We start from the raw sequence: 288,358 nt of genomic DNA, 5'->3' as shown, positions 1-288,358 counted from the left end.
AGGGAGTATTAGGTCGGCTGCAGGTGGGGACTCCCCCCGCCTTCCGGCCCCCGCCGCCCCCTCCGCGCCCTCGCCGCCCGCTGGCCCGCGGCAGTACGGAGCCGTCCGTCCTCAACGCATCAGCTCGCCCCAGCTGCCAGCGCCCACAGCCCTCAGCTGCCGGCCCCTTTCCGCTTCTTTTCTCGCCAAACCAACTCCTCGCTTCTCGCGCCGAACAGTCACTTTTCCCGCGCGCGCCAAACCAAACGTCAAACTACAAACACTGTCAAACTTCCTCGCGGACTTTTCCCACAGTGGCTGCTCCCTTTTTGCAGTATTTAACAGGTGTTCATTTAATAAAAAAGCTGTAGTATAAAAGCTTGGTGAGGAAATTCAGTGAAATTTAAAGTGTTGCATATAATATTTTTCAAAATAATCTATACATATTGATAAAAACTTTTGACAATTAGTGTCTTACTAGTTATAAAATAAAAATAACAAATTAATTTGTTATTACAAAAATGTGACTAATAGTGTCATAGTTATTAGGTTATTAGCATAAATAATACTACAGCTTATTTTTTTAACAAACAACTATGAGTTAGGCAAACTGATTGATACATTGAGTGCTTAAATATACGATTTGAAATATGTTCATCACTCGTGCTGCTTATAAAGTAATTTGTTGACTTCAAGTTGAAAATAAATTACTTCAATTTTTAACCCCTCATCATTACATACTGTCTGAAGATGACAATCCTGAAAATTATGTTTTACTTTTTAACAGTTCTAATCTGATAATATGTATTATATAAACCTAGCGTAGTCGTATTGCCTGAAATAAAATCATTATATATGATCAGAAATTTACTGTTTAAATGAATACCCTAAAAATCATTATTTAGATTAAGATCTGTCAAAAATTTATACAACGAAATAAACATTTCAATTAAAGAATAATAATTAAGATAAAATTATTTCGGTACTTTATCCCTTGTTTGAAATGATTTAATACTTAAAAAAAATAACATCACATTGAACTTTAATAATCATACGCATTACGCAGCAATATTTCACATCGCGAATGCAGTGTGATTATACCCGAAATTAGTATATTTTATCATAAATATGATGTTTTTAATGAATCATATAAAAGTGTATATTTTTTTAACTGTGCTCCTATATACCAAGCACCATTGACATACCTATTATAACAGACACGTCATAGTAGTTTGTTAAAAAAATCTGTCTAACAGCAATCAAAATATGTTTTTTTGCCTTAATATAACAATCACCGCTTTGTTCTCATTTTACCTAATTCTCACTGTGATATACAATAAGCTGTAGCACATATTTTGCTTCATGTGTAACACAATGTTTATGTTTAGTTTTTCCGCACATATTCCATATTTTATGCAACAGCCCGAGGATACTGGGCAATGAAAGTGGGTGGATATAATCATCTGGCCGAGTGTAAAAAAGATATGACTAACGGGACGAATGGCAGATGAATAATTCTAATTTATTTTAAGATTTGATAAATCCCGTTGTTGATCAGAGAATCCCAGTTTCCATGAATTATTTTGTATTTCCCACGCGACGCGCTGCAGAATGTAGTCTTCATGGTCAGATGTCTATGTTTGTTAGTCGAAGTCTGTCTGTTTTGCTGTAAGCTCTGCTGTTAACAGAATATATATCTTACATGCAAACTGTTATTATTTACATTCGAGTGGAGTGAGTCAACTCCTCGTGTGTAATCGGAATCCGAATTTCTGAGGATGCACGAATTTATTTCTGAAAAGTGTTATTAATTTGAAGCATTTTTAATAAAATATCAACTTTCGTCATATGTAGGTGTACGACATTATTATTAATATCACGTTGAAAGTTGTTTAGCTTTTCGATTACAGTATCAAATGTTTTCCACGGTTGTCTTTTACGATAAGTCGAGTTCTAATTTATTGTTGTTTATTTATACAATAATATACAGGGAAAAATAACTACTGCGTACGTGAGATTAATTCTAAATAAATTGTATTTTTAATTTGATTTATCAAACCAAAATGGTTTCATTATTTTCTTTGTTCTCTGTGGTTTGAACAGTGAAAAGTTTTGCAAACACTGAATAACTAAATAAAACAATGCAGTGTGATTCTTTTTCGTGAATTTATTGAAAATTACAATTTCTCTCAAACGCTAATTTTTCGTTAAGTTTTCTGAATTTCGATTTGCTTGAAACCTATTTTAATGTCCTTATTCCAATCATCTGTTTTAAGCCAAATATAAGAAGTATTACTATAAATTTCGACAATTCGAAATTGGTAAGTAAAATTTTGAAAAAATTAACTATTTTTTCTCCATCATCCCTAGCGTCCATAATACCAGATGCTTGTATTGCTTTACTGTTTCCGACCATAATGAAATAAAAATTTTGATTAGTTACGAAATTTTGTATGAAAAATCGATCTCCAGAAAACTATATCAGTAAGGATTTTGTTTAGTTTCGATTCTTCCATATTATTGATAATAATATAATGTTTCGTGCAGTTGCGCTTATACGACATAATTTAGTGTTTTTTTATTGAATATGAAATAATAGGTTATTATTCACCCATAATCATAATTTCATCTCTTAAATTTATTTCAATTCGTACAAGTATGAGTATATTGGCGAGGCTCGGCGTGGGATTCACTGAGCACTTATTCACAATGGTCTTCAATACATTATAGAGGCATGTATTGAACATGTTTTATTTTTTAACAGCTTTATTGACACGTCTCAGAAGTCAATGTGAATCTAAGAATAGGATGCAAATCATCAGAAATCAAGGCTGAATGATCAGTGGTACAGCGATAAACTGGGCTGGACGGATATTTCTTTTCTTGAATATTAATAGGAAGCTACAAGCCAAAGATGTGTATGTTCTTGGTATACCTTATATTGTAGGTAATAGACATTAAAATCGCTTGACAAACAGAGTATAGAAACGTTCGATTTCAAGCACAAAACTGGCTTTTATTTATTTTGTAAATAATTTTCTAAGAAAGCAAAAAAAATAATCAAGTGAAACTGTCACAGATAATCTTAGCTATAATACTTATTTAAAAAAATTTATTTCCTTTACTAATTAATTATTTAAAATATACTTTTTTAGTAGTTTACATTTTTATTTTTTATTGAGTAATTTTTATTTTATTTGCATTCTACTGAAGCGAAACGATAGGAAAACCTTTATGAATTTATCTAAAGCATATTTTTTCGTTTTCATAATGTACACCAATTCGTTTAGATTAATCAAAATAGTGATTTAGCATTAAGCTTCGCCTTAAATCAATGCATCCACCTGGGAATGCTACGGCAGAAATATGCGTCTCCGGGAATTTAAATAAAACAGGTTAATCTTTTTTTAATATGAAACAGATACTTTGTGATGTGACATTATAATAAGCTAATAACTTTTTAAATTGCAATGTTATTATATTTTTTGGTTTAAAAAACACATTTTTGTATTTAGAACAATCTTTAGAAAATTTAATTTATTAAGTTATTATTGAAATTTATTTAAACATACATAATTAGAACGAGTCGCTTCATATACATTATTTGATGAATTAATATTTTGAGTGTACACTGGAATGTGAAATCTTCTCATTTTTTCTCGAGTCGGTCGCAAATGTCACAATTAAATCTCAATTTAAACTTAAATATAATGATCACTGAGTATCAACCATAAATATAAAGTATACCACGGGACTCTTTCTGAGAATATACATTCCACCGGTTGCCCATTTTGCCCAGAACGTCGCCACGCCAATGTGTATGATGTAACTTTTCTTCTCCTAGTGTGTAGTTTTAATTTTAAAATGTTTTAGTGCATCTCGGAACTTATTTAAAACTGGTACACTGGTGTTTAATTTCATGGATAATTCTGTTATGGAGGTACTACTAAATGGTAATTAATTTAAATTATGTTTTATATTAGCTGATATAAATTGTGTGTAAACCGTTGAACAAAATTAGGTTATTATTACTAAACGCGTTAGATAATCACACGTGGCAAAAGGTTATTGCCATGCTCTGTAACTAACTAGGCGACTGCTCTAAACGACTGAGCTATTTCGGCAAAGTCCAGACCCCCACGATTTTAAAATATTTAATTATTAATTAAAACCATCTTAAAGTTCTGTCCACTAGTCACCCCCATCTTTATTTTTATTTGAAGCGCGCGAAATTTGAAAACTAAATGCATTCCTTGTCTAATCTTGTACTATGAATATTTTTAATAGATTTATTTACCAGTAATAATAATAATATTTTATTATTTACAAATATTCTATGGTACTAGTTATTTCAATGACAAATCGTTTAATATGTAGGTATATTAATATATCCCTCGTATAATCATCGATGGTTCCATCACAACTAAAACAAAGTAAGTGATGAAAACATACCTGGCTCGTAAACCTAACCAAATTTAACCTAGGTCATCACTTTTCATGGCTTTAAATTACTTAAAAAAAGTTTGTTGAATTGCCACTGGACTGAATTGGCAGGTTACCATCATTGATACACTAAATTTACATAAAAATCCATTTCGATGCGTGTAATGTAATACGTAATGTTTAATCCGCATGTATATAAGTGGTACTCAAATATGAAGATGCAGAGAAATGTTCCTTGTTTCTTAGCTTACTCTGATTTTCTTTTCTAAACGTGCAAAGTACTCGTTTATACTTCTAATGTGTTTCACAAACATTGGCAGTGAGGTCATTATACTTATAAAAGATGAAACAATGTTACTTTGTTTAAACCACTATATTTTTTTTATATACGCCGACCGGTTTCGGAACAACCGTTCCTTCCTCAGGGCAAGTGTTGAAGTGGGGGGGGGGGAGGTTAAGATAAGTAAGCTATTTCTTTATTTCTAAGGCTTCTAAATTATCTAATCGTTTTCTCGTATTATTAATATGAAGAATATTTATCCCCGTATTTTTTAAAAACTATCTATGTTTGAAATGACTTGATTAGCCAAATCTGAAAAATTATTATTATTAAGACAACTCAAATGTTTTTTGCTTCTAATGTCAAAATTACGAGTTACTGTTCCCGATATAAAATGAGGAACAGTCATTACATTTTAGTTTAGGTACTATACTGGAATGAGTTAATTTATGGTCCTTATCTTTAGCGTTCCTCAAAAAATTACCGATATTTTTTCTTGCATAAAAAGCTGCTCTAATATTAAAAGGGAGATTTACGCAACATTGAACTGAAAAAATATGAATATGTAAAATTTTACGCCATTCTATAGAAATTTTGTTGAGTTTTTAATTCAAATTTCTTGTGGATTACTATATCAGTGTATGATATTTATAATAGATAAAGTTAGATCCAAATGTATCATTTCCTGTTTCAATTGTAAATGTCATTTGATTATGAAAGGTACTTTTACAATTATTATATATTTAATTTTTACCTGTAACATATTATTCAGAAGCTTAATGCGTACTTTTTACCACACGGCATCCATTCATGCAAAAGCTAAAATTAAGAGTAAATTCTCCCTAAAAAATAACTTGAAGCCGCGTTCTAGGCGTATTAATTAATTTATTTCTTCGTCCTAGCGCCTGGAACCGTGCCAATAATTATTGAGCAAATTGATGTGTCTGTTATCACGCTCTGTTTTTATGTTTTACTGTGGGAAAAATCCGTAAATATATATTCTTCAATATTGCTTCAATAAAGGTTAATAGAGAAACGACGATCCATTTGTTTGAAAGCAGGTGCATGCCGTTCATTGTAAATCGTGAGAAATTATTAAAAGACGAAAGCACAAAAAAATATTTTTCGTATCTTTAAATCTTAAGAAATTGCTGATGTTATTTATTGTAGGCGCATAAGCTAGAAAAAAGATGACCTAATTTTATATATATTTTTCCCTCTCAATTCTTTGTCCCGAGTTCGTTGGTTCATAACGATCAAATTAATCGAGGTCTTTTGAAAATTTGGTACATGACGATGTGATTTATAAAGACTTTGCAAGTCGAAAATTGAGAGACGTCGGATTCTCTCGGAAGATTCTCGCTTTCGAAGCTAGCTTCTTACAAAATCGTCGTCAGTATGTCAGTTACGACCACCATCTTTCTCACGGATACAAAACCAGCTCCGGAATTCCCCAGGGATCGAACCTAGGACCTCTCTTAATTCTTTTGTCAATTAACGACGTTGGTAAGACCGTTAACCGCTCAAAATACCTCTTCTCCGCTGATGATATAAAAATTTTCAGAGCTATCAAAATTCACATCAATTTCACTCCGTTTTACCGCTTTATGGATAAATAAACAAATAACCCAGCGATTGGAAAATTAATATGGTTTACGTGTGTGTAGGTTTTTCCCCTCCAATTTCTCAATATTCTTAAAATTATATACATTGGCAGTTTAGATTCATACATTTGTCTTTTTTTTAGTATTTGTTACGGTTCACTAAAATATCATTTCCTCCATAAATGGAGATAAATTTCACAGTACGCTTCTGCTTGAAAGAACATTGGTGATAATAATTCTCAAAAATATTGATTCACCAATATAATAATTTTTATCATTACCTTAAATATTCCTGTTTTCCAATATCTCTCATCCTATTCCTTCGTAAGACGTGGGCGAAGTCCATGCGAACGCTATATATTTTTTAAAAGAAAGTTTTAAAAAAGTTCTTGTAGTTTTTTAAAAATATTTCCAAGATGGAGTATGTATGACATCTTATAATAAAACCGTGCTGCAACCGTCTTCAGTTTCAGTTAGTGGGAGTAAGGCTTTTATTTTTTTTAAAGTATATTTCATTTAGCTTTAATTATGTATATCTATTCTAAAACTACGAAAATAATATTCTATTACCTACTTACTAATATTTGGACTTCACAACATTGAGACATAACCCACGAAAAACTACAAGACTTTTAGTTTGGGTACTTAATATTAAAAGGCAGTTCATTTAACATCTAAAACCTTTATAATAAATATTGTTTTGTGTTCCTGAAAAATTTTTCTTGGGAAACTTAAAATCGTTGCATCTTCTCGTACGATAACCATGAACTTGTACTATGGGTACAAGTAACACTTTTAACATATAATATGATAACATTTAATTTTTTAACTTATGCATAAATACTAGGCTATTACAGACAGCACTCGGGAACAATTTATTATTCATTTACTAGCAACGGATGCAAGTTTTATTACTTTAATTTTTAAGTACTTATTTATCCTTTCAAATATATCTCGCATTGCGCTCGAAACACCACTATTCTGTCATCCGATAGAAATACTCTGCGCTGAAAATACTTATTATTAAAAGATGCGACTCCTGCATTATATGAAAACGCAGACCCGGGATTCAATTTCGGGATTTATCTGCGAACTGTTAATTATATATAATGTGAAGGAATGAAATTAAAATGAAGAACGTGTTGATATAATGTGTTACTAACATGTATATATGAATTCTGTTTGCTTGAATGCTTTAATGAGGTGTTCAAGTCAAGGAAAAGTTTTATTTTGATTTGTTTTTTGGGGTAGCCAACGTTTCGGACATCATTACAGTGTCCATCATCAAGGCAGATTTTTTATAATGTGAAACCGAACCTGATTCCCAACTGCTCCCAACAGTCTTGAGCCAGTGAGACCATGGAATCCCCAAATGGGGAACGTTGTGATGGTGAAGGTAGTGGAGAGGGGAAGGCGATGGTGGAGAGGAAGGTTGGGAAGTACCTTATTCAGATCTGGTCACCAAATACGGTCAAAGGCATTTCAAGCAACGTTTCAATTATGTATGTCTCGTAGTAATTTGTGAAATAAAACAAATTAATCGAATAAAATTTTCTTGCGCACGCCGGGATTCGACCCCCCGGCCTTCAGCCTAGTCGAGTTCATTACCCCTCTACCACAAAAGCCGTCAGATGTGTGATGGACTCGAAAACGAAAGCTGAAATCAACAAAAAGTTTTACCATAAAATGAGACCCTCAATGTGACGTAGATTTACTGACACCGTGAAGGTCTTATTTATTTAATTATTGTTGGTAAAAATTTTGTAAATTGATTGAAAATTTTGCAAAAAGTTACTTCGATTACTGGAATTTTAGTGAATTGTTTCATCAATGATGTTACATGAACGGGTAAATAATTTCCACCAAAAGCTTTCAATCATTAAGAGGAACGGCTGCTGTGTCATTTTCATACAAAACATAAATTTTGATTTGAGGCCAAAATACCCGGCCAAACTGAATAATTATTTTTGAAGTGAAACTTCTTTAGGCGCGTAATGGATTTTCGGGGACGGAGTAAAACCGAGTCAGGATCGACACGAAAATGCGGGTACCCCCACCACCGCTCACCGTTCACTGTCCCTCTCTCACCATATGCGCTTGTTGAGGTGGGGGAGCCGCTCACGAACGTTCTCTCTCTTCTCTTCTTTCCTCTCTCTCAGACACCAGCGAACTGCGCCACGCCAAGCATCAGCTGCTTGGTTAGTATACTGCGTCGTGAGTGTAATACGAGTGAAATACGTAATTGATTGTGGTTCATACGGTTTGGTACAGAATTTCAGTGTTAAAAATGAGTAGTGACGAGATAGAGGTGATGAACACATCATTGTCATTGTAATTTCTTTGTAATTTTTAATTGTAATATTGTTATTTATGTAATATTGTATACTTGTGAATAAATTGAAAATTTTTGGAACTATACATTAATCGAACGTCATTCATCTATAAGAAAATATTAGAAAAAGCAAATCCATGCTTCGTCGTTGAATTATTTAACCTCTAATTTTCAAACTAACCTAAGAGAGAAAATAGAGATGATGAAATGAAAATAGAGAGAGAGGAATACTAGAAGTTTCACTTCTGTCTTGCGTAGGCTTGACACACCCACTTTTTTTATAATTAAAAGGTATAGCAAATATCTAAAACGGAAATATGATTCTTTATTCATTTGTGTTTTAAATTATATAATATTGGCCAATAAAGAATTTTTCACGATTTTGTAGACTACTTTGACAATTTTTTGTGAGTTAACGGTAATTTAAAAAAAAACATATTTTTTGCCAATTTACTATGTTAATACAATGAAATATAAATTAAAAAAAGACGATTTTTGTGTCTCATTTTAAATCGATCGTTTGAAAATTAAACTTAAGCCCATCGAAATAGGTTTTTTTTCATATATTTTTTAATTCTATAAATCATTTTATTTGCATAGTAAGAATTGTTAATTTTTTTAGTAATTATCATTAAGGCGATGCCATATGTAGTAATGCAAAATCATGTGTTTTTGGTTTGAAAATTTGGTTGCCTAGAAATGTTTCAGATGCTTTAATTAAATACTGCGAGTAGAATACATTTTGGCCTTTGAAATAATCGATTATTTTTTTAGTCTTTTTATAAGCCCAGAAAAAAATAATGTATAAGGCCTATGAAAACTGCTTTAAAGTTCAAAATCTCCTACTTACGAACCCATTTTCGGTTATGATTTTATTGTATAATGTGGCAAATTAAGTTATTTATAAAATGATCGTAAAAAATATAAAAAAATTATGCCTAAACATCCACAAAATAAAATAAAAGGCACTTTTTGGCCATGTTTTTTTCTTGCATAAATCAAAACAGGCGGATGGTGTTAAGCGGGAATTTAAACCTTATCGCCATCTACGTAAGGGTTGTTATTGATAGCGGCTCAATTTAAAATATTACACGACGTAGTGCATCGCCTTAAGTCAAAAATAATTGCGAGACTTGTAAAAAATAGATTTTTTTAACTGTCCATATTTTATAATTTGAAACACGAATAAATAAAGTAGCACATAACCGTACTATACATATATTAAAGCTACCTATCGAATTAAAGTTTTTAATTAATTAATTAAAATTTCAAATTTATGTTTTTTTCTATGAAAAGGCCGCGCAACCTTCCCCTTAAATATAATTCCATCCACCGTGTGCAGAGTGCATCCCATGCAGGGCATATATGTGCGAGTATGAACAGTGAACCGGTACAGTTATTAAAGCACAAAAGCCGTCGATAGTGTATCTAGTTTAATTTGATTATAAATACACGCACGTGTGCCAAAACATTTTAGCTGCGGGTGACTGGTTTTAAAACTTTTCGCTAAAACGTGCACATGCACTGAATTATTTTTTCCGAAAAATTTTTAATGTTTCAAAAAATATTTTTCATTTTTCAAAAAAAGATAAAATTCAGTGGCATAGCTTATTGTTACTCCTGGCCCCAGGAAATTTATGAACTGCACATTAAAAATATTATTTATTATCGCGGACCCGTTAAAAATCACGGAATAGTTTGAATTCTTGACAAATCAGTACCAATTATGTGAATGACAAAAATAAATTTCTGTTATAAATATTATATAATTTGTAAGTTCTTTATCGCTAGTCTAAATTATTCACACAATCAGTTCCAATTTTGAAAAGGACACTTAAATTCAAAGCGAATTGAGTTCACTGAACACCAAATTTTGAGCAGGACTAACTAAAGCATAGCACAAATAACCGAAATTTGTATGTTATGTATGATTAACTTGTGGAGTTTATCATTATAGGTACCTGCTTATTATTTTAATTATACATTATGGTTGTACAATAATTTCCAAATTGGAATTTCAACCTATATACCTAACTCCATTTTTAAAGCTAGGCATCAATTAAAATACTCTGCTAAGAAGTTGGTCCGAGAAGTTTTTACTAAAAAGGGGGAATCAAGTTTTCGGAGTAAATTTCATAAAAGTTTACGCAAGGTACAACTTTAAAATTAATTTACTTATAAAAGTTGCATAATTTATTGCATTTTATGTAGCTCCAACGATAACGTATATCTTGCTGTTGTATGTTTTGGTTCCGAAACTAATAAATGATATAAAGTCGGAATCAAAACGTCGTAAGTGAAGAAGCCTTGCGCAAAAATGTACGACCCGCGGCCCTGGTCTATTGGATAGACCTGCGGTTGAATTTGCCCTAGCAAATCTCTAAAATAAAGTAAATATCACAAGTGAAGAAGTCGTGTAAAAAAATATTCGGAGTGCGGCCCAGGGAAATGGACGGAACTACGGTCGAATTTGCCTTAGCAGGTTTAGAAAATTAGTCTTTCCGTGGGGTTTATTTTAATTATTTCTGTTGAATGTACTACTAAAATTTCAAATGTTTCTAGATGAATAACTCAGGAAGTTACTAATTCATTGCCAAGAAAAATAAAATCTGGTGCTTACCGCTAATTTTATAGTAAAACGTTTTATAAAATTTTCAACCCCCTTTACATAAATATTTTAATAGCAAGGTCCTGTTTTTATTAATCTGAAACATAAATAACTTACATCCGTAGACAATGTAGACATTGGTCTAAAAATATGAATTATGAATTGTGTCTCGTGTGACACGATTGTATACGTTTTACCCACGTTCAACCTGAACGCTCGAATATAATTTTAGGAGAAATCAAAAAAACTAATTTTACTGTCCTTTTCGTGGCTGCACCTGAGTGGCACAGCTCTCCACTCAATGAGCGATGGATGCAGATGATGCGGCGACCTGATTGATGGACGATGCTTTAATTTAAATTTAATTTAACTTTTGATTCTACTTATTTAGATGATGGTTTATTTTAAGCTGTCATTTTTGTTTTCTATTTTTTTAATTTTTTTAAATGTAATAGTTGTATATAATAACTCATGTAATTTGGCAGACAAGGATTGCACTATCACTGCTAGACTTAAAAAATAACTGTTTCAATAAATAATAGACGAGTTAATCAGCGAAAGGGGACCAAGCTAATAGGCGGCGTGACCGTCCCACTTTCGATCGATTATTTGTCAATAAATGAATCTGACAGTACACAGGCAACTCGAATTGTAATACCACCATTCGGTCTGGGAAAATAAAATCTATTTAATGGCGCGCAAGTTGTTTGCCTTACTTTAGCGAATTTTACTTTTCTGCGCATGGTCTGGTTATTTCAGTGTGTGCTCTTCGGTAGTTAATGTACGACTGATGTCATAGTTTATTCAAAGCATTCTTGAACCTTCCTGGTGCCAAAACATGGTCACGTGGTTTGCCTCCAGCTTGTCGATATTATACCCAGATTTCATGTTAGGGCAAGACTAATAATTTGAATGTCTTTGGGACCTCATTTATGATAACTTTCTTAGTAAGAAAAATAATTCCCGACTTTGGGGAATTTTTATAATTAGGTCGGGGAATATTCCCGGGTGCACATTACTAATTGGGCCATTAATTGGAACATTAGGAATTTGTCTGACTCGAGAATTAACAATATCGCTAATGAAATAAAATAAAGCTTTTTAAGAAATGAATTACTAAAAAATATTTGTATTCCTGTTAAAAACGTGACTGCAAACCTTTTACAAATTGATTGAGAGAAGTATCAGTAAAGCGCGAATGTGTAATGAGGACGGCGGAACACATCTTCATAAAATACTATTATTTCGTCATAAAATTTATTAGAAACAGGACACCTGCATTAACACGTTTTCCGATATGTTCTGAATGGACTCTTATTTTTTCAAGAAATAGATTGTCATCACGTTTTTAAATAAGATCTCAATAAATCAGCCGTACCTACTAATTTTTGTCCGTGTGTTTCAATGTATTATTATTTGAATGGAGACGTTTGACTTGCGTATGTATTATAATTACGTAACTAAACTGTTGTTTTGTTGAGTTATATTTCTATCAAACTAATAGGAACACAGAACTTTTTATTCCTGAAAATACAGAATCCTAATAGGTCATAAAGTCGTGGACATTATAACAGTTCTAAATAAAACACTTGTAAAAAATTTGAACGTATTAGAATAAAATAATGATACCTTAAATCATTTATTTAAAAAAAATGGATTACTTACATTTCCAGCCTCTTTAATTCTGATTGGATGCCATAGTCTCACCGGTTCCAGACAGTTGGGAGCAGTTTGGACTCTTTTGTGGTATTCACTTAAAATATAATACTTGCAGGAACAGAGACTAGATTATTGCCCGAAATGCAGAATCCTATTATGAACATTATAATAAGTAGGCCATCAGTAGTGGATGGTATAACAGTTCTTAATAAAACGCGTGTTTTAAAATTTATTATTTTATTCAACGTTGAATTTGTACGTTTTAAAATAAAACTATGTCACTATTATATCAAACTAATTGAAGCACCCGGCGTTTCCATGGTATTGTTCTGATTTAGAGACTGGGAAGGGGGGATGGGATGGTTTTTCGAAATCTCATGTAGACAGTGACCTTTCTCTTGTTTTGAAGTTCAAGTGTGCGAAATTTCATCAATCTCGGAATAAAACTGTAGATGTGTATAAAAAACAAAGCCATCCACCCTCACACCCTCTTCTTTATATACCATTAGGTGAAGTCCCCGATATTACCCGGGCTTTACGCAGAGTTTTTAGAAATCAGTTGTAGACATAATTTTCCTCTTATTTTGAACGTGTGCAAAATTTCATCAAAAAGAATATAATTCTGCTTTAAGGGGTGGGAAAAGTGGATGGGGTGGTTTTTATAAGTCTCATGTAGACAGTGATCTCTCTCTCGTTTTTTGAGGTCAAGTGTGCAAAATTTCATCAATCTCGGAATAAAACTGTAGATTTATAATATTAAATCCACGTCGCGCATCCGATCGCCAGCAAGTCCTCCACAGACACTCTTCTTTATATAAATAGATTTATTTGATGAAGATATCTAAACGATACATGAAATAGAACAAGACAGAAAAAAGATAACAGTCTCAACAACGAATCGAAGCCAGGATCTCTGTCTTACCGGGATGACGTCTTTAACGACTCGACCATTGCAACTCAATTATTATAAGTCATTTTTTTCGATCTCATATTCAAAATTCAGAATTAACAATATTATTTTACAACTAATTTTCTTCCATATTTTTGGCAGCAATCTTTTAGAATCATTACAAAGTTCTTAAGAATTGGTAGGTAGAGTCTCGGATAAACATATCCGATTTTTATTTATATGGGATACCATTTTCTAAATTTTTAATTACAATATCTATTTATAGCAGAAATCTGAATAAGTATATGTAGGTACGCAGAAAATGAACTATCCCCTAGGACAAGCCATGAAATTATGAGGTAGAGTTAAATTAACCGAAATGTAATCGTTCTCACGCCATTACCACCCGAAGAGATCGATTTCTTGAAAATGTCGTTTTTCTTAATGGTGTTTTTGATGTGTCCAATAATTACAGGGTATACATAATTACATAATTTGATAATTATAGGGATAATTGGTTTATAGAAACCACGCATTACTGGATCATTTGTGTGCCAGACGTAATGTGTGACACACAAGACTGTAAACAGGGCGGTGATCCCAATCCGTGGAGGCGTATGATGCCTTCCTTCAGTGGCGTGGAGGGGTAGAACGGGGCCGTCTCTGAAGCCGTTGTAGCTGGTCCGATGCTGATTCTGGTCCTTGTCGTAGAGTCCGGGTCTTGTTGTAGAGGCAGAGAGGTCCGGGGTGAGGCGAGGGTCAGAAGAAGAAGAGAAGGCGAGTAGAGTCAGAAGTCGGAGCGAGGTAGAAGGCTGAGCAGAGAGGAGTGTAGAGCTGGTGGTGGTTGCTGGATATCTGATGTTTCAAGGGACTGTTCCCGTTTTATAAGACCCCGGCGGCCTTCGCTGGCCAAGCGACGCTCACACGGGCCTGCTTTCTCTTTGATTCCTGGAATCGAGGCCCGTGTTTTGTGGCGCGCCCGCGGCCCGCCGCCGGGTTAGCTACCGCCTCTCGGCCGGTAATTTCGGGCCCTGTGGTCGAACGTGACCACGGCCTCTCTCTGTTCGGGCACGGTTCTCAGAATCGCGCTGGTGGAACGTTCGGGCGGCAAACCACCTCGTACGCTATGACGGCGCACGGCCCTTTGCTTCGGGTCGCGGCCGAACGTTCCCTCTCGTATAAGCACGATTCTCATAACCGTACCCGAATTAAATGCTATACTAATTAAATGCTACTAATCCACCAGCTCTCTCGGTATACTTCTCTGCCCGTGTCTCCTAGCCAAGCTCCGACGTTTCATTTATTGTTTACATAATCATTTTTACATAGGGGTTCAGACATACATTTTATACATTTCTTTCATTTAATACAATTTAGGATTAGACAGATTGGCGTAGATTATGGATTGGCGACCGCGGCCGAGCCCGGAGCAGTACGTCCGTAACACTCCCCCCGTGGAGCTCGGCTACACCCTTTTTCGGGAGGCGTGCTGCGACTTGCGGGCGCGGCGTGGTCCCTGGCGTCCGGTCCCTCTGGCGAGTGTGTCTCGGTGGCGAGTTCGGTGGGGCGGCGTCGGGACAGGCCCCCGGCGGCATGGTCCCCGGCGGCACGGTCCCCGGTGGCACGGTTGGTCTCCGGCGGCGTGGTCCCGGGCGTTGGCAGCGAGGCCGGTGGGGCGGCGTTCGGACAAGCCATCCTCAGCGTTGTCCCGGCGTCGGCGTCGGCGTCGGCGTCGCGCCGGGTGCTCCCATGCGTGATCCAACCGAGGGCTGTCCGGGACGTCATCTGGCCGCTCTCTTCCTTCCGCACCTCCCGCGACACGATAAGCAGCCCGTTATCTTGTCCGATCAGCAGCCGGGGTTTCACCTGCCGGCGGCCGGCCACTGTTTGTCGCGGGAGGTCTAGGTCTGTTACGGTGTGGGCCGTCACCGTGAACGCGTCTCCGTCGCCGCGCACCGACAGTCTCACCCGCCGGGACGTAGCATCGGATGAGCACATCCCATTAGCGCCCCGAATTCGCAGGCCACGTATCGGACCCGCGGCTCCAACGATGTCTGCAACATCTGCCTCGACTAGGGTTATTGCAGAGCCCTCGTCAAGCAGCGCGTGCACGGTCGCTCGGCCCCCGGGGCCGCACAATGTCACGGGAATCACTTTCATTAGCACTTGTCCCTCACTTTCCCACGTGTTCGTGACTGTGTGCGTCTCGGGGTCACGAGTGTATGCGTCATCGTGCAGCAAGCGGTGATGCGGGGCCCTGCACGTCCCCACTCCGCAGTTGGTCCGGTACTCGCACCGTTTTGTCTGGTGCACACCGTCCAGACACTTAAAGCACAACCGTGCGCTTTTCACAAGTTCCCAACGCGCACTGATTGTTTCTTCGGCGAATCGGGGACACTTGTAGAGTTTGTGCGAGTCGTCTTTGCACAGTGTGCACCAAACTTCACTGCGGGGTTCCGGCCGCTCGTCGATCACGTGCACATTTTCACGATACGGGCGGGCGGCCCGCTGATGTTCGACCGAGCTGCTCGGCCGCGCTGCTCGGCCATTGTCGGTGAGGCCCGACCGCGGCACCGCGTTGGTCAGCCGCTTCAGGAACGCGGCAAGCTGCACCACGGTGGCCGCGTGCGTCTGGTCGGCCACCTTACCCAACCACAAGAGGCGTAGGGCTAACGGCATCTTCGAGGCGATTTCGCTGAGGAGGGCCGGGTTGGAGAGGTAATCGCCCCGCAGATTCCCCAGCGAAGCCACGATGTTCTGCACCGTGCCCGAGAACTCCACCAGAGCCTCGGTCGATGCGTCCTCTTGCAGTCGGGTTAGCCGCTTTATCCGGTCGAACATGACCGCGGCGACCGAGTGCGCGCCCCCAAAGCGGTGCTCCAGGACATCCATGATTTCCGGCACCTGCGCCGGGTCCAGGAGGAGAGGGCTGACGGCTTCGCGCGCCTTTCCCTTCAGGGCACGCTGTAGCCGCATCAAATTCTCGGCCGCCGTCATCCCGCAGGTGGCCGTCGACTGCAGGAATTGTGCCTTCCAGGCCTGCCACTCTATGGCGTCGCCAGCGTATGGCGGCAGGTCCTTGGCGCTGGACTGCCGGGCGATGAGCGACGCCATCCGCTCATCCTCGGGGTGGGAGCGGGGTGTACCGCCGGCCTGGGACTGCCGGAGGGCGTCGGCAAACATGGCCGTCACCTGGGCGAGAGGGACACTCCCCTGGTTCACCCAGTCCCGCGTCTGCCTCGCTGCCTCGTCTGCGCGGTTGAAGGCCCCGTATCCATCCATAGGGGGCTGCGATGGCGAGTCTGCACTCGGGGGAAATGCTGAGAACTGGGCGGGCCCGCGGGTCACACCGGGATAGCCGTACTGCGGCTCTGGTCCACCTCGCAGCGCCGCGGCGCCTGGGGAAGCGCCGTCCGTGAGTGGATCCGCAGCATGGTTTCTCTCCGTCCCGGTGTGAGCCCTCACGGCGCGGCGCGAGTTCCCGAAAACATCGGTAGTCTGGGCTGTGGCTTGTGGCACAGTGGGTTCTCCCCCCACTGTGAAGGTATGGCTGTGACCGGGGCCGCTAGGGGGCGCCGCAGTCTGTGGAAGGCCAATGGTTTGCGCCTCCGCTGCGTAGCTCCGAGTAGGTACGCCCGGGGGCGCCGGCGTCGGCGTCGGTCCGTAACCCAGCCGCGGCGCAGTGGTGTGCGTCTCCGCTGAGTAGCCAGGACGCGGCGCAGTGGTGTGTGTCTCCGCTGAGTAGTCCAGGCGCGGTGCAGTGGTGTGCGTCTCCGCTGAGTAGCCAGGACGCGGCGCAGTGGTGTGTGTCTCCGCTGAGTAGCCCAGGCGCGACGCAGTGGTGTGTGTCTCCGCTGAGTAGCCAGGGCGCGACGCAGTGGCGTGCGTCTCCGCTGAGTAGCCAGGACGCGGCGCAGTGGTGTGTGTCTCCGCTGAGTAGCCCAGGCGCGACGCAGTGGTGTGTGTCTCCGCTGAGTAGCCCAGGTTCCGCCTGAAGCCGCTAGATGGCGCCGCCGTCGGTGGGTACTCTGCCCGTGGAGCTGTGGCGCGCGTCTCCGCTGCGTAGTCCGGGTCTCGCCCGAAGCCGCTAGATGGCGCCGCCGTCGTCGGGTACTCCGCCCGTGGAGCTGGGGCGTGTGTCTCCGGTTGCCAGGCTGCAGGGGAAGCGGTCCGCGGGAGGCCCTTCAGCGTGGCGATCAGTTCTGCCATCTGTCGGGTGTGGTCCTCCTGTAGCTTCCGGTTGTGCCGCCTCTCAGCTCTCAGCTCGAGCTGCACCTGCCGGAGCGTGTCCTCGCTGGAAGCCTCGCTTCTTGACGAGACGTCGGCCGCGGCAGGGGGCGTCTGTGGTGGTGATGCGCCGGAGGGACCAGGCAGTAGGTCCGCTCGGGGATCAGAGGGGGCCAGGGGGGCGGTTGGCCGGAGTCCGGGGGGCGCGGCTGTGGCCGCCCCGGTTGGTGTGGGATCATCGCTTCCCTGCGATGAGTCCCCGTCAGCGCTATTCTTCCCAGAGCGCAGTGAAGGTGACATCTTCCACGGAGAGATCCGGCTCGAAGGACCACTTATGTGCCAGACGTAATGTGTGACACACAAGACTGTAAACAGGGCGGTGATCCCAATCCGTGGAGGCGTATGATGCCTTCCTTCAGTGGCGTGGAGGGGTAGAACGGGGCCGTCTCTGAAGCCGTTGTAGCTGGTCCGATGCTGATTCTGGTCCTTGTCGTAGAGTCCGGGTCTTGTTGTAGAGGCAGAGAGGTCCGGGGTGAGGCGAGGGTCAGAAGAAGAAGAGAAGGCGAGTAGAGTCAGAAGTCGGAGCGAGGTAGAAGGCTGAGCAGAGAGGAGTGTAGAGCTGGTGGTGGTTGCTGGATATCTGATGTTTCAAGGGACTGTTCCCGTTTTATAAGACCCCGGCGGCCTTCGCTGGCCAAGCGACGCTCACACGGGCCTGCTTTCTCTTTGATTCCTGGAATCGAGGCCCGTGTTTTGTGGCGCGCCCGCGGCCCGCCGCCGGGTTAGCTACCGCCTCTCGGCCGGTAATTTCGGGCCCTGTGGTCGAACGTGACCACGGCCTCTCTCTGTTCGGGCACGGTTCTCAGAATCGCGCTGGTGGAACGTTCGGGCGGCAAACCACCTCGTACGCTATGACGGCGCACGGCCCTTTGCTTCGGGTCGCGGCCGAACGTTCCCTCTCGTATAAGCACGATTCTCATAACCGTACCCGAATTAAATGCTATACTAATTAAATGCTACTAATCCACCAGCTCTCTCGGTATACTTCTCTGCCCGTGTCTCCTAGCCAAGCTCCGACGTTTCATTTATTGTTTACATAATCATTTTTACATAGGGGTTCAGACATACATTTTATACATTTCTTTCATTTAATACAATTTAGGATTAGACAGATTGGCGTAGATTATGGATTGGCGACCGCGGCCGAGCCCGGAGCAGTACGTCCGTAACAATTTGGTTCCTTGGAACAGGTAATCTGCTGCTAGGAACTAATATCGACCTGACAAGACATAATAGCACTTAACACTTTCATAGCACTACACATTTTAAATATTTTCAGCTATTATAAATATGCTTATATTGTTCGTATTGGTCGATGTATTACGTATTTTGTGCGTATTGGAATCTTGGTCGCCTCGGTAGCTCAGTTGTTTAGATTAGTCGAAAATTTATTTAGCAGGAGGTTCCGCATAATAATTTAAAGTTGCCACGGCGCGGTTAGTAAGTAATAACTCTTTTCTCCCAGGTCTTTTCCAAAGCGTTTAATTTGATAAAACTTAAAAAAAATGTTTCTTGATAATGATTTCAAAGTTGATTGATTGATGTAGCTTAAAGTAAAAATAATGTCACGTTATAATTTAGCTTTTTTATAAAAATGTAAACATGGGGTGGTATGGGTTAAGATATTTTCCATATAAACATGTAGTGGTATAGGTTGAGATATTTTCTATGTAAAAGATGGGGTGGTAGAGGTTGATATATTTTGTATGTAAACATGGTGTGGTATAGGTTGAGATATTTTCTATGTAAACATGGGGTGGTATAGGTTGAGATATTTTCTATGTAAACATGGGGAGGTATGTGTTGAGATATTTTTTATGTATACATGGAGTGGTATAGGTTGAGATATTTTCTATGTAAACATGGGGAGGTATGGGTTGAGATATTTTTTTTGTATACATGGGGTGGTATAGGTTGAGATATTTTGTATATATTTTTTTTACTTCTTGCGTTTGATGACCATTGAAGACAAAATTTAGAGGCCGATTGTCGATTTGTTAAAAACAGCTTTTTTATTTTAGTAAAGATTTATAAAGCAAGCAAAATATTTTTTTCATACAATGCTTATTTTAGAAACATTAGCCTGCTCCAAAGATATTAGAAGAACGAGATATGCTATGTTGGCCGCCGGACCGTTGCCGGAGTACTACCTAATTAGGGTACTTTGAACGGTATCGGGACGTGTACGCACAGAAATCTGTTCTATGATACTCGCGTCGGTAAATAGTTGCGTCGACGATAGAAAAAGCTGTGCACATTTGGCGACTGCAGACGATTTGATCCAATTATAATATTTGGTTAAAACGACCAACTTTCATATTAAATACTAGAATATAATCGTCCCCTTGGTCCACCAATTAGCAGCATCAGTCATACATTCGGGGAGACTAAATTAGATTGGTAATTCGTTCGCAGATCATCGCCGCTGATGGAAACATAACCGAGCGGAATTATGCCAGAAAACGTTATTATTTCCGTTTGTTATTGTGAAATAATGTTGATTGTACGCCATATCCTTGGCTCTACTGTCGCAATATTGCAAATAGTCGCCACAGGCGATTTTACTGAGTTTCGCCCTATTTCTCTATGTTTTCGGCTTAAATTTTGTTTTAATCATAATAATACTTTTAGCCAATTTCAATGAATCACCTCGAATGCATTTTACAAAGCTACAAAATAACTTACATAGTTATAACCATAAGTATTGTAACTTATAATAGTTACAAATTTTACCAATACAATAATAACTATATTTGGTTACGTATGTCTGTTTAATTTAATTAAACAAGGTTCTTTGAATTATCTGAGAATTAGTATTTATTTATTAAGTAGGGATACTTTACGGGCCCTTTTTTGGCATTAGTAATAGAAATAAAATTAATTTGTCTACAGATTTTTATTATAAGTATGTAACTTTGTTACAAATAATATAATTAGAACGCTTCACTATATTTTCATAATGCCTTCGGAAGGCGTAACAGTTGTCACGCGTAACAGCAGAACTTGTTTATAAGTTTTTAACTGTTTTTTTTTTAGATTCTGTGAATTAGATTTCATTTCGTGCAATCTTTGTGAACCTTGTCGGAAAATTACTTTAAAAAAGCTCTTTTATAATAAAACTAGGTTCACAGAGAAAAAATAACATTTCATAAGAGACAAAATATAAAATTTCGGTCTTTGGTCACATGAAAGACTTAAGACTAACTTACTTAATATCACATATAAATGAGCTTACTCTTTTCACCAAACAATAATAAGTTAATTATAACATACAGGAATATACACCTTACGCGTACACATTGCAATTGATAATTTTTGGATACCAGTCTGTATTTATTTTTTTCGACTAACTTTACACAGGAATTAATTTTATTGTAATTTTACTGTACATCTACATAGTGCATGCATTGATGGCTAAAAATATTAATTAACATGAAATTGAAGTGTACTATTCGTTATTGGTGAGTAGATTATATATATTATTAATGCATGCATTCCCCGTGCTTCTATTGTTTTAGTTTAAAAAAGTTTTTTTTTTCTTTCCTTTATTCGTAAAATATATTTTTATACAGTTTATTACATGATTTTCGACTACCACACTAGACACATGACCGTATTATGGTAGTCGATTATTGATAAAAGATTACGTTAAAAAATATTAAAAAGACAATCAAATTTCTACGACTTGAATTAAGTTATAGAACCCTTTCCCGCAAAACTTCGTAAACTCTTTCTCGCGTACGAATCGAATTCCTTGAAATAAATTTAAATAATAAATTAATATTGAAATCCGGGTTTCAATATTCCGACAAAAAAACTCCACCGTCCCAATCCTAAATTATTATTTAAACTAGGTATCATTCCTGTATTTTTGGTTTTGTAAAAAGTATGGGGACAAAAATGAATGATTGAATAAATAAAATTTCAATTTCACACTAATTAAATATAATTATTATCATTTATCTATATATAAAAAAAATGTGTGTCTGAAAATTTCAAAGTTTTTGAGAGAGCGGGTTGAGTTGTACCTCTGCACTGGAATGAAATAAGGAGTTGAATAAACTTTGACATAATGTCGTTTTATACTAGTTACATTGTGGTATACATTAGTTAATGGTAGAAAAAGCTGGGGACGCCCGAGGAAGACTTAACTCATTATTTATGCACTGGAATAATATTCGGAGTCAAATTAAATTCAATTTAATACAGTTTTTTTAACAGTTACAACTGGGTTTCATGATACTACACGAAGTAAATGGCACGATCAAGTGAAACGTTTACTTAAAAAAGTAATGATTTAAATTTTTTACACTAATATTATTTCCACCTCTAAAATGCACCCAGATTTCAAGTGAATTAGAATTTAAAACCTCAAATGTTTATATCAGCTAGTATATAATTATAAAATAAATTGTCAACTCTCTTCATTTTAATGAAAACTGTTTATTAATTTGAAGTTTTACATCAAATTATACAGGGTGTCCGGAAACTCGTAGTACAAGCGGGAAACTGGTGAATCTACATCACATTTGGAGTCGATTTTGAAGTATATATTTTTTTTATTTGAGCTTTCGTTATCGAGTAAATCGAGTTTGAAGTTGATTTTTTTTTTTTTTTAATCAATTTCTTATAAATTATTACTGAAGATCAAAGTACCCAACTAATTAAAACTATTTGAAAGTAAAACAAATGAAGAAACTCGGATTTGAAGCATTATTTTGAAATCACCCTTCATTTAACCCGGTGTAATCATAAAATATTTCTGCTCTGCAGGGTTAAAACATCTGTTATTCAACCCTAAACACCAGAAAAAACTTTAACCCTAAAATAGCCGAAAAATATATTTTTTTGTTTTTTTTTTTTTTTTTTTGAAAATGCTCAAATCAAAAAACTTTATGTTTTTTTGGGTTCCCCATGTGGTGTAGATTCTCCAGTTTCCCGCTTGTACTACGAGTTTCCGGACACCGTGTATAAACATCGCTTTAATTTCTCATATGATTTAAGATTTTCACTGCCAAAAGTATTATTGCTATTTGTTTTTGGGGTGTTATGCCGTGTTTCGCTAACTCCTTCTTTAGCCAACGTTTCGGACAGCAGTGCAGTGTCCATCATCAGGGCAGATGAATTATTAGCTATATAGCTTAGATAACACATCTGCCCTGATGATACTGACACTGCAATGTTGTCCGAAACGTTGGCTAAAGAAGGAGTTAGCGAAACACGGCATAACACCCCAAAAACAAATAACAAAAAATCGCTTTAATTTATTTTCAAAGGCCAAGTAAAATTTATATAACATTTTTTAAATTAGTTGTTTCAGCAACAGATATATTATATACAATATTGGATCAGATAATTAATTCCTTTCTGCGGAGCCAATTGCAGCAGACACTTTTAATTGGCAATTATTACATTATTTCAAATCGCAAACTGGAGAGGACCTTGTAAAAGCTTTCCGCAGCCAACTTTCAATATATATTGAAGTTTCATCACAGTTTTGCAAACTTCACAAAGATGGCGTTTTATGTCACTATTTTTCACCCCCCAGAACCTTTCTTGTAGAAGCTTTTTACTCGAACCGCCAATATATATTTTATCGAAGGGAAGCTTTTTTTAATATTAAACCTTGTTTGTTCATGGCCGCTGCCTCATTGTTCCTGTTTCCTATCAACTGAAACACTTCATTCTAAAACACTGCCTTTTAAGTAACTATCATTATGTTATGTATATATTGCAACTGATGTCAAAAAATGTATATGTCCAATATCGGCGAAATTTCTTTAAGAAATATATGACTCTATCCCATTAGTAAACATTTATGTATTTAAATAATATCTTTAATAGCAGAAAGGTTAGTTAATTTTACACTGTTTCGGAGAATTTGAACAATTCTTCGAATTTCAACGTTCATTTTATATGTATTATTTTTCTTCCATTTTAAATGAATGTAGAATATACATAAACTGAAATGACCACGACAATGATAAATAAAAGGTTTGATTCTGTTTGAAATTAATACACAATATATGTTGTAGGAGGGAAGAAACACATTCTGGCAATTCTTTCCATAGCCGAGCTGTTCAACTTAAGAACGAGTCGTAGAAACGACCCATTCTCACGTGAAAAATGTCAACTTTATGTTGGGCGCGTGTATTGTCGGTGACATTTTGAATAAATGAAACAAAGTTACATATCGTGTTCAATTAGATTTTTTGACTCCTCACAAAGTGTTAACTGTTTACCTATATATTAATATGTGGATATATTCCATCTATCCTGCCAACATAATTAACAAAATATTGTCTACGTACACTGTACAGCCTGCATCTGCTCGCGAATCCCATTGACACATGTCGAGCGCTGCAGATTATTCCCGGTGTTTGACAAGGACGCGTTATTTACTATTAGCCCGTATCTGTCTGGTATTTTCCCGGGCCGGCCCTGTCCACCCCGGGACATTGCCCCCCATCCGGTGGAGGGTTATATGGCCCGGTTGGGGTTTATCTGACGACTATTGTGAAGATTGCACTCGGGAGCACTATTACTGTCGGTTTCCTCAAAGACAATTTCGCGAAAGGAAGCCACCACTTATTATTATTTCGGATTGAGATGGTGCAGTTTTTATTAAAAAGGTAGTCTATTTTATTTTCATACTAGCTAATGTCCCCGGCGTTGCCCTGGCTGTACGCAAAGTTTTTACTAATTTAATGTAAACGGAACACAAGTTCATGGTTGATGTTGGTTTCATGAGAAATTCGACTCGTTTTTGTGTAAGACGGCTCATGTTTGGAACGAGTTACCGGCATCTGTTTTTCCTCCATATTATCCGGGCCTCTTTGAGATTCGCATTAATAAATCCCTTCGTACAGCCTCTACCTTAACCCGCTTCGCAAAGCTTCAAGGTGTCGACATAGTTATCCTGCCCTTAGACTCTGCAGAGGCGCACTTGTGAGGTGTCACATAAAAAAGACCTTCCTCTTGTTTTGAAGGTAAAATGCGTAAAATTTCATCGTCTCGCAATAAAACTGTACAGTCCAATTTACGTTCTATAAGTATAATAATGTTATAACAAGTTTTTAGGTTAGTTTTTTTATTAATTAAATATTATGAAATAAAAGAAGAAAACTAATCTTAAGATGTCATATCAATAACAATGACCGCTAAGTTAGCAACAATTTTAATTTTAATGAATTAACTATTAAAATGCATTATTTTCCCTTTCCTTGATTTTCTGTTTCGCGTTGTTACTAAGCCAATTGTCTTTTAAAAATAATTTTGCCGTTTTAATCGTGTCCCGTATATCTGCATATTTACCATACATGCCTATAAATAATCCCCCTCCCGTGAAAATGTTAGTAACATTTTAACAGCTTCATACAAAACGGCGAAAATTGCATATTGATAAATTACTCATAAAAAATATTCAGCTCAAGTGATTAAAACTAAGTGACGATTATTTTAGATTAAAATGGTGCCACAGAATAAGCTTGCTGTGTTTGAAGAAGTGAAAATACTCATTATAATTAATTAATCTTTATGCCTGCTGAATGCTGAGAATGTACTCGGCGTGCAGTGTCAGACATTGCTTTTCACCGATATAAACAGGTTAAAGTCATATTATCAAATAAACAAATACACTAGTCAATGGTTCACAATTTATTGTGTATCTTTGACCCATCTTCCACTGGGATACGCAAGTATCCGATTCAAGTATCTTGGCGACTACCGCCATACATCTTCGCGGAGGTTCGTACAAAGGCACACTTTGCCGACAATTTGTAAACTCGTTGGCGATGCCAGTCTCCTGCGAGCAGCCGGGCGAGTTTTTTATTTTTATTTTTTTATTCTTAAATATATTTTGATTATTTCTTAAATATAGTTTGTTCCGACTCATGTCGTCGAGACTTTAAACATGGCGTTACATGTGTGAGATATTTTGTAACAATGCATGTGCTTTAGCACTTGCTTACTCGTAGCAAAGTTTTCATACTTGACACTTTTATTTAGATTTGTATATATACAAAGTGTTAAATAAATAATCTTGACTGATTTTAAGAATCAACCCAATATTAATATTATCCTTGTTGTATGTCGCAGAAGTTAGTTACTAAGTTCACTAATCATTTTCCCCAACGTGAAAGTTCGAGCAGTTTCACTTGAAACTTTCTTACTTCATTCTTAAGGCGATGCCATACGTAGTAATGCAAAATCATGTGTTTTTGGTTTGAAAATTTGGTCGCCTAGAAATGTTTCAGATGCAATACTGCGAGTAGAATACATCTTGACCTTTGAAATAATCGAGTATTTTTTTTGTATAAGTCTTTTTAAAAGCCCAGAATAAAATAATGTATAGGCCTATGAAAACTGCTTTAAAATTCAAAATCTCCTACTTACGAACCCATTTTCGGTTATGATTTTATTATATAATGTGGCAAATTAAGTTGTTTATAAAATGATCGAAAAAAATTAAATATTTATGCCTGAACATCCACAAAATAAAATAAAAGGCACTTTTTGGCCATGTTTTTTTCTTGCATAAATCAAAACAGGCGGATGGTGTTAAGCGGGAATTTAAACCTTATCGTCATCTACGTAAGGGTTGTTATTGATAGCGGCTCAATTTAAAATATTACACGACGTGGTGCATCGCCTTAAATAATAATGTACTTCATTCTGCTATTTGTTTATTAGTTTGTAAGTTTTCACAAACTGCCATCGTTTATGTATAATATTGAAGAAATCCTCTTCTGAAACTAGACATTATATTTTTACGAAAAATCCCTTAATATAAACAAAAGCCTTATTTTCTTCGCTACGTTTGATGTTTCGAAAACCTGACCTTTTATGGAATTCATTGTTAATCTTCAGTCAACGTTTTGGACAAGCTTGCAGTTTAATCAAGATGGGTGTTTAGACTATAGACTGTTGTATGATTATCCCAGATGTACAAAATATTACAAGAACGGATCGGTTGATTCAACCCACATTGATTAGCTGTGATACGGTATCAGGAATCTGATTGTAAAACAGTACATTCCTCTACAACCCTACATATTAAACATCTGTCGTAATACTGCTAGGATATTCGAAACGCTGGTTGAATAAGGAGGAAGAACCAACATTAGCGTGGATTCTGAAATATATAGATTCTACTATCATAAATTGAAAACTTTTGAGGTGAATCTTTAAATTCAAATCAACAAGTTTTTAGTAGCGCGTATTTAATACAGCGTATTTGAAGTTATACCCAGCGTCATTTCAATAATTACGTCTATCACTGTAGTATACACAATGAGTAGACTATTGACTATAATAAACTAAAATAAAATTACGGTTGCATAGATTATTATATTGGGCTTTGTGTATAGATTCGGCCTGTGATTTGATTACTAATAATATGCAAATATTCCCTGTCTATAATAAAACAATGTGAATATTTCCTGTCACTAATACGTTTCCGCGCCCATGCGCCATGGCGTGGAATGACCTTGTAACATAATGACATGGTGATGTTTGCTTGCTTTTGTGTGTTGACCTAACATTAGCCAGGGTTGGTAGTCCTAATGCCTAATGTTCCATAATGTGCCTCGGCTATTAAGAGGGACGGCTGCGCGGTTGTTGTCATACTAAACTTAATTTTGGATTGAGGCCAAAATACCCAACCAAACTTATTAATCAAAAGGTATAGCAAATATCTAGTACGGATGTGAGCTATTTTAGTTATTTTTATTTTAAAATATAAAACATTGGCCATTGAAGAGTTAGATTTTAAATGAGCAACTTTGGGATTTTTGTGAGTTCGTAATGGTAATTTTTTAGATAATTTTAGATAATTATTTAAATATTTCAAAAAATATTATTAAAAAATAATGGTAATATAGTAAATTTAAATTTAACTTCAACATATTATGTACCAACTTAAATCGGTCCCTTGTAATATAAATGTAAACCCTTCAAAAGGATTATTTTACTAATTATACAGGGTGTATCGGCAAGTACCCGACAAACTTTAACCAGCTATTCCTCAGCACATTTGGAGTAAAAAATGTTATGGGCGCTTTGCTGTCCGGTAACATTTTTTTCCATTAAAAACAAAAAATAAATAAAAAATCCATACTCCGTCACTGTCATTTGCATTGTTTCTCGTGTTCAACAGCTGTCATTAGCAAGTGTGTCAAAAAGTGTCCTCGCTCTTTCGTACACACTAAATAATAATAGTTAAAAATGAGACGAATGGTGCCGTGCCATTTTGTTGTGATTGTAAAAGCGCGCCAACGTATACGTACGTACATTATTCAACGAAACTCGAACAAAATATTGCAAGACGGGTTTTCAAACTTTGACAAAGGATAAAACATTGGTGACATGTGGTGAAAATATGAATAGTAAATTTTTTATTAAAAAAAATTTTACCGGACAGCAAAGTGCCCATTTTTTACTCCAAATGTGCTAAGGAATAACTGGTTAAAGTTTGTCGGGTACGTGGCGATACACCCTGTATATATAAACATGAATTTATTATGATGTAAAGATATAGTTGAGTAAAATATATTTTTATAATTATCATTTCCTCACAAAATATTTCGAAAGTTGCCTCCAAAATCATGACAAAACATTTAGTTAATGGTGGAATAACTTGATGAGTTATTTCTCAAAATTGATCCAGTCTCATTTAGAATTTTGGTTTGAGAGTTGTTAATATTCTCTTCCGTTATAAAAAATCTAATTCTTTAATAGCCCATATTTTGTATATACTTTACAGCTTACTATTTGCTCTACCTTTTGATAAATACAATATTATTTTTTTATTGATAAACTTTGTTTATAAGACAAGATTTTTATGCATAGCACAAAGGCTAACAAATTATTATTAGCACTAATTTGTTAATAAAATATTAGCTTTTCAGTTTAGTAGAATTTTTGGCCTCCAATCCTAATTAAAGTTTTGTATGAAAAAGGCCTCGCAGCCGTCCCTCTTAACCGTTTGTGTGACGTCCGAGCATTTTAACCGTTGTGTATTTTGAGACTTTATTTCTGTGTCCCTCCGATGGCATTTTCACCTCAGTAAACTCGCCAAACGTCCATTTATTTACCCCCGTAATGGCGGGTTACACAGTCTGCGCACACATATTTTCAGTTATCACCGCAGCGTTTAATTTCTCTTCTCTGATTAGTTCCTTCAATCGCAATAAGAAAGTGCCCATACGTGTTTTCGCATATCTCATCATGTGAATAATGATCCCATAAAATATATTATTGAATATTAACATTTTTCGTTACCTAATCCATTATCTTCCCACGAAGCTCGTAGTAATATAAGCACTATTGCTTATTGCTTATTCGTACTGAATTATTTATTCGACACTTTATTTGTTTCTTCGGCTTCTAAAGCTGTCTGGTCTACAAATTGTCTTCGGATCATTAGTATCTAAACGATTTTCAAGTGACTTCATGTTTCGCGAATGTGAACAATATATTTTCCTTGTAGTACAATAATATCTATCGCGCCACACATGGTTGTGAACATAGCACAATTTCATTGTTTATATATATATATATGCATTTGCACGGTTTTTTTGTTTTATTAAGCCTCGCTTTTATATATAGTATAATACTTAGTGTGAAATTTGGCTAAAACTAATACAGGAAGGTGGCGGCTTAATAACACACTAGAGGAAGAGGCTTGTTGATAAGAACAAGAACACGGGCGATTCTATAATAAACATAACGTGTCTCAAGAGGATTCAAACTCGTCACAGAAACCATGGCGGTGTCCAGAGCGAAGAGCAGCGGCCGCAGTAGCAGTAGCGACTAGGGCAGAAGGGCCCGGATGCCTGCGAGCCCGTCTTCCTACAAGGACGCAGATGAGCGCGTCGCCACCAGCCCCATATCCTCGTCCATCGCCACCGGAGACTGGGTGTCCATAAGTCCCATTTCCTCGCCCGGCAGCATCTCGTCCAATAGGATGCCGCACAGTCCGCCCCCGCTGGATACCGCCAGGAACGGCAACGGAAACAGCCCGCCGCTGTCAGTGAGCGGGCGCATCGCTCACCTGTCGCCCGCCAACGGGGCCAGCTTTATCTCGGGCGAGGGGCCCGCGTGGCTGGCAACCAGTCCGCCCCCCGTGCGGCCGCCCCGGCGCGCCGAGCTTGAGCTGCGCCGCCTGCGCGTGCTGGACGCGCCAGCGCCGCTGCCCGTCTCCTCGCCGCCCCCGCCACCGCCATCACCCCCGCCGCCGCACCCCAACGGGGATAGTCAAGAGAGTCCCGTCAAACGAGGTAATTGAGACCTAACAAATAATAGTACAGGTAAAATAGTATCAAAATGCGTTACAAATTTGATGCATTCATTAAACATTACTAATACCGTCTTCTTGGCAGTAGAATTGAAGATCTGCCACAGGAGTCCGCCCATAACAAAGTGGTGGAACACCCTTCTAAGGGGTTAATCCTTATTATTTTGTTTACTTTTACGTTTCTTTACAAAAACTTATCTTATCTCACCAAATATTGATTATATTCGATTCAGCGCGATTTAAAACATAGTAAACGATACCTCTCTCGACCCCATTTGTAAACATGTATTTCTTTAAATATCCACCTCCCCCTCTCTTTAGAGTTGTGTTCCATCACTTTTTTGGTCGGACTCTGCCGATCTGCATTTATACTGCCAAGATGAATGTATACCAAAGTTTCATGAATGCAAGAATTTTGTCATTTATGAAACCCTATTTTAACTGTACTGAATAACCACCATTCCATTCGGTCTGCCTTTGACGCTTCTAAATCTTAAACAAGAACTAATCTGTAATATTATTTGGCCTGAGAACCTGATTGACATGAGCGGCCTATAAATGCATACGAGAACTACCTAATTACCTGTTGTTCTATCGTCATCGATTTACAAACGTCATTGTTTTACACAACGACATTGAACCCTGCACTGCATGTAAAATAAAGTAACCTTTGTCACACCCTTGAATAAACATCACTGAATAACGAAGTCACCGACAGGTGATACAAATTAAATCCTTTGACCCCGTATAATAAAGATTCGCACAAGAAGTGCCTTGTGGGCGTGTTTCGAGGTCCAAATATAAGCCCAATTGGGCCTATATTTAAATAGAAAACTGTGTATCACCACCAAGTTGTTTTCTTCTTTATTATGTGTTTGCCCCCTTTAATGTTCATTATTTGAATTTAACTGAAAATGAACGTTTTGTTTTTCGCTGATTTAAATTTTTTCAATAATTCACAAATTACCATCGTCAGAGAAAGCTTACCTAATCAGCCTTCTAAAGAAATTATGTTGCCGTTTTTCAATGTGTAAATAATATTATTATTAAATTTTCCGCATTAGGTCGAGGGAGGCACGAAAACCTCGTAAGGTTTCCCGCAGTTCTGGGCGCGCTTTTGTCGACAACGGTTAATTTATTCGCCGCTCGAGCAATAACACTTATATATACATTCTTAAAACAGCCTTATATCTTTCGAAGATGTTAGTACAAATCCTAATTTTCACGTACACTATCATGTTTTTGCTATTTTATTTTGTGCGAATGATAGACTGGATTCTGATCTATAAAGAGTTGAAGGCGGTTCGATACGAAGCTGCTGCCACCAATGTTCAGTAAATTGCGTGTTTTGGATTAATTAATTCACTATGAAGACGGGGACTTGATAAATAGATTTCGTTCCACATTCCTCAAGTTTTCTAAATGGGATATTTTTTATATGCTTTTAATATTTAGGATAAGGAGTGATGTTATTATTGCAATTTTGGATTTTGTTATTGTGACATACATTATTATAGTGCTTTCAAGTTTCTGAATTGGATCTGTTACGTCCTTCAGCACTATCATTATCATCAAAGGTTAGTATAAATCAAACCAATATTGTCGGATTTTCGTAAAATCTATGGGTATAATCTTATTTCCAAATAAATGTTTACATAAATTAAAATTTAAGAACACCAATTTTTGTAGCTTCACCTTATAAAGGTGTATATTGCATATTGTTGTAAATATATCGATGAATTAGAGTGCAAGTAAAGCTCCACTCAGGGTAATAAATTACATTTTTCGTTCTGCTTATTCAGCGTACATTTATATAACATCTCCAGCATAATTTCACATTTTGAAAATCGTCTCGGCAGGTTATATTAACTACACTGTAAAATACATAATTCCTCTATTTTATATTCAAATTAGGTATTTGTAGTTCGAGCATGTGTAGTAGATCATAGAGTTTATAGAGCTCTCCAAGAGATGTCTCTAGCGTGTAGATTTACCATTCCATTTTCAGAACTTAGGTGATCTAGAAATTAGATTTCCAGCAACACAGAATTTTTATAGAAAAACAGAGAGGACGTTAGTCTCCAGGCCGTCTTACACACTAGTAATACTTTCCAGTCTAAATAAATACAAACAGCCTTACAAAAAAACGTGGTGTAAATATTACATGGCGCATAAGGTCAGAACAGTGAAAAACTTGACTTATTACGATGGCGTTTGTTTGGTTAAAATGGTCTTAAACCGGGTACGAGGCCGGCTTTACCACACCAACGTTGAACGTGCGTGTAAGATTCTAATTAGTAAGACAGTAAGGACGGGTTGTTTCGGAGAATTTGAACAATTCATCAAATTTCAACGTTCATTTTCAAGTTCTGTGAAAGATTTCTTCAAGTTCTGTTTTTATTTCAGTTTTGTCAAGCAACTAGCCTAGTTATTACCTTATTATTATTTATTACCTAATATAGTAACAGAACTTGAATAAGACTTTCACAGAACCCGAAAATGAATGTTGAAATTGGATGAATTGTTTAAATTCTCCGAAACAACCCGTCCTAAGTGTTTAGTTATGAAGAAGATTTTGTATTCATTCTACATGCTTGACAGGATGAGACATTATTGTGTTTTGTGAAAAAAATGTCACCCTAATGTATACGCAAATTAATTCATACACAATTTTTATTAAAGCGTTAACCTTATAAAATTATATCCACGTGTACATTAAAATACCATCCAGCGTAGGTACACATCAAGATGTTTATTTTTCCGAACCATAAATTGTTTGTTAATAAAAATAATAATAGTAACCTCAAATAATTATATGATTTATCCTTTGTATATCTACCCGTCATCCTGTTATTACTTATTTTTTGACGTCATCTTCAATTTCTCCGTACCACAATGAATTATTACTAGTGAAGCAATGATTCGATGATGTAAAATATTTTATCAAAAGATTTTAATTATTAATTACAGTCTTAACTAAAAATGGAGTAATGTGTTTTAGGGATCGATACAATTAGCTATAATATTTAATGGAATGAACAGTCTGGGGAATTTATCTTTGGAAAAAATAATGGTTTTTTTTACAGAACATTCCCGGATTACGAATTACTTAAAAATATTTAAAATATCCTACTACCACCACAGTAAGCGTAAAATGTTGCCTTTGTCGTGATGAAGACCTTATCCAGCCGAGAAATTAGAAATTGAACTCACGACGCCAGGGTGGGGCCCAGATGCGTTGCCAATTTAGCTACTGACCGGTCGTGTAACTCTTTATTTTATTGATATTTATCTTACTTTATTATAAAGCTGAAAATCTGTTCATCTGGTCGATGAGCTCCGAAGTTATTAAATTTCAACAGCTGAATTTTTTACCCTTACGAGGTATTGTGCTTTGAAATATAGCCAAACGACATGTTGTAAAATCAGTAAGAATTTATTTTGTGAAAAATTAAATTTACTCGGGCGAAGCCGGATGTACAATCCGGCTACGTAACTACTAGTATATCAAAAATACGCGGGCTAGACTTTTAGTTGTATTTTCAGATCGCTAAGGTGAATGAAAAAAATAGCTTATTTAAATTACACGACTACTCCGCCTTCCAGAAATGGGCTAAATGTGCCCCCGCCCTTACATCCTACAATCTACAACCAGTGGCAGCTCGTGACTTTTAGGTGTACTAGAGTGCAAATATTTAAAAAAAAATGGCATTATTGATGTTGTTGTAGCTGAAAACGGTTTTTTTTTTCGAAAATTCGATTTTTTGTGTGAAGTAATTCAGAAAATCGTGCGGCGCAAACTGAAATTTCCTGAAAATCTTCTTACAAAAAATCTTCGAAAGACATCGAAAGAATTTTCGAAAAATAAAACGTTTTCAGCTACAACAACATCAATAATGCCATTTTTTGTAATATTAGCACTCTATTACACCCAAAAGTCACGAGCTACAACCACCAGCCCATTAGCACAATCCTCGGCCACCTGATCCTGCATTTTGTCACGCCATCACGCAGACTCATTGCACTCATTTCCATAGTGTTCACGTGACTTTCAATGAAACACTTGTTCAAAACACGTTCCTTCACTTAAAAGAATAGTACAATGCAATAGCAGCGGCGAGTAATAGTGGCCGAGGGGTCACGCCCTCTACTAGGAAGCTGGGGGTCGCGGGTTCAAATCCCGGCGTGCGCAAGTTAATTAAATTATTAGCTTTTGACACAATTAACTCTAAAAAACTGCTAGAAACCTTAGAATAAATTGGAATAAGAGGAAATGTATTTATTATTGTAGAAAGCAATCACTTTGTGGTTTGACATATTTAATAAAATAAAATACTTTTTTGTTTTAAAACCACGATATCGTGGGTTTAAAACAAAAAAGTATTTTATTTTATTAAAGAGGAAATGTGTTAAATTTATTTAAAGATTATCTTAGAAATAGAAAAATATGTACCAAAATAAATGATACTTTTAGTAAAGCAAAGAATGTATGTGTGCAAGATTCCACAAGGTTCCATATTGGGACCTACACTATATATAATTTATGTAACTATAATGAAAAAACTTTTCTCTTTTGTTAAACATTTTTAATTGGCAGATGATACGGCATTGGTCATATCATATAAAGATCTAAAAATTGCAATTGAACTCATGCAAATTGAATTTAATCAACTTTGTAAATGGTCACATGATGCAGGACTATTAATAAATGCTAAAAAACCCAAAGTTATGCATATAAGATCACCTAATGCCAGATTTCGATTTAATCCTAATATTATTTCTCATAATTTTAATTGCATCCATAAAAATATCCCGACTAATTGTAAATGTGAAAGCTTAGAATTAGTTACGGAATATGTCTATCTTGGTGTTACAGTAGATTGATTTTTCAAATGGGACAAAACATATTAAAAAAAAACCGTAAAAGACTCAGATCAATTGCTGGCAGAATGTACACATTATTTTTTTTCCTATCAATTGAATCACTTAAAATAATTTATGTCAATGGCAGAATCTATTATAAGATATGGATTAACCATATGGGTAAATATTACTATAACCAATCTGAAACAAGTCCAAGTTGTACAAAACGCAATTTTAAAATTACTAGTCGTCCCTAATATTTTTAAACAGAGACATAATACACCGTTGCTGTTTCAGAGTGCCAAAATTTGGCTATGGCAAAAAATAATAATTCAGTATATATTTACCCCGCAGCATAAAGAAAAATTAGAACTTAAATACAGTACTAGATTCACGCGCAATGACGGGTTAATAGTTCCGAAATTTAATAATAAATACGGACAGAGAACGTTTTAATACAACATACCGAATATATTTAATTTATTACCTAACACTATAAAGTAATGTAAGTCTATAAATAAGGTTAAATATAAATATGGTGAAAAATTGGTTATCGGAATTTTTTTTTAACTTTAATATGTATGAAAAAATGTTGATTCTGTAGATATAAGATATAAATTATAACTTATAAAAATGAATATGTAACTAAAATTTAAGCACCTGTTGACAAGCCAATTCAATTGGCTTAGCAGGACTTGTTTGTTGATATATATTAACTATTTATTCAATATAAAAAAAAAAATTTAAAAAAAAAAATTAAAAAATTAAAAATAATATATAGTATATTTGCAGCACATACTAGAGTGGAAGATCCTCTCCGTATCGCCCTGGTGTAAGAACACAATTCAAAATTGAAACGTTGTTTCTTTTGTGACCAGATATGAATAGCCAGCTACTTTCCCATCTTCCTCTCCCCATCTCCTTCCCTTCACCATTACCTTCAGCCTCACAACATACCCCAATTGGGGATGCCATTGTCTCACTGGATCCAGACGATTGGGTGCAGTTGGAACTCTTGGGTGGTTTCACATAAAAAAAGCATTTCTATGTTTATACTGAAGGGCAGTGGCAGTTTGCTTTAAAGCGCATTTGTGCAATGAATGAATTCCCATAAAAAATGTACGAACAAACTTGAACTACAATTTTAGCACACTTTAAACTTGGCATTAATCAAACTTCGTGTTAAAAATCCCGAGAGCAAGTCCAAAGTGAATCCCATAGGTGCCTTAAGAATTCAGCGACTGTGGGATTTTCTGTTCTAAGAAATAATTCATACAAAATATACGAGTGACGGTAAACCGTGCGATCGTGGGAGCCTTGCGAATCTGTTAATCTTGTTACCACCAAATTTGTACGGAATAGTATGTATTTTGCAAGAATCAATAGATTTTTTCTTGGATTATCGTGTGTTAAGTTTTTATTAAAATATAAGTTAATTAATGAAGATGTTATTTTTTTAATATAAAAACGAAAAGTGTCTTGCGTACATTGTGACTGTCGTATTTAACACTACTTTTCAGTACTATGTAGTCAGCTACTAGACGAGTAGTACCTGACTTAATATTTATTCACAGAATTTTAAACAATAACATTGACATTTTAACATAACTTTGAGACGTATACGACATACAGTGTATTCCACACGCTTAATTATAAAACAAATCCAGCATCTAATTCGCCAATTAACCGAGCTCTTCATACTCTAAATAATATTTGTCAAAATTCTAACATTGACATTTTTTCAGATTCACTGCCCAAATTCAAACGTGGCATCATGTCAATAATTTCAACTGTTCAATGCGCATACATACATACATTACAAGGAAACATATCATGCGTATCCAACATGAAGTATCTTATTCCTGTATATTGTTTCATCTCTGTAAATCATTTACTGTTTGTTTCTATAATATTAAAAAAAAAAAAAAAAATAACGTACGACATTATTTTCATTAGTCACAACTGCTTTCGTGAATCGCCAAATTGCATATTGTTGCTAGGTTGCTAGTCTCTGGTGCAGTGGTAAGATAAAATTAATTTAAATCTAAGGATTAAAAATGTGTATGGAAAATACCAACATAGAAATTATGGATGAAGGATTTTTTTCTCTCTTTTTAAATCTCGTAATCAACTCCCAATGAGACAGGCCATGAACCGCCACTGCTTAAGGGGCATTTTCACAATACCTAAGACAAATCAACTTGTACTTTTAAAATTTATGTATTTCGGATACTTACGTGCTTATTAGGTATGTTTATGGATATTACGAGGATAATCAACTTTGACCTCGAAAAAAATATCGAACGACTTGCTTGCGTACCCGGATTCGCCCGTGGTGTATCGTTCGCTGGTATTATTGAGCTTGTTTTTTTTGTTGGGTTATATTCGTCTGCCACGTGTAGAAATTATTGACACTTCAATTGATGTGATATTGAACTGACCGTGAGTTATATTCAATTTATAAGTCAATTTATTTTTTCTCTCTGTGTGACTTGATTTAATCTGTGATAATTATTTATGAATGTTTATTTATTTATTTATTTATTAAACGCCATAAAAGGCTTTTACAATAATGTGATACATGAGATTATAAGTACACAGTGGTACATAGGCGAATATTAGTATAACATTTAAGAACACAACAATATGTATACAAAACGACATTGAATGTGATACAGCTGAAATTTTCTTAAGGCATAGAATGCTACAATAATAGAAAGCACTTCATTTAAACAGGATAAAATATACAGAAAAGGTGACTTGCCAACAGATATAATCTAGAAAAATATTATAATAGCGCAAATAGTAGTGGGTTTATTGTTACAATCAAATTTATCTCCACTTGGCCACTATGGCCGGCGGGTATGGCAAAGTAGCATTTCATTTCAATTCAGGGCTGTCAGAGACTTGACAGTTAAAAATAACATTTTTCATTAAAATAATACATCCGTTAGCCAACACTATAAGACATGTTGTTTATAATAGTAAGTAAAGGTTTCCTATTGACGCATTTTTGGTAAGATAATTCAATTATTTATTGATTTATCCTAGGCTACCTACCTACCTAGTGGATGTTTTCAATGACAATTTAAAAAGATCGTAGTTAAGTACCATATAGAAACGATATTTTGAGAAATTCATTTTTGCGTTTACCTTGAAATCAACCAAACCACTTGAATGTAGTTTTTAAATGGATTAACAAATCGCACCTCCGGTGCTAAACTGTCACTTATGCAAATAATGTAATTTTTCAGGAGAAGCGTTTGAAAATTCGACATCCTATTATAATGTATAGTTCTTCTTGTCTAAAAAATGAACTGGTAATTATTTAAACTACAACTTTAAACTTCATATCAAAGTAAAAGCAAACGTCTCACAACTTTGTAATAAAAAAATATAAACATTTTAAATTTACAACCCTCCCAGAAGTGACATTATGGCACTAGAAAACAATTTACCAGGCAATTATGTCATAACAATCAAAACACGATATCATACTTTTCTAAAGTTTTATTAATTAAAATATCAAAGCACTATAACAAACTTTTTTAATTCTACATATAGAACTTTACTATTAATCAGACTTTTTAATCTCAGTCTTCTTACCATTTTACGAACGGTTTTCAGCGACGTTTCATATTAAATCAGTCATTGGTCACGTATGGTACCTATTTAAATACTATAATTACACAATTAACAACAGTATCAAACAAATACAATTTCTTTTACTTATTAAGCATTAATTTTGTACTAATTGGGTACTCTTAAAAAATCAAAAACATCACATTCCCAGGAAAATCAGGGAGTCTTTAACGCTGTGGTTTCAATAAACTTGTTTTCCCTGCAAGAGGAAATGTGACTTTATAGAATGTTAGAAGTACAAAAAATTAAATGAGATCATTATAGAAGCTTTCATAGTATCTTGGTATGATATTTGCCTCCACTAATTGCAATAAATCACGCTTTTTGCGTTCTGTAATTGGTATTTTTGAAGTGTATGCTTGCTTGAAGGGAATGTCATCTATTCTTTGGGCGTTGCCTCTACATCCGCGTAAATTTTTTCCTCTTGGTTGAATTATAGATTTTGCTTCCTCCCAGTTTTCAGTTTTGTAAGTTGTTCGATATTGGTAATTTTCACAATTCTTTTTGTGTTCATTTGTGAATTTAATGCATTTAATATCACCAGTTTTGATTACATCTCCGTTTAAATTTTTTGCTTTATTGAACTTCATGTTTTCCTCAAGTGACTTCAAATCAAAGAAATCATCCTAATTCATTTATTTTACCACAAATGGTTTACCAGTCTTCTTCGCCCCACGAATCAGGAACATTGTCACAATTGTTAATTGAACGAAAACTTTATACCATAGAACTATAAGGATTGGGGAAACAATGTCACTACGTACACAAGTATCTTTATTATTTCATGTCACAACCAACTTAAGTGTTGTTATTGCTCCAAAATCATAAAAATTAATTTTCACAATTACCTTAGTGGCGTTGTAGCTCAAGGAGACCGCTATTCGTGCGGGGTGCCGCGCGCAACTAACCAATCAAACGTTGTTTCTCCCAGTGGAGGTTAGATTTGCACCAAAACCATAACGACATAACTGCCCTCACGCGAAAATTATACGCACTACACAATCGACGATGACGCACCAAGTAAAGAGGTACATTAGTTATTTTTTCTCATACTCAGATCAATTTTGACAAAACTTGCATAAGTGACAGTTTAGCACCGGAGGTGCGAAATATACAAACGGGAAAAAAACTAAAATTGTGAATATATATAATATAATATCATGGATTTTATATGGCGGCGTCGAGAGTCGAAACGTTTTGTTATTCTTAAGTTTAACCGCTTTTAGTGTGGAGGAATTCTAGATAAAATCTCAGCTTCACCACTGTTATTGTATCGTACTAAAGTGCAAAAATACACCCGTTATCGCACCTGATAAATAATTTATCGGTGTTCCGAAACCTGCATTATTTAGAAAAAAATGCATCGTATTACGTCTAAATAACGGTGACCGGATAAATCATCAAAATGATAATTCATCACATCTTTAAAAAGTTATATAAAGTCATGGAAAGTGATGAAACAAAAACTTTATTAACTGGGTTAAGTAGGTTAGGTTAGATTTGGTTTAATTTAATTTTATTTTATTTTTCATCGTTTCTAATATATCACTTCTTTATATCACTTTTTAAAAGTGTGTTAAATTGTCACTGTGTTGAGTTATCATGAAACCTTAAATAACATACTGGTATTTATGTTACAATCATGACGACTGTGTATCTTAAAATTCCTCATTATTGTAAAGAAAATGTCAAATTTGACATGATCATAGCATAACTACTATTTGAAATTTTCCCTACATAATTAAAAATGTATTTTTTATTGCAAACTATGACTTTTAAACACAAGTAATAAGATTGTGTTTTTACTTAGAAACTTTTATTCCACGTAATTCTGCACTTACATAGTCAGTATATACTTAAATAATAAAATAATCATCTTCGTATCAACTATGTAAATATTATTTAAATCTAACCGATTTCCGTCAATTTCTGCCCTGGTTTAATTATTTAGGGACTAAATTAATAATTATTATTTTTTTGGTAAACTAATGTTTTTAAGACAAGATTTTTTTATGCATAGCACAAAGGGTAACAATTATTTTACAAGCAATAATTATTCTATTATTATTATGTTAACAATCCTGACGTAAATGTTTTCATAAAAATTTCTTCACCCATTTTCCTAAATTAAGATTTTTTAGAAAAAATAAAATCTATGCTTCATATCAAAAAGGCATCTTTAAAAAAATTACCCTACCTGTTTTCCGACCAATTTTCAGAGAAGAATTTTTTTACAAAAATTAAAGAGTAATGAACAATTTGAACACGAAAAATTTACAAAATAACATGAATAACAAAATCAAAAAGATGACTAACAATTGTTGAAAATGTCAAATGTCATAAATAAATATTGTAAAGAAAAAAAAATCTATTCCTGTCACAGTTTAGTCCCGGTGAGTTTGCTGCCGCTGGATCGCCCGATACGATTTTTCCTAGAAACCGGCTATTTTTGGAATCGGTTCCTTTCGGCTTTTATAAAATGTGAAAATTTGAGCTGTGCCTAAGAACAAAAAATGTGTTATATGTAAGTGGTAATCTAGAGATTTTAGAGCTCTCAAACCGATTTGTTTAAAAATTACTTTCAAATGCACAACTTCGGCAAGCAATCGATATAACCTAATGCCGTAAGAAACTGCACAGAAAAATTCCACACTGAAATGCGCTGCAGACCGTTACCTGACAGGGTTTTGCAGCACTCGGTTTATCTCGATTGCTTACCGATCCGTGGGATAACGGGCTTAGTAGAAATTAGTTGTCTTTCGTCCAGTGCATTTAAAATGTACGAAGTTATTCGTATATTACGTAGGTATTCACAGTGTTTTTATTTGGATAGAAAAATGAATGGGTTCCTATGTGAAAAGTAATTTTTTGCACACATTCCGATAATTTCTGCTGTACATACAAAGGGGCTAAACTTTATTATCAGGGAACTTGACTAAATCTGGCAAAGCCCATCAAAAAGCCGTCTGCAGGGCCTAGCATACAAAACCCGCAGCAACGGGTTTTTATCTGCTATCGTAAACATTATTATGAATAATGGGAAAAACCGTGGATTAGCTAATGAATTTTAATTGTTTACCGCCCTCATTACGGCAATACCTATAAAAGCCTGCGCGAACATCGTTTGTTTTGTAATACAATCGCCTCATCAAATCAACTCAGTACACACGTGCCGAGACACGTAGAGAGGCTTTGTAGGTAAAGATGATATTTTTTATTGCATTTCGAAAAATATTTTTTTATGTGAGTGCAGCTTAACTTTATTTTTAACATTATTAAATGACTCTCTCTCATGAATATTGCTCTATTGTGATACGGTAAGCTTGCGTTTCTTTCCTGTTTCGGTCGCCGCCACACCAAATAAAATAAATCGCCACTAGAGGGGCGCTTCTTGAGCTTAGGGGTCGTATCTTTGACCGACGCAGTCGCCGAAGTACCGATTTTTCGGCGTCGAATTTATTCCACGGAACAATTTGAATTTATGCGTGTGCTGTTACAGCCGTCTTATTTACCTCTTAACTTGGTGGCACATTTTTTACATTTACACATTTTTGTAAAATTATTTATTTATTAAAAAACAGTAAGTTTGTTTCTGATTTTCTCCGTAACATTTATGAACGGTGCGACATAGAATAATATAGAAGGGCTACTTTCAAAATTATAACGGCATAATCTTCGCTCTGTAGGTACTAGAGTAGGCTAAGCAAGTAAGTGTAAGTTCTTCAAAATAACAACGCCATCGTAAGTGATAGTATATATTTACAACTAACAATATCTACCGTGATAATAGCTTGCGGCATTAAAAATAATGCGCTCTGAACTTATGAAACTACTGCAAGTTTATTTGCGGCAGAATAGCAACAAGAACCTTTTACCTCCCTAAGAACAAGCACCGGCACTAATGAATTAGTTTTGTAAACATCCTTATTCCGTATGCTACCTCAGTTCCGGGAAACAAACATTTCCATTTCCAACACTGGCTGCAGGCACACATACAGCGGCACTTTTCTTCCTCTTCCTTATGATCACATTGCAGTCAGCTGTACGACTTCCTCCATGAAATGAGAAATTATTCAGGTTTTGTAAGGATGCGATTTGGATTGTTTCGTAATACACTAATGTTAACTTGGAACTCGCTCAGACAATAATTTCATTTCAACGGATTCCAAACAAACCTTTTGTGTATCTTTATATCAGAATCGATACTTATTTTTTCTTTTGAGTCATGTAAATATAGTATAAATATGTATTTTATTCACTGGGGTTTCATGAATTTTCTTCACTGGGTGGTGCTTTCATATAAATATTTGAAAAAAAAGGTTTTTAACCCCCGATTTCAGAAAAGCGATTTGTCTTAATAGCATTGGGTATTATGTACATTATAATGCCTACTTTATCGACACATTACGCACACTAGCTAATATGTGGGCATGTCGAAGAATTTTAATTCTAGATAAAAATAAATAAAAACCTTGCAATTTCGGTGTTATTTTTATCCACCTGGCACAAATAGTGGAGTAAATAATATGTTTTGTTGATAAATCAATTTTAAATATTAAATCATTAGACATTAATAAGTTTTAATTGTTTATTGTTTTTTTTATGGTTTCGCCTTTTGAAGACTTTATCACTATTAACTATTTATAGGTCCCGAATCCCTGGCCATACCGACCGATATACTCGAAATTGGTCAAGGTATTGGTTGGTATTTTCTACCATTATGGTAATGATTGTAATGAAAATGGTCAAGTTTATTTTTTCTACCATGATGACAATAATTGTAACCAAAATGGTCAAGGTTATTTTCTACTATGATGGCGATAATTGCAATGAAAATGGTCAAGGTTATTTTCTACTATGATGGCAATGCTTGTAATGAAAATGGTCAAGGTTATTTTCTACCATGATGACAATAATTGTGATCAAAATGGTCAAGGTTATTTTCTACCATGATGACAATAATTGTAATCAAAATGGTCAAGGTTATTTTCTACCATGATGACAATAATTGTAATCAAAATGGTCAAGGTTATTTTCTTCTATGATGGCGATAATTGCAATGAAAATAGTCAAGGTTATTTTCTACTATGATGGAAATGCTTGTAATGAAAATGGCCAAGGTTATTTTCTACTATGATGGCAATGATTCCAATGAAAATGGTCAAGGTTATTTTCTACCATGATGACAATAATTGTGATCAAAATGGTCAAGGTTATTTTCTACCATGATGACAATAATTGTGATCAAAATGGTCAAGGTTATTTTCTACCATGATGACAATAATTGTAATCAAAATGGTCAAGGTTATTTTCTTCTATGATGGCGATAATTGCAATGAAAATGGTCAAGGTTATTTTCTACTATGATGGAAATGCTTGTAATGAAAATGGCCAAGGTTATTTTCTACTATGATGGAAATGCTTGTAATGAAAATGGCCAAGGTTATTTTCTACTATGATGACAATGATTCCAATGAAAATGGTCAAGGTTATTTTCTACCATGATGACAATAATTGTAATCAAAATGGTCAAGGTTATTTTCTACCATGATGACAATAATTGTAATCAAAATGGTCAAGGTTATTTTCTACCATGATGACAATAATTGTGATCAAAATGGTCAAGGTTATTTTCTACCATGATGACAATAATTGTAATCAAAATGGTCAAGGTTATTTTCTACTATGATGGCGATAATTGCAATGAAAATGGTCTAGGTTATTTTCTACTATGATGGAAATTCTTGTAATGAAAATGGCCAAGGTTATTTTCTACTATGATGGCAATAATTCCAATGAAAATGGTCAAGGTTATTTTCTACCATGATGACAATAATTATAATGAAAATGGTCAAGGTTATTTTCTATTATGATGGCAATGATTGAAATGAAAATGGTCAAGGTTATTTTCTATTATGATGGCAATGATTGAAATGAAAATGGTCAAGGTTATTTTCTACCATGATGACAATGATTGCAATGAAAATATTCTTATGTAAAAACAGAATATGCAAGTACCCAGTTATACATGTAATGTAATGGCAAAACGGACTATCTACAAAACGATCTCAGAACACGTTTCATGTTGCAAACTCGACCATTCTGACAAATCGACCATTACTTTGGTTCCCGAGGTCCTCTGAAGACTCAAAACGCACCACTAAAGAGGCAATTGAAATCCACAAAACCCCCATTAATATTAATAGAGATGACGACTGGGCTAAGCTTAATAGTCCTTGATATTCGCATTTTGACGGCTATACCAAAACTAACATAAGATATGGAATAACTTCATGAGGACATTCAACAAAAACAAATCTTCTTTCAGTCCAAAATGTACAATATTCTTTGGTAAAATTATTATTAACAAAACTAAATACGAACAAAGACATGAAGTACCAAAGTCATTACTATACAATTCTGTAAATTTATTATCTGTTCGTGCTATATTGTGGCTTAAAATTGCGAGTCAGCATACATCTCAATATGAACATATAAAATAGTGACACATGTTCATAATACAAGACTAATGGCAAACGATGGACTTGTAGTTCCCAGATACCTGAATAAATACGGTCAAAGAACTCTAGAATACCTCTTTCAATAATTTAAAATATGTTACCAAACTCAATAAAAAGCTGTGAATTGACTCACAGAAGGAAATGAATGTTAAAAAAATGTTTATGTGAAATTTTTTTTTGTACTAACGTCAAAACTGTACATGTATTTAAAAAGTAATTGTTAAAAGAACCCGTTGACAAACTGATATCAATCAGTTTTACGGGACTTAATGGTAAAAAACTGTATTTTTGAATGTTAATAAATAAATAAATAAAAAAATAGAAAAAAAACCGCCGAAAACTATATTAATTTAGCTAATTGACGCGCACAACTCGCTATTATCTACAAAAATAAACTCACTTCACCACTGTTATTCTATGGTGTGGTGGCGGGATTTATAATAATACTCCACAGGTTCGCAATAACTTAGTTTATTAATATGTTTTTTTTAGTGTTTATTTTTATTCTCGAAAAAAATTACGATCATATTTTTATTTTATTTTATGTTGACGAACAAATTTTCTGTGTCGATTTAAAATGTTCCATTTTCGATTTGCCGCCAAAACGACATGTTCGTTTTTGTTCGTGAATTCGGCGACGTTGACGTCACGCCGGGCAACGTTGGTGATAGTCGTGTTACCAGCAAGTGGCGGTTTCTGTGTAATAATGACGTTATAGCCAGTTGGACAACGTTATAAGCTCGCTATATTTTCGTGGCTTAGCCATACATACAGCGTAATGTGTCGCCTACCTTATACTGCTGGAGTCACATCAGTACTTTACTAACCCCAAAACCAAAATCTATAATCTATTCATTTGCCCTGATGATGGACACTGTAAAGCTGTCTGAAATGATCACAATACTGTATAATGTCTTATGTAAAAATGTGTCCTGTCTTGCACTTACTGGCAGGGACCTTAAAAGCTTCGTAGTATTTCTTCACTTGGCATTAGCTTAGTGCGCAATGTGAAGTGTACGCCCACTGCCTACTTTGTGCGCCGTGTCATCGCTCACTTCACATCCGGTAAGGCTTCGAAATTCAATATCGTCTTCGGTGGTTTGATGTTTAGCCCTACAGGAATGTTGGAAACTATCCGTTGCGAGCGTAGTGCCTTTTGCCGAAGTAAAACATAAGTTTACAAAATATCGGTAAACCGGGAATGTTTGTCCTAAAAAAAATTAACAAATATATATTTAAAATAAACAAATTTAAAAAAAAGTACTATAGGATTCATATGTCTTATACTGATTTATAAATGTGGAAATTCTAACTATACAATTGTAAATGTTCTCCAAAATGCCCTGGAAAGAATCTCAGACTTGTGATGTCCCGAAAGAAACCATTCATCTGTTCTGAATGCAGTTACTAATGTTATCCAAATTGACCCTGTTAATAAATTACATCTTTGCGATTCTTTCAAGGATAAAGAAACCATCATGTCACTTCGAATGCAATCAACAATGTTCTCAAAATTTGTTTTGACAGCATCGCCATTCCATTGTAAGAATATTATGTACTAAATACACAATTTGGCTGTCCTGAAACGGGAATCCTTCCCAGTTGGACAGACAAAGGTTCATTTTGTTTTGTATTGTTTTTAATTTATAAAATATGTATTACTTTATTTATATATTACATATTAATTCCCCACTTGTATCATATTTTGAGGAAAAAAAGAAGGGAAGAATAATAATCTATGTATCTATCTATTTATATAAAGAAGAATGTCTGTGGCGGGCGGTGTAGATTTAGTTTTTGTTGAAGTCTACAATTTATTTCGGAAATTGATGAAATTTTGCCCACTTGACCTTCAAAACAAGAGGAAGGTCGCCGTCTACATGAGATTTAGAAAAAAACACTCCCATAACACTTGACGTTCAAAATAAGCGCTAATTACTGTCTACATCTTTCCACCGTTTACCCGACCTGGTTTAAGAAACAGATGGTTACTCCTCCAGGGTTCTCTCAAGGGGTCTATTTTTTTTTGTTAAACGACTACATTTATTACAAAACGAATCGAAATCCTTAATGTCCCTGCATAGTGGTTAGGCTGCAGGGTGCATACAATATATATAAAATAACACATAATTCTTCAAGAGCACATTCATTTGGAATACCAGTAGTGATTTAGATTTATTGTTCAAAGATGGCAATTTGCCCGTTAAATTTTTAGGTTTAATCAATCAGCCGACTTTTGTAAAATATTTCTCTTCTATTGATTTTTGAAAATGAACCTATACACTTGCGAAACAGATACATTTTCTGCCTGTTTTTTTGGTAAGTCTGTATTCCGCGGCTTTGCAAACCGCCATGTTATCGTGTTTCAGTCTTGGCTTGTCCCATCCCCTCAGTAGCATATATCGTTTCTTGCGGTGAAATGTCGTATCGTCAGGTCCGATAGCCTGAAGTGAGCCCCGGCTAATCGATTGGCGGATATGTTATAAAGAGTATATTGGAAAAAATTAAATATGCATTCTACAATTTAATACTGGCGATTACACTAGGACTAGGTATGTCTATTAATAGTTGCCCATTTATATTGTTTGGATAATAGTTATTACGGGTGCCGAGTTGTTAGTGAAGATTGAACAAGTGAATATTTTTGGAATACATTTTTGCCATAGTAAGAATTAAAATACTACAAACAAGAACAGAATGGTTTTATATCAAATTTCAAAAGTGTTCTGATTTGTCTTGGCAATGAAAATTTAGTTATTATACTTATAGATTTACAAAAAATTAATGGTTACTTTACGAAAGGCAGATTTAGTGCTTTCTCTTTCTACACAGTTTTAATTAACTTTGGAATTCCGTACTTTTGCATTTTTTGTGTTACATATATACACAACTGAATTTATATTTGTATTTTTTTTTCTATACCATATGTGAATATTGTATAGAAATTTTACTTTGAAATGCATACTAGTTAAAATCACTGGCTAATGTATACATTTAATTTTTAAATTCTGAAAAATGGGCCTGGACTCGCCAGAGCTTATCATCTTAATAAATTTATAAGAAATCGTATTCCGTCAAAATCAACACGAAAAACCAATTTATTTCATTTGCCCAAATGTAGCACTAAAATTATTAAAAATCACCAATTACCCGTATATGTGCGCAATATAATACAAAATTTCCCATCAGAAATATTGAATAACATGTACGATCGTAAATATAGAATGTATCGGGAGCATCTCCTATCCTTATCCTATATTCCTCCTCCTCGCTCCCTTACCTACAAATTATTTTAGTACACAATAAAACTCTATCTTTAAGCAAATTTAGCATAAGAAACTTTTTTAGCTTGACATCGATTAACCTAACGTTTATATTTATCTTTGTATTTTTGTATCAGCTTTTTGTTTCTTTTAAATGAACAAATATTTTAAATGTATATATCGACGCAGGAAAGGAAAAATGGCTAATGTGCCTTACAACTGTGACATTAAAGATGAACCTACACAACGAGTTATTATATATTATTTGTTTGAACTTGTGTTCATTAAATCAAGTTTTAATCAGAGCTTTGTAGTACGATAAAAGTCTATCGCTATTACAAAATATTCAAACGCCCTCCCAATACTTTCATTATAAATTTTCATGTCTAGACAATGAAAAAGCAGTATTCATTGTTTAATATGCAGAACACTGTCCTCAATTATATTACTGGTAATTTGCTCTCTCACAACCGAAATTAAGCCATTTGTTTTTTAATAAATATGCACTAATAACTTATTACAGCGAGCTTTGAGGCACAGTTTGTTGATAATAGAGTATGAAGCTCAAAAGCGTTAATTTGCAGCTCCAAACCAATTACCCACGAGCTATAAACAATGCTCGCACAGTTGCGTAATGCACGGACCAATCGCGTTGTCATTAAGAGTGTCAGACCAGGTTCAGATGGAGTCGATTCGTCCACGCATCAAATTGTATCGACCTTCAAGGCTCATGCATTGTCATGCAATTGTTCATACATGACCACGCAATGAATTCATCTGTCAGGGTGGCCACAGACCTGGAAAACCGGGAAAACCGGGAATTATCAGGGAATTTTACCGAACCGGGAATTATCAGGGAAATGTCAGGGAATTTTAAAATATTCTTAAAATATCAGGGAATTCCAAAAATAAAACGAAATTCGTTATTTACGATTTGTGAAGTCCCAAAGTTGTGTTTTATTACTTTTACTTGCGGCGTGTGTAACAAAAGATATGCCGACAAAGACAAACTAGATAAGTAGGTATTTTTTTATTATTATTTTCGTAAATAGCCCTTGCAACACAATCATGTCGTAAACCACCCGCCTTGGTTTTTCCCCTGTACTATGTAGGTGTGAAATATGTAAAGAAAAAGTTAGCAAAGTTACAACAAAGTGTCAAAAGGGTCGGACACCCAGTACGGTCGTAATAAAATTTAAAGATTATCATTATCAACATTTTTACAAAGTGTCAATACAGTAGAACCTCGTTAATTCGAAATCCACGGTACGGTCGTAATAAAATTTAAAGATCATCATTACCAACATTTTTACAAAGTGTCAATACAGTAGAACCTCGTTAATTCGAAATCCACGGGACATCAAAAATCAAATTTCGAATTAACGAATTCCCACGTAATTCGAATTTTTATAAAAAAAAAAATACGCCTAAAATCGATTTTCTCGGCCGCCTCTTCAAATCCGGGTGGTATTTTAGTTGTAAATTCGTATTAATACCAATTATTTCTTTATTTTAGCGGCCGATTACCGTAGCGGCGCACAGTGGGCTGAAAATCGGCTTTCATAGACATAGAGACTTGAATTTTCAAGGGTATTTTTTTTTGCTAGAAATGGATTTTGCTGATCATTACTATGCTATAAAATGTCGTACGAAGCAATTGCGTGTACAAATGAAGGAGTGATAATTTTTTTAAGAAAAATTTGTATGGCGCTGACATTAAAAATGAGGCTATCTCTGGAATCATAAGGTTGGCCGTTCTATCTTTACACACAGATAATACTACTATTTATTTGTATTTTTTTGACATACTTCATATTGTGGCGCAAGGTGCGATTTATTTTTTAAAAATCCTAAAGTTGAAAAAAAATCTTTTTTTTTGTTAATGAATCATTTTAATGCTTAAATGCTTTACATATGAGTATGCTTTGTCTAGTTTACAATATTTTATTTACACTGCAAGCCAAAAGACTGTGCACAGTGGGCTGAAAATCGCCTTTCATAGACATAGAGACTTGTATTTTCAAGTGTATTTTTTTTGGCTAGAAATGGATTCTGCTGATCATTAATATGCTATAAAATTTTGTATGAAGGAATTGCGTGTACAAATGAAGGAGTCATCATTTTTTTAAGAAAAAAATGTATGGAGCTGACATTAAAAATGAGGCTATCTCTGGAATCATAAGGTTGACCATTATATCCTTACACACAAATATACTACTATTTATTTGTATTTTTTTGACATACTTTGTATTGTGGCGAAACTTGTGATTTTTTTTTTAAAAACCCTCAAAGTTGAAAAAAAAACTTTATTATGTTGAAGATTCATTTTAATGCTTAAATGCTTTACATATGAGTATGCTTTGTCTAGTTTACAATATTTTATTTACACTGCAAGCCTAAAAGCATTTAAGCATTAAAATGAATCATCAACAATAAAAAGGGTTTTTTCAACTTTGAGGATTTTTAAAAAAATAATCGCACCTTGCGCCACAATATGAAGTATGTCAAAAAAATACAAATAAATAGTAGTATTATCTATGTGTAAAGATAGAACGGCCAACCTTATGATTCCAGAGAAAGCCTCATTTTTAATGTCAGCGCCATACAAATTTTTCTTAAAAAAATTATAACTCCTTCATTTGTACACGCAATTTCTTCGTACGACATTTTATAGCATAGTAATGATCAGCAGAATCCATTTCTAGCAAAAAAAAATACCCTTGAAAATTCAAGTCTCTATGTCTATGAAAGTCGATTTTCAGCCCACTGTGCGGCGGGCCCTTTAAATTCAGATATTCGCAATAAATTCGTAAAAATGCTATATATTTACGCGTAAATCGAGATTTCGCTGCCGATTTCGGTCGCGGCCTACCCTTTAAATTGAGATATTCGTAAAAATACGATATATTTCCGCGTAAATCGAGATTTCGCGGTAATTTTCCGTCGCAGCCGACCCATTATTTCAAATATCTGAATTTAAATTCGTAAAAATACGATATATTTCCGCGTTAAACGAGAATTCGCGGCCGTATACCGTCGCGGCCGGCTCTTAAAATACAGATTCGAAAAAAATTCGCAAAAATACGATATATTTTCGTTTAAATCGAGAATGCGCGGCCGATTTCCGTCGAATGCGATATATTTCCGTGTAAATCGAGAATGCGCGGCCGATTTCCGTCGCGGCCGACTCTTTAAATTAAGATATTTGATGTAAATTCGTAAAAATATGAAATATTTCCGCGTAAATCGAATTTTATCGGCAGTTTTTCGTCGCGGCCGGCCTTTTAACACATTTTGATCGGGCAGTTTTCGGCCGCGTACTAATGCTGGTAACGGGTGATTTTTCGCGCTAACGTAGACCTCTAGAAAAATTGCGATAACTTCAAAAATATTTGTTTGATTTCAATAATTCTTTATGCAAATTATTTATTTTATTTCATTTTATTTTATTATATTTAGAAATGTATTCTTCATCGTTAAACTAGTGCAGAATTTCACATAAAGTAAGAAAGTTTTGAACAAAATAATATTTTTTTACATACCATCCTTTATTTTACAAATTATACACAAAAATTATTTCTAAATGTAAAATAAAAATTATTATTGCATGGCTACAACCCTACAGACGCTATACACGGTGTCCGGAAACTCGTAGTACAAGCGGGAAACTGGAGAATCTACACCACATGGGGAACCCAAAAAAACATAAAGTTTTTTGATTTGAGCATTTTCAAAAAAAAAAAAAAACCAAAAAAAAATATTTTTCGGCTATTTTAGGGTTAAAGTTTTTTCTGGTGTTTAGGGTTGAATAACAGATGTTTTAACCCTGCAGAGCAGAAATATTTTATGATTACACCGGGTTAAATGAAGGGTGATTTCAAAATAATGCTTCAAATCCGAGTTTCTTCATTTGTTTTACTTTCAAATAGTTTTAATTAGTTGGGTACTTTGATCTTCAGTAATATATAAGAAATTGATTAAAAAAAACAAAAAAACAAAAAAAAAAAAATCAACTTCAAACTCGATTTACTCGATAACGAAAGCTCAAATAAAAAAAAAATATACTACAAAATCGACTCCAAATGTGATGTAGATTCACCAGTTTCCCGCTTGTACTACGAGTTTCCGGACACCCTGTATAGCGAAAACTCAAGTATATTGGAACCCGTATTTTAACGTGACCCGCGCTCCACTAACAATCTATCAAAAACGTATAAATACGTGATCCGCTCTCTAGCATTAATGTGCTAAAAACGTATTAATACGCGATCCGATTACAATGTGTTAAGTTCAGACATTTGAAGTAAATTCGTAAAAATATGTCACATTTCGGCGTGAATCGAAATTTTTCGGCCGATTTCCGTCGCGCCGTATTTTTTAACTCAGATATTCGAAGTAAAGTTAGTAAAAATACGATATATTTCCGCGTAAATTGAAATTTCGCGTCCGATTTCCGTCGCGGCGGGCCCTTTCAAATTCAGATATTCGAAATAAATTCGTAAAAATACGATATATTTACGCGTAAATCGAGATTTCGCGGCCGATTTCCGTCGCAGCGGGCCATTTAAATTCAAATATTCGAAATAAATTCGTAAATATACGATACATTTACGCGTAAATCGAAATTTCGCGGCCGAGTTTCGTCGCGGCCGACCCTTTAAATACAGATATTTGGTGTAAACTCGTAAAACTACGACATATATCCGCGTAAAACGTATTTTCTCGGCCCTTCAAACTCGGATATTCGAAATAAATTTGAAAAAATACAACATTCCAGTGTAAATCGATTCAGATTTACAAAATAATAATACTAATTAGGACGTAATTATATAAATAAAATATAACCACGTAAAAATACATTTTTCGGCGTTTTACCGCCACGGCTTACTTTTAGATTCAGATTTACGAAATATTATGATTTATTTTCGCAAAAATCAAATTTTTTCGAATTTCACGAACGAATTTTCGTGCGCGGACAAAAATAAATTTCGAATTACGAATTAACGAATTTCGAATAAAAAAAAAAATTGTATGAAAAAATTTTTCTGCGGATTTTTTTTTGGCGAAAATTTCGAATTACTTACGCGTTTTTTCGAATTATCGGGGTCCTACTGTACTTACTTTCGTTAATTGTCTATTTTTGTCTGGTCTTTTCATTTGTACACAAATAGTCTTCAGGCGAAATATCATAAATTTGTAATAAGTGTATTTTGTTTTGAATAGATCATTGTGGTGCAAGGAAATAATAAATGCTTTAGATGGCGGAATTCCCTTTATTTACGTATCTGTTCTAATTTTCTGGCGTAGATGAAAATCGTGTTTCAAAAATAAAATTTTGAACGATATGTCCTTATACCAAATAAAACATATCAGGGAAAAATATAGAAAATGCCCTGGAAAACCTGGAATTATCAGGGAATTTTGAAATCCGTTTTTTGTGGCCACCCTGTCTGTGCAGTTTGTCATTTGCTAAAAATTCGATAGCGCGCGGAATAAAACTGAATTGTATCAGCGCCCCTAACGGCAAATTCATAGTTAAGAAAACTGTTTTCTTACTCGAATTCAAATTAACATACAGATTATTTGCGTATTGTTTCGCTCGAAGTCCTCGTTTTATGTAAAAAAAAAACTACAAATCAATAATTCGTTTGTTGATTTGTACCGGAGATTTAAATGGCTAGTTATTATAGTATATAATACAGGACAGACTTCCGGATTTTTTAAATGGATTAACATATTGGCTTCCACATTTTTAATAGCAAGAACCAGAGTAAATAAAGAGTACATGTAGAGTAAATGAAATATACGAACAAAACTACCGCGTTATTTATAAGCCGTCTGTGGAGTATTTGTTTGTCTATCTCACTGAAATTGAGAATTTCAATAATATATTGTGGCAGAGTTGACGTCGTGTTTGGGTCCCACCCACGCGTAGTGTATTGTTCAATTCTTCGGCTGGCTAAGTCCTTCATCTCAACACAAGCAATATTTTCCGCTTCTGAGGTGGTAGTAGGAGATTTTCAAATATCGTCAGTGGATCTTCCAGAATGCGACTTTTACATATTGCTCAATAAAATTTAGCCTTCAGGCCAGTTCCCACAGTTCGTATTTTCAAAGTTAGCGTAGTTTCACACATTTGCACATTCGACCCTACAATAAAACAATTCTTTGGCCTGGTATTTTTATAAAGATATTGTCTTGTTTGTGTATAATTTATGATTTAAGAATTCGTGACATTTTACTTCAAGCGGCGGCAGCTTTCAAATAGAGTTGTTCGCTCTCTATTTTATGATGACCCTAGTTAAACCATTATGCCTAAAAATATTTTCCAATACCTTTCCTACCCCTGTCACATAGTAATAAAAACCCCAAATAAAGTTTCATCTCCCTTAAAATAATTCCTTTAAAATATTTGTATTGTTTAAGTCACGTTTGTATCATTTAGGATAGTTAAGTGCATTATTTTTATGTTTAAGAATGTTGTTTTCCGACGAGCGGGTGGAACATCTTTATTTTTGTAATATGTCCTTCAAGAATTTAGTTTAAATACAGATACCTCCCAGAAAAAGGACAGTATTCATATAACTGGTAGGTACAGGCGTACCTACGCAGGAACCAGTATTCATATAACTGGTAGGTATAGGCGTACCTACGCAGGAGCTAGTGTTAACCCTCTTCTTGGCAATGTATCCTATAGTATACATAGTTTTCATAATTTTTTCCCACTTAAACTGGTACATGGGTAAAACAGATTTTAATGAAATCTGCTTTAACATGTTCTCAACTTGATAATTAGTGCCACTAGAGCCATCTAATGTTTAATTAAGAAGAACAGTGACAGTTCAAACTCATACCGCTGCAAGATGGCTGCCAACAGAAGACGCACAACTAATTTGTCTGTAAGTTATCTTTATTTATTACTTGCATTATTAGATATTTAGTTATTTTAGGAATGAATTCGTGTTTATAAGGGTTCAGAGAATAATAAAAAATATATACTGAGTAACATATGTGACAAATCTTGTTTATATTGCATTCCAAAATGGTGTGTATCCTATGATATACACCGCCAAGTCTGCAGTGAATTACATTTGATTGAATGTGTATCCCCTGAGATACAATGCCAAGTTATTAAGAGTTTATATTATCTTATGTACAATGTCAAGTATTTATTGTTTATTGTTTTATGTAGTAAACCCCTTTGAAATCTATATATTATGATTTTTTCATTTTTCCATAGCCTCGCGAAGTTGAAGAAATGCTGACTATAATACCAATATCGGGAGCAGATTCTGATATTGAAAGTGACGAAGACGATGAACTACAAGATGATTCATCTGCAGTGCGCTCATCAAACTTTGGAATTGTTCATGATGCATTGGAGGAAGATAATGAACCAATGGCTCATGTTGCTCATCTTTCCGCAAACACCTCAAGCGCTGAACTACGTACACGTCGACATTCGTAAGAAAAAATGAACTTTGATTGGAAAGAGAAAGATTTTATGTCAAAAGTAGACATATGTGACAATCATTTTACAACTCCAGAGAAGATAAAATCGCCCTAGTTCGTAACACCAATTTGTATTCCACACAATCATCAAGCAAATGCATTGATACTTCCTACAGTGAGATATGTGACTTTCTGGCCATTGAAATTTTAATGGGCCTAATAAAACTACCAGCATACACTGATTATTGGTCTGAAAAAATGCGAATTGAGCAAGTGGCAAGTATCATGCCACTCAAAAGATACCAGTCCATCAGAAGATATCTTCATTTTGTTGACAATGAGGATGTTGATGGGGATGTTTATTTTAAAATAATGCCTCTTTTTGAACTGGTAAAGCAGAATTGTTTAAAAATTGAAAAAGAGATAAAAAATTCTGTCGACGAAATGATGATACCATTCAAAGGAACAAGAGCAGGTTCCCGGCGACAATATATAAAGAGCAAACCTAAAAAAACGGGGCTTTAAAATGTTTGTCCGATCGGGGGTTTCGGGCATAGTATATGACTTCTTGATGTATGGTGGAGAGGCAACATTTCATGGTTGTGAATTTTCAAACTACGAAGAAAATCTTGGAATAGGGGCGAAAGTCGTTCTGACTCTCAGCGGCATGCTCTGTTATATATTTTGACAATTTTTTTACCTCTTTTGAACTTCTGCATCATCTTCGTCATGGGTACGGAATTTTAGGTCTGGGCACCATGCGGCGAAATCGATTACGAGGATGTAAACTTAAACCTGATAAACAACTCAAGAGACTTGGAAGAGGAGCTTTTCATCAAATGACGGATGAGAAGAAAAAATTGGCTGCAGCATAGACATATGAATATTCATATGTCTGTGGGCTGCAGTCACTTGGTTTGACAATCGTGCTGTCATTATTGGAAGTTCATTTGTAGACTCACACCCATTATCTACAATACAAAGATATAGCAAACAGGACAAAAAAAAATTGACGTCACCTGCCCCGAAATAATAAAGCAGTACAATGCCCATATGGGTGGTGTCGACTTAGCCGATATGCTGATAGCTTTGTACCGATGCACTTTTCGCACACATCGTTGGTATATGGCGATATTTTCTCAATTACTCGATATATCTATCAACAAAGCATGGCTACTTTACCGGCGTGAAGTGGCCCTACAAAAAGAAGGAAGCAAAAAAATAATATGTTTGAAGGATTTTCGTCTAAAAATTGCAAATGGTCTGCTTTACAAAAACAAAATACGTGGCCGTCCTATCGGAAACATCACAACGCCACCAAACAAAATAAAGAATCCGGTAAAAGCCAGGCCGGATGATGAGAAGTCCGGTTTGATAACTTTTTTATTTTTTTTTCCGGACATTTTCCGGAACATAAAGAAAAAGGAAGATGCCGACTATGCAATTCTGTACAAACGTCTGTATTTTGCATAAAATGTGGCCTAAGGCTTTGTTTTACTGATAAGAGAAATTGCTTCCTATCATATCACACAAAATAATAGTTTTAATTAGCTTTTAAGACATAATTTTTCATTTTCAATAGTATTTTTTTTAAATTTTGATTTGTAACAACCTGGCAATGTATCCTATAGGATACAACTCCAAATAAACTATATAAAAAACAATAAAAATATTTTTCATTTGTTTTTGTGAATCTGAAGCCTAACAGACTTCAAATATGTAAAAAAATATTTTTTGTGATGCTTAATTCTATCGGTGCCAAGAAGAGGGTTAAAATAACTGGTAGGTACATGCGTACCTACGCAGTCAGTCGTGAGATAATTACTAGGTTTATGTAAACCTAGGGAAAACTGAAGAATAAAGGAAACTAGACCTTTATTTCTTTCAGTTTAAGTTTGAGCAGAGGAAAATAAGATCCTCTGCAATTATATTGTGATTTAATAAATTTATATGTCAAGAAGAAGAAGTGTTTTCCTCCATTCCATCTGACGGCGTGTTCTCGTACCACGATAGCAGAAACAGTCAGGTTATTTGTAACTCGGAAATGTTTATCTTTCTTTAAAAAAAAACAAAAATATATATTTTAATAAGAAAATTAATACCCAAATGGCATTCGATTTCATTTTTAATAACACTTTATCATTATAATTTAATGTACGTAATAATGGTTCCGATCCATCAGGCTGTCACTATCACCTGTCACCATCAACTACTGAACTTCATCAAAATGTAGCATAAGGTTTAGGTTCTAGGAAAAACTACAACTGACTTTGTTCAGTTGTTTGATGGAGTAGATATTTTCATGCATTATTGTTATTTTAATCGGTGAAATATTATTGTTGTTGTAAATAAGGATTTATACAAAATGATTTATTTTCATTATATATGATTAGGTATTATTTATTTATTTTTGGAATAACATGAGTAAAACCTCGAATCGTAACATTGAATCATTTAAAATATGACATATTCTTGAGAAAGATTGCTATGAGGCTTGGATTATAAAGAGTAAATTACTTTTATGGTCAAATTGAGCTAATTCCAAGGACAGGTTGGTTCACAGAATTTTTGCAATTAATCAAATTTCAATGTTGATTTTCAAGTTCTGAAATTATTTCAGTTTTGTGAAACAACTAACCAATAATGATATAATAACAGAATGTGAATCGAACATTCACAGAACTTGAACAGCGACTTTGAAATTTGATGAATTGTTCAAATTCTGTGAAACAACCCGTCCTTAGACTTATCAACTCAAGTCAAGACCTTGATTTTTTCGGCAAAAGTCTAAATGATTTTTATCGGTCACTAAACAATGGAAGAAGTATTAAATATATAAATATTTCGATTTCATGTAAGATTATTTTAGACAGGCACCACATTGTTTCAATCCTCAAAAACACGGTAATTTTCGCATTTCGCGCTTAGTTGCTAACTTCACGTTTCTTCAGATGTCATTTGCGATGTCATTGACCCGGTCTCCTTTGAATTGCTTCGAAATTTGGCCAATTTGATTATGCGTTCCGTCTATGCTTTGGTAAATCGATTTAAAATATTCCTCTTATAGTGCTGCCAACGGGTATTACTGCTTTTTTACATTTTCACTGTGCGACCGATCGATATTTTTCAAATCAAACAGATTGTTAACAAAGTCCGCGATCTCCATCTGAATACGATAGTAATACGTCCCTAATCCACGGGGTTTAACATGGGGGCGGGGTAAAAATCTGTCAGCCACAATACTGGGGTATTACGCTTGCACGTAATTATGAGTATGTGTTCTCTTATAACTATCAGTATTATTAATCGAATTTTACATCTTTTTTCTTCCAACTTTCTCAGTTCAAAAAGTTAATATTATGTAGTTTTCATATAGGTACTAGTGCAAGAATATTGATACTAGAAAAAGCGAAATTATATGAACTGTTTTCAGTAGTTAATTAATTTGTTTGGCTACTAATAAATAGCTTACTCACTCCATCAAACAGTCCAATTAAATTTTCATTTCATTTCGCCTGGTAGATAGCTTGACTAAATTTGCTACTAATTTGTTTTACTTCAGTAAAATTGTGCTCACTATGAAATGCAAAATGCTAAATTGGTGTTTCTACAGGACTCAACTTATTATTCAAGTAGGTACCATTTACCGTCATTGTAGATACCTAATTAAATGTTGAAGAATATTGATATTGTAACAGTATTACTAAAATATTAATATTGGTTAATCACTGCGCCTCTAAATGTTGGGGTATTTTCCCAAACTTTTTTAGTTATGCTGTTACAACATCAATATTCTTCAATTAAATGTTGAAGAATTGAAAGAACCGAAACGGTTCCAAATTTCTGGTAAGACGGCTGACACCAATATTACCCGGCGTGACGTCAACGCCGCCTATTTCACTAATATAAACGAAAATTTTCGTTTTGGCGGCTAATCGAAAATGGCACATATTAATTTGTCATAGAAAATTAATAAGTAAACATAAAAACAACATAAAAAATACCTTCAATATCGTCATATTTTTTCTTTTTTAGCGAGAATAATAAAAAACAGTTAAAATACCCTTTTCTTACGTGAAATTGAGGAAATTTATTTTTTCCACAACATTACTTAGATTAAAATAAATAAATAAAATGGACAAGGAATAAATCAAGCAAGTGTGTAATATCTGTAAAATGGATCTATATGTATCTGGACATGCCACTTTATAGAAGTGTACTTCAGTATATATATATAACAGTATATATAAGTCAAATATATAACATTTTAAAAGATTTAAAACACAGTATTTCGGAAGATACTCGGACGAAGCAATGAACATTAATTTATGTGTATATAAAATAATATATAATTAGAGCACACATTGATGTGGTACGCATATAAATACCATAAAATATGAATTCAAGATAACGACCTACTTAAACATATTTTAAACAATAACATATTATTATTTGGTTTAAAAAATAAACATTCTTATCAGAAGAGGACAATTCTCATGCAAATTTAAAGTCTTATTTTACCGAACAGAGTTAGTTCTACCATTGTAAAAGATTGTTGTTTTAACAAACAAGTGCTACCTCAATTGAATAGTTTTACTTAACTTATTTTTGCTTGTGCGAAAATACTCTTTACAGTGCAAAAAATATCATTACAATTTCGTAATATCATTTTGATGACCCTAGCGTTCGGAAAAAAACCAATTACAATGCTCTGAAATTTCGGTCGTTTCGTAGATTTTGCAATCGGTTGTGCTATATTTTGTGCCAGTGTTTTTATTTATATTGTATTATTTTGTTAATTATGATTGTTGTTTCTGTTGCGGGCTGGAGTTAGAGCAAGCGCAAGCGCTGGAGTAATGTGGTGGTGAAGTGGTGAATAATGGAGCTGGTGAATCGAGTGGAGGGGAGGTTCAGATTCCGAAGGCGCCGGTTCACTGGTATTTTATTATTTAATATTATTGGTTTTTTCTCCCACCCCTCGTACTTTCCTAGACTCCTAAAATGCCATTTTAGGCTGTACTTTACCTAGGCATTCTTTATTTAGATAGTAGATAGAGATCCCGAGTGAAACATGTTCTAGGGTAGACTTGTATATCTGAAATAAATTTTAGATTTTTTGTGTATGTATTAAACATTGCTATGTATGTGTCACAGGAATTCGAATTTATCAAATTGATAGAATTAAAGAGGTAACCTAACCTATATTTGGATGCAGCTCTACAATCTTAATAATTATTTATTTATATGTATTTTACTTTACCGAGAAGGAAAAAAATTAAAAAATCTAAACACGAGGAAAACCAGAATCAGAAATTATGTAGCTATAAGTTCCTAGAATTCATATAAATATATATACAGCTGTCACTACAGTAAACTAAGTTAGGTTATGATGCTGAGTTAGGTTTAAAAATGTGTAAAGACTTAGAAGTAAAATCAGGACATGAACACTTAGTGTAAGAAATTTGTAACTATAACTCAGAATACTTGTTAAGTGTGCATAGTGTACATTTGTTTACAAATTATGTAATTAAATAAAATTAATTATAACAAATAATAATAAAGTCGAGGTTTCTTATAACCTGCCTCACTAGGCTAGCCTATGTTGAGGCACTCATTTTACATGTTAATTTAAATACGTATGAATATACCTACACTTATATTTCAATATAATCACTCAATACTTTTGTTAAATCAATAATTTAGAATTTGGGTGAGTGCCCCGGTAAAGGTCCTATCATTACTTACATCCAAATTATATTGTTTTTTTTTGAAATTTCACATTTTTTATGCTCCCTGGAAGAATATTGATAATTGTTATTTGTTTTTGGGGTGTTATGCCGTGTTGCGCTAACTCCTTCTTTAGCCAACGTTTCGGACAACGTTACAGTGTCCATCATCAGATCAGATGTGTGGACCTGTTGATGGACACTGTAACGTTGTCCGAAACGTTGGCTAAAGAAGGAGTTAGCGCAACACGGCATAACAACCCAAAAACAAATTACAAAAATACTTTTAGCCGTGGAAATCTCAAATCATACCAAACCGAAGTAAATTTTGAAAGTCATAGAAACTGAAGTGTCATTGTCGCAAAATGAAGAATAACACCAGAAATGCCTCGTGGACGTGTTTTATGATTACATATTTGCCTAATCAATGTTTAAATTTCCCATACAAAACCGTGTTTACGAAATTCAAAAAGGAAGGAGGTCAACGATATCAGGCGGGGGTGTGAGACGGAGCGCTGGGCTATTTGCCTAAATAGATCATTTGTTTTCATTCAAATTTGTATAGAAGGTAGAAGTACCTTTTCTTCTTTATTCTATGGTAATTGTAGAAAACTGTTGAAAAATGAAATCATGTTTTTAGTATACTAGCTGACGTATAACGTTGCTCGACTTTTCTCTACTGTCTATAAATATAATATGCATGTATTACGTATTTAAACCTTCCGGAAGAAATTCCCTAAATTTATTTATTTATTTTTATTTATTTATTTATTAGATACAAATAATTACATACATATTAAGGAAGCTTTGGCTGTCCAACTAGGAAATTTTCCCGTTTTAGGACAGCCAAATTGCCTGGTTTAGTTAACATTTGTACACGCTGCTGTTATGAATTATATTTCCATACTTTACATTAATAGTTACGCTAGTAATATAGTCTATATACATATATATTTATCAAAGTAATCAAAATAAAAACTTTTTCAGACATATTTGTACACCCGAATATTAGTTTTTTTTTATGAAAACACCTGATAAATTTTATCAAGGTACATGTAATAATATGCAATTAAGGAACACTGTATCAGGGTACATGATAACATATTGGATTAATTCAATTTATAGTTACAATATAAGAAAAATATTAGGTGGGTTTCTTAATTTGATCGCTGTTACTGTGCTGTGTATTAATTTACATAATCAAGGTACATATAATATAATATACATAATCAAGAAACATATAAACAAGGTACATGAAAATATATTGTATAAATGATAGTGAATATCCTTTAAAACTGCGTTGCATAGTTATGAAGAACTAAGCGCACAAACAGACAGACGCTGATAGCGACTTTATTTAAGTACTAGCTGTACCCCGCCACGCGTTGCTGTGGATCAGTCTATCTGTGCAGTTAGAAAAATATTAGCGCGTATTGCTTTTACGTCCAACAGATGGTGCTGTTTTTTTCAAACAGCATGTTTTTATTTATATAGATAGATAAGGCACTAGATATATAATTAAATATTCACTCGAAGGTTTGTTTGGTATTCCTACGAAGGTACACCATTTATATTTATCTCCCCATTAATTCGCACATATTTATCACCTACCTATTTAGAAACTGTAGAAAATTTTGAAATATTTGTTTGAAGTTACAGTGAGTTGCCAAGTAGTAAGCCAGTAGTCGTTGAGAAAATTATTATTTCGGTCAATACCCGCCCTATGAACTTTCAAACGGTTTTTCTTTGCTAAATATGATTGGATTTTTTCCAAGTAGGTGAATGTGTTGATACGCGGACTATTGTTAACCGTCGCTATTGCATACTCATAGAAAATAATCGATTGACCCATAACATTTATTTGAGCTTGTAAAACGTTTGTCACAAAAGAAATGTGTTTTATAATAATCTAAAAGCTTTTGTCGGTAGATACCTACGTCAATAAAGCAATCCAGAACAGCAAAAACATTTTACAATTATTGTTATTTTTTATTTCTATATCATAAGGACTTCATAAGGACCAAAAAATTGTAATTGAACAAGACAAAAATGGACGCTGTCTGCGCGAGAGGGTTTTGAACATTTTGTTCACAACGCCATGACCTTTTGAAATAAAAGCATGCAAATATTCCCATTTTTTTATTTATATTTTATATTAAGTACCTACTAATAAAATAAAATTAATGATAACTGATTTATAAAGAATCAAGAGTTCTGACTATCCCGTTATTTTTCATTGCGCTAGTCATAAATAATAACATTAATGTTTGGAAGATGCAAAATTTATTTTAAAATAAGTATACAAAGAATATCTTCACCGCCGCCATTTATTTATTGTCATTTTTTTATTTTATTGAGACAACACTTTATATTTATATTGTCCTGATGTTATCCAAACAACCAAAAAATCTAAAAATTCAAACCGATTGAAGATTTCTTCTTGTTTGTGTACGACTAGGGAATGCAATCCCGCAAGAAAATGTCAATCCAGGTATTTGCGGGACTGAACAATCTTAGTCCCGCTGGATCCAGGTATTTGCGGGATCCAGCAGAGTGGACTTAGATATCTAATCAATCGTATAATAAAGACCTAACACCTCGATCTACCAACCTTTTTTTTAGAGTTTTAAATTTATACCTATAGTAAAACAAGTTCTTTGGGACATTTTAAATGATTTATTAATAGGTATGCCTTTAGTTAGACATAGGTAAAATTTAAGTCATAAATTGGCAAAGAATAAGATAAGACATAAATTTACATAACATACCCGCCTCGGAACAGACTTTGTCTAGTGAGGTGGGTAAAATAAATCTATGTACACAAATGAAAATAAAATAAACGCCCGGATTGCCGGCACTGAAACTGAAATTGAACTGAAATTTAAATAATAACGTTCACACGATAAACAATATTCTTGTACAATGAGCATCATAAGTTTAATTAAACATTTTTTGGAAATTTCGTAAAAAATTTAAAGTATTAATTGTGTCATCTGATAAACGGCTTCTGATATTGGACACAAGGTAGCCAGCGGCTGAAAAAGCTCGTTCAGCTTCCACGCTGGTTGGCACAATAATCATTAGCGCATTGTAAGTGAATTGAAGGTATGTGCCTTTTAATCCACCGGACTCGAAGTAATTCAGAGTAAGTGAGGGTAAATCTGTAGTTGCTCTCTTTCAGCTTTAAAAGATCTTGAATAACCATCATTTTTAGTGTCTTGCCATAATTCATAACCATTAATTTGATAGAATTAGACGATGTTGGTAAGTTAAAACCCCCGACTTTAAAAAGATCTCGCAAATCCGACGAGGTACAGAAAACTCGGAATGGTAAATCATCTTTAGACACCATTCGTGATACTCTCTTTTCGACGGTATTGTTTTCGCTTGAAAAATGGTCAGTGATTTTATTTGTTGATGGTTGAGGTTCACAATGAGCCGATGTGGAAGAACTGAACGTCGATGCAGTTGTAGAAGCTTCTCTGTAATCCCGCCAGTCCAACGGGATCCCGCAAAATTTTCGACCGAGATTAGTCCCGCAAAATGTCTGCGGGATCTCGGTATTTCGGGATCCTGGTATACCGGGATTGCATTCCCTATGTACGACAGTTATTTAATGAATATGTATGGAGGTAGCGGGGGGAGAGTAGGTATAACTAATCGAAATTGAATATAGAGTTAAAGGGCCGAACTGATAGTAATAATAATGAAATGTCTATATTTTATCAATTTCTCTGACTGCTAAAAATGCTGACACGTTTACTCTACTTTAAACTGTATAATGATAGCAGTACATTTCCATAAAATTGTTTCAAATTTAAATATGATGTTTGTTTTTACTAGATGATTTATTACATAATATTTAGCAATATCATCATCATTAGGATATTTTCTAGTTCTGAAAACGGGCAACGTAGGTTTAAATATTTTTTTACGAAGTATAATTATTTGAACCTCTATTAAAAAAAATTACACCTTGTGCATATTTTATATTTGTCTTCCCCTTGGAAAAATGATTTGAGTTGAACCGTCCGATTTGTTGTAATATACGGTTGTTTGTGAAACTAACGCTATGAATAATAGAGTAGTGTCGTGAGCCAACAGCTTCAATTATTATTTTTACGAAGGTCGTTATTCTGAAAAATAACACAAATAAACACTCCGTGGAATTTCAACCCTTAACGGACTTGGGAAGGGTCATTACGATAATATTTTATTCGGGTGCTATGATTATTTAATGTGAAAATTGTTCACTGAATTATTGTGTACATTGTACGAGTAGGTATTATGATTGATTTATATTGTTGGTCAGCGGATGAGTTGGCAACTTGAGATTGCAGGCCGTTACCTGTTCAACTTTTAATACATTCCTAATAAATCAGAACACGAGTTTATGCACCTTTATTCGTCCTGATAATATACAAAGAATTGCGAAAATATTAGAATTTTCATGGACACGTGTTCAGACATAACGGCGATAAAACATTATTTTACTGAAAGTTTATTAATTTATTACAGTTTATTCATTCGTTAACGGTTTGTAATCCCGTTTTTAACCGGATTGCGAATAATTTGAAGAGATTCATAATAAATTAGCAATATTTTATATTAGAAACCCGGGAATGTTTGTCTTACTTAAAAATATAATATGTACACAGATTGTCTCTTTTGCTATGGATCAAACGTAGAGGGGTGATAGGGGAAGTTATTTGCAATCAAAATGACTGGATATGTGTTTGTCTAATTCTTAACCCTTTCAAGGTTAAATCAGTTTTTTTTTTCTTAAATACTTATCTTTTTTTTCTTAAATCTTATCTAAAAAAAAACTTATAAATAAAAAAAAAATAAAGTACAATATTTTGAGGTTTTTTCTTTTAATTACTCTGTTTAATTATTTGTATATCTAATGACCGTATATTTATGAACTCCTTATCCAAATTACAATAGTTAATTTGTTTTTTTGTAATTTTCTTTTCCTAAAACCTTTAAAAAGTATTCAAATATTTAGATTTTAATTATTTTAAATAAATGTTCAAAATGTAACCTGATATATTTTATCATTTTGATCGCAAGTAACCTATGTATGTTTATTTTTGACTGGACGCCGAAAAGTTCTGTTTTACTTGACCATTTGGCATTTCATCTATCTGTAATTTTTTTGTTACGTTCCGTTTTAAGATTGTGGCGGCGTTGGAACCTTTTTATCCCTCCAAAGTTCGCGTAATTATTCTTACTACGAGCTGTCAAATCGAAATAATCGATCAGTGATATCACTTTGAACAAATTGCACAATTCTTTATTCTAAATAAAACAATATTACATAAAATGTGATGTATATTTTTGTAATGAAGTATGTAGGTATACCAACCTATAAATCTAAAGAAAATTTTGGTTTTGATTTATTAAATAAGAGAAAATTAGAGACCCATTTTTGGTTGCGAACGGAGAAAAATGAATATTGCTAATTTATTATTAATCGTTTCAAATTATTGATAATCCGGTTAAAAACGGGATTGCAGGCCGGTGCCTGATAAACTTTTAGTATATTCGTAATAAATCGGAACACGTGTTCATGCACCTGCTTTATTGATAATATATAATGACTAAATGCGACATCATGACAATACACTCGTTTTTAACTAAAAGTATATCAGGAAACCTATCAATTCATTGATTAACGGCCTGCAATCCCGTTTTAACCGGATTACGAATAATTTGCAATTAGCAATACTCATTTTTCTCCGCGCGAGGTCTACAAATTGTTCACATTAACAACTAGTTTGTGTTATAATTAATTATTTGGAGTAGATATCTACTACCCGATTTAAAGATATATATCTACTAATATTCAAAACTATCTTCTCCAAAGACTTAACAATTATTGACGGTAGGTTGAGTTAATAGTTTGATAAGAAAGTACAAGTACTTACCTGTCTAGTAATTAATACTACTTTTAAACGATATTTCTATTTATAAGTTCGTTCTTGTATGGTCGATTTCTCCCTTATAATAATCACTGTCGTCCGTATGGAAGTAGCTCCATTGTTATTAATGCAGATTTTTTTAAATTCTGTTTTTGTATAAATTAAGATCAAGATTAATCGTAACATAGTGAGTGGTCATTAAAAATATATATTTTTAAACGCTCTTAAACATAAATGGCGCTATGAAAACTAGTAGGGTGTTTATGGGTGTTTTTCCTACAAGTCAAAACATTTTTCCGGCATCTTCGGTACTTCTGTAAGTATGATTTTTTAATGTACGCGGATATTAATGAGTATGGCTGATTTATTGATCCTGTTAAAAAGATGATGGCAATCCATTTCCTGATAAAATATTGATCTATTCAGAATATATCGAAATACTTGCAGGTTCAGGCAGGTGTTCTTTTCGTGATAAATTTAATGGTGAAATGCAACAATATTAGTATTTTAACGAACACGTGTTCCACCGTACTCATAACACATTCGCGTTTTACTAATAGGAAATCTGTTGATTCATTCGTTAAAGGCATGGAGTCCCGCTTTTAACAGGAATGCGAATGATTTAACTAGAATTTTAATAAATATACCTAACCTAACCTAACCAGAATTTTAATAAATATACTAATATTTCATATTAGTATGTTCTCCGTGTATTTTTAGAACCTTGCCTACGCTTTTAGTTTGATTACAATGTTTATTTAAAATAAGCATTTAAGGATAAACGTAATGTACGTTATAATCTACGCGTTCGTAGATGGCGTTAATTTAATAATTTTTACGAAAATACTCTTTTCGCGTGTTATTCTTTAAAATGTTAAGAAGTTGTCCGTACATACGCAATATCAATATAAATAAATAGTTTTCAATACAAAAACTCAATTCTTTCAAGAACGGCATAAAAATACAATATTGTACCGGTGATTCAATCTAACATTGTACATATTTGTTTGCCTTTCTTGAAAGAATTGCGTTTGTATACGGACAAAACTATTAGAAAACTAATATTCGTATTCGTATTGCTTATCTATCAACGGCAGTAAACAAATAATTTATTCATCTTAATATTTTAAGGCAAACTTGTAAAAATGGTTTTTTCACCATATAATTCTTTTAAGTATATTCTCAATATGGTTTTATGTTACTTTACAAGATTCGAGCGCACGTTAAATTTGTTACATATTTAGCTGTATAACATAATACAGGGTGTCCGGGGGTAAAGTGCGCTAACTTGTGGGGTGATTCTAAATGATAGTACAAGTAAAAAAAGGTAAATATCTTTTTTAGACATTCCAACGTTTTAAGGTAGTTTTGAGTAAAAAAAATGAATGTTTGCATGGAAAGTAAATATTCTTATGAAAAAAATATTATTGCGTGGGAAAATAAACATTGAATTTTCATAAAAAAAAAACTTATTGAACTTTTCCGTACGCAAATTGCTGTTTCATTCTCTACTTCATCCTTGACATTGAAGTGGGGAAGCAAAACTTGACCAGGACCGCAACTCTGTAGTACTTTAATGTGGAAATGACATCCAAGCGAAAGTCCTCGGTTTTAGTCCATTTAAACTTAATAATGTATTTTCAAAGTTTAGTTTATGCATGGCCTCAAGTCATATCTAAAAGGGACACGCGTGTCTTCTGTCTTTGTTAATATACTACACAATAGTATCGCATTAGTTATAAACATAGATTATATGTTCCCGCTTGATATTCAATTTTAGATAGATTTGCTGTTTTTAAACGAATCCCAAATTTAAATGCTGTTTTTGAATGCAGATTTTCAGATATTAACATTACAACCCGACTTATGCAATTAAATATTTTAACATTTTGAATTTATTAAAATCACTTGTCGATGATATTACTAAAAAAAATTAAAATCTTGTCGGTGTTGAACTGTCAGGCGGTTTTTTGTTTTATCGAATTACAAGCTGTACCTTGCCACGTGTTACTGTGGTTCAGTCTGTCTGTGCAGATAGATAAACCAATATTGCATGTTGCTTTTACGTCCAACAGATGGCGGTGTTTATAAAAAACATGTCACAGGTGATATCTATTTAATATAGGTATATAAAAACACAAGAATATTCAAACGCAACATTGTGTCAAAATTTATGAGCAATCGTTGAATAACTTTCGGTGATTTAAGATTTTGAACAAACGAACATTTATATTTTTATTTTTATAGATTTTAATTTTTTCGGAATCTTCTACGTTAAAACTTTAATTGCAAAGTCACCTTTAGTTAAAAGCCTTATGTTTTCTATTTCTATAACTGTTTATGTCATATTGTTGACCTACATAGAAACGGAGGTAGAACGACTTTTGAAGGACTAATTTTTGATAAGTTTTTTGATCGTGACAAATAAGGCACAGATTGGTTAAATGAGATAAAGCTTAAAATAATGTATGATATTAGTGCTTTCAGTACAAACAATATATTTGTTTTTAGGTTTGGAGAAAGTCTAATTATTTACAAATATGTTCTCTAAGGCTCTATTACCATCTTCTTTTATGATCATTTTCCGATTGGGAGGAAAGTGCAGCCCGGAAATGGTCGCCATCCTTGTCACAAATTTTTGCTATTGGTCAACATAACTCAAGAGTTTAAATCTGCACCTTAACACCCCCACCTGCGACGGGATGGTCAATTGCCATTAACTGTTTCAAAATTAGAAATATTAAAAGTGGTTAAATGTATAAGGGATATTTAAATTAATTCACAAAACACCCTGGCATTGCGGTAAGCTTCTCTGATAATCTAAAGTTCTTAAATTATATAAAAAACATACTTATTTCTTTCCCCATATCCTGAGCCTTTCACAACGTTCTCCTAATGAAGATGTCAAGGATCCATTAACCCCGGCAGTTGTATCTCTTGTAGCTTAAAACACATTTTAAATTGATTGTGTTCGGTGAAAAATATACAACATTTTTGAGTTACGTGTTTCATAGTTACGTTTTATTTGGTTCTCCTACTCATACATATTTAATAGCCGCCGAAATTCGTTTATAGCCGTTTATCAACAGAGAATATTCATAAAGGTGCACAAATCGTTACGCCAACGGATCAATAAATAACCGACTTTGAACAATACATAATCAATAACCTATGAAGGTAGGTACTAGTATTCAGAGTTTATCACTGTGAAATTAATTTCTCCCTAATTAAATTTAATCTTATTTGAATAGATCTACGGTTATACAATAAGTTCCTAACAGCAATGTTGTGGTTTCTGTCACCTCAGTCGCTTTGCTTAATGCCATTTTATTGCCGACAAGTGTGTGACAGTCAGTGCCTGAAATTATGAATACTGTGCAAGAATTCCAACTGCTCTGAATCGTCTGGAGCTAGTGAGACTACGAAATCCCCAATAGGAGAATATTGTGAGAAGGTAGTGGAAGGGGAAAAAATATGGGTATTGGACGACCTCCGGATTCTTAGTCGTGGCCCTACTAGGACGTCAAAGTATTAATAATATTATTTATTTAATTTTCAACTCCCATTGGGCTTTTACGTATATTTTTTGAGAACTTACAAGTAGAAATAATTATAAAAATGCACAAAAATTAACATTATACAGTAAACATAAAATATAAGTAATGAAAAAACAAGTGATCTGCCGATGTTAACAATAATTTATAAACTGATATAAATAGTTAGCGCAAACGGCTTTTGAGGTTTGCTAAGTTCAAATTGTTGTCCAATACAAGATTGAAAAGCTTCAAAATTACAGATATTGCGTGCTTTCATTTTTAATAAGCTTTAGAAGCATTATTCTAGAAATCTTAATCCTTCTATGGATTACGTATAAAACAATTCGAAGAAAGGCGCAGTCAGAATGCACATTGAACTTAATAACCCTTCAGGCTTCTGGCATATTGACCGTTATATTTCTTAACGATGCTGTCAGAAAGTCGGAGAGTTTGTGTGTATGTATTTCCGCTTCTCAGTAATAACCAAATAAATGGGAACTAAAAATCTGTTTATGAAAGGTCATGAAATAATCTTTAAAATTTTAATTTTACAACAGTAAAATTTTAAAATCAAATATAAAAAGTAAAAAAAATTACTCACCTAACGTTTTTTCTTCTAAATACTGAATTTAAATTACTGAAAAAAAAACAAGTAAAAATCATATTTTTTCACATATTGTTGTTGGAACATTTGGTTTCATAAAGGTGTAACTTTTAATTATTCTGTGATTAACTTCTATATTTGATATAAATAAAATTATTTATTCCCCGCTTCTAAGTATGTTCACAAAACCTAAACAATATAACACATTTAAATAAATTAATAACTGCTACATCATTATTGAACAATTAAGAAAACATTAATGTGGGGAAAACAGACTTCAAAATACCCCCACAGAATATGAAATCTATTGTCACAATTATTTTTATCAGTAAATTGGTTTAATCGGTAATAAATCAGTTTAAGATTTGGGAGGGGGTAAAATAAAATCATATTAATAAGTCGTCTAAACGTGGATGAAGCACAGTTTGAAAATGGCCTTGAAAGCCGAAACAGCTGTAACAATAACAAAAACCAAAAAATACTTGCAGAACTTAATAAATTATATTATTAAATTTGATTTTAATTAAATTTAAAAACAAATTAAATGGACTTCTACGAATTAAACACAAAAACAATAAATATATTTCTATATTTGAATATAAAGTTTGGTGTTTTCTCTTTCTAACACCGTTTAGTTCATATTTCTAACTATGATCAGTTTCAGTGCCGGCAACCCGGGCGTTTATTTGGTTGGTTCTGTACAGATGTTTTTTTTTTCACTAGCCTCCTCACTAGACAAAGTCTGTTCTGAGGCTGGTAATTAACAATTTATATATAAACTAAATGTTTAGTAAAAAATAGTAAAATAAAAATAATAAGAAAAAATAGTCGTAAAAAAATGAGCAATATAAAAATAGAAAAATAAGTGTAGTTACTATATGTGTTGAAAAATGATGTATAAAAATATGAAATGAGTATTTCGTATTATAATTAATTGTAAAATTTTGTAATTTTGTTAGAATTTGTGTGCATGATGGTAAGGGAGATACATCGATTTCTTTGAGACCATATGGACTGTTCCGAAAAGCGAACAAATTGACTCTGCGCTTAATAACTGTTTGTTCCCAAAACCGAACAAATTAGCCTGAGGAGTTAATTTAGATAATAGTTTTATTTGTCCCGTAAACGCGTTGTTTATCTTCCTCCATGATTGACGCTGGGGAACCCTCAGTAATGGGTTTGATTAACCGAGACCTACTTTATTTGACAGCTATTTTCTCCTCTGTTACCATTTATTTGTTCATTTCGACGGCAGTGATAACAATAAACATTGTTTTCAACCTATTTGTATTCATATTAAGTTACAGTGTATTACGCTATTTTTAATTTTATTGTTACAGCACAACATAAACTTTCATGTATGTAATCCACTCTCATTAATGTCTTGTTCACGTTGATAAGTTTCAATTCCTATGATTACCAATTAAATCGTTACCTTTATATGCATAATATAGTTATGCGTTTTCCGACACAACCCTTTTCACCTGGCAAGTCCCAAAAATTTAATAGTTTAAAGTGTTTAATTAGATTTAATAGAATTATTTTTAATTTGAAGGTTTAAAGCAAGTATTATTCTGATTCATGCCATATCATTCGTTTTTTAATGTATAATTGAGTGGATGTCAACACCTACCGAATTTGCGATGTCATGATTCGAAGATGATTCATTTTTCAAAGAATTTCCAAAGGTTGTGTTCGTATGTGTGTACCCTACAGAATCGAAAAATACAGAATCGATTTCGATGAATGGAAAGTTGAATGTTTGTTCTCATAGTAAGTTTAGAGTGTGCCATTAGTGTTTAGAGAGCGGTTTGATTTGACGGTAAAAGAAGATTTAAACTTACTATGGCACACTCTAAACTTACTATGAGAACAAAAGTTGAATGTTTGCTCTCATAGTAAGTTTAGAGTGTGCCACTAGTGTTTAGAGAGCGGTTTGATTTGACGGTTAAAGAAGATTTAAATTCTTATTGGATTTACATAATTCGAAATCTGTCTTATTACTGAAGGACGAATCACATTTAGTAAGAGAAATTCTGATCAAAACCTTGTACTGTAGTATCGCCCAGCAAAAAATTTCCTTAGCACGCTCATTAAAGAACATAAATATATTATTAAAATAAATACCGGAAAGCTCAATTATGTCCTATGCATGCGAACTGTATCTAAATTTCACTAATAAACAATAATCAGTGTCAATCTCAAGTGACCTACCAGGTATATATGGTATTGTATATTATCTCCATATAGAGTTAGTAATAACATATATCATTGTAGAAATGTATTATATATTTGTTCAGCGGCCTTGAGGTGATTTTGCACAAAAAATGGCGCTATACAAATCATCCAAATATTATTATTTTTAAGAAATCGGGGACGTCCAACGAAGACGTAACTCATTATCTGTGCACTGGAATGTGATTCGGAGTCGAATTAAAGTAGATATGATATAGTTTTTTAACAGTAACAATTTGGATTAAATTATACTAAATGAAATGAATGGTAAAAAAGGAAGGACGCCGGAGGAAGACATGAATCAAATAATTATTTGTGAAATGGGACTTACGTGATGAATTAGGAATGATGTGCAAGGAGAATGTATGACGTGAAAGAGAATTTTCGAAAAAGTCGGGGACGCCAGAGGAAGACAGGGCACGATCAAATGAAACAAATGTATGGTAAAATGGCATCCTATGGTAAAATGATTCCACCTTAAAAAAACAGTTGTCAGATAAACTGGAACTCACAAACTCAAAACTTTACTTTAAAACTATTTGTAACCTTGTGCAACTTCAGCTGATAGCCTATTGTATAATTATAAGTTAGCTACGGGGCCAAATGCCCTAAAAATGGCACGAGTTTGTCTGAAACTAATTGAATCTTAGTATTATTATTTTTTTTATAAATTCCCGTCGGCGGCATTTATTTTTACTCGGGAGATATTTTCAATTTATATGGATATTTCAGGTGAGTAATTAATGCTTATAATAATTTGAAACTTAGTAGTAACGAATAATATAGGGTGTCCAGGGAAAGTTCACTAACTTCAAGAGGTGATTCTACATGATGGTGGAAGTAAAAACGTTAATATATATTTTTTAAATTCCACTGCTTTTTTTGTTCCATATAAAAAGCAGGTTATTATACATCGTGTCTTGCAAACTCTTCCATTATTCCGACTCTTGACATGGCCTGACTCAAGTATCTGGTTCACTTGATCGCGCCATGTCCATGTCTCGAGGGGTTATGGTGAAGAATTGCTCTTTATTTGTAGTATTTCATAGTTTTAACTACGTAGGTACCTTACCTACCACTTTAACCGTAACTTTATTATTAAATTATGAGACTCCAATTAACAATATCTTATTCCACCATCGGTAGAATTATAATTTGCAAGCAGTAATTTAAAAATGATTAATCTAATGGTTTACTTTTGTATGGATGTAAAACAATAAACGAAAGTTAAAAAGTCTAATGACACTTGATATATTGAGTAATGCTTTCGTAGGATAATTATGTAGCGGGAAGTATAATTGGTAATAGAACATTTCATCAATTATACATTCACCGTCGCAGTAATTCATTTAGCTAATCAACTGTCGTAGTGCTTATGTAAATCATTAAACTTGTGTAACTCGTTTTTTTTAAATTTACCTTATTTCGACAAATAACGGAATAAATAGTCTTTTTAGGAGTTTTTTTTCTTGGAAATAACGATAATCGGGGTATTTTATTTTTATGTTGACGAATACATTTTCTCTAACGATTTAAAATGTGCCTTTTTTGTCTTGCCGCCAAAACTTTGTTTGGGAATATGGCGTTGTTGACGTCATGCCGGCCAATGCTGGAGGCAGCCGACTTACCAGCCAGTATCGTTTTTACGTCACAATGACGTTGTAGTCATTGTAGCCAGTTGAAATCGTTTCGGAATGTGGGGTTTTAGATCGTTTTTAAATTCGTCAAATGAATTAAAATTACGCATTTTTTGAACGATAATCAGAATCAGAAAAATAATCTTTAAATCTTCCGCACATTTTAACGGTATTCACAACATTGATAATTGTGTCAACGCAACGCAAAACCACCCACCGGCGTGTCAGTTTAAATAATTGATATGGTTTGAAGATTGGTGGCAAAATAATAGTGCCACTTTTCACGGGAATGTGCGTTTTATTTGGGAGTCCTACCATGAAACTGCTCGGGTTCTCTCTCCCAGGAGAGTGTGAACACCATTAAACTTCACCGATCATTAAAGTGCAGTCACAGCCGATGTGCGTACATAATTCACAGACGGGAACGAATGTGGAAGGGTGTTCCACCACTTTCCCGGAGCACCACAACAGTTTGTACTCCAACCATTTCCTAATTGGATATCCCACAGTCCCGCTAGCGATAGTGGAAACCATTTTTTGTCCTAATAACAACCTGAAAATATAGCTACCCAAACCCCTACACTGGCCTACACTATTTCCGATTCTTACAGTTAGTTCAATTTTGTGTTTGAAGAGTTACTTAGTAAATTAGATACGCGGAATTTCTTACCGATAAGCTCCAATTCTTATTTTTTATTTTTATTTTTTTATTGTGTTTATTTCTTGCTAGAGCAATCCCGATGAGTTACAGAACTCATTATAGGACAGGAGGAAACTTACAATTCATATGTAGGAGGTAGTAGGTACAATTTTACAACGGTATTTTGATATCAAATATAAGTTTCACATTCAATACAGCATAAAAATTAAAATAATGACACGTTAAGTAGAACAAACAACAATAGAAAACAAGTACAGAAAGAAAAAAGAAGAAAAAAAACATGGATAAGATACAACAAGAAATGACAACACAGTTACATATTTTCATTTTTAAATGTAGTTAAAAAATATTCTTTTAAAGCATTGCTTTGCAATTTTTTATTATGGTGGATGTGTTTGTACATATCTGGAAGCGAATTATATAGTGTATAGGCAATATAGTTCAGTGATTTTAACCCATATTTTGTAGTGTGTGTTTGAGGAATGCGGATTTTATTGTTATTTCGAGTATTGTGGCTGTGGATGTCTTGACTGTAAAGTGGCTTGATGTTGGTGTGAGTTGATTTTTGGGTAATTTGTAGGATGGTGCTTGTGATTTCATATTTAGGAAGGATTGTAATTGGAAGGATACCAGAAACTGAATAGATGTCCCTGACATGAGTGTCCCATGGAAGTTCAAACACATTTCTGAGAGCTCGGTTTTGAACCACCTGCAGGTCAGCTATCAATTTCTTTGAGGCAAAACCCCAGATACAGCAGAGATATGAAAGGTGTGAATGTACCATGGCATAGTATACTGAAGTTAGTAAAGGAATGGGTAGTAATCCTTGAAGCCTATATAGTACAACAGTTATAGGGGTAATTTTCTCTTTTATATGATTTATATGGAGATCCTACGAGAGTTGAGAATCTACGATCAGACCCAAATATTTTGTGTTCATTTTCTTTTCGAGGCAGTTGTCTCCAATTTTAATATCGAGGCTGAAATTTTTCTTGTTACCGAAAAGTATATAATGGTTTTTTTTTACGTTAAGAGTTAGTTTGTTTATTCTCAACCAGTTTGTGAGATGGGAAATATCAGCCTTCATCTCCGTTTCAAGCTCCGCTAGGTTCAGTTTATTGTAAAAAATTACCGTATCGTCAGCATAAAGTTGTATAGTTCCTTTAATACCCCACTTTGTTATGTCATTCACGTAGATTAGGAATAGCAACGGTCCAAGAATTGATCCCTGTGGTACTCCACATGTTATTTTACCTAATTCACTCATTTCTCCTCCAAATTCTACTGCCGAAAAGCGATTTGATAAGTAAGATCGGAAAAGCTCCAGAGGTGTACCAACAATACCCAAATGCTTCAGTTTTTCGATCAATACGTTATGATCCACCGTGTCAAACGCCTTCTTTAGATCAATAAATATTGCCGCCGTAAAATCACCGTCATCTATGTTTCTGCAGATTTGATATAAAATCGAAGGCTGCACATTTAGTGTTAGATCGTCGTCTGAAACCATATTGTTTTGACGTGAGAATTTTGTTGTGTTCGAGATATTTCAATAGTCTTTCTTTAATGACACATTCAAAAATTTTAGAGATAGCTGGAAGTATAGAGATTGGACGATAATTTTGGACATTTTTTTTACATTCATCTTTATGTACAGGAATAATTTTTGCAATTTTTAGTTTATCGGGAAATATACCCTTTGATAGAGAGAGATTTATTAAGTAAACGAGGTCATCCACCAGTTCCCCCTTGCAGTTTTTGAGAAGAAGAGAGGTTACACCATCGGAACCAGCTGCTGCTTTAGACTTAAGGTTAGATATGAACCGTAAGATTTCCTTTTTATTTGTCCTGATCATGTTAAAAGATTGTTTTTCTTGAGGTTCCGTGTAGATCGTATTTACATCAGTTTTTGAGGTTTTTATGACTGATGCTAAACTTTCCCCAACTGAGAGAAAAAATGTGTTAAATGCAGTTGCTATCTCTTTTGGTCCCTTTACTTCTTTGTCATTTATGACTAGAGATTTACAAGCTATTGTTGGGTTTCGCGAGCTATTTGATAGAATGGAATTGATTGTTTTCCATGTTCGTTGTGGCTTATTAATGTTTTCATTAATCAATTTCGTATAATATTTAGATTTAATGTATCTTCTATAGTTGGTGACAGTATTACGAGCTTTATTTTTTTCTATTGTCAAAGGAATACTTTCTTGATTTTGTTTCCAAAGTTTAAATATACTATTTCGTTTTTTAATAAGTGTATCAAGTTCAGCATCAAACCATGGAGTATTGTTCAGTCTTTTGTCCCCTGTATTTGTTTTTACTTTTGTTTTGCTTGAATTTATAGCATTCTGGAGATAGTCAGCGAAATTATTATAATTTTTGTTTACATCATCAGACGAATGATCAAATTTACAAGTTTTAAGTGAAGTATTTAATTTTTGATAATTTATTTTTTAAGCATTTGTGAGGTTTATTGCGGATCTGTTATTGGGAAGGTTTTTCAAGGAATTTTCATAATCGAATATAAGTATATTGTGGTCACTAAGGGGATCATCAATGTTTGAAATTGTGCCGGAAACGTTTGTCCTATTTGTAATGATGTGATCTATCAACGAGCTAGTGTTATTAGTTACCCTTGTGGGAAACATCGTGTTACATAAATAAAAGTTATATGATTTCAAGGTGTGAATATATCTTCGTGTAGTATCAGTGTCTTTTGAGATATCGATATTGAAATCTCCAAAAAGTAATGTGTCTTGTTTGTTATTGTTTAATATTATTTCGAAAGATTCAAAGAAATCTGTTGTATTTGAGTTCGGCCTACGGTAAAAAACATTCAAATTTAGAGGTTTAATACTTTTTGACGTGACTGTAATTCCTAGAAAGGTATTTTCGCTGCAGCATTTTTCGATCTTCTTACTGTTGAGTGTATTGCATGTAGATGGCGACCCCTCCTCCTCGGTCCATCTCGCGGGAAGCAAAGATTCCAGAATAGTCGGCAATATTGAAAAAAGTTTCCTCTCCTTTACGTAGCCAGGTTTCCGTAATCACGAGAATATGTACTGTTTGTGTAATGTTTTTGAGGGTTTCTTCGATTTCGTCTATTTTGTTTCTGATGCTTCTAGCGTTCATGTACATAATACGCATACAGGAATTTATAGTAGTGTATTCTTGTATACTGAAATATTTTTTTTCCTTTTTGTATACTGTTTGTATACTGACCATTTGTATACTGAAACATTTTCTTGTATTGATATACATATTAGTTAAAAATTACAGTGGGTAAATTACTTTATTAAACGATTTACGAGCTTTTCCACTCGTTTTGACTTCTTCGTCATCCGTGTTCCGGAAATAAATTCCAACCCTGTATCGCAATTCCAGATTTCTGACAGTTGAGATTGGATTCCGTATTTTCCTGTAGCGTCTTTTAGTGACGAATGCACACGCGATTTGCCGGTATGAAATACTGTAAATTCCATTCCGTTTCAACGAATTGACGTATCGCTTGATTCGATTCCGTCTTGACCCACATGAATTCATGCAATATTCAAATTTCATCAACGTGTACCTTATTATTATCATTAATTGAACCCGACCTCTCTTGAAGTGTAACTAGTATCACGATTGCCACCTAAAAAGAGGTCGATTGATGATCGATATTGCATGTCCAACAACTGGCAGTTTGCCTGCCATTTGTATCGATTGACCGGCATTAATTATTAATTCCTTAATAAACCCCCTGCCCCATTTGGTCATCTTTATTAGCGCATGTGCTATGCATAGGAAATCATGAAATTTCCTTTGGCAAATGAAATTAGCAATCTAGATGCAGTAATGAAAGACTCTATCTAATTTCCTGTAATACTTGAAACTGCATTTGTGAGTAACATAAGTAGTTAGGGCAAACACATGCCCTTATTCATTTCTACGAGGATGCCTATATTGTCTATCATTGTAAATACAACATACCATGTATAAATCATATTTGTTATTTTTTAATCTTTATATATTCCTTATTTTCTATAATATATGATCTGTCAAACACGACAATCAACATCGTTTGGTCGATGACATCGTTACCACATAGACTTGCTTGTGTAATATTAAACTTGTCTTTACATTTTACGGAGTAGCAGAAATTGAATACTTACACGTCCCACCAAAGTCAAATGCGCCAAAGATGTCGTTTGATAGGTTATTTTCCATCTTGGTTATGGTGCATTACGACGCCGATTAATTACGTCTTGTGATGAAAATTTAAATTGACGACATAGAGACCAGTTTTCATAAAGGGCTTTGGTATGCAATGCGGGTTCCCTTGAACGCCGTCTGTGTCACAACTGTAAGATATTGGATTTCATCTCGCTCCGTATTACTTAACTAGTCTGGCGAGCTGTGTAGGAATTTATCTTTCCCCTTTGTTTGTGGTACGACAGCAATGACTTAGCTGTTAGCCGCAAAGATTATCTGATCATCTTCCTATGCCATATATATTATTATATTCCGTCGTAACTGTTGCTATCCTCTTCCTATTCAAATGAAATGTACCTCCTCGTAAAAGTTTGATAATAATATTTCTAACTATGTTAATGCACTATAACAGAAGCATTTAAATCAGATGCCTCCCAAAAATAAGGCTATCTCGCGTGTCATTTCCTGTCCTTCCCGTTAGCTATACGGCAGGAAAGCAATGAACAAACTGCATTTTTGTGAGCTGTCAATGTTTTCAGATAATCTATTTTAGGCTTTTATAAGAATTTTTCCCAAGCTCTGAAAATCAACTGAATCATATTTGTTTGTTTTTTACATTAACCCCATTTAGGAGGCCCTGAGGAAAATAATTTCCCTCAGCTGTGTGGAGGAGTTTTTTTAAGGAAAGAAAGGAGAGTAAGTTATGGGAACGTAAACGAGGGTTGGATGGGAATCTAGGGATCAGTGTATCGATAAGTGACAGACATAATATGCTTGCCATTGCGGCCCAAGGCTATGGGTCGAGATGGAGAGGTCAAAGAGTCTCCCCAAACCAGCCTTTCACGATCTGGCACGCCACGCAGCTGATGTATCTCGAACACACATCACCGATGAACCCTGGTACTCCTGCTAAGTCACCAAACGTAGCGAACCACTTGGAATGACCTATGGCAGAGGTGTTGGTTATCCAATAAATGGTTCCCGGGGCGGCGGTACCCAAACCCGCTTTCCAAATTAGAAAAGTGTTTAGATAAAACGAATATCACATAAAAAAATAATTCGTTTCATAATATAATTTGGTTCACGGTTTGGTCCCCAAATTATGAGGTTCATTCACATGCGATTGAAAGAATCCAAAATAAATTTTTAAGATATGTAAATTTCAAAATGGGCATTCCTAGAGAAAACCTAAATTACGATAACGTACTTTGTTCATTAAATTTAATAAAATTATCTGATCGCAGAATTATTTCCGATTTAACCTGTTTCTATAAAATCATGACTTCAATGTTTGATACCCCTGGTTTATTATATGTAATCTCTTTTCATACTCCAAGCAGGTCGGTTACAAGACAGTACCTACCATATTATTGTAGCAATTCTATGTCAATGTCCCAATATCACACTCCTATGCGACGGATTCAACAGCTAGGAAATAAATACTACGATGTTGTTGATATATTTAGTACATCAATTTCCATATATAAGCATACCCTATTGAAGTTTTTTTCATCAAGTAGTGGAATATTTTAATAAAGGTATTTAATTTGATTTGACTAACATATATAAAAATTTTGTCAACTGAAACAGAAAAAAAATATTTTGGATTTTTTATGTTTTGTGCCTGCATGCTGTGTAGATCAAGTTCAGTGATATATTGACTTTATATTTATTTTTCTGCAATTGTTTTAAATAATCGTTTCCTGCACTATTTTCATGTATAATTTCGTAAATATATTTTAAATATATGTATGTAAAAGCCTTAATAGGCGTGAAATAAATAAATAAATAATTTGTTAAGATACGTTGATAATATATTTCTTATATTTGTGATAGAGTTACAAATAATTGAGTATTTCACATATTTCTATATTCGCAACGTACTTTATCTATCCAAAATTATGAGATAACGTATTGTAATTCTGCCAAATACTACTCAAATAACATAATCAGTTGTTTAAAAATCTAAAAATACGTCCTCGAGGTTTATTAGATACTTCACTCATTAATACTTACGAAGTGATTACTTGAAGTAGGTACATACTTCTTATCATCCTCTTCAAATACACTGCAAGTCGTTGTCCCGAGTTCCGAGCTAACTGTTTTGTGCGATAATTGAATACTAATTTTATTGTCGTGGACCTGCTTCACGCTTCACATATGGGGATCACTGGGCGTGGTTAGACCAATGCAAATCATATTAGTAATATAAATATATTGGCTCCAATTGAGACGTACACACATTTGGTGATTGACCGTTTGTTTTTGTTCGCGTTTTACGAAGCATCGTAACGGACTGGGTAGTAATAGGTACAACTACAATATAATTACAATAGGTACAATTGAAAATTGTTATACACGGTGTCACAGTACATGCGGAAACTGGTAAATGTAGTACATCCCAAAAAACTTATTTTTTTCGATCTGAGCATTTCGTTTTTTTTTTGTTTTTGTTTTTTTTTTTTTACTTTTGGTGCCAGGTCTATGCTTCATCGCATTTAAAAATAAATTATAGCAGCCAATTTTTATTTAACTAAAAAATTCACATTTTGGACTCAAATTACTCAAAAACGAAAGTTCAAATCAAAAATGTTACACCACAAAATCTAATCCAAATGTGACGTAGATTCACCAGTTCCCCGCTTGAACCACTAGTTTCCGTGGATGTATATTTAAGTAGGAGAATTATAACTTATTGTTCGATGCATAAAAGTGAAGCCATGTTGGTTTTTGTGTTAGGTAAAATTTTTATTATACATTGTAAGATCGCCCTGTTGAAAAACCACCATTTACAATTTTTGGCGTGTTTATCTACCTATTAGTTATCTGTTAGGTCCTTTCCAACCTTTCTATTTCCCATTTCCTTCCCCTCCCAACTTTGGCCCACAAGTCTTAGAGTTCTTACGCGGAAAATCAATGGCGCTAATTCCTCGAAACGGCTTAAAAAAGACAACAGTATTTTTCCACCTGTCGTTTGAGTACCTAGAGATTCTTTCAAACAGATTGCCCAATTCAATGTGCGCAACAAATGATTCCGTATTCTATCCACGTAGTGCACAAATCTTGGCCAAGAACGTTCACAATATAAAATACGGCCCAAGTGCAATATTAGCCCATAAGGGCCCGTTCCCACTTCCGTTTTCAAATCGGGGGCGGGTCCCGTTTTAAAATCGGATGCCCTAGTGGCTGTAGTGGATGTATGGAGCTGTTCACACTTGTCCGACACGATTTGAAAACGGATCCGACATTTTTTGTCGGATGGCTCGCCTACGCAGCGCGTCCGTTTTCAAATCGTGTCGGAACACGCTCGCTCATAGTGTTGTATGGAGCTGTTCACACTTGTCGTCCAGTCGTTCCGGCAGAGTCCCCGCCAAACCCCGACCCCTCCCCGCCCGCTCCCTGTCGCAAGGAAGCAGGCACGCTGCGTGCTTGTATTTGGTTATTTTGTTAAGTAAATAAATCAAAACTACAATAATGGATAAGGAAATAAATCCCGAAAATTTAATACCACTGGTCGAAGAAAGAGTGTGGTAATATTTTATCTTTAACTAAATAAAAACAAAACACTTGGTGTACACAACTTTTGTACATCAAAATTTTTATTTTTATTTTTTTAAGTTTACTTTTTTAAAATTTTAAAGCTTTAATGAGATGCACGGAAGAGCTTATTATTTTAATAAACACATAATAAAAAATATTTGAGTTGTTATTGTTTTCTTACTTTAAAATATCGATAGCCTTTCTTCAGGACAAATGCACTTTCTCAATTTTGTATTTTGATATGTTAAGTTCCCTGAAACTCATTCCAGTAGATGGTTAAAGGAAGTGATAGACATTCTCTTAAGCCATTAAGCGCCCTTGAGGTGATTTTTCATGGTGAAAACGGCGCTATATAAATAATCCAATCATTATTATTCTAAAATAATTCAAGAACTTTAGTTCATCACTTCTCAGCTCACCAATTAACACTTGGAAAATTCCTACAGAAAATCATTCGGCTATGATTGGGTGTACCCAAAATTTTCTTTTCACTTTTTTCCTTCTTTTTAATAAGTACAACATGACAACAAGAGCTTCATCGTCGTTCATTGCGCACCATTACTGAAAAATGAGCAAATAACATGTTTTTGTTGAATCGACAATTATTTTTTTTCGTAGAGTATGGTCCGTTTTTAAAACGGTAGTGTGAACAGGGCCATTGGCCATCCGTTTTTAAAACGGGACACGCCTCCGATTTGAAAACGGAAGTGGGAACGGGCCCTAAGTTAACCTTACAAGACGATTGTGGCTGATCTTGATCTTGACCTTAATCTTTATAGTTACTCTTTACTCGTATACTGACTGTTTAAGCCTTAGACACATTAAGATATATTATGCGCGCATAATTTGGGCATGGCGTGTACGTATTATATATTGGGGTGACACACTACGCTATAATCTTCCTCAGGAGAGGGGGTCAGATCAATTTGGGGGAACTGCCACAGAAAATCATTTCTTTGCTTGGGATCTGTCACTTTGACAGATGACAGCCGCGTAATTACGGCGCTCCGTAAATTGTCGTAATATTTTCAAATATCACCTGGCTAGCAAATCACAGCGCATATCGTTGCCAAGCCTACTCTTATAACACATCATCTTTTTAGGTGTGACAGATCTGTGTGGGATTGTATGGCGAGTAATATGGAGTTATATAAAACGCTTTTAACTTATAGCGTAATCTGTCACCCCCTTTATGATGGAATTTGGTTAAAGTTAGTGTTAGGTTTGTGGTTTATCTTAGGGCCCGTTCCCACTTCCGTTTTCAAATCGGGGGCGGGTCCCGTTTTAAAATCGGATGCCCTAGTGGCTGTAGTGGATGTATGGAGCTGTTCACACTTGTCCGACACGATTTGAAAACGGATCCGACATTTTTTGTCGGATGGCTCGCCTACGCAGCGCGTCCGTTTTCAAATCGTGTCGGCACACGCTCGCTCATAGTGTTGTATGGAGCTGTTCACACTTGTCGTCCAGTCGTTCCGGCAGAGTCCCCGCCAAACCCCGACCCCTCCCCGCCCGCTCCCTGTCGCAAGGAAGCAGGCACGCTGCGTGCTTGTATTTGGTTATTTTGTTAAGTAAATAAATCAAAACTACAATAATGGATAAGGAAATAAATCCCGAAAATTTAATACCACTGGTCGAAGAAAGAGTATGGTAATATTTTATCTTTAACTAAATAAAAACAAAACACTTGGTGTACACAACTTTTGTACATCAAAATTTTTATTTTATTTTATTTAAGTTTACTTTTTTTTAAATTTTAAAGCTTTAATGAGATGCACGGAAGAGCGTATTAGTTAAATAAACACATAATAAAAAATATTTGAGTGTTTATTGTTTTCTTACTTTAAAATATCGATAGCCTTTCTTCAGGACAAATGCACTTTCTCAATTTTGTATTTTGATATGTTAAGCTCTCTGAAACTCATTCCAGTAGATGGTTAAAGGAAGTGATAGACATTCTCTTAAGCCATTAAGCGCCCTTGAGGTGATTTTTCATGGTGAAAACGGCGCTATATAAATAATCCATTCATTATTATTCTAAAATAATTAAAGTTCATCACTTCTTAACTCACCAATTAACACTTGGAAAATTCCTACAGAAAATCATTCGGCTATGATTGGGTGTACTCAAAATTTTCTTTTCACTTTTTTCCTTCTATTTAATAAGTACCACATGACAACAAGAGCTTCATCGTCGTCCATTGCGCACCATTACTGAATAATGAGCAAATAACATGTTTTTGTTGAATCGAAAATTATTTTTTTTCGTAGAGTATGGTCCGTTTTTAAAACGGATCCGTTTTTAAAACGGTAGTGTGAACAGGGCCATTGGCCGTCCGTTTTTAAAACGGGACCCGCCTCCGATTTGAAAACGGAAGTGGGAACGGGCCCTTACAGTAATATAGTACAGTAATATGGGACTTATAGAAGATGTCGTATCAAGATTCTTATTCGATTGTTGTTCGTATACACATTCTGATTTTATACGGCATTTGTTATTCCACGATATCCACTTTTTCAGTGGTAAACTAAAAATTGACGTGTAGATCATCGTAGATACTGAATAAAATAAAAAATCCAATCACAAAGTGATAAGCGGCTAGAAGAACATAAATTCGGATAAAAATATTATTGCTTAATGTGTCAGCTATTCAAACTAAATCAATATTGAAAACACTGCCATTATGATAAGTTAATTTAATAAATTACATAAAAAATAACAATACAATTAGTGATGGTTGTATAAATGTATGAAGCACGCAGGTGGGTATGTTAGCACCTGCCGCTGTTCAGGTACACTGATGTTTCATTTGTGAAATGTGTTATTATCGGCATTATCCATATTTCTGTCAAAACAAAAACAATACCATTATTATTTCAACATTGTCTGAATAAATTATCGGGAACAAACAATTAACTGTCAGTGGGGCTCGAACCACATGACGGGGAACGATAAATGTGTACACTCTGTTTGTTATTCTTTGATTAAGTTGAGGTTTAATTAGATGAATGTGTAGGCACTATTTTTTACGTTTCTCACCATTAAAGAATTTTTGGTATTTGTTTTTCCCAACTGTCGGGACCAGTGAGACTGGCATGAAGTTGGCGCGGAGAGGAAGGTGATGGGGAAGAGGAAGGTGATGGGGAAGAAGAAGGTTACATGTCAAATGACTAAATAGTTCAGTAATCAGTAACAGGTCACAGCTAAAGTCATAAGCAGTAACGTTTCGATTCTGTTGTCTTTCACCAGGGCGATCTTCCAATGTCTGGTAAAACTAAGGATGGGTTGTTTCAGAAAATATGAACAATTCATAAAATTTCAAAGTTAATTTTCATGTCCTACTGAAGTTCTGTTATTATATCAACATGGGCAAGTTACTTCACAGAACTGAAATAATAATAGAACTTCACAGTCCTTGAAACTTAATTGTGAAATTTCATAAATTGTTCAAATTCTCTAAAACAACCCGTCCCAAGTGACAAACGATCTCTTTAGGCATCGAACAATGAGATTTTTTATAATATTTTCTTACTTGTATATAGTATCACTTCTCTACTGCGCTACCCAGTCCTCTATGATGTTGCGAACACCGCGATCATAAACAAACGGTTAATCATCAAATGTGTGTACGTCTCAATTGGAGCCAATATATTTAATAATATTATGGGTCAAACAAAGCCCCGTGCAGCGTACCCCAAATGTGGAGCGTGGAGCAGGTCTAAGACAGTCTGATCTGGTCACCAAACACGGCTAAAGCCATTTCAAGCAACGTTTCTATTTTGAATGGTGGTACTAAAAGTATACATCAAGTCTAAATGAATCCATTACTCTACCCATGCGCGCTTTGTTAGTTTTCTTTATTGAAATGGATGTTTTTCCAACCTGTCTGAAAAACTGAAATAAGATAATAATTGAAAACGTTACGTCGCCCAAATGGGGTTAATGTAGTCATCACCCATTTTCCCTTTATTCTTAGAATTAAAACGTCAAAATAAAGATGGCCGACTGCCAAAATTAAAATGTCTTCTTGCAAATTTCACGTCTGCATTTTATTGATCGCAAAATTATTTTTGAAATGATCTAAACATCCATCAGCCTTGAAAGTTTTATGATTATTGCTTTTGGCGCATTTGTAAATGATTTCGTTTCATTTGTTTGCTTGTTTTTTATGGAGCTGATATTTTGTCCTTGGCTCCGAAAAAGAAAAGTTACTTTTAGTATGAATTCTTTCGGCATGTTTGTTTACATTATGTTTGGCCGGTTTAGGTAAAAGTCGGCGACCTCTTGGTATTGCATCTATCATTCATCGAATCCACCGCCGGGTTCAAGTTCAGTAATCAGCTGAATTGTCCGACGTGGTTCGTGTTTGTTTTTTTTCAACAAGTTGCCCGGTGCGACGAACCGACGAGCGACGTCGCGACGCCTCACTCGATCCGCATTCCGTCCATTCCCACTTCCCAAACTATCTTCAATCAAAACACTCGATATGTTTCAGTAGATCAAATGTCATTTATGTGAATCGAGTTTTGTGATGTTTGTATGAAGTTTGATGTGCGAGGTTAGTAACGCGCGTGAACAACCGGTCGTTTCACATGAGAATTATTAACGTAGTGGATGCGAGCGCATGCGCTCCCTCTCCGTGCGGTAACCCTTGTGTCAATTGGCTCGCGATGTTTGTGTCGCTATCTCCGTGTCTCGTGAACAGTTCTCCACTCCGGTGCATCGAGTGATGCTTCCATCAGTTTGTCCAGCTCTTGATGCATGTCCATTATTGCGTTGTTTCGTGTAGTGGTCACTGAGGAAATGTGTGCGACTCGATGTTTGACAGGTCGGTAGGCGGACGGGCGAAGGGCGGAGTGCGCAGGGGGAGTGTGCGCCCCGAGAAGCGCAGTGTACCCCTTGAATGACGTGCCCGCTTTACCCAATTTCCCGTGACCGCGGAGGATAATATTGCATCGACTCATCATTTCGCTTTCTTGACAGCCAGGGAATTAAGTGTGTTATTGTGACGTGCTGTATGCACTCCGTGTTGACTGGGAAGTTTCCCACTTACGATGAAAGTTCTCTCGTCAGTTTTTCCGGATAGTGATTCCATCTGTTGTCTTTAGAGTACCTCCTGAAGATTCTGTGGAGTACCAGAAAGGCCTGATCATGTCGATCGGCTCTCTCTACCGAGCCTTGAGACTGAGGGTTTCTAGACGTAAGTATTTAACCCGTGCTCCCTCTTTTACGACCTTCGTTCATCTCACAAAATCTAACCATATGTTAAGATTTTAATTTAAATACAATTTTAATGTTGTTATTTTAATTTAACAACTGTGTGCTAAAACGTAGGATGGATTATTTGGGAAATTTCAATACTAATTTCAGTACAATACTCCCGTATGTAGATAATATAGTTTTTATGTGTAAAATACGAATAACGCATTACACTTTAAAGATATAAAAAAACGTTTATAAATTTCGAATTAAACGTGGTTCAATTAGGTAAAATTTTATTTAAGAAACTTAATTTTTACTTTGAATAATATTCTAACTTCTGTAAAACCTTTTATGTAGGTACAAAGCTTCATAGGGATGTAGCATATGGTACAATGCATACAAGGACATTTAATCTTTCATCACTTCATAATTTATTAAAATACTGGAATATGTAATGCATAACCCTCGAAAAGGATAATAAACTATGCTTTATTCATATAATATTATTTTATTACTTCAGTAATATGATATTTAAAGCTATAAATAATAAATAGTCTTGTAAATTTAGTGGAGACAAATCCACTAAATTTATTTGTTATCGATGTGTCAGAACAAATACAAATTGATCTCGTTAACTATGCGTTCGGTTTTGCATACACACTGACCATATAATTTGAATCAAGCCAAACTGTGAAGTAGGTACCTAGTATTGTTGGTCGTGATCCTTTTGTTGGAGACTTTGAGTGTTTCTTTTGTTTAGTCCGGGCTTATAAATCTATACCGACTCTGCGGTGGGAATAGCGACGCAAAGCAAAGCCAGGGGCGTGCCGTGATTTATCAGTCTTTCTATTAGATTTTAAAATAAAAAGTTCTTTTTTTGATTCGGTAAATTGCGTTTGCTATTTATTTAATGTTAGTTAGTTTATTTAGAATATTATAGTTTTATGTAAAACTACATCAAGCACATATTATTTTATACATTTGATCGAAGAAAACAACGAAAATACAACTAAAGTGCCTACGTTCCACATCACAAAAAAATAGATTATTATATATTTATTGTGAAAACAATGAAATAACTGTGAACTATATACCTTATCATCATTTTATTTAACTAGACCATTGTTTATAATAATATACGAGCGCTGTCAATGCAATGTATAGATATGGTGGTGCTATCTAGGATACTTGTTGGTAATTATTAATTTACATATTTCCTTCATTAATCGTTTTTCGGTTTTTTAAGTTTTATTTTTAAAACCTACTTCACGAAATAGGTAACCCCCTCCCTGAAAGATTGGAAAACAGTTTACAGTCGATTAGTATTGAAACTTCTTTTTTCTACTACAAACTACCATAAAAACATAACATTTTGTAAAGATGAATTTAATTTATAAAAATTTATTTACCTATTGGGCACATTATTTTGATTTCATTAAAATAATGTACTACGGAATTGTATATCTTAAAAAGGCCTACAAAAATGTCCGGGTTGCTATACATCTACCTCCTAAGAGTAACCCCCAGCAACGCCGGGTTAAGCTAGTTTACAATAAGATTATAAATTCAATTAAAAACAACAGTAACACATAAATAAAAAAATAAAACATTTTAAAATAACGAATAAAATAAAATTATCACTCTAACTGAAGAATCGTTGAAATAAAAATATATTATGAATACTTAAGATGCTTAGTCATAAGCATAAATTCTGATAACTAGTTTTTAACATTTTATAAAAATAACAAAAATTAATTTGGCACTAAATATGTAAAAATTTAAAACGAAAATATATTGACGAAAAAATTAAGGCACGGCACTGCAAAACATTTTTGTGGTTCTGAGGCAAATTCATTGATTCCTACATAGATAAGTGACCGCTTTATTTAAATTTAAATTTATAAAATAATATTTGTCACATCCGTTTTAGATATCAACATAATGATTTCACTAATGATTGAGATATTTTAAAGCATGTTTAGTATGTAACCTAATCTGAATATTAAACTTTTCTCACCCTTCATACATTATTTCTCATTCACTTCACCCCTTAAAATCTTTGAGTTGCCATTGTCCCACTATCTTCAGAGTTAGAACTGGTAGTTTATTTTTGAAGCGATACATATTTACCTACTATGTATTTGATAAAACCAACATTTGTTCGGTAAGATCGAAACAGGGTTGAGACTTGAGAATTTACAAGATAGTGGGAAAAATTGTATATATATACAAAATTAGTTTATTCTACGGTATAGACAAGATGGTACGGTATATTGTATGCTGTGGATAAAACAGTTTATTCTACAAATGTATGAAAATATTATAATGCGCCGCCGGAAAATATAAAAACTAAACCATTCATAATTTGTAAACATTCATAATAGAGCGCAAGAACCACATTACTTAAGCAAGATAACATAAATTCAAAATTAAATAAAGTAACCTGAATTGCCCGGGATGCCGCACAGTGGGCAGAAAATCGCCTTTCATAGACATAGAGACTTGAATTTTCAAGGGTATTTTTTTTGGCTAAAAATGGATTCTGCTGATCATTACTATGCTATAAAATTCTGTATGAAGCAATTGCGTGTACAAATGAAGGAGTTATCATTTTTAAGAAAAAATTGTATGGCACTGACATAAAAAATGAGGTTATCTCTGGAATCATAAGGTTCATATGGTTCACATGGATCGCATCGAATTCATATAATTTCAATACATTTTCTGCGAAGTAATTTATAATTTGTATTTTTAATTTAACGTCTACGAAGCTCTAAGAATGTGTTAATTATCTAATGACAATGCTAGTTGTCCATCAAATCATCTCGTAATGTGACCCGTTTAAGCCAACACAGAATCTTAACCGTTAGCTATCACTGAATCTGGTAATAGCAATACGTGAAACTGAACATAATGCTCTAGTTTAGCATGATTGCTACTTCTACAGTCTGTGTTAGAAATTATGTTAATACGTACCGTGCTCTATTAATGAAAACTATGTTGGAATGTTTGGAACTGCGAGTCTATCGCAATGAGATAAATATCACGCAGATGTATTATAGACAAATATTTGTGTGTCATGTGAGCCATCTTAAAGTGTAAGATTACAAAATAGAGCACGTCCTTTTTGCCTCCCGAACCCATATGAAAAGACGACCCGGAAACTGGACGAAAAGTTGCGTCGTGTAAAAAGCCCATACAGGGAGATTTAAGCTACTGTGTAGTTTCTCATATTGTGATGGAAATGGAATGGAAGATGATGATGGAAGTCTAAGGTCTGTGCTAACAAACCATAAATAATTCCTGAACTGAAAACAAATCCAACACGTTATTTCTTAAATAGAACCAACTAACCGTCTTACAAAAAGTCTTCGCAAATTTTATCAAAAGGGCCAAGGCATAGCTGAGGCGGCCATTTGGCCTACATCGTATTCCATAATTAATATAAACATGTCTACTTTAGAAATCAATAAAGAATTCCCAATTGAATCATAATTTACGGTGTTTCATTTCAAAATTAAATCCGGGTTATACGATGGTCCACTCTTTATAACTAAAATATACTTTCTGGTAAGCGGAGGATTCTTTCTTTCTCACATATTTAGTGACCCCGTTATAGGTACTCTTAGAAGGCAATTAATCTCTTGGCCTCTGTGTTTCCTCCCTCCTACAACATGGGACTCTTCAAGACCCATGTTCACTCCTTCCTCTCCAAAAAAAGACCCTCCACACAGCATCCCCAAAGATGACATAGGCCCCGAGGCAAATTATTTTCTTCAGGGCCTCCTGTGTGGAGTAAATATAAAAAAAAAAAAAAAATCTATCTAGAAAAAAACTAAAAATAATATTGTAGGGTAATAAAAAAGCCTTCTATTTTCCGCTTTGCCGGATACTAGTTACCCGGGTTAGATATTTTTAGCAATATGTTTTCCTTTAACAATCAATAAGAGGTATCTATTTCCATATCCTATATCATGCTGTTTAGGACCATCAGCTATCATTAAATGCTGCCTGCCAGATACTCAAAGCGTTTGGAGCAACTTATCGAGCGGTTTCAGGAAAGTTGGATGGCGGCCATGCGAATACGTTAATCTCGTAATATAATTTATATCGATGATTTAATTGTGTCGATCCAAATATGCTGATATTAAATTAGCTGAGAGATACTAGAGTAGATACTATTATTTGAATTTGCGTTTTCTAGCAAACCGAATTATTACGCGCGTACGTGTTAGTTGCGGGTAATAGCTAAAAAGATAAACTTTTCAGGATATGGTACTCGGGAGTCTCAAGCTGCAGTCAGAAGTTAGTTGTCCCAGGTCGGGACAACTAATAATAAGGCGAACGATGCCGCATCTTCTGACTGCAGCTTGGAAATAGCACGCGGGTACACGGATCAAAATGACTAGGTATTGCTAATTTATTGAAATGAACGCGATGTCCGTTATAATCTACGTATTAAAAAATGGCGTTAATTTAAATATTTTTTGAAAAAAATTTTGTTCGCGCCCGTACATACGCAATATCGATATGAATAAATAGTTTTGTCCTATAAATTAAGGTTAATTACCCATTAATTACCCTTAAGGATATATGCCGGCGAGGCCCTTGTTAACTTTAACATAGGCCGCTGAACCCCTTGTTAAATTTGACATATGCCGGCGAGGCCCTTGTTAACTTTAACATAGGCCACCGAACCCCTTGTTAAATTTGACATATGCCGGCGAGGCCCTTGTTAACTTTGACATAGGCCGCCGAGCCCCTTGTTAACTTTAACATAGGCCGCCGAACCCCTTGTTAAATTTGACATTATGCCGGCGAGGCCCTTGTTAACTTTGACATAGGCCACCGAGCCCCTTGTTAACTTTAACATAAGCCTGCACATAGACATAGACATATTTAACATAGACACACTGGCCGGAGAGCCCCTTGTTAAATTTGACTTAATTCGGCGAGCCCCCTGTTAAAAAAATATTCTCAGATCAAAAATCAAAACCTAACTGTAATTTCTGTAGTTTGTTTGAAAATTTTCTCTAGTGAAGGGAGATAATAAAAAAAAACCTGTGTTATGTGCGTGTAAAAAAATCTAGACATAATAATATAACGTTCTATATAATTGGAATTCCCCGCGTCATAAGTCGGTGCTATTGACGTGAATTCTCGATCGTGTCTACTGATTAGGTACCGTCATTGAGCGATAAATATATCGATTTGAAAAGAAATGTTGTGAACACTCAGTCCTAGGAAATGGCGTGAAACTTATTTCCTTTACCACAAAATATGTTCAATGCGTCAACGTGCATAGACGCGCGTAATGTAGCCAGTAGTTGTAACCCAAATACATTATAATTTTTCCTAACAGCTATACAATCATTTAAACTCTCTTTAGAACACCCATACTGGAAAGGTTCATAATTTATGCGACATTAATACATCCATATGTTAATATTGTCACGGTGTTAATTACCTGGAGGTGTCACATTAACTGACCTAGAGCTAGGTATGTAATTACCTACAGGCAGGGCCGGCCATATGCCTACGTCTGCACTGATAAGACCAAAAACTGATACGACCTAACCTAACACATCGACAATAATACAAATGATCCGAATATTATTGAATACAGTGATCAGTGATCACCTATCTGAAAATGAATGAATCAGCTTTCGTAATCAATTCTAATTAAAACTAATTTGACAGCTTGACTAGATGGTAAACACATGAGATGAAAGGAGGTGCGTTGTGTTTTATATTATTTGTCAGATTTTAATGAAGGCCGTACTACAGAATGTTTGCTAATTAAGTTTCCCCGCCACGCGTACTAGTTTGCCTGTTGAGAATTCTATACGTTCTCAGGAGTTACAAATCGCGCCCTCCGCCCCTTCGTAGAGCATTTAATGGCAGAAGCATGTTGCGTTATAATATTATTATTATCACCTCTGAACATGCGAGGTTTCAAACACTAAAAATATACAATTTTATAGGAATGTAAGCAGGTAGGTACTGTAGGTAGTACTTTATTTTCACAATGTGACCATGCGTGGTTTTTTAACGTGTGTAGTGAAAGTAATGTACTATACAGGGTGTTAAGGGACATAATTGACTTACTTTATTTAACCAGTGATTCCTGACATTATTTGGAGTAAAAATTTTTAATGGAAATTTGGTCCCCGGTGATTTTATTGATGTTTTGGACCGATGGTCGCTCAGCTGAGTAATACTTAGGACGGGTTGTTTCGCGTAATTTTAACAATTCATCAAATTTCTAAGTTGATTTTCATAGCTCTGTGAAGGTTCTATTCAAGTTCTATTATTATATCATTACTGGCCAGGGGCTTCATAAAACTGAAATAATAACAAAACTTAATAGAACCGTCAAAAAATTTGAAATTAATGAATTGTTCATATTCTGTGAACAACCCGTCCTTACTGATTTTCTTCATTTTTAGTTGAAAAAAAAAACAACAAAAATGTCACCGGAGACTAAAATTTCGTTTACAATTTTTACTCAAAATAATTTTATGAATCACTGGCTAAAGTAAGTCAAGTATGTCCCTTAACACCCTGTATACAGGATGTGTCAGCACTTACTCGAAATACTTTAACTAGCGATTTCCTGAGCACCATTCCACTACACTCCATTTGTATTAAAGAATGTAGATATTATTTTGCCGTCTGATGTTTTTAATCAATAAAAAAATCTGCGATAAAACGAATAAATGAAATAATTCAATTCAGAAATAACGGCTTCCTTAGACAAACAACTTAACGTATTATTTTACGTAAATGAATTTCGTATAACATACTAGAATATCTGAAAAAATCACTCAGATGCTCTTCAAGTCTAAGTTCTTTCGGTGGCCTCGAGAGGCTGGTCGAGTGGAGAAGTTATGTCTGAAGAGCTGCAAACGGACGGAGAAAACTAACCGTTATGAAAGAGGGGGAAGGCTCTCGACTAGCAAACCGAAGGTCGCGGGTGCAAATCCCGGCGTGCGCAAGTAAATTTAATTTGATTAATTTTTGTTATTTCAAAATTTATTCATTTGAAATAATATATATTTAGTGGTATGTTCCAGAGTAGAAGATACTCTCAGTATCACCCTGGTGTAAGACCACCATTCAGAATTGAAACGTTGCTTGAAATGGCTTTAGCCGTGTTTGATGACCAGATCTGAACAGCCAGGTGTTCCCCCATCTTCATCTTCCCCATATCCTTCCCATCCCCACAACCTTCAGCCCTAGAAAATCTCCGATTGGGGATTACTACGAAAAAGGTGCACAGGAATCGCTGGTTATACTCTTTCGGGTACGTTCTGATACACCCTGTATTTATTTAATACATTCCATTGATATTGAAAGTACAAAAGCCGTAAAATATTTCGCCTAGCGACCTCCTGGTCCGTGTCTCAATGTCAAGAGTTACGCTCCGGCATTGAATTGCTCAAAAATATTTCAAAATATTTCAAATCTTATTTATTATTATTTTGTAAATCTTATTGTAAATACAATTTAATGGAAGGAAAATGCCTTACTTTTTGATTCCAATAAGAATTTGGCGGAAATGATGATATATTATGAATTACGTCTATTATTATAAAGTGTTCTTATTATTAAAGAAATGGGTAGGTGACATTTTACGCTACACACATCAAGGCTTAGCCTAATGGCGAGTGATATGCTGAAATAAGCCAAGCCACGAAAATATATCGCGCTTGTAGCATGGTCTGTCACAGGCTTTAAAGTGATCGATGCGTGTTCCGGTTGGAAAAAAAACCAAAATGTTTTGATTTAATTTGTTGTTTTTGTTAATAAAATCTGTCGTATTATCTAAATATATCAAAATGATTCAATAATATTTTTTGTGATTATTTTGTATGTAAGTAATTTGCTGAGATTATAATCATCGAAGTCATTACATTTAATTTGAATGCATGACGATTGTTTATGCATTGTCATTTTTGTGGTCACGATTGGCAAGGTTGCAATCGTAAGAATGTTTATCCGATGATTATTTTATTAAATAGTCAAAATTAATTTTATAAATTAAAATAAATGAGAAGGTTTTGTAATGCACTGCTAATTTAATTTTTATTAATGCCGTTGTGAAATTTCCGTTGCCCATGTTCCTGCGTTAATTCATTCATACTTTTACCAGAAGGGTGATCGATAGTTTAGAAGGCAACTATAATATAATCCGTTGCGGGAAGAAAAAATTGAGTAGTTACGTAAAGTATTTTTTTTAAATTTGATTTTATTAATTAAATCAGTTTGTATTAAATAATTGTTTAGCCCCCGGTGTACTCACCTATACTTACATTTCAGAATTTTATTCAGATAGATTGATGAATTAGTTCTTCATTGAATTTTTTCGATTACGCTTTTTTCGTAATTTAATTCGTTATCCAATTATTTTACTAACAAGATAATATCTAAAGGTTCAAATTACATAAATTACCCCTTTAAGCACAACGTGTTAGAACACGCTTAAAGTGATTCAAACAGTTTATTATACAATGCTAGTTCTACGCGAGAGAATGTATGGCGAGGGATATGATGAAATAGGTCAAGCACACGAGATTATACTGCTCGTGTGAGACTAGCTTTATCCTTCTTTCAATGGTATTACTTTTATGAAGCTCTGAACCTTGCTATATATGTATTGTGGGGACGGCTCATTTCACAGAATGCGAACAGTTCTTCAAATTTTAATGTTAAAATTCATGTTCTGTGAATGTTGTTATTATTTCATTATTTGCCGGTTAAGCCATAGGACGTAAAATATGTTATTGTACGTCTTGATTATAAAACATAGACTGTTCTCTACTTATTATAAAAATAATATGCATGTAATATATATGTAAACCTTCCGGAAGAAATTCTCTAAATGATAGTGAAACCCCTATCAAAATCCGCTCTGTAGTTTAGAAGAACTAAGCGCACAAACAGACAGACTTAATTTTACACTATTTATAGATTACTTGTTCGCATTATGCCAATTATAATGTTATGCCTTGCGTTACGTTGAAATTGGTAGGGATAATAAAATCGCACTGCGAACAGTTTAGGCTCCCAATATTCGTGTGAAAATTAATCGGCTATAATTATTTTAAGTGCCAAGGACCTCGAAAAAAAAACCTTGCAATCTTTGATCTGAATGCCTACATTTAAAAAAACTACCCCTTTCGTGATAACTTTCTTCTAGAACCCACATAAAGAAGTGGGGACCCGAGCTTACCGGCGCTGTTGGTTTTGTGCTTTTCTTTGTTTTATGTATTTTTAAAATTTAACTACCGTAATAGGGGGCGACTTTGATCATCGCGGATATCTGTAATAATTCTCGCTACCGCTCATAAATTACTTGCTTATTCGATAATAAGTGATAAATTAGTTGGTTTCTAGTTATATTCAAACATATTGTGGGTTGAATCGTGAAGATGTTTTTTTAAATATATTTTCAGACAGATATAAATTTAAATACATATTATAATTTCGTAATACAATAGTCAGGTGAATATTTTAATTTGGTTTTCCTTAAGAAATTTCCTTAATAAAAGGGAATCCCGAATGTGATCAGCAAGCGTCATTTTATAATATTTTGTACAAAAGTTGCTTTACATATCTAATAAAATATTTTTTCTACTTATCTGCACGATATACAAGTATTCCAAAACTTGAATTGGTTATCAAGTCAAATTTGTGTCTCGTGCGTTACATTCACAACGTTCCATTCACTCGTGGCGTAATAAAGTATTGATTATTCAGTGAAAATATGCGAATCCATGTTCTAGTTCTAGTTCTAGGTGAAACGTAAACAAATAAATAACAGTAGTAACGGCCACGCCAAACGCGGTTTAGCACGTCAAGGCCGCATTGGACTTGCTGCTGGGCTGGCCGAATTTTACTGTCCAATTAATTATTCTACCATTTTATCATAACTAGGATGTTTTTTTTTTACTGACTATTTTACGTACAAAGAAGCAAATAGTGTGAACATTATCGTTAAAACAACATTGTTACTTCTTTTTTAAATGTTAAATTTTAATGTATTTGATTTTGTTGTGTTTCATTTTATTTCATTTGTTAAGTGTTCTTCAAGTATTTTAGTTTGTATTATTGTGACAGCTGTTTCGGCGTGTGATCATATTCAATTAAACAGTTTGATAACGGCATTGAACGCCGAAACAGCTATAAAAAAAAAAAACATTATTACATTTTATTTAAGTACTTACCTTCATTTTTTTAATGACTAGGTTTTTAATGCATAGCACAAAGGATAACGTATTATTTTTAAGCAATAATCATTAGCCTGAAACACCTATATAAAACGAAAAAATCTTCCGAAAAAAAATACAAGCCGCCGACCGCAATTGAACCTGTAGACTTGTGATTGCCGGTTAGCTGCTCTACCAAATGCGCTACGTCGGCTTATTTAAAACCTGTCAAATTATTCAATAAATACTGGTATTTTTAATTCAACACTTATTGCTTATTAGATTTTTTTCGCTAGAAAAAAACCGAACCTGAGGAACTAGCGTCATTGATCCCTTCGGCACCGGTGCGTAGTCGGGATACACGCCAAACGCGCGCCCAACATTTGTACACAGTTGACATTTGTCACACGAGGACGGGTCGCTTCTACGATTCGTTCTTAAGTTCAACAGCTCGGCTGTGGAACGAACTGCCGGCCTCTGTGTTTCCTCCCTCCTACAACATGGGACTCTTCAAGACCCATGTTCACTCCTTACTCTCCACAAAAAGACCCTCCACACAGCATCCCCAAAGATGACATAGGCCCTGAGAGAAATTATTTTCTTCAGGGCCTCCTGTGTGGAGTTAATATAAAAAAGAAGATAATTTTTTCTCGGAAGATTTTTAATTTATATAGGTGTTTCAGGCTTAAAAATAATATTTTATCCTTTTATTAAATTGAATTCATCGAATTAAACTCAATAACAATTATCCGCTATAAAATAAATCATCTTAAATATTTGGCCAAATAATAGTCACCCTGTATAACGGGGTTGCTCATTCATTTTTTTCATTTTAATCCACACACAACTTTAACTAAAATTGTATTACGTGCAAATATGTGAGTATATGCGTCCTTGACAATACACCTTGTCCTTGATTTGCTTTGCGGATTTATTCAGTCAAGGACACTACATGGACTGGAAAGTGGTAGATTCCATTTCCAGTGAAATATCGACTTTTATTGATATGAATTATTTATTTTTAGCTGGTCGTTAAATGGCTCAAGAACGATGTTCTCTGTTATTTTAATTTTATTAATTTAATAATAATTTGTGGTGGAATTATATTTTCATATAAAATGTTTTAAAGTTTATATCTTTGTACCGCGTGTGCTACTAGGATCTTTTATCGTCGTCGCTAATCTGACTACTGCAGCTGAAAGAATGCCTTCAGAACTCCTCCTGCTTTGCTAGAATTTCAGACAACGCTGTGTAATTGACCATATTGACTCGTTTTGTAGAAATAATGGTATTTTATTACACATCTAGCTTTATTCTATCCGTTGTGAATACTATACGTCCTTCCTGCGTTTTTTGTTTCGGGTCAGGGTCAGTCATTTTAGTCTCCGAAACCTATCCATAACTCCATCTCTATTGTGTTCTTCGTGGCGTTCTTTTTCTAGTTCAGTTTGGTAAAGTATTGTGTTTATTTATATTTAGTAAATCGTTACTAACTATCCCGAAAGAAACAACGATTAAACTTATTATACGTGCTTCCGTCATTTTCTGTTTCGGGTCAGGGTCAGCCATTTTAGTCTTCGTAACATCGCCACATCTTTGTTGTGTTCTTCTGTTATTTTCTTGGTTCGGTTTTGTAATACATTGTGACTATTTATATGTAGTAAATCGTTACTAACTATCCCGTTATTAAAACTTGGTAATGATTACCTTTTGAATAAGTTTTTATTATAAATGTTGGTACGAGAACTGCGGGGTTTATTTTAGGACAATACGTAAACTTTTTTTAAATTTGCGAGTCTTTGAAGTGTTGCAAAAAGAATACAGTTTTGTAGTGAGTTTTCTGGACTAGTTGATATATTTGGCTCAGTGTTCATTTGCAACTTCAACGTGCTGCTCTCACTACTGTAGTCACTATCGTTTGCCTTTTTATCGCCAGGGTACTTTTACCTACTTAGTAATGGAATGAATATAAAACGGATAGTTTCCTGTTTATCGCTCGCCGCTCGGACAATGTAATTCTTTTATTGCACGAGTGTCCCCATTACGATCTGACGTGGAAATCTTTTACATAATAAAAACTGGAACGTACTGTGCAAAATCTGATTATTTCTGTGAATAGTGTTTAGGAACTATTACTATTTGTGATTGATATGATATTAACTGTGTAATAAAAAATTCAGTGCTAAATCGACTTATTTTCGTACAAGTTTAACTGGCTTATTCCTGTCAATGTTTTGCATCGCTACTAGAAATTGCTTTATAAGTTATTTTTATTTGTGCTCTGTGAATCTATTGAAGGCTCTTCGTGTCTGGTTTTGTCAACTCGCTCATTCTTCATTTCAAGTCGCGGTATCTTTATGACTCTCAATTATATACTAGTAATTATTTTCGTAGAATTACTACTCTTAAATATCGCTTTGTAATCTCTTAAATTGATTTTTAATATTTAAATGAAACAGTACATAGCTTGTTTAAACCTCCATATTTTATTTTATTTTTATTATTTTTATTAACCTCTGGGCACAATAAATATATGTACTACCTTAACTTGAATAATATTCAAAATTACGGCTGAACATATATATTAGGTGTCGAAGCGGGGGTGGAGGCGTTGCTAGGGATTGGGAAAATATTACGGTAGGCTTACTTAAGTTATATTATTTAATTTGATTGTTGGATATCCACAAAGTGAGCTACATTTAATAGTATATTTATTAATAAAGTATTATACATTTATGATCTTATTTTTTTTTTTAAATATTTAATTATGTAAGTTTTATTATTTATGAACAATTACAATTTATACAAAACAAAAATAAGCTCTTATTTAGAACTTTCTTTACTTTACGTACAAAATGTTAATTGGGTATAACAAATCATATCTAGTACACGAATAGGGGTCTCTTTTTTACCAGATACCCATACATTATTTTTTTAACAGAGGCCATTTTCTTACGATGGAAATCCAGTCAGCCGAAAAATAAGACAGTTGAATTTAGAAACGAATTGAAAATTTTTAGTGGATGACAGTTGTTCGTACATTAGAAACATCCCCCACGCACTTAGGAAAATGAATATTGCTGATTTATTAAAATCCTGTTTATTTTTTAGTACGTCCTTAATATATCGGAACACGCGTTTACGCACCTGCATTTGCCCTGATATTGTATAATGAGAAAAAACTATCAATTCATTGTCCTGTTTTTAACCGAATTACGTATAATTTGAATAGATTCTTAATATTTAACAATATTTTATATCAGTAAGTTTTCTCCGTGCGACATTAAAGAGCGACCGATAACTTAAAGAGTGACAGCACCGACAACATGACATGTGTTGAACTTAGCCAACTAATAATAGTGTCTAGATTACACTCAATATGTAATTGTGATTATTTTCGTTAGTTGCCGAATCACTCTTTCTATTTTAGCCTCGACGGGAATCCACCTCACGTTATAATCTCTCATTATCTTATTTTTATCAATATCAATAACCCTCAACAGTGTTTTAGTAGTAATAAACCTGATTGTGTTATTCATATCATAATATGCTACAGTGCGATTGAAAAATACACTGAAAAAATAATCAAAATTCTGCCTTATGCATAAGACCCGAAATCTTAAAAATAAATATTTACCAGGAATAAATTTAATGAAAACGATAATTCAGCCGGAAAAAATCCGGAACTTCTGTCAACAACTGTCAACTGATGCTGCTAATGAAAAAATAGCGTGAAAAATTATGTACCGTTTGGTAGCGGTTTTATAGAGGCCAAAAATACATCGGTATTTTCAGATTCGTGTTAGGTATTAACGTTACTAGAATTTCTTAAATATTGGTTTAGCAACAGCGTCACGGAGAAACATCTGACAGGGTCAAAAAGTGCGTGTCTAACTGTCAATTTGTTGATGAAATTGATGCGGTTTTGAGATTAGCTAGCTTCACTCACTCGGGACGTCCTTGATCTTCAGACTTGAGTGTCTGCACTACTTGTTCGAGTTAAAGCGGAAGAGTACCATTGACAAAAATTCAAATGCGTGTTATGTTCATACTAATCAAACAAAAAATATAACACGGTCTTGTTTCTAGATGCAAAGCGAATAACGAAACGCACAAAAAAGAATCGCCATTCAACTTGTGTGAATGAATGAAATAGTTATATATTACAATGCTTTGATAGCAAACAAACGGAACGCATAAGATTGGGATAGCCATTCAAAGATTATACAGGGTGTATCGGCACTAACCCGACAAACTTTAACCAGCTATTCCTTAGCACATTTGGAGTAAAAAATGTTATGTGCACTTTGCTGTCCGGTAGCATTATTTTTCAATTAAAAACAAAAAAAAATAAAATTTCCACACTACATCACTGTCATTGGCATTGCGTTTCGTGTTCAACAGCTGTTATAAGCAAGTATGTCAAAAAGCGTCTTCGCTCTTTCCCACACACTAAATAATAATAGTTAAAAATGAGACGAATGGTGCCGTGCCATTTCGTTGTGATTGTAGAAGTGCGCCAATATAGGTACACACGTGCATTATTCAACGGAATTCGAATAAAATATTTGCCAGATGGGTTTTCAAACTTTGACAAAGGATAAAACAGTGGTGACATGTGGTGAAAATATGAATAATAAATTTTTTATTAAAAAAAACGTTACCGGACAGCAAAGTGCACGTAAGATTTTTTACTCCAAATATGCTAAGGAATAGCTGGTTAAAGTTTGTCGGGTACGTGCCGATACACCCTGTATATGTGTACGGGTCGCACGTCGTTTTTGTATGCGTGCATCTCGATACCAGCGGCGAGGTTAGATATGTGGTTTCGCGATCTCACTTTATTTTACTAGACATTGTGAATAATTGTATTTATTGAAATAATAAGCTATTTTTGAGTGCAAACTCCATCAGATTTGGTTTTTGTTCGATAATGATTTGTGTACCTCTCAAAAGCACAGGAAGGCATTGCAGGCAACGAACATAATATGCGCTACACCAAACGCACTAAATCTCAAGTATGTCCACTAGCTCTAGTTCAGTGAAACCACGTGCGTTGTCTCAGTAACCTACCTTCTCTCTTAATTGATCTAAGGTAAATACTCAGTTAACCGTGTTAACCTTTCTGATAATGTTTTTATTCGTCTGGGTTAACCACCAATTTTATCACTCTAGCATAAAACATTATTACGATTCAAACTCTTTCGAGCTTCATCCGTAGGTACATGTAGATGTTACGAGTTACGATTCATAAAGATTCATATTCATTTTCGAGTTTTTAAAGTAGTGTCAACATTTTCACCATTCCGAAAGCCCTTTGAAGAGTTATTGGAACACTTTGGCACGAGATTCGGAAAACTGAAACAACTACCAATGCCAAGTCGGTTGTTGGTACAAGCTTATGCGGGAAGTTGGATCATTCTGCCACATTTAGGGACAGCTGATCATATTAACAGCCGTTCCTCGATAGCGTTTGTGTAACACCGCAGACCGTGTTTTATGCTGGCCGATAAGATAAGCCGTCACAAAGGTGAGCCTTATCGTGGTTTGATAATCCAGTGCGTACTCTCTGTAGGGCCCGCCCATTCTGTGTACCTTGTAATAAATATAAGGTAATTGATGGGTTTTGCTTTTGGCCAGTGGCTGCGATGGATTTGTCGCTCTTCCACTCGTCGTCCGCTTCGTTTGCGAGGGTCCCTACGCCCGCGTCGCTGGTTTGCGTGCAAACACGTCAACTACTATCGCTGCTGGACCGGTGATATCAATATGGAAATGAAAGATGTCAACCCAGGTGCGTTATCTTCACTGTTCGGCTTCTTTAAGTGATGTGTTATTCGTGGAGTTGTGTTCGTCGTGGAATTCTGGATAATTTCGTCAATTTATATTTGTCTTTATGGTTCCTACTTCTTTGAATACGCAAGGACTAATATTATTACTAAATATGAACTGTGAATTGACTTCCCCATCTTCTTTCCCTCCCCATTACCTTCAGCCTACCCCATTTGGGGAGGATATCGTCTCACTAGCTTAAGGCGATGCCATACGTAGTAAAGCAAAATCATATATTTTTGGTTTGAAAATTTGGTCGCCTAGATATGTTTCAGATGATTTTATTAAATACTGCGAGTAGAATACATCTTGGCCTTTGAAATAATCGATTTTTTTAGAAAGTCTTTTTATAAGCTCAGAAAAAAATAATGTAAAGGCCTATGAAAACTGCTTTAAAGTTCAAAATCTCCTAATTACGATCCCATTTTCGGTTATGATTTTATTGTATAATGTGGCAAATTAAGTTATTTATAAAATGATCGAAAAAAAAATTAATATTTATGCCTGAACATCCACAAAATAAAATAAAAGGCACTTTTTGGCCATGTTTTTTTCTTGCATAAATCAAAACAGGCGGACGGTGTTAAGCGGGAATTTAAACCTTATCGCCATCTACGTAAGGGTTGTTATTGATATCGGCTCAATTTAAAATATTACACGACGTAGTGCATTGTAACCAGTGAGAGGTTTGGAGCAGTTCGGGCTGTGTGCGGTACTTGAATAAAATGGTCGAAATTTAAAAAATATATATTTTATTATTGTTTTTTTCTGAAATCACAATTTTATCAGATACCTATAGCTGTATTCTAATGAATCATTGGTTTATAATTATTACTAATCGAAGAAATCTTTTTTTTGTATTGCGCATTTATATTGCATGTGTAATCCAAAGCATGATGTTTGTATTCTCATGAAACTCCAGCGTCATTTTATGTCACGAACTGACAATACGGCGTCAAACCATTTTAATCCGTGGAGATTTAGATATAAAAACTTACTATTTCCTAACTGTTATCATTTTAGTACGAACGTAAAATTGTTTAATGTTTATTAGCTGATAAAGTTATTTATTCTAGAAAAAAATTAAGATTTCGTCAATAATATATATAAATAACTACTTTTTAACTAATTAACTAGTAAGTACTACCTAAACAACATGTAAGGAAACGCGGGCGCCGAATTTTTTTAATAACAGGTATGTTACAAAACTTTTGCTATCCCTTGCTCACTTGCCTTCCTTCCCAGAATACTGAGTGAAAGAGACAACTGCAGCTCACCCTGAAATCGTCAAAGTCAAAGTTTTGTATCCCCCTGTTTTTTCATCTAAAACTAGACCGATTAGATTAGATTTTTTCACCAATAGTGTTAGAAGAAAATATTCTAAGTCTGTACGTGTTGCTTTTTTTAAAATACGTTATCAGATTTGTATACAGAACGCCTGTCAATGGCATAAATAGCATTGAAAGAAATGAGTTTTACTTTTTCTCGTCCTGATTTTGTAGAGAATCCGTCACGAATATGTAGAAGGGAGATATTTTTCATGACGATACAATTTATATAGGTATACATAGCATTTACAAGTTTGTTGGTTTTAAAGTAGTCAGTATCTTACAAGTGTGCAAGTTTGAAAATAGTCATTATCTTAAAGGTGTGTAAGTTTTAAAGATGAAACTATTTTTCAAGTTTGCAAGTTTTAAAGTAGTCATTATCTTACAAGTGTGTAAGTTTTTAGAAGTCACTATCTTACAAATGTGCAAGTTTTAAAGCTGTCTTTATCTTACAAGTTTGTAAGTCTTAAAGTAGTCGTTATCTTACAAGTTGTAAGTTTTAAAGTAGTCTTTATCTTACAAGTGTGTAAGTTTTAAAGTAGTAATCTTACAACGGTGTAAGTTTTAAAGTAGTTATTAAACTAACAAAGTGTCTTGATTTTTTATTTATTTAATGAAAACTAAACCCTTACTAACTAATGGCGACAGATTTTTTTCATCTCATTAATGCCGGGTTTAATACCCAAAATTATTGACAAATTTGATCTCTTTAAATTTTGAAATAAAGTGAGAACAGGTTCATAGAGCCGGGTTAATAATATATAGTTTTGTTTGTAAATAAAGTTCATATTCGCATTCCTCGAGCTTTCAAATGTATCACTCCAGTTTTCGCTATTGAGAAATTTTTATATTCAGTTATTTACACGCTGAATAGCGCTAATTAAAGGTAACCGTTCTAGTAATATTATAATTACAGTAATATTAATAAGTACCTTCATCAATTATGCAGATACATATTATTTTATTTGTATTCATGTATTAATAAATACTGGAATCGAAGTATAAACGAGAGTTAGTACAAGAGGTGGGTTTATGTACCTCCGCTACGAGAACCATTTATTGACTATTTTCACCCCAATTAAACTGTTTTCGAGTTGTTCATTTTTACACCGGAAATATTTCAATTTTATACTTTTTATGATGTAATAAGTTCTTATTTTCAAGGATTCGTTTTTTTAACTTTATCTAAGCATGTGCAGCGGAATCTAGTGTGTTCAGTTTGCATGCAGATAGCTGGGGTGGATACAAATTCGTAGAATTAAATACTGCTGACCAGTTTTCTTCATCGCAAAAATGCGATGTAAACTTTAGGAGACTAGAAGATTCCACGAAAAGTAAGGATGGTGAAAATTGCATGAGAACTCCTTTTGTAAATAGGGCTTTAATTTGACCTTATTGTTTCACTATTATGACTCAATCTCTCAGGTTCGTAGATCATGGATACACAATTATAAATAATGGGGAAAAGCCGTGAACTGGCTATTAAATTTATATTGTTCCTGGAAAGTTACTGCTGTCCTTATGGCGATACCTATAAAAGCCCGCGCAGACCTCATTTGTTTTGTAATAAAAGAGCGCCAACCGAGTTAACTGGGCGACACCGAGTCGCTATTTACTATGTCGACATTTACGTCTTTGGGGATGTATAATTTTCAAGAAATGCGGTTTTTGTATTCAGTTATTTTTTTAGAACAATATGTTATGGCCTAGCTAATAAATTTTTTCTAGTAATTTATTTAAATAAAAATAAAGTTAACCACTATTTAATAATTTTTTATCTAAGTACATGTTTCTGAACACAAGTTTGCTTCATCAGGATACAATATTACAGGGATAAATAATTTTTATTAAAATAGTGGTAAACAATTTATTATTTTTATTATTAAATGCTGCCATAAAGTAAATTTAAAATGATGGAAAAAGGTATTTTATTTAGTTAATAATTATGATTTATTTAAATTACTATTTCACTGGCTCCAGATGGTTGGGACCAGTTGGAGCCAGTGAGACTATGGCATCCCCAATTGGGGTATGTTGTGAGACTGAAGGTAATCGGGAGGGGAATGAGATGGGGAAGGGGAAGGTGGGGAAGTACCTGGATATTCAGATGTGGTCACCAAACACGGCCAAAGCCATTTCAAGCAATGTTTCAATTCTGAATGGTGGACTTACACCAGGGCGATACTGAGAGTATCTTTCACTTTGGAAGGTGCTGTAGATTTAATATATATTATTTTTTTAAATAAGTAAATTGTGAAATAACAAAAAAAATCATAATATAAAATATACTTGCACACACCAAGATTTGAACCCGCTACCTCTGGCTTGCTAGTCGAAAGCCTTACCCCTCCGTCCACGGAGTCCGTTTGTTTCTCGCAAACAATAAAAATAGTTTGTTGTTTAGATAGGCACTTACTTACATTTTAGAGAAATAACAAAAAAAAATTGGTACTTTTTTAACAGTAAAGTTTATTGTAAACTAGTCCCAGCAAGAGCTCTTACGAACGTCATCAACATTCGTCCTCTTCCTTCTCACGAGCCTTGTTTGAAATCGAAAAAGACAGAAGATAATAATATGAGAACTATGATGTCATTAGAGATGTGCAAAATGGGTACCCAAAACCATTTGAAATGCAAAATGGAAATGGGTCAAAACTTTTATATTTGAAAATGCAAAAGGGGTTTTAGAAATGCATTTCAAATGCAAAATGCAAAATACCTATTTTCAAAATGCATTGAAAATGCAAAATGGTTTCTCAGGTCAAACAATTAAAATAATTATAGAATTTTTAAACAATTTTGTCATTTAATAATGGACATCAATGTAAAATAAACATATTACATGATGGTAAATCCATAAACACCACGACTACAGATTATGAAAACACAAAAAATTTGCGCGGGACTAATGTTGCCAACGTAAAAACATAGAAACTGCTATCTAACATTTAATATTACAGCGTCATGGCCCCATGTTCAGTACCTATTTGAATCAGTATTTTTTGTAATGGTATCACTCAATTGCCAGGGCTCCTACCAGGGAGCAACTTGACAAATGTAAATTATCTCTCATAGCGAGGTTGAGGACCGACTGATATTTGGGGCTTATGAAAAAAAGATGAGTGGAGATAGTAGGAAGAATGTTGCAAAAAAGCATTTAAAATGGATAATGCATTGAGGAAAGCATTTAAAATGCAAAATGTTTTTTAGAAAAGCATTTAAAATGGATTTATTTGAAATAAAGCACATCTCTGGATGTCATGTATGATCTCTAACTGGGACTAATATACCTAGCATATTTATATTATGGGTAAGTACCTACTTCTTAAGAAATATGAATTGGATTGAAAATAAGAATTCGAAATTTGAATGTCCAAGTGACTTTTGCTTTTTTGTTTTTAGAAATGTCAGATAACAACAAAGACATTGCTTTTTATTTATGCTCTTTAGCAGTATTGTAGTTTTGAACATTGATAATAATTTTTGAAAACCTAAGTATCCCAAGTTACAATTTTTTTGTTAGGTTATTGAGCTTTTTCTCAGCTGCATTTAAGTTTTCTGATGTAGGTAGGTACTTTTGTTAGTAATATGAGTTGAATTCTATGTTATCCCTCTCATAACTTATTTTAGTTTTTCTATTTATCCTTTTTTTATGAAAGTAGTAGATTAAATTCGAGGTTAAGTTTCTTTGCTCCGCTTACTTCTTAACTCACACACATTATATAACACTTTATTTCAAATTAATTACTACAAGGAACAAATATTTACGTCGGGGAAGATAGTAAAAGATACATTGGTTCTGATTAGGGTAAACTTGTCGTATTCCTCTGCATGCTAAGGCAATTTAAAAAAAAAACACTTAAAAAACAAGCAACATTAGATATTAACTTAAATATCTAATGCAGACAACAATTTAAGTCGGGGTTTAAGAAACATGCACAAAATAATTTTCTTAACCTTCAAACATATCTTTGATTGAGAAAAAAGGAACAACTTAATGCTTCTTTTATCATCTCCCAGCACATAAATGGTTATTTCTTGTGGTAATTAAGTTGAAACCAAGTGATATTTATACATTTTTTTGTGTATTAAGCGTGCAACGGAATTCAACAAGTTTATCGTTGTTTCTTGTACTGTTGAAAGGAAATGTTACTTTAATAATTTGGGCATATTTAGCAGTAGCGGAGCAAGCAAACTAAGAAATTCGATTGTATAGTTTTGACCATTTCTTTACATTGTTTATTATTATTTTAGACCCCAAGGATGTGGAAGATCTTCATATTAATTTTACAAGACGATTATTATCCCTTTCGAAGTCAAGATAAATATTATTTGAAAACGGTGATGGGGAAACTCTCCAAAACAAATGTTAAGAAAACGGAGAGTTATGACAGTTTTGGTATTATCTGTTGGAATTACTATCTCGCTAAAAGAAAATAAAGTTTACCTTTTGTCAAATTGCTCAAACAAGTTTCGCTATTAATTTCTATAACCTTTAAAAAGGGCTTTAAATAAAGTAAAAATATTAAATATTATTCTTTTGAACTTCAGCCCGTTTTAAATTGTAGATCTCATGCAAACTTTAGCACATTGAATAGCTAATGGTTTAGGTTTTAATTTATTCATTTTGTAGTCTTCCGTTGACGTTGTAATATTACATTTATTATTTGGCAATATTTCTGTACTTCGCATACTTCTAAATATACCTGAATTAATTAAAAAAAAACTTTGTTGCAACTCAATTAGTACAAGAAACAACTATTTATGTTGGGGGGGATGGTTGATTAGTTGTTAGGTTCTTGGTTTGGGTTATGTAAATAATGTGTGTGTGTGTTTAGATTGACATGGAACCCTCCGGCAAACTTCACATCTATATAGATAATAATGTAAATGATCGTTTGTTCAATATCTTAAATCTTCAAAAGTTCTTCACCGGTTGCTTTGAATTTTTGACACAATGTTGCATTCAAATACGCGTGTGTTTTAATATACTTATATTGTATAAATTTCAGTTGCGACTGGTAATTTTTTTTTTTTTAAATGCCATCTGTTGGACATACATGCTTTAAAAAAAAAACAGCACCATCTGTTGGACGTAAAAGCAACACGCGCTATTGTTTCCCTGAGACAATACAGGCGGACAGACTGAGCCAAAGCAATGCGTGGCAAGTTGCAACTTGTCATACTAACATAATCAAATGTGGCAAATTTCATTGGTCTTGTATTGTAAATTTTGATATTTGACTAAAAAAAAAAAATATATAACTTTAATGCATCTTTTACCATCTCTCCCGACGTATTTATCTACTTGGCTTGGTAGACATGCAATTATTTTAAAAAAACCTCTTTTTGTGTCTCCTTTCACCTGAGTTAGTGACTTACTGAAGTGTTTTCTTCTAGATGAGGATGATGCCACAACCTCAGCTGCGACAGAAGGAGTGGGCGGAGTCAGCGAACACAGAATCATCTTCGTTAATGGACCACAACCCACCAAATTCTGCAACAATCACATCACCACTGCTAAATACAGGTAACAATCTTGCTGGTACGGTTCTACCGTCGATGTAAATCTTGTCAAATTGACACAATGTCGTTATTATTCTAAACAATTTTGGATCTTACGTTATTTTGTTCTTTATACTATGTATTAATTTATTTAATAGTATTTTTCATTGCTCATTACGTTGAAACTCAGATCAGCTGTGGCATACACTGAATTTCAGCACTGGTATACGCCAAGCTAATAATTAGTTATAATGACTTCAATAATCTAGTTTTATTATTTGACATGATTTATTATCGATCAATCTGTCTGTGCAGATTGCATAATGTTTAGAATGCCTTTTCTAAAGATTTAAATACCCTTGACTTTTCAAAATGTTTTCGCTTTTATTTTGTTGACAGATACAAAGTAAACTCAGTAAACTCAATACTCGTAAGTGTATGTCACGATATAGATGTCATTATTTACTGTGTTCACATGTTTCTACTTATAAATGGTATGATTTATGGGGCTGACAGATTACGCTATACGCATCATGGCTTTGCCTATTTTACTGTATCGCTTACCATACAATCCCAATGGGTAATGTATGGCGAGCGATATTTATTTATTTACGGACAAATAGTCCTTTAACAGTTCAATATTTTTTACATAAATAAGAAACAGAGATGGTAGTGAAAGGAGAGCATATATAAATGATGAGCAATGACGGTATACATATAATCTAAACAATATACATATAATATAAACAATATACATATAATATAAACAATATACATATAATCTAAACAATATACATATTATATAAACAATATACATATAATATAAAAAATATTCTCATAATATAATAAGGAAATATAAAGATAGAAGACAATTACAAGTGTCACAAGACAATTACAATGCGTGAAGAAGGTTTAAAGGGCTATGCTGAAATAGGCCAAGTCACGAGAATATAGTGCGCTTACTCTCTCTTTTCATTTGATTTATCTTTATATTTCCTTTTTTATTCCACTTGTTGACTGTATTTAATATGTAATTTTTAAAAATATTTTTGTTATTTCAGCACCTTGAGCTTCGTGCCATGCTTCTTGTTTGAGCAGTTCCGACGCTACTCAAACTGCTTCTTCCTCCTCATCGCCCTGCTGCAGCAGATCCCCGACGTGTCTCCCACGGGGCGCTGGACCACCCTCACCCCCCTGGTCTTCATCCTCACCGTCAGTGCCGTCAAGGAGATCGCAGAGGACTGGGTAACTACCACCTCACTTCTGTTATCTTGCTAATGAGCAATCTGAACTCCTTCCTGGAAACATCCTTATTTACACACTTTTTATGCTTTATGTATACTGTCCACTGTATTTTTTTAATTGTGTCGTGAAAGGCTAGGTGGTAAAGGCAGGTTACTCTGGAATTGGAATCCAGAACTTAAGCGTCACAAAGTTAGTCTTTTCGTAAACAGGGATCTTTTAATCTTAGGCACTTCATGTGGTTACAAGTCTGTATACAAAACAAAATACTTAAAAAACTAGAACCAGTCATCTAAATTGGAGTCTCATTACTAATATTTTTTTCTAATGTCATGACTTTCAACAAAATCTTACAAATACGTGAGCACAGCACTGTGTTTAGTTCAATTCAGCGGGTTGATTTGAGAGGTTTCTCACAAATTATTGGTGTTCAGTAATACATAATTATTTTCTGTGAACAATATCACAAGATAATAAGTTGCAAACTCTCGATTCGATTTATGACACACCCAAATTTTTATCGCTTTACAGAAACGGCATAGAGCAGACGATGAAATAAACCACCGAGATATAGAAGTCCTTCGAGACGGGCAGTGGCAGAAAATCCAGTGGCGGCACCTCCAGGTGGGGGACATTTGCAAGGTGCAGAAGGATGACTTCTTCCCCGCTGATCTGGTTCTCTTGTCTTCCAGGTTAGTCACCTTTTCATTAAAAATTTAATATCTTTCACTTACAAACTCTCAATCCGAAATACGTCACACCACACTTAAGCTCATTTTGCTTTACAGAAACGGAACAGGGCAGATGATGAAATAAACCACTATTAAAACAACCTGTGTTACTTAACATTTAATTTTCAGTGAGCCCCAGGCCATATCCTTCATCGAGACATCCAACCTGGACGGTGAGACCAACCTGAAGATCCGGCAGGCTCACCCGGAGACGGCCCGGCTGCTGGAGACGGGCGATCTCTCCCGCTTCTCCGCCACCGTCATGTGCGAGCAGCCCAACCGCCATCTGTACGAGTTCACCGGGAACTTCAAGGAGACCAACAAGAAGTTCGTAGATCTTTTAGATTGGATAACATTATTAGTGCGCGACATATGGGATAATTAACCTTTAAAATGCTTTACAGGGATTTTGATGCTTTCTTTCCCTTCACTTACACTTGACCGTAACACGGGCATTATCCTGGTAGTTATGACATGAATCCCTTTAAACGTTTTCGGAACATAATGTGCCAAAAATTGCTCCAGTGGATATAAATTTATCTACATAATGTAATCTATCCATATAAATAAAAATGTAAATTTGCATTTGTTTAAAATCTTGAATCTTCGAAAGTTCTTCACAGATTACTTTGAAATTTTGTCCGTCCATCATCAGGGCAGATGTGTTATCATAACACATTGATACTGCAATGCTGTCCGAAACGTTGGCTAAAGAAGGAGTTAGCGCAACACGGCATAACACCCCAAAATCAAATAGCAAAAATGTCACTTGTGACTCCAATCCAACCTTGTGTCAAAATTTCAAAGCAATCAGTGAAGAACTTTTGGAAATTTAAGATTTTGAATAAACGAACATTAACATTTTCATTTGTGTAAATTTATTACTAGGCAAATATGATTACTTCTCGGCAGTGGTGACTCGTGACTTCCGAGTGTGCTACGGTAATAGAATTGAATAAAAAGGAGACATTGTCGTACCCGAAAACTATAAAAAAAATATTTACAAAAATGTAACCAAATATTTCAATATATATTTTCAGGATTTTAATGGTTGCTTAAAATTATTTTTGCAAATATAAAATATAATTTTTTTTAAATAAATATAATTTTCGATTATATCAATAATGTTGTATTTTATAATCTTAGATCACTAATACACTCAAAAGTCACGAAGCCTCTGCCTCTACCACTGTATTGTATTAAGAAATGTCCCTTTTAATTCCAGAACTTTACCCCTGGGTCCTGACCAGATGCTGCTGAGGGGCGCCATGCTGAGGAACACCTCCTGGATATTTGGGCTGGTCATCTACACGGGCCACGACTCTAAGCTGATGCGCAACTCTACCAAGGCCCCGCTGAAGAGGTCCACCGTGGACAGGCTGACCAACACACAGATCCTGATGCTGTTCTTCATACTGATTGTTCTCTGCTTAGCGAGTGCCATCCTTAATGAGATATGGACCAAAGACAGGACGGACACCGATTGGTACATTGGCCTAAATGGTATGTTTCAATACCCATTTGGATACTATTTTTTTCTTACTTGCTTACTTTTTAATACTTGCTTGATCTTAAATTCTAATGTTTTTGTTTTTTCTTACAGCAACTGTGAACAAAAATTTTGGCTTCAATCTTCTAACATTTATAATTTTATACAACAATTTGATTCCCATATCACTTCAAGTGACTGCGGAAATAGTTAGATTTATGCAGGTAACTATTTATTGTCATATTATTTCGAGTTAAACATGCCTTTTTTTAAAATTTCAATAAATTAGAATTGTACATGACTGGCGACATTGATCCCTTCAGCACCGGTGCATAGTCGGGAAATACGCCAAACGTGCGCTCACCATTTGTACATGGTTGACATTTGTCACATGAAATGGGTCATTTCTACGACTCATTCTTGAGTTCAACAGCTGTGTTTACTCCCTCCTTCAACATGGGTCTCTTCACAACCGTCCACTCCTTCAATCCTTCTTCTCAAATAGATCCTCCGCACAGCATCCCCAAAGATGACATAGGCCCAGAGGGAAATAATTTCCCCGTGAAAAAAAAAAAATATACGTATTGTCAAATTGCTGTGAATAAATTACCCACATTAATTATTGTTATTTAAGTATTCCTCATATAGCCGATACTTTTTTTCATCTTTCTCGACAAAATGTATAATTTGCTTTGCCCTTTTCTAGGCTATATTTATTTCGATGGATGTGGAAATGTACCATGCCGAAACCAATACCCCAGCGGCTGCAAGAACTTCCAACCTGAATGAAGAACTCGGCATGGTGAAGTACATCTTCAGCGATAAGACAGGCACCCTCACACGCAACGTCATGGAGTTCAAGCGATGCTCCATAGCCGAGATTCTGTACATCCCGCCCAGCACACCCGAGGAGCTGGAACAGTGTCTATTCTACCAGAACCTGACGCAGAACCACCCCACTGCTTCTGTTATCAAAGAGTTCATGGTCCTACTGGCCGTTTGCCACACAGTTATTCCGGAGAAGGAAGAGAACGGAGAGATTAATTACCATGCTGCTTCTCCCGGTAAAAATTGCTGTATCAAATTATGAAAATATACTGATCGTACTATACTTATTATATATAATATAATAGCAAAAGATGTGTCTGATTAGGAAGCAAATTTGGAACCATTATCCAATTGACTGCTAAAATATTCACTTTTATCCTAATTTCAATTTTCATGCCATTTGGCATACAGTCAATTCATAATTTTAACAATCTTGATTTACTGATATTTTGTGTTCATGCCAAGAGATCATATATAATATGTACATTCATAATTCCGATTAGCATCATCCGAGGAATAGAATCATATATATCAAGTACCATAATGCAAGCATAGCCTAGTTTGTTTTGGGTTCATTGAAATCCTGTACATAGATAGTAATATGTATTTGAATGAAAGAAATAAAAATAATTTTTTTTTTTTAGTTAACCGTTACTTTTTTTTACAGATGAGCGAGCTTTGGTATACGGTGCTTCTAAATTTGGATTTATCTTTGATACGAGAACGCCTCAGTTTGTTGAGATCATTATAATGGGAGTCCGCGAACAATATGAGATATTGAATGTGCTCGAGTTCACATCCACAAGGAAGAGGATGTCGGTGATTGTGAGAACACCAACGGGTGAGTTCTTCATCTTAACCTGAATAATAACAATACAGCTGAATTAATGGATTCTATTCTATTTAAATTAAAATGTATGTTTCCAGGAGAGATAAAGCTGCTGTGTAAGGGCGCCGACACTGTGATCTATGAGCGACTGAGTACGCAGGGGCAGAAGTACGGAGAGATCACTCTCAGCCACCTGGAGCACTTTGCCACCGAGGGCCTGCGCACGCTGTGCTGTGCCGTGGCTGATGTGCCACTACAGTTCTACGAGGTACTTCCATATTCTTAAAACACCATCACATCTATGCCCAGCACTATCTCTTCTGTTGAGGACGCCAGAATATCAGAAACAATAACAGCACTAACAAAGGCGGATGTAAAAGTTTGGATCTTAACCAGAGACAAATAGGGATTGCTATTAGAGCTGCTGTCGTGTTCAAGTTACCTTAACCTTCTCATTGTTACCCAACCTAGCCATTGGTTTCTATTTTGCATGTTGATATGTATATTGTTTTGCATTGCAGGAATGGAAGCATACTTACCATAAAGCCAGAACATCAATGAATTACCGAGAACAAAAGATAGAGGAAGCTGCTAAGTTAATTGAAAATAATTTAAGGCTCTTAGGAGCAACTGCAATAGAGGATAAATTGCAGGTAAGAATGAACAAGTTTTTTTAATTTTTTTTAATTTAAATTTTAAAAAGAAAGACAAACATTCCCGGGTTACGAATAACCCAACAATGTTTGAAAATCTCCTACTACCACCACAGAAAGCTGAAAATGTTGCTTGTGTTGTGATGGAGGACTTAGCCAGCCGAGGAATTGAACACGCGACGCTCGGGTGAGACCCAAGCGCTATGTCCACTCCAACACTGACCGGTCTAGAGTAAAGTGTACATTTTACTTGGATACCTGGTGTGTACATAATAATATTATGTATATGCTGTTAGCAATAATGAAGCGCTAAGTAAATGTTTATAATGAAATATATTGTCTCCACTGTTTAAATGATAATACGTTAAAATATATAATACGTTTCTGTTTAGGACGGCGTACCTGAAACGATAGCAGCACTGATAAAGGCTGATATAAACGTTTGGATCTTAACTGGAGACAAACAAGAGACTGCTATCAATATTGGTTATTCCGCAAAGCTGATCACTCAAGGAATGCCCCTTTTAATATTGAACGAAGATAGTTTAGATGTAAGTGCTTCACTCTGTTTTACTTACCTTATGTTATTCATCAGCAGTCATCGTATCAATGTATGAATGTTTTATTTGCTTCCAGAATACTAGAGAGACTATACTTAGACACAATGCCGACTTAGGCGATAACCTGAAGAAGGCCAATGATATTGCACTGATTATAGACGGAAAGACTTTGAAATATGCACTTAGCTGTGACCTGAGGACGGAGTTCCTGGACCTCTGCATCTCCTGCAAGGTGGCCATCTGCTGCCGAGTATCCCCCATCCAGAAAGCGGAGGTAACTTAATATTTTGCTTTCCATATTAGGTCCAGGAACCCACAGCATCGATCATGCTCCTTCACAGATTCGTGACTTCCACCCATTCTAAATACAATCCCAGTAGCTGAATGTAATTTGTAGATTTGCAATTTGTCTGTTGGAGCATTTCCCGAAACTGACAATAAACCCAGAAATATCATTATTTGTAATGAACTTACAAAGTAATCCCCACATAATCCATTATTTGTAATGAACTTACAAAGTTATCCCCACATAATCCATTATTTGTAATGAACTTACAAAGTAATCCCCACATAATCCATTATTTGTAATGAAGTTACAAAGTTATCCCCACATAACCCATTATTTGTAATGAAGTTACAAAATTTTCCCAAATAACCCATTATGTTTTCACTATTGACTCCAACCCAGGCATCGTGAGTTCAATTCCTCGGCTGACTGAGTCCCCCATCATGACGCAAGGAACATTTTCCACTAATTACGATGGTAGTACATATAAGATTTTCAAATATTGTAAGGTTATTCGTAATCTGGGAATGTTTGTCTTTCTTTTTTAATATAATAATCAATAATGTTATTTTTTAGGTAGTAGAGCTAGTATCTGCACACACCAAGTCGGTGTCCCTGGCCATTGGTGATGGCGCCAACGATGTGGCCATGATCCAGCGTGCGGCCGTGGGGGTGGGAATATCTGGCATGGAGGGGCTGCAGGCCGTCTGTGCATCAGATTACAGCATAGCGCAGGTGTGTACTAGTACTAATCCAGTGTCATCTACAGACATGTCCTTGCTTTTGATCTCATCTGAATATTTTTGCTAATTGTGTTTTGTTTTTCAGTTTCGGTTTCTGTTACGACTCCTCCTGGTACACGGGGCCTGGAACTACAGTAGAATGTGCAAACTAATTTTATACAGTTTTTATAAAAACATCTGCCTTTATGTTATCGAATTGTGGTTCGCTATTTATTCTGGATGGTTAGTACATCTTCTTTTTTTATTGAACAGAATGAAATTTGTCAAATATTTAATCCATCAGGGCATATCTCATACTGAAATTATATTTGACAGTGGTAACGGTCCTATATACATATACTATCACAGTAAATCTCTTGTGTGGTCTCTTCTGTGAAGTTGCCGGTTTGGTGGTTTTCCTGGAACGTTGCCAAATGACATGACGATAATAATGAATTTGCATTACAATTTGTAAATTATTTAATGTTACCGTTGATTAATGTATTTATGAATGGTTTGTAGGTCTGGCCAAATTCTTTTCGAGAGATGGACCATCGGTCTCTACAACGTGGCATTTACGGCTATGCCTCCTTTTGCAATGGGTATATTCGATAAAGTTTGTTCAGCGGAGACAATGCTAAAGGTTTGTATAAATATGGTCCATCTAATATTCTCTTTTAAATACTTTTTTTATATATTCCAGATGTGTTAGCTTAGATTTACAAAAATAGTATTGCTGTCTGTTGAATTTGATGTTTGACTTTCATAATATGTTTGTATACGTTCATTCCGGTTCCATATTTCCTACGGCATTGCGGCATTTATTATCAGCCTAGATAAAACTAAACATGATAGCCTAAATCGTATTTTCTTTATTTGAGTTTTGCAAGATTGCAATGCTCCAAATATTTACCTAGATTATAAAATAATAAGAGAAGTATTATTTGACAATGTTATTCAAACAACTTGTCATTGTTATTCTAATGGAATGTGGCCAAACCATATATATACATATAACCATATACCTCTCGAGCGGGAGAGTAAGGTTGGGAATCACCTCTATTCTTAAGATTTCAATTCTAAATGGAGGTATTTCTCATTCTAAAAATGTCTTGCACTTTTTATTTGTTTAGTTCTAGAACTAGAGTAAAAAGGGCTACATTGTTTTCCAACCTTTCTCAAAGAGGAAAAATAGATATCAAAAAGGTCCTGTGTTTTTTGGGTACGTACTTTAGTAAATACTGTTGGTGATTAGTCAGCGGTAAACATACACAATTCTCTGAAAACGATAACATGTCTTTAACGTTAGAGAGTTCTTTGATTGAGTGGTTTGTTATTATTTGTCAGTAAGGTTACAGTGTGGACAATATTAGCTCTGACAGTGGCTAAAGGAATAGGAAAACAAGATGAATGATGTGATGTGTGTGTGTTTACTTCAGCACCCTGGGTTATACGCGCCGTCGCAGCGCGGCGTGCTGTTCAACGTGAAGGTGTTCTGGATCTGGGTGATCAACGCACTCATCCACTCGGTGTTTCTGTTCTGGTTACCCATGTACGTGGCGGAGAACCACGTGCTGTGGGGGCACGGCAAAGACGGCGGCTACCTTGTCATGGGAAATTTCGTTTATACGGTACACACATTTTCTTATAATGATTTATCCAAATAAAATATGTTTACACGCTTGTCAGAAACGTGTGTCACCACTACGCCACAGAAGCAGCCTCATAGTTTGTAATGTGTAAGTTACACTTGAGGAAGGTGTATGCTTAAAGAATGACCGTTCTACCTTACCACTGCATTATCAGTTTATATGATGTAACATGCATGGGTGGCACTCATTATGACAACCTATATTTATGCCCGTGGAAGAGTCATTCATAATTTTAAAGGTATTTTTGATATATGTAATATGATAGGTATTTGTGATGTTTGTGTTGCTTTTTGTTGATAAAAGTATCAAATGTATTGCATTTATGTTTTCAGTATGTGGTGATGACAGTATGCTTCAAGGCCGGCCTAGTTACCAACTCCTGGACATGGATGACCCATATAGCTATCTGGGGCTCAGTCCTCATGTGGTTTATCTTCGTTGCCATCTACAGGTGGGTCTTCTTTTAAATTCATAGACAGTTACTCACAATTACCATAGACAATAAATATGACTACTTGTGTGAGTCTAATAATGAATTAATATTTTGTAGCCATTTCTGGCCGGCTCTGGGCCTTGGTGCCGTATTCCTGGGGATGGATGTGATGGTGTTCTCGTCTCCCGCCTTCTGGATGGGCCTCATCCTCATCCCGCTGGCCAGTCTCATCCCCGATGTCGCCATCAAAGTGTAACTACATTATATCTTTATCTTTAATAAAGTCCCAGGATTTGCCCGGGCTTTATGCAGAGTGACCTTCCTCTTGTTTTGAAGGTCAAGTATGCAAATTTTTATCGATCTCGGAATAAAACTGTAGATTTATATAAAAATCAAATCCATACCGCCCGCCTGATGTCCACTCTGTGTCTGCCATGCGGCCGCCTACCACAGACACTCTTTATACAAATAGATGCACGAAGCACATCTTAAACATGATCAAGTTTGCAAATATTTCCCCTTCCATTAATGTTCCCTCCATGAATCTCTATCCATTGAAGTAGAATTAATGCCTGAATTACACCTGCCGAGTGCTCGTCCGATGTGATCAGTACTCAGTATAATAGCCGGCGAGTGATTCAGGCGAGACAGTGCATAGAAGCAAGGCCCAATGACTCGGTCGAGAAGAACCCCCTCCACCTACATACTCAACTCGGCGCTTCGCTTCAACAAACTGACTCACCCACTGTCTACACTTCTACATACATGTGAACACCTCTACTCTCCAATAGGTTGCTTGAACGAGTAACAAAGCGAATGACTCGGACAAGCACTCAGCAGGTGTAATTCAACCTTTGGTATTTATTAAATAAAAAAAACCTAATATTTATAGGATTAACTTTTCATTAAAATATTTTGTATTGTGCTGAATTAATTAATGTGCATAGTGATCATGTCGCTGAAAGCCCCTTTGTAAACACTCTGTATCATTTATGAGAAGGAGGGAGAAGTTACATTTGAGCTATTAGTGTAGTGCCTATATATATTCCTGAAAACCTTTACTTGGTAATTGATACAGCTTTATCCACCCTTAATGAATTCCTTCCCTCTTATCCCTTCCAGTTTCTGTCCCTTTGGTTTTATATTAATGTGGACGCCCCAATTCTTGAGGACGTACTGGCACGTAATGGCAGGTTGCGTATACACAAAGGAACGCCGGCAGGAGACTTACCTGGGCATTCCCCTTAACAACATGCGTACTCCCGCACCCAGCGGCCTGGTGCTCAAGAAGGACATGTTCGTGGCAGCGGTGGACGCTCCCAGCACCATCCGTCTTATGTACCATGAAACGACCCGAACCCAATCTACCGCTCCCAGTCAAATGAAGCTGGACTATGATGAAGTTACCTCAATCTCCAACCGAACAAGCTCTGTGAAGTTTGACCTAGATGAAATCATCTCAGATTCCGAGAAGTCCAGCAACGCCAAGTTTGACGCTGATGATGATCACCATGTTGCTACCACTTCTAAACAGACAAGTGAAGAAAAATAAGAAGTCTGGTCGTTGGCACTATTAAGATTTGTCAACTCTCTAATCACATTGCGTCAAGTTTCTGTAAATAATGTAATTGAATTTTGAATGTACTAAGTAGGTAGTATTTTTGCCAATCGTGAGATAATCATAGTATGTATTATTTTCGATGTATATTAAACATTCCGTTCCTTTGCATATTTATGTATTATTTTTTCTGCATATAAAACATTCCGTCCCTATATTATTTTCTCACCGCATATTTATGTATTATTTTCTCTGTATATTAAACATTCCATCCCTTTGCATATTTATGTATTATTTTCTCTGTTTATTAAACATTCCGTCCCTTTGCATCATCAATCTTTGAAATCATTGTTTTGTAATGTGTTTTTCTGTATTACATTTCATCTTTATTGTGTTTATGTTGTATTAACATGTTATTTATTATTATGCCAGACAATGCTGGCAGGGTATTTATTAACACCGCTGTTACATTTTATTTTATTTACTATCTTACTAGTTCCTTAAGTTCATTTTTGTAACACAATAATGTTTGGAAATGAAATGTTTGTTTTTTTGGTCTAGAATCCACAATTCGGCTTTCAAGAGTTTGACGGAGGCTGTAAGAGAGAGTGAGATCCGCAAAGCCGACCCTGAGGAGATACTGAGCAATCAGCACCGCCATTCGTGAGTTTTTTTTCTTTCTCACCACTCACTGATTATTAAACACGATAATTTTTTAATCTTCTCAAAAATTGAGAATAGGAAAGACAATCTATTTTACAAATGCAATTTTCCAAATTTGCAAAAAAGTAATCGAATGTTAAATTATGTACAAACCAAACAAAGAAATGACAATTAATTTAAAAATAATATGTGTGCATTATTTATGTTTTGTTTTTAAATTGTCTTTTCTATATTTATCAGTGATATTATTATGTATATCCTAAAAAAAGTTTTTTAGTGATCATTGACTATAAAATATAGATATGTACTCTTATTTATGATACATAGTTACTGAATATTTCCAGTAACCGAAAATAATTGTTTTGGATTATTTACTGATGAAAAATAACCCGTTTCGAATACAGCCAAAAAAAAATTGTTTTAAACAAAGACATTATTCTAGCTGTGTACATTTATGCGCAAGTTGCATCACCATAAAATAGAATATAGCAAAATGTTTCTAATGATATTATCATGGTGGTTGTACTGACAAATAAATCCTAATGTAAGCCTCCTCCAATAGCCTATCGCAATATGCTTTCTGCCGAGTATTGTTATTGTCATTATTAAAACAGTACTATACCCCTCTTTCACATATCCATATAAAGTAGCTACAATAACGGGCTTCTGTTAATGAAGCTAATTCATTAATACTATAGATATGTTTTCCAAACATGTTGAATAATAATTTTTATAAAACCGTACACTTTTCGGAGATACATCATTGTACATAATATATTATGTAACGCTTTCTTGTAAAAATACATTCTTTTTTTTTTGTGTTAATCTCCTGCAAATAATATCAAAACAATACTATTACTTTCAACTGCAACGACTTGTCCAACGCACAGTACTCTTATTTGCAAATCCTTTACTTGACTTTACCAAACATACATTTTCAATACATACTCCTTTGAATTCCTTAGTTTCCAATATTCCTTGCAAAAGTTCTAAAGCCATTTTTGTCATCATTCACCTAGAGTGATATTCTTGTGCTGCAACAGGAATTAACTTTGTGCAACTTCCCAACTAAAAGTCAAAAGCGTCAACCACTACCACAAAGGCCTTAGCATGTTATTGTGTGTTCTAAGTTCTCTCACATAAAGTAACAGATTTGCTCATAAGGTAGGTACTGTGAGGAACCTCGATGTAGTGAATAATACACATTTTCTTTATAACATTACAACGGCGACAAAATTATTTTTTACCAATTTGTCTAAGTATTGTGTTTTTATTATATTTTGTACAAATTACATAATATTATGTTCAATGTGTATCATTAGAATTGAAAGTTTTGCATGATATTATGATATTAAATGCCTATAATATATCCGTAGCTCATATTGTAGTATTTCCTCACTGTTTTAGTAATATTTCCTATATTTATCTTTTATTTTGCATGCTCTGTTGTGCACTTCCATCATAGGTGTTTAGTTAACCTTCATTTTTTTATTAAGTGTGAAATTTGCTTTTACCACAAAAAGGGATTGGGAATTTGAAAAGAATTATTATTGTTACCACGGTATTATGTTTTCTCCCTGTTCATCACGCTAGGTTTTATATTCACCCTTAGAATAAGTGATTTACGAGAAAGATAAAACGATTTAGGTATATCAAAAATTATTTATAAGAAAATCATTTCAAATTGGAAAATATTGATCAATGCATTACTTGGTTATAATCTAGTATTCATTCATACTAACTATACCAACGAGACCCGTGATTTTTTTCACATAAGTTATCATAGATAAAACCTAATTTTTTAAATATTTTCATTTTTCGTTGCAGTTTTTTTTTTTAATATTTGGAGGACCTTCCAGATTTGAAAATCTTTGTGCAAAATATAGATTTTTCTTTCATTACAAAATTGTATTTTTTTGTTGTTATATCTATCACAAACTAAAAAAGTGACCAGTTGGCTTTGTCTTGCTGTAAATTAATAATCACTTTCTTTAAATACTTAGCATTGGTGATTATTTTCCATTTAGTTAAATGATGGGCATTGTGCACCACTGCCGTGCATGTAAATGTGGAGTGAGCATTGTGGTTTGGTTGTACCAATAGTGGCCCTACCGCGTGGAGACGGTGGAAGAGGCGCAAGAGCTCCGTGGTCCCCGTGGCGCCCACCAGCTATCGCAGTACCCTGTTCGAGACCCGTCAGCCCCCCGTCTCCTTCTCTAGGCCCCACGCTGCCATCCACAGGGAACCAAACGGGGCCCTTTACTGACTTAACATCTGGACGTATTTAATTGTTGATGTAGTTACTAGCACGGTGGGTAGGAAACTCGGCTGGAACTCGCTTACTCCTAGAGCAACACAAGTTATTCTTTGTGAAAAGATATCATTATGATAAATCTTACAGTTGCATTTGAAAGTATATAATTAGTTACTATCGCCATTAATCTAGTCAGTGATAATGTACATATGTATTTGCAACATTAATTGGAAAAGGCTCAAACAATCAATTATTCTAACATTGATATTGTTACAAATTCTTTTAAAGGAATATGAACAAAAATCATTCTTTTGACTGAACGTATATTGTGTTTATGAAATCTTAGAATAAGAAAACTTTTCATAGACTACATAGATAGTCTCTTGCAAATTGACTATGAAACTAAATTTGTGATAGTAATATAAAATTTTATAAGTGCTGATTTTGTACACACATTCAAGTTATTCCTTTCCATACATGTATTTTAAATATACAAATTCTATAGTATTAGGAATTAACGTTGATTTCCAGTAGTAATACATACAAAATAACGAACCGTCCGAATTGATGATATATGTACATAATAAAATAATCATCTATTATAATAAATCTACCGTCCCATTAAAAGTAGTGTGTTCCATTAACACTAATATTTCCATGTACATACGTACATTATTATATGACATCTTTCGTAGAAGTGAATAAAATTCAAATGGGCATTTATTTAAGGTGCCTTAGTCTGACCAACCTTTATTTGAATGATTATTTCTCGAAATATATTAATTTTAGTTTTTTATAAGTACTATATCAACACAGTTATTTGAAATTCATATTTATTTTATTGGTTAACGATAACCTAATGTATAAAATTTAATAATCCAGATTATGGTTTCATTGGAATACTGAATGCTAGGAATTGTACGTTATTTTTAAATCTTTGAATTGAGTCATAGAGTTGTGAAACTTGGTTTATTGAAATGCATTTTATTTGTAAAATTCCAAATTATGTATGAAACTAGGACTATAAATATATAAATCATTCCATTAGATGACTTCCGTAGTGAACAAATGTAATATTTTATTTGTTTGCTCTGCTTAAATCACTTGCAATAATATAAAGCGTAGGTATGTACTTCCTTTTAAAATTCCATGGATTTCCGCAATATGGGTAATAAATTTGCGGTTATGCCTCTCCAATACAAATGTGTATTATAATACAATATCTGTGTTTTCAAATGCAATTGAGTGTGGGACCATGTATTAATATTTATTAAGTATGTGGATTTTGCGTATAATACAATTCATAACATAAGTAATAGATTGCCTATTACATAAAAAATATGAAGAAACAGGAAAAATTTTAACCGATGGACCAAATTAATGTACAGTAAGTACGTAATTGTAAATAAATTTTCTTTTGTGTAGATATCAGTATTTACTTTGAATATATTTATTTGTTTATTGAAGACAATACTAGCGATTATAATAATATCTAGGTCCTAGATGTGACCGTATCTTTTTCCGTTTCAAATTTTCATTTAGGAATCACTAATATTTTCTTCAATAATTAAATATGACAATTTGAGGTTTTACTCATTAACCTCTCAGACAAAGACTTTTATCTACTATGTGTTCCTTTGAGAACTGTCAAAACGTGATAATTTTTGTGTTATTTACGAGTTTTGCTAAAAGCTTCATAACTCACGTTTTGGGAAACGTAGCCTCATTCTAAAAAATGTTTTAGAAAGATTATGAAATCCACTATCACATTGTGTTGTAATACGTAAATATTTGCGTTTCTAAATATACATTTTATGACAACGTCAAAAATATTTAAAAATCGCTTACAATTATTTCAAAGCTTTGAAAAATGTACTTTTTTCTGAGTATCATAAAGAAATAACACTTTATATATTGAAGAAATATAATTAAAAACTATTAGTCACCTCAAAATATTAACCGTTCAAACTAAAGTATTTTTAATAAATTATTTAGAAACGCAATAAATTATCAACGAACAAGATGACAGATCCAATCGACTTAGATAATGCACCTCTACATTCCATAGATATTCTTGAATACAGACGCGTAGCGTTATTCATTATCGATACTCTGTTTTTTAAATCATGGCAATCCGTATACTAGTGATGGAAATAAATCGATTTTTGTAAAATCTCGCGCGTTTACGTGAAAAGACGTTCTAATGTCTTGACCGCTATTATCATATTTACGTCTTTTGACGTTCTAATGTTCTGAGTGGTTAAGTTATTCCAAAAATAAAATATTTATTTGTACTTGTTAAATCATTAACTGAGAATGGTTAATATGAAGTTTAAATTATATGAAATGTTGAAAAGATAAATAAAATAATAAACGATATTTACTCTCTGTAATTTCACACAGTGATTTTAAACACATCAGTAATAAGATTTGAGATTTTCACGGCCAAAAGTACTGTAGTAATTTATATTTGGGGTATTATTCCTTTTTGCGCTATCTCCATCTTTAGCCATCTTTTCAGACAGCATCTGCCCTGATGATGGACGCTGTAATGCTGTCCAAAACTTTAGCTAAAGAAGAAAGTAGTGTAACACGGCATAATACCCCAAAGATAAATCACTATAGCATCAATAATAAGTTTAAACAAAGATGAAATTGACTGAAAATTTTATTTTTCTTCAATTTGCGAATTATTTATAATTAGTTTCGAAAACATTTATTTCCAATGCTATGACCTCATTATTTTATTTTACAATTATCATTTGCATTTATCAAAAAGTCTAGGTAATTTATATAAACACGACTCTGATGTAATTTTAAATGCATAATAATAATATGATCCCTGTTGGAACATTTTCGTTCGGAACAGGGATGTGGTCATATAACATAGTTGTACATACATAATTTATACTTCCATAAAGAATATTATATAACATGTAACTATTTATATTTGATTGTAAATTGGTTTATTTATGTATTGTATTAATATAGTACATACATTCTATTAACATTACGTACCTATTATTATAATATCCATTGTTTTTACTATTCATATGTTATGATTGTTTTCAATTTAAGATCGTCGTTTTATATATTAAAACCTATACGTATGAAGATTCCCTATTATCAGCAACAGTATTAATTTAACACAACATGACCTTAATAAGCAGTGTCCAGAAACTTGTGATATAAGTGGTGAATCTACACACATAGTAATCCGCATCCCAATTTGGGAGGTGGGTTTGTGTACCACCACCTCGGGAACCATTTATTGGATAACCGACACCTCTGCCATAGGTTACCCCAAGTGGTTCGCTACGTTTGGTGACTTAGCAGGGGTGCCCGGGTTCCGGGTGAGTTGTGTTCAGGATGATGATGCCTGCCCACCAGCTGCGCGGGGTGCCAGATCGGGAGAGGCTGGTTTGGGGAGACCCTTCGACCTCTCCGACTGGTATGTAGATTCACTGGTTTCCCGCTTATACCACTATTTTCCAGACACCTTATACACGGTGTCCAGAAACTCGTAGTACAAGCGGGAAACTGGTGAATCTACATCACATTTTGAGTCGATTTTGTAGTATAATTTTTTTTGATTTGAGCTTTCGTTTTCGAGTATATCGAGTCAGAAGTTGATTTTTTTTTTGATCGAATTCTTATAAATTATTACTGAAGATCAAAGTACCTAACTAATTAAAACTATTTAAAAGTAAAACAAATAAAGAAACCCGGATTTAAAGCATTATTTTGAAATCACCCTTCATTTAATCCGGTGTAATCATAAAATATTTCTGCTCTGCAGGGTTAAAACATCTGTTCTTCTAATATTCATACCTATCTCTGACATATTCGCAAAATTTAGCCTTCTCTAGTATGTTGGGTTCTATTAACATATGAATGAAAGATACACATGATAGTTTTCAAATAGTGTACAGTATTCTAAGCAGATGTCCCTTTTCTGTTAAATCGTAAGTAGGTCAGTGTTAATTTATGGGTCGCCGCAGATGGCCGTATTTGTGGGATTATTTATACATTGTTTGCATTGCATTTTGCTTTAAGATGTTTTCTCGTTAATTTAAACATAATAGCGAATTGTGGGCGAAATTTGTGTGTTTTGAAACGCGTTATTATTGTTTTGATATTGATACTTTAAGATTTATCATCGATGCCTTCGACGTGTTTGAAAACAGTTGTACATTTTTAATGTTTTGATTTTGAGACTTATCATCGATGCCTTCGACGAGATAAAAATTAACTCCGACATGATTCAAAGAATGCAATAATCAATCATCAGACGGACCCAACTGTGCTTGGAAGTTAACGGTGAACATTTTAAATAATTTTTGTGACGTGTTTTGAATTGGAGCTCATCGCTACATATTGTGAGTACCTACCTATGCTAATAATAATTCCTATCTGTTGCGTCAACGTCGTCACATCGAATAACGAAATAAAATTTAACCCTGAAATAGCTGAAAAATATTGTTTTTTTTTTTTTTTGTGAAAATGCTCAAATTAAAGAACTTTATGTTTATTTGGGTTCCACATGTGGTGTAGATTCTCCAGTTTCCCGCTTGTACTACGAGTTTCCGGACACCGTGTATATGAATCTAATAATTATTTTTTATTAAGTAAATTTACTTTGAATTTTAGTTTTATTTTCATTTAAATTATTTTTCACCACCCCTCTATTAGCATATACAATAGAGAAATAATTTATTTTTAAGGAACTGAACGAATCTGTAAAATATTATTTGTATATTTTGTAAAATGTAATTTACAAATTAAGTACTTACTTGATTTATAATATAGTTTTTTTTTTCTCTGAAATGAATATGTAATATTAAAATGATTTTTTAAAATTGCCAATCTCTTTTTATTAATTTTTGTACATATTTTCTACCATCAGCGTCTTCTACCACCTAAAATGAGGTTTTGGCCGTAATAATACTTTTCCCTGATATATTAAATGCTTAAGCATGTTTAAGATTATTCAAAATTTGGAACCATTAAAGAAAAATCTACAAAACTACACTTATAATACTTGTTGGGCATTTTAGTTCATCAACCCTTAACCTCTAATCAAAGACTCCAACTCAATCAATCATACAACTACAGTATCAAACTGTTAATATTTCATTTATTTATCTATCACCACCATTATCTGGGCTCAAATAGAAAAGTTGTTTATGACACAAGACAAACTCATTCTTCGTTTTATTCTGTGATGAATTAATTATTATTAACTCTTCAGTATCAAACACAGCTTCTTGATTCATGTGTACATATATGTATAATATATTTGATTGTAACATACATGATACATATACCATTATATACCATAACCAATGGTAAAAGTTACTGCACCACATTTATTGTCAAATAAATCTGATACCTCTGTGAAAACTACACAAATTCTGTGTACAAAAATTCACCCGTGTAAATATACCACTTTAGTTTATCAACATGTCTTTTCATACACAATATGTATTTTTGTACATAATGTATCTATTTAATTATCTATCTTCCTACAATAATGTGTCAGTGTGTGTCTTTTTATATATTTTACAAATTGACATCCAAATACAACATACCTATTTACACATAGTATATACTTATGCACTACACTATACTGGTTTTTGGAAAAAAAAAACGTAATTTGTATACATAAAATAAGAATGTTTTGTACATCACGACAGATGAAAGTTAACTGCATTTTTTTATACAAAACTTTAAAAATACTTCTAATTTAGTACATTTGTGTGTTCCACAAATGTGTGAAAATTCCAGAAAAAGAATACATAATATTTATACAAACAATGTAAAATCACAAATAAATTGTTAAACAATTGAAATTAAGATCTTAGCGTACATACCAACATGTGGGAATTTTCGCCAAAGTTTGTACATGTTTTTATCATTTTTATCCTTTCCATTCCCTTACTTTTATTTTTATTCAGTACAGAAATTCTGAGACTAACTACCATGATACATACTTCTCATTGCCCAAAATACTAAAGGAGTGTTATTATGTGGATTTTTCAGTGAACGTTTTGAAATTATCGCTTAACCCTTATGAGAAGGGTTGAATTTTATAATAATAGAAACAATTATGCAAAATCAATTTTTTTCTTTGGAATTTTCATGGGCAGTAATGAAATGCGTTCAAACTTCTAAAACTTAGATCAACACACTGCGCACTGCAGTGCAACTAAAGGTAGTGCTAATTTCACTGGACTGCAAATGTAGCCAGCCGCACAATAAGGGTTAATAAATACAAAAGACTTACTGGGCCAGTTCAGTTATGTAAAAAAATAAAAATAAAAACTACAATTGTAATGTAATTTTTTACAATTTTATAAACTATTCTTATCTAAGAGACCCTAAAAAGGGCTTAAAAAATAAATAATCACGGAATGGAACTAACAGATTCTGTACCAAAAATGTGAAATGTGATTTTTTCAATGTTGGTTTAAATTTATGTAAAAACTTTATATTTCCCAAAAATGTGTAAGCTATTTTTAAAACAAACCTATCAAATTAATCTTACACACCTAAAATGAATTATGAGATCAGACTTTGTTTCATTAAATATAGAAATGGGAGATGGTAAAAACTCACTACCTCTTGATCTAAATAATTAATTAAAAATTTATGCAGGTTCAACAGTTGTGCATAAAATTGCGTTTTAAAAATATATAATTTTCCGATATTTCATAATGCGTAACTATGAAAAAGCCAAATGACAAAAACGCAATGTACAAACAATGGCGAAATGCATGGTAAAGAATTATTCAAATCTTTTTACAATGATTTTTATTTATTTCCCAATACTGAATGATTACATTGATTTAAATTCTGTTTTAATATCAAGATTAATAATAATTTATATTTATCATAGTATTCAAATATGATCCTTTTTTTATTATTATTTTTACCTTTGGTACAGGTAGGTCCCTTTATGTTTTTTTGTGATCCTTTGTTATGTGTATGAGAAGATAATTTATTAATTATTTATCAATGGACGATCAGGAGGTCATCTGAATTAAATGGGAAAAATTAGAATTTGAAGAAGCCTGCTTTTCTACTTGGTAATGTGTTGTCAAATGTTAATTGTGTCTTCTCTTTTGCGTTTCATAATATATGTTGTTGAATTAATTGACCTGATTATGTTTCACTATTGTGGCTCGTGACGACAGGCCCGTGCATGCTTTGGAACGACTATCTCGGTGTAAGTACAGTACAGTTGTCGCCAGAGTTCTAAAGGACCGCCCTGGCTGCACTCTATTCTTTACCACATCTAACCTGTAACCAAGCAATCAGCCTGTCTAACCTTATGCTCCTTTTGCTTGAATGTGTTTTTTCTGGCCTTCTTTCTCACGCATGTATTAATAATAATTTCAACCAATTCCACAAACACTTTTGCCTTATTTAAAGAACAACTTAGAAAACCAATCCTTTTGACACTATCTTAATAAAATTGTTTACATGTACTTAGGTATTTTTCACTATAGTTTTTCACACTTTGAATGGCAGTTATTCACATGCCAATAGTAATCTTTAATTATTACTGATAGTGATATCTTGAAGTCACATCAAACATCAATGATTGTTTCTTTGTTTATGTCAAAGTGTGGAACTGGTTGATTTGGTTGTATTATTGTGAAGCACTTCACTTTAGGTTTAACGCTTTCTTGTCACCTTCTAACGCATCCTTAGTCCTGAGCAACACCAAGAGATGTTGAACCGATAGAGAGATGGTGATACGGTGGTATGAACGCATGTGCTAAGTATTCTGTGACGCCTGCGGGCGTTATTGCCTGTGTTACCAGGTTAACTGAGACGGCTCGGCTGCTCAAGAATGTGCGCAGCGTCTTCAGCCGCAGGTCCAACACTCGGGTAAATATGGAGGTGGAGCTATCCCGTAAGTACAAACGAATACTTCTTCATATCTTGTTCCTCCCGACTTGTTAATAGCATGCTAGGGAGATTACTAACATAATGTAAAAAACTCATGTGATTTTTACAATCAAAGCAACCCACCAATGTAATCAGCCTATTTATTAGTTTTAAATATATTTGGGTGATTTAAAAAAAAATCTATTCATTTTGTTCAACTGTAAAATACAAGCCCTTCAAATTTTCTCAACCCGATGAATGAATTCATATAACCATCAACTAATTACACTGAGTGTGTGATTTCTTACTGATTGATGTGATTAATAAATTGGTTTAGTTGCCAAAATTATTTCAGTGTTCTTAGCTTTCTATGTTTGTGGATACACCTAGCCTAAATAGATTACACATTTTCCACTCCACACTATGTTTTACACCTCATTGTCAGTGAAAATTATAAATGATTTGATTTGATTAAGGGTTGCCAATATTACTTGTTATTCTTGGCATAATGTTTTAACACTGCCATTTTTGTGTGTGTGTTCATACACATTAACTAACACTACTAATAAACTTTCCCGTAGTAGCAATGTGTTTATTTTACTGATATATTTTTTGTTTTAGTTATCATATGTAACTTCATTTGGTTCAGTGTTACTAACATTCTTCAGTCCATTCATTATACATTAGACATTAGACTTTATAAATTCATTTTCTGACCCACTTTTGAATAACCATAAGTTTAGTAGTGCGAGTTCTTCAAATTTTTTGAATCTTAAATAAGTGATAAATAATAGAGATACTCTAAATTTAAAAATAATGATTATTTCAAATTTTCGAAAGATTTTGGTTTTTTAAGCGCACTTCAGGTGATTTTCTCACAAAAACGGCGCTATACAAATAATCCAATCATTATTATCATTAAAATATATGTAGTGAATATTTTATTGGATTTCATTGTGTTTTCCCTCCAATTAGATGGCTTCGCGTTCTCGCAAGAAGAGGGAGGTTCGGTGACGCAGACCGATGTGATCCGTGCGTACGATACCAACATCCCAAAGCCGGGCGGCATGTAGGAGCTTATTGCGGTAGACTGTTGACTTTACACTTCGAGACCAGCCAATTCTACAGTACTGAATGCACAAGTCGCTAGTACCACTGATATTATTCTTTAGTTAGAGAGACTACAACATATTTTTATAGTCATTATATAGGTTACAATTTCTTATTTATTAGGATACAATATTATTATGAAAGTGATCAGAAAGAGTTATAAACAATTTACCATGGATTTGATGTTGCACTATATTTCGTATAATTAAAAAGTATCTTGGCCCGTTGTTCCTCTGGTCGGTAAGCAGTCAACATAAACTGAGTGCTGAAATTAAGTTTGTTATAGTAAGGTAACTTACATGTACACATGATCTTACAGCATTTGGTTTATGTCGATTGCTTACCGACCCATGGGCTGGCGGGCTTAATGTGTTTTGTTAAATAATTATGTTGTAATTTAACTGTATTACTATTATTTTTTTTACTCTAAAGTTCCTATGAGTACATAATTTTTTATACATGTTCCCAATTTATTTCAGTTTATTAATTACGCTTGCTTTAAAATTATAGTTTAGAATCCTTAGTAAAATTGACCTAGACATGTTAATTTATTTCACACAGTTTGTATTCAGAACAAACATTCTACCGCAGGTGTATTAAATATTTCTGACTTAATTTTCAATGTATTTTGTCCAAGTCATAGATTTTTTAATACATACTTAAGAAATGTATCAAGCGTTACCTTATGAAAAAGTCTTTAAATTCATTATATTTCTAATGTCAACTGTTTAGAGTTGGCATGCAAAGGGTTTTTGTGGTCATTGATATTATTGAGCATTAATAAATATAACTTTTTTACTAAAATCTGCACTGAGTATTTACATAATATTTCCTCAATCCTTAATTTCTCAATAATATACGTACACTTCTTACGATACAAATAATTTTTTCAATGTTGTTAAAAAAAATATATATTCACTATGTAATAACTTTTAGGTTAAGGTTTATTTCCTTGTAGTTTTTTCAAATTCTCATGTTGGAACAAATATTAAATATATCTTAAACATTATAATGTCATGTAGTAACCAGAAAGTCTATCTTAATCAACACCTTCTTGTTCACAATATGTCATCTAGGAACCAGAAAGTCTATCTTAATCAACACCTTGGTCACAATATGTCTTGTGGTAACCAGAAAGTCTATCTTAATCAACACCTTCTTGGTCACAATATGTCATCTAGGAACCAGAAAGTTTATCTTAATCAACACTTTCTTAGTCACAATATGTCATCTAGGAACCAGAAAGTCTATCTTAATCTACACCTTCTTGGTCACAATTTTTAGACTGAATTTTTATTTTCTTAATACATATATTATAATGTGTCTTGATAAAACTATCCCTTTACATTAAGTATACTAATTTACAGTTTAATAATAATTTACGAAATATGCATTCGTTTGTTTTGTAATGAGAGATTGTGATTTTATATCCATGACTATCATGATAATTGGTTTTGTTTGTATGATTTATTATAGAAAATTGCATAATATGTATTTTATCTATTTCATTCTAGAAACACACCGTATTAAAATAAAAACCATTATTCGGTAAAGAAATACACATATGTAAGAGCGTAATGAAGTATCTCCTGTTCTTAAGGGTCACACAAGTTGAAGTATATTATAATGTTATTGAAATCACTGTTTTTCAAAATAAACTCAATATTTTGTAAGTTTATGAAAAAATAATTTATTGTTTTGTGATTATACACTAAAGTCATTGTTTTTTGCAACATAAATTATTGTTATGTCTGTAAATAATATTTATTATTCAGATTTTCAATGGATATTTATTTTTCTAAAGCTTTACTAAACAAATGTTTATATGTATTTGTGTATCATACATGGTAATGCTGAGATATGTACTTATTCTGCAGAAGTTCGATTACATACAAAAGTTAGTATTGTATTAATCTTACTTGGAAGTTTTTTGGTAGAGGTTACGTAATAAAAATATTTCTTTCTATCTGACAGTGATATTCAGGTGTCCCCCAACTATTATAAAAAAGAAAACCATGTTTATTTTAATTTTATTTTTGAACTATTTAGAGGAAGTTAGTTGTCTGTTAACTAAGGAAAAAGATAATTTTACTTTGCGCACCGGGCAGATAATTTTTCATGTAACTTGAGCACCCTCGAGGGATACCTGTAAATTATATTTTGTAAGTTAATATAGTTTAAAGACGGCCGCTTTCACTAATCAAAACTGAGTGAATGCTATTTTAAGTAAATATTTACTGTTAGCGGGGAAGATATGGCAAAGGATTATTGTATTCCATTTAAACAAAGGTTTTGACTGATCATTCACTTAATTAAAAGAGAAGATAGGTTACCGAGACAACATGCATGGTTGCACCGAACTAGGTCCATGGACATATTTGAGATTTACTGCGTTTAGTATCGTACATTACATAAGTACATTGGTCAGATAAGCTGTCACCAGCTGCCACAAATACGTCGCTCTGGGCTCTAGACAGCTGCAAAAACAAATCTGATGGAGTTTCTTTCCATTCGTAAATACACACAAATCACAATGTAAACAAATATAATTACTCGAGGCTTTTTGGCAAATCAGTTTGATAATATAGCTATTTCATCCGTACGCACACATCCTTTGTATTGCTATCTTTTTCTCATGCGTTTCAGTTCTCGCTTGATACTAACAGCGAGAGATGCAGGAGTCGTTGTGTTGCTATTTCATCCGCACACACATATTCTCTATATTGCCATCCTTTTCTTAATCGTTTCATTCTGGCTATGAAAAATAAAATAAACAAGAATGTGCCATATTTTTTTGTTTGATTAGTATATGACTGTAACCTGTCTTCATATTTATTTAGTCTATGATCCCAGCAGATATAAAAACCATAGTCAAAGTAAACTTTTAAATATTATTTAATCAATGACATGAACTAGTTTGTAGTAAGCATTAATCATGTTTATTGAATAACGTGATTAATGCAGAAACTGATATGTTTTATTTAAATTTGACATGGTTTATGATGTAGTCACTTTGACAGATCAGAGCTTAGTGGAGGTTGATTCATCAAATAGATGGCTAAGCTTTAATTAAGGGGCTAAGAAAAATGCTTTTACCCGCTTTGGCATCACTGAAATTTTCCATATGAGCCAATTTTTAACTTAGTGGTCGCTCAGTTAGATAGGTGAATGCGGCCTTTAATTTATATACAAATAAAATGTTAAAATACTGTAAGTATGTGTAATATTAAAAAAAATATATATATGAAAAATTTTCACAAATTTCAATAAATATTTGGGATCTTATTATTCATAAATACTAATGTTATGAGACATAATTATAATCTTAATTCTGTCTTTTGTCATCAATGTTGTATGTCTATTGTAACTAAAAGCCTTAAATGTAAAATTGTCTAGTTTAATGTTATTTTTCAATTTTATCAGTTATTTATTGTTGCAATGTTTTACTACTCGATGAGATGTTAATGCAATTGAAAGAGACATCCCCTTCTTTGTACATACACTATAGTTAAATCTGTATTTTAATTTTATTAAATGAATTGTAAAATGCATAAATTCCGTTAAATAATGAAATGGGAAAGATTTATGTTTTGTAGATTGATGCGTTTGTACGGCTTCATTTAATTTGATAGAGCCAAAAGTTTGACAGGGTAAATGGTAGTATTCAAACTATTTCACTTTTGCCGACAATTTCAATTTCCCATATTGAGAATTATATCATTTATTGAGAATCGGCTTTTTTGGCTTGGTAATAAAACAATTTCAGTATGAAGGAATGTATTTCTATTACTGAAGTAGAATTGCTTAATGCACCTTTGTTTAGAAATATGATGTTTCATTACAAATTTTTGGATATTATTAGCCAATCTGAAAGTTTTACAAAATATAGAACTTAAGATTTATTAAAATCACTCCTTGTAGTTTTTTGTAAGAGCATTAAAAATAATATATGTAGTTCAGTTATACATTGTTTTATACAAAGTGTCATATGTACCTAAGTATCTGTATATAAGTGATCAAAATTGTAAATCATAAGAGTTTGGAGTTAATGAATGGCATTCTTATTCAATTGAATTATGATTAATTTCATGATTGTGCTGTGATGATTCTGTAAAATAGATTTTATAAATAATATGTTGCAGACAAATCATTTTAAAGATTGCTTGTTTGAATGTGTTTGTGCACACCAATAGTACCTATTCAAACTGGTTCGATGTAAAACATGCAGTCCCCTCTTACCCCGCAGTAGTTCAATGATGCAGTACACCACTACACAAGTAAGAAAATCTTTATTCTGATTTATCTGTACATTTGTTATAAATTCAAAACCAATTCTGCCTGATTGATTAAATTATTTTTTGTTATGTAATGGCCTAAGTTGAATAAACGGAATTATTATTATTTTTTTATTTATTTTAATGTATATAAGGATTTACAACTTCATCAGAGTGATTGCAAATAATTTTATATATTATTTGTTTCTGTCAAAGGCGCATGTTTTTGTTTTTTAATTAAATAATAATAATTTTTATGTAACTAGAACAAATTTAATTATTTTTATTCTACATTGAAAATTCGCTTGGCATTATGTAGTGTGCAAAAATGAAGTTTTTTAGAAAAGAAAATTTTTGATTGTTATTAACTTGTCATAACTTTATTGTATTTTAAGTAGAATCATTATTGCAATCAGCAAAAACAACAACTTATTTAATGTCTTATTCTTTTTAAGTATTTATGAAGAGCTATCGATCGATGTATATAGCGTAAACCATGTGCGAGTATAAATTGTGAAAAATTACATATATATTATTATACTATCAGAGTAAATAGATAGGTATGTTATGAGTTATGATATATCGGTGTATGTTTATCCTGACATTCTATATTGTTATTAACCTACTAATATATCCATGATACATTTTTGTGTACTATTTGTAATAATATGTGTACTTCATTGATCATGTTTATGAATGCATTTAAAATATATAGTTGTACGCAATCCAATATTTGTTTTATTATACTTTAATTTACTTCTAGTTGCCGAATGCATCTCTGAAAAATTGATCTCATTTTCGTCACTTTGGAATTACTTTAAACGTTAGGACGGTATTAATCACACATTTCTAGCCTGGCGCACACAATGGGAATGAAAAGAAGATCTCACTGTGTCAAGAAAAGTATTAACCTGTCAGCTGTGTTTGGAACATCGGTGTCCTACTGAAATTCATGTTTTAGAAAATATCGATTTGGATCCTTGCGGATAAAACTGTCTGAAGGACAACGTCTTATCGCTTTTTATTTGATTTTTCTCAAGGTCGCCGAAGTACCACCGTCAACAATAATGACACATGGAACAGGACATGGATTAGAAGCAATCTTTTTTGTACAGTAATCAAATGGAATTTTTAATCCCTAAAGCCTGACATTTTGCAATGTACTTCTCTTAGGAGAACTGTCAGCTAATGCTGAACTAAGGACGGGTTGTTTCGGAGAATTTGAACAATTCATCAAATTTCAACGTTCATTTTCGGGTTCTGTGAAAGACTTATTCAAGTTCTGTTTTTATTAGAGCGTTCAGTCTGTCCGGGCTCAACGTGTTTAAAAAGGATTTTATTCTTTTTAACGTTGAGAAACATCTTTAGCTTTCAACTGAGGTCATCCCAAAGGTCATGAATGGTGAACACACGTTTTAGTAATTTCACAGTCTCGGAAAATTCTTCTAATAAACAAGTACTATAAAAAAGTTGTAAAATTGATAAAGCGCCGTTAGCTTTTGAAAAATCGTCGCGGGCGTAAATTGCACAGAGTTCACCTTTTAACTGAACTTTATTTAGGAAGTCGTATGTTTTAAGCTTCACATTGAAATCATGTTCTGGGAAATTTGACCTGTATCGATTTTTATTAACTAGCTCAGGGCTTCCCAGACTTTTTTCAACTGTGACGCCCTTGGGAAGTTGCCATATTTTTCCGACGCCCCCCCCCCCCTGCCCGGTGACTAAAAATCTAAGCCCCCCGCCGCTCATTTGTACCAAGCGTAGTATTTTGAAGCCCCCCCCTGAACGGGTCACGTAGTATGGGTAAGTTACCTAATAACAATTTGTCAGAAAAACTCCAAATAGTATCCAAATTTTTTATTAGAAAATAAAGAACACAACATAAAAACAAAAATGGAAACAAACAAAAAAGATAAAAAAGCATTTTTTTCTTTGGTATTAATGAGAAGGATGTGCTTACTTTTCTGAGCATAGTTTCTCAAAACGAGGTTGAAGTTTCGAAATCGCCACTCTCGTCTCTGCCTCTAATTTTATTTTTGATCTGTACTTATTCTTAATTACTGCAACTTCAGAGAAACCTGTCTCACACAAGTATGATGTCGCAAACGGTAATACAACCCTTAACGCTGCAGTGTTGATGGAACGATATTCTTGATAAACTGAACTCCAAAATTCAAGTAGCTTATCCTTATTATATTGCAGCTTAAGGCTGGAGTCACAGGACAATTCTATTAACTGTTCTTCTTCTGCTGTCGAAAGTATTGATGGTGAGGTCGACTCGACACTCGGTCCGAAGTGTGCGTGTGGAAGACGCTATAAAAATTGCCTCACAACGCCCCTGGGATGATCCTGCGGCGCCCTGGGGCGTCGCCACTCACAGTTAGGGAAGCCCTGAACTAGCTCATTATGATGTTTAACTTAGGCACGGTAGACTGAATCCAATTGCATTCTTATGTCAACTTTTCCTAAAACCTTTAACCCAAAATTATTTGTAAATGTAAATGAAAAGAAATATGTTTTTTTATTTTTTCAGAAAGGTGAGTTACATCAGTAATACCGCTGATTGTCCAAACTGAATCAACATCGTAAATTAAATACGAAAAACAAAATAAACTATTCAATTGATCACATCCACAGAGCCACGAAGCTTTGTTATAGATCGAGTAAACTTCTTCGATCCAGATTTGCACTCTTGTTTTATTATCTATTCAGGTTTAGGTGAACCGGCATTTTTTATTATCACTTTTTTTTCAAATCTCGACATATTGTTCTGTATTCCACATTCAAACTCATTCCTAATTTATACGTTGAACAAACACAAAGTAATCATAAATTAGTATAACCTGCAATTGATATGCCTTATTAATAATTGATATACAAGATCGATATAACCTGCAATTAAACTTCAAAACTTTCGCAGAGTAAGAAAAGTTTTAAATGCAAGAGACAATGCCCGGCAACGGCGAGTACTGACTGAACTGATAATAAGTAATCTGACCATCACTCATCTCTTAATGACAAGTTTTATCTTGTATGCTTGTATCGAAGAAGCGGAACATTCGCTGAAAAATAGCAGATGGTAAATTGAAACCACGATTTCGACAATAATATCAAACATACGCGTTTTAGTTTAACTTTCTTCTGAATAAACCGTTCCTTCTGATGTGGTTGTAAAACCCCGAACGCCGTCCTTGATATGGTATTATTTGCAAAGAATAGTATGCACTGGTATGTACCCACGCTTTCGACTGTTCCACAGAATATGCGTAAAAGCAATTAAATTTTGGATCGCAATCGAAAACGAACTGCTACGAACATAGGCACAAGTCAAAGTCGGTCTGCAAGTTAAGCGCACTTAATAAGTAGGTACCTTTTGAATGAGATATTATAACCGAACCGAGTTTCGTATTGTGATTAGTCATGTCGGAAATCTTGTTGGTTGTTCGGCGCTCGGGAGCACATATTAGCTGGCCGCCACTGGACCCAATATTATATAATACATACGAGTGGGTAATTTTGAATGTTTTCAATTCTAAGGTCTAAGGTGAATCATTCATTTACTTCATTCATTTTTTCTAATATTTTTTATATTTCTTACTGTTATTGGATAAGGGAATAAGTCACGCACCTAACTAGAGACACCAAACATTTACACACAAGAACTTTGAAGTTTAATAAAAAAAAATAACAAATTTAACCGAACCAACAGTTTAGAGCGCCTTTCTGGTACCTAATTTTACCATAATAGAATGGAAGAGAACGGCAGTATGGAAATAATACGATCAATATTATTATTTTACCAACTCATCACACGCGGCTATAATACTGGGTGTGCTGTCACTGGGAATGTTGGGCACTGGGTGTGCTGTCATCTCTGCTCGCTTCTGGCGGTTTTCCTAGACAAGGCCGGCTGGTCTTGAAGAGGTAACACCAGAAGATTTGGAGCAGAAGACTAGGCGAGGTGAGGCAGTTGGAGGGCAGGAGTCACTTTTTTTTTTTTTTTTAACATTATTTCTGGCTTTCACCCTTCAAGGGTGTTCTTGGCCATCATTTAAAATTATTGAGAAATGAAAGGTGAATTTAAATATTAATTTTATTTAAATGGGCAAATTTCAAAATTATAATGAAAATTGGAGTCGAGTTCAGACTTAGAAGAGATGAGATGTTGAATGGAGGGGAGGCAATTTTAGATAAGGCTTGATAGAAGAGAGGATATTTGTTTAGAGAGGGACAACCAAAAAATATGTGATCTAAAGTTCCCACTTCTAGACCACAGAATGTACAATCTGGGGAGTCAACAACGTGAATTTTAAAAAGATGGGAAGGAACGGAACAATGTCCGATCCTCATTCGAATGAGTGAAGAAATTTCTTTTTTTGAAAAATGAGGGAATTGCTGAAACCACGGTTTTGATGGAATAGTTCTTTGTATTGAGGCATAGCAGGCTCCCTTGGATTGACTAGCAATGTGCCAATACTCTGCCCAAACATTGCGGGATCTATCTTTGATGATGGAAAAAATGTCAGATAGGGGAATGTGGTTTACGAGGGTAACAACAGGGTTGGACGCTCCTTGTTTTGCCAAGGCATCCGCAATATCATTACCCATGATACCAACATGTCCAGGAATCCAAATCAGAGTTACAGTTTTACCAGAGCTTTGAATGGAGGCTATCATCTCTCGAATAAGGCATACAAAGTGATCATCAGGATGAAGAAGAGGACTGGATTTAAGTTTTTGGAGGGAACTGAGAGAGTCAGAGAGAACGAGGGAATGTTCGAAATTATTTTTGATTATATATTTGAGAGATTCTATTATTGCAATGCACTCGGCTGAAAATATTGAAAATTGATTTGAAATTGAATGAAATATTCTGTCATTAGAATTATTGTGGTAAACGTTAATACCTATACCACAGTTAGGAGAGTCGGGAGATTTGGATCCATCAGTAAATAAAAGAGAAAAGTTGGGCCATTTAGATGAAATAATGTCATTGAAAATATTATTGACAGTTCGGGCCGGGAGATTGGAATGACTTTTAAGGATTCCGATCCCTTCAAATATTGTTGGGGCTATCCCCAACAATATGGTGACGTGACTATATTTTAATTTGTATAAGGGAAGTAGATCATTTTGGATGATGTGAAGCTCTGAGAGAGACTTAAAATTTTTACAGATGTCAGGAAGAGGTTTAGTTGAAGCTCTGATTGTAGATGAATGGGTTGAGTCAATGAACAACGAGACGCTGGGGATAACCTGATGACATTTAGAATTTAAACATTTAAGAACAAATTTGTCAGCAAATATTTGACGCCTTAAATAAAGAGGAGGATCAGAACATTCTACTTGAAGGGAATTGATGGGTGACGATTGCATCGCTCCAGTTATAATTCGCAAAGATTTAGATTGAATTTTGTCTAATTTATCAAGTACATTTTTTGAGGCAGTACTAAAAAGTGGGCAGGCATAATCGAGATGGCTTCGAATAAGTGCGTTGTAAAGCAACTTAATGCAAGTAGGGTGAGCTCCCCACCAAACGCCAGATAAGGATCTGATGATATTTAAATTTTTTTCGCATTTAGTAACTAAATTATTAATATGGGAAGACCATTTAAGTTTCCTATCAAATGTTACTCCCAAAAATTTTACTTCAGAAGCGTTGGGGATTGGAGAATTTTTAAATAAAATTTGAACGGGGGGATTTTTATGGCGGTTTGAGAAGGTGACACACTGAGTCTTTTGGATTGAAAGTTCAAAACCATTTAAGGTGAGCCATGTGCAAAGGGCATTCATGGCTTCGTTAAGATATTTGACGGCGAGAGGGATGATTTTGGATGATAAGAAGAAAGCTATGTCATCTGCGAACTCAATAACTTTTACTTGTGGGGGAATAGTGACATGTATATCATATGTGTATATATTATACAGTAAGGGGGACAATACATCGCCTTGTGGTAAACCCTTCCAAACAGACCTACTTTGAGGAGAAATATCTGGAAGTTCAATGAAAATTTTTCTATCTAGAAATAGATTAATAATAGATTGGACAAACATGGGGGGAAGGCCAAGGCCTAGAAGTTTTTTTTTCAGGATTGGGATGGAAACATTGTCAAAGGCGCCTTCTATATCTATAAAGACGGCAAGACAAACTTCCTGTTTAGAAATTGATAAATTAATATCAGTGCTGATGATGGCAAGGTTATCTTGAGTGGATTTTTTTTTCCTAAATCCAAATTGAGATGGAGAGAGAAGCTGTTTACTCTCGACAAAAAATTCTAATCGGTTTTTAATTAATTTTTCATAAAGTTTACTGAGGGTGGATGAAAGAGCGATCGGCCTGTAGCTGGATCCAGAATTTGGTGATTTGTTTGTTTTTAAAATAGGGATGATTATTTGACAACTCCAGTCATCAGGCATTATACCAGTCTGGAAGATTTTGTTTAAGATGCTTAAGAAGTGGTTTAGAACATTATCATTACTATTTTTGATTATGCTGTAAGGTATACCATCTCTGCCTGGAGATGAGTCCTTGACTATTGATAAACAATTTTTTAGCTCAATTAAGGTGAATGGAGAGTCTAGCCAATGATTAGACATAGGAGTATTATAGATAGGCGTTATTTCATCTAAGTTAGGTACAGAAGGGGGGGCAATTTTGTCCAAGAATTCATCTATCCATTTAGAATGAGACGCTCGAGGAGATGGTGAACTGAAGGAGGATCGAAATCTTCGGATCATAGACCAAACTTCCGAAATTGGAGTGTTCGGAGATACTGAACTGCAGAAGTTGTACCACCCAGATCTTTTTTTTGACCTCAATACCCTTTTGGCATTGGATTCAGCGTTTTTGTATATAAGATAGTTCTCCATAGTCATATTGTAACGATAGGAAAGAGATTTAGCTTTCCGAATTCTTACTACTTTGGAACATTCCTCATCCCACCAGGGAGTTGGAGGGAGTTTTTTTAAAAGAGATTTAGTTTTAGGGGGAGGATTTGATTTATTTATTGCAGTTATGAGCATTGATTTGAAGTTATTATAGTCATCTTTGACGGAAAATATATTGGTGTCGGGTAAATTTAGTAGGAACTTGTCCATATGAGAGTTAAATTCATCCCATTTGGTGTGTTTCGTTTTAATCTTTGTCGAAATATGAGATTTGTCCGATTGGAAAGAAGTTTGATAAGTAATGGTGATCGGGAAATGATCACTGGAGCAAGGGTCGGGGGACACCACCCAAGAGGAGAGAGAACCCAGACTAGTAGAACATATCGAGAGATCCACTGCACTGGGGTTTGTGCTGGGGCGAGAGATCCTAGTAGGAGATCCGTCATTCAAAAGGAAAAGGTTGGATTGATCTAGGAAATCCATCACACTTCGACCATCTCGGTCGGAGAAAGCAGAACCCCAGACGGGGGAATGGGCATTAAAATCGCCTAATATAAAGAAAGGAGGGCTTAGTTGACTTACAATTTGCAACCAAATTTGTTTATTGAAGTGGGCTGTTGGGGGAAGATAGACTGAAATAAAGGATGTGTCCTTTATTTTAGCTGCAACCATTTGGAAGTCAGCATTGGGGGGTTTGATATTATTTATTGGGGAAAATGATATGGATTTCTTAATAAAAAGGGCAGCACCGCCGCCCGAACCTTCCGGGCGGTCGTCGCGGAGACAGGAATACCCTCCCACATTAAAGTGGGTGGATGGAGTAAACCAAGTCTCCGAGATAGCAGCCAAAGAAATAAAGTTGGAATTTAATAGGTTAAGGAGATCAGATTTGTTAGAAATAGCACTTCGGCTATTCCACTGAAGTATTTTGAAATCTTGAAGAGTCATTTTGAATAAATGATTTTAATGTGGAAATAATAGTAGCAGCGTTGGACGGTAGATTAGTTTGAGAAGAAATAAGGTCAATTAGAAGAATAATGAGAGTTTGGATAAATGAAGAATTGTCTTGGGAGAGTTTTTCAGAAAGTTTTAGAGAGTTCATTGAGGACGGATTATAATTATTTGCACACCCATTTGTGGCATTTGAAAGAGGTGAACCATTGGGATTTAAGAGCAGTGAGTTGTGTTGTTGCTGATCGTATCCAGGAGCCGGTTTAGAGATATCGTTTTTGTATGTGAATTTAGTTGAACGAGAAGAAGTTGTTGTAGAAGAGGGAAGAGGGTTGGATGAAGAGTTGCTGGATAAAGCCTCAGCAAATGATTTTTTGACAGGCGGGAATAGTTTAGAAGCCTGCAGAAAAGACAAGTTCTGGGAGGCCATAGAAATTTTTATATTTTTTTGGCGAGATTGTTCTGGGCAAGAAGTGTTGATAGCTGTATGTGAGCCTGAGCAGTTAAAACATTTGGGTGAGGAGGAAGAAGGACATTGGTCAGCTGCGTGGTTTTCTCCACATTTAAAACATCTGGGTTGAGATCTGCATGCAGCTTTGGTATGACCAAAACGGCAGCAATTGAAACATTGAGTGGTGGGATAAGTATACATTTCAACTGGTAATGAGTTGAAGAATAAATATATATGGGAGGGAAGAGATTGACCTTCAAAGGTGATAACTACAGATTGGGAGGGCTTCCAGGAAATTATACCCTCAGAGGAGTCCTTGTAATTTAGCCTCCTGGCTTTTATGGGATTGCCAATGTGTTGGGGGGTTGAAAGTGAAAACAGAATTTCTTCGATGGACAGATCGGTCGAGATACCTCTGACCAGGCCCATGCGAGTGACATTGAAAGTAGGGATATATGCCTTGAACTTTGAATTAGATGAAATGAAGATATTTTTGATGAAACTGTTGGCAGCTGACCCTGAGAGGAATTCGACGGAGATTCGGAAGCGACCCTCGGCTTTTACACCTCCAGGCTTGATTGAAAGGTTCTTGCTATTTGATAGGAATTTGCCAAATTCAAGAGGGTGGATGGTTTTTCCTTGCTCAGTTTTTTGGGCGTATACTATGAATGGGCCACGGGAATGAGGAGAATAAAAGTTTGTTGGAGGAAGTTGAGAAAGTGCTGGTGGGGATTGTGAAGTCGAAGGAGAGTCAAGTTTTATTGGGGAAGAAGGAGTAAATTTCCTTTTTTTGGTAGAAGTCAAAATGACAGAATCACTGTCAGAAATTTCTCCATTTTCCCCGTCTGGGGGGTCTGGAGAGGGATCTGGGGGCTTTGTAGGGGGTCCAGGAGGGAAATCTTCCTCCATTATTCACAACAGTAAACAACTACAATAATAGTATGGAAAATGACAGAAGTAAAAAAAGGTTATAAATATCTGGAAATCAGCAGCGAAAAGTGACTCCTGGAAGATCAGGAGGGAGAAGAAACCTCAAGGCACAACACACTACACTTTTTTTTTGCCAGAAAACAAAAAAGAATGGTAAAAAATTAATTTTAGATAGAGCAAAACAAAACAACTGATGACAGCCAAATGTTATTGTTGCAATCCAGGAGTCACTTGTAGAAGTAAAACACTTGTTTTTTATGGTAAAGTTGAACTGATTTAATTTTATTTTTGTCGCTGCTTAGATCCTATAAGGTCGACTCGCAGCCGACATTCGGCTGCTGACCGAAAAAGGGGTGGGGATTTTACCCACGCCACATATGCGTAAATAAGCCAGCGCAAAATGTTACATATTCATTTTGTCGGTGGGTTAGCTGAAGGCAGACGCTTGAAATTGAGACTTTGCAAAGATTTTGCAAGCTCGCCTGTATATTACAATTACATACTTTTATTACATAGTAGTTATAACAATGTGATAAAAGTATGTAATAACTAGATTTTTAGTTTGTCAAGATACGACAAAAAATAAGAAATGTTTGTAAAATAAAATTGTAAAAGTGATCTTGAAGCGATCAAATTTGTAAAAGGGTTATGACAGTATTTTTCGCAGGTTCCCAGTAACCTAGCGCTCCGAAAGAGGAAAGATTCACTATGCTACGAGGTTCCTGGATTTTTGTAGAGACAAATATTTAAATTAATTTAAAAAAAATGGTTACATTAAATCGTTAAAAAAAGGTATTTTAAATATCTCCTCAGTGGTAGCATATCGCAAATAGTTTTTATTTGACTACCGCTGAGGAGATGTACAAGCTAAAACAGGTATTATTAACATTTTGTAAATTATAATTTAGTTAGTAAAATTTACAAAAAAAAACTGAACATCGTATCGCTCGGCCGGGGTAAGTGCGCGATATGGTATCGATGATTTCGGGGTCAGAAATTTCGGGAAATTTTGGCCGAAACGGGATATAAATGAGCAGTGTGGCGGGGAGTGAGGAATTTGCCTAGGAATGCACTGCACTGTGTTTCAAGCTGAGATGAAAGCCATCTTAGCCTGCGCACAGGAGAATATGAGTATCGGGTACAGAAATAAGAACATAAATATATGTTCAGATAGCCAGGCGGCCTTAATGGCACTGGAAAGTAACCGATGCGACTCCAGACTGGTGATGGAATGCAGGACTATCCTTATAGAACTGGTGATCAATAAAATAACCCTGCTCTGGGTACCAGGACATAAAGGTATTGAGGGCAACGAGCGGGCTGACGAACTAGCAAGGAAAGGGGCGAAAGCACCACTTGCGGGATCCGAGCCGGCCGTAGGAGTAGCAGCTTGCCACACCAAACTACATATCAAGAGGTGGGTCAAATCCCAACACTGGAAGGAATGGAAGAAGGCACCCGGAATGAGGCAATCTAAAGTACTCATAAACGGACCGGACCCTAACCGAACCAGGCAACTACTCGATATGGACAGAAACTCACTGAGGGAACTGGTAGGACTATTAACGGGACACTGCCATCTCAGGAGACACATGCAACTGTTGGGAGTGGAAAACACCAACATCTGTAGGAAATGTGAAGAGGAGGAAGAGACTCCAATTCACCTATGGTGCCAATGCCCCGCTCTGCTGGGAATAAGGCTCAGATACCTGGGAAGACACAGTGTGGAACCAGAAGACATCGCCACATATCCAATGACAGCCCTGGTGAACTTCATAAAAGGGACCGGGTTACTGGCAAGGGAATGAGGTAAAATGGGAGATAGTACAATGGGCCTATGGCCTAAGTGCTCGCGGGGAACGTAAGTAAACCGCCTCCGACTATAAAAAAAAAAAAAAAAAAAAAAATTATTTTACCAACTCATCACACGCGGCTATAATACTACTAACATGAATCCCAGCCCGTGCATAACTGACCTACTTCAATTTGGTCTAAAACAAACGTCCAATTATTCACAAGGGGATCCTAGAATATGTTTGCGTGATTATGATTTTATGATTCAAATGCGCATGCACCAATTCGCGAAATAATAATAATATTTGGATGATTTGTATAGCCGTTTTTGTGAAAAATCACCTCAAGGGCGCTATACAACTATATAATATATTACTACAATGATCTATCCTATTACTAACCATAGACTAGACAAACTATTATCAACATGTGGCTAACAGATTGCATCCACCGGTTCGTCGATCTCTAATATAAAACTATATGAACAATGCATTTGATCAACGAACTTGATGCTGCTAATGGACATATAGTACAATTTATTTACATTCTTTACAGGCAGATAATATAGATACTACACCATACTTACCTTGAGATTATCACTGTTCATTGTCTCCGTTGCTATGGCCGAATCACGTTAGCATGCAACAAGAAGTTAAGCGGAGCGGTTGCATTTTTGTTATTTGTTTTTGGGGTATTATGCCGTGTTGCGCTAACTCCTTCTTTAGCCAACGTTTCGGACAGCATTGCAGTGTCCATCATCATTTAATAACACATCTGCCCTGATGATGGACACTGCAATGCTGTCCGAAACGTTGGCTAAAGAAGGAGTTAGCGCAACACGGCATAATACCCCAAAAACAAATAACAAAAATACTTTTGGCCGTGAAAATCTTAAATCATATTGGAGCGGTTGCATGTTTGTCCGTAGGGAATTTTCTAATTCGAGTTTAAAAATGATCAGATTTCAATATTTCTGCAAGTGTTAACAATTACTATGTTAAGTATTCATTCATTAATTTTTGTCAACACAAAGCATAGAAAAAAAATATCTTTTCTAAAATATGTAGTAGTCCCCCTATGTAGTAAACCGAGATGTGCTTTATTTCAAATAAATCCATTTCAAATGGAAATGCAAAATGCAAAACGGATATTTTCCATTTTGCATTTTAAATGCTTTTCTAAAAACCATTTTGCATTTTGCATTTTAAATGCTTTTCTCAATGCATTTTCCATTTTAAATGTTTTTTTGCAACATTCTTCCTACTATCTCCACTCATCTTTTTTTCATAAGTCCCAAATATCAGTCGGTCCTCAACCTCGCTATGAGAGATAATTTACATTTGTCAAGTTGCTCCCTGGTAGGAGCCCTGGCAATTGAGTGATACCATTACAAAAAATACTGAACACGGGGCCATGACGCTGTAATATTAAATGTTAGATAGCAGTTTTTATGTTTTTACGTTGGCAACATTAGTCCCGTGCAAATTTTTTGTGGTTTCATAATCTGTAGTCGTGGTGTTTTTGGATTTACCATCATGTAATATGTTTGTTCTACATTGATGTCCATTATTAAATGACAAAATTATTTAAAAATTCTATAATTATTTTAATTGTTTGAACTGAGAAACCATTTTGCATTTTGAAAATAGATATTTTGCATTTAAAATGCTTTTCTGAAAACCATTTTGCATTTTGCATTTTCAAATGGAAAATTTTTGACCCATTTCCATTTTGCATTTCAAATGGTTTTGGGTACCCATTTTGCACATCTCTGGTAGTAGAAGAACCGCCACTGGTATTATTACATTAATGTCTGCCGTACCAACTCGCTCCGCATTTTATTAGAAGTAGTGCAGTATTATATAATTTTCAAAGAGAACTGTTGAAGTTTTCTTGAAATATTGTATTTAAATTAATGTTCTATGTGTGAATGTCTTCCCTCTTTGATTTTATCTGATTACTTTTAGATTTGGTTGAAATTGGTATAGGGGAAGTTGGTGGGAGATGAATTTGAACCTAAGTCAAAATGCAATTGCTAAAACATTTACTAATTTATTATAATATAAACAAATAATGTTCATCTGAAATGGTTTACAATTTTAATTACTTTAACATTTCCAATTGGCACTTAAATTATGACCATACTCACTAAGTATAAACTACAAAAATTAAAATAAATAAAAATATATCTTTTATAACGTTATATAAAATTAGATATTAGAATCAAGCGCCAAACACTTTACAAAAAAGTGATTCATTCCCTCTTTGCTGAAAACACACAATTTTACTTACAATAAAAATATATTAAAATATTCATACAAAATATAAAAACTTTTATTTGGAAAGTAGAACACATAGTCACAATACAAATTACATTTTATTCATACTATTCTTTTATTTAGCACAAGTGCAGACCCATTAAAAATCACGGGATATTATATTTGTAGGATTTGTGAAGCTGAGTATTTTAAGTATTTTAAAAATATATATTTGCCTCAGGATCGTTGCCTTTAAAAGAAGAAATTTACCTATCGAATGTCAGTAAACTTTAAAAATTAGGACATCTATCCAATGACATTTATCTGTTAAACATTTCAACAAAAGAAATACACACTTCAAATAAAAAATTATTAACCAACATGAAAAATTTGGTACCTACTTTATCGCTTGTCTGATATGATTTATACTTATCAGTTCCAATTTTGAAAATTAAAAGTTCATTGAACTTAAATAATTTTGCACATTACACATTATGCAGGAACACAATCTAAAATCACGCACCTATGCACCGACAACCGAAATTAATATGTTTTATAATATCGGTAGAAAATAATCTGGGCTACTATAATGATCAATTCTTATTTAAAATTAATATCTTTGTGAACATTTTCAGGGGGGCCAAAACTGAGTACAAAGTGGTTTGGTTGTATTGAGGAATCCAGAACCATTATTATTATTAGGTACATTTTATACAAATAATATTAAGTAGTTGTTCATTGAATTATTGGTAACCTTTCAATATTAAAAAAAAATAAACAAAAAGTACTCACTTCCTTCGTACACTGGTTTTAGCTTTTTTTATTGGAGGGCCAATTTAAATAATTTTGCTAATCCTAAAAATCAAGTTATTTGTATTATTATTCACATAAATTTTGCCGTGAGGTTTCTTATAGAACTGTTTAATTATAAAACCAAAAAATACAAAACCATAATATTAAAATTTCTTCTCGAATTCTATACGGCAACAGGAGATTATTTTGTAGCATGCTCACTTCCAATAAAATCTACAAAACTTTAATAAAAATCTTTCAACATCAAAAAAAGATTCGCTAATATTACAAAATTTAAAATATTTACAAATAACAAATAAGTACATAATACATTTTTTAATGAATTTAATGGAATATTTAAATGAAGATTTTTACAATTTTTTGAAAATAGATGATCACACAAAATAAAGATTAGATACATATTATAATTATTATTTCTTACTTTTAATATGAATAATTTTGGTTTAGCTTAAATTATAAAGGGAGCTATCGCGCTTTGTTTGGTCCCCTCCTGGCCTTGATCCTCTGCTGCAGTGTGGTTAGTAGCGCTCCCAGCACGTCGTGGCCGGGCAGCCTCTTTCCAAACAGCAATCTCTTCACCGAGTCATCGTAAGTCAGGAGCGCCACCATGTTCTGGAGCAGGAAGCCTTGGCAGTACTCCAACAGTTGGACGGCATTATAAACCTGGAGAAAAGTACAAAATCTATTATATTAGGTCCCGATCAATGTGTTCAATCTATTGAGACATTTGCTTTGCTGTGTTCTAGAATTATCCAGCCATTAGCATAATATGTTCAATTTCTATTCCATTAATATTGGTTCTAACAACATTTTCTTAGAAACATTGAGCTGTCCTCAGTTGTTTGGTTTTGTTCCATAGACATATGAATATTAGTAGACCTGCCCTAAGTGATTAAAAGCGTATTATTCCCCACTCCCCATACCGGTTCCATTGGAGCCGGCTGTGCTCGCGTATAGCCTCAAGTGAATTTAGAAAACGTGACGTCATCATTCTTGTACGAACTATGGTCGAGGCATCATCGGTTCATTTTACGAAATAACACGGCAAAATGGTATCTTGTGGTATGAAAACTTGTAAAAATAGATGTGAAAAAGAGAATAAACCCAATTGTCGTATTACATTCCATATATATAAGCATTATTTTACTTTATTTTAAGCATATTCACATCGTATAATATGGATCAGTTGTAAAAACATATACTATCACACCGAGATACGTCTGGACGCGAAACACAAAGCTGGTTGGTTGCTGGGAAGTAAATTATGAACATTTATAAAAGTGTCTTAAGGCGATGCACTACGCCGTGTAATATTTTAAATTGAGCCACTATCAATAACAACCCTAACGTAGATGGCGATAAGGTTTAAATTCCCGCTTAACACCATCCGCCTGTTTTGATTTATGCAAGAAAAAAACATGGCCAAAAAGTGCCTTTTATTTTATTTTTTGGATGTTCAGGCATAAATATAATTTTTTTTTTCGATCATTTTATAAATAACTTAATTTGCCACGTTATACAATAAAATCATAACCGAAAATGGGTTCGTAAGTAAGAGATTTTGAACTTTAAAGCAGTTTTCATAGGCCTTTACACTATTTTTTTCTGGGCTTATAAAAAGACTTATCTAAAAAATACTCGATTATTTCAAAGGCCAAGATGTATTCTACTCGCAGTATTTAATTAAAGCATCTGAAACATTTCTAGGCGACCAAATTTTCAAACCAAAAACACATGATTTTGCATTACTGCGTATGGCATCGCCTTAACTAAATACCTAAGCGAAATATTCGACTCTGAAATTAGAAGAAATTTATTTTGCCGAATTTGGACTTCGCAAATTTGTTCATAACGTGGCGAGTAATTTGCGCTCCCATGTAAAAATGTCTATTCATTCAAAAGCAGATTTTACTTTTAAGAACTAAATGGTGATATTATAATGCGAGATGCCTATATACTGTCAGATTGATTTATTGACGAATCACAGTCAGCTTTACCCCCTTTGTTCTTCAACAGTTGATTTTACCCCTCATCTTTAATTTCTAGTCTATATATTCATATGTCTGTGTTTTGTTCCTACTTATATTCATCCTAAACCAATTCCATGCTTTTTTCTGTACTAAAAAGTATTGAGTGTTGTTCCTCGAGAATTCTTCTCCCCTTATGGTGATCCAGGAGTAGGGTCCCGATTTATCAGAACTGTCACCGTTATAGAGCCCATTGGCTTAAAAAAAACTAAAATATCCCAACAAAACCCATACAGTCTTACTTATAATGATTTCCTAATACGCCGCTGCAGCACTGGTAAAGCTATATGGTGATGAGGGCCGTATACTGTTTGGGATAAAATATTTACTTATAATTCAAGATTTTTTTATGACTGGCACAACTTTGTTCCAATCCTCAAAAACACCTTCATTTTTACATTTCTCGTTTAGTTGCTAACTTCACGTTTCTTCAGATGACATGTCTCTGCTTTAAATTACTTCGAAATTTGGCCAATTTGATAATGTGTTCCGTATTTGCTTTGGTAAATCGATATTTCGATTTAAAATATTCCTCTGATAGTGCTTCTAATGGGTATTAATGCCTTTTTACATTTTCATGCGTGACTGGTTGATATTTGTCAAATCAACCAGGTTGTTAACAAAGTCGGCGATCTCTGTCTTAACCTTCCAGCGGGCGCGTTGAAAAATTTACCTTGAGCGGGCGCTTGTCGTAAATTTTACGTCATCGAGTTTTCTCCATGTAAGTGTTGTTTTCTTACACAAATGTTAGGGATTTTTTTTAAGGATATGTAAATTGATAATAGGCAGTGATTATTTGACTTTCTTAAAAAAAAAAAACGAAGCAACACTCTAAACATGTTAATATTTCAAAACAAAATATTTTATCGACCTATTTAGTCAGAATCAATATTCTCATCCTTTAATTGTTACAAACCACCTCAACTGAAGAATGGTTCTTGCATGTAATGGACTGGCAACGGCAACACTTCATTGATGCTGAGGATCTTTTCTTATCCAGTGCACATAACCGACAAACACCGCGTTTTGGAAAGCTTCTGTTTTCTTCTTCTGTTATCGGTTAAACTGCCCGACCGTAGTTCACTTTAGAAAAACATTTTTATCTTGCAGTAAATGTTTGACATTTGATTTGACTCTAGCATAGCTCGAAGCTCGATGCTGACGAATAAGTGGTAAGAGTGGGGGAAGCGATAAGGCGCGTCTGTCGTAAATTTTACGACAGCGCGCCCGCTGGAAGGTTAATAATCCTGAGGGTCGGGCAGTTTAAAAATTTATCAGCCAATAATATCGCGGTATTACGTGAATATGTGTAACATTTTCTACTATCTTATTCCTATCGCTCCGTATTATCTATTATGAGTAAGACGGTTAATGTCTTGATTTAAACCAGCTCAATGCAGCGACACTGTTTACTGCCAAACAACATAATCACCCCTCTGTATAGCTGTAACCGAGTGACTAACACTTGTTCCTGTCCACCGATGGCTGTGTTGCAGTGGTTTGTAAATCAGTTGGAAATTTTCTATTACTACAGATACAGAAGCTGGTCGTACGATACAACAAATGTCTTAATACAGGTGGCAATTATGTTGAAAAGTAGATTAAAACTTTTCAGGCCACGAATTCGCACCCATGCTAACAGTACCCGGCCGCGTCTGAATGCAGTTCGTGACGCAGTTATCGCCTGACTGGCCGGGGTAAACATACCCTATCAGGCTTGGGATTTTTGGCACATGTTCAATAATGCTTATTTACAATGTTAGAGTGATTCTTTAGTATTATATTTTCAAAATAAAACAAAGCATTTTGTAAATAAAAATGGTTTTTATTTACGGACAAACGCAATCTAAAAATGATAAAAAAAAAATATCTACTGACATGATTTTTACCGTAGAATCCTAAAGAAATAATTCTCGTTTAACCCAATCTCCAAAAAAATTACAGTTTTACCCAATCTACAAACAATTTGAATGCAAGATGCAAACGGAATAAAACAAGTAGGCACCCAAATCAATAATTGCATGGTCACAAACATCAAACTCAATATTGGAATCATCATTGACCGGAGCTTTAATTTCATTTGAATTCAATCGATGGTTTCGTTGTTTAGCCATTTTTGCGCTAAAAGTTGCACTTGTCTATCACACGCCAAGCTTGCGCGGCAACTGAAGCACTTAAACTCTCGCTGTATAAAAACGGTTTTTTATACAGCAACGATTTTGGGAGTGTGTGTGATTTATGAATCCCACTTCACTCTAAACTTAACACCTCACAAACAGGACATGTACTTTAGATAGGAAAAATATGCAAACCAAACACAAACACACTGACTAGGCCGATTAGCTGAAAATATATACACAAACGGAGTTCGTACTTGGCCGGAAGAGGACAACAGAAGGTGAGTAAAATGCCACCCAACTGGAAGAAAAATGCATACTAAACAGGGTCCGACATGGCTTGGAAAGTGTTAACCTCACGCCATTTAATAAGTTTAAAAAATCATTTCTCTAAATGAAACTAGCTATTCTGGGGAAACTAAATATAGTAGATTATACTTTTATTATTAAGACAATTAACAAAAACATTATTTTGTAAAAAACAAGTAAGTAAGTTTTGATGAAAATAGAATTATATGACACACGGTGAAAATTTCACTGTTACATACCAAGAGTTAAGTTGCTTAAGTGCCGTTTAAAAGGATAGTACTTTTGAAGAACAATAAATAAATAAAACTTTGAAAAGTATTAGATTCTTAAGATATATTTTTTAGGCTTTGTTTCTATAAAATTGCCTTAGCCAAACCCTAAAACTAAAAGACACCTTTCTCATTCACTGCGTGGCTTTGTGTTTTCTTAATTTTCCAATCATTATTATTCATTATAATCACTTTTACTAATTACATTTTCCAATATACATATTGGTTGGTTAGTATGGCAGGTATAGATTGCCTCGATAAATATATAATCTCAATGCTTAGAAAATAAGTATTTACCTTGGCATGAATATACATATTGACAACATTGTGCAGATCCAGTGCCTGGGCGCACCTGGCCTCACAGTATCTCTGCAAAGGTAACAGCTGGAAGAAACTAGCTGCAGCCAGTAGCTCCAGTACGTCGCTTGGTGGAACATCCAGTCCGTTGCATCCCCCGGAGTACAGAAACTGCATGACCAGCTGGAAATAAATGATAATTAAATTCGCTGTCACGTTCATAATACATACCTGTTCTGCCGTCATAAGGTACACATTTAATTATTTTGTTTTATTATCAATTAATATTAAGATAATATAAGAAATACCTGCAAAAAATTAAAAGCCTTCGATGCGCTTCACAAGATCAAATTTCACATTTCGACAAGGTGGCTGTTTCCACCAATATGGTAGTTTTTCGATTCACATTGAACTAATAGAGACATAATATGTTAAGATTTCGGTGAAATCTACATAAGTGGGAAAAGGACAATCAAAGTGAGAGTGGATAATCACTAGTTGCGTGCAATCATAGTCTAGTTTACCCTACTTGTAAAAAACCTGACATGACCAAGATAATACATAATTTCTATTTGCAGTACTAACCTGGAATATGTGATATCTGATGTCGTTTATTTGAACTGTGGGCGACTGTCCCGCCTGACTGTTGGTAGCCGAGGAGCTCCCTTGGACGGGTGCCGGGGGGCCCTGCGACGAGGCCTGTCCGGGGGCTCTGGGGGGTGCCAGCATAGCTCGCAGGCGAGGGGAAGCAGTCACCAGGACGATCTTATGCCCGTAGAACAAGCGGCCTTCCACTCTGAAATATTTGCACACATTTTAGTACGGGTTGTTTGACAAAATTTGAACAATTCATCAAATTTCAAAGTTGATATTCAAGTTTTGTGAAGGTTCTATTCAAGTTCTGTTATTATATTATTACTGGCCAGTTTTGTTTAAGAAAACTGAAATAATAACAGAACTTGAATAGAACCTTCACAGAAATGGAAAACCAACATTTGAAATGTGATGAATTGTTCAAATTCTGTGAAAAAGTGTGTGCAACTTTTCATCATTTATCCTGTTGAGATGCTTTAAACCTAGAAAAGTGCATCGGCGCTTCAACTTTTTCAGCCATTGATTGGTAAGTTAGTTTAGTCACCAAGTTGATGTTGTTGGCGACACAAAGTGCTTTGTAGCGTTAATATTTGCTCTTCTGTAAACTTAGTTCAAACTACACATCGAATAATGTCATCAAAGCAACAGAATTACGGCTTCAAGAAAGAAAATTAGTTATCTTGTATATGTCGCAGCAATATTAATAAGAGATTAGTAAAATTATAATTTTACTATAAATAATACAAATGTTTGGATTATTGCAATTCAAACTCGAAATTTGCAATCTTTCAGGTAGGTACATTTTAGCGCAATTATCATTTTACTCAGTTGTGTCAGAAAAAATGTAAGATGCAATGATTTCTCACAATTTTAATGTTTGATCATGTTGTTTTTTGAAAATTGTAACTGCAGTTAATAAGATTGTATTATAAATAGGTATAATTTACCTGAAAGTAACGTCAGACAGCTCAGGGTTGTTCACATATTTGGGATCAATCCGAGAAGCCGTGTTGGGAACAGGGGCTGGTTCTCTGATAGCTTTGATGGCTTCCCAGCCGTAGCAGGTACAGAATATATCAGCCAGAAGCAGAGTGGTTCCTTCTTTCTGCAAGCAATTAATGAACAAATTGATATAATCCTGATAATATTGTAAATAATATACAAGAAAAGTCCAGAACATGGCTTACTTTGCTGTATCGGAAGATGTTGAACAGTAAAGGCAAGCACTCGTGTGCGAATGTCCTGCTGTACTCATCAGGACAGACTTGTAGGAAGTCTTGGAGCAGTTGGTCGATGACGGCATCCATTCTTCTGTCGGCAGCGGCTGCGAGGGAGAGCATCCAGGAGTGCAGGGACCAGCTGACTCCCAGCGCTCGTAGCTCTAGGGTTATGTCTGTAACAATTCAACAAAAACATTATTTTAGACGTGTTTAGTTGAATTATGCAGATGAAGATTTTAATGGTAGGTTGTTATAGTAAGGAACTCCAGTCCATTTATGTTATATATTTTTTTATCAATAATGAATGACTTAACTTAAATACCAGCATATCTAATAAATTTTAAATTACTTTATATTATCCGTGCCACAAAATTTTAATAATATAATAGGGAGATCCCAGTAAGGATATCATTATATCTATTTGTTATAGAATATTATAAAACACTTAAGTATTTATTTTTATAGTTAGTTTTAATACAGTAAAACTTGGGACAAGGCGCACGAGGGGACCGACTAAATTTGCTCCTTAAAGCCGTTAATCATTATATCGAAAATAGGTTATTTAAAAGTTGTATGTACCTATCTACCTGCTTCTACTATCAATATATTCGCAAAAGTACAGTATATTTTCTAAATACGAGTAAGTATTACCTATTACAAAATAAATTAGAAAAATACACTTTTATTACTCAAATTTATTATCATGATTGTTTTAAAGATTTCGCTTTCATGCTTCTCAATTTCCTCTACATAATAATCAACGCATTATAACTATCATCACCTTGTGCGTACTGTACCTGCTGCCTGTAAAATCGCACTTGTCATAAATAACTAGCTTGCTGGATTGTTTTGCTTTTCGGCTGTAAAAATTTGCTTGTAACAAACCAGTGATGCACAACCCCGCGGCCCCAATCTTGCAAAGTAAACATCAACTCTTGAATTTCACTGTCAACCCCCTCCCCCTCAACGAAAACGAAAAAAATCCGCTTGTAGGTCGCAGCCCGTTTGAAAAATAGGAAAGCGGCCCCTCTGATGAAAAAGTTGTGCATTACTAGCATTTACGCCGTGCAGGGTAATTAGGTACCTTCATAAACATATTTATTGGTTTTTAAAACATAATTGACAATGAGTTGTAATACGTAAAGAAGACGTAAAAAGGAACAAAATTGCGAAGCTCAAATTTCGCATTAATGACTTTTGCAAATTTTATGACAATTTTACATTGTGCCTGATGGATAGCAATGGTTCACATAGCCGATAATCTTACACAGGTAGTGTCATAAAAATATAAATCTGTCCCTAACGGGTTAGGAAATTTCCGCCCCTTTGTTTGTTACTGCTTATTCCAAGAATAATTATTGAATCATTTTTTTTATTTTTTAGACCTTTTTGTGTTGACAAAATTATTTGCTCGGTATATCAGTGAATCGACCTCCTTAATTCCTCCTCCTTCAATTATATGAAGATAAGCATGAACTAAAATATTGTTTTGAAATTGCTCATTGTAGCCGTGAACTCGCTATTTCCATGATCGTTATAACCAAGTTCGACTGTAGTTTATATAATTAACTTTTTTTAAATTTTTCAATGCCAAGTCCGCCTTTTGAAGGAGTCTTGGATGTCACAAAAAGTTTACTTTTGTATCATCAGGGTCAACTCAGTACTAAGCTGAGACGGACTCATAATATAGTCGTTCTATTTCCTTTTTTACTATGGTAAGATATGTGATTTAAGCAGAGTTAGAAAGAGGTAACCCCACTCTTTGTATTTACTTCTAAAAACTTGAGTGTGTATTTCCCAAAAAGTCATTGCCCGTAAAATTATACACGTCTACGAAAGATTTTTCAAAAAGTATGAACTATTCATATGTTATTGAAAAAAGCGAAGTGACGATAACCTTTTTAAAACATGCGAAGACTTACATATGAAGACATACGAAGAAACAAATGATGCAGTGATGCCAACCAAGCAGGGCATTTTGAAGGGATGGTTTTTATTCATTTTTAAATAACGATTTATTAATTCAACATTTAATTATATATGATAAAACTTGTATATTCAGAATCAGCATTTGTTGATCTGTATGAATATATTATTGAACTCCTCTCTACACAGGTTCCAACATGTCAAGGCAGAAGTTTACACACTGTACATTGATAAAATAAAATATCAACATTACTAATGGCAAGATAAATAAATTATGTGTTGCCTTGAAGTGACCACTTTTTCTGTTACACGCATAGTTTATAAGAGAGATGTGGAGCTACCAGCAAAAAATGACCTTACTTCAGGCACACAGACACAACACACTTCTGTCATCAGTGCACATGTAAATAATATTCTGTTTAAAGATCACTCACCCAGATTATTAGTCTCAGCACTGTGGTACATGGCTTCCTGCAGTGCCCGTAGCTGTGACTTTGTGAAGTTGGTTGCGGGGCCGGGCTGGTTGGCGGACGAGGGGCAGGAGGCGGGGGGCGGGGGGCTGACGGGTGCCCCCTCGGCCAGCATCTCCTCCAGGGACAGCACGTCACCCTGCGTGGCTAGCGGGTGCGACAGCAGCAGTCGGAGGGAAGCGCGCTGACCATGGACGCAGCTCACTGACAGGGCACTGGAAGTATTACAGTAAGATAAATACATTGAATGAATTTAAAATACACCTGCACTTGCCTACATATAGGATATAACCATTCACAAGGATGTCACCCGTTTGATAGATTCCCCATAACAAGCGGATTGCAATCTTTTGAGCACAGATGACAGGTAGGAATGCTGTCCTTGTTCTGCCTGTTCTGATGCTCTGCAGAACTGATCCCTTCAACACTGGTGAAACACGCCAAACGGGCGCACAATATTTGTTCTTGGTTGTCATTTGTCACATGAGAATGGGTCATTTCTATTACATATCCAAGAGTTCAACAGCTTGGCGGTGGAACGATCTACTGGCCACTGTGTTTCCTCCCTCCTACAATATGAATCACTTCAAGACCCATGATCACTCCTTCCTCCCTTCAAAAAGACGCTCCACACAACACCCCAAAAGTGACTCAGGCCCCGACGGATTCTTTTTTCTCAGATCCTCCTGCGTGAAGCGTAAAGTAATTATTTACCTGTAACACCCCCTTTGTGCAGATCCCGAGTAGCACAAGGAGTCCTTGAGCAGCGTGGAGAGGAATGGATGAGCTCCGTGAGAAAGGAGCATCTGTACTAGTTCGATGTTACCACTGCCACAAGCCACCTAAAACAGAGAAAATTAAGAATTTTCAATCTTGTATTTCTCAAGGAAGATGAAAGATTTTAGAACAAGAAGAAAATTAATGAAGTTTCCACAGACAACATAGAATAAAGAATAAAAAGATAAGCCACGCGGGTATGTTTCGTGATCCAAAAGTCGAATAATTCTCTGCTTAAATTTCATTATGCTGAACTGAAAAATCATTTATTTCACTATTATTCAAATGGGACGGTGATAGACGATGTCAGGCAAGTGTAAAAGATCGATCTAAATGGGCTAGAACCAAAAGGTACAAAAGTCATTGGTGTACCATTAAAATTGCGTACTATGCATTGTGCTATTCTATTATCAGGTATGGCGTACTAAGCTGGGGCGGTGCAGCAAAAACTATACTAGATCTGTTAGCCAAGGCACAAAGAGCTCTAACAAGAGTAATGGGTAAAAAACCTTATGTGTATCCATCGAAACCCTTATTCAAGGAAACAAAATCATTATATGTAAGACAAATGTATATTCTTGCACTTATAATATACTATACGAACAACCCCAAACTTCACAGTTACACAACAAGACTAAGATCAGAACAGAGGATGATAATAGGTACCAAAAATGAATACATTGTTTGGTCAATGTTTCCATGTATTCCTGGATCCTAAGGTGTATAATGGGTTCAAGTAGCATAGCAGTAAGGATAAAACAGACCTTCATAAAAAGCAAATTAACCTATGGCTTATAGAAAGTGGCAGAACGGAATCGGAAAGCTTCCTGAATGAAATAATTGTGAAGAAAACTGAAGAAGGACGCTTAGGTAAAATCATTCTGACTTTACCCTATTATATTTACTATTTTTGTTTTTGTATTACTATTAGTTTTTCGATATATCGTCGCTGTTAAATCAAACCAGCATATATGCAAAAATGGAGCTTTTGAGTTATTGATGTCAAAAAATTTCTTTTTTTCCCTTCTATTTTTATGTCGAACCGGCATGTCGTATATTTGAATAAAAATCTGTCAGATGGCGTTGGGCCGGTATGCATTTACGCGTGAATCGTCATTTTTTTTAGCAGAAGACAGACCTATTCCGCAATACGCCAGTTGCTTCAAAACTTTCAAGGGGGAAATGCGTCCATCATGTAAGTAAAACTGGATTATCTCACAATAGTATATTTTTATTACTACCCAGATATGACTTATTGGCAGATAATCCGGTTTGCACTTAACAAAAGCGTTTATAGCAGCCTCAACTAAAACAAACCGGCATATATGCCAAAATGTCTGACCCGGGTAAAATTTCTCCCGGTTAAAAAAATAAATTAAAATAGGCAAATTTAATAAAAAAAACTTTAACAAACTGGAAGATGCGAAACTGCGGTGAGGAATACGAGTCTAAAACCCGTGGAAGAGTGAACCAACGAAGCATGAAGCCTCCTTGCCACAACTGTAAACTCAAGTGTTCCTAGTCATTACTACATATCTCAAAGTTCTCGGGAGTATATCGATGGTGGAAAATCTATCGCCGATCACAGAGATTATCTAAAAGAAAGAAAGGAGTCAAACCTTGCAGGAATCAGCTACTACCAGTACAGAGGTTTTTTCAAGTCATACAAACTTTCACACCGAAGAAAGATCAGTGTGATGTTTGTCTCATTTACGACGGCCTCTTTTACTTCAAAACCTCCGAGGAGGCGAAGAAAAGGAATAAACGGGGCAATGGGAGCGTGAATCCTGTTCTGAGGCACGCTTATTCCAAGAGACCATTGATGAGAAGAAGAAAAATGGTATCCTAAAGTTAGTTACCGCCGGGATAATACCGTCAATTTATTCAGATTTCCATAAACAATTGGGAAACTTTGAAGTTATCAGCAAAGGAAAGAGCAGTATTATGTTAATTGTTTATAAAAAAAATTGTGAAGCAATACATTTTTTTTTCATTGACAACATTGTCTTTTTTTATACCTTAAACAGGTTCCAAAAGAAGAAGCCACTGTGACACAAATGCAAATATTACACTGATTTTAAAGCCATACTGGCATATCTGCATTTTACTCTTAATTTAAGCAATTTTCGATTTATTTGCAACTACTACTTCAATAAGCAGTATTCGTCTAAATTTTATTCATTCATAAGGTGGCATTGAGGTGAACCAAACGGACGTTAAAAGGAAAATATCATATGCGAAATCTTTAAAGCGCTCTGGTGAAAAACAAGCATTTTGCAGATATGCCGGTTTGATTTCACAGCGACGATATGTACACAATTGTACTATTTTTTTATATTTTATTATTTATATTACCACCATAATACATAATGACAATAATAATAAAATAAAAATTGTACAATAAACAAGATATCCATAAAACTACATGATGTTTAAATATGCCTCTACTAATGAAAAAACTTTAGCAGTAAATATTTTGACATGCTCACTGCACAACAGATTTTTTTGTTTTGGTTTTTGATTCTTCTCAACTGCTTTCTTATCTTTATTTTATTTTTTATTTTTATATTTTATTTATTTAAACGCCCATAGGGCTTTTACATATAATAATGTACATCTTTATTTTTTAGTTATACAGATTTAATATAATTTTTTTTTTTTTTAAATCAGTGTTAACAAAATACAGGTTACCTAAAAATATCAGAGTTGACAAAATATGTTACATAAAATATAAGAATTTAAAAAATATAGTTATGGATAGAGTAAGTGAGACGAAAAATATAAAATCTGCCAAAATCCACAAAATCAACCATAATGATAGTAAGAAAGTATAACAATAGTTTACAAATTAGGTAAAAATAGTTCGCACATACTCCGTTTAAAGTTGGCCAAGTTCAAATTATTGTCAAATACATTTGTATTATTTAAGTATTTGTTACCAAGACTGTGTAAACGTTGTATTGGAGAGTGAAAACTATAGTTGGAATGAGATGTATGTATGTAAAATGTTGATATTTGCCTAGTTGTTCGTGTAGGTATGTGTAGATTTATTAAATGCAGGAGTTCACAACAATCGAATTTAGAGTTCAATAATTTTAATAAAAAGGTTAGGTCGTTCATTTTTCTTCTGTTTTCTAATGTCGGAATATTTAAAAGATTCAATAATGACTGGTAATTTATGTGTTCTAAAGGGATGTTAAGTTTAAAATTGACGAAGCATAGAAATTTTCTTTGAATTCTTTTAACATTATGAATATGTACATTGTAGAAGGGCGACCAAACTATGGAGTTATGTTCTATCAGGCTTCTAACAAGGGATATTATTATTTATGATTTGTAAAGATTCAAAGTTTTTAATTGTTCTTAATATAAAACCTAATGTTTTCATACCCTTATTCACAGTTTGTTGAATGTGGGCCGTAAAGTCTAGTTTCTCATCCATTATTATGCCAAGATCTCGATTTTTCCTTTACTCTTTCTAAATTTGTATTATTTATTGAATAGCCAAAAAATTGTGTTGTTTTTTTTCTGGAAAAGGTCAAAATTTTGCATTTTTCTACATTTAAATATAAATTGTTTTGTGAACACCAGTTATTTAGCATGTCTATATTAGATTGAAGAACTTGACAGTCGTTTAAGGAGGTTATTTCTTGTACTAATGTTTATTCTTTTTTGTGTTTTGTTTACTTAAATAATCTTAAAGTATATCTTATAATTTCTCTCGTGTTCATTTTTATTCCATGACAGTCAAGATCAGGGCCGGCCCTGTGCGGCCGCAACTGGAGCAGCCTGGTTGCAAAGGCGCAGAGTATCTATCACCTAACAGTCCGAATACATCGCCCTTGAGATTATTTTTCATAAAAACGGCACTACACAAAAATACAAATCATCCGAATATTATTGATTACAGTGATCACCTGCTTTGGTGTCTACTAGTTTTGAAAAGGGGTGCCAAAATATTACTAGCGCCAGGTGGCGTTGGCTCAGGGCCGGTCCTGCTTGGAAGTTGGCAGTGAATTTGCAGAAGTGGAATGGCATCAGAAAGGAATGCTTATAATGATCATATTGAAAGGATAAATGGGTAGTTACATAATACAGGGTGTCCGGAAACTCGTAGTACAAGCGGGAAACTGGTGAATCTACATCACATTTGGAGTCGATTTTGTAGTATATTTTTTTTTTTTGAGCTTTCGTTATCGAGTAAATCGAGTTTGAAGTTGATTTTTTTTTTTAATTTTTTTTTTTTTTTAATCAAATTCTTATAAATTATTACTGAAGATCAAAGTACCCAACTAATTAAAACTATTTGAAAGTAAAACAAATGAAGAAACTCGGATTTGAAGCATTATTTTGAAATCACCCTTCATTTAACCCGGTGTAATCATAAAATATTTCTGCTCTGCAGGGTTAAAACATCTGTTATTCAACCCTAAACACCATAAAAAACTTTAACCCTAAAATAGCCGAAAAATATTTTTTTTTGGTTTTTTTTTTTTTTTTTTGAAAATGCTCAAATCAAAAAACTTTATGTTTTTTTGGGTTCCCCATGTGGTGTAGATTCTCCAGTTTCCCGCTTGTACTACGAGTTTCCGGACACCGTGTATAATACATGTATTAATTTGTAAATAATTATTTTTAAATGTAAATAAGTTCTCTTCTTCCTTTCCATAAAAAAGACCCTCCACACAGCATCCCGAAAGATGACATAGGCCCTGAAGGAAATTATTTTCCTCGGGTTTCCTGTGTGGGGTTAATAAGCCACAGTTGTTATAGTCATTCTAACAATTGTGCATTAATACTCAGTTGTAAATATGTTTAGTTATAAGTCTTAGTGGTTATAAGTCAGTTGTTATTAATCTCAGTTGTAAGTCACTAAAAAAAACTTAACTGTAAGAAGTTATTAGTTATGATAGGGTTTAGGTTATAATATATAAATTAAGTTGTAAAGTGCTCTTGAGGTGATTATCTTATGAAAACTGTGCTGTAGAAATAATGATCCTAACATTATTATTATTCAGCCATTTTTCCTTTCCAGCTGTAACGAACGTTGTTGGCCACATTTTTCCATTTTTCAAAAATATGTTTACATTTATAAAATGTGCCAACTCCACGCAACTGGCAAATTCCTCTTTTTTTTTTTTTTTTTTTTTTTTTTTTAAGTCGGAGGCGGTTTACTTACGTTCCCCGCGAGCACTTAGGCCATAGGCCCATTGTACTATCTCCCATTTTACCTCATTCCCTTGCCAGTAACCCGGTCCCTTTAATGAAGTTCACCAGGGCTGTCATTGGATATGTGGCGATGTCTTCTGGTTCCACACTGTGTCTTCCCAGGTATCTGAGCCTTATTCCCAGCAGAGCGGGACATTGGCACCATAGGTGAATTGGAGTCTCTTCCTCCTCTTCACATTTCCTACAGATGTTGGTGTTTTCCACTCCCAACAGTTGCATGTGTCTCCTGAGATGGCAGTGTCCCGTTAATAGTCCTACCAGTTCCCTCAGTGAGTTTCTGTCCATATCGAGTAGTTGCCTGGTTCGGTTAGGGTCCGGTCCGTTTATGAGTACTTTAGATTGCCTCATTCCGGGTGCCTTCTTCCATTCCTTCCAGTGTTGGGATTTGACCCACCTCTTGATATGTAGTTTGGTGTGGCAAGCTGCTACTCCTACGGCCGGCTCGGATCCCGCAAGTGGTGCTTTCGCCCCTTTCCTTGCTAGTTCGTCAGCCCGCTCGTTGCCCTCAATACCTTTATGTCCTGGTACCCAGAGCAGGGTTATTTTATTGATCACCAGTTCTATAAGGATAGTCCTGCATTCCATCACCAGTCTGGAGTCGCATCGGTTACTTTCCAGTGCCATTAAGGCCGCCTGGCTATCTGAACATATATTTATGTTCTTATTTCTGTACCCGATACTCATATTCTCCTGTGCGCAGGCTAAGATGGCTTTCATCTCAGCTTGAAACACAGTGCAGTGCATTCCTAGGCAAATTCCTCACTCCCCGCCACACTGCTCATTTATATCCCGTTTCGGCCAAAATTTCCCGAAATTTCTGACCCCGAAATCATCGATACCATATCGCGCACTTACCCCGGCCGAGCGATACGATGTTCAGTTTTTTTTTGTAAATTTTACTAACTAAATTATAATTTACAAAATGTTAATAATACCTGTTTTAGCTGTTTTTTTTTTTTGGTAGTCAAATAAAAACTATTTGCGATATGCTACCACTGAGGAGATATTTAAAATACCTTTTTTTAACGATTTAATGTAACCATTTTTTTTAAATTAATTTAAATATTTGTCTCTACAAAAATCCAGGAACCTCGTAGCATAGTGAATCTTTCCTCTTTCGGAGCGCTAGGTTACTGGGAACCTGCGAAAAATACTGTCATAACCCTTTTACAAATTTGATCGCTTCAAGATCACTTTTACAATTTTATTTTACAAACATTTCTTATTTTTTGTCGTATCTTGACAAACTAAAAATCTAGTTATTACATACTTTTATCACATTGTTATAACTACTATGTAATAAAAGTATCTAATTGTAATATACAGGCGAGCTTGCAAAATCTTTGCAAAGTCTCAATTTCAAGCGTCTGCCTTCAGCTAACCCACCGACAAAATGAATATGTAACATTTTGCGCTGGCTTATTTACGCATATGTGGCGTGGGTAAAATCCCCACCCCTTTTTCGGTCAGCAGCCGAATGTCGGCTGCGAGTCGACCTTATAGGATCTAAGCAGCGACAAAAATAAAATTAAATCAGTTCAACTTTACCATAAAAAACAAGTGTTTTACTTCTACAAGTGACTCCTGCCCTCCAACTGCCTCACCTCGCCTAGTCTTCTGCTCCAAATCTTCTGGTGTTACCTCTTCAAGACCAGCCGGCCTTGTCTAGGAAAACCGCCAGAAGCGAGCAGAGATGACAGCACACCCAGTGCCCAACATTCACCGAGCACCGGGTGCGGGAGGCAGATTGCCATAAATATACCACTATAATCATCATCGGCCGTAAAGGAGCATTCCCATCGGTTGAAGACACGGTTTGGACCCGGAGCTCCTAATCTACAGTCTTGTGCAGACTCCTGTCCAGTACACCAGCACTGATATAAATTCATTAGTGTTAATGTGAGAGTTGTTGGCACACAAAGTGGAAGGGCATAGACTAATTTGAAATATTTAATGGCTTCTAACCTGTAAGGGAGTGAGTGTGGTCCTATCCTCATGCAGCGTGGCCCCTCCTTCCACTTTTCCCCCGCGAGACAACAGCAACTGGGCAGTCTGCACCGCCCCCCGGGCGCAGGCATACACCAGGGCCGTCCAGCCCGCCACGGCTGTCCAGGGGGCACAGGCGGGAGGAGGAGGAGGAGAACCCCCGCCACACCCGGGTGTCTCCGTGTTGGGGTCTGCTCCCGCATCCAGGAGCATCTGTAAATTGAGGACGGTTTGAGGTCAAAACCACATAAAGTGTCAAAATAACCCCCCACCTAGAAAAATGAAAAACTTTTATATTATTATCATTAGTAAGTGAGTAGGAAGCATTTTGCTGATGCGCTCATGTCTATTTTCACAATAAATCAATCCTTTCTTCTCCCAAAATAAGAATGCAATTGAGCTTTAAATTGATTATTTGCATCGGTGAAATATAGTTGCATGCTTCCACTAATGTGCGAGGAAAGTATATCCTAGAATTGGATGGAAAAGGTGTTGTTAACATTAACATTGCAAAATACAACAGAACTAATCAGTTTTTAAATAGAAAAAAATTCAGGACCCTCATATCATAAAGAGGCAAACTTTGGGCCAGAAAGGTCATTATTATAACTGCAGTTAGCCTTTAGGAGAGTATGGTCGCACCATGTGCACCTGTCGCACCTGCTTTATGTGTAATAGAAATTGATAAATGTTCACAGAGTGAACATCTACATACCTACATCTATATAAAAGTGAAATAAGTAGGCAGATATATAATGTGAAAGAGCTATTATTATTTTATTTCAATGTATATGAATATAAAAAATATTACATTACTGTAAAAATTACATAAAATTATAAAAAACAATAATTTTATTGTAGAACTAAAATCTACTGATGTTTCGCTTATTGAAAACTTTTTTTTTCAAATACATAGATACATATTTCTCTTTGCACATATTTGCAATTTTCAACCTCTTTTTAAATGAAGATGGCTTTTCAAAAATGAATTAATATGTCTTGATATTCACCATGTCTAACAGTTAGGTGCAATTTGCATTAAAAAGTTTACCATAAAATATTGATCCGAGTTCATTTACTTAAAACTCTCCCATGAAGAAAAAAGTTTTTTCGTGATGGAAAATGCTCCACAATTACAATATAATTTCTTTCATCTTTTTATACAGTCATTTAGAATCCATTATTTTAATTAGTTTCCTTGAAATGTATTTGGGCATAATTTTTCAAATGTAATTTGATAGTCTGAGATTGCGCCGTCTGTTTATCTGAAAAGGATATTGAATTATGAAAGTGAATTCTGATCAAAACCTTGTACTGTAGTACCGCTCAGCATAAAATTTGCTTTTCATTTCCAAAACACGCTCATTAAAGAACATAAATAAATATATTTTTTAAATAAATACCGGAAAGTCCAATTATGTCCAAATTTCGAATTATGTCCCATACCATATGTGAACCGTATCTAATTTTCTCTAATAAACAAAACAGTGTTAATCTCAAGTGACCTACCAGGTAAGTATGGTACTGTATATTATCTGCCTTTACAAAATATAAATAAGAATAAATAAATAAATATGTACATTCTACCATCACATTCATCAATCAAATTGTACACAGAGGCGGCTATACGAATCCAGTCGTGGGTAGGTCATTCGAAAAAAATGTGTGACTAATCTTTATTTGATATTTTGAAAAATGCCCATATATTATTATCTATATCAATTTGTTATAGCATATAATATAGCTAATTGGAAATAAATACACAATCTATGTACTTATGGCAAATTATTTTTAAGATATTAAGTTTTAATGTAGTTGTGCACAACATTAAAGTAAAAAAATAAGAGTTTGATACTACTTGACAATGATCTTTTACGTTTTTTGTTTTGTTTCATTCTTCAGCTTCATTCTACATCGATAACAACATAAGGAATTATTCCAAACAAGCGTCCCTAAGCTTTCTTCGGTACCTAATTTTTACTTCGATGAAAAATATAGTACCATCTCGTTTATTCTACGGCGCACATAGGGACAGAAAATGCCAAAGTGGACATTCTTTAAATTGATCCAGCGAATCGTGTGGACTTGTGAATGAAAGCTTCTATTAGAGACAACAGATTTCACTACTCGTCACTCGCCGCCGCCGCTGTTTCGTATTACATTTTAAATAAATTAAGAACAAGGCCAGTTGTTTCGATGCACATAATTGATTATTATTGTTGTTTTAAAATTTTGGGGGTCAAACACCAATTGACCTAAGGGAAGAACCGCTACTGATTGTACATATAGCTCTGTATTAGTGAACGACGAACCGGTGGATGCAATCTGTTGACATAAATTGATAATAGTTTGTCTAGTCTATAGTTAGTAATAGCATAGAGCAGGGCTTCCCTAACTGTGAGTCGCGACGCCCCAGGGCGCCGCGTGATCATCCCAGGGGCGTCGTGAGGCAATCTTTATAGCGAGAATATCGTTCCATCAGCACTGCAGCGTTAAGGGTTTTATTACCGTTTGCGACATCATACTTGTGTGAGACAGGTTTCTCTGCAGTTGCAGTAATTAAGAATAAGTACAGATCAAAAATAAATTTAGAGACAGAGATGAGAGTGGCGATTTCGAAACTTCAACCTCGTTTTGAGAAACTATGCTCAGAAAAGCAAAGCTTGGTGCAAATGAGCGGCGGGGGGCTTAGATTTTTAGTCACGGGTGGGGGGGGGGGGGGGGGCGTCGCAAAAATATGGCAACTTCCCAAGGGCGTCACAGTTGAAAAAAGTTTGGGAAGCCCTGGCATAGAGCATTATAGAAATGTATTATTTATTTGTACAGCGCCCTTGAGGTGATTTTGTACAAAAACGGCGCTATACAAATCATTATATTATATTATTATTATTATGAAGTGGAAGTTCATGGTAGAAAAAATTCTGGATGCCCGAGTAAGATATAAAGTAAAGTATGTGGTAAAGCAGGGGAATTAAAAATGAATAAGGCTGATGTAAGCGAAATGGATAAGATTAAGAAAGGGATGGATGGATATAGAGAGCAGATGAATAAAGAAAGGAGTGTTGTGAGATTATACAACCTGGAAGTGAATGGGATAAAAGTCGGGGACGTCCGAGGAAAACATGTGAAGTGAATCAAATACATACAAAATGTACTGAAAATATTATTATTTCCACCTTAAAACTACACCCAGTTTACTAGAATTCATAACCCCAAAACTTTAGTCCAAACTATTAATAAACACAAGCAACCCCGGGTTCCGTTCAGCTATTTATATAAAGGAGGTTGTCTGTGGCTATATTGTGTATATACTATGTATATTATTTTTATATTAGAATTTTCGAGATAAAAAACTAAATCTTTTGAATACTTTCTTCTCTCAAAAACTCACTCTTCAAAGAGGGTTAGGTTAAAAATGGTTGAAGCTTCAACTTTTTCTCTAAAGTTTAAAGCTCCAACAGCATGAGGCAAAAGCATGATGAGATCAGGTGCTTGAACTAATGAAGCATGTTGTATAATACTTACGGCGGCCACTTGATCATCATTCCTGGAAGCTGCCAGCATGAGTGCCGTCAGCCCCTGGTGGTTGAGGGTGTTGAGGCCCGTGGCGGGGGGCAACAAAGCGGCCGCCTGGGATACTAGGTCTGCGCGCCCCGACAGCAGAAGACGGAAGCTGAGCTCCAGCTGGGCACGCCCCCCGTCCTCGCATGATGACACGCCGGCCAGGCGCTTGGGCGGGAGGCATTCTTCAGTGCTGATGGGAAAATAGTCATATTTTACTACTGTTATTTTATATTCACAGATTGCAGCAGCTTTTACACGTTTACCGCTTTCGATGTTTATATAATAGCAGGCCGCTGCAGTGCTTTTTTTGTCATTCAATGAAACAAAAAATGTCTACCAACCCGACGGGTCTCGGAGGGCAGTCTACCCCCGGCAGCAGCAGCCTGGCCGCCTGCATTAGATCATCATGGTCGGCAGCAGGGGCCCCCCTCTGCTCTGCGTGGGCCCCTGCCACCCGAATCCACTCCACCAAGGGGGGCAACACTGCATAGGCGCGCTCGTACCACAGCTCCTGGACACCACCCCTGCTCCACGCTTGGGAGTGCTCCAACTGGAAAAATTAATAAATTTTAGTATTAGAACATTGAAAGATTTACGTCATTATTTGAGACGTGGTTTAGAACAAACAGAAGGCAAATGACGGAAAAAATTATTACTTCTCTTATTACTTTTAATGTCTTGCGTTGTTCGTATAGTTGCATTTGATTCTTACCTGAGAACACCTCATAAAGTAGAAAAGAACGTTGACAGCAGCATGGGTGAGAGGGGTCATGTGGGGCGCCCGAGCCAGCAGGTCCTTCAGCTCCCCCACGGCCCCCACGCAGGTTGTCAGGAGCCAAGAGTCAGCGGGCCCACTTCGATCTGGAATAATGCATCAAATATTTTAAATATTGCAATAATTCTCTTTATTCGTCTTGATTTTTTTCAGGTTAATGTGACTATTATCGGCTAACAAACATACATACTATGAACTGTGGAACTTTGAAATAACTGTTGAAAATTCAGACAGGGCGCCATATTGAATAAAAAAAAGATTTCAATAAAATTGTGTGGAAACATGGGTGAACCTGGGTAGTAAAAAAATAAAGCAATTTTATCTCTGATATCACATTACATATCATATAATGTAGGTACCATATTAGAATATTTTTTTACAAAAATAGAAACAGGTATGTAGGTACCAACCTACTTTGATGACATGTAAAGGAAAATATTATTTATTTTTGACAGTGGCAATACCGTTTTATTTTAATTTTGAATTTGGAATGAAAGAAAATAAAACAAAGGGGGTGAAAAAGCACAATGAGCACTTTTGACAGTTTTGGGTGACCTGCAACAAAATGTTTTACTTAGCCAATGGAATAGAAAAACGTTGAGACTATGCCCAATGAATTTTTTTCTATGTTTTCATAACATTTTGTTGCAGAAGACCTGTCTTTAAAATTATAACAAAAATTGCATTTTAAATTATCACACCAGATTAAAGTGATAAGAAGGTGTAGTAATTCACTTAATCATCCAATTTACCGCAAATAATATGAGGTAAGAACTATATTAAACATGTCTAATATGAATATGTGTACAATAATGCATTATAGTTATTTAATTTAAGTACCTGATCCATTTGAGTTTTTTCCAATAGAAGGGTTTCCGCCTGGACTTGCAATGGATTGATGGCTGATAGATTGTGCTAAGCCGCTGGCATTATGACTTTGATCATTACTAGAAGTGTTTGCCGAATTACTGGATCCTCCTGAACCGATTGAACTTAAAGACGCCCACCGAGGCATGGAAAGAGCACCTACAAACATAAAAACATCCTTGTAATATTGTTTACTATTCTTAAATAAATAAAAATGTTAATGATCGATAAAAAAATATGCTTACAAGTGAGTATGTATATTATATATTTGGAAAATGCTAATAAAACTCTTGTATTCTACAAGGTAAATAAAGTAGTCCCAGAGAGAGGTCGTTCTTGAAATCATCATTCTAGTATGTTCTGTCTTTTTCCTTTTCTTGTAAGACGTATGAGAAGAATGATTTTTCATCAATGACGTACCTACAACCTCTCCTTGGGACAATAATAATATTTTTTTGTCGTTTAAAAGATTCATATCAGAATAGGTATATAATTTCACCCAGTTTTAGGTAAAATATTACTTTCTTAAAAAATCTATTTGATTGGAGTAGGTAAATACTCTTTGTGGTTTAAACAATTTCAAATATAGAATTCTTTTGCGATTTATCGAGTGAAAACATAATGTGTTTCTATCAAAACTAAAAAATGCAAATTGTTGCATTGACAGAATGATGTATTTATGCATTTACTTTAATGTAAATTAACAAATAATATTCCCTATACATATTTTAGCGTACCTGAAGCAACTCTGCCGGCGTTGAGATGGGCGTAAGGTTGTAGAAGTCCCCAAAGATCTCCAGAGGCAGCAATGGCATGTTCCAGAAGAGTTGGAGTGAGGCACGCTCCGGGGTCTGACGGCATGCATAGCAACATTATCTCCTCCAGTAATGTTTCCATACCGGCGCACAGGTATATAGCTGCATATCTGTAAAAACGAGTCGATATAATATTAAAAGTTCCAAAAACTTCTTAGTTGTTTGTCAAACAGACTGAATAAGGAAGTCTTTAATTAAAAAGGTCTCCAGATAGGCGAGGACAGATGTCCAAAATGGAATGCTGACACCAACCGTGGGTATCGAGCATGGTTGATTGATAAAACCCTATATCAATATGATAATGACTAAATCCATCATTTACGATTATAAGGCGACGTTGGAAGGTATTTCCGAGCATTGTCATCATTTGATTCCAACAGCCAGTAAATAAAAGCCTCCTAACTAAGCGGGACGTCTTAGCTGTCACTGAGCTCCGGTTAACAGTCAACATATCCAACTTTTTGAATCGTTTATTATGTGATCAATTGAATCCGTTTGAGTTTGGAGAAACTGAGTATTTCAATTCAACATTGTCAATTTATTCGTATTTCGACGTAGCTGTTTGTCATTTGACATCAGATATGTAGATCCACGGACCAAACACACCAGTATTTTCTATGGATCTTCAGGCGATTTCTTATCTATTTTTATTCGTTTTTAATATCTGTTTTGATATCAACAAGCCTAACGAGCGCATCCGTGCTCGAGAAATTGACATAAATTCATTGTAAGTTAAGCTGATATAATTGTTAAGTTATATATCCCTCATCTATAGCAGTGAAATTAGGAACTGGGAGAGGAAGGATGAAAGTAGACTGAATGCTGCAGATATGAGATATCTGTATATGCGCTAAAACCATGTATGACATGTATGTGGAGATCTGGAAAGAACGTACCCCAAAGATAGAAAATAACTGAATGGAAAGAGAAAAACTAGAACATACTCATGAATAAATTTTCCAAGTCGCACATCCACCATCCATCGGTGGAAGCGTCCAACAGATAGCTGAAGGGCGGCACGTTGGGCTTTACTTTGTCTAAGTCCACTGTCTCCTGATACTGCAAACATGGTGGCCGCTCGTAAACATGCCTGAAATCATTACGTATTTCACATTTATTAGCTTATTTTAATTTCGATTAGTATTATAAACAATTTTATTTTAGTCGACTATATCACACTATTTATTGGTAACTATTTACACAAAACTAAGGTTTCAGATTTCAAGATCAAATAGTAAGGCCTAGCAGTACCCATAATATTAAAACTTTTTAAAAGTTTACTTTTAAATTCATCATTATGGCTGCCTACTTGTTAACATGGCAACTCCAATTAGCTGTTGTACAATGTTTATGTTCATATTTAATGGTTGGTGTAAAACTAAATGTATTCAAAAATATCTACTAGTATTTCAGCTTGAGGAGCGCTCTCATAAGATTGTGAGAGATTTTTTAATCAAACATTACCTACAATAATTTTTTTGAGTTTCTACATATATTTCCTGACGGGGAAATATATGTAGAAACTACACAGTGTTTGTTGTACGCAAAGATTTTACCACAAAAATAAACAGTTCCTCAGAGAAATCTGGTACTTATATAATTAATTTAAATTAATGAGTTCTGTATGAAAATAGCTAAAATATCTGAACAAATATGTTAAGAAGCTAAACAGTTTTTTTAGCTGATTATCTTGATTTAGAGCTAAACTAGCTCTACATGTGCTAATTAAACGTACAAACAAAACAATACTAAAGTAAACTAAATTTCAACAACCACAAACAACACTAATAGACCAGTTAGACGAGCGTACATACAAAACTAAAACAAAACAAAACTAAAACAAAATAATAAACTCAGTTGATAAGCACAAGCTTTGGTCAAAGATTTGGACAGTGATTTTGCACAAAAACGGCGCTATATAAATTAGCCAATTATTATAATTCAACAATTTTACACTCAACATTGAAAATGGGGAAACAAAAAAAAATTCACAAATAAAATGAACCAAAAGGGAAATATTACAAAAAAAAAATCATCTTAAAAAAAAATAACATAGTACACATACTATACACAACCGTACCAATAATTACAAACACATTGCCTATTTTATGAATTTTATTGTATTTCTTAACATGTTGAACGCCATGTAGGTCACCGGTGACCGCAGTTCATTTTCTTGATTTTCATGGAAAATTTTAGTAAAAAAAAAAAGGAATACGTTTTGATGGTCGCTGATGCCATCTAAATATTTTTTTTTTCAAATTTAAAATGGTAATTTTTCTTCATTTCCACAATGGCGTTCAACGTGTTAATATTTCATTTATGTTGGTTTAATTAAACATTTTATTTTCAATTAAGTCCACTTTATTTACATACATATTTTGTCTTCTAAATTGGAAAATAGACGCTTCAGCTAGGGTAATCATCCAGTGAGGCTCACATTACCAATTAATGTTTTATAAAAATGTATCAATAAAAATATAAAAAATGTTAATTAAAGTGACTCATTTTTTTTACCTTGACGCATGAATCCGCTAGTGATGGGCAGAGAACAATCCTAAAAGCCCCGGCCACTTCGTGTTTGGAACATAAACCAAACCCCTGAGATAATCTGTGTGCCTCTCGAGCGACTCTCACCAGAGCTCTGGAATATAAAGCACAAATAAACAACTCACTCATCATCCAATACCACACAATGATAATTCACATTTCCTAGAAATACATTTTTGTTTCTAACCACTGACCAAGTATTATCTAGATAGGCGTGTGAGTGAATCTTTAAATTAACACCGAAACCAAACAAATTGGTTTAAGAACATATTTATCAAAAAGAAAGTGCGTTAACTCGCAGTCGAAAGATAAGAACAAGCATCGCTTTTTACCTTTTGTTTGTTTTATACATTAACATTAACCCCACACAGGAGAGCATTTTTTTAAATGAATAAATTTTACTTATGAACGCTGGGATTTGAACCCGCGACCTTCGAATTGCTTGTCAAGAGCCTTACCCTTCGACCATGGAGGCCGTCAAGCTGAAGTTTACTTCTAGCATTACCCATTATTCTTAGGTTGGGATGGTAATGAAGCTCACCTCTGAAGCAGGTATCCAACTCTTGGGATGGTTTCAGCAGATATCCTGGCTATGTGGTCTCTGCATCTTCCTGAATGCAATACTCGTTGAAGATCTGAGGCACTCCAGGGCAATTGCTGCAGTTCCACTAATCTGAAAATAATGGATATCTCCTTGTAATTGCCATATATTTATATACATACTATGCTGCTGCGTGGAGTTTATTGCCACACCACTGAATGTACATTGAAATGGTTGTTGCTATTTAAAAAAGCTTGGCAATTGGAGTTACTTCAATGAAGATAAAATGTGAAAACAGGCTGTATCATTTTGTTTTACACTTTCAAACTCGCAGCTTTCAAACCATTCAAAAGCAAGATTTTGCAGCGGCATTGCATATTTGCATATTTTGTGTCAACAGCGCAACAAACGCATTGTATATTTTTTTAATAAATTAACCGAAAAAAAGATTAATTAATAGATAATAACTTCGTAGAATTCAAAATACAAATAAGAGTATTTAAAAAAACTATTATTGAAAAACCCACCGAAAACTTTAACTAAAAATTAAAAACTCCTAAATAAAAAATTAACCCCCCATAAACACAAGCACTTACTTAATATTTATAAGAATTGAGTATGTATTATTTAATATATTTTTGTACAAATTACTTCTTCTAATAACATTTATTAAAATCTGAACCACCTGAAATCCAACGTGCGTACTTGTGTACAGTACAATAAGAGCGGGAGCACACAGAGAGCGGTCAGAGTTCTGCGTTCTAGTGACCGTTGACCGCTCAAGAGTTCCAAAGCACACAAGCGGCGTTCAAATTCTCGCGTTCTAGTTTCGTTTGGGTCTTTGCATATGCAACATGTCACTAGAAAGTTCATCATCCGATGAAGAATTATTGCTCTTGTGGAGCTTAGCAGCTTCTAAAAAGAAAAGGAAGTGTTGGGTGCACCCAATCAACATAACGCGAGAAGAACAAGGCGAATTTACTAGTATTTTTCAGGAGTTACTTAAAGATGAACAACTATTCTATATTTTTATAATTTACATAACTTAAATCGTATAATAAACTCATTTCCCTAACCAATTCAATTAACTTTTCCGTGTTTGTAACCTCAGACATCGCGGCGTTCTGGCGTTCTCTGCCTCGGCGGGAAAAGAACTCTTAGAACGCGACGTTCCGTTTTGACCGCCGCGGTCTGACTGCCCGCTGTGTGCGTTGTTGTTATAGTATCAGTACATTCTAATGAACGCCGAACGCGGAACTCGGAACTCCTGACCGCTCTCTGTGTGCTCCCGCTCTAATTATTGATGACACCTATCTCTTTAAATTCATATTTCTCCAATTGTCTCCAGCGGACTTCAGAAAGATTTCACTATAGTTACATTGCGCAATCAAGCTACAATCTAGAAAAAGGGAAAATGATTCTATCAAAATATAATGAGTAAGTTACCTATTATGTGAATCTACCCAGACAAACTCATCAGCACTAGTGACATTAGTATTGACAGTTTCCAGTGAGGAATGGCTGACGAGGCGCGGCGCCCGGTTGACCCGGGGGCCCCCTTGCCCCCCGTCGGCCATATCTGAGCCCGCGCTGAGGCTGGAGTAGGTGCTGGTGGAGGTGTGCGAGCGCAGGGTCAGCTGCTGGATGGCGAGACGGATGTCCTCGAGGCCCCCGGCACCGGACCAGGGCACTTGCAACTGAATTTATTACAACATATATTATTATTTTATTCTATCATATTGATTGTGTTAACTTTTCTGTTAGAGTGTTTCATGTTGGACATTTTGAATATTAGCTCATGGAATGAACAGCGGACGACAAACCAGAGTAAATTAACTCAAAGGTATAATTGAAATTCTCTGTGTGAGCCAGTTTAAAAAAAATATATATATACATATACACGGTGTCCGGAAACTCGTAGTACAAGCGGGAAACTGGAGAATCTACACCACATGGGGAACCCAAAAAAACATAAAGTTTTTTGATTTGAGCATTTTCAAAAAAAAAAAAAAAAAACCCAAAAAAAATATTTTTCGGCTATTTTAGGGTTAAAGTTTTTTCTGGTGTTTAGGGTTGAATAACTGATGTTTTAACCCTGCAGAGCAGAAATATTTTATGATTACACCGGGTTAAATGAAGGGTGATTTCAAAATAATGCTTCAAATCCGAGTTTCTTCATTTGTTTTACTTACAAATAGTTTTAATTAGTTGGGTACTTTGATCTTCAGTAATAATTAATAAGAATTTGATTAAAAAAAAAAAAAAAAAAATCAACTTCAAACTCGATTTACTCGATAACGAAAGCTCAAATAAAAAAAATATATACTACAAAATCGACTCCAAATGTGATGTAGATTCACCAGTTTCCCGCTTGTACTACGAGTTTCCGGACACCCTGTATATATATATATATATATACCGATATAGGTAGGCAAATATGTTTTTTAAATTAATTTAAAAACCTTTAATTTATTAAAAGTTCTGCTGTGCAATTATTATTATGCGTGACAGCTGTTCCGCCTTCTGAAGGCTTTATCAAACTATGGTGATGCCACTTGCAGACTATCTGTATATTTTTGCCGGATTTTTATCATATTTTATTTTTGTTTTTTTAATTGATTTTGTGCAATTACATTGGTTGAAAAATTAATTTAGACTTTTGGGGAATGGGAATTTTTGATGGGAATAATAATGATGATTTCGAAGATATAAGAATTTATCTTGTATTTCCGTAAACCCCCAGTTAGTCCATTTATTTTGTTAATCTCCCACTCCTTTACTTATGTATTTAAATAACGTTTATTTATAAACAAGTTCTATGTGTGTATTTATTAGGCGTGATAGCTGTTTCGCTTTCTGAAGGCATTATTAAAATGTGGTAATCCAGAAATCCAGCAGAACCTTTTTTATAAATTGAATAATAATATTATTGAATACATACATGCAAAAGAAAATCTTAATATCAAAATGGAGTTCTGCGTTCTACACATTAAACTTGATAGCAAAAAAGGATTTGTTATCTTTTTAATATTGTCTTGATGATGGAAGGGTAGGTACCTATCTGCTTCCGAAACCCAACGATTAAAAATATTTAAAAATAAAGTGGTTTAATAAAGAATGTTTGATTTAAATATGTTTTACCTTGGCAGGAGTCGCCCTATGCCTGTTCCGGGAGTGGTGCGAGCTGGCCCTCGATCTGGTGGAGCGCTGCGTGACCCCCGCGGCCAGGCGATCGCCCCCCTCGGGACAGGGCCCCCCAGCGCCCCCCGCCGCGCCCCCACCGCCGCCACCTCCGCCTCCTCCCCCGCTGTCCGACATCGATGCGTGGCCGGAAGAGCGGTTCTCGTCGGATGAGCTGTTGCATTCTCTGGCGGAGCGCTGGAATAGAACAAATTTACAAAGTTTTATTAGACAGGCATATTTTTATTTATTTGTTAAAACCGGGCCTCCGACGAAAATCGACCTCCTACGGAAGCAGGTTCTAGCCCAGCTCTGATGCAACCAACGATCCTTTTATATGTACAAGCTTTGGGTCAATTTTAAAGACCAGCATGGAAAGTCTTCACGTGAAGTATGATAACGCCTACTACATAGTGTTCGACCTTCCCAGGTACTGCAGTGCTTCTAACATTCTCACGTAGGGGAGAGTTCCTGCTTTTGCAGCCTTCACAAGAACCCGGGTAGCAGGATTAAGGAAAAGGATAAACAACTACGAGTTCAGATTCCAGCATCAAAGCACATTGGAGGAAGTTATTGATTCCACGTTAGAAATCATTAACGTATTTTTTGGTTATATTTCAAATTCGGAATTAACAATATTATCTTGCAACTAATTTTTCCCACAATTTTGGCAGCTATCTTTTTTTGAATGAATAAAAAATACTAAACAATTATAACCCAGATAGTGTCTCGGATAAAGATATGTATTAGTATTATCTTCCACAATTATATATAAAATTGGTGGGTAAAACCTTCAAAAGTCATTAAAGAAAATTTGTTAAAAAAATTAAATGAATAAATGAAAATCGGATGTGTTTATAAGAAAAACATCATCTAGGTTACAAACCATTGGTTTAGAAATTTGTAATCATTAAAAAAATGGGACCAAAAACCTGCCAATGGGAAAAATTAGTTGTAAGATAATATTGTTAATTCTAAATTTGAAATATGAGATCGACAAAAATGACTTATAAAAAAGTAGTTCCCAATGGTCGATTGGTTGATGACGTAAGAAAGAGATCCTGGGTTAGATTCCCAGTTTAACATGTATACAGGGTGTATCGGCACGTACCCGACAAACTTTAACCAGCTTTTCCTTAGCACATTTGGAGTAAAAAATGTTATGGGCACTTTGCTGTCCGGTAACATTTTTTTTCAATTAAAAACCAAAAATTATAAAAAAATCCACACTCTGTCACTGTCATAGGCATTGTTTCTCGTGTTCAACAGCTGTTATTACCATGTGTGTCAAAAAGCGTCTTCGCTCTTTCATAGACACTAAATAATAATAGTTAAAAATGAGACGAATGGTGCCATGCCATTTCGTTGTGATTGTAAAGGCGCGCCAATGTAGGTACGTACGTATATTATTCAACGAAACTCGAATAAAATATTGCCAGATGGGTTTTCAAACTATGACAAAGGATAAAACAGTGGTGACATGTGGTGAAAATATGAATGGTAAAAAAAAATTTACCGGACAGCAAAGTGCCCATAACATTTTTTAATCCAAATGTGCTAAGGAATAGCTGGTTAAAGTTTGTCGGGTACGTGCCGATACACCCTGTATTGATAATTAGTAATAATAATTATTATGGATACATATTTACATTGAAATTGAACATGTAGGTACATCCGATGACAAACTGATAATAAATTTAAAGAACAATAACAAATGTGAAACAAAACAATTTTTTTTTTTCTTGTGTCTTGTTGTTTCATATTTCGTTTAAATTAATTATTAATATCTTTTTCATTATTAATATATTATTTGATTAAAGGGAATACTTATTATAAAAACAGTTTCCGAAACGTTATCAGTGGTGAAAACCATAATTTGAGATAGAACTTTAAGGCAAAGCAGTACGGAGTGTTTTGAATATTTGATCCCTTAGATTTTAGATACTTTTCATGCTAAGAAAATATAAAATATCAGGCTTATAAAAACTGCTTCAAAGGTCAAAATCTCCTTCTTACGGGCTCTTTTCCGGCCATGGTTTCGTTGCGTAATGTGGCAAATTAAGTTCTTTAGAAAATGATTGTTAAACATTTAAATATTTGTGTCTAAACTTCGCAAAATAAAATAAAACACACTTTTTGGCGTTTTTTTTTCTTGCATATATTATCAAAACAGACGGCTGGGGTTAAGCAGGAATTTCAACCGTATCGCAATCTAAGGAAGGTGGAGTGTTATTGTTTGCGGCCCGATGTCAAATTTTACATGACGTGGTGCGTCACCTTAAGCCCCGCATACTCAATTTTACATGACGTGGTGCGTCACCTTAAGCCCCGCATACTCAATTTTACATGACGTGGTGCGTCACCTTAAGCCCCGCATACTCAATTTTACATGACGTGGTGCGTCACCTTAAGCCCCGCATACTCAATTTCTACCAATTAAGCAAGTTTCTCGTCAACTCTTTAAGTTTTAAAGTTACAAAATGTTATTTTTGAACATAATATCTAAACACTTGTCATGAAACGTTAATTATATGAAATTCCCTCCATAGAAAAAAATCCAAAGTAAGCTCCGAAAATTATTAAAAACACGTTTTGTTCTGTTATTTAATAACTTATACGCATGAAAAAATTCACGGTGTATCTTTTAATGCAACTAAAGCAATTGGGGAGAGATTTTTATTCTACTTCAAACGAGGCGTGTTTTATTAAATATTTTCACCATTTTCGCTTAATTACTATCGTTTTTAATATTAGCGAGCTCCTTCTAACATTCGTATTTATATATCCCCCTTTCGAACCTTTCAAATCTTTGAACGCTTCCTACGTAGGCTTAAAGTGAAAACCATACCTCAAGGATGCCAAAGTATGCCCAAGGGAAATTATATTAAATTTTTTGGTTGGTACCTATGTATTTTCGTTGTTTTTTTTCAATTTAATTTTGTACATTTGAATGACGCCTAAATCCAAACGGCTTCAGTCTCAATCACTATTATTTGGTAATATTATATTAAAGATATATTTTTTGCTTTTAAATCAGAAATGTAATACTACAAGATTCCATTATGAAATTCTCGTAGTGTGATAAAGCTAAAGTTGCATCAAATGTCTTAATTCATATTTTTTATGAAAACGATGGTAGTTCTTAGGAAAAATAAATCGATGGCTAGTTGCCTACTCTATTGCGGTTCGTAGGCAAATAATAGATTGTCGGAGACGGAGATAAAGTTTGTAACTAGATATTATTATTAACAAACAACAATTATTCGTGTAACTTGACCCCACACAACCTTTTGTTAATAATTCTAGTCGTGAATCTTAACTGTATCTAAGATCTCACCACCATTTCACTTGACATGACATTCGCAATAATTAACAACAGAGATAACATCTCTTTTACAATCATTTACAAATTACTAGGTATCTATCTCTTTTCACGATGCATTAACTCTGTGAAGATAGCGTTGCAGTTGGGCAGTGGTGTCAACCAACGGTTCGCACTATTATCTTTGGTTCGCACAAACCGGTTGTTAGAATAAGACATCGGACACTCCGACTGACTCCGACTAATTTAGTGGTGAAGGTATAAATCTGGAGGTCTAGCGCGGACGATCGAAAGCCCTATGTCAATACGATATTGACTAAATTCGTGATCTATGGTCAATTAGAAACATTTCCTAGCACGGTCAGCGATTGAGAAGAAATTCCGACAAGAAAGCCCGCCAAATCTCCTTGGCTGTCAATTAAATTTAGATGACTATTGATTTACGCAATTTTTTAAAAAATGATATCGTTCTTTATCCAAATTACTGGTTTGTAAATGAACCAAGGCAGATTAACGAAGCTCGTAGATCAATTAAATCCGTTCGAACTTGGAGAGACGAAATTCAGATACTTGTTTCGTATATCTCGTATTATGGCTAAAGATCTCATTGACCAATTAACTTAGTTGTGAATGAACACCTTTGGAACTAATTAACTTCCTTTTTAATGCCAAAAGTAAATACGGACTGCCAATACATATTTAGGTTAGTATTTCAATTCAAAATTCTCAATTTATTAATATTTTTACTTAAATGTATTACGTTTGATGATTCGGACTGTGAAATTACTCTAGTGTTGCCAGTAGATATTTATTTATTCCTTTAGATTTACACACAGTGCAATATGATACAAGATATAATTAAAATATTTTTAGTGATTATAGATTATTGTACCTTATCAGGTCGAAATTATTGGTTCCTAACTAGGCATATTGCCCGTTCCAGGGAACCAAAAATATGTGAAAGTAAGTGTGTGATTTGTCTATGTCTATAATATATCTCATTAATGTTTTAATTTGTGATGTTCGTTAAAATCTTATGATAGAGTCAAACTTGAGCTGTTGTATATGTTTCAATTGTGTTTGAGCAATAATTAGAATAATGAAAGATATATATAGTGTGTGATTAGTCTATGTCTATACTATGTCTAGTTATTATGTGAATATATATCAATAACTTTACAATATCGGATCGATAGGCGGAACTACCGACGATTTTGTATATATTTAGCTAGCAGGGTCAAACGATTTATACGCCAACCGATATCGTAATGCAATTCGATAAACGCTGTCAATACTGGCAGCTGGGAAATGAATTACCGTCAGACAAGAACGCAAAAGTAAAAATACTAATAAATAGACAATGTCGAATTTAAATAATAACTTTAATACACATTGGGAGTCCGCATTTACTTTTTGAGAATAAAAAGGGAATTGATTAGCTCATGAGGTCTTTAAGTTATTGACTAACAAACTTTTGTTCCTCCGATTTGGAACGGATTCAATTAATTGCGTTTTGATTGTCCATGGATTGTGTAAACGATTTCTTTCAACTAAGAGACTCAGTGAGTTCACCTCCATTTATTAATTAGCCAATTATTTTGCATAACGGACGACATTATCCAACAGTCGTGCATATTGACGGCTTATCTAGCTGGGCTATAGTCACCTTACGCCACAGTGGGAAGAATAGAACCGTCACTCCTGGACACATACTGGACCCATATTCCTACCCTCCCCTCAAACCTTTGTCCTTCCTTAAACTTCCTTTCACTCCACACAGAATCCCCAAAGATAACATAGGCCCCGACGAAAATTATTTTCCTCAGGGCCTCCTGTGTTTAGTTAATGTAAAAAAGCTCTTCTGTCGCGGTAGGTACCTACTATAATGTAAGTAATAATAATTCGCATAGCACCTTTTTTTTGTGAAAATTCACTTTAAATGGTTACCGATTTTTAAAATACTAGGAGATTTTTATTTACTAGAGAAGAAACCTTTGGTACTTAAATCGTGCTGTTTTTTTACTAGGCCAACTGGTGTAACGATAATTAATTTACAAGTGTTGTTATTTGTTAGTACCATGCAGAGATGTGCTTTATTTCAAATAAATCCATTTCAAAAGGAAATGCAAAATGGGTATTTTCCATTTTGCATTTTAAATGCTTTTCTAAAAACCATTTTGCATTTCAAATGCTTTTTTCAATGCATTTTCCATTTTAAATGCTTTTTTGCAACATTCTTCCTACTATCTCCACTCATCTTTTTTTCATAAGCCCCAAATATCAGTCGGTCCTCAACCTCGCTATGAGAGATAATTTACATTTGTCAAATTGCTCCCTGGTAGGAGCCCTGGCAATTGAGTGATACCGTACAAAAAAATACTGGAAATGGCCATGACGCTGTAATATTAAATGTTAGATAGCAGTTTCTATGTTTTTACGTTGGCAACATTAGTCCCGCGCAAATTTTTTGTGGTTTCATAATCTGTAGTCGTGGTGTTTAAGGATTTAGCATCATGTAATATGTTTGTTCTACATTGATGTCCATTATTAAATCACAAAATTGTTTAAAAATTGTATAATTATTTTAATTGTTTGACCTGAGAAACCATTTTGCATTTTCAATGCATTTTGAAAATAGGTATTTTGCATTTTGAATTTTGCATTTTCAAATGGAAAAGTTCTGACCCATTTCCATTTTGCATTTCAAATGGTTTTGGGTACCCATTTTGCACATCTCTGGTACCAAGCCATAATCGCGTTACGTTACATTACGTTACATTGTTACACGTGAATTTGTATGCACGTATGCCTTACCGATGTTCCATCAACGTGTTCTGTCTAATAAGGAAGCATCACTTTTCATTCTATTTTTAAATTTCCCAGACTCCCGATGAAAGAGAAAATGCACGGAAGTGCAACATCAATCAATCAATCACTGATAGCTTTAAATCATTTAATAAAATGATCGCACCGCCGCTTCCTCCATTCAATGCTTTACCTTTACAGAGGAAGGTAATATATATTTTTTTGTAACACCTATCTATTCATTCAATTATCGTAATGATTTGTTATGAAAGGTTCTGAGCTAATGGATACAATCAAATGGGTTCTTTAACCTTTCAGACTAATTTGTTCGCTTTTGGGAACAACTCACATGAACTCATGGAAATCGTTGTATCTCCCCCATTGTCGTAGTAAGATATATGATCTAAACGATTTTAGAAAGAGAAAACACCACGCTATTATATTCAAATCTAGAAGAATTAAATGTACACACTTATAAAAGCAAAGGTTCCGACGCACTCCGAGAAAAAAATATTTATTATTTATATCAAAACAGTACATTTATCAGCGGTTAGGTGTTTAGACGGAAAAACGTTAGGTGAGCAATTTTTTTTGTTATAATATTTAAAAAATTATATGTTTAGCAATAAATTTTGAAAGCTTTTTTCAGAAATTTTCAAAAACAGTTTTTTGTTTTTGGATACGTTCAGAAATGCTGCATTTATTTGAATTTTATTGCAAAGCGGAAATACACACAAATACTGACAGAATATGCCAGAGACCTGAGGGGTTAAACTAAGTATATTGGCATTAGAAATTTAAAAAATGTACAGTAGACAACTATTGAACTAGCGATGTGGTTTTGTAATGAGTATTTTCACCTGTTGAAGTAATTAATTAGTTGAGGGAAACAAATGAATGGCATCAAATTACTCCATCAATGTTAGTTTCTTTGTGCATATTAATTCAATCAACAATGAGGCATTACATATTTTATAAGGCGATAGGTACGCGGTGTGGTTTATACCCACACTAACTCCACGTACAAACATTTCCCGAGAAAGTACTTCACACGGAATGTGAAAGTTTATTTTTGTAATTTTCATTATCGTATTCGCAGCATTTAAACAAGGCATTATGATTTTGATATGCTTATGCCCTTGATATAATGAGAAACGAAAGCGTTTAATGTTTTCTGATCCATGGGATAATAATTGACAATCAAGGAAAGGGTAATGGGCACTTAGTATGTGGATCGCATTCAATTTCACTCGGGGTATAAAAGGTCATTAACGTGCAGTCTTTATAGGCTGAAAAGCTGTGCCTGCCCCCAAGAAAAATTAATCATAGGAAAAAATTATATTTAAAAAAATCAAAAGGCGACATGAATTTGGCAAGGAACTTATACTCGCCATAGCAATCAGCGGAAGGTGAAAATAAAATGTCATTTTTCAAATGTTCAGTTCACGGTTAATCCAAGTTAACATAAACATGAAAATCTACACACAACTTACATTTGATCATCGAGCAATTCTTTCAAAACCGCGTGGTTCTTCGTTAAAAAAACTGACAAAAATCGTTGAAATAGAAATTTATCATCCTAATCATTAAACTTTGAAAATAATAGTATGATGGTAGTTTTATTAGGATTTAGTAGAATACTTTATGGTCTGCATTTGTGAATTATTAGATGCATATTGCAAAAAAATCTGTACTTGTATACGACCATTTATTCAAGTTATCAATGTTCGTTACAACAACTGAAACACTTATTTAGGTTCCTTAAAATCTTATTTTATATACGAGAAGATGCAATGATTTTAGGGTTCCTGAGACAAATCTATCGGAAACACAAAAAATATTTATTATAAAATGTTTAATAAACTCCCTTTAAATGTAAAGGAAACCAAAAGACTTGCAGTTTGTTGTTGGATATGTCTCAATGTTGTGAGGTCCAAATATTAGTACCTTAGTTAGATATTGTTATTTCAGTAAAATAATTATAGTTAAAAAAAGAACAAAAAAACTTACCCATCGCATCATGACAACTGACTGACTTCTAATAAATGAAACTTGTTTAAGGGGGGGCTAGGGTTTTAATTTTTTTTTTTTACATTTTTTAATTTTTTAAAAAAATAAATGCTTAATATGTTAAGAATATTGTGTTCAAATTTCAAGTTGATTGGAGCAAAATTGACGAAGTTACGAGTATTTTTATACCTGTCGGATTTTAATCCCTACCCGACCATACGTATAAGCCGAGCAGAGCAGGAAGCTGAGAGACAAACTAAAGAAGGCAGGATTCGTCGTAGACAGGAGTAAAAAGGTGCTTTAGACATCATGGATGTTAGCAACATCCTTTATAGACCTGGCATTGATGATTCAGTGTGAGGTAAGCCGATAAAATTTGCTTATAAACGTTTAATACCAGATTTTTTAGTGTTCAAAACTTTATAGCGTTTTTCCCACAACTGACGTTTTCAAAGTCGGTGACCGTCATAACTTCAAAACTACTACACCGATCCTTTTGAAATTTTGAAAACTATTTTTGTGCATAATTTACGAGGTAACGCTGGAGAGTTTTTTTCAAATTTGTTAATAATTATTATTTTAGAATAACAAATTAGCCGATTTTTTTCACTAAAAATAGCGTTTTTCCCTTCAAAGTGTTCCAAAAAAGTGAAAAATTAAAATTTCGAAAAACCCTCCTAGAGTTACCTGGTAAAAACTATTATCTAACGAATGAACTTTAATTTTTTGATTTCAGATGACCCAGCACCGAGTTATGAGGGGCACCGCAATTCTACTTTTTTTTGAGACACGTCCGAATAATTGCTGCCATTGCCGTGTTTTTTAATATTTATCCGTGAAAATTTTATACAACATTCTTAAAATGTTATACTTCACTGTCCTATTAGATTTAATAAAGAAATTTAAAATGTGTTGTCACAAAAAATTCACAAAAAATGCCTTTTTTCGTACGAATTAACCCTAGCCCCCCCCTTAACCTATTTTTGATTATTTTAATGCAGCAAAGTTAATGGTTTCTGCCAATTGTATAACTGGTGTTTTAAGATATTATTTATAAACCTTTGTGTTATTTTTACCTACAAGTCATATTCTTAGGTAGTAAAATGTAAATGTACCCAATATTAAATTAAATGTACCCACCAATGTAACATTTCTACGATTGATAATATGAAATTTGCGTTAGTTTCACTGTGATGTTGTAATGTTTTCTTTTAAATAAAAGCTTAATTTAATGTGATTCACAATCACAAGGCTAGTTTGACCATACGCGGTTAAGAGTGCGTAACGAATCTATCAAAGAAACTTTATTGAAAGCAAAACCATGTTAGTACTTCTGAAAAGAGTGAATTAGATTTGCTGACGCTTAAGTAAAAAATTCTAAATAATTTGAAACGAATACTACATGATTCGTATTCATACTACGGTAGGCTACTTTGCTTTAATCAGACCTGAATGAATGCATAACTTTCATGCCAATTAATTTAAGTATTTATGATGTTGATTAATAAAAATATTCAATTTGACCATCTCGTTTGTGAAGAGTAAATTGAAATTTTATTTATTGGATCTCCGCTTAGAATCACATGCCCAGTGAAATTCCCAGCTTGACGTGACGCCGGAATAATATTATTATAACTGCATAATGCAATCTCTAACATTAATTCAAGAATACTAATCTACGAGAAAATCATAATTTACAGTCTTTAAACTGAAGCGACGCAAGTTTTTTTGGATACACTACAAAATCAACAAATTGGTAACCGGACAACTCAACTCAATGACAATCCAACACACCTCTAAAAGGGGATATAGTCATGAAAAGTGATGACCTAAAAACAAGGTTAAATATGTTACGTAGTTAGGTTGAAAGGTCAGTTTTTTTCTTCACTTTTAATGACTTTATATCACGTTATATGTGTTGAGTTATCATGAAACCGAACAATATATTACATTGATGGCAGAAGTTAAAGAAAAGTTAAAATAAAAATAGAATATTCATTAATACAAATAAAAATATGATATATTTATCCGAGACACTTTCGGGATTACAAACCACTTCATTAGAAATTTGTGACCATTCAAAAAGGTGGCTGCCAAAAATATAGGTAAAAATTTAGTTGCAAGATAATATTATATTGTATTTCAAATATAAAATCGATAAATATGACGTTTAATAACTAGGTCCGAACGGTAAGAGATCCTGGATTCGATTCCTAGTTGTGACCGTTATATTTTTATACTCTGTGTCTTGTTCTGTTTCGTTTTTTGTATTTCCTTGATTGCCGCGTGATATTATTGTAAAGTATTGAATAAGTTACCTGCAATCCGCTCCTGACATCCTGGCCTATGTTGATATGGTGGTGTTGTTGAGGCTGCGGGATCGGTCCATCCTCCGCCACCCCTTGCACCCCCCGCCACTCCTTCCCGCCCACCCCTTCCTTCCGCCCTACCGCCATCCCCCGCTCCAGCCCATAGCTGATCATCGGGTTCTGACTCTTCACCGGCGTGCTTTGAACCGTCAGCTTGGAAGGACTGGTCACACTCTTGATCGGACCATTCACCTGGTGGCTGGTGCTCTTCAGCGGAGATGTTACTTTAGAAGGACCGGTGTCTCTTTCAGGAATCATGTTCTGCTGCTGCGCCAAGTTACTCAAGTGCGTTTTAGTCATGATATTGATGCAACTGCTTGAGACGTTGCTGGTGATCATGGAGCTCTGCGCGTTGAGACTCAGAGAGTAACTTTGCGGACTGTGTGACGAGTGGTGCTGTTGGTTGGGTTCGTCCGTCATGAGTTTGGTGCTGTGGGTGTGTGTGAGGGTGTTGGATGGGCTGCCGTCGATGGAGATGGCGTGCGGCACCAGGCAGAGGTCCTTGGAGAGGCGGTGGTGCGGCGTCACGTTGGCTGGCGTGTGCACGCGGGCCAGGGGCGCGGGTTGTGCCGCCTTGCTGCCCGGGGGCGCCTTGAGCCCTGCGCCCCCCGCGCCCTCGGGGCTCGCGCTGAAGGACACGTCGCCGCGGGAGCCATTGGGGGGTCTGAAATGGAATTAAATAAAGTTAACAACAATACAAACCACATCTTTACTCAATAAATAGCAACATTTTCACATTATATATACCAATTATTATAATAAATACATATATCAACCGCGACTTTCTAACGTTAGTACTGTCCAGATGTCCTCAATTTAAAATGAAAATTCGTTGATTCAACAATCTTGACATATTTTTTTTCATTAACAATGTTTATAATTTAAGTGTTTGCTTTATTGATTATTGAGAGCTACTAAAAAATCGACGTTATGTTGTGTCGCTGAAGTTAATTTTATAAGGGATGTAGAAAGTATTCTAACGGCCGTTCTTCCCAATCCTACTGATCAACTACTGAGCCGAAATTTTGGCTCAACACTGCTCAAACGCACAACTATGCTCTTTCTAACGGAAAAGTGACAACTGAGTGATCAACCAATTTAAGGAAGCCAAACTACTGGATTAAGCTTGCCTCAGTAACAAGAAGTTAACTCAGTTTAACTTAGTTTTTTTTAACTCAGTTTTTACTACTTATAAAAAGTGTCAACAGAGTGAAACATATTCGCGAGGCCAAGTCACGGTGGCATTAAAGTCAAGCTAATACTTTATTTTTAACATATTTCATACGCTTAAATATTAAATATCGGTTTACGTATTACAGTACTTAAAAAAATATATGCATTAATAATAAATACAATAATAAATTCTTCAATGTTAATTTAGCATTGAAAGTTTTAACTTTGATGTCATTTTATTGTCTATGAAAGTGGGCATGGCCACTTAAGATAATCAACAGTAAAAATGTTTGGAAACAGGCGAATCGAATGTTACTGAATAAATCACTTGGCTGATCGGACCCTGAGATTGATCGTTCGAAATGTTGGGAACAACGGCCGTATGAGTACGAACGGTTTCTGCTTGGTCAATTCATGGATCGGGGAGTGAAAACAGTTTAATCAGAAAAAAATCGAAATTATTCAATATTGTACTAAAAATCTATATCTGTTAAGGAATGTGAGAAAAGTCCAAGGTTTAGGCATAGAAAAGTGTACTTCTATTAAAACAATATAAATATATTTTTTAGTTTTCATATATCGGTTTCGAGGTAAGGAAGCTTTGAAAGAACCTTTGACTTATTTATCTTCACGCCAAGACCCACAAATTTGAAGAATCATTATTAAAATAGATATATTTTTTTTTTTTATATACCTAGCCGTTTAGTAATACAATAAGATATTATCGGTTACGTGATGAAATTTCACGCAGAAAAAATAATACACCCGCTAAAATTAAATACGACGAAATACATATATACACGTGATTCTGTTCTACTGTTTGTAGGTTTAAATTTTAACCTTCTTCTAGGAAAAATGGTTGTTTATCGGTAACAATAATTACTATAAATTTTACAACCCCTTCTCCATTCTCCCCCTCTCCTTTAGGGTCAACTCCCTCCCATATGAATGCTGTTGCTATGCCAGGCACATATAGTACCTATCACTTTAATAATATTTAATAATAGTATATAGACAGAGATATTGAAAGAAGAGTAAATTCAGGTAACTCCATTAATGGAGGACTGAGCGCAGTTGGCGCTAACAAAAAATTGTCCAAAGAAGCGAAGTTAGCAGTCCACAATGGAGTGCTGGTACCTACCCTGATGTATGGAAGTGAGGCATGGAACTGGCAAAGAAAGGATGAAAGTAGATTGAATGCTGTTGAAATGAGATCCCTAAGGCGTATGTGTGGTAAAACCATGTATGATCGTGTGAGGAATGTGGATATCCGCAAAGAGTGCAAGGCTGATTTAAGCGTAATGAGTAAGATCAAGAAAGGGACGCTTAGATGGTTTGGGCATGTAGAGCGAATGAGCGAAGAAAGGAGTGTAAGGAGAATATACGATGTAAATGTGAATGGTAGCAGAAGTCGGGGACGCCCGAGGAAGACATGGCACGACCAAGTGAATCAGATACTTGAGTCGGGCCATGTCAAGAGTCAGAACAATAGAAGAGTATGTATGAGACGATGTATGAATGTGAATGAGGCAAGGAGTATGTGCCAAGACCGAGTTGTTTGGCGGTCCGTCCTCTCTGCCTACCCCTGCGGGGAAACGGCGTGATGGTTAGTTAGTTAGTCTGGAATGTGGTAGAATGTGGAATGATGTACATATGTAGGTATGTTGGTCCGATGGCAGTTTCTTGCTAGATGAGTAGGTATACGTACATTTATTTTTATATGTACGAGTACCGCACTAGAGACCCAACTGCTCCCAACCATCTGGAGCCAGAGAGACTATGGCATCCCCAATGAGGAATGTTGTGAGGCTGATGATAATAGGGATGGGGAGAGGAATAGAGATTATGGCAACCCCAATTGGGGTATTTGCGGGGCAGGAGGGGGAATGGAGCAGAGGAAGATTGGAAAATACTTGGGATAGCACTGATCTGATCACGGCTAAATACATTTCAATTATAATCGACATAATGTTTCGATTCTCAATGGTGGTCTTTCATGAGGGCGATACTGAAAGTATCTACCAACCTGGAACAGGCTGCAAATACTGCTAGATTATAATGTAACGAATAAATTGTGAAGTAGCACAATCAATTTACTTGCGGATGCCGGGATTCGGTTTATTGTCGGGAGAGTGGAACAAGGGGGATGTTAAAAATTTCCTCCAAAGTCAATTTATAGTTCAGTATTTAAATGAATGCTCTACCACTGTCTACTGTTTCGTTGGAAAATACAGTAACCGGAGAACTCGTCACAGTGACAAATAAACACATTCTATAAGTGATGTAGGTTATTAGTTTTTTTCATCGAAACTTACATTATGATCGACGCGTTCATAGATGACGTACATTTAATTATTATACGAAAATACACTTATCAATTATCCTTATAATATATAATTATATCCTTTTTGCGACCTTACGTACGCAACATTAACATAAATACATAGTTTTGTCCGTATAAAAACTCAATTATTTTAAGAAAAACATATAAATACAATATTGTAATTGCATTTTTATACAGACAACAGTATTTATCCATATTCATATTGTGTGTGTACGGACGCAAAGAAATAAGTTGTCTTAATTTTTTTAAAGCATAACATGCAAAAGTGTATTTTCATAAAATAATTAAATTAACGCCATCTATGAATGCGGAGATTACAACGTACTTTCGTTTAACCTTATGAATTTTAAACTTACTAATTTATTTCTTTTTTTTTCATATGAAGCAGATACTTTGTGATGTGACATTTTATTTATTTATTTATTTATTTAATACATGTTACATTGTTTTGAAATTTACATAAAGTAGATATTATAATGAATCACCATACTAGGCGGCTGCCTGTTTCATGGTGACCAATTGAGTGTAATTACTTTGTATGAAATATGAAATCTAGTGTAAACATATGATATTAGTAACTATAGATGAAGCTAAAATTTTGGAAAAATTGTTATAAAAAGTAGAAGATAGAAATTAGAAAGGAGAAAGAAGTAAATTAGCATTAGATTGTAAAAATGTACATAATTATATATATAATTTTTAATATGTGTGCATGCAAGCACACATGTGTATATAGCAGCAGACATAGGTACCTATATACATATAACAACACATGTATACATACACCCATATGACGCATCCTCACGCATATAAACAATATATACAATATAATTTATAATAACATTATAATTTAAAATTAAACAATAACTTAGTGAACACCACAAAGTTATTGATTTATTTTAAAATACTAATTTCTGTTGTCGGTGGATGGGTGCGTGCATAAACAAACCACTCACGGTGAGTAATTGCGTTTGCGAAATAAAGCAAGTTCAATGAAATTTTAATTTTCAAAATTGGAACCGATAAGTATAAATTGTAAAGTGATAAAGTAGGTACCTACCAACATTATTTTTATTTCAGATGTGTACGTGTTTTGTTTAATTTTTTAACAGATCTACCTGTTAGGTCAATTCAGATAATTAGAAAGCTTAATTTTTGAGAAAATACGAATTCGCATGCAGAGGACACTATTTTTTTTTTCGTGGGATTGTACCAACCTCCCCGAGATAAAGAAAAAAATGACAATTTGATTTTCAAAGGCAATGAGATTTACAAATTCTACAATTATAATCCCTTGTATTTTTATTATTAATCAGTTATTACTATTTTTCAATGTGGAAGTAGATATTAATGAATAAGGAACTTCAGGAAATTAAAAAATATAATATTGACCTTCTGTCTTAAATACCAGTGTAAGTTTTTTGTTTTAGTTAGTTTCGACCATTGAAATAATTTAAAATGTTTTAATTTTTTGTATCCCAAAATCGCACCAAATCGTACTAGATTACCGGTCTCAAAAGGCGAACTTTTTTTAAACAAGTGTGTATTTTGTATGGGAGTCCAGACGTTTTTTATTCTTTTAACATTGAAAATGACTAGGTAAAATGTTATCATCTCGTCACTAATGTTATTGTGTTGAACCAACGTGCAAAAATACATCAATGAGCGCAACTGATAAACAATTTACTAGTGTTTAAAAACCTCATTACTACGAAGTAAAATAGTGTGACGCCATCAAACAAACCATTATAGGTTTCTTTATCACTTAGGTCAAATGAATTTTGTTCCAAGAATGCAAGTACAATAGTTTAATTTGGGTGGTCTAATAAATGTTTGCTACAAATTTAAACTAAATTGTATTTGAACTTTGTTTGCACTTTGGTGATACAACTGCACATTTTATTTTTAAATTACTCGATAGTTTCTATAATTTTCCCTTGTGGAAGCTAGTATATTGGAATTATTATAACTAACAATGATAACATCACATATACATAATATTATGTATATATTAAGTTACCATATAAATATTATTGTGTTTTGATTTTTACACTAACCTCAAAATATCCTTTATACCTATCACAATCGATCAATTTATTCATCAATGCATATCCGACTTTGTTTTTGTTGCACATCAATGACCTTTTGACATGTGCACCGATTCATTGTTACGCGGATGACAGTACAGTTCATGATAGCTTTTCGTTTGACAAGCCCCCAAAGGGCACACAAACTCCAACGGCTCGGAGGGCTTTGAAGCAGAGAATGGACGGTTATCTCGAGAGTATTTCCTCCTGGGGTAAAAATAATCTCGTCGAATTTAATGTTTCAAAGACCCAATCCTGTCTGATTACGTCTAAAAGGGATCTAAGTGATAATCTAGTCTCCTTCAACGGAAGCAATCTTCCGAACAGGCCTTCCATTGATATGCTTGGTGTAACTATAAGTGACCAGCTCAGGTATGGGGGCTCCATCGAAGCCAGAGTAAATCTGGCCTCTCAGAAGCTGGGCGTACTGTACAGGGCCCGCAGATACTTTAATAGTACACAACTGCTGACACTGTACAAATCGCAAGTGCGCCCTACTGTCGAATTTGGCAGCCATCTCTGGTCCGGAGCCCCTAAATACCTGAAAAAAACCCTTGACTCTGTGCAAAAACGGGCGGTCCGTTTGATAGATTCCCCAATCTTAACAAACGGACTGCAATCTTTAGAGCACAGGCGTCAGGTAGGTATGCTGTCCTTGTTCTATCGGTATTACAATGGAAGATGCTCTGAGGAACTAGCGTCATTGATCCCGTCGGCACCGGTGCGTAGTCGGGATACACGCCAAACGCGCGCCCAACATTTGTACACGGTTGACATTTGTCACATGTGAACGGGTCGCTTCTACGATTCGTTCTTAAGTTCAACAGCTCGGCTATGGAACGAACTGCCGGCCTCTGTGTTTCCTCCCTCCTATAACATGGGACTCTTCAAGACCCATGTTCACTCCTTCCTCTCCACAAAAAGACCCTCCACACAGCATCCCCAAATGTGACATAGGCCCTGAGGGAAATTATTTTCTTCAGGGCCTCCTGTGTGGAGTTAATATAAAAAAAAAATTTAAAAAAATTCACAATACTTAAATTTTCTCATTAGGCGCCTAAATAATGTTTTAATTCCGTCAACACTAAAACAAAAAAATGTAATTTTTAAAATACGATTAACTGCAAACAACATTTTCATTAGTTCGAATGATTGTAGACCATAGATATATTTCTCACGTAGACTGGTTGTGTGGAGAGAACGTGTCAGAATCGGCAGATTCAGTCGTACTATCCAAACGGTGTGTTTGAATAAGATAGTGTTTTATTCGTTTTAAAATTACGATTTATATATTCTAGGTATAATAAAACAGAATCGGAGTTTAGTAATCTATATGAATACATATATTTAAGGTAATATATTTTTCACTGGATTTCCTTATTATGAATAACCAAATATATATATTTCTCAACCATGTTTTGTAAAAAATGTTAAACGTAACACGTTTCAGATATTATTCAGTGATATTGAACGACTTTTCCAAAAGATTTACATATTTAAATTTACAACAAATCTTTAAAAAAACATTTGTTGTTATCATATATTTTTTATGTGTTGACTTTAACTTCCAATGATCATAATTATTATGTAAAATTATGTCCAATATTTGTGTCTATACACTATTGACCACGCGTTACGTGTACAATTCTTGTTTACACAATACCTGAGCTTCTGTAACGCCAACATAAATAAATACTCTTTTTAATTAGTGCTTACTTCCCTATATAATTTGCGTGCGACTAATAAGCGTATAAGTAAGGTTATGTTTTCCTTCACAATTAACGCACGAACATACGTAGGAATTAACCTGTTTCTGATATAATGCATTTTCACTTTCAGTATGCACTTCCATAACTTTTAACATGATTCTATTTCAAAAGATATCACACAAGACACGATCAAAGTTTCTAACAAAAAAGTTTCTAACAAAAAAGTGATGATACAACAAAATATTACTGCTTTTTAATTACATTTCATTTATTTATAGAACTTCATTTTAATTTTTGGTTTTTCTTATATATATTATATATTCTATAATATTACTATTCAATTTACAAAAAAGTTTAGTATACATACCTATTGCTATGTAATTATTATGACGCGTGACAGCTGTGATAATGTGATTTCAGAGGAAATTTGGATTTTGATTAATTAAATAAGAGACCTCCTTTTTTGGACGCCAGGTCTATTAAATAACTACTAGTATTAAAATACAAAGCTTTCTGGTTTAGAAAAAGCTTCATTCTGCTGTCAACGAAATATTTTTAAGAGGTTGCAAGTGGTTTGAAATGATTCTGGTAACCGTAGGGATATGATTTTTTAGAAACATTTGATCTATATTAATCTGAAAGAAGTTTTATAAGTAGGTACTTTCTATAAAAGTAACGTTTGCAAGGTTCAACGTATAGAGCCACAAGTTATAGAATTCCATATCTCTCAAGGGATGTTTTGAAATATGAGCCACTTTGAAAAGGCCTCAATTTACAAGGTCGATGGAACATCTTCGTGTTTACATTAGTAATACAATATTGTAAAAAAACAATGTGATATTTAAAATGTTCTCAAATAGGTTCTTACCATATTTCAGAAAGTCCCAGCACAATAAAATTAAAATCAAACATCTTTTTTGGTTTTTTTACCCGACATGGCAACTTTCATCAAACGAAAATCATCATTGGAATATTATTTCTTTTTTTTTTTTTCTTTTTTTTTTAATTTTTTTTTTCTTTATTTAAAGAAAACAAGACAAAAATATATATATAACAGTAAATAATAAAATAAAATACAGAAAAAACAGAAAAGTTCCGATAAACTACTTTTCAGTAGTTTGTCGATGGCAACTTTTCACAAATTGATAGTAAAATAATCTTTCCGTAATAAGTTTTTTTACTATAATATATCAATTTTTAATTTCCGACCTAGTTACGCCAGTTCTTTGGACGGATAGTAGCCAATTTCAAAGTTATTCTTTTTGTTTGACTGAGGATTGGACCTTCCTCCCCAGGGACTGACTCTTAAACTGCTGTGAACTTGTAAAATATCTTTTAAAAATAAAAATAATTTTTTCGAGTGATATTTCTTTCAACTCTGAGAGCTTAGTTAGTTCACCTCCATTCATAAATCAGCCAGTTATATTGCACAACGAACGACATTATCCAAAAATTCGTGCTTATTGACAGTTTATCCGACACATTGGAGACCTCGCTAAAAGCAGCGGATTTGTCTACCGACTGTTAGAATCATATTTGACCGTGTTCGGGAACATTGATAACTGACCATAGTTGTCGGATTTCGTAAATATCGTATTGACGTAGGGCTTTATGGATCGGTATAAAATCATTGGTAGTTACGCCTATCGATCTGACATTGTAAAGTTATCGGAACCTTTTTTATTTCACAAAAAAAGGTTTTTGGTTTTAAATGTGATATAAATTCACAGTTTCCCGCTTGTACTACGAGGATATAGGTATAATATCTTTCAGAATAACGGTGACATTTGCTACATATAGTTAAAACACATAAAATGAATATTCAATTAATATATTTTATTGGTTTTCGGTTCATAAAGTTTTCCGTCAATTTTATAATCGCGAGTACAGGCTTCAAATACATAAACATATCGAAGTAGGCACCTACTTCATTGCTATTATTATAACAATGATGTAGGTAGGTAGGTAATAGTTTTGTGAACATTAATGACCCTAACATAACCCTAAATTCGTTACGTCAGGTAATAGGTAACGCCATCCACAGATTAATTCGTTTCGTCCCATTATCAGCGGGTCTTTAATTCGCCGAAACCGGGGAGATCGAATTCCATGGATGTCGCTTCGTTTACAGTTATAGCCAGGAGAGGAGCAGGGTAAATATTTAATATACTTCAAACGACAGTATTTAATTACATTTTTTCGTAACTGAAAATAATCATCTTATAACTGTACCAATAGTAAAATCATATATTCTGAAGCAGCTAAATCTTTCGAATAATGTGTTCCGGCAATATGTAATTCGCGCTTATTTTGCTGTACGGAATGTCTAAGTAAACTATTTTCCAGTCCCAATGTCATTTCTGTTATAGCCAAGGATCTTTGAAAAATTCATAAATTTATTTTTAATACATATTAGAGAGAGGTGGCCATATTGTTAATTTGTTACGAAACTTTTAAGGTACGAAAATAACTTTAAATGCAGAGCAATTATATTTGCTATGCGTTTTGATTTAAAAGCTCAATGCACGAACTCGTAGTTGAAATATTATTTATAATGTTAATAACACTGACCCATGAAAAATCAAGGAATATTATAATTACAATTTTGAAAAAGATTTTCAAATTAATTGCTGTCCAAATATTATATTAATGCGTAGGTATCTACCTATTTTGTCGCTTGGCTGAATCCTATCCACAATGAAATCGAATTTATTAAATTACACTTAAATTCAAAGTAAATTTGAGTTTATAAAACCAGAGTCACGAAGGATAGATACAACTCAAATTATTTTACGTAAATACTACTGTCTTGAAACGAAAAAAAAAGTTACAAAATAAAAGGAAACCCATTCAAAGACCTTTGACATACCTATAGATACTTGGCTAAACGTTGCTATAAGTTTTTTTTCTAGAATATGTTAAAAAAATCTTACTTTCTAGTTTTTACAAATATTGTCCATTCTCAGTCTTTCTCTAGAGGCCTTAACCGAGAAGGAACAGTAGACTGAGTAGAAATCATAATAATTGACCCTAACCTATAATCATTCATGTTCCCGTGTGTTAAATTGAATTTTATGAAAGGCACGAATCTTGGCATCGATTTACTGTAACGGCTACTATGAGATGTTACAGTTGCGATATTAAATGGATTATACATAATTGTAACCATTATCTCGCAAACATACGTTAATTATAATTACAGAAGCAAATTTAATACCAGTGGCAAACAAACATTCACCGGTGAAAAAAAACAACTTCGTACAAACGCTAAAATTAAGATTGTAAAGTCGGTGTGACTTTAAAAAAGCAATGGTACACAAAGGTAACAAAAAGATATCTGTTCAGTCGGCGAAAATATAAACGAAAGAATCATTTTTAATGTCCAAATTTTTTCACATTTCGATACTCTGCAAACGTCAACAGCCTCACATATTGTACTAACGAGATAAAAAGTGAAGTGGCAGTTTTATTGCGGATTCCCTTCATAATAGGAATGGGTTTTTAAAATTTCGTATTCTCTACGATTTTTCAACGTTTGCAGTAAAAATATTACTTCAATAATTGCAAATTCACTTTATAAAATAAACTATGTATACACCAAAAATAATATACTAAAATAATCGATATGTTTTAAAACCGACGGTTTCTTCGTCATGATCATATACCAAACCATTGGTTTTGAAACATGTAGATTTTTTTTAAATGGTGAAAAAAAAGTTATTTGCTATATTAAAAAAAATGTTGTTCTGTATATTTTATTTTAAATAAAGACAAACATTCCTGGATTAATAACCTGACAATATTTTAAAATTTCCTAATACCAACAATCGCTTGTATCGTGATGGAGGGCTTAGCCAGCCGAGGAATTGAACTCACGATGCCTGGGTGGGACCCAAACGCGAGATGCCAACTAAGCCAATAACGGGTAAATAAATATATTTATATACATATTTATGTTTGTTTTTTCTAAAAATGTTTCAAATTAAACTATTCCAGTTTATGAATATTAAAGTATATTTCAAATATAAAATCTAAAAGGTAATTTTATGTAGTTACTAAAATAAGTATTTGTTTTTATTTATCAATTGCTTAAAATTTATACCACTTATACAATAAGTAATGAAAATACAACATATTGCCGAAATTTTGTTTTAGTTGTGTGTATTATAGTAAATGGATGCAGACATACACAATAAAAAAGAAAAGACATTTTTCCGTGATTTAATATTCATTATTTTATAAGTAACACTTAATGTAAACAACGAAGGTACCAACATGTTGGAGCCAAATTAGGCTCGCATTTTAGAAAGTCTTTTATGATAATTTAAAAATGCATATTTGTGAAGAAGAAGCAGTATTTGTGTAGCAGAAGTCGGGGACGCCCGAGGAAAACATGACACAATCAAGTGAGTCAGAATAATAAAAAAGTAATGTATGAATGTGAATGAGGCAAGAAATGTGTGGCGAGACCGAGTTGTTTGGCGGTCCGTCCTCTCTGCCTACCCTTGCTGGGAAACGGCGTGATGGTTAGTTAGTTAGTTAGAATTTGTGAACCAATAATTTTATTGTAGATTTGAATACGTCTTTTTGTTATCTCGTTCTAAAATTTCATAACTATATGATACACAAATAAATTAAATGTCACTCATGAATACAAGAAAAAAATAATTACTATTTTATTTTATCAGCTGGAAACTTGCCTTTTAAATTCACCAAGACCTCAAATAAGGATATAATATTTAAGTCCGTAGGGATTCTGGATAAAACTTCATGCAGAAAGGTTAGAAATAAGAAAACGACGATATTGTGTTTCTTAAAAGAACGATCTTCAATACTCCCTTAAAAATTAATTCTTTCTCATTGAACAATGAAAACATAATTTATCTTGGATAATTTGTAAAAAGTTCAATGCATATTTCAAAGTATCATAACTCTGATCCGTAAGACACTGGAGAATTAAATTAATTGTTGCATTGACCAAAAAATGTGTACACAACCGCTCTAGTTAAGATTGATAAGATATTAGTTAGAAGTTTGATTACCGCTTTCGCCACCCCTGGACAAAACTCCAGTCCAACGTTTCGTCCGCCTCGGGAGCTCCATCATCGTGCTCTCCATTCCCGTTGATGATGTCCACCCATCTGCGCGCGCACTCGAAATTATCCCGGAACTCCACATTAATCACACCGTCTTCCAAGTGCGTGGCCACCATGTTGTTATTATTGTCGTCTAGACTCACTTTGCTGCTGCCACCAGCCACTTCATCACCGAGGATTACACTTTCGTCGTTCCCGGGAGGGTTTCTGTCGTTGTAAGTTATTTCAGAATAAATCGGTTCGTTATCGATGTTGATTTGATTGATAAGGTCGGCGGTTGCGCTTGTTTTGGGAATTTTAGAAATCCCGAGATTTCCCGTCTCTTCCAAAAGCTTCTTGGCATATATGTCTTCCTTGCTTTGATGAACTATTCTCGAATACTTGGGAGGTTCTAAAGGGACCTGATTGCGCAACATGGAATCCCCAAAGTAGATGACGACTTTGTGATTGTTGTCTGCAAGCTCCGCGCTAGGACTGGTGACCCGGTGACGTTGTTCCGACGGGGTGGGCGTATCCTGTTTCCTCAGCTCGTGACCGCTTTTCTTGCTCAGCTCTTGGAAGCAGGCCGCCAAGTCGGTCGTGTGCTTCTTGGACTGAACCTTCACCGAGGCTGGCTTTCCGCTCCGGTCTTTTTCAATTTTTTTCTTGACATCTTGGTAAATTGGCGAAACCTTGCATCGACCTTCATTATCGATAAATTTCGGTTTCATCTCCGTATACGTGTTACCGTTATATTTTGGATTGGGTTCATAAGCTGGAAGAGGGATATACTTTTCGTGAGTATTTTTCGAGTAGGTTGCATCGTCTCTCCTCCTCTTCATTTTGGCCTGTTCTTTCCCGGTATACATGTCACTATTTTGCGATTTACCTACAAACTTGGATTCGGAAATAATCCTAAATAGAGGTTTACAGTCGTTTACCCTGCATTTGGATATTTGTTCGCAGCTGGGTGCCTTGAACATCTTGGAGGAAGAGCTGTCAGGCTCAGGGTTGACAGTCGCCTTGAGAGGGAAGATCTGCTCGCAGCTAGCGGCGCGAGACACCCGGGGCGGCTGCGTGCCGTGGGCAGGCGCCGGCCGCTCATTGTTCCCGGCTCCCTGCCAGTGTCTGACGGACATGCGCGCAGCCCCGCGGATGAAGCCCAGCGCGCCGGAGGGCTTGAAGGCCTCCGCCTTGCGCAGGATGAAGTTGTCGCTCACCTTCCCCTCGGACTTCTTCATGTCGGATTTCCTGTTTTTCGGCTCGCAGCTCTGAAGCTCGCGACACAATAAGCACGAACAGTTTTTGGAACAGATCATGGTCTGGCCTGGCGTCACATGATTAATATCGCGCTCGATTGGCGGCACTAGCTCGCTAAGGGCAATGTCACGTTACATCCGGAGCACCGAGAGCTGCTGCAGGCCGGGGAACACTGAGGCATCCGGTTGAATGACACGGCCGTGGAGGTCTCGCAAGGGGAGGGGAGGTCCCCACCCACTCCCTCCGCGGCTGCTCCATTTCCCATCATTGTCTACCCATCTTTACTATTCCTTTCCATACTTTGTGTACATTCAGCCACAATTTAATTTCATCGCTGATTAACGATGCGCCCAGTCCGTCCGTCACGTGTTGTTTCTCTCTCGCCATTAGCGGGACCTACGCTTAAACCTGTTAAATGATATTATTTACCACGACGAGGCAAGAGCATTGCGTGGAATGCTAAATGACAAGATCGGAGTAAGTAAACTGCATTTCACTGCGTTTATGTAGGCTAATATAATACTATCCTGCTATAACATATGACTTAGCTTGTGGACGTTTATATAACGTATAATACAATAATATATAAAAGGGAAAAGCAACGAGTAGCTAGGTGCTGTGTGTGCCCGCGAGGACTGTTGATCGAAAGATTGAAGAGAAGATTAAGAAGGTGGGAAACTCGCGAGTGATAATAATCTTCGCCTTGTTTGCAAGTCATTTTGAGATCGCACCAGATATTTATTTCTTGTAGAAACATACACTGCGAATTGATAAATTACCTGGTTCCCTTGACGGAAAACGATACTAAAGAATATTTAATCCCGCTAAATAAACTGAACTAAATTATTTTAATGATGTGGATTAACTTCTAGTTTGTCAGGATATATTACTTTCGTTCATTTGGTGGCTATTAATGACAGCAAGAAAGTATAACAAAGGCGTGAAAATATTTCCATTATGTTCCATCTCACGACTAATATATAAACCGAAATATCAACTAATTCCATTGTGAACGTAATACTCGTGTAATTGTCATAACCATGGCCAGTGAAGATGTCGGATAATGCCGCGGTGACAGATAAGATGGGTATAGAAAGTATATACCCCAGAATATTGTTCCTGATGTGATATTATTATACACGATTTTATCCAAGAAAATGAATTAATTTGTACGTAAACGGTGACCGATGGTGGTGTGTGGATTATTGGTCTGCAATATTTAGATCCAAGCAACTTTGTTTAATTCGGAGCAATATTTTCATCATTAAATTGTAATTATAAGATAAGATTGTAAATATTCAGTAAAAAACTGCTAATTTATTCCGAACTCTCAAGTAAAGGTTTTCAAGTCGGATAACTAACTACGAACTGCTATAATTTAATAGAAAAACACTTTATTTTTATGTGACACCTCACAAGACCGTCCTTGTCTGCGCAGTATTTTTTTTTATTTTTTTTTTTATAGTGAATACCTCACAAGATTCCCAACTGCTCCCGTCTGGAGCCAGTGAGACTATGGCATCCCCAATTGGGGGATGTTGCGAGGCTGAAGGTAAGTGGGGAAGGGAAAGAGGAAGGTAAGGAAGTACCTGGCTATTCAGATCTAGTCACTAAACACGGCTAAAGCCATTTGGAGCAACGTTTCAATTCTGAATGGTGGTCTTACACCAGGGCGATACTGGTAGTATCTTCCACTCTGGAACGTGCCGCAAATATACTATATATTATTTTAATTAATTAATTGTGAAATTAACACAAATTAATCAAATAAAATTTATTTGCGCACGCCGGGTTCGAACCCGCGACCTTCGGAATGGCAGTCCAATGCGTTACCACTGGACTATGCCGGCCGTCAAAGTATAAAGGCAGTGGAGCTATCCCCACCCGGTTGGGAAGCGTTGTGAGGCGGGTTAAGGTAGGGGCTGTAGGAAGGGATTTATTAATGCGGGTCTTCCACAAATTCAACAAATTATATTAATATTACTAATAATAATATTTTGAATGTATCAAAATATATAAATATGTATGAAAAGCAATTAATTTTTTATAGAATTTGAACTAAAACACATAAATTTTCATTTATGCTTTATTTTGATTTCGGCTTTAACGGGTTTCTTTTATTGCATGAATGTCTCCTACAATGACGTCTTGCGTGATCGAGGGGTTAATTTGACAATTTATTAATTAAAAATAATATGTAGAGTACTGGCGACACGTTCCAGAGTGGAAGATGCTCTCAGTATCGCCCTGGTGTTAGACCATCATTCAGAATTGAAACGTTGCTTGAAATTCCTCTGGCCGTGTTAGGTGACCAGATCTGAATAGCCAGGTACCACCCACCTTCATCTTCCCCATCACCTTCCCCTCCCCACTGCCTTCAGCCTCCCAACATACCCCAATTTGGGATGCCCACCGTTGGGAGCAGTATGAACTCTGCTGTATTTACATGAAAAAACAACTATGCATTTGTAATAAGCTTAATTTTCGTTTTTCAGATTTTTCCCCCAATATACTGGAGCATTTATCAACAATCATACATTACTAAATGACAGAATTCATTGTTTTACTCGAGAAAGTTTTCCAAAATGTACAGACATAAATATTTATTTTTTATGGTAATTTATTAAACTCGTCATTTGTGTTATTTAGAATAGTAAAATAATTTATGATAATATTATGGAATAACTCCGCTCGAAAATAACAATCTTTATAGGTCGCTAACATTTTAACAAACTCATTATATTTTTTTAATAATATTCGAGAGTGTTGTCAGAAAACCAACAATTACGATTCACACACACACGCACGTCGTTACAAACACTCCGTCATTTATTATGCATGTGTAACGAGAGAAAGCCGAGAATGTCTTTTCAGACGGAATAAATAGATTCATATAAGCGTGCAATGCGTTCTTGTATGCACGCGATATAATCTGACGGAGGCAATTAATAAAAATGACTAATTACCTCGGAACTTAAAAAAAGACTTATCAAACAAACACTCTGAAGTTTCTGCGTGGTGGTCGTGAAATTAATATTTAAAGGAGTAGTTATTATGTCAGTGCGAAATATCTTTATTATTAGACATGTTAGAATTACAAAATTGAAAGAAGAATTGGAAGAAGTTGGTATTCACATTAAAAAAAGTGTATTCGGGGCCTAAAGACGCTGTATAGATAACCAATCAATCCAGCAAATTGTGTTATCAATTAAATTTTTGTACAAACAGGTACTCGCGATGTATTCACAGACATTTTTAAATAATACTAAAATATAAAGTGTCAGTGCAAACAATGCGCGGTGGTCAAAATAATTTGAGGAAAAAACAAGTAGCCATCAAAATGAAGAGGGAAAGTTGTCATTTGATAATATCAAAAGATGTTGGGGAAACTAAGCGAACTTTCACTCTTATTAAATCCCATGACCCTTTGTCAAGATTTATCTAGCGATTTGACGATCTAGATTACGTCGTTGAGTGGGCACTAGACAACATGCACTAGACGTAGTACGGTATTCTTACAACGTAAATACAACCATCAGATGGTAATAGTAATAAGGCCAAATTAGCCGCAGTACTAGTTAGTTAGACACATGAAAGGGTATTGTTATAAGCCTTAGCTAGTTAGAGGATTATGAAAGAATTAATAAAATCAAAGAAAAACAAAAATCAGACCCGGGGAATATAATTTACGTTAGCAAACATTGTAAACGTTCATAATACAGGGTTTTCCAATAAGAGGTGTTATTTTTATATTCAATCGTAAAAGATCAATGGTTTCGTCGCTTGTGTGGCACGTAGCGCCGTCTTGTTGAAAGTAAACGTTGTCCAGATCAATACCATCCAATTCCGGCCATAAAATATCATTAATCATCTCTTGATAGCGCAATCCATTCACCGTAACTGTTGCTCCAGCCTCATTTTCGAAAAAGTAAGGTCCAATGACTCCACCGGACCATAAACCGCACCAAACAGTCACACGTTGAGGATAGAGAGGCTTTTCAACTATAACTCTTGGGTTTTCCGAGCCCCAGATGCGACAATTTTGCTTGTTGACGAAGCCACCGAGGTGGAAATGGGCCTCATCACTCAAGATGGTTTGCATTTGATCCACTCAAGTGAATTTTAATAATTTTAATGCGTTGTTGAAGCGTGTATCGTTCCATTTTCATCAATAACGCAGTTTCTACTTGTCAAATGTTAAAAAATGACAGCTTCAAAAGTAACATCTACCGAAATAGCGGGCTATTCAAAATAACACCTCTTATTGGAAAACCCTGTACATTCTTCCGTATATTCCTGCGAACTGCATCTAAATTTCTATAATAAACAATAAACAGTGACCTCTCAGGTATGTATGGTCCTGTATATTAGCTGCCTGTACAGAATATAAATAATCTAACGCAGCAACACGTTGATTGGTCAAATGCATTGTAAACAGAGTTTTGTATCAGTAATGGACGAACCGGTGAATGCAATCTGCTGGTAACAGTTTAATTTTTATTGGTACAACTTTTCTTTAAATTTTTACGGTTTAACCCATCAATGTAATATATCATTTAAGAAGAAGAACTAAGCCAAACACGAAACACAGAAAATACAATGTTAATGTCTTAACTGGGAATCGAACCGATCTCTGTCTAACCGGGAAAACGACTTTATTCACTCGAAATATGAGATCGACAAACATGACGTATAATAATTTAGATATATATTTATGGGTTAGTATCATCATCTTCTTCAATGACACTGGTTTGTCTAGTATATAGTTAGTAATAATATGGAGCATTGTAGAAATATAGTATATATTTCTATAAGCAGGTGATTTTTCACAAAAACGGTGCTATATAAATCATACAAATATTATATTTATTGCTTTTCACTTGAGCTGCTATTTTTAAATAAATCTAGTTTGTTTTATTTTTTATTTTCGGTAATGAATGAATGCAAATCTTGGAAGCGGAAATTAACGAACTTCACGACATCCGATCGATCTGAAACTCGACAGATAGACTCGTTTTCAACGACAACGAATTCTATCAACTTTTAGTGGAAATTTCATACACACAAGCGGTCATATACACATTTCTCTGAAATAGGATGACAATACAGCAGTATACGAAATACTCCAGTTTCTGGGTAGGAACGTTCAATCCTCAGTCAAATCAATTTGTTTTTAAAGTTTGAAAGGATATTTTTAAATAAAAGCTTGCATTTTTAACAGGTTGGTTATTTTATTATCTACAGAATAGAAATTTTATTTTCTTGATTTATTTTCCGTACATCTTTTTTTTTTTTTTTTAAGTCGGAGGCGGTTTACTTACGTTCCCCGCGAGCACTTAGGCCATAGGCCCATTGTACTATATCCCATTTTACCTCATTCCCTTTCCAGTAACCCGGTCCTTTTTATGAAGTTCACCAGGGCTGTCATTAGATATGTGGCGATGTCTTCTGGTTCCACACTGTGTCTTCCCAGGTATCTGAGCCTTATTCCCAGCAGAGCGGGACATTGGCACCATAGGTGAATTGGAGTCTCTTCCTCCTCTTCACATTTCCTACAGATGTTGGTGTTTTCCACTCCCAACAGTTGCATGTGTCTCCTGAGATGGCAGTGTCCCGTTAATAGTCCTACCAGTTCCCTCAGTGAGTTTCTGTCCATATCGAGTAGTTGCCTGGTTCGGTTATGGTCCGGCCCGTTTATGAGTACTTTAGATTGCCTCATTCCGGGTGCCTTCTTCCATTCCTTCCAGTGTTGGGATTTGACCCACCTCTTGATATGTAGTTTGGTGTGGCAAGCTGCTACTCCTACGGCCGGCTCGGATCCCGCAAGTGGTGCTTTCGCCCCTTTCCTTGCTAGTTCGTCAGCCCGCTCGTTGCCCTCAATACCTGTATGTCCTGGTACCCAGAGCAGGGTTACTTTATTGATGGTCGCCAATTCTATAAGGATAGTCCTGCATTCCATCACCAGTCTGGAGTCGCATCGGTTACTTTCCAGTGCCATTAAGGCCGCCTGGCTATCCGAACATATGTTCTTATTTCTGTACCCGATACTCATATTCTCCTGTGCGCAGGCTAAGATGGCTTTCATCTCAGCTTGAAACACAGTGCAGTGCATTCCTAGATGTATACTGAGTTCCCTCTTAGATCCCTGTAGACAGACCCCGGCCCCTGTTCCTTCCTCCATCTTGGACCCGTCTGTGAACCAGATTAGTTCCTGTTTGGAGTTTGGACCTGGGACCGTGTCCCATTCCTCCCTTGTGGGGTACGTCACTTTAAACAGCTGTCCGAAGAAGTATTCGGCTTGTTTGCCGTCCTGCTTCATCCCAACCGTCGGACTAATTGCCCTCAATCTTATTCCTATCTCCGTGTGACTGTTTCTGGGCAACTCCCCTCTCCATTGGCCATTGCAATGTAATTCCGTACATCACTCTATGGTTTTTTTACATTAACTATGACGCAGTGTGAGGTGTCTTTTTAAGAAAAGGAAGGATACCTAAGTTATGGGAAGTAAAACTGTATGAGGGATGGGCAGGAATCTTGGGGTCAGTGTGTCCAGAATCCATCCCTCCCACTGGAGTGTAAGGTGAGGGTTGAGAGAGTCCAACTGGAGAGGACAAAAGTTCGTCTCCCTTAACCGGCCTTTCCCGATCTGGCCCGCCACGCAGCTGGTGGGCAGACGCGCCACCGAGACCTGAACAAACCTCACCCCTATGAATCTGGACACCCTTGTTAATTCACCAACCGTAGCAAACCACTTGGGTGACCTCTAGCAGTGGTGTTGGTTATCTTTTCTAGAAGACATCATTTTAAAATTTGTGGTGATAGGTAAGTACCTATACATGTAAACATATTAGGTAGGTAACTCTTATAAAACACTGTATCACGTGCAGCATATTGACAGTGAAAACCCACAAAAAAACATCCACATTTTCTCAGACACTTAAAACTCATCAAATTGGGATATAATTAAATCTTCGATTCGATATGTTTTTTGCTGTTCAATCACCTCTCAACAATAATAGTACTTTTAATATCATTTTCAAACGTTGGAAAAATCCGTCGCAGTGTGCTCGAGATCTCATGTTTTCTCATAGTTGATTTCTTTTCGTGTAATAAAATGGCTAAGCTCGCTTTTTACTTTCCAATTGAGATGTATCTCGAGTCGGGGTCCCATGGATTGGGCTGCAGTAGCGGCTGTGGGCTTCTCCGGAACAAAGGCTGCTGCTCGCTCCCAGACGAGCGGTGCCGGCGTCGCATTCTCACACTTTCTTCCCATTAAAGCGGCGCATGATTAGTGCGCAAGTTCGCACAACCCATCCAAACAACAATCATCCCAGACATACGAGTACAAACACCTACTCTTCCGTTACCCCAGCCTCTCACTGATCTACGCGTTAAATGTTAAATGCCTCGCGGCTAAATTGAATACGAGAAGCGTTACAAGTGATAATATTAATAATTTAGAATCATGCACGCCTGTGAAAGCACTTACAAGGTGTATGTAAACAATTACAATAGTTTTCAGATTTTTTTTTGTATATTGAAATCTTAATTAATTATAATATGAAGCTTAGAAACGTTTAAAAGTAAAATATGTAGTTACTTACATTCCATATATTTGTTTAAATTATACCCAAATAGAAATAAATATGTTTTATTTACTGAATTAATTATCAAAGTAAGTGTATACTATTTATTATTGTTGTTAGAGTGGATCATTTATCACTCTAAATCAAGGGCGTTTATAAAGGGGTTGAAGGTGTATGAGGTTCAACCTCCTCCCCCACCCCATCAGCCTCAGTATTGCATACGAAAAAAGAGAATAGCAGGTATTCGTTGATTACATTCTATATTATTTGTGCCATCTCTTTTATCAATGTGATGTAAATTATTATAACCTCTACATGTTTCATGAACAAAGTTCACCTCATCAGGAGTAAGTATATACTTATATATATCCCTGAGGCGTAGGTATATGTGGTTTACCACATACGTGGTTCTAACCACGTATGATCGTGGAAAAATGCGAAGATTCGCAAAGAATTCAAGGCTGATTTGAGGGTAGTGAGCAAGAAGAAAGGGACCCTTTGATGGTTTGAGCATGTAGAGCAAATGAACGAAGAAAGGAGTGTAAGGAGAATGTATGACGCGAAGGTGAATGCTAGAAGAAGTCGGGAACGCCCCAGGAAGACATCTAGTGAAAAGACATCAAGATAAAATATCAAGTTAGCCAAATATGAATGTGAATGAGGCAAGGAGTGTTTGCCAAGACCTCGTTTTTTGGCGGTTTGTCCGTTCTGCCTACCCCTGCGGAAAACAGCATGATGGTCAGTTCGTTACTCTAAATGTATAATAATATACACATTCTTTGTGTTTTTTGCAACACAACAAACAGGTCATGAATGCTTTCTGTGTGAAAAATATCCAGCTTGAATAAAGCCTAACTGATGCCTAACTATTTGTGAAAAGGCTGATATTTGCGTCAGTATTCACACGCATTAGGTACTCGTACCTCTCACCCAGCGGAAAACTAACCGTGACATGACAAGATGTTTTAATGCATAGTATTATCAGTTGATTTAAATAAATCCTATAAATGTTAACTTTCCAACGCGTGTAATTTGTTCATTCATTTAGAAATTATCATTGAAATACGACTTCGTCGTATTTCGTCGAAAAAGTCGAGAAAAGGAATTATAAATGTTGTAAGTATGTAACTCGTGGGATACATTATACCTAAAGAAGTTCTGAATCATTTTAAACCCGGCTCGGGTTATTGCCTTCGATTATAATTCGCACTGTTTTACGCGGAAAACAATGGATTATTAGATTACCATAAAAGGTTTGTGATTAAAGTTAGATTAGAATCTTAAGAAATTTGTTTTTGTAGAGTGTTTAGTGTGAACTTCTTAATTAACACACTGATTTATGAGTGCATTTACTTTTTAACCGATTAACCCTATATAGTATGTATGCGGTAGCGACAGATTCATGAGTTTTTTTTTTTTCTATTTATTCTATTTGGTACCATACGATAGAGATTCCTTTTAAAGTAATTTTTTAAATTTTATTCTTAAAACTGCACATTTCATAGTTATGGTAGATCATTATTTGTTTAAAATTCTGTTTTAGTAAGTTGAAAAATACGACTTACAATAATCATAAAAACGCAGCTATCTTATTTGAACATTTAAGTCCACGAGACGGGTGTTGGTTTGTTTGTTTGTTTGTTTGTTGCATCCCCCGCCTCCGCCAGCTCCTGTGCACGGCGCGGTGAAGACTGTTGCGAGTATGTCGGTTGGTTGGTTTGAGGGTGTTCTGTTGACCCGCCGCACCCGCGAAACCTTCACAACAGCCTCACTTTGATTGAATCCACATACGTATCACTGTGGCTATACACCACACACTACACTATACACCCAGCAAGCCCCGTTAATTCCGGTATGTCGGGGCGTAGGGCTGCCAGGACGGTTGGCTGGTTGGCTGGCAAACTGCCTCCGGTTTTGGATACGCCGGATAACGGGTTCGGGACAATATGTCCCAAAGTATTGGACAGAGGAATGCAGACGGGGAAGGAACCCATTAACTGAAGTAAAAAAATCGTCTGTCAATTTGCTCGTCACACATAAAAGCTTAACGGAGTCATAGTTAACAAATCTGGCATTAACGAGCGGACTTTACAGTTAGAGCGAAGGGTTCATCGCATTCAACATTATTTTTAATGAAAATTTATCACAACTTAAAACCCAAGGCATGTTTTTCATTTGAAAATAAATTTACCTGAGGAAGCCGTAAAAATGCTAAGGAAACAATTGTTTTAATAAATCAGGAAATCGTACAAAATTAGTTTTGTTCGTCTGAAACAGCCAAACTAACTCAGAAATAGTACTCAGACAATATATTGCTATATTCATAAATTGCACAACATTTTCTGTGTGAAATTTTTAGAGTGACGCATTCAGTTTCGATGTAGTTTCCGATATCAGCTAAATATATAACACCACATTAGGACTTTAGCCTCTGTATGAAGGATGAAAATAAGACAATATAAGAAGTACTTCTGTGAAGCAGACTTCGCGTAAAAGCCCAGCTACACTACTCGCGAAGTTGATCGAAGTTGACCTAATACGATAGTGTGGGCACGAACTTCGCTTCGCTTCGGGCATCTTCGCTTCGCTTGGCCCGACTTCCGATTGTTGTCGGTAAATGCGCCCGAGTCAAAGGACTCGAAGTTCGAACACGAAGTGTCTGCCCACACTACTCGGTTCACTTCAGTTCGCTTCGAGACGTCGTGTTTGGTGGTTGTGCGTGCGCAGAGTCATAGTGACTATACGTAATAAAATATGGCTTCTACACTGTGGTCACAGGACCTAATTTTTTTGTTCCTAGAAACACTCCAATCCGAGGCGGTTATTTGGGACCCAATTGAAAGGGACCATAAAGATAACTAACTAACCATCACGCCGTTTCCCCGCAGGGGTAGGCAGAGAGGACGGACCGCCAAACAACTCGGTCTTGGCACACACTCCTTGCCTCATTCACATTCATACATCGTCTCATACATACTCTTCTATTATTCTGACTCTTGACATGGCCCGACTCGAGTATCTGATTCACTTGATCGTGCCATGTCTTCCTCGGGCGTCCCCGACTTCTGCTACCATTCACATTTGCATCATATATCCTCCTTACACTCATATCTTCGCTCATTCGCTCTACATGCCCAAACCATCTAAGCGTCCCTTTCTTAATCTTACTCATTACGCTTACATCAGCCTTGCACTCTTTGCGGATCTCCACATTCCTCACACGATCAAACATGGTTTTACCACACATACGCCCTTGAGGTGATTTTTCACAAAAACGGCGCTTTACAAATTATCCAATTATTATTATTATTATTATTATACGCCTCAGGGATCTCATTTCAACAGCATTTAATCTAATTTCATCCTTTATTTGCCACTTGAACGTCCATGTTGCCTAGTGCACGGACTCCGAGAGACTGAGCTACTCGCGAAGTTGCACGAGTGTGTGGGCACGCACTTCGGACTTCGGCTAACTTCGTCGAGGACTTCGTCGAAGCGCCGAAGCGAGTAGTGTAGCGGCCGCTTAATGTTCCTTCATGACATCCCGCAACAGACGCAACGCCCATGCGCTTTGGCAGAATAAAAAGGTACTGTAAAATACGGCTACCATCTTGATTGGACTGTACACGAAACACACAAACAAATTTCCAGACAAACGAAATGCAAAGTGATCGAGTCAAAACAACCTCCGTAAACATGTTTTACTGTAATTGTTTTTCACTTGTATTTCTTTACAAACGTTTAACATTTTTTCATGTTACGGTGCGATCATTGAATTTCGTTTTAAATGAGCTACAAAATGGTTTACTTACATAAATACAAATCCAATGAAGATAATATGATAGTGCAAAGTGAACGCTCTTGGGTAACGAATTTTATTTTTAGAAATTAAAATACGATGATCTACCCTACCAAAAACCATAGCATCATCTTGTGTTTAAAATTTTATCACGTCTTTACGATAATGTAATTTAAGCGAAATTTACTTTTAAAATATCCAGGTACCGCATCAATGATTTCCTGTTCTGTTAAAATTCCAGACTGCACCCTTCTTGTAAATCGGGAATGATCACTAGTTCCTGTACAAAGTTTTGCTTCGTGGGCCAAGCCTTATAGAAGTACATGCAGAAACCAGAACAATATAACAATTTATGTAAGTACAGCATAAACCTATGTTTGCTATCAAAGGTACAGGAAATGGCATGAACACACAATGTGACAGGTAAAATGGGGATTGAAACCATGGCGCGTATTTGAAATTATACAGTGTTAGAACGCAGAGGTGCTTACTAATGGCTTAAATTCATTTAAAACTGCACATCGAACCGTTGGAAAGTATACTGAGAAATTATTCAATCGTACATTTTTCTAAGATCATTCGCCTAGAGCCTAGAGGATATCCCTAAAATATGCTACGCCATTACCAAACCAAGAACCTACTTTAATTTAATAAAAACTAGGTTTCAAGGAGAAGATTTAAAAAAATGTATTCCATGTTACAATAATTAATGTAATCTGTAATGTTACAGTAGTAACAAACTATGAATCTGTCAAGTTAATTAAACTAGATTCTCAGATAAAAAAAGATTAGTTGATAAAAAGAATTTTTAAAGTATACAATGCTAGAACACAGAGTGTAAAATTTCTAAAAAAATATTTCTTGATAGATACTTATGAAACCATACAGCGTTAGTATACTATGGGTGTGTTTTGGCATTGTATATACATAAAAAACGCGCGCAATAATCGAGGACAGGAAGTATTCTTACGTATACTTTCTAAAGATTTATTTCTTTAAACATAATTCTTAAACCATACAGCGCTAGTACACTATACGTATTTGTATACTTTCAAAATAGGCACCCACGGCGCATAAAATAGTGGCAGTGTTATTTAATTGTATATACCTCTTTGGTGATTTCAAGCGTTGACACGGTTGAATTCTTCCATAGGGTTAGGTTAGGTTGGGTCGGGCTTCTTCCCAAGATGAAGCGATTTGAGTGCCAACTTGTTATATTGTATTATCAACATAGACCTATGAAAATTCCTATGTCTGTGATTATCAATGAAATACAGCAACATTGTTTTAACATTACTGTTACGCGTGTACCAAAGTATATTAGTGCTCAAAATAACAGGACTCATTAGTAGTATGGCAAAGAGTTATATCTGCTGTCGACACAATTTTACAGGGGAGCAAAAACAAAGTTTGGAAATCGGTTGGACACTTGGACAGGGCATTATTAAAGACAATTTCAAGCTCCATGTATAAAAAGGTGTGTAATTAGCTTCTCAACTCTACCTCGTTAATATTTTTCTTGATCACGTTGAAGTTTTATTGTTATTTGACATTTTAAACAGATACACCTTTTTGCAATATCTAACTTCATCACAAGTCTCTTAAAGTTATCGTAGCCTTGTGATTACATAATATATAAATGTAATTGGAACAAATACCCACTTTTTAATATAGTATCTGTACATATTCTTACCTATCTATTTTTACGGTGTCGTACACTTACATAAATGTCGCTGTTATTTTCATGATATTTTTTTATTGACTTAGTGTTTTTGATATTGCACTGTTTATTGTAACACTTAACTGGTATGAATGGGTATACAGTCGCCTAGGTCGCACCGAATGCACAGAATACTGCAATGTAGGTGCTCGCGCGTCCAATGTCAGTTGTCATTTTCGGAGTTAGACCTCTCTCGGATCAGATTTGACTCGAGATATTGTATACATTAATTTGTTAACTTTTTCACTAAAAACAGGTACAATAAAACTAACACTACACAACTACAACCGTAGTTTGCTTCAAGATGCAAAAATTAAATTAAGCTTCTATTTTTATAAATTTGGGCTCATGTTCAGAAAAAAATCACAAAAAGGATGATTGTTATTTTTTCTCTGCTTCTATTTATTTACTTAGAAAAATTACTATTTTATCTTTCGAGATCTCTTAAATTTAGTTAAGAGGAGAAGTGATTTTGAGCTCGAAAGATTTTATCATAAAATATAAAAATTTTATCAGAAAAAGTGTGTCCTCTCATTTAAATTCAAATTGAAAGTAAGAAAAATTTACACAAAATAATTGAATTCGGGTCCAATAAGTATATACACTGTGTAAGTAGTAATTCTATCGCCTTACTACTCGTATTCGTACCCATCGATTCGTACCCATCGATTTATATATTAGGCATGACCAATTACCACTCCCTAGAGACACGTAGAGGTATTGCTTTGCTTAAATATTTTTTCCAACTAATAAACCGTCACTTATCTAATAATGAGATACTGGCCCAATTAAATTTTTTTGTACCAGAGTCTCACTCTCGAGGACGTCATCACAATCTTCTATATAGTAGAGCAAGCCGCACTAATTTATTAATGAACTCACCTGTGGGGAGAGCTACGTGCTTTTTGAATGCGGTAGATAAGAAATTAGATTTATTTTTTGTGTCCTATAGCGCATTTGCGAGATTTTGGGCATTGCATATACACTGCATAAATTGTACAATTATAACGTCTTAGGCTTTATTACCTGTAATTGTTATAAATAAATGTACAAATTATATATAAATAAATAAATAAATAAAATTCGCATACTCGCATCGCATTATATAATGTGGTTTTTCGTGTGTTGCACGCTCCGCAAAACCACCCCGGAATCTTACCTCTATGATAATTATGTATTTAAATTAAAAAAACTATATAATATTACTCAGTTCAAGTGAATAGGACAAAGTACCAAGAATAAGTTTGTGTTTAAGCGAAACCTGTTCGGCAAATATTGCGATGCTAAAACAAATTTTCTGTATTTCAATTATAATTCCAAACCACAGTGTTTGTTTTCCGTGAACATAATTATAATATTATAGCTCTCATTCGATGTGCAATACCGCAATCGCACTGTTTTATGCATGAACAACTAATAATTCCTCGCTTATGGTAAATTCAATAAACACATAAGACACTTGATTTATTTTGTAGAGGTACCGGACATTGTTTTACGGTCCGGTATGCTCATTGCTCATTGCTCATGCGGGTTGTCTCGTTAAACTTTTTAACGATAGAGCAAAGGTCCGTTAGATGTACCGTCAGCAAAATATATTAAATTAGTCAATAAATCAGACGTTTCACATTGCTTCATAAATTGGGATGCTGTCAAAAGGCTGTACAAAGGATCAATCAAGGCTTCTGAGAAAGATAAACCATTTATTTATTACACACCCATTCATTGTAAAACCAACACCTCTGCTAATAGGTCACTCCACAGGGTTCGCTACGTCAGGTGACCTGGCAGGGATGTCTGGGCTTATGGGTTGAGGTTTGCCCAGGTCTTGGTTGTGGATGCTTTTGTTTTTGGATGCGGCTTGCACCGCAGTGGGAGGGATGGAGCACTGACACACTGACCCCCAGATTCCTACACAACCCTCACGACTTTTTCCTTCCCAGAACTTTATTTACATGATAAAGGCCGTGAGGTAAATAATTTCACTCAGGGTCTTTCCTGTTGTGTGCGTTGTGAGAAAAAAAACTGCCCACCTTTGTAATTGTGCAGTGTTAAATTTTCTAAAGAAAACAAATACATTTTATTTAAACAATCTTTAAATAAAATGTCTCTCTGTAAGGAATTGGTCAGTTAAATTAAAATATATTTATCGCAAGTCCGTAATTTGTGTTTGTCGGTGATTTATTCCTTTAATTTATAAATTAATTACGCCTATAAAGCATTCGATAATTACTTCTGGAGTCAAAAGGCAATTGGATATATTTAAGTAGGTACTCGAGTGATTACTTCTACTACTTCAATAGTATCACTCATATACCATTGTAAGTTGTCCCGTTTACATAATCCAACGGGACTTTGAAAACACAGGCTTTTTACTTTTATTTATGTTCAGGATCGTTAAATATTTAATCGTCAGATTTTCATGTTGGATAATTACCCACCTCGAGATAATATCAAATAGTCGGTGCAAGAGTTTACATTATTCGTAGTTATCAGTAATGAATGCATTTATTTTTAGTATATCCCTGGAATACGAAAGAGCAATATAATTTTGCAAGATTATTTAACGTTTATTCGGGGTACTAACTTCATGAGTTGACTCCACATAATGGTAGAAGTAAAAAATATAAAACTTTTTTCACAGTTTCAGTTTTTTAAGATAGTTTTTAGGTAAAAAAAATACAGTGTGTGGCAAGCCTACGCACGACGTAAGTGAAACTTTTAGTATTCTTCTCTCTCTCTTTTCATTTCATATTATTATTCAGAATGCTGTACATTATAGTTTTAAAAAGCATAAATTTATTTATAGGCGTGTTGTTAACAAATGAACGTTTAACTAGATTCATAATATTGACATATTTATAAGTAGCATGTGATAAAAAAAATTAAAAGTTATTTATATATGGGATTCGAACCCGGGTCCTGCATAACGAGTGTCGAACGCTCTGCCTCTAGACCGCGTATACAACGTGTACTCCTCAATTGACTTGTCCCGCGCAAATTTTCGTTTTCAAACACGGCAAATGAATAATATCACATAACGTCTCGTTAACGCTTTATATAGGGTCGAATCGAAGATATATCGGCAGTGTGAAGTCATATCTGTTGTTTTTCAAAATATTTCCGTATATTTGTCCGTTTTGGAAAAGATCTATCGTGTTTTAACAGTCTCATACCCGTATGGAGTCTGAATTTGAAAAACATTTCTAAATTTCGAAAAACTCACTTACGGCTGTGTTTTTTACTAAAAAAAACTAGTAAAACTAGTCACGCACGTCTGCGAGGGTAATTAGTTGCGTTATCGGCCTTGATTATTAATTTTAATGATTCAAAATAAAAATAATTAATCAAAATACCGAGCCACTCTACCGGCTCGATTTGTAAGCCATATTTCAACCAAAATATCATATAGGTACCGACCGTTACTTCTATCCAATTACTCGAGTGAACACCTGCCGGTCTAGAGTCTCACTAAATAGATTTAGACATTTCGGGAGACTCTCGGTTAAAATTAACAAAATTATGTAATTTTTTACTACATTATTACAAATCATGTAGATATCTTCTTATATGTATGCCTGACAAAGTCGCAGCACGAGAGCATTTTATCACTTTTCCTCGTATTAAAAAAATCACAAAAAGAAAAAAAAAATAGTTAAAGCGGGGACCGAACCTTGGTTCTTCACGACGACAGTCGGGCGCTCTGCCTCTAGACCGCGAAGCTGAGTTTGGAGAGTGACCTAAACTAGGAATATAATATTAGCTAGGCTCCTATAGCGAAATGATCACGGTTTTTCGTGACGGTCATGAGTCGATTTTACTCCGGTCCTCGAAAATGCATGACGCGCGTAAAGAAGTTTCACTTCAAAAAATTGAATCGATGGAAAAATAATTTTTCTTCTTTTGAAAAATATTTTTATAGGGGAAAAAAATAGGAATTTAGAAAAAAGTTATTTATCTTTTTTACCTCTATCATCATCTCCCGAAGTTAGGATGCCATGGTACATGCGCAGCGGTACTGCCATTCGAATTATGAATTGTACTGCGTATGACGCCACGGTACATACTCGGCGGTACAGCAGCACTGCCATTCGAATTATGAATTGTACTGCGTGTGACGCCACGGTACATACTCGGCGGTACAGCAGCACTGCCATTCGAATTATGAATTGTACTGCGTGTGACGCCACGGTACATACTCGGCGGTACAGCAGCACTGCCATTCGAATTATGAATTGTACTGCTTGTGACGCCACGGTACATACTCAACGGTACAGCAGCACTGCCATTCGTATCATGACGTAGTATGCTGCCATACGTATGACGCAGTACAATTGACTTTAAAAGCGCATAGCTCTAAATTTTTGAGATATTAAAAAAACTTATTTTGCTGTCGTTAATAATTCTTAAAAAATAATACATTTTCAGAAAAAAAATAAAGCGACAACCTCTTTATATCCATGAATAAGTTTGTAGAAGTAATAATTTTTAAATACTTTATTTTATAAAATAACTAGTATTAAAATATATATTTTTTATATTTGAATACTGTAAAAGAGTCCCACTGCTCCCAACCGTCTGAAGCCAGTGAGACTATGGCATCCTCAAATGGTGTAATCTGTGAGGATGAAGGAAGTGGGGGAGGGAAGGTTAAGAGGAGAGGAAGGTGGGTACCTGGATATTTAGATCTGATCTCCTAACACGGCTAAAGCCTTTCACGCAACTTTTCAATACTTGATAGTAGTCTTACACCAGGGCGATACTGAGAGTATCTTCCAATCTAGAACGTACTGCAAATATACTATTTTTATAGCGCCATTTAATGAATTATCACCATCCCATCCGAAGTAATTTTGACTGAAACTGACAACAGCAACAGAATCAAATGTTACAAAATGGAGGGAAGTCCTTCTAAGATAGCCGCCCGGCATTTTGACGGCTCGGACAGAATAAATGTTTGTTAGAGATTTATTGATTAGACCAACAATTATTGCATTAATGGTTGGGTACCTTTTAATGTTTTCATTTTGCGTGCGGGAATATAAATTCTAATTGATAATGTTTTCATAGAATCGCATATAAGTTTCTGCCAAGGGAAACTAGAAGTAAAAAGAACAAAACAATGCCTCGGCGCCGTGTAAACTTTTACCCGAGAACAGTGATTAAATCTGAATATGAATAGAAAATTGAATGGATGATATAAAAACTCGAACAAGAAAATATTTTAATGGTCGTATTTACATGAAATTAAGATTAAAGTGAAAACTATTATACTAATGTGTGACTTCTTCGTGGGTTCATTTCACTTTTAGGGCTGCCCATTGTTTATTACATTTAGTCTAGCATTTGGTTTTGTGTGAAATGGTCATTTGAATCTTTGCATGGAATTTTAAGTTTTTCACAAATCCCCATTAAACAGTTTATTTAAAGATAACTACTGTTTTTTTTACTAAACAATATTTACTTGAACGACCACTAATAAGAACAAACACAGGTTTAGTAGTTTTTGAGTCTATATGAGATAAACCAACAAACATTTTATTTGTACATATATAGATTTATTTAAGTGATAATATGTTACAAGATTATTTATAATACATATTCCCGATTAGTTTAATAAAACTCATTTCAGGAGAGTCAACTTTGTAAAATTAAAAAGATTTTAAAACAGACTTAACACAGTTAATTGAAAAATATTTCATAAATACATTAATGAGTAGTAAGGATATACAGAAATTAGAAAGTTCCAAAGAAAGATTGTGTCACTAGTTAAAAAAGCTACTGAGAATTTTTTTTTATTAATGTAATTAAAATCAAATTTAATAATATAATTATGAAGTTCAGCAAGTATTTTTCGGTTTTTGTTATTGTTACAGCTGTTTCGGCTTTCGAGGCCAATTTAAAACTGTTCTGAACTGTGTTAAGTTCTACGAATTAAACACAAAAACAATAAAAAAAATTAAGAGCTTTTGCTAACTTTTTTGTTTGTTTCTGGAAGTTTTAGTTCACTAGGTAAAACGTTGTAATTCGTACATGCGGTGTATTGTAAATATTAAAAAAAATACATAAAAACAATATACATTTAATTATACAAAATACAAAACATAATATATATAATACAAAATACATAAACAGAAGAAAATGATATTATTTTTTTAACATTACCAAGATTATTAAAATAATACTAATTTCTGTAACTCCGTTTCAATGAACTCTAGAACTCGGATTTTTTGTGTTTAAGTGTCACTTTCAAAATTGTAAGCGCCTTTTTTGGACAATTCGGTCAAGAAATCTAGTACATAATAATTTTAATAGAACTTTCTACATTTTTAATTTTTCACAAATCTGCGCTAGTTGTAATATAATACCCGTAGAGTTATATATAGACAGAATATTTCATAATTTGGAAAACTTATGATTGTTTTGTGTGTTCTACATTGAATTTCAGGTATAACTCTGTCATACGTAACCTTCAAGCGGTTCGCTGCGTATGGTTACTTAGCTTTTACTCATTTATAATAAATAAGATGTTTATATAAATATTAATGACGTGGTAATGTCTTCGAACCAATCTAAGGGCCAGTTGTTTCATATAACTTGAACAATTCTTCAAATTAATGGAATGGTACTGTCTTCGACCGAATCAAAGAGCCAGTTGTTTCAGAGAACTTGGACAATTCATCAAACTAAAGTTAATATACAAGTTCGGTGAAAGTTCTATTAAAAAAATAACAGAACTTTCACAGATTTTTGTATATTAACTTTCAATTCGATGAATTGACAATTGTTCAGATTCTGTGAAATATCACCATTATGTTACACAAATATTATTAATAAAACATGCTAGATTCAAGACAAATTCTGTGAAACAACTTCTAAGGGCGGCTTGCACCATAAGTTAAATTTGATTTAAATATAATTTTAAACACATTATTTGATTTAAGTCGACTTGGCGTCTTGCACCACAAAATTTAATTCGTTAAATGCGTTTAAAGAACTGTCAAAGTTAAATACCCAAAAGCGGCTGTTTAACTGAGTTAAACGTGTTTAGCCCTACTCGTAAAGCAGTACTGTCAAAAATATTTAGGTTATCTCTTCGATTTCTGATTGTGTTTAAAATCTATCTCATTTTAATTTGTGTTCACAATGAACATTTGGGATTTGTATTCTGACGATCATGAAGAAATTATGTTATTGAAATTATAAATAACTTAAATAAATTATAATATAGTCAGAAAAGTAAACAAGAGAACAAATTTATTTGAAACACTCAGTGCCAAGAAGTTTCAAAGAATATTTCGTCTCAGTAAAGAAATGACATCATTATTAGTGCAAGAAATTGAACCTCAGTTAAAATTCAACACCAATAAAACATCAGCGAGGTGCTCGTCACTTGGAGCTAACACTCCTTATCGAGGAGTACTTTGCAAGGTTGTAAACTTCTAATCATACCTACAGCATTCTTATAATAATTTAAAACAATATGATATGTAAAAGAAATAAAAAAAAACAAAATTACTCGGATAATTGTTTTATTTTTAATTCCAACAACAGAAGCTCTTTTTGTATTATTTCATCATTATGTCTATTTGCTTTAACTTTTTCTTCATAAAATAAATGAACACACTATTAAACCACACACACAATCACAAAATATTTTGACACTTAAGTAAAATGAAACATCGTAGCTGTTTTATTTACGCGTAAATGGCGGTAAACACGCGGTAACTGTTTTACCGACGCGTTAAACGCGTTTAACTAAAATTGCCACCGAACTGCGTGGTGCAGGACGCAACTAAACGCATTTAAGTTAAATGTATTTAGGATCTTAAATACGTTTAGTTAAATACAATTTAAGATAAAATTTGCGATAGTTGGTGCAAGTCGCCCAATCAATAACAGAGCTTCAATATAAATTTTGAGTTTTAATACTAACTTTTAAATTTTATGAATTGTTCGTGATCTGTGAAACATTGTATTTACATACATACGTTATGTTATTGACAAAACCTACTAAAGTTTAAAACTCAAGAACACTAGATCAAAGTCTTCTATGCATGATCTCTGCTATATGACTAAACCTTAAGAACACTAATCCTTACCATACAAGGGTAAATTATTAGATCTAACGTAATGAAACCAGGCCAAAGTACTTGCCAAGATTGTTAAATATCGAAAACTTTTGTTTCGACTTGAAGATTCCAAGATGAACACTAGCGTAAAATTCTTCTGTATATTCTTATAGGTTAAAAAAGAAATGAAGATCGATAGTAGCGGAAAACATCAGAAAACAATTGAGTCGTGTGGAGTTGCAAAACTCGCTCTGGAATTTTTCTGAAATCTGTAGATGGTCACGAAAAACTGTTTGGAACTCAATATATAAAAAAATTATATACTTTTTATGCAAAAATCAAAATAGTTCAATAATTTAGCGACAAATATTAATATATTATTTATTTTAAATTTACTTAAGTACTTTTTTGTGAATGTATCAAAACCAGCAGAAAATTAAAATTATGGTGGGTTTTGCATCTCCGAGACACAATTATTATGTATATGTAAAAACATCACTAACCTCCTAGGCTTCGGCCTGACGATCTCGTGCGTGGCATCCGTGATGCAGAGGGGGCTCATGGGGCCCACTCCGGGAAGGCCCCCCCACGAGCCCCCCCTCCAGCCGCCCCCCGGGCCCCCGGCTGCCCCAGCGCCACCGCCCTCGCTCATCGGGGGTGCTTATGCGCCCCCCGGGCACGCCAGGCACCAAACAACCATATTCAATAACCACACAACACAGACTAAATACTATAATATCTCACTTTGTCACCAGGTAACTTTATTACAGTTGAACTATTAAATCACTACAAAATTTTCTCCAATTATTGTTGATTTTACACTCATACCATAAATATATTTATCAGATTTCTCTGCACATCATTTTCTTTTTCGTAACCGAACTCTTTTTAAATGTTATATCCGTATTTACGGGTGAAACTGGAGGATTGTTGTTGTAGATTACCTGTAATTAAATAAGAAATAGATTAATACTTATCCAAAGGATTATGAGTAATATTTATATAGAGTATTATAATACTAAGAGAATGTAAGCTGAAGTAGAAATTTTCAATACAATATGTAACGATAATAGTTGAGCTTTTTCACATTCGAGTCTCTCATTGTGATAGGAGAAAACTTACTGATTTATACATGTATTGCCAATTTATTAAGAATCTCGTCATATTATTGGTACCCCCATTGAGATTGCATGAAAATATTTATAAAATCATTTGAACATAATACTATGTTTTTGTCAATGAAAAAAATATCAGGCTAAAAAAATTGAAAGGTTGGGTTAGGTTAGGTGCGGATAGATTGGGTTAGTTATAGTTAGGTTTGGATAGGTTGGAAATTATTTGCTGATCAACCTTTTTCACGTGAAGTGATGTAACGCTAAAAAATGTGCTTTTATTTTACGTTATAATTATATTTTGTAACAATTGACGAGCATATTAAAAAAAAAATTGGACCATTTTTTAAATCTCTCGCATTGGAGATATAAAAAAATCTAACGATGCTGTGTAATGTCTAGTAATCAGAACTCAATAGCTTTAAATTGCCGAGTTCACCTAACAGGCCAACTTGTAGAGAATGTGTATCCATTAAAATAATTTATTGCTGACCAGAAATGAATAAATAAAATTATAAATGCAGCAGTGCAACGCGAAGAAACCGTTGCGCGGTGGTCTGTTTAAATGCCTATTCACATTATTTCCTGACCGAACCATTCCAGCGGTGTCCTTCACCACGTTTATCTGTCTAATACGGGGTGCGGCAAAACAGACAGTGCACTTTTGAATGCTTATTAAATAAATGGCGTAACTTACGGAAATGGGGTTTATAGTATTTTATTCTGTACATCGTGCAGTTTTATGCATCAAATTCTGAAGATGACATCAGAAAGACGATGCCCCCTAGCATCGGAACATTGAGGAAGTTTGATTCTAAAGTTTAGGCCTCATTTTGGCACATCTCGAGTAGGAGGCGATTTCCTCCCGAATTCGATCCTTGAGTTCTTCCAAGGTCTGAGGTTGATGTTTAAAAACATTTTCCTTCAGGTAGCCCCACAGGAAAAAGTCGCAAATTGCAACCGGAAGGCCCTATGAACCATTTCAAGCCTGAAAGACACGACACAAGAACAAGACAAGACACTTGTGGACTGCGAAGCCCCGATTAAGATAACAATCTGGACCAAACTATTCTAACGACTGAAAACGGCACGACCCACCCGACACAACGAGACCCACTCAAGGTACCTACCCCACCACACGAGATGTACCGGCCCATCAAAACTGCACTGTCTGTTTTGGTGCACCAAGTATTTCAACTTCTTAACTGTCTTTTTTTTGCTTAAGGCTTTAGATATTCAAATCTTCGGAATTCAAAGATGTATTTTGTAATTAATATAAGGTACACATTATTTATGGACAAAAAAAAACAATTTAAATGTAGGTCTTTGATTCTTAATGCCAGCTTCTAAAACCAGTTGATCTTTTCGTGTATGTTACAAGGACCGGAGTGAGACAACATTGTTTGAATATATATTATTAGTTTCAAAAAGCCCAATGTAATCTATAGTTATCCCTCTTGCATAATTAAATGTTTCTTTGTTTTAATCTTATTTTTCCCCATTATGCTTATTAGGTATATTATACCTATTAAGATTTAAAGGACATTATTATTGTAAAAAAATATATTCATTGTTTCGTATAGGGTTATAGTGTCCACCATCTGCCCTGATGATGAACACTGTAACCTGTTGGAAACTAACATATCCGTAGAAAAATCAATAAAATCTTTTCAAAGTATTGGTAATCCTGTTAAATTATATATAGTTAAGTTATATATTCATAATATCGGAGCTCGTGTTCATCCACCTGCGTTTGTCCTATTAATATATCACGACAAAATGTTAGGATTTTTATGAACACGTGTTTGGATATCGTGACAAATTATTAGTATTTTACTTAAAGTTTATCAGGATACCTATCAACTGATTAGTTGGCTTACAAGCCCGTTTTTAATAGGAATATTATAATTTGAAGAGATTCTTAAAAAAAATTACGATATTTTTTTTGATTAGATCTCTGAAAATTCAGCTTCACAAATTTACAATTGTAATATCCCGTGATTATTCAAATGGGAAGGTTCATTTAAATTGTGATGATAACCGAAGAAAGGCAAAGCCGAATTTAAAATTTTGTTACGTTGTGATACAGACAAGTGATACGTCATTGTTACTGCAGTTTTAAAGTCTGTGTACTACCTAGAGTGGACAGTTCTTAATGGTTGGTCGACGTAATACGAAATTGTAAATAACGTTCGTAATTATTTCACGGAGACTAGGCTATAAAACAACACGTCAGGTACCCACCCTGTTGCTCTTACTAATAAATTTAATATGTTGGTTGTGCAAATTAATGTGACACAATGTTCTAGCTTATGTAATTGGTACGTTAAAACTCGATACGTATTATAATAATTATTGTATTCTATTGTACTTTGTTGTAATCTATTGTACTCTTTATGTATTATAATAATTTTTCACATGTAGAAAACTCTTTGTGGATAATCATAAATATAATAATTAGAATAAAATATATTATTTTTGTATAACTCAATGTGTTTTTATATAACCCTGATGAACCGAAACGGTTTGGTTATTTACATTGAAAATATATACAATAAAGTGGAATTAAACACGAAGTTATTTTTTCTAATTATTATTTTTTTATTTTATTAAAAGTATACAATACAGAAAATAGTATATTATATAAAGCATTGTACTCCCAGGAGTTAATATATTAATATATATATTTATATCATAATAGTTATTCTATTATACTCTGTTGTAATCTATTGTGCTCTGTATGTATTATAATACTAATTGTACTCCAATCTATTGGACTATAAATGTATTATAATAATTATTTCATTTATCACTTAATAAATACAAAAGATTGTTACAAAGGCAGTATAGTTATGTATAGTAAATATGTATTGTATTAACTTATAATTGTTACTATTCATGTGTAAAAAAAATTCAAAAACGTATTTATTTTTTGGAATAACTTAGTGAATAAAACCTCAAATTGTAATATTTAATTATTGAAGATAATATTAACTATTCCTAAACTAAAATCTGAAACAGAAAATCAGAAAGAAAGATACGGTCACATCTGTCCTGGGTTCGAGTCCTAAATATGACTGTATCTTTTTCTGATTTTTCTGTTTCAGATTTTCGTGTAGGAATTGTTAATATTGTCTTCAATAATTAAATAAATAATAAATACAAAAAATAATAAGTAATCATCTATTTTTTTAAGCTTTTCAAGAAAAACACAACACATATTGTGTTTAAGTGAAAATTATTATATGCTGGATGTAGTCCCAAGTGTTGCTCGATTATATGTAGAATTTTTCAAAATCATTCCTAGACAATAATTTTACTCTTATTTTGAACGTCAAATGTGTGGAATTTCATCAGAGTATCAACATTCTGCATTAAAGGGAGGGAAAGGACATGTAGGGTGATTTTTTTTCAAATCTCACGTAGTCAGTCACCTTTTTGTTACTTTGAAGATCAAGTGTGCTAAATTTCATCAATCCCTTAATAAAACTGTAGATTTTTAGAAAAACCAAACCAACCACAGACACTTTTTAAATATAGATTTTTATGCTCTTAGAGTAGATAGGTGCTTATTTAATTGGTGCTGACTTATTAGTTCCGAAGAAATAAAATCAGGAAATGATGAGTTAGATTACGAAAAAAAAAAATAATTAATATTAGTAATAAATATGACATTAAACAGGCATATTTTTTTCGCAGAGGTTAACTTGAAACTATTAAGCCGATGAAGACAGAAAACCTATGGCGTTCTATTACCTCTGCCCACTCTTACGGAGACAAAGCGTTGTGTAGAAGGTTGAATACATTATCGAGTAAATGTGTGATAAAAGTGCAACGACATCGTAATGAATTCCTGCAGCCTGTTATTACGTCAAATCTGAGAACTGCGCGGAGTCTTGGTCTCACAGATTCTGGTTTAACAGTTTGGGGCCAACTTAATCTACATTATTATTTTATTAACTTCGCATATTTAATAAAGAGCGGTGCAAGTGTAATGGCGCTGATATAGGAACCAAACAAAGTAAACAGGGCCCGATTCAGGACCCTGTGGCCCTTTGAAATGCATCACTAAAACTGTACTATTAAAAAAATATACAAACTATCTTATTAGATGCGTGAAAAATCACAGTTTATTTTAATTGTAGGATTTGTGAAGCTTATTTATATAATATCAGTTTTCTATAATAATATAATTATAATTTTGTATTGACAAATTAGAGAGACAATCGGAATTTAACCTTTCGAGCAGACACAGTTAGTAAATGTTGAAATTATGTTAGAAATTATGTGATTGATTCATTTTAAATGTGTTACCATAATTATATGTATATAAGGATTGTATTAGGACATAGATAACTATGTACCTACTTAAAATACCACAATAAACAATAAACAATAAACAATAATTCAAAGAATTTAAAGTCCAAGTTAAATCACAGACAAAGTCCGAAATCAAAAATCACAGACAGACCCATAACCAAAATTTACATTTTTGTTAATTTTTGGTTTGGTAATGAATAAAAAAAAATACAGTGTCTGGCAAGCCTACGCACGACGGAAGTGAAACTTTTAGTATTCTTCTCTCCCCTTTTTCATTTCATTCTCTCTTTTTTTCTGTCTATTGACATATTAAAAGTAGCATGTGATAAAAAAAAAAAAAATTGATTTCGGATTTTCGGATTTCGGATTCGAACCCGGGTCCTGCATAACGAGTGTCGAACGCTCTGCCTCTAGACCGCGAGGAGAGATATTTCGCGCGACGCGGCGTTATCGGCGTTGATTAGTAATTTTAATTATTCAAAATAAAAATAATTAATCAAAATTTGTAAGCTATATTTCGACCAAAATATCATAAAGGTACCGTAAAGTAAATTAAATTTAAATTAACAAATTTATCTAATTTTTTACTACATTATTACAAATCGTTGATAAAAAAAATTAAAAGTTATACAAATATGGGATTCGAACCCGGGTCCTGCATAACGAGTGTCGAACGCTCTGCCTCTAGACCGCGGTTATTACGTATTCGACCAAAATATCATACAGTCAAAATATCTAAAAGTCGCAGCACGAGAGCATTTTATCACTTTAAAAAAATTATTATTAAAAAAATCACAAAAAGAAAAAAAAAAATTGTTAAAGCGGGGATCGAACCTCGGTTCTTCACGACGACAGTCGGGCGCTCTGCCTCTAGACCGCGAAGGTGAGTTTGGAGAGCGACCGAAAGTAGGTATATAATATTGGCTAGGCTCCTATAGCGAAATGATCACGGTTTTTGATGACGGTCATGAGTTGGTTTTACTCCGGTCCTCGAAATTGCATAACGCGCGTAAAGAAGTTTCACTTCAAAAATGTTTTTAACCTAAAGGCAATATACTCGTGAAAGGTAATCTTGAATTTTAAAATCATTTATATTCTTAAAGGTTATCGCACACACACCAGCTCGGCATCGGATCGGCACCGCCTAGCCTCAATGCCTCTTCGTCAACCAGCCGTCAACTCAGCACCTCCGAGATATCGGCTACGGCTACGACGTCGTAACAGCTTGGCGATAGCTCGTAGGGCTTATACCGCCACCTGGACTACGGAGACTGCGAGTTGTCCACGGGCCGTTCATTAGATTGTCCCGAGGAGAAACGATGCTGTTCCGGATTAATTGTAGTATGAAGTTTTAAACGAAGAGTTCTAAGTTCGAAAAGGCTCGAGGTGAGGCGATGCTGATCTGGTGCCATGGTGATGTGTGTGCGATAACCTTAAGTCACACGTAAGATAACTCCTTATTTGTTTCAATCTAAAATATAATTATTTGAAAGATGAACAGACATAGATTGCAAAGAACATTCTTTATAGATTGTTTTACCGCAATGGGAGGAGGTTAAACACAAACACCGGCAGCCGATCTTATCGACGTTTTATTCTCCGAGTGGACAATTATTAAGAAATTAAATTGATGACCCCCGTAGATATCTCAATAAAACGGGTGCGGGCACGATTAGATGCAGAACATCGATGTGGTTATTGCACATAATTATTTGCAATCATCTTGCAATCAAAACATGTTCCCGATGTTGTAGAATGCAGAAGATGTTGCGAACGGCATATAACTTTTTTTCGTAACTGCGTCAGATCATAATAATCATTATATGGACATCAAAAAGATGATTTGCATTTATACGAAAATCAAGTGTGTATTAGTTGAGAAAGACTTTGTCAAAACTAATAACTTTTACTGTGGATTTATGAGTAAAACAAATAAATTATTAACACACCTACCAACTACAAGATTAATTTGAATAGCATCCGGCTCCAAAACTTCTATAAATGATGTCAAAATTCCGACGGCGCTATAATTATTTTGAAATAATTGAGAATTAGTTAGACAATATGGAAATTTTATTGGACTTTTGACCATAATGAGTTTTTTCATATGTTTTATTTCTATTAGCCTGATGCATGTTAACATAAAAACCAATTAGTAACTAATGGCAATAGCTTAAAATATCGTGTAGGAATTATGAATTTTCAACGTTTTAATCTCCTCGTTTGGCGGTAAGGAATGCACAAAATTAAAAGTAGTGTCTGGTTTACTGAAGAGGTCAACACACTTCCGATATTTTATTTGCGTTAAGTTTAGCAAAGATTCACACAGACCTTCCTTTTATGCAAAATTACAGAAATTTAATTATAACAAAAGTTTGTTATAATTAAATTTTGTAATTGTTGTACCAAATAAATTTAGAAAAAAATACTCAGTTTAGGAACTACATCAAAACACGCCTTACTTAATATAAAATTGAACGGATTATAGATACATTAGGGTATATGAACTAAAAGAATGAGTGATCAATCCTTTACAACGGGAGCCTAATTGTATTCCCATAGCTTAAATCACTAACGTACATAACTCTACCTTACATAATTGAAAAACTCCATAAAGATGTTCAATTCATGCAAATTTAGACGATTTTTAAAAGTTTTGCATTAATTTGATTGCCTTTATAATAAATGTGAGACCCTTAAATCAAATTTCCGCGGGTATGCCGTAATGCATCGAAGTGCCTCACAAAAAAGTCAATTAGAATCAGGCGATAAGCGCCATTATGTGGGATGAAATACAAATGATTTACGGAAGAGCCGATAAATCTCACAGGTTATTGCACTTTTGGTCTGAATAAATCTTAAAACTCGTTTTCGACGCTATTTATAATTTAACCATAAATAATAGTGTAGATTTTCTGAGCACAGTAAACACTTAAATGTTTAGTAATAATTTAAGAGTTTTTGTTTGGATATCAAGCGCATTCCGAGAATTTTGCGAATCAATGAATTTTGCTACATTTAAATCTTTCTTGGTAGTTTCTCTCTTCTTAGTATCTCTCTTCTTAGTTATCTTCTTAGTATCTCTCTTCTTAGTTCTCACTGCCTCGCAAAACCTGGTCCGCCATCAATAGGTTAAGGTGCTCCCATAGCCGCTGTGCCCACATGATGCACAGATGGGGCCTTAAAGAGTCGGCGATGTGTGAATGTGGTGCGGTGCAGACTACCGAACATGTGGTCAACGAATGCCCGCTCCATTCATTCCCCGGCGGGATTTATGAGGTCCACATGGCGACGCCTGAGGCCCTAAAATGGCTCGCAGATCTAGATGTCCCCCTCTGACCCCCCACCATACGAAAGAAGAAGAAGTATCTCTCTTAGTACTTTTCTAGTTTTCTCGAGGCGTTCTTAAAAGAAATTAAAATTTCCAATTAAAGATTTAACAGAATAACCATATTTTAAAAATTGTATATGCTGTCTCGAGTAAACTCTTTGATGATTATATAATTTAGCGCTTTTATTTAAAATACGACGGAGCTGGACGCGATGAACACCACAGGAAAAAGCTCTACTGCTTTATTCTGAAAATATCAACAAATAGTGCGGAAGATACAAACTGTAGACAATATAATTAAAAAAAGTAATGGTTGTTTAATTATTTTTATTTGGGTTGTAGTGTCTTGAATTTATTTTTAAATTCTGAGGTTGCAGCGCAAGTAACGTTTATAATTTATTCGGCTTGTAGTGTCTTGAATTTATTTTTGAATTCCGAGGTTGCAGCGCAAGTAACGTTTATAATTTATTCGGGTTGTAGTGAATTTATTTTTAAATTCCGAGGTTGCAGCGCAAGTAACGTTTATAATTTATTCGCTTCAAGTCTGCCAGGTATTGATTGCCTGTCACACAAATTATCAAATCAAACTGTAACTTAGTTGAATATCTCACTCGATCAAGAGTGATTAAGGCTCGCTGGAAACGGAAGCTGGTGGGCCATTACATGCGCAGACACGTACGAGAATGTGGCGATACTGCACATGTAGGAGGGGACGATGGTACCACCATTCATTCCAGACAACCGGTAACAATAAATAATTCCTCACTTTTGAGAAACGGTCAATCGAACCACGGTTATTCGGTTAGTAGCCAACTTTATCAGTGAACATTAATCTCGTGGTTATTTGACGTGTATACTGTTATATCAGCATGTATTTAAGAGCTTACATTAAAATGTTAATAAATCATTGCCTGTTATTAAAGGCTTCCAGTTTCATTCGGGTCGAGTTGTTAGGGTTGTATACTGCACAAATAATACTCTAAATTCCGATGCAAGGCTATAAAATAAAACAACACACACATTTTCATACAGGTAGATAGTATTTTTTATTAATGGATTTTTTTTAACAAATGTAGCTTCCCTGAAACATTTTTATAGACACAATTCGAAATGTTTATAATCAACACATAAAAATTGTATGTATATGCATTTGTAAAAGCTTCATTACCATGTTTGTAATATGCAGAGTATGTAATATATAAAGTATTTTTCACGCTCGTGGGCAACGACGCTACAATATATTTAGACGCGCTGTAGAAATCTCAAAGTAACAAGCAAAAAGACGTCGATTGCAGTGCTTTCGACTTCGTAGTTTTAGTACTAAACTGCAAAGCGTCTCGTAAGGTAGAATGTTACCTCTAAGTAAATTGCATTTGTGTGCGATGAGAAAGAGTTTGCATTACTCGACAAACATTAGTAAAGGCCAAAGAATAACATTCCATTTGAAAGAATAAGCAAAAAAAAAACAATACAATTACATGATTGACCAGTCGGTGGCCGAGTTGACATCGCGCTTGGGTCCCACTCGGGCGTGGTGTGTTCAATTCCTCGGCTGGCTAAGTCCCCCATCACAACATAAAAAACATTTTCAGCTTACTGTGGTGGTAGTAGGAGATTTTCAAATATTGACAGGTTATTTGTAACCCCGGAATGTTGTCTTTCTTTAAAAAAAAAAAAATTATGATTTTCGGAAGATTTTCAGCTCCATTAGAGAAAACGAGATATCGAACGTGGTAACACATGCGTATAAAAAGGACAACCTAGGACAGTAGGCCATCTCATACACCATTTCGTATTCGCCTTAGTGCAAGCGAGAAAACGTATCTTGTCATCTCAGTCACAACCGTAATGTAGAATGTAGTATACCACGCAACTTTTGAATACAAAACGTCAACTAGCCTTATCATTTATTTCGTTCATACACACATATTCTTAGAGTTGACCGAAGAAGAATTTACTTTAAGAAACATAAGAGCGTTTCTTACTTACGACAGTTTTACTAAATTTTGTGAGACAATAACAAGTCTAGATGTATTGTAACATCATTGCTCATGGACTTCTATGATGAAGGTCGCTTCAAATCTGAACAAAGATATTCAAATAAAAAACCTTATTTCATACCTTCATTCTAATGACTTCTCTACTGACCAATAAACTATGCGTTGTGAAATAACATTAAAATCTACCTACCGAGGCATTGAGACTGTCGCCATTATCTGCCCAAATGCCGAAATTCCTGAATTACCTAACGGAGTTTTAATTACATGAATAATTATTTAAGGATTAAAATTCTCTGCTTCTTCAAGCAATTAAGGTCGAAATGCTGCGGCTTAAGTTGTATCTTGAATTAATGTCACGTTTCAAAATATCCTGATGGTATTATGCCCGTACCTCGAGGAATGTCGTCAGTGATTCACAAAGTCGAGTCATCTTTAATGTAAGATTAATTTCGATATATCAAATTGCAGTTACGGTACTTGAACTTAAACTCAGGGTAAACCGCGAATAAAGAATTTCAATCATTGTTCCCACAATGCGTCTAATTTACCGACTGACAAAGGAATTTTACTTTAATGATAACGCAGTACCAGCGAAACACGCAAGCGGATATTTTTGAAACCAATACCTTCTCCATAACCGTAATTACGTTCATAAAGTGACAGTCATGGCGAATTCTTCCTACATTATAGAATTACGGTAAGACAAGCTATAAATTCTTTTAGTTGTGAGAGAATTAGATGCGAAGATCCGCCAGCTCAATGGCGTAGCGAAAAACTCCCAGCCCCCAGGGCAATCCTGATACTTTCGCTACGAACGAACAAAATGTCAAAATGTTGGATGATTTGATGATATGCACTATTTTAATAAATATGATAATCACCCAGTCAAAGAATAGAATTATAAGTAATTATTCAATAAAATAATCGATTAGGCTGACTTTGAAGTTTAACACAAAAAAATAGTTTCCACGTGAGTGTTCATTGAGTGTCACGACATTCATAAAGAAAATTACATGATGAATAAAAAAAAAAATATGGTATTCTACAAAAGTAAAATACACTTTGCAGTTTTTTTCTTTGTTTAGAACATCAACACATCTACCCATTAAATAAACATTATTGGGGAATTATTTCATATCTTCATTGCGAAAGTCATATTTTTTATGCGATTGTCTTGATGGCGGACCCTTCAAGGCTCGGCCACTGGTGGAGGTCGACGCCGCTCTGACGGTCTTTAAGCCACTGCCTCAAACTATTCATATTTTTACATAAAATGTAAATTACATCAAGAATTTTCTTTGGAACGAGAACTAGGTATATGTACAATATGTACATGTTACCTATATTGCCACGCCATTTTCCAGGGACTGCAGAAAGCGGAGATATATAATTCGATCACGTTGTTTACTATTCAGACATCTAAAGAGGATAATATAACATGTCTTGAATAAAATGAAATAAACGGAAAATTAAATGACGTGAGATTTTTGTGGTATTTCGTTATGTACTTTTTCCCTCTTCTTGACAAAACTTTTTAAAAAGATTGTTTCTCTCCCGCACCCGAAATTCCAAGAAATACTTGCGTATCTATGCTTTCCGGTGATAAAGCATGTAGATTATTAAAAAAAATACTAGTTTGTGTGTGCCTCCGTCTGTTTGTTACTCCGGAAATTTATTTTCAAAATTTGAAATGCGAATCGAAAATTTGGTTCCACTCTTTACTCCCACTTGGTCTCCAATGCTTCCAGGGCTCTAACGCCAAACGACCAGAAACTACCAAAGCTGATCCCCGCCCACTAGTGGAACACGTTTCGACGAGATATTAGTGCGCAAAAGCGCCTCTACGACTATCCAGTGCTTTTTCATAGGTAATAATTTCAAACTGTTTCGTGCTAAATCATACATCAACCAAAACAGTGGGTCCGCCAGAAGCTTGCCCCCACCTGTCCACTAAGTCATAACCCCAGAGAGGAATGCGCCCAGTGGAGTATGTAAACGGTAGTCCATCAGTGGTTCGGCCGGGACCGGTAACAGTTACCTAATTTAAATAACATGAGCAATAAGTGGAACAACCATCCGCCATCAGCCATCCGCCATCCGCCATCCCGAGCCGAGCACTGCGGGGTGGTGGTGGTCTTGAGGCGGGAAGATTCCCGATCGAAAGAATCTAACTTGCTGTAAACAGTCTCACTTTAATTTGAAGGACTTTTTTACTTAATGAGTGTTTACATAGCTTAACCATAACAAACCGCCTACATTCATAAACTAAACAAAAAGCTGACTTATATTTTCGGATCGCATTAATTGTTAAAGGTTGCGGGAGAGTAAAGATTTCAAACATGTAAGAAAATATTATCGCCGGAAAGAAAACTTTAAAACTTTTGATCATTTTGAAAAAAAAAAAAATATTGTGATATCCTTAATTCGTGCTCATCCATAGATGTTTATTTAACAAGTTTAGTTTTTTAGGTACCCATAGATGGCGTTAACTATCGGGTATTGTAGAGACCGAGGGGATAATAAATTAGGTGAGAACATCATAGTCGAGGTTCATATTATTCCAAACCGCGTGCTAATTTAGAAATCAGAGCCCATTGTCAATCAATCACATCAAAAGTAGAGTTTTGTTGAAGCCGGAGTTTTATTTAATAAGAGATTTTGTGAGAAACCCTAAAGACACAGTGAAAGTCTTCTGTAATCCTGTGCGACTGTCTAAATAAATTCCTTCCTGAGGAAGTCTTAATTTTTCTTTAATAACGATTTTATTTTCATCATGACATAAATGTCTGCACAATGCACAATGCACAGTGTTGCGATTCCACACAAGGCTAGTCACAAATTAAAAAAAAAAATTCACCTAAATAATTAACACCGCCCAAGTCTACACCATGCGTTAGTAGCATAAGCGTTAGCGCCCACATATAAGATATAGATAAGCAAAAAAATATTTCTAAGGTATTAGGTAAATAATCATAGGATAAACAAGGTGCATTCTATAATAATTGGCAAAGTGCAACCTCAATCAATCATTACGTGTAAATATCTAGTTTTCTGTGATTATTTCGAGTTAGATTTTGTTTATATGCCTACATCATACACATATATTTTTTTAACTTTTTCACTGCATACATTTTATGTAATGACCTGGTCGATCGGTAATTAGTTTGATAAATATTTTTTTAGCCAATAAGTACCATACCGTAATCATTCAACCTATGAAAATGTAAATTATTTGTGGGAGACTTTTTTTTTTAAATTTTGTGCCCATCCTTGTAAGGAACAAAGGTACTGCAGCACCGTGCAATATAAAATTATGATTAAAACGAAGCTTTGGCTGAAATTAAATTAGCTGTATTTTGTGACTAGTTCATAGGTAGGTAATTTCCGATTATTCTTTCACATTCCCCTTTCATTCCTCCTCTTACTTCCTTTTGTCTCATAATTTTCCACAAATAGTGATGTAATTATTTTAATTAGTTCCGGTCAGATGTCATTCGTCTGGGTTTTCCCAAAAAACACTTTTGTTAAGTGCTTATTCCACTTAGTAAATGTGAGACACGTGATATACATTATGGTTCATTTTTATCATACATCTGATTATTTTATATACGAAAGTTAATTTTTTTAAATTATTTCTTACAACTCTGTGTTACGCAATTAAAAAAAACTCTTTTCAGAAGTTTGAAAAGTAAAACGATAACCTGCCTACAATATTTTGTCTGAAATAGATGATAATGTTATTTTTCGGGACCAAAAACTTATTAGATAAAATTGTCTGAATAAGTTCTCATCATATAAATCTAGTTTGATCTTAATTATTTAATCGCATACGGAGGTCGCCTTGTGAATCAGGTAGAAATGTAGAAACAGGATCGGATATAGCAATTAAACGTAACCCATCATGAATACGGCTAGAATGTTTTTGTATACAAAACTAGTTTTTAGACTAGGTCGAGGTACCTGAATGAGTTAATTCTCTTATTCTCTTTTTGAACAGTGGATTATGAATATATTAATCCTGTGTTTGAGGATGTTACTCCTATTTATTTATGGTAAATTAGGTTTATTACTTTTTCGAAGTTTCTTTCAATGGGTCTGATTTTTTTTTATTTAGTAAAAGATTATACATTTGTATACATTATTTAAGAAATGTTTTGACTGCTCAACTAGGAGGATTCCCGTTTTAGGACAGTCAAATTAGGATGAGTATTAACATTTTGATAAGTTGTTTGATAAGTATATTATTAAAATAATAATGAAATAATAGGTTTATGTACTTTTAACTGGTGCCTTAGCCTAGTAACATATTTTTTATAAATATGAATAACAAAGAGAAGAAATAGAATAAAATAAAATATCCAATTAAATATAAGATTAACTGCTGCTTGGGTAGCATTCTAATTTAAAAGTACTAGGTAGGTACATATATACACATAATTATAAAGATTAGAACATAAAGGTATCTTTTACATGTTTTTTTTGTTGGAGTTTTTGTTGTTGTTGTTGTTGTTTTTGGTTTGTGTTTGATTTCATTTTTTGTGTAGTAAAGTTCACTCTCCTCTTTCTACCTAATTAATGAAACCAATAAGTGGTCAATTATTGAAACATAACTGTGTTTTCCCTTTTCCAAGCATCAGACATGAAATTGTATAGTTTTGGACCTAAGAATGAGAAGTGTCTTTGAGTAAGAGATGTTTTAGTTGTGAGTGGTACAATTGGATTTCTCTGTGAGTGGCGGGTGTCGTGAGAGTGGTTAATAGATGGGTAGAGGTGGCGTTGTTGATGGGTGTTTAAAATTAATTTTCTCATGTATAGTTGTCTAACATCCAGAACTTGGAATTCTTCAAATAGTGCATTGCTATGATATCTAAATGGTTTTTTGAGGATTACCCTTAGTAGTGATTTTTAAGCTTTTGCTAATTTGTCCAAAGCAGTTTTTGCACACCCACCCTAACCTAAGGATTCATAGTCTAGAAGTGACCCACACATAGCATCATAGATGATTGTCATAAAATTGCGTACGTAAGCTTTCTAACCTTTGTGGCACCTAGATCTATGTGTCCGTCCCATCTAAGATATTTGTCTAATATAACACCAAGGTATTCTATACTGTCTACGCATTCCAATTTATAGCAATTACAGGTAGTGAAGTCAATGCATTTATGTATAAAAATATTGTATGCTTTCTTGGGTTGGCCCGCTTCTGTCCCACTAAATCGTATAAATTTAGTTTTTTTCCGAATTGAGTGTCAACAGATTACAGTCCAACCAAAGTTTTAGCTGTTTTATTCCACTTTCTGTTTGCAGTGTACATCGTTGCATGTTTTTCCTTCAAATATTAAGACAGTTTCATCTACATATGATTGGAAAAATTGCTGTTACACAGATCATTGATATAAATACTGAAAAAAATAGGTCCTAAGGTACTCCCTTGGGGTACAACAAATTATACAAGGGCCGGATCGCTAACAGTATCATTAATTTTTACTTTTTGGTATCTGTTAGTAAAGTAACTATCCATCCATTTATATAGCAGTCCCTCAATACCTATAGCCTTTAGTTTTTTTAGAAGTATTTTATGCGAGATGGTATGAAAAGCTTTGGCAAGATCTAAAAAGAGAGCGATGGATTTATAGTGGGAATTAAACTTTGTTGATGTGATTTTTCCACACAAAGTGACTGTATTAAAAATAAATTAATATGGCATAGGGAAAGAAAATAAGTGATATTAGGTGGAAATGGAGCTTAAAACTGATGATAACAGAAATTTAGGATGCGTTTGAGATAAATTCCATTAATCAGAGGGTAGCTCGTTGCTTGCTGTCGTATTGGGCACGATGAAGGAAAATATTGATTTGGATTTTTTATGTGAATACCGCACAAGAATCCCAAATGCTCTCAAGCTTTTGGAGCCTGTGAGACTATGGCATCCCCAATTGGGGTATGTTGTGAGGCTGAAGGTTGTAGAGAGGGTAAAGAGATGGTGAAGAGAAAGAGGAATTTAGGGGGTACCTGGTTATTTAGATCTGGTCACCAAATACGGCCATTAAGCCATTTCAATTCTGAATGGTGGTATTTAATTTATTTTCTCAAAACATTGTTAAGAAATCATAATATTACTGATGTATGTTTTTGTACAATCTGTCACTACTTTAGACAGGTATAGCGAATTTGTAGCTAGATTCCTAGCATTCTCTTTGTTCATTGCCACTGCTTTTCAGTCGTATTATATGCTTTGTATTGTGTTATTATTGGATAATAGTCCGTCAACAAATGTATTAAATAAATTATAATAAACAAAAGAAAATCGTAATGCGTGGCAAGTTTCAAATGGTTTAATTTTGTAGGTAGAATTTTAAGGGTTTTTTTATCACTCGAGCGAAGGGATATCCGAGAAAACAAAGGTTTAGCTTAAAAAAACGTGTGATTTGATTCATTAAAGGTATTATAGAAAAGGGAAGGACTATATTAGAAATAGCTTTGAAAAAAAAACTTCTAAAGTAGGCGGTCAGACAGATAAAATTTAAAACCTTTGATCTAGAGTCTAGATGTAGAGAAAAAATATGTATTTATTTATTTAACGCCTAGAGAGCTATTACATGTAAATAGTACAATTTTAAGATGACAGATGATTTTGGAACACAAAAAGAAATAATAAAAATAAAATTACAACACATAAAAAATACAACAAACAAAAATAAAAATATAGTGGTCAAATAGATTTACAAAAATACAACAAAAGGTTTAAGAGTACTGTTGGAATTGCAAAAAGCCGCTCAATCTGTATATTTGCTCTCCCGATCTGGAATATATTAGGGGACATATCCCCAATTACTTCACTAGAGCTAGGCAGCACAGGTTTTTCCAAGCAGGACCAACCTAACAATGATGACTACACTTTTGAATTACCTTTCTTCTGAGGTAGACATTTTACAGTTAAATTTCGGTGACCCAAGGTTGTAATAAATATAAATATATTTTTAACTGTGGCTGCGTCTCAACTGATGTTATTTTATCAATTGTAAAATTTGTGAAAAGTGATTACATTCACTGTTTTTCGTAATAAATAAATAAAAATATTAAAATACAACGATTTATTATAAAACGAAGAAAATGAGTCACTGTGAGACCATTATTTTACACGGGGAAAATGAGTATTTCTAATTTATGAAGAATCTCTTGAAATTGTTGGTAATCTGGTAAAATTGAATTAACAGTTCCCGTTAAACTTTTAGTACATTACCAATATGATAACACGATGTCGGAACACGTTTTCATGAAAATGCAAATATTTTCGCATTTCACCATGGTACTCTGGTATATTATCAAGGCAAGTGTACGTGCATTTAAAGGAATATTTTCATGAACTACTGTACTTAAATTTAATCAGAAAACTTGTTAATTAATTATCAATGCTCATTTTTCTCCGTGTATGAGAATGCAATAAGACCATAAAGGTTGCTTAAGGAGTAAATCAAATATTTTGTTTATTTTCAGGATAACAAAGCGAACACGCTAGGATAACGTGTTTTTTATATTAATGTAAAAAAATATATACATTTATAAATAAACAACGACTTAATTGGTATTGAGCTTGAATTTTAACCTTCATTTTGATTTAAACCTTGCGTTTATGTTTATCGAGTTATTTGTCAAAGTCATACAAAAACTCAATCTTATGAATTATTATATTCAAAGTAGAAGGCATCTTCAATCAGTCCAGCGGGGAGCAGGTTGGCCTAGCAGCAAACGGAAATAAGTCACTGTACTGGACACCTACGCCAGTGACATTGACTGTAAATGCCGGTTTCCTCTGGGGGTACCTTGGGTAAGGATTTGAAAAGAAACACAACTTGCGAAAGTCGTCGGACAACTGACTGGTTGAGCCAGTTGTTTGCGTATTTATTGGGTCAAATTCTTAATTTCTACACGTGTTAATGTGGAGTAATTATTTTTAAATCTAAACATATACTGAAGTCCCACGGTTTGTCGTGCGAGTAATTCATCCTTGAACTGGCGATATGACACGTGTACGGTGCTTTAAATTCTTAGCAAGATGACTCATCGTGCGAGATAAGCCTCAAAGGATTCTTCATCGTAAAATGTGTGATATCAGAATATTCATTTTCTTAATTATTAATTAATTATTAGGTACACCCATCTGCTGTCCGGTACAGTCACTATAAGTCATCGTTTCGTAATATTGGGTAATCACTAATATTACGTGATTTCTGCTGCAAACGTAAATGTAGGCAAGTGACATCAACGCGTGGTTATCGCGAAACCCTACGTGCGCTATCCACCGCGTCCACACATGCGTGCATGTGGATGTTCTTTTGATAGTACTGATTATAATGAAAATATAATTGAATTTTAATTACGAGTGGAATCAAAAAAGCTTACCCACAAAGGTTTAGTTAAAGGTGGTAAGTTGTATATTATATAAATATATTTGAAATTCAGAATTAACAAATCTGCAACTTGCATCATCAATCATTTTGCAACTTTTGTCAGATACCTTTTTCAAATAATTACAAAGTTTCTAATAAAATTTATTTTTATCCAAAACACTATCTAGTTTACAAACCAATTTAGAATTAAAAACTTTGAAATCATTTAAAAAATGTTGATTCCAAAAATATGGGAATATTTAGTTGCAATATGTTTTTACGTCTGTACAGAGTAAAGGCAGGGGAGCTTTGTTGCCACCCGGTTGGGTAGTGTTGTGAGGCGGATTAAGGAAGGGGCTGTTGGAAGGGATTTATAAATTCTGGCTTCGAAGAGGAAAAACAGATGCCAGTAGCTCGTTCCAAATACGAGCCGTCTTACATAAAAACACGTCGAAGTAGCGGCCCGTCTTCATGAAGCCAGCGTCGACTGTGAACGGGTGTTACGCTCGTGCGCATCGAGTTTCATGCACGTACACATGATCGGTTTCGACGTAATCCATATTTCCGATCACTAAAGGTGTTGTTTTTTTCGAGATATGTGAGCAATTTGTTATTAACCACCCTTTCCATTACCTTTGAGGGTCTGGAAGTGACGGCTATGGGGTGGCAATTGGAAGGATTGAAGCGGTTCCACTTCTTAGGGATTGGGTGGACGATCGCTTTTTTTTCAAATATCTGGCACCTTTCCAGTTTTTAGTGAGAGTTTAAATAATAATTTTGAGTGTACTGAAGTTCTGCAGAACATCTCTTAAGAGCCAGGGCAGGTATTCGGTCTGGCCAATTGGTTTTTTTAGATTTTCAACTCGTTCAAGACCTGGAGAACCTCATTGTTCCAGATCTTTGGTTCCTTCATTTGGAAATCGCAGGGTGGAATAAAATGGGAGGGGGGTCTCTCCGTTATCTCAAAGAGTCGAGTTTTCTAATAACTCAACTTTCTTGCAGGCGGAGCTGGCTCGTTGTTTTTTTTCATGTGATTTTTTTCCTTTTCCTCCGTTACGAACCCAAAAATCGCTGGTCTCCGGCGTGCTTAAATTAATTTGTTTTAATAACCTGTGTTTTTTTTTCACAACTACAATTATAAATTATTTCCTTATTTACTCATGTTCTCCAAATTAAATAACAACTGATTTCAGCATGTTTCAGAATGGTAGATACCTATATATTTATTTGTGTCTATAGACATAAATAAAAATTAAAAATAAATATAGTAAAATTAAGACTACTGTTCAGAATCGAAACGTTACTTGAAAAGGCTTTGTTGTGTTTGGTAACTGGCAGTTGGGACTCTTGTACATTAATCACAAACAAAAAAATGTTGTTATTACAATAACAAAGTTTTATGAAATAATTCATTTATAGGTACATAGATAAAATGTGAAGTTTATGTGGCTTAAATAAAGTTTTATTTTTATGATTTTATGAAATACACTTACATCTTACAAAAATAAATTTAGTAATTACGAAAACAAAGTTTTATGAAATAATTCATTTTACATATATAAAATGTAAAGTTTATATTTATGTTAAATAATGATATTTTTTTACGATTTTATGGGATTGTTAATATTTTTTGTGACTGTGGTAAAAAAAACTTGACGTCTTATATAAAAGACGAAAGATGAAGCGGACAAGTTTATTTCTTCTTTACATATATAATTAACAGATGGTTATCAGAGAAAATCGAAAGTTTTTAGGAGTGAAAAACCATTGTTCTTACTACTTTTGTTGATGTTTCCAAACAAACAATTATAATTATTATCACTCAAAATATCTGTCTGGGTCTTAATAAGTAATCGCTAGCGTACTTATCTAGGGGAATCTCATTTACTTTCACCTTAACTATTAAAAAAACTTTAATTTAGAATTTATTACTAATTTAATTTGAAAGGGCGATAGGTCTCGTCTCACGTATTTCGCATAAAATGACAATTGCAATGAATGCAAAAATATATAATTTTATTAAATTTAAAAAGTTACATGAAAAACAAACATTAAAAAACTTCATTCAAAACTTTTAAAACATTTTAAAAACTAGAAGAGAAAATCGGTTGAGATTAAACCCAAAAATTATCCTTCAAAATATAAAAATTAAAGAGTAGCCAAAATTTAATTGAAAGAATAGCGCGCTAGGCCATTTATGCAATTGAAAAAAGAGAACCCCCAATTTTCATACACTCATAGTGAAGAAAATGTTTAAAATGTGTTTATTTTTAAATACACGTGCGATCTAAAAAGGGTTAATAACAAATGAATTTTAATTGAAATTAATAAAATACTTCGTTTTTACCACTTTTATTGTTTATTAATGAATTTTAGCTAACTACGAAGGTTTTAGATATCTAGTAATGCTGCTATCAAAGTTAGCTTAGTCAAAACGTCAAGCTCCGAGTTCGTTCTCTCTAAACCCGGTGAATTTTTTTTTATTTTTTTTATTTATTTTTTTTATTTAGTTACTATTTTAAATAATTAGGTACATTTTTGTAAGGCACATGAAAAAAAAAATATATATATAAAATTAAAACAGATCATTGAAGTCCTCTTCACTAGGAGATCCTGTGCTGAGGGGGACTATATATTATGTTAGTATACGTTTTCAGCGACTAAGATGATGTTTTTAATATATTAGCTAGTTCTTCTTCCGATATTTCCTTAAGCCAAGATTTGATGTCCTTAATGTAGTTATTTTTCGTTTTCCTTTGTTTGATGTTGAGAGAAAGTTTATAATATAATTTTATTGCTAAAAATTCAGAGTTTCTTTGTCCAAAGGTAGAATTACATTTAGGAATATTTAGCATGTCTGTTTGCTTGGCTCTGGTTTTATGATCGTGAGAGGGGTTTGCCTCTGGTTTATTTTTTAAGTGATGAACTAGAATATTTTTAGCATAGATTTTTTGTAAACTTGGAACATCAAACAGATTAAAAATATCAGTAGTTGGCGTCCTTACGGGGAGCTTTAATATGGTATTTTTAGTAAAAATGTTTTAAATTGATGTTGTTTTCACATACCCATACGAAGCCGTCATTGGTCATTGTGTGGAGATAATGGCGAGATACCATAACTGAGAATGGTTACATCTTTTGAAATGGATATAGCTGTGATTAATTACTAAATCTGAATGGGTAACTACCTGCTGTGAGGAAATATTATATATTTATTTTTTTTAAACATTTTACTTAAATTCACCTTGTGATTGCACTTTCCAAGTAGAATTTACATATTGTAAAGACAACCACAAATAGACAATGAGCTTGAATAAAGCAAGTGTTAATAAAACTGCAACTTTATAATTGTCTTCAACTCGTGTCATTCGCTCTTCTCTTCTCAGAAAATTATTAGTAGTAACAAGTCATCTAATTTACTTAAACAATATAAAAAGCCTCGATAGAACATTTAATGTATCAGGAATACAAAGTGATTTAATATAACGAGTTAACAGTCCACGCGCGTCAATAATCTTCGATAACTACAATCATCATTCACAAGGACCAGAATTTAACCACCCAGGATAAATTGAGGAGTTGGCGCAAACAATACCTACTCCCTAAATTTCCTTCTTCTAAAAACTATATTGATTCGTGACATTCTCACGTTTAGTGTATCGAAACCCAACTTGTCTTGCATGTGTTTACAAAAATGTATGCAAGGTAAACTTGACTATGATTTCACGCAATTAGTGATTGTCCACTCTCACTTTCATTGTCATTTTATCACTAACGTTTGTAAATATTTTACTGAAATCTCCGTGTACCGACAAAATGCCATGTCGACAGAATCAGCCACATTATTGAAAAGCGATACAAGTTTTTATATTATGAAGGCATTTCTTATAATATTTTGTTAATATTTTACCCATTATTATTGATAATAAAATAAAATAAATAATTTTTTGTCATCTAATGTTTTGTTAACGATTTCTATCGAATCACTAAGGTGGGAAATCACTGTCATTATTGTGGGAATCACTATAAACAAGTGGGTAATCATTATACATCTAGCTATATTTATTTGTTCAGTTAAAAAATATTGTTATCAAGTTATGATGTTATAATATTGATGGAAGGATCTGATGGGTAATTAATTAAATACGAGTATAATGCACTATGAGGGGAATCACCAAACCCACATCATTTAAAAGTATTTTATTTTTCTTAAACGGGCATCTATTTTACCCTATGTAAATTAAATATAAATGTTTACCTCATATGATTATTTTTTTTAAGTACCAGGTCTTCGCCTCAAGTTTATACCAAAGTTCCTATTTATAGAAAGGAACTAAAATTAACACTTTTAACTGTATTTTTAAACATCAATAATTAATCAGAATAAACGATTATGTAAGCCATCAATTTATTACCCTTTTAAAAAAAGTTAATCGCCTTACTTTGAGTGTAAACACTTTAAAAAGTTCAACGTCATTTAACAGACTCGTGCGCTCGGTCTTACTCGAAGATAGAAAAAAGGTTGATTAATATGTCTACTTTCAGATAAAGCCGTTGACATCGTTACGTCATAATTATTTAAATTTTTTACAGCTTTTTTCTTAAGAGGTACAGCTATGCGGCCTTTTATAGAAAATTAAAATTTTGATTTGATGTCAAAATACTTGACCAAACTAAATAATTGTTTGTTTAATCAAAAGTTTTAGCAAGCATCTAGTAGGAATATTTGCTTTATTGATTTGGGTTGTACAGTAAATTGCAAATACAGGCCATTAGAGAAATAAAATTTTCAGAATTTTTGATACAAACATTACAAATATTTGTGGGCTAAAGGTAATTATTAAAAAAATAATCTTCCCCGATCTACTAAGCAAATATAATGACTAAAATTATAAAAAAATAAGAACTGGTTAAAAAGAAGATTTCATTCGAAATTTTATATTTATATACAGCAAATTTTGGTTATAAAACTGGTCGTTTTTAATTTGAACTTAAGCCCATCAAAATGCTTTTTTAATATTTTTTAATATTTTGTCATATTCACATAGTTATGGAGGAGTTTTTTTTTTAATTACCATTAACTCTCAAGTTGCTTCCAAAATCATGAAAATTCTTTTTCTTTAATTGCCCGCATTGATATGTGGATAATATGGAATGTATTGCATTGCACTACCCCTGCATACATTCTGGAATAAATTTTTTCGACTTTATGTCCGGGTTAAATCTTCCCCACAGGAAAAACTAAACCCTTCAACACACTTTTCCATAAATGATTATCTAGCCAATCCACATTATGCGAGTGCATTATATAAGCATAGTAAATACAAAATAATAGAAATACAACACGTCAAATCACCAGAGAAATGGGAAAATAATTCACCGACTACAGATATTTTCATATCATAGAGTTTGGCTCGGTAGAAATTCTAATTGGAACTATAAATCCTACTGATCCCTCAATATAAATATTTAAAAATACTTTCGTAATCCTACATTTATTTAAAATGACTGATTTTTGCATTTTTATATATAAAGTCTTTGACAGATCTAATACGCCTAAATTTTGAATGAGAGAGCTAGGTATAAAGCCAGTAGCCTAAATAACAAATGGTAATATTAGTCTGAAAATGCCAAATTCTTTTTATTTCATTTCCGAAATCTGTGTATTTTCTAATTTTTTCATAAACAGATTTTTAAATATTACAGTAATTTGGAATAGCGACATCAATGATTTAAGTTATTTTTTTAATTTTGTCATGTAAAACAATGCTGCCAGTGTTTAAGTCACGTAGTGTCCACAGAAAAACCAAAATAACCATATATAAGACCATTGTAAGAACTGTATTGGCATATGGATGTGAGGCGCTGACACTGACGGTAAAGATGGCTGAAATGCTGGATACTTTTGAAAGAAAGGTGCTGAGAAGAATATGTGGACCCGTGAAAGAGGGCGAACAGTGTCGTATCCGGCACAATATAGAATTGTACGATATATATAAGGCCCCTAGCATCTCTGCACACATGAGACTCCTCAGGCTGAGATGGGCTGGGCATGTACAGAGAATGCCGGATACACGCGTCCCAAAAAGAATTCTGACTGGTCACCCAGGTGGAAAGAGAAAAGTGGGAAGACCCAGACTGAGGTGGGAAGATGAGGTAAGAGGGGATGCAGCACAGCTTCTCCAGGTAACAAACTGGAAGTCAGCCGCTGAGGACAGGAGGAGTTGGAGGCGACTGTTGCAGGAGGCCAAAGCTCGATATGGGCTGTAGCGCCATCGAAGAAGAAGAAAACAATATCGGGTCTATTATGACTAATCTATCGGTCTGTTAGTATAGTTTTATCATAATATATTTAATAAAATTCATTTTCTCAAAATGAATTTGGTTCGTATTCATAATATGGTGCTATATTACGGCAGTCAATCAAGTTATGTTTAGTTACCAAACTTTGGTGAATTATTGTTAAAACTTGATTATGCCTAAATGTATACTCGGACGGCGCTAATATAGAACATCCCGATATAATATGTTCTATAGTTTCCGGAAAAGCCAAACATTTTCTACATAAATCATCAATTTGATTTGTATCTTTGATTATATGCTTCCTATAATGTTTAGTAATAATGACTCTATCCTGAATGCAACGCAAAATAGCCATACATCATTTTTCTTTTTCAAATTATAGTAATGTATAGAATCTTTGTCCGCAAACTGTAAAATTCACCCGCCATAACACAGGGTCATCCATATCATGGGGGGTGAAATATCACAAAAAACCACATGTACTCTCCAAATCATGTATCAATAAAATAAATTAAATTAAAATAAATAAATATACATATGTATGTTAAGTTTTAATTTTTATTTTTTTTACACACGAGTGACTCACGTAAAGGTAAACATTTTTAATTATAATTTGAAATATGTTCTTATTGTGTAAATTTAAATAGTTAAACTATATTTTATAAAATTAAAAAAATTAAGGCCGTGCAGCCATTTCTCTATCTAGAAGGTTTAACATCACCGAATATTCATTTATCTTATACTTTGTTACAATTACATCATTATAAAGATACCATTTCTTGTTGTGTATTGGATGGTTAAAAAAATAATTTACTTTAATAACTGCTGAAGGCCTCCGTGGTCGAGGGGAATGGTTACGTAGATCGCAGGTTCGAATCCCAGCGTGCGCAAGAAAATATTATTTGATTAATATGTTTATTAACAAATGACTAATTAAAAATAGTATATAATATATTTGGGGCACGTTCTAGAGTGGAATATACTGTCAGGATCGCTCCGGTGGAAAACCACCATTCAGAATTGAAATATTGCTTGAAATGGCTTTGGCTCTGTTTGGTGATCAGAACTTAATAGCCAGGTAAAAAAAATAGTTTTTGTTTAAAAACTGAAGGATGAAACAAAAAGAACATTGTCGAGTTGAATCGCGAGTCTAAATTTAAATGGAATTGACAAACGTTGCTGTGTACGCAGAATCTTCGTGCATCAGCGTAGTAAGAGTATCCGCCCACAGTCCCCTCTTATTCCCCTGTTCCAATCTAGTCAGAAAACTTTTTTTAACATTGGATACTAATATATGCACAAATAAATTCAAACTTGTCTTCTAAAGATTTGATTATAGACAGTTGATGTTCCTACCTAATGTTATATGAATCTCACAAACAATTTGATGTCAGTTATTTTTGGATCGTTTGACTTTGTATTTGATTGGAAAAATAAGAAAATGCTCATTAAAAAGGTTTTTCGTATAAATGTAATAATTTTTTTTTTATTCTTCAAAATGCACACCTAATGCATAATTAATAACGTTTTTCATTTCAATATGTCCAAACTAATAAGATTACAAAATATGCCTTCTGCCCCAGCCTTTCTTTGATAAGACCGATTTCTTTATTTGAGTGTCGTGACTTAGTGAATCTTCACATGAATTTATATTAAGAAAGCTAAAAACATTGACCTTCATAATGTCTTCTTATCTACATGCATATTTTTTCTGATAATGATCGGGCAATTAGCTGGACTTCCATTTTAGAAAGGAAGCTCTTAAGAGCTTTTAAAATAAACAAAGTATTCACTTTAAATAACTATAGTTTATTCGAGAATTTAATCACGGGTTGCGTTGATATTGGTTATTTTATTCAACAAATTAATTCACGGGTTGCATTGATTTGTTATTTTATTCTACAATTTAATCACGGGTTGCGTTGATATTGGTTATTTTTGTTAAGACCGAGTTGTTTGGCGGTCCGTCCTCTCTGCCTACCCCTGCGGGGAAACGGCGTGATGGTTAGTTAGTTAGTTAGTTAGTTATTCAACAAATTAATTCACGGGTTGCATTGATTTGTTATTTTATTCTACAATTTAATCACGGGTTGCGTTGAAATTGTTATTTTATTCTACAATTTAATCACGGGTTGCATTGATTTGTTATTTGATTCTACAATTTAATGACGGGTTGCGTTGATATTGTTATTTTATTCTAAAATTTAATCACGTGTTGCGTTGATATTGTAATTTTATTCTAAAATTTAAACACGGGTTGCGTTGATTTGTTATTTTATCCTACAATTTAATCACGGGTTGCTTTGATATTGTTATTTTATTCTACAATTTATTCACGGGTTGCGTTGATATTGTTATTTTATTGTACAATTTAATCACGGGTTGTTGATAAAAAAGGATTGGAGTTCCTCATTTGTAGTTTTAAATTATTTAACTCACGATCTTCGTGTGACTTTTTCGTTAAAAAAGTTTCAAGTTTTTATAATTCGTTCGGAAATTTAATTTTTTCACAAAAATTCAATAACACTTTTCTTTTTTATATTTTTCTACATTAACCCCATACAGGAGGCCCTGATGAAAATAATATAATTCTTTTTAATTGGCCTATGTCATCTCTTGGAATGCTGTGTGGATGGTCTTTTTTAAGGATAGGAAAAAGAGGAATTTGAGTTCCAATCAGCTTCTCCCGATCTGGCTCGCCACGCAGCTGGTGGTAGGGGCATCCTAAACACACCTCACCCGATGAATCCGGGCACCCCTGTTAAATCCCCAAACTTACCGAACTACTTGGAGTGACCTTATGCAAAAGTGTTAGTTATCCACTAAATGGTACCAGGGGCAGCGGCACCCAAACCCGCCTCCCAAATTGAAAATCTAAAATTAAATGCCATACAATTAAAAATTATTTCTGAAAATTGCGAAAATCGTACAAAAAGTGTTCACACAGGTCCTGCGAGATACCATCTAGCGGTCAGCAGGTGCAGCTCCCGGGGAATGCTGCAAATTAGGCGGTGGACACAAAGAACTTAGAGTCGCATCTGCCACGATCGAAATGCAAAATGATATTTGGTTTCAAACAGAACCTACCGCTATTACCTTTAAACGGCCAAAATAAAAATACGCCGGGGAATATTAGGTTTGTGTGATTCGTTTCGCAGTGTTAGGATCGGTGGGGATTTATTAAGCCCTTATTAGTGCAATTCCTGTGATATCTGGGACTTGCGTCGTAAAAAACTAATAATGGCTTTGCCATGTTTAGTGATTGGTACTAGGAATCTCGAATACCTTTTATGCTTTGCAGCGTGATATGCTTTCAGGAGGATAGCATGACATTCCTCGGAATCAAGATCGCTAACGAATGTTGGTTTGTCTGTGCGCTAAGTAATAACAATAGTAATATTACTTTAATTTCACGGAATCATTTATGCGAATGTCGAGGCACTTTAAACCACAGCCATTTAACCACAGAATAAAAATGAACACAAGAAATGTAGTGTGCACGGGCTTCGTGAACCAAAAGCTTTGGGGATTCCACGCCTTGTATTATTTGGAATCGGGCCGCTAGCAATAACACTCCTTATGTTGATGACGACAAGGTTTAAATTCCCGTTTCACACTAGCCGCCTGTATTGATTTATGCAAGAAAAAACATCGTCGAAAATCGTGTTTTATTTTATTTTGCGAAGATCAGGCACAAATAGTTTTACAATAATTTTCTGAAGAACTTAATTATCAACAAAATGGGTTTGTAAGTAGGAAATTTTTAACAATAATATAATAATCATAATTTTGAACAATAATAAATATCAAGATACTTAATTTTTTTCATATTCTTAAAAAAACTTATGTTTTAGTCTCAGTATAATGAATGTATCTAAAATATTTATAAGCGATCAAATTTTCAAAACCAAAAACAACGAGTTTGCATTACTATGTAGTGCTTCGCCTAAATTTCAAATAAGCCTTTCACCATCATTGTTATTTTTTTGGTCGATCAAATAGGATGATCATGCACCATGTAAGGCAAGTGCAAGCTAGACAGAGCACTTGCTAAATGGGCTAGAACAAAAAGGTACTGAGTCAGTAGCACAATCGGTTAAACGAAAAAAAAACCTCATCCTGTATTTAAGTAGTTGCACTTTATTCGAACTGCTTATATTGTATTATTATGTTTTTTTTCTTATTTTGTTTTAAGATACAAACAATTCTTAACCCTGTAAAATGTGAATTTATATAACGCAAATAAACAAAATAAAATAACTTATATATAATAAAGCAGTTTTAATAAAATAATTAAATTAACGCCATCTATTAACACGTAGTTAACAACCTTAAGACAGAACATCTAAATAAACACAATATACTTGTTTTTAAATTTGTAATGCAAAATGGAAAAATAGTATATTAGAAATAGTACAAAAAATAAATTAAAGTATTTTTGATTCTGAATTTTTTTTAATGTTAATGCAGCTGTTCCCAACCCTTTGGAGCCGGTGAAACTATGGCATCCTTATTGTGGTATTCTGTGAGAATGAATGTGGTGGGGAGGGAAGGAGGTGGGATGGGGGAAGGTTAAGGCGTACCTGGCCATTCAGATCTGGTCACCAAACAAAGCTGAAGCCATTTCGAGCAACGTTTCAATTTTGAATGTTGATCTTACACCAGGGCGATACTGAGAGTATCTTCCACTTTGGAAGTTTCACAAGTATACTACATACTATTTTTAATTAATAAATCGTGAATAACACAAATTTATTCTGGACTGGCATTCCAAATGCACCCCTATATTCAAAGTCAGTGCGTGTTACCCCCGACCACGGACGACGTCTGAATTATATTGAGTTTTCTATCTGTGTTAGTTTGTGTGGGAGTTTATCAATTTTAAGATCCCATGCTCAGAAAATCACTTCTTATAGCTGATTAAAATTCGCAGATGATGTGTTTTTGTAAGCATTTTTTGTTTTTTTTTTGAAAATAAAATTGATTTTTCGTGCAACAAAATTCAAGAAATATTCCATTGCAAAATTATCTGAAAGTGTCCTTCCTAGTCAGTAGGTAGGTACCTAGTAGTAATCACAATACAACATTGTCCAGTCCTTGAGGTGGATATTATTAAACGACGCCATTAATATTTTGATCAGTTGCTATGTTAATCCGTGAGTAATGTTTTGGATGCTGGCGGATTCTCCAATTAATGTTTTTTATTGTCATGTTTATTACTGAATATATTTGTGTTTTAAGCAATAAAATTAGTGGCCTGAATTATCAATACAAATTGAAAATATCTCCAGAGTAAAAATAAATATATTGAATTATTTGGCGGGTTGGAAATAAGCCAACATAGCTCAGTGGTTCAGAGCACCTGACCGGACATAAGAAGGTACGGGTTCATTTCCCGTTGGCAGCCTTTATTTTTACTCGGGAGATATTTTCAATTAGTATTGATGTTTCAGGCAACTAATTATTGCGTATAATAAATATATGTTTTGATTTTTTCAACACATAGAAGTAATTTATTTGGTTACCTTACCACACCTACTAATAATAACAAACCCCCGCAAGGTAACTTTACCGTCAGCCCGCTGCACACACGTAGAAAAATGATTCCGTTTAAAAGTGAGAACCTTCCAATTTCCTGATAAAATATTAGTATTTAAAATATATCGAAACACGTGATCTTTTCCTAATAAATATTATGACAGAATGCGAATATATCAGTATTCGTATGAACAAAAAACATTAGCTGTTAACTGATACTTTAAAGGTCCCGTTTTGAATATAAAAGAATAATTTGACCAGATTTTTAATAAATTAACAGTATTTTATAGTTTTGTCCGTGTACCTCGTGCTACGTGTTTGTACAGAAAGGAATAAGCCAGAAGGTATATAACACGGTATCCAATGTTATTATTTATACCTGCATGACATGTCCTGCATATTTTACTTTATCTTTGGGATAATTTATCGCCAGCTATTGTCAGAGCTTTATCTCCTGTTCGCGCTGACTCACAAATCGTAAACATCACTTTTTATTCGTATTTAATTTAACCCCCGAGGTGCGAGTTACATTCGCAATAAAAATCATAAAGCATTCTTAATATCGGACGGTAGAAACTGATTTTATACATGATATTAATACTAACTTTGTACCCTGTCTCAACGTGGGTATTGTAATATCCTAATATTCAAGATAAAATTAGATAGGTACCTACCTCCATGTTTTAAATTTGGTGAAAATTGATCCTGTTAAAAAAAGTGATGCGAACTTCCTGTTAAAATACTAGTCAATCAGAATATATCGAGAACACTTGTCGTTTTCCTGATAGATATTAAGACGGAATGCTACAATATATGTATGTCAGTATAAATATCAGCAATTGTATGAACATGCGTTCACAAAACATTTGATTTTGACTGATACATTGTTAGGAAATCTTTCAATTCATTAGTTATAGGCCCGCAGTCCCATTTTTAGCGGGAAAACTTATAATTTGACCAGATTTTTATTAAATTAACAGTATTTTGTATCAGTAAGTTTTCTTTGTCAGTATGATAACTGAGCAGAGTTCTGTTTTAACTCCAATGTTTTGCGTTTCGTCTGTATATAAGTTTTTTACGCGATCCGAATACGTTTTAAGTTGGTGGCCATTTTAATGGTTCGGTGGAGATTATTTTTCAAGTGTGAAATTGTCGTGTTCATTTTGACTTCCTTATTCGCATTTTCAATATTATGGTGCCTACCCATTGATGTGTGTCTTATTTAGTCATTGTGCCTACACTGCCTACCTGTCCGAAGAAAGTGTGAAAAAAATAATTGTCGTTAGGATAGTGACATTTCTTTGGATATTAAGTAGGTACAAAATTTTGGTTTAAATTTATTAAATAAGAGATTTTCAGATAGAGGCTAGCTCTACTGTTAAAATAACTACCACTATACAGGTATAATATTTTAAATGACAAATAATGATTTTTCTCAATGAAGTGAGGTTCACAAGAGACTGTGTAGTGTCTGCGTGTTATGAATAAAATTGGCTTTGATTAGGTTTTATGTGGTCCTTATTGAGCAGGCCTTCAATTTCCTAAAAGTCGCATTAAAACGGAGAATAGATGCTTATCTGGCAGAGATACAGGTCGATATACGAGTACTTCTCTGTGTAGCAGGGGCAACACCGATTTCGACTAAACTTGTCCCTTGTCAAAACTGAATGACTTTATATGTTTCCTGATAAACTTTTAGTAAAACACGAATACATTGTCACAATGACGGAACACGAGTTCACAGTAATCCTTATATTTTTGCATTTCGTCTATATATATTATCAAGGCAAATGCGTGTGTATGAACACGTGTTCCGACATATTAGAGAAAACGGCCTGCAATCCCGTTTTTAACCGGATTACCAATAATTTAAAGAGATTTTTCATGAATAAGCCATACTCATTTTTCTTCGGGTAGGTCGAGGATAAAAATATTTATTTTATTCCTTACTCTGTTGTCTCGGTTTTTCTTAATTTTTATTTTATTTTTTTACAGTGTTTACATTATTCACAAAATATACTTGAAGCGGAAAATACCTGTTAAATCTTAACACACCCAGGTACATTTACCGTCCCTAAAATAACGATTAAGTAAGTAATTACCAAGACCTTCGGGTCTAATATGAAAGACTCTTGTTACCTACCTTTTCAGAAGCAGTTTCCAAAAAGATTATGTCAAATAATATTTTATCAGGTACGAGTGAATAATAGGTACAACCATAGAATGAAGAATGTACAACCCATTAACAATTCATTTTGACAGGATTGTTTAGAATCTACATATTATTTAAATGGTAAATTATTTTAATGAAGAAGAAGATAATTACTAACAAATCTCAACAAAAAACAAACAGAACAAGACACAGAAAATAAAATAAAAACGGTGCGTCTTTATTAGAAAAAAATAGTTAAAGATATCGTTAATTCTCAATTTGAAAAATTAGATCGACAAATACGACATATAATAATGATGTCAACCAAACAATGGTAGAGTTGATAACAACAGTACGACAGCTCCTGGGTTCGATTCCCAATTTAGTGTGTTTATCTATTTCGTGTTTCGTTTACATTTGTTAGTATTATATTCTTCCTCAATGATATATTACATTGATAGGATTGAACCGTCAAAAGTTAAAGAAATTTTTTACAAATAAAAATTGCTTGTCGCATCAATTGACAAAGAATTTTTATATTTATTTATTTATATATAGTTATAATGTTAAGGAAATGGTATAGGTAATTAAATAAATAAATACTTTCTTAAGTAAGGTACCTAATTAATAAATTAGCATTAATAAAATATGCAGATTCTAAATACACCATTAACAGCTAAATCAATATGGGACCATTAAAACTACGCAAATACTTTTACCATAAATTATACTCAAATTAATTATAAAGTTAGCTACTCAATTAATTATAGAAAATCATCTCCTTTGTGGGGTTAATGTAATGTCATTGAATGGATGAATTGTCATGAAAATAATCTCTTTTGTAGTGTTAGTGTAAAAAAAACATCTCCTTTATGGGATTAATGTACAAAATATCCTGTATTGTTTTTATTATTTTAATAATATGCATGTTTGAGTACGATTTTATATTTTCATCGTACTCAAAATGAAGTTGTAGACTACTTACTACGGCGCAAGCTAGCTAGCGTAGAAAGTGGGGAAATATAATAAAATGTAAACTATAAATGTAAACACCTCAACGAATTATCGCCGATACTTATGTATGTTACATTGTATGAAACTGTTAACAATATTTCAATAAACCCTGATTTATCGGCACTGAAGAACCAATTTGGAGATGCTTTTGTACCTATTGCTATTTAACTGTTGAAATAAATAACCTTGGATGGATCTAAAGAAAAGTGTTCTCGCGCAAATAGTCCCTTGTGCCAGGTCGCATGTGCCTTTTGCCTATGCATCGGTGTGTCAGTGTTGGTTGATGGTTGGTTGATTGGTTGGTTGGCTGGTCTGCTCCGTATAATAAACACGAGCACTTTAGGTATTGTATGAAATGTATTGACGCCTGTGGTTTCGGCCCCGCGCCGCCAATGGCAATGTTACTCGTATATACCCGCTCCGCATTGAGAGCTGCACGGGCCAGGCCAAAACAGAGCCTGCGAATGGAGCCTGCCGTTCCATAAACGTGCAAGTGGCAGAAACTACCTTAGTTGGCTGAGCCAACTCAACTCAAATTAACTCGCCCGTTCCTCATTTCGTATTTCTGTGAATTTGTTTGTTCGTTCTGTTTCCTGTTCAAGATACTGTCATTTAAAATGGTCTGGTAAAGATTATTTTCTCAAGTGTGAAATTCGTGTTTTTTAGAACATTTGGAAATTTTGGAAAAATAATTGTCATTGAGATAGCGATGTTTCTTTTGAAAAAATGTATAATTCATTATTTAAAATTTAACATATACAGTTAACTTGGTTAATATATAAGTACATAGGTATGATTTCAGAGTAAATTTCGCTTTTAATTTGTTAGAAAATTAAAATCATACTTTTTTAAACGCCAGGTCTACAAACTACTAGTTTAAAATTTGTATGTACCTACCTAAAATTGGCATATAAAATAACACGAACCTTGTATCTAACATGATGATATCCTTACGTAGTAGAGTCAAATTTCAATTACATACGAGTACATAAGCAAAGCGACTAGGACGACTAGTTAATTACGTAATTGAGGAAGATTATCTATGAAACTTTGAGATAGTTAAGTCACGGAAATATATAATCAGCCTTACTAATAAAAATATCACTACGGTATTTTTGTAACACATTGTACAAAGACTGTACAATTTCTATTTCAAATTACTACTAATAAAAAATGTCTCTAACTGCGCTGCAAAAGAACAGACAATATTACATGTTGGTAGACTTTTGCGCATGCGCCGTGTAAGTCAGTTTCCCCGCACAATCAGTTTGAATTTAATATTTCTGTGATTCAAATCAGGTTTTTGTTAATAATTTCTATTCTAATGACAAATTACCTATTATATTAGTATAATTCAATATATTTACTATTTTTCTCAGTTTTAATCCATTCAAATTTCGTGTTATGAAAATAGTTTAATTTTATAGAAAAAGCAAGGTTTTTTCGGACACATTATTTTTAATTGACTTTTACCGTGTCAATTTAATAAAACTTCCATGAAAGAGATGTTTTATATAGCTTAGATGTCATATGAAATTATGCATATGTAGGTTAATACAAATTTAAAAAAAAAACAACGTGTTTATTCTGCACAAAATGTCAAATTTTATTATTTATTCTCTGTGAATTATTAATACATTTTTTAGTTGTATGAACAAGATAAAAAGGAAAGTTTTCTTGCAAATTTATTAAACAAAAGGACTGTGTTTTTTGAAATTTTAATTCTACGAAATTTTTCGACGCTTTAATTTTAAATGTTTGTGATACGTGTTTTTTCAATTATTTTATGTTTGAAACCAAATTTTTGCAATCTTTGAATATTTTATTACAGATACAAAAATCTAAAGGATAATTTAATCTAGTTTCTAAAAAAATATTTGATTCCTACGACAACTTCAAGGTGAAAAAATATATAGAACCTATAAAATTCCGAAATTCTATCAGAAACTATTATTATTACAAGTTTATAAATCCTCTAAACTTTTTTTTAATTCTCTTTGGCTGGATAAGCAATGTCAACATCTTTCTATATAATTATATAATATATTTTATATAATATATTTTATATTAATATATAATATATTTTACGTCAGTTTCTATTTAGTAGGGTTTTCACATACACGGTCGTTTATGAAGTGAATAAAGTTTTCATCGCGCTTTTTTATAAGGCTGATTATGTTTTAGGCGTCATTTCTTTATACTGTCCACAAATGTCAAATTGAAGCTTATAGAACGGCATCAGTCAGGTGCTAGCCAACACGACATCACACTTCAACCACAAACAGAATCCAGCATTCCTTAGGTGATTCAACATTTACTCACTGAGATGAAAGTACAGGTAGGCCTTCTCACACGTGTACCACCGCACACCGCACTGTCACACCACAACCACTAGGATCTCTGCTCTCTGTGCTCTCACTGCTCTCCAAGCCCCGGTATCCAGTCCACTTGCAGCTGGCAGCTGGCTCCTGTTCACTCCTCAGTCAATGTGTCAACACACCGTGCACTAATACCATCACTCGATGCATTCAATGGCGAAACACACATCTATACACCCGCACCCATTACACTCTTTTTTTATTTCGTCCTTTTTGCGATCACCAAGTATATTTAATAGCTATGGAATTACAATAAATCAATTTCAATACATCACAACTCGAGTACACTTGTTAGGCGTGTATAAAAATGTGGAGTTAAATGTACAATAATGATAAGAACTGTGGGAAAGTATTAACAAAACAAATATTCATTGTTTAAACAATACACCATTGTCAAATTGCGCGAAAAGTTGTTTTTAAAACAAACAACACGCGATGCACCTTGTTATACGCACTCAACTTGTTAAATATTTGTATCAATTTATTGTTACCGTTGTTCTTTGGTTCATTAAGTATTATCTGGGAAACGTTGGCGTGGATTAAATGAACAGCATCCGAAATAATCGCGCATTTAGAGCATTTAGATTGAAATCCTTACAAGTCGTTTTGGATTCGGTATTTGATCGGACAAAACACACGTTCGCGATCACAGCGCGTGTCTGAAGGCGGCCGGAAGGCAGTACTCACTAGCGACTACTCGGGCCAGGCTGGCTGGCTGTCCCGGGCTCCACTCGAGACTCGAGGCACCGGACTGTCCAAAAGCCGCTCAACGAGTCCACGAAAGCTCGATACTAGAGACAACTTCGTACAGCGGTAGCGAGCCAAACTTTATCGAAGCTCGAGGACCGCACGGCGCACGTGTGACTTCTCCGCACAGGTAGATTGCAAAGCAAAACCACCGAAGATAAAGATTCTAAGAATGTAATCACTTTTTCACGGAAACTCCAAATGAAGCGCCCGTTTTTACAAAGAACCCTAAAGTTAAGATTGATTGTTTTAAAAGTCCATATGGGCCTTCGTGGATTATTATTCCCCCTCGGGGAAGCGACCGCTCGCCCCTGAAGTCTGATCTTCAAATTGATGGCCGTTCAAAATAGTAGCGAACAAAACACCGCCGGAGGGTAAAAAATACCATCTACTCCTTGACAGCGATTGCTTGAGACAATATGGTGGTGGTTTATTGTGGTGCCTTTTGATGTGTGCCTCAGCCAAGGTAGTTGACACTGATCCCGGGACTCGCGCAGCCTCCGTTCCACTGAAACTACCTTCACCGATAAAAAGGGACTGCACTCTATCGTTTTTGTCATTAAAAAGGGCTAATATTTTCCATTACTTGCGTAGTTATTTAGAAGTAAGTTACTAGATATGTACATATGTGGTACTACTGTTCCAGATGGACTGTAAGCTTTCATGCAGCGGCCATTTAAAGGAAGCAAGGATCCTGATATTTCCAAGACAACGACGACCGACGAACAGGGCCGCCGAGAGGGCACGTTAGCCAAGTCCGAAACTTGGGGCCCGGGCCTAAGGGGGGCCCGGGACGGGGCTCGGATATTTTACTAAAAAATGCCAATGACACTAGGAACGGACGTGGGCCGGGCGCCCAGGCCCGCACGCTCCGTAGGCCCAACTGTCAGAGCGTGTTCACACACAGCACACAGCTATAATATGCGAGGGATAGCGCATTTCGGCATAACGTTCGCCGTACATTCCAAATTGGAATATATGGCGAGCGATATGCTGAATTACGTCATCCCACGCATGTGTGTGAACACGCTCTCAGAGCGTGCCACTCACAGCTCAATCTACAAGCACGCCATGCCGGCCGGCCCGCTGTGGGAGGGGCGATGCAGGCAAATGCGGCAAATAGTCGTACTTTGCATTTTGAAAATATTTTCACCATGTCATTAATATAGACTTATAGAGTATGAACAATAGGGGTCCAAGGATCGATCACTGCGGTACTCCTAATTTATTTTCCATTGGTTTTGAAAATTAATTATCTATTTTTGTTACCTGTTTTCTGTCTTTCAAATATAATAATTTAATTTAGCCTCAAGATATCTTGATTAACGAAGAATATGTAAATACACACAAACAAGAAACACAAGTATTTTATTTTGAATTTTCACCATAACTTTTTAAACATTTCCATTGAATAATTATGCTAAATTCGAATGATTGGTATAATGGTATAAGAAAAGGTAATGAAGTAGTATTCCTAGCAGTAGCAGGTAAGCATGAACTTATTAATTGTTATCTCACCCCCCCCCCCCCGGTAAGTTGTGGGGAGGGGGCCCGGTATAGTCTACTAGACTTGGGGCCCAGATTAGCTGTCGGCGGCCCTGCCGACGAATCGACCGATCCTGCGTCAATACCTTGTTTTTTTTACTCTAATAGGAGAATGAATACCGTGGTTTGATCAAGCGATCCGACCATTATTACCAATCAACCCGCCCTTCTCCCGCTCCCGAGGAATTCTAATGAAACCGCGTTCCTCGACGCGCGCCTTTTTAAATTTTTTGTTCCTTTTTCGAAATTTATTTTTGTTCCTTTTTTAAACGGATCACTCATCCGGGCTGACAACACGGTAATGGCGCTGACAGGGCAAAGTCTTCCTGTAACGATTCGGCCTCCGTGGTAAAGGGGTAAGGCTCTTGACTAGCGCTCCGAAGGTCGCGGGCTTAAATCCCGGCATGCGCAACTAAATTGTATTTGATGAATTGTATTATTTCAAAATTTATTCATTAGGTCTATTTTTATTGAGCTCTGCTCGGTGACAACATTAAATAGCCAGGTACTCCCCCATCTTCCTCTTCCCATGTTCTTCCCTCTCCATTACCATTACCCTCACAACATTCCTCAATTAAAGATGCCATAGTATCACTGGCTCCAGACAGTTGGTAGCAAGCAGTTGGGACTCTAGTGCGGTATTCGAATACTTAAAAAAAGTAACGGCGAGTTTTATTTTCAGTCGGTTGCCGTTGATGTCTCCGAGCGGGGACAGGAATAAGAATGCCTGGCGTTTTTCTGCTCCGATTAAGTAACAATTCACCAGGAGTTTCTATACCGCGATTTCAAAAAAACCATATTGAAATGCGACATTCTTTGAGATATCGCCACTAACTCCAACTCCTATCCCATGAAGCCAATTTTGCGTCATTTTTAGCATTGCATCACCACGCAATGCTAAACATGTAAATGAAGAAATTACAACATTAATTCAAAACTAAATCTAGTCCTATTGTTTATATTTTTACCCCTTACTAATGGGAGTGTTTTAGATTTTGTGCCGCTGTCAAACAATTATTTACTCCACATTAAGGGCTAGTTGTCAATTGTGTAGGGTTAGACACAAGTTTATAACACGTAAGGTCCAAAACCTTACGGTATATTGTTTACCCTTTTTTTTAAATAACTATAATGTATTGGTCACAATGAAACAGGTAGTATCCTAGTATGGTGATCCGATGAATCAACGCCTTATAAATGTCAATTTAAAACATGTATTTAATAAATAAATAAATATTTGGTTTTCAACAAGAAAGTAATTTGTCGAAACTTACAAATTTACCTATAAATGTTAGCACCTACCTAATAGGAGATCATGTTTGTCACACCATAATCTCATGATTGTCGTAAATTGTAATGATTAAGCGTTGAAAAATTCGTGGAATTTTAAACCCTTTGGTGATAAATGCCTTTTTACGATTTTGCTAAGAACATTCAGATTTGTATTCAAACTTATCACTAAGCAAAACCTGATAAGTAGTGTTATCTGTAATTTTCGTACTTTAAATCACCTTTTTTTTGGTAAAAATCGGTAAAAGGTTAGGGCGCGTCTTTTCACGCAAGAATTCACCGTTAAATACGGAGAAAAACGAGTATTCCAAATTTATTAAGAATCTCTTAAAATCATTCGTAATCCGGTTAAAAAAATGATTGCAGGCCCTTAACAAATGAATAGATAGGTTTCCCGATAATCTTTTAGTAAAATACGAATGTATTATAACGATGTCGTAAAACGTGTCGTAACACGCATTTCGTCATTAAATATTTTATATTATTAAATTAGGAATTAACTAAAAATTTACCAGGAAACTGTCTACAATCCCGTATTTAACCAATAATGTGACAAACATACCAATTTCGTTTTTTTGTGATGTGCGTTAATCCTGCGTGAAATCCAGTTCACTGAACTCAAATTTGCTATAAATGTCATTTAAAAATTGTAAACCGCCCTTGTGAAGAATTCAGACAAGCGACAAAGTACATTCATATTATATAATATCTGAACATAAATTGTCATTTTTAAAATATTATATTTTTTATCAAAAATTCCGAATATCACGTGATTTTATCATATCATGTGTTACATTTATTTGAACGGTGATTAAATTTCATATGCATCGTTCTAGAATCGATATTATTTTCTGGTGATGTCATATCGGATGAGAAAGGTGACAATGATTTGACAAATCGTTGGCTTTATCTGCTCTAATGACCCAAATTTCCATCGCCGCTGTTCCACTGTTACTTACAATACCAACCCACCTCTCACAATCTACAAAGGAAACGACACTTCTTGGCATCTTCTTGGGTTCAATGTTAGTGCCATGTTAGTGTACGCTCGATATCCGGTTTCCACTAAAGTTACTCGATATTTTACAGTGCTATGTTTGGCAGTGGGCTTCATACCAATATATTATTGTTATAAACAAACATTTTATTTCAGAATATTTAATTTTTACCAATCGATCGATCAAACTCAAGTCCTAACTTTTACTTTTGACTTAACTTATTATTATTGTTCCTTTTTGGATTCATAAACGAAAAGATAGCAAATACATGTACAGTAAATATAAACCAAAAATTAACTACTAGACCGCGTTTCCATCACACTAGATCGAATCAAAATGACATTAAAAACATTCCAAGTTATAAAACCACTCTCGGATAAAGAAACTACATTAATTTTTCAAAAAAACTCCACTACGTCCTTCCCCCAGACATAAAACGAATAGAAAACTTTACTGAATGCAAATCTAGAGTAAGCATCTGGCTGAAAAAACTAAATAAATGCTAAAAATGACATACGAAACAAAGAAAAAAGAATTTAATAACTTTAGTCCGCCTCAGCATAGTTACATTTATTTAAAATTTACCGTAATATTTTTTATTTACCATGTTTTATAGAATCCACAAAATAAAAAAAAAAAAAAAATATCTCTACCTAAAATATAAGTTTGTTTACACTACCCTACGAAAATTACGTGCAAACCTGTTTTCTTTGTTCATTTTACATTTTATAATTTTGGTAAATCTGTATATTCGCAGTAGGTAGTTATTTTATAATTTCTATTTTTTGTTTCTCTTTCTTGTTTTCGCATTTATTATATAATCAACACCTCTGTCATAGGTCCCGTGAATGGTTCGCTACGTTTGGTGACTTCCCTGCTAAGTGGCCGGGTTTAAGGGGTGAGGTGTGTCCAACCAGCTGCATGGCGGGCCAGACCCTTCGACCTCTCGACGCAACCCCTTGCACCGCAGAGGGAAGTATGGATTCAAACTTCACTCCTGGACTCACTGATCTCCAGACTCCTACCAATCCCTACATCTCATAAATTTTTCCTTGCGAGAACTTCCGCTCCATTCTTCCTTTAAGTAGACCCTCCCCACAGCATACAAAAGATGAGATGGGCCCTGATGAAAATCCTCTTTGAAGTTAATTGTCAAAAAATATACAAAATCGAGTCTTATAAGATATTTTATTCAGGTTTTTTTACAAGTGCATTTAAAACAAACTGACTATATTTTTAAGACATTAAGACCGAGCTAAAAATATTTAGGAAAAAAAACTGTCTCCGGTGATTTTATTATGTAAATAAAAGTAGTAGGCGTTAACACTTAACGCGGTTAGACGCTCGAGGTACAGTTAGGTTGGTAAGTATTTTAGAATTTAATAAACATAAATCGTACGATTTATAATAATCATAAGTTATTATGATTAGAACAGGCCAAATTCTCCGAGCTGTTCTGCCTGAATGGAACTTGTTGCCATTGTGTCGTTCTTTTCGATCAAATCAAAAACTCGTTCTCCTAGCGGAGGTACCTACGCAAAAATGCGGTTATTTCATCAGTAGATTTAGCGCACATGGCCGCGCTGAGCCGAACCAAGACGAGCACACAGCACCGAGCAGAGTGCTGAGGGTACGCTGTTTATTCCCTACGTAAGTTGCTTTCGCAATTGTAACAAGTAACGAGAAACAATGCAGTCTTCTTGTCGGGCCGAGAAAGGATTCTTAGACGAGCTGTTACTCTTTAGTGATCTGGGATATCGTGGAGCAGTAAATTACAAAATACGTCATACTTTATGGAGAATGCGGCGGGCTTTGGTGTAGAATACACAAGGCTGGCCTTTGTGGTAACAAAGTGACTCAGTACCCACTGTGACCAGTGGCCATAGCGTGACGGCCGCCAGGGTGGACATACAATTCTGGCATTTCAGCGTGGATTTGTCGTTCATTGCATTAATATGATTTTAACACTCAAATCAAGAGTGGTCTGTAAAATATTAATTATGAACTTTGAAGTTGAAACAACTATGGTTGGAGATGGTGAACATGGAGTAAGGAAGGAATCCGAATTACCCTTCGATGTTCTTCAAAGATGCTGATAGTTGGTTTCACTCACAGGAGACATGATTTATTTCACGCACAAGCTTCCATAACATCCAGTTTGGAAACGAAACACACTGAGGGAATCGAATATGTTCACTGCACAGGCCTTCTACCATGAGTTGATATTATAACAGCACTGATCGCAAATAGATGTTCATCAAACAGGCTCCATCAATATACTTCTTTGACAGTCACTTGTATTGCAACAATACTGTTGTCACACAAACACGTGGGTATAGTCAGATAATGATAGGTACTTGTAGGTAAAAATGGGATGGGAAAATGCAAGGACGATGTTAAAGGAAGATATTAGTTACGTCAACAATAATTAACTTTTTTAAATAAACATCCCTCTGGTTTATTGCAATACAAATATTTTTAAATAATGTGTTTTATTTCCCGAATAACGTCTGTATTAGTTTTGTTTAATGGAACCATTTTAAAGGGATATTTTTTTAAGAAAAATAAATAAAAGCTGCCTTCCTGAAAATTCGGGATAATCACCCTTTGGGAATCCTGGGGCAGTTGAAAATGGGTACATCAGCCCCGGGAACCATTCATTGGGTAACCAATACCTCTACCATAAGTCACTCCAAGTTGTTCACTTATCGACCAAATAAGGTTCGCTACGTCTGCTGTCTTAGTAGGGGTGCCAGGGTTCATCGGGTGAGGGTGTCCAAGTTTCGATGGCAGACGAGACCATTTGACCTCTCGACCCAACGCCTTCCACCGCAGTGGAAATGAATGATTCAAACGTTAATCCTGGACATACTAACCCTCAGATGGAGTGGAGTGTCGAGTTAAAGTAAAAATATAATTTGAAAAACTGTCAAAGAAACCAATCGTAGGTAACTAACTTACAGTAAAAAATATACATATCTCAAAATGAAAAATGTTCTGAAGTTATTCACTTACACAGAAAATAGACGAGGAATTTGCGGAATTAATCGAAAGTAAACACAACTATCTGAAGTAACAAATAGTAAAAAATTATATTATCATTGATTTCTTCATACAGTCACTAGTAAAATCTATTTCACTGGCGGGGAAACATTGTATAAATACGGGTTAATGTTTAGCACCAATAGAATACTTAATACTTATATTTATCTATAGATGCTATTAGTCGGTAAAGTAAAGACTTGCATAATTGACAGATCTCACAGAGTAGAGAGACGTAAAATACATTTAGTTTATCAGAATCGTGTTAATCCTAGGACTCTTTGAATTTTTGTTGTGTATTGTAGTACAGCTCAATATAATGGAGCTGGGATATATTTAAATAGACGCATATACTAGTGTGAATAATATTGATGTTATGTATTTCTTATGATGGTACATTTTCAAGGTGTTCAGAACATATGATTTTGACATTTACTGCAATATTTATAACAAATACAATCTGCAAAAAGCTGTCGCTTTGTGGTTTAACATATGTATTACTGAAATAAAACAAGAATAACTTTGTTTTTAACTTTTTTTTTTTGCTTTTCGACCGGTTTTGCTTAACACAAGTATCATCAGGGTACATAACTTAACTAACTAACTAAATAACCATCACGCCGTTTCCCCGTAGGGGTAGGTAGAGAGGACGGGCCGCCAAACAACTCGGTCTTGGCACATAGTCCTTGCCTCATTCACATTCATGCATCGACAAAACTTAACCATTTAAAAATACATATTATGTGTGCTTATATACATATTTTTTATTATTTTTTTATTGAAACCTTTAAAATACACACACTTGAGAATCGGCGTAGGAAACGCGACCTATGCATCTGTTTAAAAATTAAATTCCGAGCTTGACTGTTGCGAACTTCTGAGTCTCGTCAATTTGAGAGTACCTACTCGACACAATAGGCGTAAAGGACCTATTCAATATAACAATGTTTCTGTACTTCATTTTATTTAACTTAATTTCAATTTCAATTTGTAATATTTATATTTTTTTGTAATATCTGCATTAACTGTAAAGCGCCGCAGAGGTGATATCTCACAAAAGCGGCGCTATAAAAATCATCCAATAAATAAATAAATAAATAACTAACAAATTGTTTAGCAAACTTGACGATTCCACGTTGCATTCAGTTTAGCAAAATATACCAATGAAATCGACATTTTTATGTAAAAAAATTCAATGTTATTATTATTTCTGATAAATTCAGTTTGTGAATATACTTTTTTTTAAATCTTATCTAAGTTTAAACCACCGTAATGTAAGAATTTTTTAACATTGTTTATAACCCTTCTTTAAAAACACTGTAAACACAATAAGAATAATAAAAGAAATTAAATGAAAAAAAACATAACAGGGTAACAGAGAAAAAGAGACATATATTGTGTTTATACTGGGTTATATTGAAAGAGACAAAGCGTCAACTACCAGTCAACTAATTAAGTCAAAGTTATAAATAAATTTATTGTTGTATTATTTAATTGATTTAATTGAACGTATATGCCTGAAAATGGCACTATTAAAAAGTAGGTACCTACATTACTTGCCGATGGATTTAATTGATCTTAAATGCTTGAATACGGCACCAATAAATAGTAGATATCTAGATAAGTAGATTACTTGCCGATGGATTTAATTGATCTTAGATTTTTGAATACGGCACCAATAAATAGTAGATATCTACATTACTTGCCGATAGATTCAATTGATCTTAGATGCTTAAATACGGCACTAATTAAAATTATATTCCAACATTACTTGCCGATGGAATTAATTGATCTTATATGCTAGAATACGGCACCAATAAATATTAGATATCTACATTACTTGCCGATGGATTTAATTGATCTTAGATGCTTGAATACGGCACCAATAATTACTAGACACCTACATTACTTGCCGAAGGATTTAATTGATCTTAGATGCTTGAATACGGCACCAATAATTACTAGACACCTACATTACTTGCCGAAGGATTTAATTGATCTTAGATGCTTGAATACGGCACCAATAAATAGTAGAAACCTACATTACTTGCCGATGGATTAATTGATCTTAAATGCCTGAAAATGGTACAACTAAATAGTAGGTACCTACATTACTTGTATAGCTAATTAACTCCATCGAAAGGCTAATTTGCCTATTATTGTTTATATGACTTTCCGAGTGAGAACCAAAGTACAAAGTATTAGCTAATCAAAGGCCTTTTGTTCAGTAAATTACTTCGTTAATCACTTTTTGCTTAACGTTAAGCGCTAATGGTTTATATTTTCATAAGTCTATAATTTTCAACATGATTTCAAGATATAATATCAATGGACGTAGAAAAGCATTTTATATTATGCTATCAATTTACTTACTTACTTTCTCCGTATATATTTCAAAGTTCAATATCTTCTAATACTCTAGTTTTGTATTAAAATAGATCACCCTTTGTGGAATGTTTTAATATCATATACATATAAACTGTATGATATTATAATTGCTGGATTTGTGAAACTGAAAATACTAGTAAAAAAAACATAGTCACACGATCAAATATAAATACTTGGTCGACGCTTTCAAAAGAAGTAATTTACCTATCGAATATATATTAGGAAACTTGAAAAATGATGATACCTATCCAATTTGTTTTTTTTATTAAATGTGAATATCGCACAAGAGTCCCAACTGCTCCCAACAGCCTATCAGTGAAACTATGGCATCCCCAGTTGGAGTTTGTTGTAAGGCTTAAGTAATGGGTAATGAAAGGAGATATGGTAGAGGAAGGTGGGGAAGCTCCTGACTATTCAGATCTAGTCACCAAAAACGGGCTTAAGCTATTTCAATCAAAGTTTCAATTCTGAATGGTAGTACACAAACAAAACAAATTAAATAAACTAAATACAAATATTTTTTTTAAGATTTGAACCCGCTATCTCCGGATTGCTAGCATTACTCCTCGACTACAAAATAGATGGCGTTATAAAAATACAAGATACTTTATATTCATACTAGTTGAACAAAAATGTAGTAAGGTTTATGAAAAGGTTTATTCAAATAATATTAGTTTACGAATGAAATAACTATATGAAAGACCCGTTAAAGTATCTATGTCCAATGGACGTGGTTCAGAGAAACTAAGCGCGTCGTCTCAGTAATGTATCGTCACTCTATTAATTCATCTCTCAATCCTTTAAACAAAAGAAATACACCTTTCAAATGACTCAGTCGCTTGTGTCTGCTATGATTCATGCTGATCAAGGTTAATAAGATATTAGATCCCTAGATTCCTAAGCTTTGTTACGCGTACGAAAACCGATGTAATATTCTCAAATAGCTAATTAACATGAAATCTATCAACGGTTAGCAAACTTTGATAATTCATAAAATTACGCGCAGAATCCCGTCAATAGCACAAGTCAATTGAATATGTCTGCTTTACACAATCCTCTTTTTCATCAAGTTTGTTCATTCCTTGCGATTCAGAATGAAAAATGGACGTGTTCAATTTTGACTTTTGTACGGTTTAAGTTGGCAGGCATTATTTTATAACTGTCATCTATATTTGTTTTACCTGAAAATGTTGCATGTTTGTTCAGTTTTATATTTAAAATGTTAATAAAAAGACTACAATACGTATATATAACTGATTGTAAATGTGAATTACTGTTTGGTATTGTGAATTTCACGAGCATGTTTGATGATTTGTCATTTTGTTTTGCGGAAATCATACATGTTTCACCTCATATACATTGTACGAATATCGTATCGATCAAGGTACGGTGATCAAGTAGGCAATTTTTCCAAGGCATAGGAACCTATAAATATCATTATGATTAAGGTTTAAACGGCGAACGGGTAAACGAAAACTTCGATTGGATAACGACCATGAATGTGACACAGCTCGCAAATGACAGTGACTGATGCTTTCAAGATTATATTCGAGGTTTCGCTTTTATTGACAAGTTAATACCGTCCAAAAATATTATTTCTTTTCTAATGTCAACTATCTGTATCACATCGTAGGTATGAAAATAATGTTCGTGTAAAGCGAAATATTCATATGGGTAGAGATAAGATATGGGGAACGGTATGAAAAAAAGTATCATGTAAAGCCTTAGACAATAAGGAAACTAGTCTCCTACTAAAATATTATATATTTGTAATAATAAAACGAAAATGGAGTTATTTACAAGCGATTATCATTAAAATAATGTTTACGGTTATCGCTTTAGATTATAACAACGTTGTAAAATATTTCCTTCCATAAATAAGATTGCATAATTCACAAATAAGTACGTACACGTTCAAAGCGCAGTACGGAATCTCAAGTCGTGATGCACAATTCAAAAATGAGCTCGTGATATTTATATATTATTTATCTGAGTTATTTCCGAAGCAGTGGCTATAACTTCAATTATTGCCATTAACTTTATTTCTGTCGAGTACTTTTTGTGAAAAGTTCATTTCGTTTATATCAATTTAGAGATATTTGAGTTTGGGTAATTTTTTTACTTTCTTTAAATACTCGTATGTATGTAATTAATTAAACGTATGGTTACATTTAATTATCAACCTAAATATTAATTTTTCTGCCTTTACAGGTTGCCAAGGTACGTACTTGACTCACATTACGGTTATTTTTGACATTATTTGGAGTAAAAAATGTAAATCAAATTTTGGTCTCCGGTGACTTCTTTGATGTTATTTTTTACTTTTTTTTTAAACTTTCACATGTAGAGAATAGTCATTCTACTGAGTAACCGCCCAATAAATCACATCAACCCTAGATGCCCTATTACTACTGATTTTCTCTATTTTATTGAAAAAAAAGTCACCGGAGACCAAATTTTATATTTGTGAATAAAGCTAATATACTAAATAATGTAAAACACACTTAAATAAATATCAACTCGAAAGGATGGGGTCACTTTAATATGAATTGCAGGAAATGAATGTAAATGTTAAAGATGTGACACAATCGACGTAATGCGGCATGTGTTACATCTCTATAATTTTATATATATTTAAAATAACGTTATAATTTATTTAAACATCTTCGAAATGTAATTGTGAATACCTACCGTATTTACACATTATGGAAATCGAAAATATATTTCATGGTATAAACACAATTAAAATATTATAGCAGTGCTTTGAAAAAATGGTTACACAAAAACTCCACCTTACTTGCAAGTAAATTAGTTTTTTTCATAAAAGACCTTTATTAAATACGAATTTACGAGAAGACAACAGAGGAGCCGGACCCGGGCCGAACTAGGTAAGAATGCACCATTACAATAATTTTTTATTAAAACTTTAGTTGATAATTATTCTCGTTCTTTAAAAGTACCTTGGAAGAATTCCACAAGCTAAAATATTTTACTGTAGTCATTTTAATCCTACACATTTCTGAAACATTATTTTTTTAAAATTAATTCTTTCAAAACGGAACCAAGAAAAACAAGATTCTTTTTTAATGTGTTTTAGTTCCAATATAACATAATATCCCCGTATATATGTGCGCAATAAACACACAATTTCGTAATATCGATATTCTCTCCAATAATATTTTGAACCTTTTAGGCATGCTATTTTCAGGCTAATTGTTCAGTAAATATCCCTTTTTTCAAATGAAATAATCGTCTTTATAAGTAACGCAGGTTGATATTTTAGTATATCTACTAAAATACTAATTTTATACTACTTACAAATTTTATGATATCAGAGGAGATTTTGATTTAAAATAAAAGTAAATTAGAAGCATACGCACAGAACTACTGGTTTAACCAATTTATATCCAATCCTTGTATTATAAAAGCAGTTTGTTTTTTTTTTAGAAATCAATAAAAACACACTGGAAATTCATATAAGTTGAAGACAAAACAAACATAACATTAATTCATTTAATTTTTAACCAAAGAGCACAACAACTGTACGTAGGAACTTCTACGGTGAAAAACAATGAGTTGAACTCTAGATGTCTTGTTTACGAAATACGTTATTTTTAGGCTGACGCAATCTTTATTTTAGACGAACTAGCGCTGGTCCTGTGTTGTGCTGGTTGCGAAGGGGTGAGGTAGTGTAATGACGAAACGCTGTTGGGGTGGAGGGGGGGAGGAACCTGTTTGCCCCCACCCCTGCCCCTCTAGCCTCGGGGTACCCTAAAAGCCTGAATAGCAGCGTGCCTCAAAAGCCTTTCAACTATAGTATAGGCCCACCAGAGGTTGTCAACCCGGTCTTCATAATTTCTTTCAAACAACAATAGTAGAGCTTTATCTTATGTAGCGTAAGATTATACCGCCGAGTCACACACATACAACAGTATGAGAGAACCAGAAATTCATTCGTATTCCGTTATTTCATTCGTATATTACTTGTGATACTGAAGAGGACGGAACTTTAGGTCATGGTCAATTCAGAAAAACTATTTTTCAACATAGGATTTTTTTTAATTTTGAGAGTAGATACAATTTATGAAGTGGATCCAGAAAATTGATTATATATTTAGTTTATTCAATTGTTTTTTATGTACAATATTGTATTTTATACAAATCTTACCTAACCGAGCAATCGGTTAGATGGTAAGAAATCTCTCATATTTCATATTTATTTGTTTACAATAAAATACTTCAAACTTAACTAAATATTATAATACTTAACAATAAAAGATGCTGGGATTTTAGTGCGATATCAAAAGTTTTATTTTTGACATTTTTACTACGGTATAGATTACAAGGCTGGGTATTTGTTTGCGAAATAATGTAGGTATTGTTTTACATGTTCCACGAAGGTAGAATGACCTTACTTTTGTTTTGATTTTCGAAATAGAGGTCTTTTTTTTCTATCTTCGTATACACTTTGCGATTTATTAACAATTTACATATGTGCGTCTCTAAGCCTAGTTAATTAATTGATAATCTACCCTCCTATGAATGGGGAGGACATGCACAATGAAAATATTTTTTGTAATCGCCTTCACGTAAGAAAACGGGGTTGTTTTTGTTCTATTTTATTTAAGTACGTTTTGTACGTTAATCCATAACTATTAACTCCGTATCTTATAATTGATTCATGCTAATGAGTTATATATATCTGTACAATATAATATATGTTTGCTTACTTATAGAATATAAATAATATTTTTTACCGAACTATGTTTTTTGTAGAATTTGTGTGCCAGACACTTTTTATTCGAAATGGCACTAAAAGCAACACGTGAAAACCGACTTGAACCCGTGAAAGAGAAAGGATTTATTTCTTTGTGGTTCTTTTATATTGCCTTCTGATATGTTTGGATAAGAACCATCACGAGACAAGATGCAACTCATCACTAAGCTTGGGGCTACATTTTTTCGATACAAAACGTTGAAGTTTCTCTTTCTTATAGGATGTATTTATAGATAAACTAACTAACTAACCATCACGCTCACACTAACCATACCCCTGCGGGTAGGCGGAGGACGGACCGCCAAACAACTTGTTCTTGGCACACACTCCTTGCTTCATTCACATTTATACATCGTCTCATACATACGCTTCTATTATTCTGACTGTTAACATGGCCCGATTAAAGTATCTGATTCACTTGATCGTGTCATGTATTCTTCAAGCGTCCCCGAATTCTTCTACAATTTGCATTTGCGTCATATTATTCTTCTTGCACTCTTTTCTTCGAGCATTTGCTCTACATGCCCAAACCATCTAAGCGTCCCTTTCCTACACCTACTTATTACGCTTACATAAGCCTTGAATTATTTTCGGATCTTCACATTTCTCACACGATCATATATGGTTTCACCACACATACGCTTCAGGGATATAGAATAACTAGAAAACTAATTAAAAAAACTATAATTGTATTTTGACCGATGGGATATTACCCATCCAGTACGATTGGTTTATTTTAAAAGTAGATCTGAGGTACCTACACCTACCTCAAGGTTTAACGGTTAAACTTGTGTTGTCAATGCGATGAAACGCTTTTTCGCGCGTTTTTTCATATTTTTAATCGAATAAATAGTTGAAGCGGTTCCAATCGAATAACTTATTGCTGAGTAATTAATTTATTCACAAGTCATCAATCAAGTGATGGTGAGGTGCTTAAACGATTCTCACAGATAAAAACAGTTAGGTTCTGGTAATAAACGTTTCGCTGGTAAAAGGGGTATTTTTGTGTTTAAGTTTTGTGCAGTGACAATGAAATAACTGAAAATCAATCAAGTTTTCAAAAAATTACGGATTTTTGTAATGATTAGCGGTTTTCAGTGACAAACGTTTGTGAATTTCAGCAGAGGCGATTGATTTACCCGAATTGGAGGTTGATAATTTATTATTATCTACTGGTTGTTCTGTATGTATCCAAGCTGATATTGAAATGAAGTACTTTATTTTTTTTTCTAGAATCCTATTTTCCATGAAGTGGTCATCATTTTGAAATTTTAAGTTCTTTATACAAATATAATCGCGTCATATGCGCCTCACAGTTTTTTTTAATCTCATACGGGTGTTAAGAATATTACCTGGCTATTGACTTAAAGGCCTTTTATTTTCTCGGTAGTGAACCTTTATTTACATTATTGTAAATAAAGTGTATTGTACCTACCAAATAAGTGCGTCTTTACAGGTGACAATAATAATTTGTTTATGGGCATATTTGGATTCTACCCTTTTCCATTCTTGTTTGTCATTTACTTTTGCATATTTAGCTAAATATTTTTGTTATTACTATGTATTAAAACATCGTAAAGTTTTGGGCATCGTGCCTGTTTTATGTACTTAAATAAAGCAAGTGGCAGTGATCGACATATGAGATGTGGTTGGTCGATAGTGTCAATTGATGTAATATACAGGGTGTATCGGCACTAACCCGACAAAATTTAACCAGCTATTCCTTAGCACATTTGGAGTAAAAAATTTTTTGGGCACTTTGCTGTCCGGTAGCATTTTTTTTTCAATTAAAAACAAAAAAAATTTAAATTTCCACACTACATCACTGTCATTGGCATTGCGTTTCGTGTTCAACAGCTGTTATAAGCAAGTATGTCAAAAAGCGTCTTCGCTCTTTCGCACACACTAAATAATAATAGTTAAAAATGAGACGAATGGTGCCGTGCCATTTCGTTGTGATTGTAAAAGTGCGCCAATATAGGTACACACGTGCATTATTCAACGGAATTCGAATAAAATATTTGCCAGATGGGTTTTCAAACTTTGACAAAGGATAAAACAGTGGTGACATGTGGTGAAAATATGAATAACAATTTTTTTATTAAAAAAAACGTTACCGGACAGCAAAGTGCACATAAGATTTTTTACTCCAAATATGCTAAGGAATAGCTGGTTAAAGTTTGTCGGGTACGTGCCGATACAGCCTGTATAATGATTTGAAATTTTGTTCAAATCGTCGAAAATAGGGTCATGGAACTACGTGCGAGGCGATCCGACGACCTGACTTTTAGGTTTCGTTAAATCTGTCTTTCGATAGCGAAGTTTTGAAGGCATTTTGACGGCGTCATTTTGTTTCAGGTCACGTGTTCACAAATCGAGCGCAACAAAATTTTATTTGATTTGTTTGTGTTATTTCACAACATGATCATTAAAAATAATATACAGTATACTTTCGGCACGTTCCAGAGTTGAGTGAAGATACTCTCAGTATCGCCTTGGTGTAAGACCAACATTCAGAATTGAAACGTTGCTTGAAATGGCTTTAGTCTCACTGGGTTTATACGGTTTGGGAGCAGTTGAGATTATTATTCAGTATTCTCATAAAAAATCAATCTTGAATATGTGATTAAAAGTGTTTTGCTATTTGAATAGACTTTTCCAATGTTTCTTGAACCATCGTTTTTAGTATTCGAGGATTTCGGCGAGACACGTGAGAAATAAATTGTTAAAATGAACGCGGTGGTTTACTCCTGGAATACCTTTCGTCTTCTCAGTCTCTTCACCTGCCCTTTGCTTCCCTACCATCTTCCTACCTTTCTCCCTCCAGCCCCGGGGGCCAGTTAGCCTTGAGAGCAAGCGAGACGGAATGCCCGCTGTAAACAATCGGGGCATTGTGAATAAAAAGTTTCGATTTTTTTCAGCATTTTTTAGATACCTCACTGCTAATAGTTTGTTTCTGCCGTGAATTATTTTTTACATTCCTCGGTCCGTTCCGTATTTGGGATGAAGTGGATTATCCGCGCAAAAATAACAACCATCTTTGTATATATTTATTCTTGCAAGCCATTGATCTGATTTCACAAGTTTGGCCCTTGCGGTGCTAAAATTACCTCCAGCAAACAGACTGGTCACTTTCGCTAGTTGAAACCACCGATTTGTCTATGTCTTGTCGCATATTTTTATTATTATTAATGCAGTGTCTTCTTTGCAAATAAAAATTACAAAAACACGTTTTCGTGTATCAAAACTTTGACCTTTTCCTGTATACCTTATTTGGGCCGCTGACTAACAAAGTAGTTTTATTTTTTGTGAAAAAACCACAAAACTACTAAATATTGATCTTATAAATATTTCCTTGCATTCTTACCCATTATTCAGGTTTAGCTGAAGGGTGGAATAGTACTATGCTAGTTCAAATAAGAATGTCTCATCTTAAATATGATTTAAGATTTTCACGGCCAAAAGTATTTTTGTTATTTGTTTTTGGGGTGTTATGCAGTGTTTCGCTAAAGAAGGAGTTAGCGAAACACGGCATAACACCCCAAAAACAAATAGCAAAAATGTCTCATCTTATTCTATTTTTCTAATATATTTTGATATGTCAAATAATATGTAATGTATTCAGGTACCTGAGTACAAATTGAGTAAGATTTAAGAAAGTTTGTTTCAATTTATCTATCGTCTTATCTGTGGTAGTTTCATATATTCATAATGAATTCATAATATATCATACAATCAGCTTTATTTTATCATCAACCTTTATATTTTAAAAAAACTCATCCCTTAATCACACATATAATATTATCTATCGGTATATACATCCGTTTGTACTTAAAATCTACACTCCAGGTAGGCAGTAACAATTATGAATTATTATTACAAGAAAAGAGATCATATACGTAAAAACGATTGTGTTTTGTAAGGTATTCATAAAAAATTACTCACATTTGTAAAAAGATGTTTCAAATTAAATTTATATCACTTATTTAATCTAATATGGATAAAGGCGATATTATCTTTAATTTTGTTGCTTTGGGTCTTATTCTGGAGTATTTTCCAAAATTGAATTTTCAAATTGCAATTAACACATGTGTGCCAAACAAGTTACGCGAAAAAAATGCACTCTCTCTTCTCCTAAATATGATCCTTGAGTACAGGGTGCTGATATCAGGTTGGGTTCCATAGTTCTATACTACAGCATTTCATATGCTGTAAATTTGTATTTTATGTTCCAGTTCCGGTTCAGGATGGCGGACTTATTGATTCGTATTACGGAGCCGTCAAATCAAATTGTCCTTTGTTCAATTGGGGTAGAAATAATTCAATTGGTGTAGAAATAATTTTAAAAAAACTTTCAAAAAATTTTAGTTAAGTAAAATAATTATGGTTAAAATTAAGTAGATAGAAATGTAAGTAATTATCTATTTACAAATCCGATGATTTTAGAAGAATTTGGTTTTGTTTTATGAAATAAGAGAAGATTAGAAACATACCTTTTGGAATACTGTAATATTATGTGAATAAGTTACCGAGTAATAAAATGATTTATTTCGGAAGTATTATGCCGTGTTGCGCGCAGTGGCGGCTCGTGACTTACTTAGAATTCTAAGTTTTGAAAATTATTTTTTACTGGTGTTTTTTCGTGTCAAAAGATTTTTTTCGATTATTTATGAAGATTTTCATGAAATTTCTGTGCGCTACCTTCTTTTTTGGCCAACGTTTCCGACATCATAAGTTCAGATAATTAATCAAAGATTGATACTGTGTTGCCAATTTCAATGCTTTATGAGCTGGTATTACAGTAAAATTTAAAAAAAAATGTTTTGTTCTATTAGTTTTGGTGTACCAGGACATTTTTAAACATTCCTAGTTTTTACATAATGTTTACCATTCTCTGTTTTGTTTTTTCGTTTTAGTAAATTTTTAAGTAACCTTTGTGTAAATTATTAAGGAAAATTAAAAACCGATCAAATAACAAAAAAAAAATATTGTAAAGGAACCACTCATGTATTTATTCGCGAATGATTATTTATGATCACTAAACTGGGGACATGCTCTACCATACTGGTAGGATATTGAATACAAAACAGACAAAATAAGTGATTATAGGTAGGTATATATAATTAAAGGCATGTCAAAAGGTTCACCTTAGGTTTATTGGTTAACTTTAAGATTTTTGGTTCCATGTTGATTTTTATAGAATGACGTTAAAGATTTAGTTAATGACCATTGATGTTGTTGAGATTTATACGTTTTTTAATGGACTCAGTTTATTAGGATCACATCGACCTTTATGGGTTAAATTCGTATGTCCTCCGCGGCATCCGTGGTCGAGGGGTAAGGCTCTTGACCAACAAGCTGAAGGCCGCGGGTTCAAATCCCAGCGTGGGCAAGTAAATTTTCTTTAATTAATTTGTGTTATTTTACAATTATTCATTTAAAATAATATGTAGTATACTTGCGGCGACCAGCTCTGAATAGTCAGGTACTTCCCCACATTCCCTATCCTATCTTCTTCCCCTCCTTACTTGCTTCAGCCTCACAACCTACCGTAATTGGGGATGCCATAGTCTCACTGGCACCGGACGGCTGGGAGCAGTTGGAACTCTTGTGGAGTTTCTCATTGTTTTTTAAATGTTCGTAAAAATCGTATTAAAAAAATTGTGTAGTTAATATTAATGATTATTGCCATAGTAATATATTTGCACATAATGACACATCTATAAAACATAATAATGTCGGTTGTCGGTGAATTCATGCGTGATGTCGAATATTCAAGTTCATTAAACATTTAATTTTCAAAATTGGAAGAGAGAAGTATTAAATTATAATAACAGACCAGCGATAAAGAAGATACTAAAAATATTTTATTTTATTTTTTAATTATAACACTTCCATATATGAAATGTATATTTCTTGAACATTTTTGACAAATCTGATTCTGAATAATGAATTTCAAAGTTTACTAACGGTGCGCGTTCAGTCGAATGGTAAATTTCTGGTAATTTTTTGATAGGCTTTCAGTTCACAAATCTTGTAATTAAAATATCCGGTGATTTAAAGTAATATGATGTAATAAACATTCTTATAGGTATATACCATTTGCATACATTACCTCGATGTTTGTATATAGGTATATAAATCTATGATTTGTTTTTTTCATTTTCTAGATTCTTATTTTCCATGAAGTGGTGCATCATTTAAAACTACTGAATTTAAAGTTAATGTTATTTATACAAATAGAACGGCGTCATTTGTGTCTCTCAATTTTTACTTCATATGGGTGTTTAAAATATTACCTGGCTATTGTAGACTTAGAGGCCTTGTAGTTTCTCGGTAGGGAAAATATTATTTCCTAAAAAACCCTACTAAAATTGCATGTTTTTGCATCATCATCAGCCAAAGCATCCTATGAAATAGTACGCCATAGCCTTTAGAATGTCTCTCCGTGTTTATGATATTTGTGCTGAGTTAAGTTCAACAGCGTAGCTATGGGTATTCTGTATCTCTAGGTTGAGTATACGACTAGGTATGTGTTTAGTCAATGGGGCGATGGAACCTAACACGCCTCACCTTGAAGTGAGCCCATGAGATGGAATGATGGATCACCTCCTCCCGGTTAGCTTGCCCAGGCTCAGAGCTCCGTGAAGAATTGTTAACCCTTTCAATACCGCACTTTTGTTAACACATGTATATGTTGTAGATCTTACATTATGCTTGATAACAATAATTACTAACAACATCAATTATTTGGTGTGTACATTTTTTTTTGCTAACTTAAATCTTACTTAATTTGATTTTTATTATTTTTAAAAGAAAAAAATTCTCAAAAGGTAATTTTTTACAACCGAGGAAAAATAGCCTTTAGAACAAACAATTGACTATTTATTTAAAATATTAATTTACAGTGTAACATGTATAAATTAAAAGGTAACATAAAAATAATAATGGTTTCCAGTTCAAGCAAAATGGTATCTGTCAGTATATTTACGGTATTTGTCATGAGGAATATCCTTCACAAGCGATACGCTAAATAAGGAGCTATTTGTTTCACAAAATCTGTCAGTATATTTACGGTATTTGTCATGAGGAATATCCTTCACAAGCGATACGCTAAATAAGGAGCTATTTGTTTCACAAAATCTGTCAGTATATTTACGGTATTTGTAATGAGGAATATCCTTCACAAGCGATATGCTAAATAAGGAGCTATTTGTTTCACAAAATCTATCAGTATATTTACGGTATTTGTAATGAGGAATATCCTTCACAAGCGATACGCTAAATAAGGAGCTATTTGTTTCACAAAATCTGTCAGTATATTTACGGTATTTGTCATGAGGAATATCCTTCACAAGCGATACGCTAAATAAGGAGCTATTTGTTTCACAAAATCTGTCAGTATATTTACGGAATACGTAATGAGGAATATCCTTCACAAGCGATACGCTAAATAAGGAGCTATTTGTTTCACAAAATCTGTCAGTATATTTACGGTATTCGTCATGAGGAATATCCTTCACAAGCGATACGCTAAATAAGGAGCTATTTGTTTCACAAAATCTGTCAGTATATTTACGGTATTTGTAATGAGGAATATCCTTCACAAGCGATACGCTAAATAAGGAGCTATTTGTTTCACAAAATCTGTCAGTATATTTACGGTATTTGTAATGAGGAATATCCTTCACAAGCGATACGCTAAATAAGGAGCTATTTGTTTCACAAAATCTGTCAGTATATTTACGGTATTTGTTATGAGGAATATCCTTCACAAGCGATACGCTAAATAAGGAGCTATTTGTTTCACAAAATCTGTCAGTATATTTACGGTATTTGTAATGAGGAATATCCTTCACAAGCGATACGCTAAATAAGGAGCTATTTGTTTCACAAAATCTGTCAGTATATTTACGGTATTTGTAATGAGGAATATCCTTCACAAGCGATACGCTAAATAAGGAGCTATTTGTTTCACAAAATCTGTCAGTATATTTACGGTATTTGTAATGAGGAATATCCTTCACAAGCGATACGCTAAATAAGGAGCTATTTGTTTCACAAAATCTGTCAGTATATTTACGGTATTTGTCATGAGGAATATCCTTCACAAGCGATACGCTAAATAAGGAGCTATTTGTTTCACAAAATCTGTCAGTATATTTACGGTATTTGTAATGAGGAATATCCTTCACAAGCGATATGCTAAATAAGGAGCTATTTGTTTCACAAAATCTATCAGTATATTTACGGTATTTGTAATGAGGAATATCCTTCACAAGCGATACGCTAAATAAGGAGCTATTTGTTTCACAAAATCTGTCAGTATATTTACGGTATTTGTCATAAGGAATATCCTTCACAAGCGATACGCTAAATAAGGAGCTATTTGTTTCACAAAATCTGTCAGTATATTTACGGAATACGTAATGAGGAATATCCTTCACAAGCGATACGCTAAATAAGGAGCTATTTGTTTCACAAAATCTGTCAGTATATTTACGGTATTCGTCATGAGGAATATCCTTCACAAGCGATACGCTAAATAAGGAGCTATTTGTTTCACAAAATCTGTCAGTATATTTACGGTATTTGTAATGAGGAATATCCTTCACAAGCGATACGCTAAATAAGGAGCTATTTGTTTCACAAAATCTGTCAGTATATTTACGGTATT

General features: G+C 34.5%; 2 protein-coding genes across 2 annotated transcripts; one reads left to right on the top strand and one right to left on the bottom strand.

The window, feature by feature from the left end:
- The first annotated feature begins 55,528 nt into the window (after positions 1-55,528).
- On the top strand, positions 55,529-121,931 carry ATP8A (ATPase phospholipid transporting 8A1). Its single transcript, XM_089632236.1, has 17 exons — positions 55,529-55,564; positions 55,906-56,113; positions 112,146-112,275; positions 113,312-113,495; positions 114,024-114,184; positions 114,353-114,550; positions 115,449-115,726; positions 115,827-115,936; positions 116,419-116,776; positions 117,208-117,381; positions 117,468-117,637; positions 118,415-118,573; positions 118,659-118,856; positions 119,445-119,603; positions 121,030-121,221; positions 121,575-121,693; positions 121,793-121,931. Exons 1-17 carry the CDS (start codon positions 55,529-55,531, stop codon positions 121,929-121,931), a joined length of 2,973 nt encoding a protein of 990 aa, XP_089488362.1.
- Positions 121,932-152,675: 30,744 nt separating this feature from the next.
- LOC149423419 (ankyrin repeat and BTB/POZ domain-containing protein 2) lies at positions 152,676-265,629 on the bottom strand. The gene is made up of 21 exons (XM_089631961.1): positions 264,839-265,629; positions 228,860-229,300; positions 193,484-194,198; positions 182,990-183,226; positions 181,295-181,545; positions 179,849-179,980; positions 179,275-179,401; positions 177,702-177,847; positions 176,680-176,867; positions 175,916-176,101; positions 175,013-175,161; positions 174,642-174,850; positions 174,262-174,490; positions 170,716-170,949; positions 163,459-163,586; positions 162,709-162,959; positions 160,316-160,521; positions 160,076-160,233; positions 159,120-159,330; positions 158,535-158,717; positions 152,676-154,178 (listed from the first exon to the last, which is right to left on the bottom strand). Exons 2-21 carry the CDS (start codon positions 229,006-229,008, stop codon positions 153,981-153,983), a joined length of 4,287 nt encoding a protein of 1,428 aa, XP_089488087.1. The 5' UTR covers positions 229,009-229,300; positions 264,839-265,629; the 3' UTR covers positions 152,676-153,980.
- Positions 265,630-288,358: the final 22,729 nt, after the last annotated feature.

The sequence above is a fragment of the Hesperophylax consimilis genome, chromosome 5 (genome assembly GCF_061612785.1).
Source record: "Hesperophylax consimilis isolate HC1 chromosome 5, BYU_Hcon_1.0, whole genome shotgun sequence".
NCBI classification, from domain to species: Eukaryota; Metazoa; Arthropoda; class Insecta; order Trichoptera; family Limnephilidae; genus Hesperophylax; species Hesperophylax consimilis.
Note: the sequence above shows the minus strand (reverse complement) of the source record. Positions and strands in the feature narration are given on the sequence as shown.

Coding starts and splice junctions, on each gene's coding strand:
- ATP8A (XM_089632236.1), top strand. CDS start 55,529: ATGGCTGCCAACAGAAGACGCACAACTAATTTGTCT. Junction 114,185..114,352: donor CTGGTTCTCTTGTCTTCCAG/GTTAGTCACCTT, acceptor TTTAATTTTCAG/TGAGCCCCAGGCCATATCCT. Junction 117,382..117,467: donor GATTGTGAGAACACCAACGG/GTGAGTTCTTCA, acceptor GTATGTTTCCAG/GAGAGATAAAGCTGCTGTGT.
- LOC149423419 (XM_089631961.1), bottom strand. CDS start 229,008: ATGAGCGAGGGCGGTGGCGCTGGGGCAGCCGGGGGCCCGGGGGGCGGC. Junction 174,491..174,641: donor TGCCCTCCGAGACCCGTCGG/GTTGGTAGACAT, acceptor TTTTCCCATCAG/CACTGAAGAATGCCTCCCGC. Junction 159,331..160,075: donor CTGTCTGACGTTACTTTCAG/GTAAATTATACC, acceptor CAAATATTTCAG/AGTGGAAGGCCGCTTGTTCT.